General features: G+C 32.7%; 5 protein-coding genes and 1 long non-coding RNA gene across 7 annotated transcripts; 3 read left to right on the top strand and 3 right to left on the bottom strand.

The window, feature by feature from the left end:
- Nucleotides 1-823: 823 nt before the first annotated feature.
- LOC143063286 (uncharacterized) lies at nucleotides 824-86,749 on the top strand. Its single transcript, XM_076235341.1, has 23 exons — nucleotides 824-951; nucleotides 21,252-21,376; nucleotides 28,804-28,896; nucleotides 33,602-33,674; nucleotides 34,501-34,565; nucleotides 50,438-50,497; nucleotides 51,238-51,322; nucleotides 61,120-61,157; nucleotides 62,286-62,336; nucleotides 63,074-63,188; nucleotides 65,667-65,717; nucleotides 66,715-66,764; nucleotides 67,646-67,705; nucleotides 69,099-69,183; nucleotides 71,784-71,825; nucleotides 74,241-74,281; nucleotides 75,086-75,145; nucleotides 75,706-75,787; nucleotides 77,460-77,486; nucleotides 79,758-80,066; nucleotides 81,069-81,098; nucleotides 85,132-85,291; nucleotides 86,526-86,749. The coding sequence occupies exons 1-23, from the start codon at nucleotides 897-899 to the stop codon at nucleotides 86,707-86,709; spliced, it is 1,941 nt and encodes a 646-aa protein (XP_076091456.1). The 5' UTR covers nucleotides 824-896; the 3' UTR covers nucleotides 86,710-86,749.
- LOC143063283 (uncharacterized) lies at nucleotides 1,769-8,316 on the bottom strand. Of its 2 annotated transcripts, none has more exons than XR_012974985.1 (2): nucleotides 7,128-8,316; nucleotides 1,769-6,876 (listed from the first exon to the last, which is right to left on the bottom strand). It is a non-coding gene; the product is annotated as an uncharacterized LOC143063283 (long non-coding RNA). The 2 variants fall into 2 exon arrangements; XR_012974986.1 differs by having other exon boundaries at nucleotides 1,769-6,866.
- Nucleotides 86,750-132,957: 46,208 nt separating the features above from the next.
- Nucleotides 132,958-175,449, top strand: LOC143063282 (uncharacterized). Its single transcript, XM_076235338.1, has 16 exons — nucleotides 132,958-133,068; nucleotides 136,595-136,707; nucleotides 145,640-145,744; nucleotides 146,719-146,797; nucleotides 148,939-149,003; nucleotides 150,885-150,944; nucleotides 153,779-153,869; nucleotides 156,446-156,493; nucleotides 159,417-159,458; nucleotides 160,809-160,849; nucleotides 161,520-161,579; nucleotides 164,541-164,622; nucleotides 164,955-164,981; nucleotides 169,089-169,502; nucleotides 173,754-173,913; nucleotides 175,226-175,449. The coding sequence occupies exons 1-16, from the start codon at nucleotides 133,035-133,037 to the stop codon at nucleotides 175,407-175,409; spliced, it is 1,605 nt and encodes a 534-aa protein (XP_076091453.1). The 5' UTR covers nucleotides 132,958-133,034; the 3' UTR covers nucleotides 175,410-175,449.
- A 6,070-nt stretch (nucleotides 175,450-181,519) lies between these two features.
- LOC143063287 (uncharacterized) lies at nucleotides 181,520-242,663 on the top strand. Its single transcript, XM_076235342.1, has 22 exons — nucleotides 181,520-181,635; nucleotides 187,061-187,146; nucleotides 190,687-190,767; nucleotides 191,149-191,224; nucleotides 192,564-192,607; nucleotides 195,626-195,685; nucleotides 196,547-196,637; nucleotides 196,998-197,035; nucleotides 198,185-198,235; nucleotides 199,657-199,762; nucleotides 206,336-206,386; nucleotides 207,860-207,909; nucleotides 208,649-208,708; nucleotides 226,806-226,890; nucleotides 229,840-229,881; nucleotides 232,110-232,150; nucleotides 232,911-232,970; nucleotides 233,394-233,475; nucleotides 236,321-236,347; nucleotides 238,816-239,124; nucleotides 239,645-239,804; nucleotides 242,434-242,663. The coding sequence occupies exons 1-22, from the start codon at nucleotides 181,602-181,604 to the stop codon at nucleotides 242,615-242,617; spliced, it is 1,818 nt and encodes a 605-aa protein (XP_076091457.1). The 5' UTR covers nucleotides 181,520-181,601; the 3' UTR covers nucleotides 242,618-242,663.
- A 310-nt stretch (nucleotides 242,664-242,973) lies between these two features.
- LOC143063289 (neuropilin-1-like) lies at nucleotides 242,974-257,240 on the bottom strand. The gene is made up of 8 exons (XM_076235346.1): nucleotides 257,086-257,240; nucleotides 252,101-252,197; nucleotides 250,505-250,626; nucleotides 250,002-250,175; nucleotides 249,489-249,579; nucleotides 247,740-247,864; nucleotides 246,990-247,349; nucleotides 242,974-245,917 (listed from the first exon to the last, which is right to left on the bottom strand). The coding sequence occupies exons 1-8, from the start codon at nucleotides 257,138-257,140 to the stop codon at nucleotides 245,847-245,849; spliced, it is 1,095 nt and encodes a 364-aa protein (XP_076091461.1). The 5' UTR covers nucleotides 257,141-257,240; the 3' UTR covers nucleotides 242,974-245,846.
- A 7,009-nt stretch (nucleotides 257,241-264,249) lies between these two features.
- Nucleotides 264,250-278,503, bottom strand: LOC143063281 (protein zer-1 homolog). The gene is made up of 16 exons (XM_076235337.1): nucleotides 277,422-278,503; nucleotides 276,600-276,806; nucleotides 275,626-275,734; nucleotides 275,167-275,310; nucleotides 273,608-273,666; nucleotides 272,813-272,875; nucleotides 272,458-272,512; nucleotides 271,968-272,021; nucleotides 271,252-271,413; nucleotides 270,660-270,750; nucleotides 269,275-269,345; nucleotides 268,804-268,851; nucleotides 268,187-268,254; nucleotides 267,375-267,563; nucleotides 266,753-266,850; nucleotides 264,250-265,909 (listed from the first exon to the last, which is right to left on the bottom strand). Exons 1-16 carry the CDS (start codon nucleotides 278,222-278,224, stop codon nucleotides 265,725-265,727), a joined length of 2,406 nt encoding a protein of 801 aa, XP_076091452.1. The 5' UTR covers nucleotides 278,225-278,503; the 3' UTR covers nucleotides 264,250-265,724.
- Nucleotides 278,504-282,269: the final 3,766 nt, after the last annotated feature.

The following is a 282,269-nucleotide window of genomic DNA, read 5'->3' as shown; positions in this document are numbered from 1 at the left end:
ATTTTGAATCTACTGATATGTGATTGCTTTGATAATATACCGAAAAATCACATTTTCTCAAACTGTTTTTCCTTTTGTCAAATCTAAATGCATTCTTAAGCGCTATGATTTAGAGATACAAATAGAATAGTAAGCCAGTTTATAGGTGTGAATCGAACTGGCAATGACATTGCAAAATCCAAAACACAACCAAACGATGCACAAAAGAATGCAAAACAAATTAATAGAAAACTAAGGACAAAGCAACACGAAACCCACAAATATCAGGGGTTGGTCTCATTGCTTCTAAGAAAAAGGAATTTACTAATACATTTGCATAAAAAAAAAAAACTTCAAATCATACATAGCAAATATATCATTCACATCATCATTGGATGGTAACTAGTTTATAGAAATTGGAAAGTGCCGATGAGAAAAAATGGAGACAAATTGAAAAACAATTATAATCTATTATTGTATCATATCATATTATGATTTGCAAGGAATAAATCTATTGACATATTTCGACTTCTTTAGAGTTTGTTATCGTAAAATTACACTTTTAATTTTTCATAGAACTTAAAAAGTCTTCAAAATTATTAATATATTAAGAAAGTACAAATCAAGGTACTATAACCCTGACTGGTCACTTAAAAAGAGCGGTACAATATTTTTTGAAAGGGAAGGGGAAGTGTCTCTTGCAATGCATTCATGATTAATCGTGTCTTTAAAACGTGATTAATGTCTGTAAATTATCGAATTTATATGCTCGATTTTATTTCAAATGTCATATCTAATGTTAACATAGTCTACTTTTAGATATGTAAGTTAAAACTTGATTTAACTATACCTACCTATAAGTTGATAAGAATTGTATTGCCATTTGAACCAAACCTTGATCAGAATTCGGGTCATTCATGGGCATATTGCGTACTAGAATGGATGTAAATAATCTCTTCGCACTTCTTCTTGGTAAGAAAATATTCAATCGATTTTGTATATTTAGTTGACCATCTGACTAAATAAGCCTTTGAGTGCAAATAATATAAATGAATGGTATCTTTATCCTGGCGTGGAAAACATACTCGTAAGCTAGACACAAACTGAACGTATGTCAATACATATGAATGTAAAAAAAATGAAGTAATTAAAAAAACATTATTTATGGTCCGCTAAAGTCAAAATAACAACTAACACATATTATGATGATTCAGGCCACAGATGTGACGGTTTATATTTCAAATCAATCATATCAAAAGATACATGTATAAAATTTGCATACACTACAATTATAAGTACCAATTATGAATTTAATATACAATACTTTCATTACAGTCTGAACCAATGAGCATATTATGTCATAATAAAAAGACAAATGTCATGAATTATTTAAATTGAATTTTTTGAAAAGTTAATTAATTTAGAGTTATCTCCCCTTGACTATAAATTTGTTAATAATAGTGTTACATCTCAACTTTTGGGAGCAGATACCCCTCTTAATGTCCTCATTCGATTCAACCATTGACAATCCTCTTTACAAGGTGGAAGAAGGGGAAGGGGGAGGGGATAAAAATATATATGAAATTGAATGTCACCAAATTTCTGTACTTGTTTCTCCTTCGGCAGCAATTTGGAAAAGAGGCTGGATATTCAAACATGTGCTTGTAGCAGCGCACCCTTTCAATTAAAGAATTCCAGAGAGTTTCAAGTCAGATAATAAAATATGTACCTACTTAACTATTTTTACATATTTCCAAAAATTTACAGAACATGATAACACAAGACTGAATACAATAAAAATTAACGGTCTTTATTTGTGCCATAAAGTCACCTATGCTGCACATAAGTGTATTTATGGTCCGCTAAAGTCAAAATAACAACTAACACATATTATGATGATGCATGCCACAGATGTGACGGTTTATATTTCAAATCAATCATATCAAAAGATACATGTATAAAATTTGCATACACTACAATCATAAGTACCAATTATGAATTTAATATACAATACTTTCATTACAGTCTGAACCAATGAGCATATTATGTCATAATAAAAAGACAAATGTCATGAATTATTTAAATTGAATTTTTTGAAAAGTTAATTAATTTAGAGTTATCTCCCCTTGACTATAAATTTGTTAATAATAGTGTAACATCTCAACTTTTAGGAGCAGATACCGCCATGACGTATGAAGCTCTTATTGAGCTGAATACGCTGCCCTAAAGCAAACCTGCATCATCTATCATCCTACATATGCAAAAGATAAAACTTACTACTCTATATACAGGCATAGAATCACACGAATGCCCTATCCTATTAAAAGACACAATTTACAGACATTGTGTCCTAACAATGCATCTACTGATACAATTCAAAAAATAAACTAAAAAGACACAATTTACAGACACTGTGTCATAACAATGTATCTACTTGATACAACTAAATTATACTAAAAAGACACAATTTACAGACATTGTGTCCTAACAATGTATCTACTTGATACAAACTAAATTTACTAAAAAGACACAATTTACAGACACTGTGTCCTATCAATGTATCTACTTGATACAAACTGAATTTTACTAAAGAGACACAATTTACAGACACTGTGTCCTAACAATGTATCTACTCGATACAAAATAATTATCCTAAAAAGACACAATTTACATATATTGTGTCCTAACGATGTATCTACTTGATACGATTTAATTATCCTAAAAAAGACACAATTTACAGACACTGTGTCCTAACGATGCATCTACTCGATACAATCTAAAATTTTACCAAATCACAATTTACCAACATTGTGTCCTAACAATGCATCTACTTGATACAATATATATTTACTAAAGAGACACAACAATCAAATTATACTACAATAACATCACAAATAACTGTATTTCTTAATATATAGTTATAAGTTTACTGTCTCATATATATAAATGCAATGGGAGATTTTAATATAACTTTTCTGGCAAGCTGTGTTCTGTCAACAGCCTCTCAGTAAACAGATGGATTCCTGGTTTTAGGTTGTCCTTGTGTCAGCTTGTATGAGCGTCATAATTCACCTTTCCCGTTTGTCCACTGTTTCCATATAACATGAACTGTTATTCTTTATGCGATATGTAATGAGCTGTGACCCACAAGCCCTGTACAAAATATAAAATAATAAACGCAGTAATTCATTCTCTAAAATATGTCATTACATGATCAGTTGTGGTACAGATAAAATGACTAAAGGTTAGAAATTTGACCTGATTGTCTAATATACAATTTGAATGCATCGGATTTCCACCTACCTAAAGTTCTAATGGTTTCTGTGGACAATCCTTTTGCACTTGCGTCGGTAGCAAAGCCTATCCTGAAACTATGAGGTTTGTAATATGCTCTGCTGAGCCCACAAAAGTTTAAAGCATCATTCAAAGCATGTTGAAATAATTGTCTAGAAACAGCTTCTCCACTGGAGTTGAGAAATAATGGACCTGTTGTATTATTTCTCAAAGTTAAGTAGTTTGTAAGTGCTGTTACTGCACAAATATTGTCATTTTTATTCTTAGCTATTTCTAAGTGGAATTGTTTTCCATTTGAATGTTTGAAGTCCATGAAAGTGATGACTGCTTTCTTGTGTAAGACAACAGCTTGACTTACACTAATAACGTGATTGTAATTTTTGTTGTTGACTGTCATCTCACCGATTCTTAAAAGAGCATGGTATGCTAGGGTGAACATTGCTTTGAATAGCAGTTGATCATACTTATTAAGTATTTGTCTGTTTCAATGCATCTACTAATTGATTCAAAATCGTACTAGTGATTGGAAGTCTCATATCTTGATTTCTTCCCCTGTGCACTGATTTCAGTACCTTATCCATAATGAATGAATCCGTTGGATCAGGCCAATTATTAATTTTGTGTGTAAAACCAATAGCTGAGATGTATGTTGAGATAGAACTTGCAGCAAGTTCTTTGGATTTCAAATGGGCTATAAATAGTATGAGATCTGCACTAGTAAGTGGTAACTGAAATTTAATGCCATATTCTTCAGCAAAACTCTTATAGTGTATAAATGCTCTTCCATAAGTTTTTTGTGAGGAGTCGAATAAAATGTTGTTAAAAATTTGATTCAAGGGTTCCTGTAGCTTGGCAAATCTGGTAGATTTGGAACTGATTTGGGAACAGTGTCTGCCCATGGTGCTAACCGATGAAATTTCTGTACCTGTTGACGAGAAAGTGCATCTGCCAATACATTTTTTGAACCATATATGTGTTTTGCCTTAAAGTTCACATTGTTTCTTAAGCAGTGTAGAACTAGTCTCCTTATGAGAAACATGATTAAAGCATCTTTAGATGTTTGTTTATTGATTACAGACAATAAAGCTATATTGTCTGTATGAAAATATATGCATTGGTTTTTAATTTGGTGTCCCCATATTTCTACTGCCAAGACTATTGGATATAGTTCTAAAAAGGCAATATTTTGCTTTTGCCATTTTGTGTCCCATTTGCCTAAGAACCACTGTGCACCAAACAAAGCACCATAACCTAATGTACCGGAGGCATCTGTAAACAAATGTAGTTGATCAGATGTTAACCAACGATCTGATAAAATCAATGACTTCCCGTTAAAATTCCTTAAAAAATTTTGCCATGTATTTAGATCTTGCTGAACCGATTTTGTCATTCGTATTCTATGGAAGGATTTTTTAACCCCTATTGTTAAGTCTATAAGTCTTCTGAGGAATGCCCTTCCTGGGATGACAACTGCACAAGCAAAGTTGAGTGTACCAATGATAGATTGAAGTTCCCTCAATGTAATTTTTTCCTTTTGTAACACCACAGTTATAATATTGTTGCATTTATCGAGCTTATCAATGGGAAGTCTTACTTCCATCAACTGAGTGTCTTTTTCGTAACCAACAAAACTCATGTCTTGGGATGGCTGGAATGTTTTTTCCTTAGAAATTGGTATACCCATATCTTTACAAATTGCAAGAAAACGATTTAATTTTTTCTTACACCCATCTTCGGTTTTATCGACTATCATGAAATCATCTAAAATATGCACCATGTGTGTAATCAGTAATTTCTTCCTTGCAATCCATTCAATTGCTGAGCTAAATTTCTCAAAAATTTGACAACTAGAACTACAACCCATTTGTAGATTTTTATCGTAATAGTATTTCCCCTCCCACATGAAGCCAAATAGTTTGTATTGTGATTCTGTTATGTTTATAATTCTAAATGCACTGGATATGTCAGTTTTTGCACAAAAACTTGTTCTTCCTACTGTCTTAATCAGTTCTATTGCATCCTGAATAGAAGCATACTGTACACTGCAATTGTCTTGTGGTATATTGTCATTGATTGATGAGCCTTCAGGGAAGGATAAGTGGTGGATCATTCTATATGTCCCAGGTATTTTCTTTTCTGCTAGTCCCAAAGGGGATAATTGCATTTCTGTAAAAGGTTTTACATCAAAAGGGCCAACAAATCTATTCGCATTAATTTCATTTTGAATTTTTTGTCTCACAATCTCCGGTTTTGTCTTTGCTGATAATAAATTATCAACTGTATTATGATTAACAGAACCTCTGAATCCAACATCGAATCCAAATTTAAAGCCGTTAACCAAATAATTGTACATTTTTATATTATATCCTTTTAACCAATATCCAAGCCTATCAACCTTGACTGGTGTATTGCTATGAAAATTATATTTAACCTCATTTTCTAGTGGGGACAGTTTTGTCTGTCCTTGGGGAAGAGGTGTCGTCTCTGTTATTAGATACGGAGGGACCACGAAAGGGCTGGTTATTCCCACCTTGTATCTTTTTTATGTTGTTACTGTTTTGTGTGAACTTGTAGGGTAGCTGAACCGGTTTTTTACATGCTGAAAATGAGTGGTTAAAACCACAGTTAAAACATCTGTGCTGAAACTTGCATTTATCATTGAACTTGCACCCTAAACCCTTATGAAAAGAAAAACATACTCCAACTGGCCAGCGAGTATTTCCACTTTTGTTATTGTCATTCCCAGTTTTCAGGTTTCCTTGTAGTTTAGCTCTCATATACAGTTCTAGGTGTGTACACCCCCATTGCGCTTCTCCTCTTTCTATTAATTTCCTAAATTCTATATCATACATTTGCCAGTTCCCCCCTTCTCGTGACATTTCCAGGATTATTTCCATGTGGTGGGGAATTACAGACCCTAATGTAGGGTTTTTAGTGCAAATTATTGCCGTGAATTTGTTCCAGGCTGATAGCCATTGGTTTAGAGTTAATGTTTTCTTGTTCTGTTCTTCAGTAATGGACAATTCAGAGTTGTCGGCCCCATGAACCAGTTGTAGTCTGTATTTTGTCTCATCATTTTCTAATAGGGCGTGGAAGTTGATGTATTGTCCCGCCCAGATTTGTTGTTTAATTTTATCTGGTATGTTTCCCCCAGGTTTGAGGGAGCAACTTACAAAGGCTGATTGACCCCCAATAATTTGTTTGTCAACGGTTGGTTGTACAGCCAGAACCTCTGGACTGACAACTACAATGTTATTGTCATTGTTTTGCTCTCCATTACCTTGTATATTTCTGTTCATATTTTCCACGTGATGTTGTACTTCAGCCTCCTGAACGTCTGAATTGCCATTATTTTTTGAAGCTATCTTGTCGAAAATTTCTTCCATTCTCCTTTCCATACGGCTAGCTACCCTTTCTGTGACACGATTGGTTAACTCCTCCATGACATCTGGGGACATAACTGTTGGATTATTTGGAGGATTTGGAGGCCCACTTGGCCTCACAGTTGAATTTTGCTTTCTCTGGGCAGCCGTCTTCATTTTCTTAATGGCACCTGCTACTCCAAACGAGGCTTGTCTTTTGGGAGGCATTGTCTAGAATATACTAATGAAAAATTAATACGATACTTCCAATATAGTATTTTTTATTTATAATAGGCCTATAATTTTTTTTAATTTAATTTGTCTATTTGTTTTTCTTTATATTTCAGCCTGATTATTCATGTTAATCTGTTTAAATAATAAAATCTGGAGATACTCCCCAGTTAAAATTGTTTGTGTTAGATGTAAAAAGCATTCTGCTGTAAAAAAAAAATTATATATATAATTTTCTATTGTTTACTATGCATGACCTACTTTACTGTCATTGTTATAAAAGTCAAGACTGGTAATAATGTGCTGTGTAATCTCATATCAATCAAAACAGTAATATGTGGGTTTGATATGTAAATTTGTGTGTTAACGTGTATTTATATATGGTAAGTACTACTCGAAACATGATTATGCATCATAATGTCGATTGTCATTCTGTTGCGAGTATCCACCGGAAGTTTAAAAAATATTACAAAATTTTCAAATGCGGTTCAGATACGTGTTAATTTCCGTTTTCTGATTTAATCTCTTTGCAGGCATAGATAACTGCTCCTCTTACTGACTTGTATAAATGGTATTGACCTTTTGTATTCAGATGTACTCCATCGGAATTAAATTTATCTTTGCATGAATTTTTATGTGTGGTGTCGAAGGAAAATCTTTTGTTATGATCCCAAAAGATAAATTTCGATGATTTTTCAACCTCGATTTTTATAATGTTATTTATTTTTTGTGCTTTTTCGAAATACATATTCTTGTATTCTCTATCTCTGACGCTATCTTTCATTAATCTGAAATTATCCCGTGGAAAGCGTGGCATGATGGCACATATTACTACTCGTCGCACGCCATACGTATTTGTCAGGATCGAACAAAAACTTATCATTTTATATGCCACTTCCTCAACCGACGTGTCCTCTACTACATCGTTACCACCAGCTAGTAGAACAACACAATCGGGTTTAATAAGTTTAACTATGCCCAAGTCGAACTTCATCATTTTATGAATAGTTCTTCCTCCTACGCCATGCCACTCCACATTTGAAGTTTTTATCAAATTAAAGTCTAAATGGTGTCTATGATCGTGTCCTGGTTTCAGGTAGTTGTGAAGCCGATGGCAAATGGAATGACCTAGTATGAGTGTGTTTAAAGGCATGCTTAGATAAAAATATAAAAATATATATGAAATTGAATGTCACCAAATTTCTGTACTTGTTTCTCCTTCGGCAGCAATTTGGAAAAGAGGCTGGATATTCAAACATGTGCTTGTAGCAGCGCCCCCTTTCAATTAAAGAATTCCAGAGAGTTTCAAGTCAGATAATAACATATGTACCTACTTAACTATCTTTACATATTTCCAAAAATTTACAGAACATGATAACACAAGACTGAATACAATAAAAATTAACGGTCTTTATTTGTGCCATAAAGTCACCTATGCTGCACATAAGTGTATTTAACGTGATTATTTAAGTCAAGTTAAGAAAACCAGTACTTTATGATTGATACTTCAGTGTAACTGAGTGTCAGTTTCTAAGAATTGGTTATAAGTCATGTTTCAAATATAGTTTCTATGACAGCCAAACAAACAATTGTGTGTTCGTAAATTAAAGTAGACCAAAATATTTATACCGTTTTGTTATAATCAATACACGTGATGAAGTGGTTAGCCCATTGTACTACAAACACAAATGTTCCTGAGTCGATCCCTGTTCCAGGGAGAAAACATCAGGGCCTGAATTTTAGCTCTCCCTTGACACCTTTTGCGATTAAGATCTTGAGAAACGATGATAGTCCGTCGGAAGTGGACGATAATTGCTGACACGTGTTAAGAGAGAGCCATATCTGTTGTACAAAAAAGACACCCTTGTAGATTTAGAAAAAGAGTAGCCACTCGCAACAGCAAAATAGCAAGGGGAAAATATAGCATGGATACAAAAGCAAAATATGTTCACCTGAAACATGAAATTTTCATGTGAATTTATGTTAATCGAGATTCGTATGAATATCACATGATTTTTTCACATGAATTTCACGTGAACTTCTGAGAAATTCTTTTTTTTAAATTTAAATTGAATTTGAATTTGAAATTTTGATGTTATTTTAGTGTAACATGTATAAATATAGATTCTAACATTTATACGAGAGGATTATCGGATTTATCCAATCGAGATAATTAAATTGTCACTTTTAAAGTCCGAGTCTCGGCGAGGACTTTTAAACTAATAATATAACTATCGAGATTGGATAAATCCGATAATCCACGATTAACTATGTAAGAATCTGTTTCTCTAATGATTAAAAAATTCATTTTCTTTTTTTTGTTAACCGAAAATGCCCTTTAAGTGCCTTTCACATTGCACGAAGTTGTCAATTTCATTAACACCTGTCATAGCATTTTTTTATTCATCCCGTTAGCAAAAAAAAGTTATATTTCAAATATAGTTTCTCGTATAAATGTAAGATATATTTCATGTTATTTTAAAATCATCCAACGATCTTTTGAGATCACCTGCAACCACACGTTGATTAAAATTTTATATACAATGGGTTCGGAAAGGGATGAATTCCCATAAAATTAGAGAAGTTGTAATTACTTCTTACCCAATCCACTATAAATTAATATGTTTAAACAAAACACATATAGCTTTATTTTCAAGACATGATCAACTGTTTTGTAAATAACTATCTGCTCTGTATTCATAAAACATTAATAGTTAAGTTGTTTTTAATTGTATTTGTACTGATGTACGTAGATATTTTCTGAAATTTTCATAATGGTGGAATATTTGTTTTCGAAGAAACTGTCTACCGATCAACCAACTTTGAATTCTTACGTTGTTGGTTTTTTTTTTTTTTTTTTTTCTGAACTATGAAGATTTGTTTGATAGTTTTATCCGTTTTGAATACCAAAAAAAAACATCAGGAAAAATATGAAATGATCGGCTAATAAAACAACAAACTCGAAGCTTTTATCGCCTCGTTATATTTATCTATATAATTCCTGACAAATCGATGTTTTTTTAGCAAATGTGTTCTGGTCAAAAGTTCCAATTTCAGCACTCGTTTGTCAATTTTACATATATTGTGCAGGTTTCAATATCAAATATACGCTTTTGCATTCATAGAAAGTAAAGAAGTTGTAACATAGAATATGCATTGGTGATCGGAAATTACTTTTGAATAAATTAGTTATGTCTTTTGTAATTCCTTTTGGTAAATTACATCATCGAGGATAACAAATGTGTTACTGTGGATTCATTATTATTCGTTGGAAACCAATTTTCATGGATTTTATGGGTACAGGTAAACCACGAAATTAAATGTTAAACGAATGACAAATGTTCTATAGGCCTGTGTGCAGGCCTAATCAAAACAACGAAATTAAATATCCACGAACTTACAAGTTTTCCTTTATCCACGTAAATTGGTACCCACGAAAATAAATGAATTCACAGTACGTAAAAGGCGGACAATTTGTTAATGATCTCTGTTATAATACAAGGCAGTCATTACTAGTATGTTATATGCATATACATATTCATGGATCTACAATCTGTCGATACCTGTAACTTGGCATTGCACAACCTCATGTTTTTCTCTGGCTGTTTATGACGTCTTTACACTAAATCCATTGGATGTTGGATGTGTACGGATTGATAGTTTAATCTTAGATGCATGATTTTTTTTATTAGTTGTTAGTGGCTTTGAACTAACTGTCAGATAACGGCGAGTACTCTAAGATCTGTTCATTGTGTCTTTTTGTGTCGGGATGTATGAGTACCGGGCCACGTCCACTTGTATTTTTGTCCATCTGATGAGTTATGCCTTTTTCAACTGATTTTTATAGTTCGTTCTTATGTTGTACTGTTATACCACTGTCCCAGGTTAGGGGGAGGGTTGGGATCCCGCTAACATGTTTAACCCCGCCACATTATTTATGAATGTGCCTGTCCCAAGTCAGGAGCTTGTAATTCCGTGGTTGTCGTTTGTTTATGTGTTACATATTTGTTTTTCGTTCATTTTTTTTACATAAATAAGGCCGTTAGTTTTCTCGTTTGAATTGTTTTACATTGTCTTATCGGGGCCTTTTATAGCTGACTATGCGGTATGGGCTTTGCTAATTGTTGAAGGCCGTACGGTGACCTATAGTTGTTAATGTCTGTGTCATTTTGGTCTTTTGTGGAGAGTTGTCTCATTGACAATCATACCATATCTTCTTTTTTATATTATTTTAAAATTGTGTTTGTTCTTTAGTAAAACGCATTTATTTATAGCATTTAAAGAATATTGTTCATACGACCAAGAATATAAAGCTTCCATTTCTGTAAATAAAGATAATGCAATTTTCAATATAAACACCCTTTATGGCGAAAATTGTGCGATTTTGATAAGGAAGTTTCGTAAACACTTATATCCTTGAATGTAAAATTCCTATGCACTATATTTTTGTTCAATGGTCAAAACAAAGGGCTGTATAAAATATTTTTTTCACAGTTATAGGCCGCGAACGTCTTAGAGATTAAACTTATACTCAAACTCTCTACTTTTACTCCCTTTCCTTTTGGTCTTCCTCAGAAGTCAAGATGATATCTCCATTTACATGGTGCAACATATCAAATATCCTTAGGTCTCCATCCATTGGTAAGACACTTAAAACTATAATTGCAAATAAAATGTTCAAATAAAATTGGTAAATCTGTCAGTAGATACGCAAACCCAAGTATAAAAGGCATTACTTAATGTATTTTAATTATATGCAAGACAAATGAAAAATAATCAGCCGAGAAACCTGGAAAAATAGCGTATATGTGCTTTCTGTATTATGAGGGTGTCAGGAATATGGAAGTTATTATCTTATAGTTAGTTTCTATGTATGTTGTATCGTTGCTATTTTTTTGTTGCACTTGAGTGTTCTGTTGTTTTGTTGTTTTGTTGTTTTCTCAATAGTTTATGTGTCTTCCTAGATTTTAGTTTGTAACCCGGATTTGTACTAAAAAATGAAGACATTTCAATACTGTTACATTTGAACTTAACACTATTTACAATATGCTAATTATTCCCATCAATAAATTTCAAAGGTTTTGGTGATATTCACACCACTAAAAGTCTGTTCTAAATAATACACTATTACTATCGTTATGATATTTTTCTCTGGGTTTAAATTTGTTACCCGGATTTGTTTGATTTATTGATTTATGACTTTTGAACAGCGGTAGTCTTCTGTTGTCTTTATTTATGTATTCAAATTCACACAAAGCTTGGTTCTATACAAATTGACAAAAAGCCTCATGTGGTTTGTTCCTTTTTCGCCATATGTGAATGGGGTCTTAATCAAAACAATAAGAGTTCTGTGATACTTAAAAAAGTATAATTTATTCCGTATGCAAGTATGGACCTTTTTGAAGCTACAGTTTGTGCTAAATTATCAGACTTTGTAAAAGTAAAAGGTTGCTTGAAGAAATATAAATGGTATATACAAAACGCTATATTGAACGAAATGTTTGTGTTTATTGGATGTAAAAACAGAAACTAAAACAACAAATTGATGTCACGGAAATTGTTTTTATACTACAAGACAAAATATGGTATTTTTCAATTCGTTCATTAATAATGTTATAATCAATTCTAATATGACGTGCTTTTCGCTTTGTTAACAAACACATGCCCTAAATCCAATAACATTTGTTTGCACATGCGTATATTGACTACTTCAGAATAATAAATCTTATCAAATAAACAAGGACTTAATATATTTCCTTAACTTTAAAACACTTCAAACTCTTAAATGGTGCACATGATGAATTCATTTATTATGACAGTAACTTGTGGCATTCCGAAATTGACAATATTTGACCTAGATACGACAACCGCTCATGCTGGCTGTTCAAACTCCTCCCTCTGAAAAATCACAGTGCCAGCCGTTTCCTTCTTTACAAACATAAAAGGGAGGATCATGGAAGAGCCTACACAAACGCTTTAACACTTATACTTACTGGACATAGAAATTACCTTAATTGTCCTATTCTGAATCGGTATAATTGATGCAAGCTATACTTTATTGTAGTTTTAACATTGGTAGGCATTATATTCATGTTATTAAAGTCCTCACTATTGCTTGGGCAAAAGTTATCACGAATATAATGCCTACCTATGTTAAAAATATAGCTTGCATCAATTATTTCTTAATTGATTATTTCATCTTACATTCCTGATTTTAAAAAAATAAAACCAAAGAACAAAACATAACAATTGTATCAATAAGAGAGAACATACGATTTTCTAAGATACTATTACTTGAAAAGTCATACCAATTTGAAATTGAAAAAAAACATGAATTACTATACTAAAAAGAAATTAAGTGTATGCTAAGGGGAAACGATAAACAGCTTAATTGAAAAGATGCAAGTTAAGTAAAGTATTAAGTGTGCCTTTTTATGAATTTAGATATGTAAATTGCTTTATCGTTTATAAAATGATCGAAATCTATTAGTATAATATAAAAAAAGAAGATGTGGTATGATTGCCAATGAGACAACTATCCACAAAAGACCAAAATGACACAGACATTGACAACTATAGGTCACCGTACGGCCTTCAACAATGAGCAAAGCCCATACCGCATAGTCAGCTATAATAGGCCCCGATAAGACAATGTAAAAAAATTCAAACGAGAAAACTAACGGCCTTATTTATGTAAAAAAAATTACATAAATAATGTGGCGAGGTTAAACATGTTAGCGGGATCCCAACCTTCCCCCTAAGCTGGGACAGCGGTTTAACAGTAAAACATAAGAACGAACTATAAAAATCAGTTGAAAAAGGCTTAACTTATCAGATGGACAAACATACAAGTGGACGTGGCCGGGTACTTATAAGTTGAATTTAAAACATGTTTAAAGCATTGGATTTCTTACAACAACTGATAACCGTGTCATTTATATGGTATACAGAAACAGGAATTAACTTACAAATAAACGTTCTTAGGTTTTACCCATTCCAATAAATATGAACATGATGAACATCAAAAACACAGATATAGACCTGCATTGCTTAATGTACCAGTATTCTCAAAAAAAAAAAAAAAAAAAAGAAGGAGAAGCATATATATTAGCATCCAATATAAATTGTGCTCATATATTTATTTATTGTGCGTGGTTTTGTTTTTTTTTTTTACTTAGGACTAATCTCTTGCATACCGAGTTTGCGTCTCAATCATAAGATATTAAGAAATCAAACAAAATAAATTAAATTAAATACTAAATACTGAGCAACATGAATCCCACTATAAACAGGGGAAGATCTCAGGTGCTCCGAAAATTTAATAGTTATGAAAGGGTAAGCAGATATTGCTTCACATGTGGCACCCGTCGTGTTTCTCATGTTATTACAAATCCGATAAATAGTCTAATTATATAGGTCATAATCGGGAAAAGGGAAGGGGATTGTAGTTACGACATAAAGAACACATCTGAAATCAACTGTGTAAAGGTTACTTCATAACGGTCAACCAACTCGTGATGGCGTCCGTAAAATTTAAGAAGGGAAGATAAACTGTCCCAATTTTTTTTCACCAGATGGACATTTTGATTATCAATGTCTTTTAGGATCGAGGTCAGAATATTGGAAATCGGAAGCTTATTAAAAAAATGTAGCGCTATAAACCAAATAGGACAAAAAGTATAGTCAAAGCCCAGGAGTGCACGTTAATCTTTTGAAAGCCGATTGAGAAAATAAATCAACACTCTGGATTCCTCCCAATTATGCAACAGTATGCACATGCTTGACTTTCAATTTAAAGGGTTTTACCATTCTTGTTGCAGCTAAATAAAGAAAGGTGACTCGAACTTATCCAATGTATAAAGGTACAATTTCATGTTCTAAAAATTTGTTCTCTGATAACTTTTTAAAGAATGTTTCTCGCTTCAAATAATTGAATTCAGTTTTATAAGTATAAAGGCTGGACTATACGTATAAGAGACATAGATTATTTTAATTTGAAATTGCTGAGCTCTAATCTTGAAATTGATTCAAAGTCAAAGATCAATAAGAGAATCAACATTTTGACAATTGCTTGTTATCTCTTTTACAAAAGACTAACAAACTATGAAATGGATAAAATTGTAATTTTACTGATATGACACACTTGTTACAATTAAAATTAAATGTAATTTGAGTAGATCTGAAATGACTTTGAAAAAAAACAATTAAGGATTGTTATTCTTTCAGTAAATATTCAGATTAATCCATTGCGGTAATTCAGTTTTGTTTAGACAGTTAGCTTCGAGTCAATTCAGATCTGTTGATTTTAGAATTCAGACATACTAAACTGTCTACAGTTACAGTGCTAGATTGACTGTACGCATACTGATTGAACGGTACTGAAATTACAACAACAACAAACTAGAAAAAAAATTTAAACTCTTAAAAAGACTTTACGCTTTTAGGTTCAGACGTTTGCGATGTTTTTACTATCTAAATGGAAGCCGTTCTGGACAAAGAATAGAGCTTTGCATAAAAATATATTTCTGGTTGTTCTTTTTTCCTTCTTTTTTGTTTTGGTTAAACATATATCGGTTTCTAGCGGCAAACACTTCACCTCGTAACTGAATAAAATGATTAAGATGGGGTACTGATAGGTACATTTAAACATACTCTTTTCTGTTTAGATATTTATATTGTATGGAAAGAAGTGTTGCCACTGTTCTTTAACGAAAGTGCACTTTTTCAGAAAATCGGGTTGCTCATTGTATTAAAACCTTGGATTAAAACATAAACATAGTTAAAGATGTAATCACCATCCAAGAGTTCTACTGTAATATACAAATACGCAATATTTTTCTTTATGAGTTTACATAATTTGTTTAGACATCGTATTCTTCTATAAATTTGACTGTCTCTCTTGTATCTTTCATCCCTCTCCTTCAGACATTGCTTCGTGAGTACATCCCTCGGAACTCAATACGATCAAATACTTTAACAAGGCGAACTCTGTGTGTGGAATACACACTTTGTATTTCAAGCTCTGCATTTGCATATAAACAAATGTCTTGAAGGAAATATGATGATATATGACTTTTGAAGAAAATCGGTATGTGAACTCAGTTCTTCAAGCAAATATGACATCCATAAAAGCAGTAAAAAAATCGTTTATGCCTTTAGTGCTTTTGAATGAGACAACTAAACATAAACTGCGATAGTCACGGAACGGCGGCTCTACTTTTGGTTCTCTGTCAGAGGACCAAAAGTCAGAGAACCAAAAGTAGGGCCGCCGTTCCTTGACTATCGCAAGATTGTCAATTTAAAAATGCTTTAAAAAAACGAGCCATTGGAGCATCACATGACAGTCTTAATTCTTGGTCACAACGATTAAACTGTTCGCAAATAAGAATTTAAATATTGAGTATAGAGCATAAACTCCAAAGTCAACACATATATCATCTAACCCAGCTGAAATTAAAAATGTTCTTACTGTTGCTATAAAAGAAAGACGACCCCACAACATTATCATATTCATATAATGTGGGACTACAACAATGTCTGCAAAAGACAATATTTCTTAATAGGCATTAGCATGCAATTACAGGTATAAAGTTTGCACATCATTTTGCTGAACATATCTTAACATTATTTCATAGCAGTATAATTAAAAATACTGTTGGTATGTTTGTTGTATATGACTGAAGCATACGGGTGAAACATGTTTACAATTATGAATGCGAATTCTGATAGCCTTTTGTAAAAGCTGGTCCGAATTTTGGAACGTTTTATCAGTTTTTTTTCTGCAGAAATAGCTATTGGAATGAAGTTTTGTTTTAAATTAAGTTGAATAAATATCCATGACTTGTCCAAAGTATCGTTTGTTCCCTTATAAAGAAGTCTGAATAAGCATTGGAAAAAGGGTCAATAAGTTTGTTAAGCTTGTCGATTGGTACGCATGTCATATGTTTGTTATCTTAACTATCAAACTTCAAAGATCCATCCAATTCAATTTAAACTTTAACGGAACTTATGATAGCGTTTGAAATATCTGTTTTCTTCTGAAAGAAAGCCATAAGTTTTGAGTGAAACGTATTTTTGCCATCAAGTGTCTCAGCATTGATGTTAATATTATAAGCTCTAGCTTATATATAAATATCATATGGACACCTTCTGCAAATGCAGCAATACTATACGGTAATTATGACATGTTTGGATTTTGGCTAGTGAGATAAAATTTTCGTACTTCCGAGTATCTTGGTGTAGTTATAATACCAGTTTTAGATAAAGTGGTATGCAAACAAAATTGCTTAATGTAGCCATACATTTTGCTATTGCTAAAACTAAAGGGCATTCGATAAGATTTTGATCTCATAATGAAATTTTGATGAAATTTTGTATATAGGCTATTTTTTTACTAGATGAAAATCAAATATGTAATACAAGATATACATTTATGTGCTACTTTTTGAGTAAAAGAAGATCAAAACAGGATTTGTGGACGTATGTTTTCCTTTACAGAGAATTACACAGACAAAAGATAAATACAATCTGTTTTTGTTAAATTATTTGTATTTTCTGTTTTATATAACATTATAAGTATGTTCATTATCACTGAACTAGCGTATATTTGTTAAGGGGCCAGCTGAAGGACACCTCCGGGTGAGGGAATTTCTCGCTACATTGATGACCTGTTGGTGACCTTCTGCTGTTGTGTTGGTTTTTTTTCTATGGTCGGGTTGTTGTCTCTTTGGCACATTCCCCATTTCCATTCTCAATTTTATCATATCAATTTATGCATTGATTTTATAGAAATTACTCAATATTCATCAAATGTTCATGAATGTAGAAAGTACGTCATATTTTGCTGTGTATTTTTCAGATTTCAAAAATATTGCATTATTGACTTTTTCGTGAAAATCGGTATAAATAATTTGTATACATAATCAATCCAAATGTCATTTAAAAAGCAGGGGTCCATGAACTCGTTTTCAAGTTTAATTAGTTTGAATATGTTGAATGATAAAAATCAGTCGAAAAATGGATCTTTTCCCGATATGTCACAATTTGACGTCGCGAAAATAACAATTTACGTTAGCAACGCATTGCCTCCCCTGTAACTGTATCGTTTTGCAACTATTACTCTTTTTTTTTTATAATGTATGACTTTAATGATTTTTATATCATATCTATTTACTACGTGCAATCTGCAACTGTTTTATATGTTTTAATCATGGTACCTGTAACTTAAACTATTATGTATATACAATTGTATTTATATGTTGTATGTTTGCCTTTTTTCTCTTATTATTGTTTTTACTTGTATTGTATATGAGGGCCTCAGGGAAGATTAGTAACTGTAAATAACTGTGTTTACCCTCTTTAAAAAAAGAATTTATTATTATTATTATTATTATTATTATTATTATTATTATTATTATTATTATTATTATTATTATTATTATTATTATTATTATTATTATTATATTATTATGCCCTTAAGATATTCAGATATCGTGTCGTCATGAAGTTGAACGAAAATCCACTCACCATTGTAAGCTTAAACATCAACTATTCACAACAAGGGTTTTGTAAGCAAGCAAGGAGTGTTGTATAAATTACGAATATATATTTCAGATGTTGTTAGGTATATCTAATTTGGACTACATTACTGTAGGAACTATTGAAGCGACTGCATGCAATGTTTTGTCTTCTTTGTTCATTGCTAGCTAGTGACCTAATTTCAGATTCATTTTCAATCAATTTCTATTCATATTGTACACGAATAGCTGCTTGAAAGGCTTCTGAAATCGGTGAAATACTGAAACCAACATTTGATTTTCCTGTCCTTTGTGTATATAATTAAGATTGATTTTGCATAATGTTTATCAAACTTACACTGTAGTTTGCTGAATTGTGCTTTGATTTCAATTCGTGAAGTAGAAAGCAGGAGTATTTGTCAGTCTTTTATCAAAAGAAACGAACATGAAGAAGGCTCCTTGTGCACAAGAAAGTCTTCGAGCATGTAAAACATTCAACTCATTGTTTAATCTTTCTTTCTTTGGATTTATAAGTTGAAAAATTACAGAGCAAACCCCTTCATAAAGGGGTTGGTATTAAACTTTTGTGAAAAAAGGATTGACTTTCTTTCTTTATGTCGTTTAAAATGAGAATCGATAATCTTATTTAATTTTAAGCATTTCGTCAGATTCAATCAAACGTAAAAACAGTCAAATGAAAAATGCCGTGACATTTTTCCGATCCAAACAAATTAGGATAAATATTTTAAAAAAGGCACGCGAAGGTGTTAGCATTAGTGGACAGAATGCTAACATATAGTCCTGTGAATTACACTTATCCGTTCCAATTTGACTTTCATTGTTTTAAAATATTTAGTTTTTACTTTTACAAAACCTCGATAAATATTTTTTTGGCAAAATTGTATCAGTCATCTTTCTTTTAAATAAACCTGAGATACAAAATATCAATACTAAGCTATATATATGATTGACAAAATCAGAAGGAGAAAAACATCTGGAAAATCATAGAATTATAATGTATGATAAAATATGTCGATAAACGTGAAACAGCACCGGAGAAGTCAAATAACTGTACAAAGGGGGACGAAAGATACCAAAGGGACAGTCAAACTCATAAATCTAAAACAAACTGACAACGCCATGGCTAAAAATGAAACAGACAAACAGAAAAACAATAGTACACATGACACAACATAGAAAACTAAAGAATAAACAACACGAACCCCACCAAAAACTAGGGGTGATCTCAGGTGCTCCGGAAGGGTAAGCAGATCCTGCTTCACATGTGGCACCCGTCAATGAAGTTTAATAACTTTTCAACGAAAGAAAATGGGATTTCTCAATGCAATGTAAATTTACATTGTTATATTGTTCTTTCATTTGTCTTTGTTGTATAATTAATATTACTTTTACTGTTTGGTATGTTTTCTGGGATATCCATTTGACATGGCCCAATACTTATTCATCTCGTCATGCAATGTGTTTGTATCATCTTTCATTTGTACTGGTGTGTTTTGTATATATGACTGTTTGTGTTTCTTTGGTTCATATGACGTGACTCTATACTTTAAAAGATCCCACCAATATGTTATTGTTCTATGAATTGTCATTATATTATTGTTCTATTATAAAGTTGAAAATACTTTCAACGACAACATTATTTTACTCGTGTAGTGATATTAACCATGTGTGGATTGCTATAAATTCTAAAGAACTTCTTGATAATTTTAGATCTCGGTCCGTTTTTGAAATTAGTTATTACATACGTTTGATTTTTTTAACCCTGAATACCACCATTCCCCATGTGAAATTATAATTGTTTTGAACGGCAAAATTATTTTATATTTCTATATGTGACGTTTACATTTTATGACGTCAAACACGCGAGGCAATGCATGTGGTTTTTAAATTTGATTGATGCTTTTTGTGCTGTATTGTTAAATATTTGTTTGTGTGTGATTGCGACACAGTAATGACTGCTGTACCCATATTTTTACTATTCAACTATTATCTCTGTTTTGTTCACGGAACGTTGTAAATATAATGGAATTTGATGCGACTGTTATTCAAGTGAGGGGTTAAGCGCTATAAAAACAGGTTCGATCCACCATTTTCTACATATGAAAATGCCTGTACCAAGTCAAAAATATGACAGTTGTTGTCCATTCGTTTGATCTGTTTTATAATTTGATTTTGCCATTCGATTAGAGACTATCCGTTTTGAATTTTCCTCGGAGTTCAGTATTTTTGTGATTTTTCTTTTTACAAATGGTGTAACCACTCCATGGATATGGAACAGAGTGCATATTCTTAAACTGAAAAAGCAAAGTAGATGAAATTATAGTTTTACCAAATAAAATAGTACTTGAACTCTTTATAAAATGCCAAAATTAAGAGTGTGAAGACTAAGAAAATAAAACAAATGTAACAAAAAAGGTTGAGTTATAAAAAAAAATAAATGTCTTTTTATTTCCATTTTATGAAAAATTGCATTATATAGAAAATCACTATGATCGGGTAAAAAGTAAGATTAATGTATAACCTTTGCAAAAAAAATATTTGCAGCCTGTAGATATGCCTGTCCATTAAATTAAAATTATAAGCACATGTTTCTTTGTTTGTCACTCCACTATGTGCCTGTGTTTTTAAACAGTGTTGTATCAGCGATCTACACACGCCTGAAGTTACATTTTGAAAGCAATGCCTTTCCATTCTCGTTTTCGTATCTTCGATTGTAAAATTTAGATGGAATGACTTTGAATTATGAGTAATTATTGGGATTTAATTGTAGATACTTTTTTGTGTAATTCTCTGTATGTGTGCTCATCTGTATAATAATACAATTTACTCTTTTTGTCATATTTTGTAGTGAATGCAGTTTTTGAATTATCGACGTCATTCTTGTTTAATCTAATACCAGATAATTTAGATTGTTTTGGTCACATGTGTCATCATCATCATTCTCGCCGTGGTGGTAGTGGTGGTAGTGGTCGTGTAAGTAAAATTATCTATGTTTTTTGTATAGTCTTTTGTCATAAAAAAAAACAAGTTCTCTCAGTTTGTTTTTACACTTAAGCTTCATAAAATAGTTTTATTATATATTGAGCTTATTAATTCCTACACATAACAGCTCAACAATAAACAATTCCGGATTTCTAGAGAAGATTATTGTTTTATAGATATAAGAAGGTGTGGCAATGAGACACTTCTACATCTAAATCACAATTTGTAAAAGAAAAAAACATTAAAGAAGGTCTTCAACATGGAGCAATTGCTCACACCGAACAACAAGCTACAAAGGGCCTTAAAATTTACTAGAATAAAACCATACGAACGGGAAAACATATACATATTTGCCATTTTTAAATCTGTCAGTAATTAGTCAACTAGCTTTTTAAAGATCTTGTTTAACAATATTTTCGGACACAGAGTTACATGCATAAGGTTCTTCTGAACATTCAATTAATGTTTATTGAGTTTTTTTATTATATGCATTGACCTTAACAGGTTTTGTGAGCAACAACGACCTACAAAGGTAGACAAATTCATCAAACATGTCCATTTGTTTTTGCTTTGCATGAGAAGTTTTTGACCAGTAGTTTCTTTAAGTATTCTTAAATTTATCAAAAAAATGATTAAAATCAGGTCAGTTCAGAATCACAGACTTCTCAATATCCTTCATCATAAATTAGTGCAATCGAAAATACCTCCTTATTTCAAAGACCAGTCTGTACCAATAATTTCTTATACCTATACCAAACCTATTGCAACTAAAATTTTCAATTACAAACGCGTTTTGCAGGATCTCGATATTGACGACTTCAAGTCTAAACCTCCTGATTGCAGTTGTGCTAGTTCCAAATTCACATATAATCCTGCTGGCCACGTTATTACCGGTGACCTTAACATTGTTAATAACACTTCTCTACGAAATGTGTTATCGAAAGGTCCCAAATATCGTGAGCCTAAATCCATCAATTGGAAATACAACTTTAAAATTTTGACGGATTCAGTTGAGGATTATGCCAGGCAATGGGCTAAGCGCGAGAAGGAAGACGTAGACACTCTTTCCGAATGAATTAAGGCAGTGAGGTCGTTGATACAAATAAGAATTAAGAAACTGAATGGGTCCATCAATGCCCATGCTACGTCAATATTTAAAGACCCAAATGTTGCAAAACACCTATCCGACCTCCATGACAAATATGTTGTTGTCCCCGCAGATATAGCCCCAAATAACATCGTGTTTGTGTGTAAAAGTCACTACATCAACTGCTTGATAAACGAATTAGGTATTGACAATTCACTTGGAAACTCAACATATACCCTAACGACACTTACCAAAGAGGAAATCCTGGATAATCATAAGTCTGTTCTATGTTCCTTTGGAATTTCAACCAAAGATGAAGAACTGGATCTTCCATCACTGTATTGGATACTTAAACTACATAAGTGTCCTTACAAACAACGGTATATTGCTGGGTCTTCCAAGTGCTCCACGAAACCTCTTTCTAAATTATTAACATCTATTTTATCAGCAATCAAAGACGGGCTTCAAAGTTATTGTGAAACTGCCTATTCTAGAGGTGGCGTGAATCAGATGTGGATACTTAAAAATTCAAAAGATCTTTTAGAGTACATACAATCTAACTCTCTTTCATCTTGTAACAGTATTAAAACATTTGACTTTTCTACTCTGTACACAAGTATTCCACATTCCAAACTAAAAGACAAATTGAAAGAGTTGGTATTACTTTGCTTCATAAAAAAGAATGGCCAACGTAGATACAAGTATCTTGTCTTAGGGAGGGATAAATCCTACTTTGTAAAGAATCACTCTGATTCAAACAAAAAATTCTCTGAAACTGATATTATCAAGATGCTTGATTTCTTGATTGACATTATATTTGTTATGTTCGGAGGACGTGTTTTTCAACAGACTGGCGGCATTCCAATGGGAACAAACTGTGCCCCTCTACTCGCCGACTTGTTTCTTTATTATTATGAGGCTGACTTCATGCAGGAACTTCTTAGGAAGAAAGATAAGAAGTTAGCAATATCCTTTAACTCTTCTTTCCGCTATATAGATAATGTTCTTTCACTAAACAATTCAAAATTTGGTGACTATGTGGAACGCATCTATCCAATCGAACTAGAGATAAAGGATACTACAGATACAGTTAAGTCGGCTTCATATCTTGACTTACATCTAGAAATTGACAATGAAGGTCGGTTGAAAACAAAACTTTACGACAAAAGAGATTATTTCAGCTTTCCAATTGTGAACTTTCCATTTCTAAGTAGCAACATTCCAGCAGCACCTGCATACGGGGTATATATCTCCCAATTGATACGATATTCCCGTGCTTGCATTTCCTATCATGATTTTCTTGATAGAGGATTGCTGCTCACAAGGAAGCTATTAAACCAAGAGTTCCAAATGGTGCAGTTGAAATCATCCCTTCGTAAATTTTACGGACGCCATTACGAGTTGGTTGACCGTTATGAAATAACCGTTTCACAAATGATATCGGATATGTTCCTTACGTCGTAACTACAATCCCCTTCCCTTTCATGAATATGACCTACCGAATTAGACTATTTACCGGATTTGTCATCACATAAGCAACACGACGGGTGCCACATGTGGAGCAGGATCTGCTTACCCTTCCGGAGCACCTGAGATCACCCCTAGTTTTTGGTGGGGTTCGTGTTGTTTATTCTTTAGTTTTCTATGTTGTGTTGTGTGTACTATTGTTTTTCTGTTTGTCTTTTTCATTTTTAGCCATGGCGTTGTCAATTTGTTTTAAACTTATGAGTTTGACTATCCCTTTGGTATCTTTCGTCCCTCTTTTACAATACTTTCTTGGACTAACAGTCCATCATGATTTGCCTCTAACCAGTGTTAATATGTGGTCATACTTTTGCTTTAATTACGTGGAGCAGAAATGCTTTTTCCGGATTAACCTTAATCGGGAAACTACAAACAAAACATTTGGAAGCCAAGAATGTTTAAGATCTGAACACGTCAAAATGTGATCTTTGGTCAGCGGATAAATGGAGAAAAAGAATATTGTTCCAAATGAAAGCATTTGTGAAAAACTTATCACTCAGTTGATTATAACTTCAAGGACCAACTGTTCATTAGCAGTGATATTAACTTATTGCCAGTAATTGAAAAATAATAATTTTATTTTGTCATTACAAACGTGTGCTAAAAGTATATTACTTGCTTCAAATGAATCAGTACATTTTTTCATCGAATTGTTTTAACAACATTTGTTCGTTCCAATAGCAGTTTTCGATCTCGATCGTTTCCTGGCTTGTTCGTCATTTTTTTTTTCATAAATAACATCAGCCAACTTTTGAGATTTTGAAACTATGAAAACAAAATGCAATTATTTACCAATCTTTAAAATCTGATTCAATAGAAATTGGCAGTTATTCAATAAAGATATTTCTCCACATTTGTGTTTTTGCATTGATTGAACGATTGATTAAATGATTAATACTTTAGATACTACTTATTAAACCGTACAGGTTAACCTTTATTGGCGATGAAGCCATGTGTCCGGAGAAAACCCGTCGAATTGTATATTCTATAAAACCATATTGTATTGGCCAAAAAACTTAGGGGGATCAGAAGGATTCATTGAAAAGTTGTAATCGACAGCAGAATAAAACAAACAATCTTATATATTTGACTTGCTTTAGTAGAGATAGAAGCTAGACAATGATATGTGTCTTTCAAGATATTCTGATTATTACTAGTATGTTATCTTTCTTTTTAAGATGGAATCAAGAACAATACTTTATGTGGTAGTGTAACCTTACGACAACGTCTATTAATCCACTATTTATCTAATAATATGTATTAACATTTTTTGAACTTTATCTGCTCATCTTTTCAGAGTACAAGAGATTATTTTTGGTTCATAATTGTTCTCCGTCCTTTGTTTAGTATGTCTTTCGGTAATACTTCGTTTTGTGCCAAAGTGTTATCAGTTTCCATCGACTTATTAGTTTCATTATCTCTTCTGTATCTTCTAACTCTATTTTCGGGGTAGATATCATGTAAGTATGTAAAAAAACTATAATTTGTTTTTATTTAAGAGAGATTACACTGCTAGTTGTTAACAAGATTTCCTTTCCGTATTTCATTTTTTTTTCTTTTGAGTTTGCCAACTGTTAACGCTTTTTTAATGCTACAACAGAATGAAAACTAGATAATGGAAATACATTTTAACTATTTATACAACTCAATTTTCACTTTCACGACCTAAGTGTTGTCATATCTTCCATTCATTCACACCTTATTTAAAACAATTTTAAGACAAATAATATTCAAAATTTCCATAAATAGTTAATGGGAAAAGTAAACACGTGTTTTCTTAGTGCACGTACAGGTAAAATATTCCCGTTTACCACTGAATTATGAGTAAATTATAGCCAACGCTTGTTTCCGGGTAAACGTGAATATTGGAGTTGACAAATGAAATGTGTGCACGCGCGTGTTAACTTTATGTAATGCAAGGTCTACACGTAACTGTACTTTACACCATGGAGAATGCATCAACACCCTTACACCATTTCAGCATAAATCATTCACCATTCACCATAAACATTTACAATACCGATTTCGCTTTTTCCTTTTGAATCATGTGTTTGAGGGAATTGTTAATTGCAAACTTTAATGAAACAAAATATAAAAAATAAAAACAACATAAGTCATGCACCATGCACTATTCCGCATGCTTGACAAACTAGACATCATCATATAATACATGTTTTATTAAAATCATCAAAGTAAATCAAATATTAAAAACAAATCATTTTAGTGATTGATATTTTTTAACCGAAATCCATTCAAATATTGTTTGTCGATAAAACAAAAGATTTATCGGTTTGAAATTTTAAGGTTTAAATGACATCCCATATGGCTTAAGCGGAATATCATATTTTAAGCCTCTGTGGAATGATGTTCAATTATTCCTGGTTTATGAGTCACTTGATAATTGTTTTTATTCTATATGTGATACAATCAAAATTACGCGTCAAAATGTAAAAATGTTAAGTTATCTTATCTCGATATAATATTTGATCCCATTTTATCTAAAAGTCAAGAAAGTTGAACACACTTTTCATCATTCATGAGACGCATTTGGATAAGTCGGAGGAATAATCCAATTTCAATACTGTTATTTCATTGCATGTATATTCATACAGAAGACTCTTTGTGAGTTTCCACTGTATTAGTCGTGCATATCAATCAGTGAACTCGTCTTCTTGGATAATCTGTACATATACACATAGAAAAAAGTATTGCAACACCTTGATTTTTCAAAAATTGAAAAATCAGCCTCTTTTTTTGGATGATATATAATAAGATATTTGTATAATATTATTGAAACATAGTTTATGATAACATTGGCATTGAAACGAACAAAAAATGTTTAAAAAAAAATGATTTATATAACCACAATTTTAATAACAAAATGAAGCGTTTTTTGTACAAAAAAATGCATTTTACAACTTTGACTGTAGTCGAACTTTACAATGTCAGACATTTCAAAATTAATCTTCAGATGACTGTTCACATCATGGTTGATCGTTATACGCCAAAGAATTAGTACTTTGTGCGCAGCCTCCATTCAAACGGATAACCGCATCTTAACGTCTTCTGATTCCTGCCAAAAATCGACTAATTTGTTGCTAAGGTAGCAGAAACCATTTCTGATGAAGGGCATTGTTTATTTCATGATGTGTTTGAACTGGGGTGTCCTTTCGCGCACTTCCCGCCCAAAAGTGTCCAATATTTGCTCGATATGGTTCAAATCTGGGCTACGATCCGTCCACGGAAGATGACCCGAATTCTATTGGAACAATGAATCTTCCTCCATGATGCTAATTTTCAATTTTAGCGAGCTCTGCACTACATTGGATACGGAAAACTGTGTGTCTGTTCGTGAACAAAGGTCTCCGAAATGGTCTTATCGCACGATAACCAGTAGCGATGAGTCAATCTCGAACAGTTCTTGTTAAAAGGTCCCTGTATGCCAAACACTCTCTTTTTTGGATTGTATTGTATGCAAGGGGTTTCCTTCTGACCAACCTTTTTTATGCTTGATTTTCCCTAGCAAATGGTATAGAGGGTCTTCTTTATTTCGGAAGGTCTTTAACATCGTTTAGTGCCATTTTTAATTCTCAAAACGACTTCTAGTGGAATGGTGATGACCAACAATACGTGCAGTTATTACAGCGACCTCCTGCTTCACTCATGCTGATAATCTGTCATCTTGCTGCAGTTAAGAGTTGTCGATGACCCATTACAAGGTGTCAATCACATAACTTTAAAATTTTGGTTATTTAAAGTGTTGAAAACAATGAGGATGAAAACACCTGTTTTGCTGTTTACGGGTACAGTAGCTGCATGTGCAGATAAAAACTTACCGAGTCGATATTTATTGATTAAACTCAGGTGATACTTGAATAATGTTTAAGTAGTTCTATTTTACCAAATTATATCACAAAAAAATAATAAGTGTTTTTTTAATTTCAATTTCAATTTGGTGTTGCAATACTTTTTTCCATGTGTATATAATGGTTTTCAAATCTCTCGGAACGTTTAATTTCAAGTCTCTATTTAAAGCGATATGATATTCTTTCTTTCTTAGAACTACAAATGATAAGTATCCAAATTTGTTTGTAAACATTAAACGAAGGGCCAGTTTCACGAAGCTGTTTTGGGACTAAGACATGTTTTAGGATGGTTTTATGCCATATTTTAGTCCTAAGTGGATTTCACAAACAAGTCTGAAATTATGAAATCTCTTTCAGTCGGTCACAAAATTAGGACTATACAAGAGGTGTCTGATGATGGTCTTAGGATATTCACAAGTTTATTTATATATGATGTACAATAATTTTGCTATCTTAATTTTGATAATTATTTAATTATTATTTCATCATCTAATTTTCATTTACTGCTCCTAACTAAATCTTATTATGTTGACAGATTATCAAAAATGAATCATGTATATCATGAAAACGTGTATTTTCTTTTAGCATATTCGCAGATATACTTAATATACATTCCGTCATATATGGATACGCATACGACACTAGAATTATGCAACAGATTTATTTGTAAAGTTTTGTATAATAATTTACGTAGTCATGTAAAAAAAATATCGTCGATAACCTGAATCTAATAATGATATGATTATTGTGATAGTGTCTCAGCGTTATTTTAAATCAAACATTAGCATAGTTTATATTTTATTATATGTTTGGATCATTGTCATTGTTCATAGTTTAATTTTTTTTTGTTATTTTCATGTGCTAAGTAAACAATCATAAAACTACAGAATATGATATCAGTTTCACGAATCATATGAATTGTGCATGTCTATTTTATTCAGGGCAAAAGGAATGATGTAGCTTGGACTTACTGTGAAATTGAAAAAACAGATGGTGGACTTCAGGGACATTGTGGTGAAGATGAAAAGTTTGAAGTAGGACAAATCATATGTTTATTAGTTGTTGATTTTTAACTAAACTAGCAATTGGATAAATACAAGAATTTATCTAATAATATATTAGTGATATCAAATTAGATTATCATGCTTTAATCGGTTCTCAAATACTGACAAGAAAAAAGTTATTGCTTATCAACTCCGAAGAACCCGAGTCTGAAAATGCAAGATATACACTTTGAATCAGTTTATAATGGCAAAGAAAGCTGGCATACACGGAGTGAACCACTACCTTTTGGCAGGGAATCTGTCAAATTTTGTCAATTACTAAGGTTGGAGTCAAACACACCTACCACAAGCGGGATTCAAACTCCATCATTTTATCAACACCTATGTTATTCAATAAACCGTTTGAAAACTAAAACATTTAATTCCTATTCGTTACTTATTCCTTATTCCTTATTCGTTACTTATTCGATATCCTTCCCCTTTTTAATTGTTTATATTCTTATCTCTGGTTGTAATTCTAAATTTGTTGAGGTAAAATGACCTTTTTATGACCTATTTATATGTGTTTGTGCTCAATCGATCCTGTTGCTTTATGTTCGATATTTATTTGTTTCTTATTCGATTTTTATACGTTCTATCTTTTAAATGTTTTATATTCGTATGTTTGAAGATCTAGTTCTTGGTTCGAAGAGGTGAAATCACCTTTTAGCGCTTGTATAAAAATGAAGATGTGGTATGATCGCCAATGAGACAACTCCCCACAATAGACCAAAATGACACAAAAATTAACAACTATAGGTCACGATACGGCCTTCAACAATAAGCAAAGCCCATACCGTATGGTCAGCTATAAAACATGTTAGCGGGGTGTACATCGTTTCGGAGCTTGACTAATACCTTGTTTATAACACGCGTATTATACGTTGCACCTTTTAGAAAATGATTTTCAATTGTGTTCTTGTCACTGGTGGTAAATTTGGGTTCTAAGGGGTGATTTAACCCTATAAGCGCGTATGCACCTGTTTTAGCGCTCGACTGTTACCCTGTTACTTATTCTTTTCTTATTCGCGTCTCATACGTTTGTTATACGTTGCACCTTTTAGAAAATGATTTTCAATGGTTTTCTTGTCTCTGGTGGTACCGATGTGTTCTAAGAGGGGTAAAAACCCTATTAGCGCCTATGTACCCGTTTCAGCGCTACACTATTATCCTGTTACTTATTCGTTCCTTATTCGCTTATAAAACGTGTGTTATACGTTCCAATTTTTAAAAGAAATATTTTCGTGTCTCTGGTGGTTACTGCCGGTTCTTAGAGATGAAATAACCCTAATACAGCATATGTACCCGTTCCAGCGCTCGACTGATACCCTGTTACATATTCGGTCCTTATTCGCTTTTAATACGCCTGGCATACGTTGCACCTTGAAATAAATCGATTATCGGTTGCTTTCATGTCTCTGGCGGTAATTATGTGTTCTCTGAGGTGAAAAAACCCTATTAGCGCATATGTACCCGTTTTAGCGCTACACTGCTACCCTGTTACTTATTCCTTCCTTGTTCGCTTATAAAACGTGTGTTATGCGTTGCACTTTAAAAAAGAAATAGTTTTGTGTCTCTGGTGGTAACTGTCGGTTCTATGAGGTGAAATAACCCTAATCGAACATATGTACCCGTTTCAGCTCTTGACTGATACCCTGTTACTTATTCGTTCCTTATTCGCTTTTAATACGCGTGGTATACGTTGCAGCTTGAAATAAATTTATTATCGATTGCTTTCATGTCTCTGGTGGTGATTATGTGTTCTCTGAGGTGAAAAAAACCCTATTAGCGCATATGTACCCGTTTCAGCGCTACACTGATACCCTGTTACTTATTCGTTCCTTATTCGCTTATAAAACGTGTGTTTTGCGTTGCCATTTAAAAAAGAAATATTTTTGTGTCTCTGCTGGTAACTGTCGGTTCTTAGAGGTGATATAACCCTAATAGGCCTAATGAACCCGTTTCAGCGCTCGACTGATACCCTGTTACTTATTCGTTCCTTATTCACTTTTAATACGCGTGGAAAAGGTTGCACCTTGAAATAAATCGATTATCGATTGCTTTCATGTCTCTGTCTGTAATTAAGTGTTCTCTGAGGTGAAATAACCATATTAGTGCATATGTATCCGTTCCAGCGCTCGGTTAATACCCTGTTACTTATTCGTTCCTTATTCGCTTTTAATACGCAGGGTTTACGTTGCACCTTGAAATAAAATAATTTTGAATTGTGTTCATGTCTCTGGTGGTAACAATGTGTTCTTAGAGATGAAATAACCCTATTAGCGTGTATGTATCCGTTCTAGCGCTCGGCTAATACCGTGTTACTTATTCGTTACTTATTCGCTTCTACGTTTGTTATACGTTGTACCTTTTAAAAAAAGATTTTCAATTGTGTTCAGGTCTCTGGTGGTAATAATGTATTCTTAGAGATAAAATAACTCTATTACGGCGTAAACATCGAACATATTCTTTAGATATTGGTACAGAATGTACACCAAACTTCCATTAGTGAATTGATTATTTTTCCGTTAATTATGTACCCGTTCAAGCGTTCGGTTAATACCCTGTTACTTTTTCGCTTTTTTATTTATTCGCTTTTAATACGCGTGGTATACATTGCCCTTTGAAATAAATCGATTTTCAAATGTGTTCATGTCTCTGGTGGTAATTATGTGTTCTTATAGATGAAATAACTCTATTAGCACGTATGTACCCGTTTCAGCGCATGACTGATACCCTGTTCTTTATTCGTTCCTTATTCTCTAATAATACGTGTGTTATACTCTGTACTTTTTAAAAGAAATATTTTCGTGTCTTTGGTGGTAACTTTGTTTTCTCAGGGGTGAAATAACCATATTAACGCGTATGTACCCGTTCCAGCGCTCGTTTAATACCCTGTTACTTTTTCGTTTCTTATCCGCTTTTAATCTCCCTCATGCAAAGCTCTGGTTCCTTTCAAGGATTTGGCTATACTTTTTGGACCTTTTGGATTATAGCTCTTCATCTTTTATATAAGCTTTTGATTTCAAATATTTTTGCCACGAGCATCACTGAAGAGACATGTATTGTCGAAATGCGCATCTGGTGCAAGAAAATTGGTACCGTTAATTTTATTAATACAAGTGATAAACGTTTCGCCTTGAAATAAATCAATTTTCAATTGTGTTTATGTCTCTGGTGGTAACTTTATGTTCTTAAAGGTGAAATGACCCTATTAGCGCGTATGTACCCGTCCCAGTACTCGGATAATACCCTGTTACTTATTCGTTTCTTATTCGATATTTATACGCGTGGTATCCGTTGCACCTTGAAATTAATCGATTTTCAATTGTTTTCATGTCTCTGGTGTTAACTATGTGTTCTTAGAGATGACCTATCCCTATTAGCGCGTATTTACTTGTTCCAGCACGTATTATCCGAGTGCTGGAATGGGTACATGCGCCCTTATAGGATCATTTTATTTCTATGAACACATTGTTACCACCAGAGACATGAACACAATTGAAAAAATATTTATTTCAAGGTGCAACGTATATCCCGCGTATTAAAAGCGAATTAGTAACAAATAAGTAACAGGGTATTTACCGAGCGCTGGAACGGATCCATACGCCTTAAAAGGGTTATTTCATCTCTAAAAGCACATTGTTACCACTAGAGACATGAACACAATTGAAAAACGATTTATTTCAAGGTGCAACGTTTACCCCGCGTATTAAAAGCGAATAAGTAACAGGGTATTATTCGAGCGCTGGAACGGGTACATACGCGTTAATAGGGTTATTTCAACTCTGAGAACACATTATTACCACCAGAGACAAGGAAACGAATAAGGAATAAGTAACGAATAGGTAAAGAAAAGGGAATAGGGAATAAGTAACGAATAGGTAACGAATAGGGAATAGGGAATAAGTAACGAATAGGTAACGAATAGGGAATCGGGAATAAGTATCGAATAGGTAAAGAATAGGGAATAAGTAACGAATAGGTAACTAATAGGGAATAGGGAATAAGTAACCAACTTGACGTCCATGAAGTAATCGTGTTGTCTTCTGAAAAGAATAAAAAAAAATATTCTAAAGGTTAATTCATGTATTGAATGATAGGTTTGGAAGACGTCATAATTGGACTTGTTGATCAGGGATTTTTTTTGTAATTTATGCTTTATGACAGTATGTACAAGAGAAACAAAAGATACCAACATAAACACGACAACGTCATGGCAAAAAAAGAGTTTAAAAGCACTAAACACAAAGTTAAAAATATATTTCCTCAAGTTGCACTGATTTTGTCCGAAATTACAAAAAAATCAAAGATTATACGACAGACTGCATTCATTTTGAACCTAAAATTCCACAGACGCAAAAATCGAACTTGACCTATACTTTATTGTTCATACAAATATGTTTAAATCTTACATGACTTGATGAAAAGCTTAAGTAATTAGTGCACGGAATGTGGTACGGATAGTGAAACAGACAAAACTAATCAAAAATAACAAGCCTCCAAATTGACTATTGGATAGAAAGAAACAAGCATCACTTTATGTCCTGTCTAATTACGGATTGACGTTGAATCATAAAGCGATATTTTGGTAATTACTATGTTACCTATGTTCATATACTCTATCATCTTTATTTTGCATGTCTCTTTTTTATGTTTTATTTCATAATTTCATTATATTGCATAATACTTGCAGCATATGTGCCCACAAGATCACTCTAAATGTAGATGTTATGATCAGAGGTGTATAACTAGTGTTTCAGAACGATGTAAGTTTTTCGTTTATGATTGTGTATCCTCTTACTACAGTTATAATTATCTTTTCTTTTTATTGGAGTATTTATTAACAGTTACTGCAATGCCAAAAATGTTGTATAGCTAATGACAATTTAATCAAGTGAAATGTTATTTAAACTGACAACAGTCCCAATGTTCAAATCTTTACAACAATCTAAAAAAAATAAACAAACGCATGGATCGTATAAACTCCAATAGTGGGTGTTTCTCATGCTATGCATTCATCACCTGATTAACAAATATTCTAGCAGTCAAAATGTACGTCATAATCGGGTATGGGACAACATCTGTTAAACTATAGAAAAAAACACTGCTATCTGAAGACCCCGAAAACATGTGGCTTTTGAGTTGAGACACGGACATGTCGTATTGGTCTATCATTTAGCGAACATGGCCGTACAACTTTTACAGTTTTGATTTCAGTTGATTTCCGTTAACTCTGCATGTTCAATTTTGTGTGGGATGCTCAGATTGAATATGTCATTGCCTCCAACAAACCTAACGGATTTAGGAAATTTCGATGATGATTCTATAGCGTTGGCTTACAATTTTAGTAACACAAAGTTGTATGGCTGTATCTTTTTGTTTTGACTCATACTTGATCTAGGACCATTTTTTTCTGAATCTTATGATTATGATTTTTGACGATCTTTTTTTTAAATTATGTGATACACACGAATAAACAGAATACTGCATCAGTCAACATGCGATTTAATTTGTTGTTCCTTCTGAAAAAAGTAGGGTACTGTAAATCCTTCTGTTAATCTTATAATTAAAATACATGATATTTGCTTGCAGATGAACAACAACAACAACTTTATAGGATGACGTATGCTTGCCTCAATAAAAATTGTCATGGCACGGTAAGTAAGCAAAATTATTACTTTGTAATGTAAGAATAAATAAACTCATCATGAGTACCAGGATTAAATTTTGTATTTCAATAAATGTGCGTTAGGTCTATAAAAGACTCATCAGTGACGCTCGAATCCAGGTAAAAAGTTAAAAAAAAAAGCCAATTAGTACGTAGTTGAAGAGCATTGAAGACCAAAATTCCTAAAAGTTTTGCCAAATACAGCAATAGTATTTAAAAAAATCAAAAGTTTTATAAAAAGTTAATTTATAAATATGACATATAAATGATGATTTATGTCAGCACAAAAGTGCTGACTACTGTGCTATTCATACCATCGGAGAATTAAAACTTCACCAGCAGTGACATCGACCCAGTGGTTGTAAAAAGTAAAAACACAAAAATACTGAACTCCGAGGAAAATTCAAAAAGGAAAATCAAAAATCAAAAGGCAAAATCAAAAGTCACAACACATCAAACGAATGGATAACAACTGTCATAATCCTGACTTGGTACAGGCATTTTCTAATGTAGAAAATGGTGGATTGAACCTGGTTTTATAGCTAGCTAAACCTCTCACTTGTATGACAGTCGCATCAAATTCCATTACATTGTCAACGATGCATGAACAAAACAAACATACTAAAAGAGTAAAAATGTCAAAAATAGGGGTACAACAGTCAATATTGTGGTATCATCTTAATATCACTACATAAACAACAAATGTAACAAAGTAGCACAAAAAGGCATACATCAAATTTAACATTCTCATTTTGCTTTTCTTATACGGCTGAATTTATCTATGTAAAGTCTACCCATAAACATGATAAATGAAAGAAGGTTTTCATTACTGGTGTAAAATTGCGCGTTTGAAATTCGCACAGGTAGACATAAAAATAATGTAAATAATGTAAATAAACTCATCATTGAACCAGGATTAAGTTTTGTATTTACGTTAACGTTAGACGCTCGTTTCGTCTACAAAAAACTCATCAGTGACGCTCGATTCAAAACAAGTTAAAAGTTAAAAATGACTGCAAATTTGTTGATAAGAAGCTAAAAGATACGGGGTGCTTGCAAGTGAAACAGCAGTCCACCTATGTTCTAATGACGAGGATAAAAACAATTGCCAGTCAATGTACGGCAAAAATAGCCCAATATAAAAACTGTTCAATATTTCAAATAATAAAAACCAACGGCCTTACACATATCATAACAATTTAGCCAAATAAAATATACTATGACACACATGAACAAACGATGAATTACAGGCCCCTTTTTTGGAAGAGGAAAACAATATTGTTGCGGGGTTAAACACGTAGGCACTTAAGAACCAACCCACGGTTAGTAAAATAATATGATTTATGAAATACAAATTTTTCGACACAATGTATCATAGTGGTTATTCTAGTAATATGACATAGCTGGCTTGTTGAAGAATCTTAATAAATCAGGCGTTGTGTTTTTCTATACGTTTAATCGTCGTGATAGCTAATGCATATAATATAAAGTCACAGAGTAAAGCGGTATGGCAACAACGTTACCATAACGTAATGTTTGTACTTCGCGTATTTTCCGACATTCTGGGGGCCGACAAAAGTGCAATATGTAACGAAAATAAAAAAATGTAAATTCACAATATAGATAAATAAATTTAAAATTAATGTCCATCTCAAATAGAATAATCAAATTCCTTAACCTTGACTAAACACAATTACAGTTTATCTTTTAGTCCATTCGTGGATGTTTCTTCTAGCACACGCGGTTACTTCACTCAGCGGTAATTTTCTTAAGCGTTATAAGTTCCTGTCCTGTATCTATGTGGCTTGTTGACTCCAACAGTTGAGGGTGTGTTTGTTCAGGCGGTCTAGGTAGCAAGTTACTTCCTTGGAGAGTTTCCTCAAATTGGTTGATGTACGATCTACTTTGTACGAGCCATTGCGATGGGTTTTCTGGTCTTCTTTTGGCAACGGTCATGCCTGAAGGAATATCATCTGGATGGTCATGTTTCCAATGCAACCTTTCTGTGGAATAGCCTTTCTCGCTTTCAATAGCTGTGTTCTTGTCTGTAATGACGTTTACAAGAACTGTTGACGGCTGGTTGATGTTTCTATTGATCGGTCCTGATAATAGATATCCGATCTTTGACTGAACAGCGGTGGGTCCGTTTCCTCTAATTATTTTGTCCTCGATAATGTCCCAATAATGGTCGGCGCCTATGAGTAAGTCGATTTCAAAACGTTCTGTACTTTGCACAGAATGTGCAAGTTTAAGTTCTCTTAAGTGTGGCAAGCTCCTTGTAGTCTGGGAAATATTGTTCTTAATTGGGACGGCAATTTCCGGAACAATGAGTGTGTTAATACGCACCTTCTCTCCTGTGTCGGTCTGTAGTTGTATTGTTGCAGTGTCTAAGTTACGAACTTTCTGAGATAAATCTCCGAACGCAGACAGTTGAATGCTGACTATTTCTGTTGGTTTAATTTCTAGTTTATCAGCCAAATTCTGAGTTATGAAAGAACGCTGTGCTCCCTCGTCAAATAATATGTTACATTCTACTTCTTGGTCGTTATATATAACAGGTGCAGTTGCTGTTTTCAGGAGAATGTCCTGACTTTGTTGTGATAAATGCATTACTCTAGTCTCGTTTGGTGTTTCCACTTCATTTATCGCTGACTGTTGTATCGTAGGCTCCGGTTTCGTACCCGGAATGACCTCTTTATCTTTACATATGCTAGTATGATGCATTCCGTTACACTTTTTGCATCGTTTAGTAGACTGGCATGCGGCCACTCGGTGTGACCCTAAACAGTTAAATCATAACTGTTTCTGTTTTACAATTTGATTTCTTGTGTTTGCGTCTGTTACTTCAGTGCACTCCGTCGGACAGTGCTCACCTGAACAGAATATACATGTACGTGTATTTACCTTCTTGCGTGTGTCTGTGGAATTACCCTTGTTGAATGTATGTGATTCCGTACCCATGAAAAATGCAGTGGCGTACAATCTATCTGAATCTGTGACTCCTTCTCCAGCTTCGAGTGTGTCGATCTCTTTAGTTATAGATTTGCGTAGATTATTCAATATCAAATTATCTCGTCCGTGTTCTCGTGCAATATTCTTTCTTATGTCAATCGGTAACTTGTCCAAAACTACAGGTACCAAAAGCGAACCATACATCTCTGGTGTTTGACCAAGTGACTCTAATCCTCGCACATATGATTCAAGTTTGTCTCCGTAAGACCTCAAGCTAAATGCATCATTTGTCGGTGTGGGTAAGTTCATGAGTGCTTTCATGTAAGCATGTATCAGTTTGCTAGATTGTCCGAACCTATCTCTGAGAAGGTTGACTGCGGTTTCGTAGTTACAATTAGTCAAAGCGAATCCCTCTACTGTTTGCGCGGCGCTTCCCTCTAGCTGGGCTTTAAGATAGTTAAACTTTTGGATTGGCGTTAATGTGTCGTTGTAGTGTATAGATGACTCGAAATAATCCCAAAATGTCTGCCACTTGAGAATATCTCCATTAAAATAGGGTAAGTCTAACTTTGGAAGCCTATGGTAATTAGTTTTTGAAGATCTCGGTTCTGACGGGACTTGAAACATGACATTCTCTGACGGACGGGTATGCACTGCAGGGGCGTTAAATGGATACTGCTGGTTCATAGAATCTATTGCACATCTGTTCATATCAACTCTAGCTTCGGGTGTGAAATTATATGCGTCTGGGTTAAGTCTGCTCGTTGAAGGACCACCAGTATCATGCGAAATTATAGTATTTGTTTCAAAGGACTTAATAAATTTCCGAATTTGTCTAATTTTACAATCAAGTTCGTACATATACTCATCTGAGTCGGTGATTTCCTGCTCCAGATTTTCCTCCGATGTCTGTTCCAAAAGTCTGTTATTCAGGTCAATCAATGTTTTCTGTTTCTGCGTGACGGCATCATCAAGGGCTTTCACTTCGTCAACTTCTGTGTCTATTTTTGACTTTAACTCGTCGAATTTCACCAGTAGCTTCGTGACGGCTCCTTTGTGTCCACCACGAACTGACTTCAGCTTTGAATCCATATATATCCTGGTCACGGCACCATTAAATGTTGAAGAATCTTAATAAATCAGGCGTTGTGTTTTTCTATATGTTTAATCGTCGTGATAGCTAATGCATATAATATAACGTCACAGAGTAAAGCGGTATGGCAACAACGTTACCATAACGTAATGTTTGTACTTCGCGTATTTTCCGACATGGCTATGGGTGTCCATTTGTGCCATACCGTATGAAATGTTAAGTGCGTTAGTTATAGCTTTCAACACGGTTTTTTTTTATTTCTAACGTGCGGTTTTACTTTCCCACGTTTGGTTTTACTTCCAACGCGTTGGTTTTCACTTTCAACGCGTTGGTCAATATTTTCAAACAGTTTGTTATCACTAACTTACGCATTGATTCGTAATGCATACGTTATGGTAAACGCGTTGGTTTTCATTTCTATACCGTAAATGTTTTTCAACCAACCCACAACTCTTAATTAAAGTTTTATCTAAATATAGGCCAATGACTAGACCGATGACAGGACACTGACAGGACCAAATGAGAAATGTTAAGAACTTCTTTTTTTTCTCACTTGAATTATTTCAAATTTAAAATATAAAATGATTTAATTAGTTACCACATACAGAAAAGAAAACAAAGGTAGGGAAATATCAAAAGATTGCGCAAAAATCTCTTGACCAACATGTATATTTTTTATTTGTTTTTATATTTTCATAAAATTAAACAATTATTATCGCGGGCCATAAATGAGATAACCCCGAGCCTTGGGCATTATATAATGGTACTTCTAAAATATTTTTATAAAAATAAAAAAAACATTTTCGCGGACTTTTTGAGGGATAAAAAACAATCACAAAATGACTGAACTTCAAGGAAATTTCAAAATTGAAAATCCCTAATCAAATGGCAAAATCAAAAGCTTAAATACATCTAACGAATGGATAACAACTGTCATATTCTTGACTTGGTAATGTCATTTTCTTAATTAGTACTTGGTGGATTATGCTCGACCTTTTTGTAGAATATCTTTCCCGAATGTCAATTAATTAATTTGTTAGTGTGTACTGATAGGCGAGCGCCGATTTGAGAAAAAGCCTCTCGTTAAGGTTTTTAATGCACCTATCTAACACACAGCTTATTTTGGTATCATTTTAATGAAAAACTTCTAGAGCATACGATTTGGGTGGTCGTCAAAGTTCCCTATGGTCACGTTTCTTGTAAATCTCACGAGAACACAGACATGTCGAAATTCTTTGGATTATACGGCGAAATTTAACATTGAATATATCTGCATTGTTGTATATATATTATTCATTTTTATCTTAGATAGCTTTGAATACATTCTAAAAAGACATCGAATCCAAAAAAAGAGAAGATTTTATGAAAAATTAGTTAATTCAGAGGCATATGTCAGACCAACCCTAAAAATGTAAAAAAAATATCCAATTTTTTTAAGATTGTCAGTGCCAATGACTTATTAAAACTCTCATGATTTGTTTTTTTATAAATTCCATATACCTTGAAAAGATTGCGACACACATCGAAGCTCAATGACGGATAATAAATGTTTGACGACTTCTCTAAAATCTGCATTATTTAGCGGTATTCCGGATCTGTATCGTGTTTATCCCAGACACTCAAAATTTATATAAATCGAGTATCTATTAATAGTATGCACAGGTAACATTTGAGTTGCCAAAACTCAAGTCGTGTTTTCACATATTACTAAATAATTATTCGTATATATGTTAACGAAAGACCATTTTACGCATTACTAACGATATTCGCAGGTGATATGTAAGCAGCAGACTGCATTTTGTAGAATAGTATATTCTTACATTAAATATTATCACAATTACTCATCATGGATGAGTGTCAAAGTCCTGTTAAATGTGGGCCACCTCCATTGAAACGCGGTCGCATGTCCATAAATTGGAAACGCTGTATAATATGTCAAAATATTACACAAGAGACTCTCAGTATGACAACTGATAGAGGTTTTACAAACTTAATGAATGCTGTTAGGCAAAGACAAGATGGTGTGTTTAGGTTGTTTTTGAGTGAGGTTGATAAATTAGATGACATTATTATGAACAACATAAAATATCACAAAACTTGTTACAGGACATATACAAGCAAACACAACATACCGTCTCCATCAAGTTGTATATCTGCTGCAAAAGTCCAGCAACAGCAGTCTCAAGCAGAAACTACAAGTTCATGTGCATCTCCAAATATCCTTACTAGATCTAGGCTATCACTAGATTTTTTGTGTTGCATCTTTTGTAAAAACAAGACTTTTAAAAAGGATCGAAAACTTCATCGTGTTTCTTCGTCTATGAGGGTTCAAAGCCTTTTTGAAACAGCAACTAAACATGCTGACAATGAAATGCTCTTTCAAATTGCAGATAAAGATTTCACATCAAATGCTTTATATCACTCTGGTTGCATAACAAAATACCTTTTGCGAGAAAAAGAAATTAAAGCAGAAACCGATGAAAATAATACTGGTACCATGTACGATAAAGCATTTACCTCATTTGTTGAGTCTACAAGCGAAGAATTGTTCGTTCACAAAATGGTGTTCTCCTTGTCTTATCTCCTTTCTAAATATAAATCATATCTGCCAGAAGACGTATCATCTAAATACACTTCTTATAGACTTCAACTCAGATTAAAAAATCACTTTCGAGAACATATTGTGGTTGATGTAAATCACGGTCAAGGGGAGTCTAACTTCGTATATAGTAGTTCTCTCACATTGCGCGAGGCAGTTAGAACTGCTATTCGTTTCAAGGCCGAAACAAAGTTTACTAAACTGCAGATGTCTGCGTGCACTTCAAAAAACGACCAAACCGACGAAAATCAAATATTATATTCAGCTGCTTCAATTCTCAGAGGTGAGATTAAAAATGCCGTTGTCCCTATGGATACTTATCCTTCAGTTGATGAAATGTCTTTATCTAAATCTCTAGAGACCGTGCCTTCTGTTTTGACTGGTTTTATAAATTGACTTATCGATGACTCTCACAGTCAAGTAGATATTAAAAGCCATTTATCTGAAATTCCATTTGAAAGTATAAGGAAGAGCTTAGCTTTATCTGAATGCATAGTTTCATTGCACAAAAAAGCTTTATCACCTCTTTACATTGGCCTTGCATTACAGTTACATCAAATGCATGGGTCGAAAGCTTTAATCGAGACATTACATTCGCATGGATTTTGTGCATCATATCATGAGGTACGGCGATACCTTACAAGCCTTGCGTGCTCTGAAGTTCAAAACAATACATACATTCCCTGTGGAATTCGCCAATATAACGGCACAGTCTCAGTCATACATGAAGGAGCTGATAATGTCGACATCAATGCAGTAACAATTGATGGAAAGGATACTTTCCATTCAATGGCAAGAGCGGTATTCCAGGTATGTGAGGAGATAAATGGTGAAACTGAGCATCTGGAACACCAAAAAGTCGCCAGAGGTCGCATAAAAACCCTGCCAATAGACGAGAAAGTATTTTCCCTTACAACATGTGCTCCTTTTACAAAGCCAAAGCAAAGAGCTGAACCTAGCCGCAAGAATGACGTTTATTCAAAGCTTTCTGCGTGTGTACTTCCCTATGCTGAAACCTCTGATCTTATCTGGGTGCTTCTTAGAAATTTATCAAGGACTATTGTTGACCTTCCATACAAACAACCTTCGTTTGAAGGACAACAAATTCCATTCTGGACTGGATTCAACAAGCAGATCTCGAATATTAATACCACTTATCATGTTGTTAGCTATCCGCCAATCATTGACGCAAAACCTTCCGACATGGGCACTGTGTATACAACAATGAAGAGGTGTGCTGATATGTGCCAGAAGGCTGGTCAACCATTTTCTATTCAAACTTTTGATTTACAATTGTACGCAGTGGCACAACAGGCAAAATGGGATAGACCTTCTGAGTTTAAATCACACATTTTACGTCTTGGTGGCTTTCATACCCTATCGTGTTTTATTTCATCAATAGGTAAGATATGGGGAGATGGTGGTCTCCGCGACCTGCTAGTTGATTCCGGTGTGTACGCAGCTGCAACAGTAGACCAAATGCTTTCAGGAAAACAGTTCAACCGTGCAGTTAGAGGACTCACACTCCTTTATGAGACATTGAAGACACTTTGGATCTGTTCGTTTTTTGTTTGGATCAGACAACAAAAATGTTTAGAAATCCCTGAAAGCCTTTTTGTAGGCCTCACAGAGTGTCATGAAAGTTTTACGAGTAATGGCCGTACATTTGACATGCTTCAAAGTCTAAAAAAAAAGCTCTGAATGACGACCTTGGGTCAAAAATGAACGAGTTTCGAGAATGGGGTGGTCAGGTTTCTCCTACATTTCGTTATTGGGATATGCTACTATAAGCTTTAGAAATTATGCTGATAAATATCCAAGCTGAAAGAAATGGCCTTTGGTCTCTTCATTTGCATTCTGTTTTCTCAATGCTTCCTTACTTCTTTGTAGCCAACAAAACGAGTATTCCAGATGGACTCCTGTCTACCTTTTAGATATGCTAAACCTACCCACTGAGGCAGAAGGTCTTTTTTCGATGGGTTTCTTCTCTGTTCGTCAAAAAGTTGGATCGTTCAATGGCGTTTGGAGCGACATGGCAACAGAAAAAACAGTGATAAAAGATTCAAAAGGAGACGGTGGTATTGTTGGTTTAACAAGGAAGAAGGCTTCATTGATAAGATGTTCTTACAAGGCATGTGCTTAGTCAGATGACATCGGCACTGAGAGCACGTGCGGGTCTTTCCCAGGTTGATGACCAATGTCACGATGAAGCAAAACCAGCTGCAATGAAAAGGGATGAAAAACATGTACAAGATCTAATTGTTTATATAACAGAAAATATGACAAATCCGTTTGACGTTGATAATCACCCCCGTCAGGTTATTAACATTTCAACTGCTCTCCATGCAAGTCACGACATTGAAGATTCACTGTTAAAATCAGTTGAAACTGGAAGAACTAAAATGAAGTAGTTTGTTGATTCATCTCTATCAACAGATAAGGCAGGTAGCTTTTACCATCCTATCAAAAGATCAGGACTGAAGACCTTTGAAGATATGAATCCCAAAGTACAACTTAAATGCAAATCTGGGCAGGTTGTAAAAGGTCATTTGTATCCCGAGCTTGTGTTTAGACGTGCACTATCTCTTTCTAAATGTAGAGATGACGTATCTGTGGAAACTGTTTTGTCCTATCCAATTTGTCCCATTCCCACTGCATTATTTCATGACGATGGAACTATGAGAAAGACAAATAAGTCTGATCTTGCCCATGAATTGGAAAATTTAGTAGGATCAGTACCTAACATTCCTCCATTCGACCACAGTGCTACCGTACTAATAAGAGATGGCATGAGCTTAGTTCAGTCATTTGATGTGAAAAGAATGTCCACATTTGGAGACTTGGCCAAATCTTATATTATGCAGTTACAATCATGCTTCCGATTCACAGACAAAGTTGTTGATGTCTTCGATCGCTATGACACTGAACATTCTATAAAATCAGCAGAGCGTCATAGACGATCGGCAACAACATCTACGCAAAAAGTTTATCATATCGCTGAGGGCCGAACTGTTCCAGACTGGAAAAAATTTCTATCAAGCAACAAAAACAAGCAAGCATTGATTACTTTCCTTGGTGATTATCTGAGCAGCAATTTGTCTGATATATTCCAGGGTGAAAATAAATGTTTAGTTCTTGCCGGTGCATTTTCCAATCCAGAAATAGTACGACAGCTCTCTAATGAGCATGTAATCGATCTCCCAGACCTTTTCTGTTCGCACGAAGAAGCAGATACAAGAATCTTGCTTCATGTTATACACTCTGATAAAATCTTTCAACAGTTGAAAATAAGGGGACGAATCATAGTCAAGTGTTCCGAGACAGATGTTCTTGTGCTCTGTGTTCATTATTTCAAGGTTCTTGTGTCGACTGAACAAATGTGGTTTTTGACGGGGTCAACTAATTCTCTTAGGGACTGTAGAAGGTACATACCAATCCATGAGTTAAGTAAATCTCTTTCACCTTTACTAGCTAATATTCTCCCTGCAGTTCATGCTTTAACTGGTTGTGATACCACTTCCGCTATATTTGGGTTTGGCAAAAAGACCGTCTTCAAATTGATAAGAAAATCTCCGAGTAAGTTTACAAACCTTCAAAACTTTGACAAGATCGATTTTTCAACATTGTTGTCAGCAGCCAGAGAGTTTATTTCAAGCTTGTATGACCCAAAAGACAAATTTGCTTCATCACATGTTGACTTAAACAAGTTGCGTGTTAAACTTGCAACATGCAAAGACACAAGTTTGTTGCGTTTGCCACCAAGCGAACCTGCATTCAAAGAACATGTTTTGCGATCATGTCTTCAAACGAAAATTTGGAAGTCCTCACATCTCGATCATCCAAATCCTTTGTCTCCTTATGAATACGGATAGAAAAAGAGTTCACAACAACCTTGCTAGTGATCTTCGATCTTGACGTGGTTGGAAAGCTTAAGACAATTAAATCATAATGTATTTATAACTGTCGAACTAACAAGAGACCGAAATAACATATATTTTTAACTGTGCTGTAAACATGGTAAATATGCGCTTTGAAGCAGTTTTACGGTATGTTTTCATATAGTTTTATCAATGTTTTGTCGGTATAAAAAACATGCTAGGCAAAACATTAGAGCCTATAAAACAAGTTATATATGTTATTAATATAAAACCAATAGAATTTGTGTGTTTTCGATGCAAAATTCATTTATTACCGAGCGTTTTGCGTCAAGACCCGTAAAAACTATGATTTTCACAAAAATACGAGATTTTTCATTTTAAACACTTTTTTGTAGAAAAAAATTTCAGAAACAAAAACTAGATAGACTATAGTTTATCAATTGATATATTTCAAATAATATTGCAGATGAATTTGTTTTTAAACTGCATTTTTCGAACAATATCGTCAAATTATGACTTTTATTTTTTTTTCCTTTTTTTCCGTTTTTAGAAAAATGTGACCATTTCCCAATTTGACGACCAGGCAATTCTGAATGTACGATAAAAGACCTTTCAAATGATATATCATATAGTCGTGTGTTAGGTAGATGCATTAAAAACCTCCGAATCCTTGAATTGGCGCTCGCCTATGATAATCGTTTAAATGTATTACCTTTCAGTCATTTTTAAAAGTTAATACTTTTTATCGAATAAGTTAGCTATCTTATATTTTTTACCATTGACGTACATTTGTATTTTTTTTTATTGTGATCTTTACATTCAAAAGTTTGAATTATACTGCAGAATCAGTAATAGTTATCCCACGAGGACGCGGTGTGTGTTTGTAGGCTCATCCCGATGGCCGGAGGCCAGAGGGTGATCTAACACTGACACATCAAGCCCGAACAGGATAACTATTTTACATCCCAGCTGTTTAAGATTAGACGAAAAAACATTTAAAATTCATAGAATCCAGTTTAGAACGCCACACAACCATTATAATATACTTTATAGTTTACTATATAATGAATACCCTTTATGACCCCGAACACAATAATTAAATATGAAACCATGTCAATTCGCCACACTGGTAAATCGATCCACACCAAATAGCCACTTTCTAAACATTCGGCCCACTCTTGTTTTCCACTTTTAAAAAGGGTAAAATGGCGTTGAATCATCAGTCTGGCAACTCACTTATTTACGAAAAGGGTTAAAACCCCACTGAATAAAGGTTTGCCAACTCGCCCACTTATGAAAATATCTTGCTTCCTTTAAGTATGTTAAATTACTAACAGTTGGTATACATTCGTCTCGGTGTAGGGGCATGTGTCGTGGGCTGAAATGCTAAAAGTCTTGAGTTCAAATCCTAGCATAGAAACTTGATGTTGTCTACATAAATTTTGATAGATAGTCTTTACCGTATAAATAAATCTAAGTTTTATAGTGGATTTGACATTCCAGCCAAAATGTAACAGAACAAAGGAAAGCATGCAAAACAAAGAAACTCAAGCTGGGGTGATCTGGCAGGGGTGATCCGGCTCAGATCACTCCTGGTAGAGCAAAGGAGCTGGGATGTAAGGTGTTAGGTTACACACACATTTGAGATTTGCACTAAACGCTACGTTTACTTGTATTCTCTACTAGATATCCATCGAGTATAATTAGATTGATAGTTTTTTTTCTTATTTGATTGAATGAATGATTTATTCTTAATGTTTCTATGAATTAGAAGTAAATCCGATTGCATATAAATATCTATACTTGTTATTTGTTTAGCCCATTATAGTTTGCTGTTCGGTGTGATCCAAAGCTTCACGTTGAAGACCGTACTTTGAACTATAACGGTTTTCTTTTACTCATTGAGACCTGGAAGGAGAGTCTCTTTGGCACACATACCACATCTCCATATATCTATATACATGTATTCATTTTCCTGTTAATGATAACGATCAGGACACAGTCAACATTGGTCAGGTCATTAAATTGAAATTCAACATTTTTTTTATGAAATAACAAGAAAGTAAGAACTTTGCATTTTACAGGTCATTGTTGGTTGTTAATTTTGGTCATGTCACGCTTTCGCAAACTTTGAATAATTTTGTTTTTTGTTCTATTATGTATTACTGTGGATTAATTATTATTCGTTGGATACCAATTTTCGTGGATTTCGTGGGCACAGTCAAACCACGAAATTAAATATTCAACGAATGATAATTTTTCTATAGGTTTGTATGCTGACTTCAGCAAAACCACGAAATTAAATATCCACGAATATGCAAGTTTTTCTTAATCCACGAAAATTGGTACCCACGAAAATAAATGAATCCACAGTATATGTGAAATCATATCATATTTCAAAATTGAGACAAGTCATTTGAGAATAAAAACATTTAAAAAAGCACCTGTTCGTTTGGTCATATCATTTTCCTGTCATCGATGCAGTCATTGACGTTACCCATATTTAGATGATACTCTGTTAGAAAGATAATAGATTGGTTGACAAAAGTGCAAAACTTACGATATTTAATGAAAAAGTTTCGGTGAAGAATTGAAACCAACGTGTTTGGTTTTTTTCATATCGTACGAATTACGAATCAAGGCATGGAAAAAGATAACCAGCGCGTTAAAAATGATAACTAAAGCGTTGAAAATGAAAACTAACGCGTTGGAAGTAAAAACCAACGCGTTAAAAGTTAAAATCATACGGGATATGTAATACAAATGACACAAACGGCCATTCATGATTGGCTACAGAGAGAAATTCTTCTTTATATCGACACACATAGATAAGCTTTAAAGTGTATGATACCCGTTTTAAGGCAATTATACATCTTCTCATCCAGGAAGAACATTGTAGTTTCTCAAAATTATTTAGCGATGTCACTTTTTGAGAGAATATATTAAGATACATCTTTCAGTTTAAATATATTAATAAATACAAAAGATATAACGTTATTCGAAACAGTTTAAGATTCACATGATGTCCCAATTGTTTGAAATATAAAATGTAACACATGTAGCTAACCACAGAAATATATAGATGTCGTAAAATAATGTAAAGTCATCTTACAGTAGCATTCAACCGTGAATGAGAGAATAGGTAAAAATACATGTGTTTATAAATGAACAAGGATACGTTTAATAACAATCAATGATTCCTTTGATGACAACTTTAAAACATCTGTGTACCCCTATAGTAAATAAATCATACATCATCAGTCTTTCAGCTAATTGTAAATAGAACTTTCTATTGGAAGTATTTTTACGTTGATTTGTCGATGACTTGGGCCTTAGACAACAGAAATCAAAACTCGAGACCTATCGCTTATACAGTAAGATGCTCGAAAGAAAAGTTCAATCATCACGCAAATGTACTTGTGGAAACCTTTGAAAATAACAGTTTTCGACCGTCGCATATGCAAAATTTAGACGTCTGCACCGTACTCGTCCAAATCTTAACCATAATCGACCAAGTCTAAACCAAACCTGATTTATTTTAAACCATACTAGACCAAATATTTACCATAGTTAACCAAGTCTGAAGCAAACTCGCTTTAGTCTTAACCATACTAGACCAAATTGTTACCATCATCGACCAAGTTTGAACCAAACTCGCTTAAGTCTAAACCATACAAGACCAAATCTTTTCTATCATCGACCAAGTCTGAACCATACCCGATTAATCTTAACAATACTAGACCGAGTCTCAACCAAACAAGACCTATGTTTTTTTTCTATCTATTGGATTTGAGGTAAAAATGTTTAACACACGTTATTTCTCGATTTGTTTCACTTGACTGGGCGGAGTTTAACCGTTTCGCTCATAATAAACCAGTCCATCTATAGATAGGTGTTTTAGGATAAACTCATCAATGATTAGTGTCCATTTATTATTTTGTAAATTCCTTTAAAGACACTGATAGGTGATTAGAAATCAATAATAATTATAACGACAATCATCCTTATCACACACATCTTCAAATAGACTGTCCTTATATAAATTAAAACGTAAGCTCCGCCCGATCAGTTGAAATAACATTGGTAATATAACCATAGGATAGATGTATAAACAACAATTTCAAATCAACAGTCAAATAAAATTGACACCAAAATTTCAGTGTCAATATGACATAATCATCAACACAATAGGCATCTACCCTTATGTATACATGCATTTATATAATTATGCAAATCTATTTTATGTCTAGTAAAAAAAAAGTGTAAGCAGATTATCAAAGGAAATGACTTCTGATCGGATTGAAAATATCATTTAATAAATTACGTTTACGATTAAATAAGTTTTAGAATAATATCATTAGATCTTGACGGATAATTTAAACTCAAAAGTATTGCAATAAAATGCGATACATATATTCATAAAGGAAAAGACACACGTCCTAAAAAGTATGTGAAATAAATAAATGAATTGTTTACAGGCATACATTACCTTAGCTGTATTTGGCACAACTTTTTGGAATTTTGGATCCTCAATGCTCTTTAACTTTGTACTTGTTAGCCTTTATGAATATTTTAATATGAGCGTCACCGATGAGTCTTATGTAGACGAAACGCGCGTCTAGCGTACTAAATTATAATTCTGGTATCTTTGATAACTATTTACAGAAATGCGATTGTTTAGCATTACATCTTTTCAAGTGGGCATGTTTAATAAAGATTATTTGACGACCCTAGTTCATAATTTGTAACTTATGTTAGTAAAGAATAAAATTAAAACAAAAAGAGAATATTTGGTTTAGTAGGGTGAGCATTTATTAGACTTTGGTCACATTTGGTTAAGAACCTTGATCGGGGAAAGGTTGAAACAGGAATAATTGGTCGAAAACGGGTCGAGCATTTGTCCAGTTCAGGTCGACAGTTGGTAAAGACTATTTTAAGCTGGTCGAGTATTAGTTCAATTAGTTTGTGATGCCTAAAATAAGGATCGAGTAAAAGTCAGTACAGTCGAGTAAGGTGAAGATTGTGTTCGAGTAAGATCGAGTACAATTAGACAAATTCAGACTGGTCGATTATAATACAGAGCAGTTCATTACAGATATGGACCATATCCGAGTTTGTAGTGTAATAATTTGTTTTATGAAGTTAAGAAAGTATACGAGATAAAATGGTGTCCTTAAAACTTACAAGGACGAGATTACAATCTGGATCATACAAATGTATGGACTGTATATATGTCGTTGTGATTATTTACATTTGTGTTCATCATTTTCTGTTGTTTTCTCATGTAGCAAGACAATCAATTTTACATAATTTCATCAGGCATTTTTTATTTTATTTAGGAGTACTGTCAGATCAAAAAGGATGGTGATCATATTGTCTCGTCTTGCAAAAATCAATTGGTATGCATTTTTCTTCAAATATCAAATAGTATAAGTTTATCAGTTGTTCTATACATAAGAGATGAACTTAACAACATAGGTCGTTTTAACATTAAGTTAAATTCGGATTAAGGTTGGTTTTCTTATCTCTGCTAAACAAATACAAAGTTTACATCTAGTGTAAAGCAGGGATGTCGGGATTAATCAATAAAGCTTTTTTACATGTTAGGGGAACATAAAACTATATATTCAAAGCATGAATTTCATTATGAACATTACAGGAAGAAACATCGATTGAATACAAATCTTTATGATGATACAATAACTAAGAGTGCTCAGTAATGAATGAAAAATTGAATAAAACTACTGGTTAAGGGCCAACAAAGGTCTCCTACATGCTAACAATTTAAAAAATTTTGATACGTGAAAATTTTATTTTTGCATTACCGAGCATTCCGTAATGGGGTTGAAAGAAAATCACAAAAAATCTTAACACCGTAATAGTTTCTCTTTGAATTGTATATGTTGTTGTCATCTTTGTAAATTCTTACTCTTATTCATATGTTAATACAGATATCTGAAAATTGTGACTAAACGTTTAAAATAGTTAGTATCAATGAGTAATATTCTAGTAAAAATTACACAGAATGAATAGTATTGAAATGTTTTAGATGTGTTCCTTGTCAAACATGTTTCGCCAATTTCAACTATTTTTCCACTTTCAGCTTCCACTCTTATCTTTAATATGTTGTTTTTTTCAGTCACATAGTAGAATTTGTGTCAATCATGATTCTATTACATCACATGGCTGTTATTGTAATACAGCTGATTGTGTGCAAAAAACAGGTAAATTTCTCTTTTTTCTACATTTTCATCGGAACATGTTAATATAGAAATAACCTTTCAGTTATTTAAATTTTCCATTTATTTTAAGCTTTTGTTACCTTGTCTAACAACCATTTTTGTTTTTGCTGGAATTTGTTTAATGTATGAAAAAAAGAACTTATTTCGTATGTCTCAATTGTAATGGATTATTTTCTGGATTGCAATGACAGGAACAAAAATGCTTACTCCCCGTTCTCAATTTTAGTTTGAAACTCGAGGTTCTGGTTCCATAAAAGTATGAATGAGCTAAACACATGTGTCTTTTACTGCTAATCTTTTTGATTAAATAAAAATATGTTTTTGCAGACATCATTTATTTTTAATTAAATCCTGCAGTTTCTTCGTTTATTTGTAAAGCAAAGTGCGGCCGAACAAAAAATCGTTAAAAAAATTTATACATTATCAATGGATTTACCATAGACAGTATGTGTAAATGAATTAAAAAAACCGGTAACAATCTTATATTTAATACGTTTCCCTCAGTTTTAGTTTGTTACCCCGGTTTTGTTTTTTTGTCCATGGATTTATGAGTTTGAACAGCGGTATACTACTGTTGCCTTTATTTAAAGCTTGTCCGAAAGGTTCTAAATTTACAGTGTTTTGTTTCCATATCTAAAGCATTGATTTCAGACGAAGGAATTTGTTTTTGGCATTTTTGAGATTTCCAAAAACAATTTTTTTACCAAAAATAAAAAAATAAAAATATTTCAACCCATTAGTTACAACATGAACTTAACTTGATTAGCATATTGGATAATTTTAAACAAATTTGAAAATTCATTTGTTCTTAGAAAATTGTGTGTCGAATTTTTATCCAATTTTCCGCAAAAATAATTTGCACCCTATGATCGTTTACACAGAATTTAGTTACATTTCGACAGGTTTTGATTTTCATTATCATATGTGCATATATTGCAAATGAAAGTGTTTTTTTTTTAAATAGTGTATCTCCTTTTGTTTTTATATTTAAGACTTTTTTTATAAATTTCATTTTTAAAGTCGTGTATCGTTTCTTTTGATGTGTTTTGTTATTTGATTTTACCATGTGATTATGGACTTCCCGAATTGATTTTCCTCTAAGTTCAGTATTTTGGTGATTTTATGGGTTTTTTTTACTAGTATATCTATTTTGATATCAAAATTTTAAAAATCAGTTTAAAATGTCAGTTCGTTAATGATGTATAACTATGAATTTACTTAAAGGAAAAGTCAAAATCTAGAACGTCATATTAACCTATGACCTTGACTTCAATTTCAAGGTCACAAACCAAGGACTTCAAATCAAAAGACCCTGGGTCTTTCATATGTTTGGTTAATGAGTTATACCACTAAACGCATAACTCTAAATATCAGATGGGCGAAAACTCCTATTTATTGACTACACGACATTTCAACCAAAATTCATAAGTTACAACATGTCGCAATTAACCTTTTACTAAAAATAAGATGTCAGTTTAACATACGGTTTTTGAAAATAAGTGAAAATAAGCCAAATCAAAATTTATTATATGACCTTTGCTATGACCTTGACCTGATTTTCTTTTTTTTTTTGGACCAAGGACCTCATATCCAAAGACCCTAGTCCAATATCACTTATGGTTCACCAGTTGAAAACGCATATCACTTATATCAAATACATAATGTGGAATAACTCTCATATGGAGTCTCCGAATAGCTTCGGTCAAAATAAAAATCCTAATTCTGAAGATTCAACGAGCAATTTGGTAAAATAAATGTGTTGTAATCTTTTACGGTTGCGAAGGATAAGTGGCCACAAGAAAACAGTGTTTAGGGAGATAACTCTAACAACGTAAAGTATTGGATTACGCGGTTTTTAGTTTTAAAAGCGTATAAACTATATTATATCATATTCCAAATATCTAAGCGACATCTTATGAAACAACAAAACTACGCACAACAAAAAATAGGCGGAAGAAAAAAAATTATAATCATAATCAGAACAAAATCAATAGGTCTTTCCACGGAAAGGTTGAAAGACCTTATACTCAGTATATACGGTGACCATCACGAAACGGTTGACCAAGAAGAGGTTTGTGAGAAAAGAGGGACGAAAAATACCAAAGGGACAGTCAAACTCATAAATCTAAAACAAACTGACAACGCCATGGCTAAAAATGAAAAAGACAAACAAACAACAGCACACACGACACAACATAGAAAACTCAAGAATAAACAACACGAACCCCACAAAAGGAACCTACTCACATAAGAATTGATTTACAGTCTCTGTTCAGCTTAGTAGCTGTGGTCGCCATTTTCGCAATTTGCGAAAACATAATAATTGTGGCGATTAAAATTCGTCATTGGCGAAAGAATTTGTCGAAAGAAATATATAACGATTTATTTTCAGCCATCTTGTTTATTTACTTTTTTTCGGGTTTCTCGGACTATATCCGATTAGACAATTATACTCTGAATTCACTTTGAACTCGTTAAGATTTTAACAGAACATCAAATATCAGCTAATTGCATTTATAGCTATCGACATCAAAGGACTAATTAATAAAGGTGTTGATTGTATTGTATTTTATGACAAAATGATATGGATAAATGGCGTCCGTCACATGTCTCAAAAGGGGTTTAATTGCAATACTCATAGAAGAAGACCCTATATTCAAACTGAACAAATAACAATGAGATGAAGAACAACGATCAAGAGTTGTTGACGTATTTCTAAACTATGTTGAAGTCCTACCTTTAATCACAAAGTGATTAAAAATTCATCTAGAGTTGTCTCTCTTTATCTGTTGTTTTACCGTAATCCACAAGTACCAAAATTAACATTATACAGACTTTTTGTATATAATACTCATTTTTGTAGAGGTTCCATCCCCTGTTTTTCATTTATAACTTTTACAACTAATACAAAAACAATCCTTTGAATTAAACATACATTTTATTACACCAACTTGTATTTACATTTTCATGACTAGAATATACATTTTTACTTTGTGGCATTACTTTGGCTACAGAGTATTTTATAATATTTTGTTGAGGCGCCAGGGTGACTACCGATTACCTATACACAATGGCTATCAGCTGACTTATGTTGACATAGTGTCATAAAACCCCTGGTAGTTAAACACGGTTACACCACCACCTACCATGGGGAGTGACCGGGGAAAACACTCGTATTACCAATGCTCCAGTTATTAGTGCCCCACCTGTTGGCAGGTGTAGGCCTCCCCTCTATAAGATGAGGTGGAGGAGGTCCCAGAGTTACCCATCTGTAGACCCCACCGTTACCACTAACCACATTTTCCAAACCTGCAAATTGTAGAACTTGTCAGGCCCAGAGCAAGGGCCGAGTGAAATAATCCCCCAATCACTACCAGTCTCCCTGGACCGCCACATGAGAGCCCCAGTCAGCTACCAAATCTAACTGGGGTTCTCACCTCCACAAAATTTTCATTATTGAATCATTGGAAAAGTTGATTTTGTTGTGCGTAGGAAAGACTCAACCCCCCCTTGTATATTATTTAAGAAAACCTGATTTCCGGTTTGTGACAAATGAGTTCCATCTGTTCTGTATAAAGACACTTCACTTGCCCTAATGTTCTCATGTAATATAGCTTTCCCCCCGTTTTTTATTACAAAGTTTTTGACCACTGAATTCACTCTTTTTCTCTTCTGTTCGATTATTGCACCCGCATTCAAGGGAGCAAAATGCCAGTATCTGCGCTGTAGCATTGAAGACCATATAATAATAACATTTTTAAATAAAGCCTTGTAACGTAGAATAGAACATTTTACATTTTCCATTAAACCCTTCCCTGTCAATTCTGAATCTGTCAAATCATTAGCTCCACAGTGAATTATTATAAAATGAGGAGAAGGTAAAATTTTTCTTTTTGCGTCCAGTAGGGAGTCCAAATCTTTAATCTGTAAACCAGGTTGACCAATCCAGTATGTTGTTACACCTTTTGACCCCAGTCCCAAGTTGTTCCTACCATATTTCGTCGCCTCTACGTTGGCCCAATGAACAAGGGAACTTCCAACAATCCATAAAATCTTAGGACCTGTGAAAACCTTTAGCTTGTTAGCTTTTTGAAACTAGAAAAATTGTAACCTAATATAGCGAGAATAAGCATGCGATTTCCATCTGCCTAATCTCATAATTACCTCCTCTGAGACCCCCTGCCTGGCTAGTTCCGTGGCTCCCCCAATTCTAAAACTATGTGACCTAAAATGGCCTTTACTAATATGAAGAAAATGTAAAGCTTTTTCCAGTATACTACTGAATTGGTATCTAGTTAAAGGCATACCAGTATAATGGATAAACAAATCTGTATTGTTACAGGTATCGTACCTTTAAATATTCGTTAATGAGTCGTACCGGACAGTAGTTTTTTCCGTTCTCAGCTATCAACAAAGTAACAGACTTTTCCTTTTGGTCAGTTTTTGACCACCTTACTCTTAGCTCCAGGACTTTTCTCCTTACTAAAATATCAGAAATTGTTAAGTTGGAGACATTTATAACAGACTTGGATTTTGAAGTAGTGATTTCCCTTACTCTTAGCAAACCAAAGAAGGCAACAGAAAAAACTGCTGAAAATAAAGCAGCTTCATATTTATTCTTACATACTTTATCGAAACAACTAATCATATCTGATAACAAATGCACTGTAATTGGTGCTCTAATGTCATTGCGTTTTCCCCCTTGAATTCTTTTTATTCTTCTAATGCCTTTCCAATTATAAAGAATTTTGTAGTATCCTGTATCCCTTGAATTTTATGATGGTATGAAACTCCTGATATATAAGATGATATGGTTCCCCCCGAAAGACCCTGTACTGACAAAAAAGCTATAAAATTTAACAAATCATTGACTGGCACCGGCCAATCCTGTTTCAATTTATAAGATGATCTAAAAGTACAAAGTTTTGACAGAGCCAAATTGTATGATTTTTGTGTATTTTTGGACACACCTTGATTGACAATATAATCAGCCACCTGACTTAAATGTTCCAGAGCTGTGTTGGAATTTTGGTTGGCCACTGGTCTGCTTCTGGAGCTAGGCTTCTGAACTTCCCCCACTGAGAACGAGAAAGACAATCGGCAATTTGGTTTTGTTTTGAAGGGATATAAATTGCCTTAACTAATGTATTATTTTTTAAGTTCATTAAAACCATCTGTCTTACTAAAGTCATAACTCTACTTGATTTGCTAGTTTTCATATTAATGATTTGAACAACCGCCTGATTATCAACATGAAAAATAACTTTTTTGTTAACAAAATAGGATTCCCAGGACATAAGAGCAGCTACAACTGGAAACAACTCTAACAATGTCATATCTCTGGTGATTCCAGTCTCAACCCAATGTTTTGGCCATGTGCCTTGGGCCCACTGACCTGCAAAATAGATCCCATACCCGCCTTTGGACCCCCCTGCACTATCAGTGAACAACTCTAATTTTTCATTTGAAACCCATACATTGTCTGTTATTACAGTTACACCATTGTATTGTTTTAAAAAGTCTAACCAAAGTTCTAAATCTGCTTTCATCTGCTTGTTTACTCGAATTTTGAAATACGATTTTCTTACCCCAATTGTTGAATTTATGAGTCTGCGACAGAAGGTGCGGCCTGGAGCAACTACCTTACAAGCAAAATTCAGGAGCCCAAGAAGGGATTGCATATCTTTAAGAGTTATTTTAGAACTGTCCAAGGTATCTCTGATTTTTTGTGAGAGTTTGACAAGTTTTTCATTTGGAAGTCGCATGATTAAATTCTGTGTATCAAATTCTATACCCAAAAACATAAGTAATGTAGTCGGCAAAGTAGTCTTGTCACTAGCAAGAGGAATACCTATTTCGTTGCATACCTCTTGGAATAACTTCAAAGTATTGCCAACTTTTGATGTTTGGCTCGACTCGACAAAAAGAAAATCATCTAAATAATGGAGGATATCATCATTTCCGCTTTTTAGCTGTATTATCCAATGCAAAGCTTTTGCAAATTTCTCCCACAGGGCACAACTTATTGAGGCCCCCATAGGGAGCATTTTATTAAGATAATATTCACCCTGAAATTTTATCCCCAACAAGTCAAAATCGTGCGGGGCAATTGGCAACAAACGAAAAGCCGCTTTTACGTCACACTGACTTAATCGGGCAAATGTTTTGTGTCTATTAATCAAACATGCTGCTTCGTCCACTGAAATGTATTGCACTGAACAATGATCTTTATCAATAAAATCGTTTATTGAATTATTCTCAGGATAGGATAAATGTTGAATAAGTCTGAAATCCCCATCCTTTTTTGGCACTAGCCCCATTGGTGATACCTGAAGTGTGGGAAAAGGTGGGTATCTGAAAGGACCAGCTATGCGACCAAGTTTAACTTCCTTCATTTATTTTTCTTTAAAAATTTTGGGTAGCTGTTATGGACTTTTTAAATTGGAACTCTCCCTTGGTTCTCTAGAGCCAAAATATTTTAATGAAAAACCGTATTTGAAACCAGATATAATTTCATGTGCTACATTGTTAAGTGGGTAGAACTCTAAATAATTTTCCAAGACGGATACTTTTATAGGAGTATTTCCCAATGAATAAAAATTAATACTTTTTGTTATTTCTTCCTTGCGCCCGGTTATTACATTGGGCTTTTCTGTGTTTGCTACTGCATATTTCACATATGTGTTTAAACCTACAATGAGGGAAGTAGGGACAGTCATTACCATTATTATAGTATTTACATGACAGATTTACACTTCCACTAGTTACCTGTGATTTTTTATGTGTTCTATTGTTTGGAAGTGTAGCTGCATTTGAGTTATAATTACCACGATTTTGTGTATCTGTTCTATAACCCTGTGATTGCACTGACACACTGTTATGTACTGTGGGAGATGTGATGTGTAATAGCCAATATTCACCGTGTATATTTCCCCAAGATAAATTAGGATTCTTTTCTATTTTTAGCCTAAATTGCTCGTCATAGGTAGCCCAGTTTTCTGACCTAGTTGCCGCTAATCTTATATCGCGCATATATTTTAACAATTCCTGTGCCCGTGTGCTGTATTTCTCAATGTAGACACTCATAAAAATCATGAATGCGGAAGTCCATTCATTTATTGACAAATAAACCCCCGACGATCTTTTTTCAATGCAAATTTTCCCCCTTTTTAATTTCAAATCGCCCTCGTCAACCTCTTCCATTTCTTTTTGCGTTCTCAAAAGAGAATGAAGCTCTATAAATTTTCCCTCCCAAATATTTTCTTTAATTTTAAAAGACACGTGTTCCCCCACTGTGTCATGAACGCTAGATTCTTGTGACGGAGTGAAATCAATGGAATTATTTGCAATTTCGTGCCTTAAAGAGGGGAATGCCCGTGCATCCTCCTCCGACTCATTACCTGATGAGATATCAGTATTTTCCTCAGGTACTTCTGCCACCACATGTCCGACCTCTTTTGTTTTCTTGGCAGATCTTCTCCGGTCAGCTTCGTCTTTCTTTTGGGCAATTTCTTCGGGCTGCACTTTCTTTCCTCCTGTCCTGCTGGTCGTTCTTCTTTTCTTCCCCATGGCCCTTGATGGCGATCCTACGGCATTTCTCTTGTTAGGCATCTTCTTTTTCTGGATATTTTAACTTATTTGCGTAACACTTGCTTTCTTGTCGACAGCAAATTAACAAGTGCCCGATACGGGAATTCCAAAATTCTATTCTAGCTGATACGGGAATTCCAAAATTCTGATTCATGCTGCGATCGCCGCTATGGCCATGCCAAATATGGCATTGAGCTACAGGCTGCAACGCCCACGCACCCACACGAATATTTGATTGAATTAAACCAGATTATTGAAAATATAAAAATTTTATAATCTCAATTATTAACCACTTGGCGACGCACGTGTTTGAATCAAAATTTTGACGCTTTCTCTCGATCCTTCTTTTCTCCTTCTTTTAATGATAACCCAGAAAAGATAACTGTTGTTATGACGAAAAATGTTGAAAAGCAAGAAAGGTCTCTGATTTAAAACTTTATCATTTAACTTTGATATAGATAATTGATTAGAATGGGTACTTTAAAGTCGTTTCATTGACACACGTGTTTCAAGCATTATCATAGTTTTACTTATTTACGATGGTCTAGGATAGAAAAGAAATCTATTCAAAAGGTTGGCATGAGAGTAACCCTTCAATGTAATGACTACACCTTACACGAGTGATCAATTTCAAGTGATAAAATGTTTTGTTTTGTTGTAAAAACCGGTTTTTATTTCGGGGTGGGGGAGGTCTGAAAAAAAGACAAGTTTTAAAAGAAAAATATATTTGTGTTACTTGGCGAAAAAAATAATAAAGTGGCAAAAAATATATTGTTTTGGCGAAAGAGGTGGCGAAAAAAATAATTGACCCAGGGGAAACCCTGAGCATACAGTATAGTAATCTGTTTTGTAAATTTACTGTTGGTATTTCCAATTTTTTCTATTGACACAGCTGATTTAGAAAAAAGTAAAATCACAGAAATACTGAACTCAGAGGAAAATCAAATAGGTCCGTTTTAAGATCATGCAATGTTTTAATTTGAGATGTTAATTATTTAATGAATTTATTTATGCGATCAGCATATCGAGTAAATTTTCCTCTACTATATAATCAAGTTTGTTTGGGAATTTGTATTAGCTTAATGTCCTGTGTAACAGAAACAAAGTGTTCGTGTATTGTATCGAGTGTTTGCATCTCATTTTTATAGCAATTTTTACATGCAGCTTGCTATTACTGCAAATGGAAGATCTCTGCTTTAAACATTGATCTTTTTCATTCTTTTAGGCGCAGGATGATTAAAAATACAAATTTCTGTCAACTTACATTGCCCATTTCCTAGTTCTGAACATAAACATACATTTTGTCCTGTCGTATATCATTCATATATCGGATAAAAAGTAAAATCACAAAAACGTGTTCTGCTGACGCAAAAAACAGGGAAAAGGGAGAAAAAAAACTCAAATAGGCACTTTGTTATACATCCCAACATGATTTTATGTTTCTATGACTAAAATCATGCACAAGCAAAAGTTTTTTAGGTATTTAATCTTCACAATAGTAGTTTTTTTATCTTTACTATAGTGATATTGCAGTTAAGTGTAAATGTGATGAGATGAATGAATTTTTTTTCTCATCAACTACAAATTACATAGTTATAGAGAAAATATATGTACAAACAACTACATTAAATATCAAAGCTCATGTGAACAATACAATCATAAACATTAAATTAAAAACTAACCAGGAGGAGTGACTCTCACATTTATATTTTTTATAAATCTACACAATTTTTCAAGAACAATATAATTATTAGAGCTCAACAATTGTTGCTATTTATAAATGTTTGGACGAAGAGAACAGTAGTATGGTAACAACCTCTTTCTTTCTTGATTTCTTGATTGAGAGCAGTACATGACATTGCATAATGATATTCATCGCGTACGTATCTTGATTTGCAAAGATGTCACAACCTATCATTTCTGGATATGTTATTCCACCTTCCCGTCTCGATCGTAATCGGTGACTTCCACATCTAAAGTAAACATGTGCATGCTAAGCAAGATACGCTTATCTTTTCGAAGTAGTCTGCACAGGACTGGTTAAAATTAATTTTGGTTGTCAAGCTTTCTCTTTTTATGAGATAAGGTGACTCTTTACTTGTTCGCGGTAACAATCCGGAAAAGGACATACTTTTTTGTGATTCTGATGCAATAGTTAGACTATAATCAGAAGTCTTTTGTGTTCACAGCTCTCCATTGCCTCGGTGTAACATGTAATCCATCACAGGTGAGTTTTGTGTTAGCCGGAAACATCAAAGACCAATACAGAAGAATACACTCTCTTTATTCGAAACACACTTCATAAACCAACATAATAGAAAAGGCATGATTGTAAAGCCAACACAAGAGTCATCCGTTTCCTTTTTATTAGAATACATTTCTATTTCTATGCAGCAACAACAGATATTTAAAGACATCTTAGTAGGTTTATTGTTCAAGACAAAAAAGCCTTGTCTGTTTTGAAGTAAGGTGACTTAACCAATTTGGGTGAAGTTTTCTAAATTTAGGTTAAATTTAATTGTACGGAGAGTTTCATTCGTTTGACTGAAACTAGTAGTGCATTTTAAAATGAATTATGTCCGCGATAAAATAACCTTAATCATCCATCTTCTGACATAATGTTTGGGAAATCAAAAATCATTAAAAAAGGACAAAAACAAATAATTAAACACGTTTGAAAAAGTATGATAACAAAACAAACAAAAAAGTAGAACAACTCTTTTGTTAGAATGTAGGTGAAAAAGTGTTAAACAACAAACTCTATTCATAATAAAAAGATAGATCAATAAAAACCCTACAGAAATCTAAAATTAAGCAGTATATCAAAAAGTCAATAGGAACTCCTTTAAAAGTTTTACCTAACTGCTGTGAAAATTTGTTTGATTCGTCAAAAAGTACAATATATTATAGGGTTTTTCTTTTTTCAGTTTAAATGTTATCTATACAGTATAACAAAGTTATTGTATCATTAATTTGTGTACAAAGCGCGAAGTCTTAGAAAATGTAGGAAAAGATACCCATTTGTAATGTCTATTTTGTTTTAAAATTATTACCCAAACTGTTTAACCAACATGAAATAGATGTACATGGGTTCAAAATTACGACGTCATCATGAAATCATCAGTGTTCTAATGCGTATTTGCTGGCTTATTTTATTTTTTTCAGATATCTTCCGACATTTTGTCATCAAACTACTAAATATTTCATATATGAACTTTTCGTGAACATAATCGCTCTGGTTGTGTCTCTTGGTCGCATTTTATATATAACTTTGAACTATATGTTTTTTAGAGAATAAGGTAATACTGATAACAGTTGGTAACGAGTAGGAAAATTTTGTAATGTTTCGTTACAGGGTTGTGAGATTTATCGACAGAATGGTCAGATAACTGCTAAATGTTACTCGGTAAGATAGCTTATTTTAGTTTATTTTCTACGAATTGATAAATAAACGGATCACCAGATTTAACGAAATGGATCAAAATCATTAATTTAACACCAAACAAAAAAGAATAAACTTGCGGAAAATTAAATATCTACCTTAAAGTAATTGTGGTAGTCAGAACACTCCTTTGAAAGAATAAACAAATATTTTCTGTTTAAACCAGTTTTCAAAATTTTCAAAAACTTCTTGTCAATAACCATGGTGATGTATTTTGCTCTGAGCAATGATTGACATATAATCGCTGTAAACTTTTTCTCTGTGTATCTTTTTATCTATTTATTTTATTATCAGATATTATTTTTTTATAAAGATTATAGCTTGTTAAAGACTTTCAGTAGATACGTTCATTTAAGTAAAAGGAATATACATAGTTAAAATGAAACAGTCATGATTTGTTTCTCAGCTGTGCTCAAAACTAAACATTGAAGGTCTATAAAGCGATGAAAAGTAACAGAAATCCTAATGAGACCGAAGTTATTGTAAGACAGATAAGATAAGTCTATGCATTTAAACGAAAGCCTTAGTTTATGGCAACTGCCACTCTTTTCACAAACAATTTCCAACTGAGAAAATTTCAAGAATCGACCGAACAGTTTTCAACTACGTAACATTCAAGAATCTAACATATCAAAGAGATACGCATTATTAATCTTTTCTATCAAAATATCTGGTTTCATTTATGTATGTATATATTACAGCTGGGCCACAGCCACTGTGAAGACGGCCATAATTGTATACATCACTGTCATGGACCTCTAGAACATCAACATTTACCCTGTCACTGCGATTCTCAAGCATGTGCAGATAGAATTGGTTAGAAATTAATTTATTTTTGTCACATAAACTTAAAAAAATATGCAAAAAAAAGCGTATAAGTTACAACTTTTAGCTTTCAATAATCGTGTTTTCAAGCTTATTCTTTCTATAAGCAATCTTCAGTTGAGATGCTCATGAATTTATGAGACGTATCCTCACACACGTGGTGTGAATTACGAATACATATATCATAAAATTTGAAATTTTGATTAGAGTACAGACAATCGAGGTACCTAACCTCTTGTAATTCTATTCACAAATACTTACAAATATCAACAAATTCCAGAATCTAAGTGTTTTTCTTATTCTAAGCCTAAATGCATAAACATAAAATTTCAATCTATGTATCTATGATGAGTTTATTATCAACCATTTGGACGATGCCACTGTTGGTTGAGATTTTATTCACCAGATAAGTAGTCAACACTTTTTGTTCAGTATTTTTTAGTATTTACTTTTTTTTGTGTTGACACGAATTATCATTTATATGGTCATAATTATAAGTTAACTGTTTACAAATCTTACCATTTATATAAAAAAAAAAAAGGAGTATCTTTCAGAGTTCATTCATTTCGTACATTTCGACTACAACAACATTAATATATCTTGCCTAATAATAATCCTTATTTCATATGATCAGGGTCTTTATTTGAATTCAAAGCCGTGTCGATAGTGCATAAGGACCTTTTTTGAGGTAGACGAAATTGACAATAAAACAATTGTATTAAATTTTTCAGTACAAAATGTAATTTTTTCGAAGAATTAACTAGAACAATACCAAAGGAGTAGGTCCAGTAAGACCCCTTTTTGCCCCCAAATATAGCAGTTTTAGCAACATTGTTCAAATGTAAACTTTAGTTATTTATTGGAAGGTAGAATGGTTATGCTACATAAATATGGGCTGTTTATGACATTACAATACACATATTTCGGGTACTAGCATCATGAAGTCATGCCAAAATATTGAAATCTTCACAATTTTAGCATTTTAGTTAATTTTTAAAGTTGAAATCATCCACTCGTAAATTTTACGGACGTCATCACGAGTTGGTTGACCGTTATGGAATAACCGTTTCACAAATGATATCGGATATGTTCCTTACGTCGTAATTACAATCCCCTTCCCTTTCATGAATGTGACCTACCGAATTAGACTATTTACCGGATTTGTTATCACATAAGCACCACGACGGGTGCCAAGTGTGGAGCAGGATCCGCTCACCCTTCCGGAGCACCTGAGATCACCCCTAGCTTTTGGTAGGGTTCGTGTTGCTTATTCTTTAGTTTTCTATGATGTGTCATGTGTACTATTGTTTGTCTGTTTGTCTTTTTCATTTTTAGCCATGGCATTGTCAGTTTTTTTTTCGATTTATGAGTTTGACTGTCCCTTTGGTATCTTTCGTCTCATTTTTAGACGGTTTCCATCTTAAATGAAAGTGGCTGCATTCGTGTTCATTCGTAATATTGAAATATAAGTTGTATTTGATAATAATATATAACATATATAAAGGTTGAGGATGAACACGGATGAACACGGATCTGAAAAGTGATAGTTTTTAGCATATTTGATAGATTTTTATATTTAAGCTTGAATCGGAGTGTTTTTAATGACTAAATCAGTTAAAATCTTTCACATAAACTCATTGAATAAACTGAAATAGACACTTTTAAAAAGTGTTCAAAATCTTTCTTCAGATGAACTTGAAATTTGAGGCCAAAATCGGCACTTACCGGACCTACTCCTTTCAAGGTTCCATCAATGATAGGTTTTAGGCAGTATCAATACTTTCCTTCGCATAAAAGACTGAAATACAAAATAAATCGTCATTATTTCTACGTAACAATATAGGAACATAATCATATAGGTGTGATGAATTTAAAAATGCAAAACTCCTCATAACATATGTACAAAGATAAAACAGATATTTTAAAATACTGCAAAAAAATCTATTTGATCGGTAAAGTGGTGTTGTCATTAAGTCCGTTGAAAAGAACCGTTGTATAACAAACCTATTTGAAGAACTGATACAGACAATTCTACTCTAGAACGTTAAAATGGCATATACATAAAGCTTATAAACCGATTTTTTTTATCTGTTTTGAGAAATTTATCCTGTTTGACAGCACTTGTAAAGACAATAACAATCAAAACCAAGGAGTAAACAAAAAATCAAAATTAAAGGACATTTACATCAACAGTTATACATAATAAATAAGAAACAACACGAAATCCACTAAAAACCGGGAGTGAAATCAAGTGCTCCGGAAGGTAAACCATTTCCTGCAACGTATACGGCACCCGTCGTGTTATTTCTGTGTTCAGTACGGTAATAATAGAAGGTTACTATGTTTCATTGATCAGTTTTGTTAATAGATATTGTTATTATATCTTAAACCTAAGCCCTTTTTCTATCCCTGTAAATTTTCGTTATACTAATGTGTAATCTTATTTTTTTTTTTGATTTCTTTGAACAGAAATACTTACTGTAACAACTCACGCGCCTACAACAGCTGTTCCTGCTTTACGTATGTATATGAAATATCTGTTTGTGCTTTTTTGTAGATTTAGACTCTTTCTTGTTTTGTTTTATAAATGGACGTTAATGGGACAGTTTCCATACGCTTAAAACAACAACTAACTCTGCAGGTGTAGTTTGTAAAATTATATTTGTATATAAAAATTTAAATAACAAACATATCGAACTCCGTTGAAAATTCTAAACTGAAATCCATAAGCATATGTGGTACTTAATTGCCTTAGATAATGGTCACCTGGAGGTTTTGTTTATTTTATTTAGGTTAAATTGTAAAATCAGTTACCTCAAAATATAGATAATTTCAGTTTAGTTACTCATCACTCTAATGCAATCTCGTTTGTGACGTTAATTTTGATTGGATAACGTCACTAATTTTCATGAACATCAATTAAAACGTACTCGCAAGCGCAGATGATATATGATAGATTTTAGATACGTATTTAAAGGTTTTTTTTCTGTCAGTTTCAATAGAAAGGAGTTACAGATATTGTATTTTAATTTTCAATTGGTGATTTGTAATCGGAAATACCATTTAGCCAGTTAACTTTATTTGCAACCATCAAATACCAATTGATGCTGTCAAAGGTTAGAATACAGTTATCTCCTAATTCTTTGTATATATTCATGTAATAATTGAAAAATAAGAAAAAGCGGTATCACGAGTAAACATCATAGATCAAAGAAAATGCATTAATCATAACTAACACATCTAATTTATTAAATTTTACCTATTTTATAGATAAGTCTTGTGAAAAAGTATTTCAAAATTTACCGGTTTGCTTTGTTTTTCAATATTATCATGTTCACTAGAATTTTACTTGTCTTGTGGTTTTCCCAACTTGTTGTTTAAAGATAATATGTTTGTTATCGACGTAAAATTTACAAAGCTATATAGATGAAGTTTATTAAATCAATTTCATGTTTGATTGATATTTTATCCAATAAGATAATTAAACTACACAAATGTGTGAACTTTCAAATTTTAGATCAGTTAGATCCGTACTCTTGTCTAGCAGCAAACTGCGATAAACACGAGGTAATTAATTATTTCAAGTTTGATATGTTGATTGAGGTAAGGTGGATGAAGAAAATGGCCATACAATGTTCAATGCTAATAAACCTTTGGGCAAATAACAGGTTTTAGTCATTAATTGACGCTTTAAAGATTCAAACTTAATTCAACGAATCAGAATTTAAGTATTTTTTACGAATCATAGTTTAGATTTTTCAAATTAGTTTAATTATTGTTTGATTGAGTTTCCCAAGCAATATTTTACCATTATACCATAAATCCATGTCGTCAAGAAACATTTGATCAGCTGTTCAAAATGTATTTAGATTTTACATTATTGTCATTCTTATCAAGCATACAATACTCACTGTGACGATTTTTGATGAATATCATTATCAAACAAATTGTTACCTCAATTGACAAAAACACTTTACAAAATTAAATATTGACAATGTAAAGGGAGGATTATATGATAAACAATGAATTGAAAATTAAGAAGTTATATCATGAACTGTAGATGTTAATACATCTTTGAAATACCTTCGTTGTCTCTCAATTCTTTCTAAGAAAAAAAATAATAAGCTATAATGAGTTTTGTTCTTTAAGCCTTCAGTGATAAATATTTCAAGCTTGGTACACATAATATAATTACAAAATAAAATTTTAATAAAGTATTTGATTTGTAATTAGACAAGTGCAATTAATCAATATTGTTCTTCGTTTTTGTACCATTCTAATTCTAAAATCTTTTATAAATTTTATATCGTTTTTAAGAATCAGTTGGTTCAGAAGGCATTTAACGAACCATAAGGACCCTTTATTTCATTATTAAGAATATGTTTGGAATTAATGCATAAACCCTTTAGTTTCTACAAGATTGTTTAACGATCATAATTTGCTTTCAGCCATTCTGTCAATTATTCGAGGTAAAGAACAATGTAGAAGGACGATGCATGGTAATAGAGGTAGGTTTTTCCAATTGTGTTATGTTTAGACATTTCTAGATGTTTATTCATATATAAAAACATACCGGTAACTCAATTTGTATGTTTCCCTTTCATTAAATCGTTTAGTGTTGATCATTTAACTCAAAATCAGCATGAGCAAAGCCAAACAAAAACATAGAAAACGACGAAAACATTGTTCAGAGCGCTGTTCAGAGTATTGTTCAGAGCATTGAAAAGAATATTCCGATTAAGAAACACAATTAATGCTATATGAAGAAAAACTATGGTGGTCCAGACACAAGCATAGAAATGACCTTTAAGTTGTGGCAAAAAAATGGCACAAATCAATTTTAGATTTATTGTACACAAGTTTACAAGAAACATTATACGAATTAAAATTTCAACAAAACTTATGTAAGTCCGATCCTTTTATTTATACAGAATTCTTCTATCAACTGAAATCAGAAATGTCCGATAAGTTTACAACCTAGTATATTGAAGATAACGTAAATATAAATGTCAATCCAAAAACTCCAGGAAACTTCTGTAAATCAAAGTAAAACGATGTCTAGTTCTTCAAATGTCGGTTTTGGTATACATAGCTGTCAGGGAAACATAAAGATTGCTTTAGAAGGGAAACTCCTAGAAAACTGAAGAACGGAAACTTGTAGAACACAGTGAAAGTCAAAATAAAACATCGTATATTACGATCATTTTGGAATCATTATACAGGTCAACTAAAACGTTCTAATCATTCCATCAGTATCTATGATTGTTCCAGTGTTATCTAAACTGCAATGTTATAAAAAACAAAATTGGTAAACACACAACGAATAAGTCCAAGATGAATAAGCATGATATTTACAAAATAAAAAAACAAGTCATCAACATGTTTGGAGGAATGGAGTGTTGCTTCGACAGATAAAACATACTAGATTTCATGTCAACATCGACAACGGTTTATTCACGGGGTTTCTTAAACGTATGAACATTGAACTATACGATCCAAAACAAACTTTGCTCAAAATCTTTTTTAATTTTGTCATCTAAACATCAAGGGAAATAGTATAGAAAGCACATTAAATATCGTATTAAGTTGGATTAAAAACTCCTTAAGCATTATCTGAATTGTTTTGATACTAACTCAGACAGTTCTCTAACATTTTGAAAATACCAAGCTATTCTGTCGATCGGAAAGATTATTCCATCCGACCCATATTGTAAATTTTTGTCAAGGTGTACACAAATTGGAAATTGCGAATGCTTTATTCCAAGTTCGTAAGGATAGCTGCAATATAAACAGGCATTGATCTTTAAAATATGCAGTGGTAAGACAATTTCTATTAACGCAAACGTAAGTTAAAGGATTAAAGAACAAGTACAGAATAGTCATTTAAAACGTTTAATTCAGGTTGGACAATTATGTAGTCCTGCCAATGATTTATCAGTAGATGGTGGGTGTTATTGTTCCGACTCAAAATGTGTATCAAATGCATGTACGTATTATATAAATAAAGATACACTTAGTTTTATGTGATATTGTGTTATGTATTATTATGTAAGCGAAATTGTATAATTGATGTATATCAATACTGAGTTACGTGCACTGATCATCCAATGTCGCTTGTCTTTCATTCATTCATTATTCATTCACCATCGTCCATTATGAACAGGAATGCATACTCACTGCACAAGTTTCTGCAAAAGCTAAAACAAAAGGAAAAGATATAAAATACAGAAATACCGTTGATAAGTTAAATCTGTTATTTATTTTTTTCAACATACATGCGAGTTGTATAAAGAATAATACATGGCAAAATCCGTATCGTATGTAGTATCATCCCGAGACAGCAATATCAGCCCAAGGGCTCTTAGGCCCGAGGGATGATATTGGTCGAGGGTGATACGGCATTTGATATGGATTTTGCCATGTTTTATACGCTTTATCATATATTTCAACCGGAGATTTATATTACATGAACTGTTCACTGGGTTACCTTCAGTTTTATTTTTGTCTTGTTTTAAAAGCCTTAACAGAACTGCCCAATTACTTGTCCAAAGCACCTGGTTTACCTTAAAATTTGCGTGCTGTTGTTTTAAAAATATTTTGTTTATTATAGATTTTTTTTGTGTGTTTTGTATTTTTTATAGTTGCATTTAGTGTGCCAAAAAATATGAAAACTTGACGTTTGTGACGTCACATGTACATACCAAACAATGACGTCATTCAATAAATTGAGTCACGCCCATATGACCGTACCTATTTTGAGGAAAAATATGTTTTAAGCTTACATAAATAAAAACTGACTTTATGTAAAAAAAAAAAAAAAAAAAAAAAAAGTAGGGGTGTAATAAAGGGTATGCTATAAAGGGTAGGGGTGGGATAAAGGGTATGCGATAAAGGCTGCGAATCAAAGTTGCGCGATATGGATTAAACAGCCGCATCAAAGTTGCGCGATATGGATTAAACAGCCGGCTATTTATCTTATCTACATATTGAGTAATGACAAAACAATATCAAGTCAATACGAAACCATATAGTGTAACATCGAAATATCATTAAGTAATGACTATTCCATATTGAGTGATATTAAAACATCATTACGTAATGTCAAAACCATATTAAAAAAAGTCAAAATATCATTAAGTAAAAATAAAACAACATAAAATGATATCAGAGTTCCACATAAGACAGCTGTTGCGTTCCATGGAAATGTCCTATTGTAATGTTTATTTGTGTATTTCTCTGTCCGGAATGTTCTTGCACTTATTTGTACTGTAGTTCTATAATTTAATGTTGTCATTTTAGTGTTATATTTAACGTTACCATAAAAGCGAGAGATTTGACTAGACGCAAAATCAGGTTCAACTCACCATTTTTTCTTAAACTGTTCTGGCCTAAGTCATGAAAATGGCAGTTGTTATCGTTTCTGTGTGTGTTGCAATGTCGTTTCGTTTTTTTTGTTGCACTTTAGTGTTGTTGTTGTTTCGTTGCCTTCCTCTAAAAGTTGGTATGTTTACCCCAACTTTAGTTCGCTACCCGGATTTGTTTTCTGTCAGTCAATCCATTTATGACTTTTCGAACAACGGTATACTACTGTTGCCTTTATTTTTGTAATGAAGTTTATCCAGTTAGCAACATCAGCAATACATAAGGATTGAATTTATGTTATAAGAACTGGATTATGTAACGTTATGTTATATTTCTATTCTGTTTTGGTTTTTTTACATTATTCGATTTTTTTCAGGGTGTAAACGTTAATAAAATTGTCTGATAATCTATATATAAATTCTTCGGAAACATACGAGACGATATTTTATCAATTTTGTTTTTTTAAAATTATTGGAAATGGTTGCTGTGATTAGTATAGAAGTTATGTTCGTGCTATTGAGACCCACTTTATATTGATGGTGTCAACCGTTTTATGATTTTTATTTGTTCCAACTATGTAAAGTTTTGGTTTCAAGCTGATATGGTGAGGTGTACTGCAGTGATTGATTCTCATAAAAACGTAGTTTTTGTTCCAAAACTACATTCGTACTTGTGCATTTCTTTTCATAAAGATAAACAATATCGTGGTCTACGTACGAAACAAACATGATATACGAAACTTTTCCAAAATAAGTCTAATAACAATTTATACCCCAAAAACCTTTTTTAACAACACTTTTTTTTATAGATAACAATATTTTGTATGAGTGCCAATGAGACAGCCCTCTCATCTAAGTCATAATTTTCAAAAGTAAACTATTGTAGGTCAAAGTACAGTCTTCAACACGGAGCCTTGGCTCACACCGAACAACAAGCTATAAAGGGCCCAAAAATTGACATGTGTAAAACCATTCTAACGGGAAAACCAACGGTCTTATCTATGTAAAATGAGCAACGAAAAACACGTATTGACCACATCGACAACTACTTAACATCAGATTCATGACATAGGACATGTGCAAAGTATTTAGTTAATATATAATATGAATTGCACATTGCCATTGACGTAACCGCAAGATCACAAAAGTAAATGTTTACATTAAATAAACCTAATTATTGATTGTTGATATCGACTTTTATAATTCTAAATGGATTGTTTTACAGTAATTGACTACAACCAGAAGCATACAACTGCCGCCACATTAGGTATGTAGAAACTTTAAACACAAGAGGAAATCAGAACAACGTACAAATAAGTTAATTGTTAGTCTTGTATGATTTCAAATTTTATTTAGATATTTTGGAGTTTAGTATGACGTTCATTATCACTGAACAAGCACACATTTTTAAAGGGGCTTGCTGAAGCACGCCTTCGTATGCGGGATCTTCTCGCTGTGTTGAAGACCTATTTGGGGTCTTCGGCTGTTTTCTGAACTTTCTTGGGGTTGTTTTCTCTTTAACACATTTCCCATTTCCATTCTCAAATAAATGTGACATCATGTCAACTGTACTTTTTTCTGTCCTAAATGGTTGGTATTATTAGATTGAAATCAAGAAACCAAGACATTCCATTGAGCATATGCAGTAAAAGGATATTAACAATTTATAAACTGTTTGAGGTCAAAGAGCTGTTCTGTTATAACCTTTACCAGCTCAAAGCTAAATATTTGAAAGTCAAGGATGTTTTAGTTTTGAAACAAGCGACCATCTATGGGACCAAGTGTAAACAAAAAGATAATAATTCGAAAATAAGCTGACATTGCTGACATCGTCATTTAGAAAAAGATCCAAAAGACAAACAACAGTATTGTAAACAAACACAGAAAATAGAGACTAAGCAAGACGATCCCCGCTTAAAATCGGGAGTGATCTGAGGTGCTCGTAAAGGGTAACCATATCATGGTACACACATGGTTGTCGTCGTATATATTAATTGGTACTGAATAACCTAATCATAGATACCAGGATTGAAATTTTGTAACGCGCGTTGTGTCTACAAAAGACTCATACAAGAGGCTCTAATAAACAACAAAAATGCTAGAAAGGCCAAAGAAAGTGCAAAGTTGAGAAGTATTGCAGACCAAAAGTTTTGCTAAATACAGCTAACGTAATTAAATCCTAAGGTAGAAAAGCCTTTGTATTAAAAAAAATCTAAGTTTGGTAAACAGTTCATTTAAAATTTTGACCAGATCAATGAAAATGCATGTCAACACAGAAGTACCGACTCCTAAACTGGTGATACCCTCGAGAAATAAAAACTTTACCAGTAAAGCCTATTAGAGGCATTCGAGACGACATAGTTTGTTTGATTTTCGAGTTTCGGTCAATTTCAGATATCTAGGTGAACGAATATCGAAGGTTTATTACAGAAATTGGACAATTATTCTATAGAAATATATGTATGTGACAAATCAACATAAGCTTGCACTGCATTACATGTATCAGTATGCGTCCATACCAATTTTACACAAAACCGGCAAGTCGTCTCGCAAGCCTCTCGATTTTTAATAAGAATTTTAAGTGTATTTACCATTTACACAGTGTGCATATGTTGAGTTTGTTTAAATGAACACATGTTCTCATAGTTTAAGACTTTATTCAATAAAGGTTAAAAAAGGCAAAGTTTAGATGTTTATGAAGTGTCCTATATTTTGACTTAAGTGGAACCTTAATTTCAAAGAAAGCGTGTGACTACAAAATTATTCATTTAAAAAACTTTGATCACAATATTGAAAATTAAAGTATTGAATTTAAAATCAGTCCATATCAATTTTTTGCACAGTTTTAAATGTCGTATACCACTCATTCACACTTTTCCCGATCGCACGTTACACCATTACACCATTCCCATTACACCATACACCTTCTACTATTTCACCATATGCCATACACCATTACACTATACACATATTTGTGGGAAGTTTACATCATCCAGGGTCTGTATTGCTGTCGCATTAAATTTCATAATATTGACAAAAAAGTGTAAACAAATATAAACTTATGGAAATTATTTTGTATTACATATTAAGTAAACAGTCATTAGTATTTTAAAATGGTGTTTCAGCCAGAAAAAAAAACAATTGTAAAGTAAAACAATTTTATTGACATTATCATTTAAAAGATGTGAATTCAATTAATATTAATGTTTATTTTTCCCTCCTTTACCATATCCTTTTTTATGGAACCTTTCAATGAATTTGAAAAATAGTCTTTTATATTCAAGGAAAAGTAAAAATCATGAAACTTGTAAATTGTTCAGCACTTTCCCTCAATTATAAGCTGAGTGAGGCTAAATAAAGTTGAACCTTTGTCTTTTATTTAAAGAGGATTCTTTTTAAGTTCACACAAAATCATTTGCCTTTGGAGACCTTCATGTTATCATCAAAAAACATTATTTGTTTGTTTTTGTTTTTAACTTTAACTCCCCTTTCATATACCTAATTGGTTCAAAGCTTACTATGAGATCTGGTCTAAACAAAACAGACGTACACATTTTTCAAGTAACATCATATATCCATATGAAGATTGTTTAATTTATATTATTTAAAATGTTTACACATGAATTCATTGATGTTAAATTATGAAGTAAAAACATTCTTCTATGATCATTTGCGTTTTTAGCACCAGGCTATATGTGTGACAAAGAGGTATGCCGTAGCGATGTAAGTACCTTTATTGACTCAAATGGTTATGTATGGTATAATGGATGCTTTGCATGCATCATAGACAATGTTTTCCCATGAAAAGTGATATATTCATAATCCATGAAATACAGTTAAAATGTAGGAATGAAATGAGTTTAATAATAAGTTTGTTACTCTTCTGATATGTTTGTCACACTTTTTTATTCGGAAATGAGTTGATTTTATTTACGGATACGTTTACACGTTTTGTTAAATGTTCAAAGATCTAATTGTCAATAATTTATATGTCTTTCAAAATTGAATACCTTGGAATAAAAAACATTCGTATCTCAATTTTTATTATTCTAGAAAAGCAAATCCAATTTTTATTATTCTTGAAAAGCACATCACAATTTTACTCCCTTTAAATTGTTCTACTTAGATACTGCATGGAATAGATAGGGCCTATTCATGCTCTATGAGAAGGTCCTGTCAAGCAGATTAAATAACCATCTTGCTTTTACAGCGGAAATACTTTTGTTAAATCGATAAATCATATTATGCATATTTTGCTCTTATAGTTCTTCAATGATCTTTGTTTCATATCAAAGGTCGGTGGTTTTCTCCTTGTACTCCGGCTTCCTCCACCAATAAAAACTGACTGCAACGAAATAGACTACATGTGGTGCTTTAAACTGTCGTTAAAACGCCAAAATTCAAATCAAATCAACTCTCTTTGCTATGAATTTTAATATTTTGATATACCAACTACCAAAATACTATTTAAATGCACATATTGCCTATATGTTATAGATAATTTGAATAACTCTGCTAACGTTTTAGATGTACTGTCATATTCTGAATTATCAAGGAGTGGCTACAGGCAGATGTCTTGTTTTTAATGTAAGTATGTTTTTATTTTCTGAGTCAAATACCTTATATCAATTTTACTATGATTTACCTAAAGAGGGACGAAAGATACCGGAGGGAAAGTCAAACTCATAAATCGAAAATTAACTGACAACATTTGGCTAACAATGAAAGAAGATAAACAAAAGAACGTAAGACAAAACATAGAAAATTAAAAATAAGCAACACGAACCCCAATATATAAAAATCGTTGTTTTCTGTAATCGACAAAAACATTTTTCAAGGAAACCAACTTGAATTGTTTTGTAAATTAGAATTAAAAACGAATCAGGACTAAGGTGAACTTCTAATTAATGAATTGCAACCCTCTTTCGTATATAAATCTAACCAGAGTGATGTTATATACAACGATGAAATATTTAAAAGCTAAAAGACATGCCTAAGTGTAAATTCTCCATAAATTTGGCAGTATGTGGTAATCGACAAAGTTCCTGTTATCTATGTTTGACATGGGTTAACTGCTTTTTTTCAAAACTAATGATGTTAGATAGAGTTTTTTTTTATACAAATTTACATGAAACATTTTTCTTTAGGCATTACCATCTTGTTCGTCGTATACAGATGTTGAAGGCGAAGGTTGTATATGCGATAACACTATTTGTTCAATAAATATATGTGAGTATCACTACTTATAGATTGTTTAAAAGGTCTCCCTAAGTAGACAACTACATGATGAAATGAAATAAGTACAAAACTAAGGCACTACATATTTATAAATATAATTATTATAATCGTCATTTGGCTTAGTTACTTTTGTTCTGAAATGGAAATCCGACTTCTTTTGAACTGAATTTACTATGTGTATTGTTGTGTGTTTTGTTAACTTAATACGGGGTTCAGATAGCACTAAACATGTCTTACCTGCGACACCCCAAAGCCGGTAGCCTCTGGACTTTGTCAGTTTTGTATGTTGTTCCAATTTAAGTTTATTTTTCAGTTTAGGAGTTTATGATGACGTCCATTGTTAATGAACTAGTACACATTTTTGTTTAGGGTCCTTAATAATGATTCGTAATACATTATTTATCATTCATACATTATTCATCATTAATACAATATTTATCATTCATACAATATTTATCATTGATACATATTTTCCTATTATAAATCTAAGACAATAACAATCAAAACAAAGGAGTAAACAAAGACTCGTCAAACCAAAAGACATTTACATCAACAGTTACAAATAATAAATAAGAAACAACACAAACGCCACTAAAAACCGGGAGTGAAATCAGGTGCTCTGAAAGGTTAAGCATTTCCTGCACCATTTACGGCACCCGTAAATATGAACGTTATATCTAAATCAGTATTCCTTGATATATCGTTGTTAACTATCTGATAGATTTTGAGAGTAAAAAGAAAAACGGGTTATAGTACACTTGTTGAAATTTGATTTGTGATTTATTATGTTTTGTCTATCGTCCGGTATAACGGTTTTTTCATTTATATTTTGTGTGGATTTATTTATTCTCACAAAGTCTTTATGCCAAACATAAGTGTATTTTTCATGGAAGGTATGTAAATGTAACATTTTTGGTCTCGTACAGTAAACATGGTTTGTATTTCTTCCATATGATCTTAAGTTAAAGCATGTTAATATGTCTGATAAGTTAGAGGTACTGTCAAAACTCATTGAAATTGTAAAATGAAATAAGCATCTTTCAATCAGGTCAAGTACATAGAATACCGTAAGATACGGTTTACTATACACAGTATAGAGAAAACCGTAAGATACTTATATAATAACAATATTGTCAAAGATATAACAAAAAATATTGTCAGATATCAAAATATATCTTTTCTAGTATCCCTCAATATAAGTATATATTTTTTTGTAATATAATCTGTTTTTATAAACTCTCACCTTAGCTGTATTTGGCAAAACGTTTAGAACTTTTAGTTCTCAATGCTTTGCTTTTTTATTTATTTTTTTGAGAGTCGAGCGTCACTGATGAGTCTTTTGTAGACGAAACGCGCGTCGTCGTAAATAAACAAAAAAATAATCCTGGTATCTATGATGAGTTTATTCACTTCAAAACATAATACAGATTGATATTCTTTGTACTATATTTTGAAAAATAGTGAATTGTGTGTATAGTTATTACAATAGCTATAAGTAAAAAGTTCATTTCATAATAATGTTCATCGTTAAGATTAATTTTTTATGGCTGTATTTTTAGAAGATATCGGATTCTTGTATCAGGTCGTTTTATATAATTTAGATGTAGTATAAACTTTCATTCAAAGTAACATTTTGCCATTCTGAAGACTTCCTTTATTTCAGTGAAGGAATTTTCACTTCATAACCAAGGTAAATATCATTATACTTTAGCTTATGTTAACTCTTAATATTCCGTGAAAAACATATAAATCACTAATCAAGTAAAAAATAAGCAAAAATTTTACCAAAATAGAAACAACAACACACAAACTTCCTTGGTCCGAAGGCAACGCAAGACCCACACTCGCCAATAGTTATCTAATTCCAACTAACCAACACATTGTCATTACACAGTTGATAACAATTTTTTTGCCCAGACAGTATTGAGAGTTTTAGTAACATATCAAAACTTTGTCATTTTAAGCTATGCTTCTAAATGCTGTACATGCAGCAAGGAAGGCAACTACGAAGGTCTTAGGTGTAACCGAGAAAGAGGGAATAGATACAAAGAGGAATTTCGAAAATCATTTGTATAATCAAGTCAAATTAAAACATACAATACCATAGCAAAAACAACAAAAGGACAAACTACAAATCTCTACATAGAAAACTAAGGCCACACTAATTTAATTCCTTGTTCGACGGCCCCGCCGCTCATATTTTCCTAAACGGATTATTTTTTAATATTCCCAATTTCTGAAAAAAAAATCGTGTTCATTTTTCGAGCCGGTTTTTTTTTGTAAACATTAAAAATAGCGATTTTAGCATATTAACATCGGGGTTTTTTTTCCTTACTTATTGTCCCCAGCTTATGCTGATTTTCGTTGTTATACTTAAGTACTCACAAGGAAACGTGCTGCCTTCAACTGCAATATTGTTTACTGGCTGAACAAGACTATCCATGTGTGTGCACCTGTCCTGAGGCATGGAGCCTGGTGTTTAGTAATTTTATTTGTTCGTTTAGTTAATAGGTATTTCGTCGTTTTTATATAGATTAGATCGTTTCCTGTTTGAATTGTTTTACACTAGTCATTAAAGGGGTTCTTTTCAGTTGCTGTTTATTTTGAGCCAAAGCCAAGTGTTACAGGCCGAACTTTAAATTCATTATCAGGTTGTGAACAACCCTTAAAATGAATAATCTCTAATTCCTAAATGAAGGACTGTCCTTCAGACATGGGGTTATTTTACTGTTGTAGAAAAGAAAGGAAAAAAAAAAGATGTGTTCACTTCAAAGGGGAAAACATCATATTCAAAACAACTTTTCTAAAAGAGGGGTCCACTTAGAAGAAACATTAAAGAGGAGTTTTACAAAATTCTTGGACATGTGTTGACCTTGACCATATAATACTAGCTACTGGATAGTTCTTTGGGAAAAAGTTCTTCAAATAATATGAATATGTACCTTTATAACCTGAAATGTATCCTAATTAAAGAGATATTTATCACATTGAGGAGTTGTTCCCAACCTGATTATAATTGGATCGAAAACTGTCTCATTGACACTCATAACCTATCTTATTCATATACAAAGTTCCAAAAAGACAAAGTGCAAAAATGAGAAAACTAAAACGACAGAGACAAAAACAACCAACAAATAACACAAAAAACTAAAAAATGTACACACATCAACAAATAGCTCGAACCCCAAAACGCTGGAGGTGAACACAGATGTTCTGAAAGAATGAGAAGTTTCTGCTTCTTGCAAGACAGCCGTCAAGTTGCAAGTTTTACGTCATGCATTGAAGAAGGAAAGACATCTTTGACAATTCAATGTAGAGAATTTAAAGCAGTTGAAATATTTTTTCAATTGTTACTTGGTAAACAGGGAAAAAACACTTCAGCAGTGGTTAATTTCAGGAAATGTCAAAGTACAAGTGGTAAATCAAGTTTTAAACTATCTTACTGTGATCAATATTGTCAAAACATATTATTTGATGTTTACAAAAAAACAAATTTTAATCGCTCGCCTTTACTTTTCAAGCTTCGCCTAAAAAATTAGCAAATTATAATTTGTAAGTATTCAAATTTTCAAATCGCTCGCTTGCCCCAATTTTTGGAGTAAAAAAAATCCGTAATACAGAAAATTGCATTGATTTGGCCTTAAGAATGACCAACACGAATCTACAAAATTGGTTATGAACTCACATGCCAAGGAAAATAAACAGACGACACCAATACCAACAAATAGAAAGTCGGTAATTAAAGTACTGTAACATTACAAGATTTGTTTTGATAATATAATTATATTAACCGTGTGTGTTGCATTGTCGTTTGGTTTTTTGTTGCACTTTAGTGTTTCTGTTGTTTCGTTGTTTTCCGCATATATTTGATTTAATTCCCTCAGTTTAAGTTTGTTACCCGGGTTTGATTTCTCTCAATCGATTTATGACTTTCGAACATGTGTTTTTTTTCAACATATAGAAACAACCACAACAACTTCTACCACAACTCAAAGCACAACTCCTAATACTGCTGTCACAACTCCTACCACGACAACTACAACCACTATTTCCACTACAACGCCAACCACAACTCCTACTACAACTAAAACTCCTATCACAACTCCTACCACCACAACCCCTACCACCACAATCCATACCACAACTCCTACGACAACCCCTACCACCACAACTCCCACAACGACAACTCCCACCACGACCACCCTTACCACCACAACTCCTACCACAACTCCTACCACGATAACTTCTTCTACAACTACCACAGTGACAGGTAAGTGTTCTTAAACTATCTTAATAATATTTGTTGAAGAATATTTGCTAAATCAATATGCATTTTGAATTCTAACTACGGTATCATTAGTTAATCGATGTTCCTAGTTTATTCGATTCCCTGAAACTTTGTATGTTAGCTTGATTTGCCATTACCTGATCGATATACGCGGTTGGAACATAATTTATATGGTGTGGCCGTAATTCAAATCTCAACAATCAATTAAAATGATGCTATTTAAGGTAACTAATAAAACTGAATGATGAAATCCAAGTGGTAGCAAGAGCGGGTGTGTTTTCATGTAAGCATATACTGTTATAAATGTATCACCCATCATTAGACAGTTAAGGTGGTACCTAACACTACAGGGAGATAACTCTGTAAAGTCAGCTAAACGTTTTAATTACGTTGTGTTGTAAAAGGACTATTAAGCTTCTCAATGATCAAAATTGGTGTTTGTCAAATTGCTATATAATCAGTGTAATTTTTCTGACAAAACGGTTGGTTTAAAAATTTTTCGATTTTTATATTTTTGTCAAGGGGTCAAAGTAAATACTTTGTCAAAATTTTATCAAAATTAAACGAGCCAAATTAATTTTAGTGAAAGTGTTGGGTACCACCTTAACTTAAATTTCACAATCGGGATTAGGACACAATTGCTAAATTTATAGATCTCCTCTGGTATTTAAAACTACGATAACGAAAGCATGTCATTAGTGAGTTGAAACATAGACAAATCAGTTCGGTCAGCCAAATCGTGAACGTAATTGTAAAACATAATCTACTTTTTCACGGTCTTTCATGCTTTCGAATATTATCATCATATTTTCTAGTGAGATTGTATATTAAATCGTTTTCAATAGAGAAATATATGTAACTATTAATCCATGCAGTTTTTCATCTTTATGATGATAGTTGCATTTAGATCAATTATTTAAATATAAGATACTGTAACTTAATTTAAATCTGTTCCAATAATAAATGATTTAATTGTTTTCACAGCCACAACAGTACAGGCAGTTGTAAATTCAGGTATGTTGTTCAAACATTACGACGGTATCATGGTTTTTTACCAAACATTCTAGAATGAAAATGAAAATAAATCTATGTAGATTCTATGAGTTCAAGCCAAAACAGGATTGACTTCAGTAGGACCTCTCAAAGTCGAAAAAGGACAGAAGTGAAACATTGGAACAGTTGTCCTGACCAAAAAAGACATATTTATAGTTAAATCCATTTGATGTGTTAAGCCTTTTTTATCATGCTTTGATAGTGTGTTCTTGGTTTGAACTGTTACACCACTGTCCCATGTTAGAGGAGGGTTGACGCATTCAAACTAAATTAACCCCGCCACATTATGTATGTCCCTGACCAAATTCTATATTTCATTGGTTTTCGGGGGTTTTTTTTTGTAACATTCATTTCGTTTTACGCATTAATTAGGCCGACAGTTGTCTCGTTCTAATTGTTTTGTATTTGTTATTTCAAGAATGTGTATGCTGTATGGACTTTGTTCATTGTGGAATACTGTAATAACATTAACGGTACCAATTTTCTTGCACCAGATGCGCATTTCGACAATACATGTCTCTTCAGTGATGCTCGTGGTCAAAATATTTGAAATCCAAAGCTTATATAAAAGATGAAGAGCTACAATTCAAAAGGTCCAAAAAGTATAGCCAAATCCGTGAAAGGAATCAGAGCTATGCATGAGGGAGATACATTCCTTAATTTAAAATAATTTCTAATATTTTGTAACAGCAAATTTTAATAACACAAAAAATCTGTATTTTCATGCCAGTACCGAAGTACTGGCTACTGGGCTGGTGATACCCTCGGGGACTAATAGTCCACCAGCAGAGGCATCGACCCAGTGGTAGTAATAACATTAACGGTACCAATTTTCTTGCACCAGATGCGCATGTAAGGTGATCTGAAGTTGTTAATTTCTGTGTGATTTGATCTCTTGTGAAGAGCTGTTTCGTTTGCAATAAAATTGAGAATTGAAATGGGGAATGTGTCAAAGAGACAACGACCCGACCATAGAACAGACAACAGCAGACGGTCATCAATAGTCTTCAATGCAGCGAGAAATTCCCGAACCCGGAGGCGTCCTTCGGCTGGACCCTACACACATATATTTACTAGTTTAGTGATAATAAACGCCATACTTAACTCCAAGTTATACACAAGAAACAAAAATAAAAATAATACAAGACTAACAAAGGCCAGAGGCTCCTGACTTGGGACAGGCGCACAAAATGCGGCGGGGTTTGAAATGTTTATAAGATCTTAACCCTCCCCCTATACCCCTATATATATAGCTAGCCACTATAGAAAAGTAAACGCATAACAATACACACATTAAAATTCAGTTCAGGAGAAGTCCGAGTCTGATTTCAGAACAAAAGAAAATAAACATTAAATGACAATAATACATAAATAACAACAGACTACAGTTAACTGACATGCCAGCTCCAGACTTCAATTAAACTGATTGAAAGATTATGTCTTCATCATATGCATATCAGGTACAATCCCTCCCGTTAGGGTTTTAGTATCATACCATCATAACATATATGAGAAGAACATAACCCATGTCACTCCAACAACTGGTTTTTATATAAATATGTTTAGTTCCGATGCAAAGACCTTATAAGTGAATCAATATTAAAGCCAAAATATGCAATCTTTAATGACATGACAACAGTATCGTAACTATATCCCTTCTTAATAAGTCTATTTAAAGGTTTTGTTAGCCTCTGAGGTGAATAATGACATTTTTGTGCTTTATAAAGAACATTGCCATTAAAGATTGGATGTGTAATACCTGAACGTATAAGAAGTCTGCATGTTGAGCTATATTTACGAATGATGTCCTTGTACCGATTTAGTAATTTTTTTTATTAGTTTGTTATATCGAAACCCTGGTGTAATAATTTTCAGAAATACATAAATTTCTCTCGTTAAAATCTAAAACGTTGTCCCATACACGAGCGAATCATACAAGTTGAGATATATAAACACCGTAAGATGGTGACAAGGGAACGTCACTTTCTAAAAAGGGATAATTTACGATAGGAAATGAAAAGTCATCTTTTTTATCATAAATGTTGGTATTAAGCTTTCCGTTAATGATATAGATATCAAGATCGAGGAACGGGCAGTGGTCATTGTTACTATTAGTTTTATTTAAAGTAAGTTCAACAGGATAAATTTCTTTAGTATACATACTGAAGTCGCTGGTTTAAAGCAATCACATATAGAATATAGAGTTATCAGAAAAATCAATTCAAAAGAAGAAAATGATGCTTATTATTAACTTAAAACACAAATGAAAGTTACAATTGACTACAGCTAGATACTGTTAATTTCTTATGTTTTGTAGAAAGTATTCCAGATAAACTATACTTGCCTTTTGGGCAGTTTTACATGTTATACATATTTGACAAACCAGTTGGAGAACAATTGTTTACCTCTTTTAATAATATTTGTTCGCATGCTAAATAAAAAAAAATTTGGAAAGTTCATAAGGGGAATTAAATCCATGTGTCGATGAGGAACCGACAGAAAGCAATTTAAAAACAACTTGAACACAAAAAAAAGCTATTTCAACAGTCTGAAAAACATTCTATGGACAATTAAAGATGAAGAAACCTTGATTTCAATAAAAACCAGTAAACAACCACGTTAATAACTAGGCTCAGTGTTTCGGCGCTCTACAAGCATGGTTCTTATTCATATCAGAGTAATTTTATCGTGATGATATTCATGTGAAATTTATCTTTTTATTTGAACACCAATTACTCCTCATTTTTATCTCTCATTTTATTGATATTCACAACAGTGTCAACATGACGGATATATCGTCCAAAGACTCTTTCAGTTAACTGTTTCCAGAATATTCCGCATTTTTATAAAGTTTATGTACATAAACATATATTATAAAACGTTAATGTGTATAATGCAGTGCTACCATTGCAATATTATTATAGAGAGGGACGAAAGATACCAGAGGGATATCCAAACTCATAGATTGAAAATGAACTGACCACGCCATGGCTAAAAAATAATAAAAAGACAAACAGACAAATGATATTACACAAAACACAATATAGAAAACAAAAGACTAAGCAACATGAACCTCACCAAAAAGTGCAGGTGATCTCAGGTGCTCCGGAAATGTAAGCAAATCCTTCTTTAAAAGTGGCACCCTTCGTGTTGCTCATGTTCTTGAAAACCCGATAAATAGTTTAATTTGGTTGGTCGCTTTCGTGTAGAGGGAACATGAATGTAGTTATTAAATTAGGAACAAATTCGATATCTTCTGTGAAACAAAATTTCCGTAACGGTTGACCAACTCGTGATGGCGTCTGTAAAATTCCCAAAGGAGTGGTTTCAACTTCACCATTTGGAAGTCTCGGTTTAATAGCTTCCTTGTAACAGCAATCCTCTATCAAGAAAATCAAGATGATAAACTCATTATAGATACCAGGATTAAATGTTGTATTTACGCCAGACGCGCGTTTCGTCTACAAAGACTCATCGGTGACGTTCGAATCCACAAAAGGTAAAAAGGCCAAATGAAGTACGAAGTTGAAGAGCATTGAGGACCAAAATTCCTAAAAGTTTTGCCAAATACAGCTAAGGTAGTCTATTCCTGAGGTATAAAAATCTTAGTATTTCAAAAAATCAAAAGTTTGGTAAACAGTTAATTTATAAATATGACCATATCAATGATAACTCATGTCAGCACAGAATACTGACTACTTGGCTTGTGGTACCCTCGGGGAATTTAAACTCCACCAGCAGTGGCATCGACCCAGCGGTTGTAAATAAACTCATCATATATTAAGTTCTTATTAAATTCTATTCCTGCAACAAACCTGAACGTAATTACGGATTGAAATATTACGTTTAAGTATATTAAGACACATTGCTGTCATTATAATCTTTACAACAGACAAATAATTCTTGCTATTCAAAAGGTAAACCTATGTTTATTCATCAAATATTATTTCACAACCACATTGGGTTTATTGTTTATTGTATGTCATACATGTAGGTCCAAGGACGTGTCATATATGTGGAGATACGTCTCTACCAGTTCCATGCAGTAGTAGGCAAATAGGAAGAGATTTATCACACACCTGTAAAACTGGAGAAAATTACTGCATGACAGATATCGTACAGGATGACCAAGGCAATGTTGATGTTTTCAAAAGGTTTGTACTCCTTCGTTAATTAATGTTTATGCTGTCTTGGATACGGTATGTCTTGATTGGATAGCTTTATATTTGTCATGTCGGGCCTTTTGACGCTGACTATGTGGTATGTGCTTTGTTTATTGTTAAGGTGACCTAAAATGATTAATTGCTGTCTTATTAGATCACTTGTGAAGGGTTATCTAATTGGCAATCAAACCACATCTGCTTTTTCATATTTGTTTTAAAATGTTACAGCCAACATATTGTCTAAAATCATGTGATCTTTGTGTGAACTTTCATATCGTTTGCAGAACATAATTTTTGAATAGTTATACAATGAGCCTCACAATCTAACAATAAATACTTAGAAATAAACTTCACGATATAAAAATATTATTCATAATAAGAGATTTCCCCAATAAGTTAATTCTCCTTTATTACCAATGATTCAGATATTAGAAATTGTAGATCATCGTGTGGCCTTCATTGAGAAGTTAAAAGCATACTGTATAGTAATCGATAAATGATCTATAAATAGCACAAAATGATAAAATGTTAAACAATTCAAAAGTTAGGTACAATACGATATACAAAAAAAAAACAGATTTGAAGGACAAAGAAAACGACATTTCAATTTAGGACTACTGATATGGGACAGACAGATATAGAATGATGCGGTTTATAACATTTCACCAGTCGCTCAATCTTACCTAAACCATGGGTCAGTGAAGTCATTGAGTTAAAAGGATGACAGTTCAGATACGACCAAACTATAAAAACAATAATAAATACTAATGATTTGTAACATTGACACAGAGCACAAAATACCACAAACAAAAAGACTTAAGAAAATTAGTACCGATCTAAGAACACACAAGGATTCTACAAGCGAGTTCAAAGAAAAATATTTCTATTGATTGAGTTGTGTTGACAGACTGAAATTAAAAGGTACACGCCCAAAAGATTAAGTGTGAACACCTTATACTTTGAAAAAATGATTGATGATTTCTTGCATACTTTAAGCAAATTTATAGCTATTATAGCGTCGTATCATATGCAACAATGTTTATGTATAAAACATTGTTGCTTTGATCTCTTTAGTTTATTTACTTGTCTCATAGGATACTTTATCAATGTAGACAGATTGAATGCCTCAGATGTTTGGTTATTGTTCAGAAATGTATCGGAAATGTGGTCATTGTTTTAAATAGCTATTGATATCAGAGTTTAATAAATTATACTTTTGTTTCAGATGTGTTGACTTAGCTACATGTGAAAAGAAATGGATAACAGAGTCGGCCGATCTAGATTATTGTAAACGCTATGGAGTGGTGAAAAATCCGTATGCCTTTTCTTGTCATTTCTGTTGTACCGAAGATAAATGCAACTCTATGTTAGTTCCGAATACAACCACGTGGTATACGAAGACCAATTGATCAGGAATTCCTGTGATGAGAAATAAATAGTTGAAATCGATGTCCTTTTTTCTTTTAACTGCTTTCCAATTGTTTATATGCTTATATATAGACGAAGGAAGATGTGGTATGAGTGTCAATGAGACAACTCTCCATCAAAGTCACAGTTAATAGATATAAACCATTATAGGTCAAGGTACGTTCTTCAACACGGAGCCATGGCTCACACTGAACAGCAAGCTATAAAGGGCCCCAAAAGTTACAAGTGTAAAACCATTCAAACTGGAAAACCAACGGTGTAATCTATATAAAAAAACGAGAAACGAGAAACGAGAAACACTTATGAACCACAAAAACAAACGACAACCACTGAACATCAGATTCCTGACTTAGGAAAGGTGCAAACAATTGCAGTGGGATGTTTATTAGCATGTTTATGTTCAAGTACATTACAATAATCTAGATATATATATTTATCATATACTTATAGAAAATAATGGTACCCTTATCAGAACATGGTCAAAATCATCACTCGGGCTGATATCATGACCAAGGGCTAATTAGGGTTCTGATGAGAAAAATGCCATGTTGTATCTATATATATCTGCATTATGCTAATGGTTGATTGATCTGCAAAATTGTTGATAATATTTGTTCGTTAGATAATGCATTTAAGGCCTCACTGCGAATTTGGAGATGCAAATTAATAATTCAAACTCAGTACCAAGGATGACTGGGGAAAAGAAATATGGTCACAAATAGTCTTCCTCTGACTGGCAGTAAGCCCCGCGTTATAGTGGGACGTCCGTTTGGTTGTGCGTGATTTACACATATGCAGTCACTTCCGGTCAGAACGCGGACTATAATCCGATGCCTCGTGTAAAGAGAGTGCAACACAAATAACCCTGGTAAAAAATCTATGATGAGTCTGTAAGTGACCTGCTACAAGGCTAAATTCATGTTCCTATCCAATATATCATCATTTCCTGAGGAAATTAAACCCGGACACCCCTTTTACAGAACCTACTTATTGTTTTTATTGTTAATTTGTTCTCGTCCTGTATATGCATGAAATATTTGTCACTTCAGATATAATTCATGAAAACCATAGATTGTTGGAAATTTACACATGGCCTGGGTCTTGATATTCGAATTTTATCCTGAGCGTTAGCAAGAGATAAAATTAACGAATATCACGGCCCAGGCTATGTGTAAATTTCCAACAATCTATGGCTTCCATGAATTATTTCGATTCTAATAGGACAAATACAGTCATTAAAAAACTGAAGCGAGGGTAAGTATGCTGTGTGTGTGGCTGTTGTTTTTTTTTACACCTTGTTAAATAAAGCTCAACCATTCTACATAAATCTGTAGCTTGGATGGAACATTTTGTGAATAATCGCTAGAAAAAAATCTGTTTAATTCTCAAACCAATCATTTGCCATTTTTGATTAACATGTTTTTATTGTGATCTAGTGTCAAATTTTAAGTTGACATTTCGTAACTAAGGAGCCTACATGTCGACTTGCTGAAATCAGTATATATTCGAATAATGAAATAGAATAAAATAAACCCTACCTCAATAATCAATTTTAATACAATAGCAGTTGGAAAGCAGGTCACAGTTTGACCCCAAGTCTATCAGTAACAGTAGAGTCACGTGACCGTGAAAATTCAGTAAAATTACGGATGAGACAAATCTCATTTTTACTCACTAAATACCACTGTCGTAATAAAAAGGTTATTGATTTAAATGATCTTGAATATACATAGTTTTACTCGTCAAAACTTATACATCAAATCAAAGTATTTTATCTTCAAACTTGAAGTTTGTGTGAAAATTGTCAAGTCTCCTGATCGAAAAATCTAAATATTTTAGTGGAAACTAAAAATGATGGGCTGAATTTAAGGTTAATGGAGCCTTCATTAAGACAAACACTTATATGAATATTTAGGCTATAAAATCTTGGATACGCAAACGTCAATTTATTTTCAGTACGAAGCTGTGGTTTTTTTGCCGATTTGTGCAAGCAGTTATCTCCCCTTAATATCACCAGTCAACAATAAAAACCAAGCAAATTGCCAAAATGCATAAAAAGGAATTTATTTTACAAAAATCAGAAAGAACATAAACTAAATAAAGGCAACAGTAGTATACCGCTGTTCAAAACTCATAAATCCATGGACAAAAAACAAAATCGGGGTAACAAACTAAAACCGAGAGAAACGCATTAAATATAAGAGGAGAACAACGACACAACACTAAAATGTAACACACACAGAAACGGACCACGCATCAGACAAAATCCCACGAGAATAACAAAATAACATCAAAACAACTAGAGGCTCTAAAGAGCCTGTGTCGCTGACCTTGGTCTATGTGAATATTAAAGGAAGCAGATGGATTCATGACAAAATTGTGTTTTGGTGATGGTGATGTGTTTGTACATCTTACTTTACTGAACATTCTTCCTGCTAAAAATTATCTCTATCTATAATGAACTTGGCCCATTAGTTTCAGTGGAAAATGTTAGTAAAAATGTATAAATTTTATGAAAATTGTTAAAAATTGACTATAAAGAACAATAACTCCTAAGGGGGTCAATTGACCATTTTGGTCATGTTGACTTATTTGTAAATCTTACTTTGCTGAACATTATTGTTGTTTACAGTTTATCTCTATCAGTAATAATATTCAAGATAATGACCAAAAACAGCAAAATTTCCTTAAAACTAACAATTCAGGGTCAGCAACCCAACAACGTGTTGTCCGATTCATCTAAAAATTTCAGAGCAGATAAATGTTGACCTGATAAACAATTTTACCCCATGTCAGATTTGCTCTAAATGCTGTGGGTTTTGAGTTATTTATAGGCCAAAAACTGCATTTTACCCCATGTTCTATTTTTAGCCATGGTGGCCATCTTGGTTGAATGGTCGGGTCATCGGACACATTTTTCAAACTACTAACCCAAAAGATGATTGTGGCAAAGTTTGGAATAATTTGGCCAAGTAGTTTCAGAGGAGAAGATTTTTGTAAAAGATTACTAAGATTTACGAAAAATGGTTAAAAATTGACTATAAAGGGCAATTACTTCGAAAGGGGTCAACTGACCATTTCAGTCATGTTGACTTATTTGTAAATCTTACTTTGGTGAACATTATTGATGTTTATAGTTTATCTCTATCTATAATAATATTCAAGATAATAACCAAAAAGAGCAAAATTTCCTTAAAATTACTAATTCAGGGCCAGCAACCCAACAACGGGTTGTCCGATTCATCTGAAAATTTCAGGGCAGATAGATCTTGAACTGATAAACAATTGTACCCCTTTGTCAGATTTGCTTATAATGCTTTGGGTTTTGAGTTATAAGCCAAAAACTGCATGTTACCCCATGTTCTATTTTTAGCCATGGCGGCCATCTTGGTTTGATGGCCGGGTCACCGGACACATTTTTCACACTACTAACCTAAAAGATGATTGTGGCGAAGTTTGGATTAATTTTGCCCATTAGTTTCAGAGGAGAAGATTTTTGTAAAATATTACTAAGATTTACGAAAAATGGTTAAAAATTGACTATAAAGGGCAATAAGTCCTAAAGGGGTCAACTGACCATTTCAGTCATGTTGACTTATTTGTAAATCTTACTTTGCTGAACATTATTGCTGTTTACTGTTTATCTCTATCTATTATATGGCGACGAAGTCCCCTATTACAGTAGAAAATTCAATAAAAAAAAAAAAAGAAAAAAAAAATCGGGAAAATTTTCCGAATTTTTCATTGTACTAATGAACTCAAAATCGGGAAAAAAAAATTTTGTCGCGTTTTCTAATTTCCGGATCTGCGCAGAACACATAACTCTACTTCCTTTTTCCGGTCTTGTTGTCGTGAGACTTTGATTAGTCTAGTAAAATATAGGAACTCAAGGAACACAATACCAATATATTTCATTTTTAATCATTCTTTGTCTTTGGTATGAATAAACATTACCTGATGCATTGCGTTTCTTTGTTTACATTGAACATGACGTCATAACTTAAATAACGTCACAAGTAAAATCCCTAACAACAGAACCAAAATCGGAAACGTTACGGTATTTCCGTTTCTTTTTTTAACAAATATTTAAGTTACAAAAATTAATTTAAACAAACTTCGTCCCCATTCACAGGTAATGCCTGCCTCATATTAATATTCAAGATTAAACCAAAAACGCCAAATTTCTTTAAAAATACTAATTCAGGGGCAGCAACCCAACAACGGGTTATCTGATTCATCTGAAAATTTCAGGGCAGATAGATCTTCACCTGTTTAACAATTCTACCCTTGTCAGATTTGCTCTAAATGCTTTGGTTTTTGAGTTATAAGCCAAAAACTGCATTTTACCCCTATGTTCTATTTTTAGCCATGGCGGCCATCTTGGATGGTTGGCCGGGTCACCGGACACTTTTTTTTAAACTAGATACCCCAATGATGATTGTGGTCAAGTTTGGTTTAATTTGGCCCATTAGTTTCAGAGGAGAAGATTTTTGTAAAAGTTAACGACGACGACGGACGACGGACGACGGACGACGACGGACGCCGGACGCCAAATGTACAGAAAAGCTCACTTGGCCTTTTAGGCCAGGTGAGCTAAAAATTCGATTTACAACTATGTTATAATAATATAAAGAAGATATACTTTCCTGCTTTTCAGAGAAGGAAAAGGTGTAAAAATTAAAAGACAAAAAAATGGTAAAACTAAAACAAAATAGCCTATATTAAGAAATGTGGATAAGGGCACCTACATGTAGAAACCTAGCTAGATTAGCTCTGGCTTTTGAAAGTATAAACTGTTTAATTTTTATGAGGGTATATGGGATCACTTCTAGTAGATTTTCTTTAAACACATCTGATAATGTTAAATGCAATAAAACATATTTATTTTGTACAAGTTGAATAATCTTTCTGAAAATGAAAATGATAAATCATTTATATTTTGTAATTTACAAAAATGGGCCCAAGAGTCCAATAAGTTTCTTCATAGTAAAAGAGCCTTTAAGCTCAAGCCTGTGTTTCTTAGTTGAACAGTACAACACTACCTAACAAATATCCTACAGAAAAAGAATGTTTACCAAAAATATTGACAGAATTCTGTACAAAAATAATGCTCCAAATTGAAAGCTACATAATTATGATTTTTAAAATCATTGATATTATTGTAAAATTCAGCACTTAGATGAGCTAGCAAAGTAGCCCTTGTCTAATTTCCCAAGGTATTAAATAGATGGTAAAAGTTTTTTTTTTTAAATAAAAAATAGGACTTCTTCTCCTTAGGTTGCTGTGTCAGCTGCTTTACATGAATAAATGGATATTAAAGAGGGGGGGCAAGGGGTTTAACTGTTATGCTGTTATGGGGCAATTTAATTCTTTGTTATCTGTTATTTTGAAAATATATTTGCTGTTAGCTGTTATTGTCTTATTCTTTGTTAGCTGTTATTGGGCTTTTAGTTTTTTTGTTATCTGTTATTGTGATAATGTATTTGCTGTTAACTGTTATTGAAAATTGGAATGTTAGCATTTTTTTTGACAGTCAATATTCGGTATAAATTGAAGATCATTGGCCATTGGGGTCTACCACTACTAATATGTTTGTCCCGTATTCAGAGACGGATTCCATTAACATATACACATCACAGAAGTGAGGTCCAGGACAATTCAAGTATATCTTATGATTATCCTTTGTAATAAATTCCATTTTTTTTTATGAATGTGTATTTAGAATTATCTTACTTTTTTGTATGAGAATAATGTTCCTTGTTTTCCGTACGAACAATTCTTAATATGACAAAAAGGAAAACATATGGCCAGGAGTATCTTACAAGGATCTCAGTTAAGGACAAGGTCCTAACAACCACTTAACCTTTTATATTATATGGTACATAGACTCAGCTCTGTGATTCTTTTCAAAGCAGAACCAAATGCATAGTACAATGAAAGTTCCAACCATGTACTTGGGTCCGAAGCTGCACATAACTCATTACAAACAAAGATTTATTTCGTTTCAAGCCATTGTTTCCCTACTAAACTATGTATTCTACTTACTAGTACACTTGAAACAATAAAAAACCTCAGCTGATAAAATATTGTTCAAATAAGGCCTTTGAAAATAGTGGAATAAATTGCTTTTAGAGTGTCAAAATTCGTTCGAAGTACTTGATAAATTGCATGCTTATAATTGGTGCTTTTGATTTTTCTACCCTATATACCACTTTGCCTCATAGTTTTATTAATAAAAATTCACACACCTCATTAAATGGTCATTTAGAAAAAGTCAGAATATTCAAACTCTTTTAGGTCACTTTTTTTATTAGCAACAAAGGGAGCGAGCTTCAGTCAATATATATAAACAATACACCAACGTTTCATGAGAACTGCTGAAAACATTTTTGTGTTAATGTCTGAAAACTGGAAAATCACCCCTTTTTAATTAATAAAACCCGTTAACTCGGAAACGTAAAATCTAAAATTTATAAAAATTGAAAGTTACCTCATGTTAATAGATATAAACAATTCACCAAAATTCCTTGCTTTGTGAAAGCATTTTTGAGATATTATCAGAAAACTGAAAAAAACACCAATTTTATTGAATAAAAACCCATTACCTACCCAGAAACTTAAAATCTAAAATTTATAAAAAACCAAAACCAAAACCAAAACGGGAGCTCACGTCAATAGATATAAACAATTTCCCAAAGTTTAATTCAAATGGTTAAAGTGTTTTTGAGTTAATGTCCGACATGTTGACAACAGACGGACAACAGTATACCATAATACGTTCCGTAAACGAGCGTATAAAAAATATTATAATATATTGAGTAGTAGTTTAAACACATTCTAGACACATAAATTAATACTAAAAACATAGTCATAAAAAATGGAATGCATTACAAAGGATTATATCCGTAATAAGAAATACTGATTTGTCAAAAACCGAAATATTTTAATATTTCATTTACTGTTATCTGTTTTTGTCCATTTTAATTCCTTGTTATCTGTTATGAGCCAAATCAATTTGCTGTTTTGCTGTTATTGGGACCCCCCTTGCCCCCCTCATTAAAATCTCAGAAATGAAATGAAAGTTGGTGACAAATTTTGTGCATTTTCTTAAATAATGATCAATGATGATCAAATTTGACAAGAATTTACAATTTATAAGTTCAATTTTATAAGAACACATTCTCTGTGAATTAACTTCTTGCTTGACTTGATTATTGATAAGCTAGTTTTTGCTCTTATTATGTAGCTTACTTAGTAACAAGAATGTGTCCTCAGTACACGAATGCCCCACTCGCACTATCATTTTCTATGTTCAGTGGACCGTGAAATTGGGGTAAACCCTCTAATTTGGCATTAAAATTAAAAAGATCATATCATAGGGAACATGTGTACTAAGTTTGAAGTCGATTGGACTTCAACTTCATCAAAAACGAACGGACGGACGGACGGACGAACGGACGGACGAACGGACGGACGAACGGACGCACAGACCAGAAAACATAATACCCCTCTTCTATCGTAGGTGGGGCATAAAAACAATTAAATAAGCAAGGTTTTTAATTTATAATTATAAATAAAATTCAAGTTAACTGACCTTCATTTCCTTTTTCATATGTTTTTTCCTTCAGAAATTTTCAATGCAATGCATTTTCTATTGCGTTTTTTTTTCGTTGTTGTTGGTGCTTTTGTCCTTCCAAGAATGGAATGATAGGCTATTATTAATTTGTCATATTTGTTTCCAGTTTAAATGAAATTTTCAAAGACGTGTAGTCATCAAACGCAATAAAGATAAGAAAAACTTTGTTGTTTTACTTTTGTAAGTACTTTTAAAATTACTTTAAAATGGAGGTATCGTTAGGAATCGTGAAAAATAACAAATTTTAATCCCAATTGATTTTGCGGTCTTTTTGACGTTACGGACGACTGTAGCGCCACCTAATTAATTCCCTCTGCTATTTTTGCTGATAGAGCTTGAAGACAACGGACGTTTCCAAGGACTTGCTTTCCAACTGTTTACATTTGATTTTTTTTTTACGGAAACATACTTGTGACGTCGACTTGTTTCGTTGCTATGCCAAAACAATAACATCATTTCGCGGAATTTTCGTTTTATGAAAATTTACCATGAAAAATAAATTATGTTTGCATTGTTTGATATGCGTTGTTTTTTTTTAAATCGTTTTGGGAAATAAACGTTTTAAATAGGCAAAGCTTTATATGATATGTTTCTATTATGAATTAGAAAATACGTTGAACCACAAACGTCAAAATTATTCAATCGCGTAGTGGAATGACCTATTTGTTGATTCCTATTTATAAATTCCATTGAACATTTTGCCTATTTTTAATCTGCGTCTATTTCTGAAATAAATTCTTACATACTTTTTATTGTTTTAACCTTGTATGCTAACATTGCCAATGTGAAATTTTAAAATTGTTTGTATAGAACGACAAAAATATGTGTCGTATAAAATTTCATGACGTCAGACACGCGAATCGATGAATTTGTTTGTAGATAGATGTTTTTGTGTTCTGTTAAATTGTTCCTTTTAAATTGTTACACGATGATGACTGCTGTACCCATATTTTGACAATTTTAATTATTATGTCTGCTTAGTTCACGCATCATTGTAAATATAACGGAATTTGATGAGACTGTCAACAAAGTGAGAGGTTTAGCGCTATATAACCAGGTTTAATCTACCATTTTCTACATTTGAAAATGTCTGTACCAAGTCAGGAATATGACAGTTCTTGTCCATTCGTTTTTTATGTGTTTTTTCGTTTGATTTTGACATGGGATTACGGACTTTCCGATTGGATTTTCCTCTGAGTTCAGTATTTTTGTGATATTACTTATTTAATACACTACTGTAATCTCCTGATTAAAGCAAAAAAGAAGAAAATAGACATGATACATGAAGTACAAAGAGCAAACGGAAAAGCAGATGGTGGATGAGTGACAACGTGAGCTAATGTTTCAATAGTGTATGCCCTGCAAATAAATTCTTTGAAAGTTATTAGCAATTCAAATGTTTTGTACTTTATCATTAGTTGTTTAAATCCGAATCATTATCTCTGATTATTCAAAGAAATTGACATGTAAAACGCAAACCGCGATAAGGCCGCCAAAATAAATGTTTACCCATAAAGCAATATTACCACTTGCTCAACATGGAAGCTCAGATTGCAGAATAAATATATAACTAGTTGTTTTTTTCTTTATTTATGATATATAAGCCTTTTTATTTCCACCATCATAAGAACTTTGTTTACAAAATATGAGTAATGATATGCATATTAAAGAACATGCTAGTTTTTAAACAACTTCTATTTATTAGTAAACATACGGTTATCAAAGTAATTGTTTAATTTCTTCTTGTACATAAATTATGTTCTGTCCATGAGCAATCTTACCAAAATAAAAATGCATGATAGCTTTAAAGTTACTAAAACTCAAACACTGATACTTTAAATATATACATGTTCTAACCACTATTTCTGTTTCTATCCAACATATTATCATTTCAAGCGACAGTAGACATTCTTGTCCTTTATCCGGGTCAATCCTCTGCAGATCTTTCCTATTTGCAGTATTATCGATTTGTTCTTGTCTTAAATATATATGAAATATTTGCTACTGAATGTAAACCAACAACAATCATGCATTCTGTGTCTACTACAACATTATGTTTTGAATCTAGATACTCCAAAAACTCGTTTGCGAATTTTGTTTTATTTCTAATAGTAGTCCTTTACCATCATGACAAGAAATATCAAATCACATATTTGAAGTACAAGGTGATAACAAGCTTATATACATTCATGGATCTTCAATCTGTCGATACATGTTTCTTTGTAATGCACAAAGTCATCTTTTATTCTGACTGTTTATGACGTCTTTACACTTAATCCTTTAGATTTGGGATGTGTACCGATTCATAACGAAGTCTTAGTGTATGATTTTTTTATTAGATGTTTTTTTTCTTTGAAATTGCTGTTAGTTACTAAAAGTGCTTTCAGATTTGTACTTAATGTCTTGTTGTTTTTTTTCAATGTACAAGTACCCAATCACGTCAACTCTGTGTTTTGTTAGATGAATCCATCTGATGAGTTCAGCCTTTTCCAACTGATTTTTATAGTTCATTCTTATGTCGTACTGTTACAGAACTGTCGAAGGTAAAGAGGATGGATGGGATCCAGCTTATATTTTCAACTCCGTCATATTCTAAAGGTATGTGTCTATCCAAAGTCAGGAGCCTGTGATTTAGTGGTTGTCATTTGTTGATGTGTTACATCTTTGTTTTTGGTCAATCATATTGTGGTATTTTTGACATATAGCTCTTCAACGGTTTCGGTACTTGGGCATCTTCGGATTTTAAATGTTTGGCTTTGAATAAACTCAACATAGATACCAGGACTAAAATTTTACATTTTATACGCCAGACGTGCGTTTCGTCTACAAAAGACTCATCAGTGACGCTCGAATCAAAAAATGTTTAAAAGGCCAAATAAATTACGAAGTTGAAGGGCATTGAGGACCAAAAATTCCTAAAAGATTTCCCAAATACAGCTACAGTAATCTATTCCTGAGGCAGAAAAGCCTCAGTATCTAAAAAAAACAAAGTTTTGTTAACAGTTTATTTATTATTATAAACATATCAATGGTAACTCAAATCAACACAAAAGTGCTGACTACTGGGCTGGTGATACCATCGGGGAAATAAATCTCAACAAGCAGTGGCATCGACCCAGTGGTTGTAAATAATCTCATCATAGATACCAGGACTAAAATTTTACACTTTATACGCCAGACGCGCGTTCGTCTACAAAAGACTCATCAGTGACGCTCGAATTTAAAAGGTTTAAAAGGCCAAATAAATTACGAAGATGAAGGGCATTGAGGACCAAAAATTCCTAAAAGTTTTGCCAAATACAGCTTATACCTTTTAAATATTTAAAAGTGTCTAATAATATTTTAGTTATATTTAATATGAATTTAAATGATATAAAACATTTAGAATATTTTAGATATGTTAAATTTTATAGAGAAGTAATAACGTCCTGGATTTTGACTGGAGGTGGGCAAACAAAACAAACAGTGACATATGCTGATATAAGAAAACAAACAATTTGGTGGAATAAATTTATTGCATTTCATAAGAAACCAATTCTCTTTGAAAACTGGATAGATTAAAAGTGATATAATATACTTGAAGTACATTTTAGATGACACTATGTCACTATCAGTGAAAATTATATTTTGAACAAATTAAAGTGTAAAATAAACTGAATTGCTGAATTTCATAAATTGAAACAATCCCTTCCACAAATCAAAAATAAATCTTAAGATTGAATAGATGAATTATCTCGTAAGGTGGCCGTGGCAGTCAAATTTATGTTCACCAAATTTACGCAGATTCTCATATTTGATTTATAACATACTAAAACGTTATACTATCAAAAAATTTTAATATCTAATTTAGACGCCATGGACTCAATATTTTGTATTATACTGCACTCGTTCTATTTAAGCAGTCAAAATGCGTTGACTGTATATTTCTATGCCATATACAGTCACTGACCTGATATCACTTTTCCTCATGAATATTTAAATAGAAATTGTCGAAATTATATTAAATTATTCATACGACCTTTCAACCTGTTCTTGTTTCCAATGTAAACAACGATGCGTTTAACGACTCAAACTTGTTTCTTTTGCAATTTTTGGTAAAACATATTTCACTTATTAATATTTTTTTGTTTGCAACCTATAAATCATTATGTTTTATGTTTATTGTTGATATTTTAGTCTGCAACGAATTCGTTCATCATTGATTGCGGTAATGATGTACATTTCATCGTGTTTTATATTTCTCCGTCTGTGTGATATGAGGCCTTTTTAAAGGGAGATTTTTCCCAATATTTAAATCAAATAAATAACATTCACACAATAAACAACAATTGAAAATGTTTTTTAGATTGCAGTATAAAGACAATAATAGTGCATTGACTTGCATATCAACGATATAAGGATTCGGCCCGAAACGAGGAAAATGCTCGGCACATTCTCGCATTTCCCTGTTTCTAAGCCTCATCCTTATATCGTTGATATGTCAAGTCAATGCACTATTATTGTCTATTCATCGTATCATGTGTATTTCAGTCTAGACGCCACCTAATTACATATCAATTGACATAAACTTAATCAGAGATATAGATAAATAGCTAACGTGTGCATATTTATTTTTCCAGGTTTGTATAAAATCATATGATAGATTAAAAATTTATATTAATTCTCCTTTTTACCTCCAGAAGAAAGTTTTTTTGTCGATCGAATTAGTTAATCAAGTCGTTAACCTTTTTTTCTCTTTCAATGTCGCTATTCTTTTCCTTTTAATAACAAAATACGCATAGATTGTGCGTAATACATCTCTTAATAATGGTATAAATTGAAAGTCGCATAAATACGGATGCAATGATGTTTTTTATTAGCTTATTGTGACAAAATTGAACCATACTGCATTCTAAAAGCTATTTCACTATTTCAATGATTAAATACAAAAAAAAATCAGATCTTTATTTTTTATTTATCTCGTAGCTAGTGTCCCTTTCAATTACACATAGAAACATTTACTCTAAGACCAGAGTTGTCATGTTGTAACAAAGTCAGAGTAAGCGCTTGAATCAGTAAATTGATAATGAAAAAACTTACCTCAAACCTCCTTTAATACACGTAACGGTATAATTCTGACCTTGAGAGTTTTCTTTCGTATGTCGTAAATTTTTGACATGACGTTAATGCACCAAGATTATTCATGAAATATCGCCGATTTTTACTTTATTTTGATTGCAACATTTTTTTACATAAGAATAGAAATAACGATTTAAAGATTCATTTTCATATTAGGGCAATTGCACACTGTTGATATAATAATATCAATTGATATGTATATCGCTGAGTCTCTGCTATAAAAAAAAAAAGGAGATGATATGTATATCGCTGAGTCTGTGCTATAAAAAAAAAAGGAGATGATATGTATATCGCTGAGTCTGTGTTATAAAAAAGAGGAGATGAGATGTATATCGCTGAGTCTGTGCTATAAAACAAGAGGAGATGATATGTATATCGCTGAGTCTGTGCTATAAAAAAGAAGAGATGAGATGTATATCGCTGAGTCTGTGCTATAAAAAAAAAGAGATGATATGCATATCGCTGAGTCTGTGCTATAAAAAAGAGGAGAGAAGATGTATATCGCTGAGTCTGTGCTATAAAAAAAGAGGAGATGATATGTATATCGCTGAGTCTGTGCTATAAAAAAGAAGAGATGAGATGTATATCGCTGAGTCTGTGCTATAAAAAAAGAGGAGAAAAATACCAGAGGGACTTTCGAACTCATACACTCATCTATCGAAATTATACTGACAAATCCATGGATAAAAAGATATAAAACAAACAAACAAACAAAACAAAAGAGGAGATGATATGTATATCGCTGAGTCTGTGCTATAAAAAAGAGGAGATGATATGTAAATCGCTGAGTCTGTGCTATAAAAAAGAAGAGATGATATGTATATCGCTGAGTCTGTGCTATAAAAAAAGAAGAGATGATATGTATATCGCTGAGTCTGTGCTATAAAAAAAGAGGAGAGGAGATGTATATCGCTGAGTCTGTGCTATAAAACAAGAAGAGATGATATGTATATCGCTGAGTCTGTGCTATAAAAAAAGAAGAGATGATATGTATATCGCTGAGTCTGTGCTATAAAAAAAGAAGAGATGATATGTATATCGCTGAGTCTGTGCTATAAAAAAAGAAGAGATGATATGTATATCGCTGAGTCTGTGCTATAAAAAAAGAAGAGATGATATGTATATCGCTGAGTCTGTGCTATAAAAAAAGAAGAGATGATATGTATATTGCTGAGTCTGTGCTATAAAAAAAGAAGAGATGATATGTATATCGCTGAGTCTGTGCTATAAAAAAGAAGAGATGATATGTATATCGCTGAGTCTGTGCTATAAAAAAGAGGAGAGGAGATGTATATCGCTGAGTCTGTGCTATAAAAAAAGAAGAGATGATATGTATATCGCTGAGTCTGTGCTATAAAAAAAGAAGAGATGATATGTATATCGCTGAGTCTGTGCTTTAAAAAAAGAAGAGATGATATGTATATCGCTGAGTCTGTGCTATAAAAAAAGAAGAGATGATATGTATATCGCTGAGTCTGTGCTATAAAAAAGAAGAGATGATATGTATATCGCTGAGTCTGTGCTATAAAAAAAGAGGAGATGATGTGCATATCGCTGAGTCTGTGCTATAAAAAAGAGGAGATGATATGTATATCGCTGAGTCTGTGCTATAAAAAAGAAGAGATGAGATGTATATCGCTGTGTCTGTGCTATAAAAAAAGAAGAGATGATATGTATATCGCTGAGTCTGTGCTATAAAAAAAGAAGAGATGATATGTATATCGCTGAGTCTGTGCTATAAAAAAAGAAGAGATGATATGTATATCGCTGAGTCTGTGCTATAAAAAAAGAAGAGATGATATGTATATCGCTGAGTCTGTGCTATAAAAAAAGGAGAGATGATATGTATATCGCTGAGTCTGTGCTACAACAAAAGAAGAGATGATATGTATATCGCTGAGTCTGTGCTATAAAAAAGAAGAGATGATATGTATATCGCTGAGTCTGTGCTATAAAAAAGAAGAGATGATATGTATATCGCTGAGTCTGTGCTATAAAAAAGAGGAGAGGAGATGTATATCGCTGAGTCTGTGCTATAAAAAAAAGAAGAGATGATATGTATATCGCTGAGTCTGTGCTATAAAAAAAGAAGAGATGATATGTATATTGCTGAGTCTGTGTTATAAAAAAGAAGAGATGATATGTATATCGCTGAGTCTGTGCTATAAAAAAGAGGAGAGGAGATGTATATCGTTGAGTCTGTGCTATAAAAAAAGAAGAGATGATATGTATATCGCTGAGTCTGTGCTTTAAAAAAGAAGAGATGATATGTATATCGCTGAGTCTGTGCTATAAAAAAGAAGAGATGATATGTATATCGCTGAGTCTGTGCTATAAAAAAGAGGAGAGGAGATGTATATCGCTGAGTCTGTGCTATAAAAAAAGAGGAGATGATGTGTATATCGCTGAGTCTGTGCTATAAAAAAAGAAGAGATGATATGTATATCGCTGAGTCTGTGCTTTAAAAAAAAAGAGATGATATGTATATCGCTGAGTCTGTGCTATAAAAAAAGAGGAGAAAGATACCAGAGGGACTTTCGAACTTATACACTCATCAATCGAAAATAAACTGACAAATCCATGGATAAAAAGATATAAAACAAACAAACAAACAAAACAAAAGACACCAAACAAAACTATAAACATTAAGCAACACAAACCCTACGTATAGATATATTTGTGAATTGTATCACGCTTTTGTTTACAAAACGAAAGAAGCACGGTATACCAGAATAAATATTTTCATGAAATTATTGATGTCTTTAGCATGTTTAGAAATGTTATGATTATTTTGTTACCAGATTCCGGTTAAAACGTATGCGGTTAAATGATTTTCCACTTGAAAACTTTTTATAGTATAAACATAAGCTATTCTTACTTCAACAAACTAAAGATGATGTTTTCGTAGTTTAGTGTGACGTCAATTAGTTGCTAAACTAGTACACATTTTTGTTCAGGGCCAGTTAAAGCCAACCTTAGGGTGCGAGATTGTCTCGCTATTTTGAATACCCTTTGATGGACTTTGGCTGTTTTTTCTGCTCTTATGACAAGTTGTTGTCTCTTTGACAAAGACACATTTCTATGTAATAAAATCTAAAACTTATATAGTTGAGAAGTTGCTTTATACGTTCGAATTGTTTCACATTGTCATTTCGGGGCCTTTTATAGCTGACTATGCGGTATTGGATTTGCTCATTGTTGAAGGCCATGCGGTGACCTATAATTGTTAATTTCTGTGTTATTTTTGTCTCATTGACAATCACGCCACATTTTTTTTATATTATACAATAAAACACGTTAATAATTTATGTTTACATAAAATTCTAAACATGGGATGGAAGATACTATACATATTTTAAATGACACCTTCATCTTTGCATATTGAACACACCAACATGTTGATGATGGAATCTTTCTATTTATATATTCATTTATGTGTTTCAGTAAATTTATATAATCAGCAATTATGTGGAATCCCTGAATTTTCAGGGCAAATACAGAATCACTAAAACCATGAGTGATTATATTTTATCCCTGAAAATAACCAATTAATTTACATAATCACTGAACATTTAAATAATTATTCTACAAATTCCCTGAAATTATTATCAATAAAAAGATCCTTTGTTAGATGAAAAATAACTAACTATAGGCAAATAAATTTTGTTTTCTTATTCCTTGAAAGTTTGAGTGAACAGTTTTTATTCATGATCTACTAAGAAAATCTTAGACAGTTTTTTCATTTATATTTTATTTAACTCTTATATCTCATTATGTCACTAACAAATAAGCATGGTACAGGTCCATATGTTGGGTTGAAGCAAACGTATGCTCAAAAGTTTATGCAAATTGCAGACTGAGGAAAAATAAAATGCAAGCTATGCATATCTCATACCATTGTCCACAAGTGGTCCGAGGAAAGGGAGATTCAATAAACATAATGGCAATCATTCAGGAAAAAGACTAAAAGGATAATACCTGACTATAAATCATGGAATCCTGCTTGGATTTTATACAATAAATCAGTTCGGGGTTGCTGATTTCTCTTCATTGGTACCTTCAGATGTTTGTGTATCTCTTAGACGTGCCATAAAATCTGATTCGATATATGTTAGACAAGGTTTTTTCAAATGTGCAAAGTGTGGTTAAAACAGATGTGAATTAATATATGTACCTGTAGAAAGGCAGGGCAAATGTTTAATAGTCGATACCATCAAATTTTGTTTGTAAAAAAATAAATAATTGTTTTTGAAATAGTGTGCTTAACATTTGGTTTCCTTCATACGGAACAACTTTTACAATTATTAAACGCGTAAAAAAAAATTTAATAGCAATTTCATTTTTTCATTTTATTTCATATTCTCAGAAAAAACAAATTGGTTAAAAAAAATCCAAATAAAATAAAAATAAAAAAAAGAATAATTGTTTTATTTTGTGTTAATACTGACTACACCAGCTTGCCCCTGCGGGCTCGCTTGGTATTCTTGCTGATAAAAGTATCAAAAACACACATTTCTATTATTCTATATATATATTATCATTGAATTATATTGTGTTTAACATTTTGATATTTTTGTGCCTATCATATATCAATTTTATCATTTTGATAAATGTGTGCCTTACATTTTAACATATTAAGGTTATTATTTTTTATATATATAGGCTATTATTTTAATATACTAAGGTTCAGATTTTAATATATATAGAATAACCATACATTGTCTCGAAATATCAATTTTATTTGTACAAGGCTTAGAAACAGGTAGAAAGCGAGGCTGTGCCGAGCATTTCTACCTGTTTCGAGCCGAGTACAAATAACATTGATATTTCGAGACAATGTATGTTTATTCTTTATATACTGCAACTCTAATAACTGTTCTAAATGAAGTATATAGGGTAAAAACCATCATTTCTTAATTTTGAACGGAAGACGTAAAATTTCCGCGAACCTGTATGATTTATTGACGTCATAAATAAAACTCTACGGAAACACATTGTCAACGTCATAAACAAGGTGATATACGGTAAGTGACTGTATATCACATATGAATATACGGTCAATGCAATTTGACTGCTCCAATAGCACAGCTGCAGTATATATTACAATATGTTATACATTTTGATATTATATCATTTATTCTGTATAATTCCTGTCCTTTTTGGAATTCTATGCAACCCTTCATACAAGTTAGAGGTTTAGATAGCTGTAAAACCAGGTTGAATCCCCCTTTTTCTACACGAGAAAATGTCTGTACCAAGTCATGAATATGACAGTTGTTTTTCAATCGTTTAACATGTTTCAAGTGTTTCAGCTTGGCATTTTGCAATTTGATTACGAATGTTTCGTGTTGAAAATTCCTTAAAGCTTGTTTTCTGTTTGACTATTTAGATGTTTTGGAGGTTTTAATTTTGCGATTATATAAGGAATATTTCTTTTTGAATTTCTCTTGGAGATCGGTAATTTTGTTATTCGCCTTTTTGTTACATCCAAATGTAAGAAAATCAAAGACTTAAACATAAATTAACATATACTTTTAGAAAAGTGTTTTATGCCAACATGCTTGTGGTAGACTGCTGACAATCATACCATGGTGCAAAACTGTCACGAAATATTAATAGGGTGGTCAATAAATACGCAAGGCATTGATATACTCATGACGTGACCTAAAACGTGTGTAATAGATATCATTACTATTGTGCACTTTGTAAATGACACGACATTTTAAGTTGCAATATTTGGTCACTGAGAGAAAATATCCCAATTAAAGGTTTTATCCTTAACATTTTACAACCGAAACAAAGTCGTTTATGTTTTTGTGTTGAAAACCTGAATTATAAAGGCAACAGCAGTATACCGCTGTTCGAAATTCATAAATCGATTGAGAAAAAAAAAGTCCGGGTTACAAACTAAAACTGAGAGAAACACATGAAATATAAGCAAAGACACAACAGAAACACAACATTAAAATGTAACACAAACAGAAACGAACTAATAATATAACAATGGCCATGTTCTTGACTTGGTACAGGATATTTAAAAAAAAAAAAATTGGTGGTTTGAACATGGTATGTGGCATGCCAATCCTTCCGCTTTTATGACAATGTTAAATATAACATTAAAATGACAACACTACATGACATAACTACAATACAAATAAATGGGAGAACATATAGGACAGAGAAACACACGAATAATAGCTAACAAGTTATCCGATTGCAACACGATCTTACCACGCTTCTACTGCGATTATAGCACGTTCTCACCACGATTATACTACGTTCATGCCGCGATCTTAGGAACGACATCGAAAGATCAATGTAGGATAAAAAAAAACTTAAATCAAATACTTTGCGGGGGTTGGCCAAGGGGGTTAGACTGCTGCAAGTTTCGTTAATTCGACATTTATTATTCATAAATATATCCATATTGGTCAATAATTTTTCCCCAAATTAAGTTAAGAGGAGTGTGTGGGTGTGTCGGGGGGGGGGGGGTCAGTGAAAGAAATACTATGTGAATTAAGTTTTGTATCTTTCATTGAACTTTTGATGTCGTCCCTTACTACGTTCTCAGCAATAATGTCATCATCGTGTTCTATATCAATATAGTTCTATTTCTTCTATTTCTGATTAAAACGTAGATTTCTCAGAAACAATACAGTCATGACATCGAAAACTAATAGAACATGACGATATTTTAGTGAACGGTAGCAGAGATGACACAGATGTGTCAATATCTACAGGAAGATGTGGTATGAATGCCAATGAGACAACTTATAAAAGTAAACCATTATAGGCCAAGGTACGGCCTTCAACACAAAGCCTAGGCTCACATCGAACAACAAGTTATAAAGGGTCTAAACATTATTAGACTGTGTAAAATCATTCAAACGACAAAACCAACGGTATAATCTATATAAAAATGAGAAGCCGTTAGAGCAAATACATAATTACATATAGACAAACAAACTCTAGGGAGCTTTTTATATATATTTAATGTGAAAAGGACAATGAGAATGATGGTCGTAGTATGAACGTAGTCAGGTCGTGAGAAAAGCGTGTTTAGGACGGCAAGGGCGTGCTAGAATCGTACTATGGTCGTGAACAGCGTGGTGTAGTCGTAGTAGAAGCGTAGTTAGGTCGCGGTGAGAACGTGCTGGTCGTAGTGAGGTCGTAATAACGTCTCTGTGAGATCGTAGCGCAGTCTCTCCGTACGATGGTAAAGCGACCTACGATCTTAGTGCGCTCTCACTACGCTTCTACAACGACCTGATTTCGCCACGACCGCACCACGATTGTTTTGAACATGTTCAAAGTTGGCCACGCTCACCACGACCGTGATACGACCTTATTGCGATCTCCACGATCGTACTACGATCATCAAATTTTTTATTTTTTTCACAGATCGTACTGCGATCGTGGCCTAATGGGACTGCGGTATAAACATGATTGATTCCAGCTCAAATACGTCTGTTTTTCTAACTGTATTCTTTACAAATATTATACTTTACTCTAATAATTTCAAATAAATTAATGTTCATATGAGTGGGAGTTCCCTTAGACACTTTTCAAAAACAAAGAAGCCAGATCATTTAATGTCACATTCAGATATATTTTGATGATGTTCTTTCCATTTAAATTCCAAACTTTTCTGATTGAATTTAATGAATGATATAAGATATAACTGGAAATTGAAGAAACAACAGCCTTCCTCCACCTCCGCCTCATTTTTAAGCTATACCTCGAGTTTGACATACGTAATGGTACCTCGGATTTGACATACGTAATGGTCTTGAAGTATAGATTCTTGGTACTGACGTTGTTTATCATCTTATTAACTTGTTAAAGTATTCTTTTTCTTTGTTTTTATTAATATTGTTTTTATTGATTATATAATTAAAATTGAGAATCATAATAGGGAATATGTGAAAGAAACAACAACCCAACAAAACAGTAAATAACAGCCGAAATCCATCAATGGGTCTTCAACGCAGCGTGAAAACTCCGCACCCTCAGTTGGGCTTCAAATGGCCCCTTAAAAAAGGTGCACTAGTTCAGTGAAAAAACATGTCATTCTAATCTTCAAAACATATAAATTAACTAAAATTTAAAAACATATAAGACTAGCATACGCGAGAGGCTCCTAACTTGTGACAGGCGCAAACATGTTGCGGTGTTAACAATGTTTTGTAATATCTCAACCGTCCCTGATACCTTAAGCCAATTCAGAACAAAGAAACACACAGTATAAAAACTCAGTTTAAAAGAAGTCCGAGTTCGATGTCAGAAAAGGTAACAAAAGCAACTACGCAAGCAGTTATTGACATACCAGCTCTACACCTAAATTAAACTGATTGCAAAATTATGTCTTCATCATATCAAAATCAAGCACAGTCCCTCCCGTTAGGGGTTAGTATCATCCTATCAGAAAATATACGAGAAGAACATAACCCGTAGCATGCCAACAATTGTTTAATAATACATGTGATTATTTCCGATCCAAAGACCCTATAAGAGAATCAATATTTTAACCAGCATATGTCATCATTAATGACCTGACAAGAGCATCGTACCTATATCCCTTCTGAAAAAGTGTTTTAAGGTTTGGTTAGCTTTTTGGATTAATCTGTTTAAGTGATGTTCATTTGATGTTCATTTGAAGTGGAACAGTACTTATATGTTTCGTCATTGTTCTATTGTAAAAATAAGTGTATTCTTGTTTTTTATTTTTGAAAATAAGCTATGAATGTATGCCTTTTTGTGTTTCTGTAGTAGAGAATTGAAATGAAGTAGTGGATTCGTAAACAATAATCTACGAAGCCCTGTTGGTCTCACACAGATTATAAAGTGTCTTTTAAAGTCCTGCGCTGAAGATGTGTAAAGTCTAGCGCTGGAGATGTAATGTCTAGCGCTAGAGATGTAAAGTCTAGCGCTGAAGATGTAAAGTCCAGCGCTGAAAATGTAAAGTCTATCGCTGGAGATGTAAATTCCAGCGCTGGGGATCTAAAGTCTAGCGCTGGAGACTTAAAGTCAAGCGCTGAAGATGTAAATTCTAGCGCTGGGGATGTAAAGCCTAGCGATGTAGATGTGTAAAATCTAGCGCTGGAGATATGCAAAGTCTAGCGCTGGAGATGTAAAGTCAAGCGCTGGAGCTGTAAATTTTATTATTTTGGTGCCAATCGGAAATCCAAGATGGGCACCACAGTCGAACAAAGATTAACATAGAACCCTATAGGAAAAGCATGCAAACAACGTCTACGGAGACATTGTGTGACATTTTGATTCCAGTTTATGCATGAATGATCAGATAATGGTCCTTCATGAATTTTATGATTTTAGTGCCGATGGGAAGTCCAAGATGGCCGCCACTGTCGAACAAAGTTTAAAATTGAACCCTATGGGGGGAAATGCAAACTATTTCTACTGAGAAACCGTTTTCTTTTAAACCAAGTGAACGATTACATGCTCTCTAGAGCCTCTGGTTTAGAAACCATAATACAAAATGAATCCAATTTATGCATGAATGATCAAATGACGGTTCTTGATAAATTTTATGATGTTGGTGTCGACTGTAAATCCAAGAGGGCTTCCATGGTCAAATACAATTTAATATAGAACCATATAGGAAAATATGTACAAACAACTTTTACAAAGAAACTTTGACATATCGATTGCAGTTTATGGATAAATGATCAGATAATAGTCCCTAATAATTTTAATGAATTCGGTGCTGATTGGAGAACCAAGATGGTCGCCACAGGCCGAGACAGTTTAACAAAGAACCATAAGGGAAAACATGTGAACTGCTCTCTTTAAGCATCCGTATGGTACAATGAATATACTTTATGCAGGAATGATAAAATGATGGTCCTGAATTTGACAATTTTATGATTTTTATATTTGGCAACTGCAAATCCAACATGGATTCCATGGCCAAATATAGTTTAACATTGAACCCTATAAGAAAAACATAATAACTACTTCTTTAACCAGGCTCGCTAGAGTCTCTGGTTTAAATACATATATCTCACGAAATTTTTGAACTGGGACCACCAAATTTGGTGCCAATGTAACTTGAGGCATAAGCTTGTCAGTCGATTACATATCGGCTGACCCTGACCTCATTGTCATGGTCTAGTGACAGGGACAAGTTATCATGATTAGGTCAGTTTCTCAGTAACAAAGTATGGTAGGCCAATAATATTTGGAGTGTGAAATTTATTGTTAGGTGTACATGTCAGTCTGACATATGTCAACTGACCTTGACCTCACAATCAAGTTTTTGTGATTATGTCAGTTTCATCGGCAGTAAATAGGTATGGTACATTTTTTAGGTCAATATTTGCTGTATGAATATGTCATAAGGTGTACATGTCTGTCTAACATGTGTCGACTAGGTGAGTTTGACCTCATTGACGGTGACCAGGGTCAAGTTTTCGTGGTAAGGTTAGACTCTTAGTAACTAGATATGATAAGTTCATAATATGTGGTTTGCGAATGTGTTGTATGGTACCTACCATAAGGTCATTGTCATCGTCCAGTGACCAGGATCAACTGTCCGTGAATAAGTCAGTTTCTCAGTAATTAGGTATGGTAGGTCAATAATATTTGGTGTGTTAATTCCTTGTAAGGTGTACATGTCGCAGTTTGACAGGTGTCCACTGATAATAACCTCATTCTCACAATCCATTTATTTTGGTCAAGTTTTCTTATTTTGATGCATTTAATGATCCAGTTTTGGATTTCTGATAAGCTTACATCTGTGTCCACGTCCATATTAAGGCGAGACATCTTCGTGAGTCTGTAAAAGTCAAATCCCAAATTCTTTGTGTAAAATGGAGGATTAAATTCCTGTTTTATGATTTTGTCTCGCCTGGATCAAAGTCACTTAAGGCGAGACGAAGGGATTGTTTTTTATTGTTCCAGTATTTTATTGATCTAATAGGCAATAACACGCGACTGTCCGTCATCCCTTTCTGTGTTTCTCCTCTGAAGTCCTTTGGTGATTGGTAAATTTGGTATGGAAGATTTCTCAATGAACAGAAGAATATATTGCATTTGCGGCGAGATTCTTGTTTTTTTTCTTGCTTAATATCAAACTTTATCTTATTTTTTTGCCAAACAAACCGTTTCCGGGCATGGTTCTTCTTTGTAGTCCTTTGATGGATTGGTCTGATATTTGGTATGCAATTTTGCCCTGATGAACTGCTGCAATTTTTTTTGTGATTATCGGACTTTATTCAGACTTATAAGACATTGTCCATTTCAAAAACCTTTTCCGTATCTTTTGACCAATAGGTATAATATTTGGTATGCAAGTTTGTGCTCATGAATAGAACATTTTCAGAGTAATTGTATAATTGATGCATTTATGTAGTATCAATTTTCCTACTGTTGTTGGATTAATTAAACCAACATTTTTAACCCTCTAATGATAATCATCACCCTTCTCTACGGCTATATCTACTTGCTGAGAGCTACCGTAAAAGTTGTCTCGTAATGGCACGTGCAGAGAGCAGAACTTATCAAGCGAGAGCAGAACTTATCAAGCGAGAGCAGAACTTATCAAGCGATTCTCAAAACGTTGAAACAGTAATTACTACGTCAAAATCTTGATAACATATATATGTTATTTAAAAAAATGTTCATTTACATATTTTGATTTGAATTAAAACGAAACTATTTAGAATTCCCGAATGAAACGTTCAAAAAACTAGCTGGACGTCGTTCGTATCAGTTCTGCTCAACGTTGCAAAAACGAACGCTACCGTTTCCCTATACAAGTATGTAAAATACCTGTGGAAAGTAAAAAGAAAGATCATTGGTAAATTTTAAAATGTACAGTCATAATATGGATGATTATACAGTTGGTGAAATGTATTATTGTCATTTTGTTTATTTTCTTTGGTTACATCTTCTGACATCAGACTCGGATTTCTCTTGAACTGAATTATAATGTGCGTATTGTTATGCGTTTACTTTACTACATTGGTTAGAGGTATAGGGGGAGGGTTGAGATCTCACAAACATGTTTAACCCCGCCGCATTTTTGCGCCTGTCCCAAGTTAGGAGCCTCTGACCTTTGTTAGTCTTGTATTATTTTAATTTTAGTTTCTTGTGTACAATTTGGAAATTAGTATGGCGTTCATTATCACTGGACTAGTATATATTTGTTTAGGGGCCAGCTGAAGGACGCCTCCGGGTGCGGGAATTTCTCGCTACATTGAAGACCTGTTGGTGACCCTCTGCTGTTGTTTTTTATTTGGTCGGGTTGTTGTCTCTTTGACACATTCCCCATTTCCATTCTCAATTTTAAGTATTGATATGCAGAATAACATCGTGCCGATTCCCGCGCAAAAACGTTGGGAGAATTTGATCGTTGTTAGATTTTACCCAGAAATATCGCCTATGAAGGGTGATAAACATATTATCTGAATTTTTAACACTGAGATATTGTAAAATATCAACCCGCTCGACAGAAAATAAAGCTTTGTGGCTCACTAGCCTCCAAACTTCACATTCTGGCTCACGGGATGACATTTTACTATATCTAGCTATCAAAATCCCGATAATATATACATATACCCACTGGCGGGGGACACATGTCTCTACTATGTAGCAATGCCAAGTGTTAAGGGGGTGGTTACAATGAAAACGTTTTATTAACGTTTTTTAACTTGATTATCTCAGACACCTGGGACAACAATATTGGGTATAAAATGGCTCGTCAGCAAGTTGAGAGACTTTACATATCCAGCGCTAGAGTTTACATTTTTAGCGCTTTTCCCATAGCCTTGACCTCATTTTCATGGTCAAGTCGTCATGTTAAGTTTTTGGATAAGTGTTTGTAAAAAATCAAAGATTTGAACTGTATGTCCTTAAAAAAAGATAAAAACATATTTCTAGCGATAGATTTTACATTTCCAGCGCTTGACTTTACATCTTCAGTGCTACACTTTATATCTTCAGCGCTGGACTTTACATCTCCAGCGTTTAATTTTACATCTCCAGCGCTTGACTTTACATCTCCAGCGCTTGACTTTACATCTTCAGCGCTAGACTTTACATCTCCAGCGCTTGACTTTACATTTCGAGCTCTTGACTTTACATCTCCAGCGCTTGACTTTACATCTCCAGCGCTTGACTTTACATATCCAGCGCCAGAGTTTACATCTCCAGCGCTTGATTTTACATCTCAAGCGCTTGACTTTAGATCTCCAGCGCTGGACTTTACATCTCCAGCGCTAGACTTTACATCTTCAGCGCTTGATTTTACATCTCCAGCGCTTGACTTTCCATCTTCAGCGCCAGACTTTACATCTCCAGCGCTTGATTTTACATCTTCAGCACTTGACTTTACATCTCCAGCGCTTAATTTTACATCTCCAGCGCTTGACTTAACATCTCGAGCGCTAGACTTTGCATATCTTCAGCGCTAAATTTTACACATCTTCAACGCTAGACTTTACATCTTCAGCGCTTGACTTTACATCTGCTGCTCTAGACTTTAGAACTCCAGCGCTGGACTTTACATCTCCAGCGCTAGACTTTACATCTTCAGCGCTGGACTTTACATCTCCAGCGCTTGATTTTACTTCTCCAGCGCTTGACTTTACATCTCCAGCGCTAGACTTTGCATATCTCCAGCGCTAGATTTTACACATCTTCAACGCAAGACTTTACATCCCCAGCGCTTGACTTTAGATCTCCAGCGCTGGACTTTACATCTCCAGCGCTAGACTTTACATCTCCAGCGCTTGATTTTACATCTCCAGCGCTTGACTTTCCATCTTCAGCGCCAGACTTTACATCTCCAGCGCTTGATTTTACATCTTCAGCACTTGACTTTACATCTCCAGCGCTTGATTTTACATCTCCAGCGCTTGACTTAGCATCTCGAGCGCTAGACTTTGCATATCTTCAGCGCTAAATTTTACACATCTCCAGCGCTAGACTTTACATTCCCAGCGCTAGACTTTACATCTTCAGCGCTTGACTTTACATCTGCTGCTCTAGACTTTAGAACTCCAGCGCTGGACTTTACATCTCCAGCACTAGACTTTACATCTTCAGCGCTGGATTTTACATTTCCAGCGCTTGACTTTACATCTCCAGCGCTAGACTTTGCATATCTCCAGCGCTAGATTTTACACATCTTCAACGCAAGACTTTACATCCCCAGCGCTAGACTTTTCATCTTCACCGCTTGACTTTACATCTCCAGCGCTAGACTTTAGATCTCCACCACTGGACTTTTCATCTCCAGCGCTAGACTTTACATCTTCAGCGCTGGACTTTACATCTCCAGCGCTAGACTTTACATCTCTAGCGATAGACGTTACATCTCCAGCGCTAGACTTTACACATCTTCAGCGCAGGACTTTAAAAGACACTTTATAATCTGTGTGAGACCAAGAGGGCTCCGTAACTATCTGATATATTTTAAGAGTATAAAAGAAAAACGGCTTATAGTACACTTTTCGGAATTTCATTTTTTTTTTTTTTTTTTGTGGATTAATTTATTCTCACTAAGTTTTTATGCCAAACATAAGTGTATTATCCACGGAAGGTATGTATACGTAACATTTTTGGTCTCATACAGTAAACACTGATTGCATTTCTTCCGTATGATCTAAAGTTAAAGTATGTAAATATGTCTGTAAAGTAAAGAGGTACTGTCAAAACTCATTGAAATTGAAAAATTAAACAATCATTTTGCAAACTAGTCAAGTACATAGAACACTGTAAAATACATAAATGATAACAATATTGTCAATGATATATAACAAAAATATTGTCAGAAATCAGAAAATATCTTTTCTAGTATCCCTTTTCTTCAATATTAGTTTTTAGCAAAACTTTTAGGAATTTTGTTACTCAATGCTCTCCAAATTCGTACTTTATTTGGCATTTTTAACTTTTTTGGATTCAAAGTCACTGGTGAGTCTTTTGTAGACTAAACGTGAGTCTTCGTAAATACAAAATATAATCTATGATGAGTTTATTCACTTCGAAACATTATACAGATTGATATTTTTTATCCTATATTCTGAAAAATAGTGTATTGTGTGTATAGTAAACACAATAACTGTAAGTAAAAAGTTCATTATCAATTTCATATCCCCAGATTATTTGTTTTTAAGCGGTATTTTTAGAACAGCTAGTAGTCTTGTATTAGGTCGTTTTACATAATTTTAATGAAGTATAAATTTTCATTCAAATAACATTTTGACATTTTGAAGATTTCCTTTATTTCAGTGAATGAATTTTCCCTTCATAACCCTGGTAAATATCAATAACTGTTTCATTATACTTTAGCTTATACATGTTATGTTAACGCTTAATAGTCCGTCAAAAAAATATAGTATACACTCTCTGGATAAATCACAAATCAAGTAAAACATAAGCAAAAGGGTTACCAAAATAGAAACAACACCACAAAAACTTCCTTGGTCCGAAGGCAGCGCAGGACCAACAATCACCAGTAATTATCCAATTCCAATTTACCAACACAATGTCATTACACATTTAATAATAAATCAATTCCACAGACAGTATAAAGATTTTTTGTAAAATATCAAAACTTTGTCATTTTGTTATTTCCGGAGCACCTGAGATAACCCCCAGGTTTTAATAAGATTCGTGTTGCTTAAGTCTTTGGTTTTCTATGTTGTGTCTTCTGTATCATAATTTGTCTGTTTGTCTTTTTATTACTAGCCATGGCGCTGTCAGATTATTTTCAATCTATGAGTTTGACTGTCACTCTGGTATCTTTTGTGCCTCTTTTAAGCTATGCCACTCCGTGTTGTACATGCAACAAGGAAGGGAACCAAGAAGGTGTTAGGTGTAACCGAAAAAAGAGAGAGCATATACCAAGGGGAATTTCGAAATTCATTTGCATAATCAAGGCAAATTTAAACAGACAATACCATAGCAAAACGACGAAAAGAAAAACATTAACTACAAATCTTTACATAGAAAACTAAGGCCACGCCAATTTAATTCTTGTTTGACGGACCCGCCCGCTCATATTGTTTTTCTAAACGGATTTTTTTTTATATTCTCAATTCCCGCATCAAGAAAAAAATCGTGTCCATTTCCTGAGCCGTTAATTTTGTAAACATTAAAAATAGCATTCCAAGCATATTAACATTTCCCCTTACTTACTGTCCCCAGCTCATGCAGATTTTCGTTGTTAGACTTTTAAAAGTACTCAGAAGGAAACGTGTTGCCTTCAACTGCAATATTGTTTGCGGGCTGAACAAAACTATCCATGTGTATGCACCTGTCCTGAGACATGGAGCCGTGTGTTTAGTAATTTTTATTCGTTGGTGTGGTTTTTATATAGATTAGATCGTTTGTTTTCCTGTTTGAATTGTTTTACATTAGTCATTATAGGGTCCTTTACAGTTGCTGTTTATTTTGAGTCAAAGCCAAGTGCTGAAGGCCGAACTTTAAATTCATTACCAGGATGTGAACGACCCTCAAAATGAATAATCCCTAATTCCTAAATGAGGGACTGTTTTCAGACAAGGTTTTTTTTTACTGCTTTAGAAAAGTAAGAAATAAAACTTAGATTTTTTTACTTCAAAGGGGAAAAAATCATCATATTTAAAAAAAAACTTTTCTTAAAGAGGGGTCTACTTATTTTTTAAAATAAAGAAGGTATATTAAAGTCTTGAGAGGAATTTTACAAAATTCATGGATCTGTGTTGACCTTGACCATATTATATCAGATACTGGATAGTTCTTTGGGAAAAGGTTCTCCAATAATATGAATATGTACCCTTTTGTACTAAAATGGTGGGTTTTTTTTACTTTGAAATGTATCCTCATAAAAGGGATATTTATTACACTGAGGAGTTGTTCCAAACCTGATTTTGATTTGGATGGAGAATTGTCTTATTGGAACTTATAACATATTATTCATATACAAAGTGCCAAAAATACAAAGTACAAAAATGAGAAAACTAAAACGACAGAGACACAGCAACTAACATATAACACAAAAAACTAAAATGTAGACAGAACAACAATCAGCTCGAACCCCAAAATGCTGGAGGTGAACACAGGTGTTAGGGAAGAATGCGCAGTTCCTGCTTCTTGCAAGACAAGTTGCAAGTTTTACGTCATGCAGTGAAGGAGGAAAGACATCTATGACAATACAATGGAGAGAATTGAAAGCAATTGAAATATTTATTCAATTGTTACTTTGTAAACAGGTAAAAAAAAAAACACTTCAACAGTTGTTTATTTCAAGACATGTCACAGTACAAGTGGTAAATCAAGTTTTATACCTTCCTGCTTTGATCATTATTGTCAAAACTTATTATTTCATGTCTACAATAAAAAAAACAAGTTATAATTGCTCGCCTTTACTTTTCAAAGTTCGCCTCAAAAATAAGCAAATTATAATTTTTTTTATTTAAATTTTTAAATCGCTCGATGGCTCGCTTGCCCCAATATTTTTATTCTAAAAATCCGTACATCAGTATATTACATTGGTTTGACCTAAAGACTGACCAACACGAATCTACATAATTGGTTATGAACTCATGTGCTTTGGAAAATAAATAGACGACACCAATACTAAAAAAATAGAAAGTCAAAAATTAAACTACTGTAACATTACAAGATTTGTTTTGATAGTATAATTATATTAACCGTGTGTGTTGCATTTTCGTATGTTTTTTGTTGTTGTTGCACTTTAGTGTTTCTGTTGTTTCGTTGTTTTCCTCATATATTTAATGTAATTTGCTCAGTTTAAATTTGTTACCCGGGTTTGATTTCTCGCAATCGATTGATGACTTTCAAACAGCGGTATACTACTGTTGTCTTTCTTTATCTATTTTATGTTGGGTTTTTTTTTCAACATATAGAAACAACCACAACAACTTCTACCACAACTCAAAGCACAACTCCTACCACTGCTGCCACAACTCCAACCATGACAACTCGTACCACAATGTCTACTACAACTACCACAACAACTCCTACTACAACTCCTTCTACAACTACAACTCTTACAACAATTTCTTCTACAACTCCTACCACCACAATTCAAAACCCAACTCCTACTACAACTCATACTACAACTCCTACCACGACTACTCCTACTTCATCTCCTACCACAACAACTACTACCACGACAACTACTACAACTCCTACTACAACAACTCCTACCACCACAACTCATACCACGACCACTCCCACCACAACAACTCCTACCACAACTCATACCACAACTACCAAAACGACAGGCAATTTTTCTGAAACTATATTAATAATATTGGTTGAAAATATTTACCATATCAATATGTAATGAGAATGTTAACTATAGTAGCAGTAGTTCATAAAATATTCGATTCCTTTAAAACTTTGTATGTTACCTTGATTTGGCATCATCCAATAGATTTACAAGGTTTGAACGCCTTTTAGATAGTGTTGTCTTAATTCAAATATTATCAATCGATTAAAATGGTGCAAAATCAAGGTATCAATCAAGACCGGGTGTGGTTTCATATTGGCATATACAACTATCTACATTTAATTCAATTATTTGAATACTCGATACTGTGACGTAACTCAAATCTGTTCCAATAATAAAATGATTATATTATTTTCACAGCCACAACAGTACAGACAGTTGTTAATTCAGGTATGTTAATCAAACATTTCGTTGCTATCACGGTTTTTACCAAACACTTTTTTTTTTGTATCAATCTGATGTGTTAAGCCTTTTTCAGATACTTTTTATAGTTTTTTCTTATGTTCTTACTGTAACACCACTGTCCCGGGTTAGTGAATTAAAACTAACTCAACACTTTAACATTATGTTTGTGCCAGACCAAAGTCAGGAATCTGTAACTCTTTGCAATTGGTTGTCGTTTGTTGCTGTGTAACATTTTCCTCGCTGAATTCCTTTTATACATTAACTAGGCCGACAGTTTCATCGTTAAAATTGTTCTGTATTTGTTAAGTCGAGACCTTGTACAGCTGACAATGCTGTATGGACTGTGTTCATGTTGTAGCAGACTTACAGTGACCTAACGTTGTTAAGAGCAATTCTCTGTAATCACCAAAATATTTCGGCACGCACTAAATATATTTGTTTTAAACTTGATTAGTTCAATAGAGCCACATGAGCTTTACAAAACATATTATTACACTTAGCCCCATATGTTCACCGTGTCCTTTGTAACAGGACTTAAAGTGGCAAAAAGAGGGGAAATGCAGTGTTTACAAATTATGATCAATTATGTCTAATAAAAAGAAAATAATATAGAAATTCAGACATTTTAAACTTTTTTCAGTTTAAAAAAATAAATAAAAATTGTGTTCAACAGTAAGCTTTCTTAAAAAAAATCTATTCAACTAAAATAGGGTAAAAAGTGCAACAAAAGGGGGATTTTAGAGTCTATTTTTATCAGGTGTTGTGAAAAAATGCAGCCATTTCTTATATTGTTTATTCTATGAATAGAGAGAATGGATTAAGGTTATACAATCAGCCCGATCATTCCATCGTTTCTATGACAGTTCGCATTATCGAAAATATATACCATAGCTCTAACAATCCTAATCTTTCAACGACTCTCCGTAGACAAAAAGAAGACTACTGGATTAGACAATTGGGAACTGCAACACCTTATGGCTGTAATGACAAAATTGATGGTATAGGTATTCTATCTAGTCCTTCGTGTAACTCGGTGAATGTGATGAATATTTTCAACTCGACTCCTCGACGTAGACGCAGTCATGGTCATCGTCATTATACATCACCTTCTCTGCATGATGTCTCTATTAATGACTTGCTGCCATTCATACAAAAGCCGTTAGGATTCATCACATTCGCACGAAACTTTATTCATTTCCCCTTTCAAAACTTCATTCTCTGTTCAATTTATGTTTGGAATCCACTGTTACAAACCCTCATTCAAACCAAACTATAATTTCGGATATTGCAAGTCACAGACTTTTCAAGCCAGTTCGCATTGGAAAAGATGAAAAAGAGAAAAGATCTTTTCTAAATCTTTCCTTTGCCAACAAAGGTCTCGATGGCGTCAACCTAGGCAATATTCTTCATCATAAATTAGTTCAATCGAAAATACCTCCTTATTTCAAAGACCAGTCTGTACCAATAATTTCTTATACCTATACCAAACCTATTGCAACTAAAATTTTCAATTACAAACGCGTTTTGCAGGATCTCGATATTGACGACTTCAAGTCTAAACCTTCTGATTGAACTTGTGCTAGTTCCCAATTCACATATAATCCTGTTGGCCACGTTATTACCGGTGACCTTAACAATGTTAATAACACTTCTCTACGAAATGTGTTATCGAAAGGTCCGAAATATCGTGAGCCTAAATCAATCAATTGGAAATACAACTTTAAAATTTTGATGGATTCAGTCGAGGATTATGACAGACAATGGGCTACGCGCGAGAAGGAAGACGTAGACTCTCTTTCCGAATGGATTAAGGTAGTGAGGTCGTTGATACAAATCAGAATAAAGAAACTGAATGGGTCAATCAATGCCCATGCTACGTCAATTTTTAAAGACCCAAATGTTGCAAAAGACCTATCTGACCTCCATGACAAATATGTTGTTGTCCCCGCAGAAAAAGCCCCAAATAACATCGTTTTTGTGTGTAAAAGTCATTACATTAACTGCTTGATAAACGAATTCGGTATTGACAATTCACTTGGAAACTCAACATATACCCTCACGACATTTACCAAAGAGGAAATTCTGGATAATCATAGGTCTGTTCTATGTTCTTTTGGAATTTCAACCAAAGATGAAGAACTGGATCTTCCATCACTGTATTGGATACCTAAACTACATAAGTGTCCTTACAAACAACGGTATATTGCTGGGTCTTCAAAGTGCTCCACGAAACCTCTTTCTAAATTATTAACATCTATTTTATCAGCAATCAAAGACGGGCTTCAAAGTTATTGTGAAACTGCCTATTCTACAGGTGGCGTGAAGCAGATGTGGATACTTAAAAAATTCCAAAGATCTTTTATAGTACATACAATCTAACTCTCTTTCATCTTGTAACAGTATTAAAACATTTGACTTTTCTACTCTTTACACAAGTATTCTACATTCCAAACTAAAAGACAAATTGAAAGAGTTTGTATTACTTTGCTTCATAAAAAAGAATGGCCAACGTAGATACAAGTATTTTGTCTTGGGGGGGGGATAAATCCTACTTTGTAAAGAATCACTCTGATTCAAACAAAAATTTCCTGAAACTAATATTATCAAGATGCTTGATTTTTTGATTGACAACATATTTTTTACGTTAGGAGGACGTGTTTTTTAACAGACTGTCTGCATTCCAATGGGAATAAACTGTGCCCCTCTACTTTCCGACTTGTTTCTTTATTATTAGGAGGCTGACTTCATGCAGGAACTTCTAAGGAAGAAAGATAAGAAGTTAGCAATATCATTTAACTCTACTTTCCGCTATATAGATGATGTTCTTTCACTAAACAATACAAAATTTGGTGACTATGAGGAACGCATCTATCCCATCGAACTAGAGATAAAGGATACTACAGATACAGTTAAGTCGGCTTCATATCTTGACTTACATCTAGAAATTGACAATGAGGGTCGGTTGAAAACAAAACTTTACGACAAAAGAGATGATTTCAGCTTTCCAATTGTGAACTTTCCATTGCTAAGTAGCAACATTCCAACAGCACCTGCATACGGGGTATATATCTCCCAATTGATACGATATTCCCGTGCTTGCATTTCCTATCATGATTTTCTTGATAGAGGGTTGCTGCTAAAAGGAAGCTATTAAACCAAGAGTTCCAAATGGTGAAGTTGAAATTATCCCTTCGTAAATTTTACGGACGCCATCACGAGTTGGTTGACCGTTATGGAATAACCGTTTCACAAATGATATCGGATATGTTCCTTACGTCGTAACTACAATCCCCTTCCCTTTCATGAATGTGACATACCGAATAAGACTATTTACCGGATTTGTAATCACATAAGCAACACGACGGGTGCCACATGTGGAGCAGGATCTGCTTACCCTTCCGGAGCACCTTAGATCACCCCTAGTTTTTGGTGGGGTTCGTGTTGTTTATTCTTTAGTTTTCTATGTTGTGTCATGTTTACTTTTATTTTACTATTTGTCTTTTTCTTTTTTTAGCCATGGCGTTGTCAGTTTGTTTTAAATTTATGAGTTTGACTGTCCCTTTGGTATCTTTCGTCCCTCTTTTCTTATATACTAGTTTAAACACATGATAGTCAAATCCGAATAATGTCAACGGTTTTCTGCGAGCGTAAATCATAACTGATAGTTTAGAATATCCTTCTCAAGTTAACACTTACTTACTATTATAACAATGAGAAGATTTTGTATGATTGTCAATTAAAATACTCTCGATAAAAAACATATTACCTAGAAGTTAACAACTATAGATCACCATACGTCCTGTATTAATGGTCCGAGAACACAATTATTTCGTAGTGCATTTCTTTTAGAACATAAATGAAAATAAAAAAAAATCCCACCTGCGCTTTCTCAAAGAAACTTTTACAGTGTGTTGTACTACTTTTGGGACAAATTATATCAAAATTATAGACAACTTCATCGTCTCTAACTCAAAATATGGACAATTTTATCTTTAGGGCGTCTTGAAATCTTTTGACAGCTTCCGAAGTACTATTTTTCAACCTTTTTCACCTGGACCAAATCACTACTTTCCTTTAAAATTCTGGACCCAAATTTTTTTACAGTGTAATTTCACCCCCCTACTTGCAATTTGAGGCATTAAACATGGAGAAATAAATTTGGAAGGGTTATAAAAATTAATGGCAAGTAACCCACTGTCAACACTAGGGACTATATTTGTGAACAACGAAAAACAAGGGACAACAATTGTGGTCTCAGACCTAATAGGATAGAAAGAGTTGACAAATCTTAAAAAAACTTGGTATGACCAAAGCTTAATAAATTATAACACTGCTTACAAAGTTTTATGCAATAGGATTTATATTATAGACAATAAGTTAAGTTCTATACTCATCTCTGCGTGTAAAATTTTGACGTTAAAATTGAAAAATTTCAACTATCAACATTTGGGGCTTTAAAAATTTAAATATTGCAAAAAAATACTTTTTAAATGCCTTAATATATAACTTATCATGTATTAAAAGCAATAGAGTACTCATTTGATTAATCAGACTTGGCATAATTATTCAAAAGTCAAATTTATATGAGCCTGTGCCTAAAAATTGAGGGTTTTCAATGAAGGGGGGCCTTACATGAAGATGTAATATTTTCCAGCAATTTTAAATTTGTGAAGCTTTTTGGTTATAAATAATCCTTACATATGTATTGAAAGTACTTTAAATGGAAAGAAAAGTTACAAATAACATATCATATTAGTTTAAAAGGGTCTTAGGCCAAGTAAGACTGGAAAAAATTTAGGGTCAATATAGGCCGTGCCACATATTTACATTAAAAAATGCATATTGAGGCTATAAGAAATAAAACTTTGTGTCTTTTTCATCATTTCTATACTCATGTGACATGAATTAACAAATCTGAGCACAAAAAGACTCTTGCAATTAACTTTTCTTACAAACAGTATGGTCTGATACAAAGATTTTTGCCTTTTTAGGGGCAAACTTGCATGCAATTTATTCTCAACAGACTTATATTTAAACCACTTGCTATCCTACAGAAGAAAAGAAAGATATTATGTGAAATGGAATAGGTACAATAGACATTGTAAAGTGTTTTTGATACAAATTTAGTGAGGTCTTTATTATGGACTTCAAATTTTATGTACCAAGCTCTCCACTTTTGACTTCATCCAAACAGGGCGTTAGACAAGGGTCACTTATACAACACATTTTGCACATATTGTCTGAGATAATCTTCTTTTCTGTAGATTCAGAGTTCATAAATAAGTAAAAGAACTAAATAAAGGCATAGAAACACAAATATTGACACATGAAAACCTGTCAGATAGAAAGTCAGGATGCCATTTATGCATCAATATTGAAAAAACTATAAATGCCTATTTTGACCATAAAATGCCAAAATTGGTCATTTTTGCAGAAATTCTATAAAATAAAAGTTTAAATCCTTTAGTTTTATGCTATTTGACAGATTGACACCATCAAATCATTTAGGGAAGTTGCCAAAGTACAGATTCTATATTTACAGATTTCACCTCTTAGGTCCGAGAACACAATTATTTCGTAGTGCATTTCTTTTAGAACATAAATGAAAATAAAAAAAATCCCACCTGCGCTTTCTAAAAGAAACTTTTACAGTGTATTGTACTACTTTTGGGACAAATTATATCAAAATTATAGACAACTTCATCGTCTCTAACTCAAAATATGGACAATTTTATCTTTAGGGCGTCTTGAAATCTTTTGACAGCTTCCGAAGTACTATTTTTCAACCTTTTTCACCTGGACCAAATCACTACTTTCCTTTAAAATTCTGGACCCAAATTTTTTTACAGTGTAATTTCACCCCCTACTTGCAATTTGAGACATTAAACATGGAGAAATAAATTTGGAAGGGTTATAAATATTAATGGCAAGTAACCCACTGTCAACACTAGGGACTATATTTGTGAACAACGAAAAACAAGGGACGACAACCACATTAAAAATCAGGCTGAGTGTTTCGGTTAAGTACCAGCATGTTTCCTATTCATATCACACTAATTAGTATCGTCATGATATTCATGTGATATTTAGCTCTTTATCTTGAACACCAATCAACAGCATGATGCATATATCATCAAGGACTCCTAAAGTTTCCAAGCTAGAACATTACCCATTTGTATGACTTTATGTACTATAAAAGGAAAAATAACATGAAATATTGGTGTCATGTCATTCTGTCCAAAAGACAAAGTATACTTTCTATTTTAAGATTTAAACAACGTGTTTTCCTTCAATGTAGTTCCCAAAGAATTCTCTTTAAAATATATTTATTTAGTTGAATTAGATATGGTACATTTGTCGATAACATTGATTTTTTAATACAATATCTAAATATCTATCACAATATCTTACTCATTAAGGTCCAAGGACTTGTCATATATGTGGAGATACTTCTTTATCTTACCTCCTATACATTTCCAGGAATATGATTGGTTAAAAGCGTCCGCGTGCAAACCGTGTATATTTGATATTAGGTTAGTAGGGAGGCGGGCTTATCTCATACACGGTTAGTAGTGGAGTTACGTCCCTTTTTATTCCTTATTAGGTAAGAAGGGGGCGGGGCTTATTTCATACACGGTTAGTAATGGTGTTATGTCCCTTTATAAAAAACAAAACGGTACTGAGAAAAAATCTTAAAAGTTCCAACAGACGAAGAAATATTGATTAAGATTGAAATAAATTCATAAAACACATTTAAACCTTACAAGTCGTTATTGTTGGCATCTGTTTTTGTAGGATCAATGGAAGTATCTTCTTAGTGCTAACAGTATTAAAGACTTGCTCATTTTGAGAATCACTAGTCTTAATTTCACACGTTAAGATAGTCGGTAAGATAAATTCGTTACATAGTGTGCTAGTGACGTAATACGGTATATATGGGGTCAGTAAATTCCATATGGGGATTCGAGCTTCGCTCTCACCCCATATGGAATTTACTGACCCCATATATACCGTATTAGGTCACTAGCACACTATGTAACTAATATTACCAGTTCCATGCAGTAGTAGGCAAATTGGAAGAGATTTATCACACACCTGTAAAACTGGAGAAAATTACTGCATGACAGATATCGTACAAGATGACCAAGGCAATGTGGATGTTTTCAAAAGGTTTGTACTCGTACGTTTATTGATGATCATTTTGTCTTAGAAACTGAACTATTATTCATAATCATAATCTTACCGTACAGTCTGCGAAATGAAATGACATGAAATGACAAAATCTAAACCAAATCAATCAAAAACAGAAATAGAATATATGTCAGACATGACCTAACGAAAACTACTGGATTTTAAGCCACTGATATGGGAAAGACACTTACAGAATTTGGCGTTGTTTAACATGTTACCGAGCGCTCAATTTGTTCTATACTATTCTTAGAAAACAAAATGGCTTAAATCATAATGTTGACACAAAGCACGAAAGACAACTAAATAATATACCAAAGACATGGAGCACCAATTTAAGAATAGTTCAAGCGAAATGCAAGCGAAAATTACAATTGATAAACAAAAATGTCAGTAGTAGTATATCGCTGTTCAGTAGTCATAAAACGATTTAACCGGGGAAAAAATCCGTGTACAAACCAAAACTTAGGGAACACATCAACTATATAAGGAACCAAAACGGAACAACATACACCCTGAACTGCTACAAACACTAACCCCAACATACATATAAACAGACTGTATGATAACAACTGCTATATATATTGTTGATGAGAAAGTCCAGCATTTTAATATCATCGTCTTCAATATATAACTACACTTGGCTTTGGTTCCTATGGTTTAAAGCATGCATCTATTGTTTTTTGCGTTATAGATGAATACACTATATTTCTTCTTTTCTATAAAAGTATCATTGGATCAAATGCCATTTGAAAATGAGCAATACAGCTTTCTTTTTTTTATTAATCTTTGACATAAATGACATTAGAGCGGGAATCAAAAAGCCAAAATGATATCCGAACTGTTCCCAAAGTAACAACCGTCATCATATAACATTCGTTTGATAAACAATCTACATCATGTCAACATATTACCATAAATTAACATGTATTAAGACTAATCACTAATGTTGTAATAAAATATATGAACATTAACCATGTTTGTAGCGTAAAAACTCTTTGGATTGTGATTTCTAGTTAAATTACATGCTTTTAATGGTCCTATAGATTCGATTCACAGTTTTGATTTGTTTACTGTGTATACTACACTTCCACACAATCTTTGTAAACAAAGCAAAATATATCTAATTAAATGGTCGTTCGGTAGATCTGGTGGTAATTTGTTTGCTGCAACTCAAATAAAGCCCTTATCTTTAATGAGAAATGTAAATATGCTAGATATACATACTGGAGGTGTGACGAGATGGTTGAAGCACACAAACTTCGTGCATGACAACATATGTGTAGTTTTTGGCAGTAAATTCCTTTTGGCACACATTGCGCAAATAAACCAGACGTGTTCCTTTACTGTAAAGAATCAGAATGTATGCCAAAACTCTATGTAATTGATAAATTCATCAACTTTTACCGTTCTGTTGATGATATTTTTTTCCTGAAACAATTAAGAATTATATAAATATACTGCTGAAATTTATCCAAAAGGAATTTACTCCAAGTTAAAGTTTATATATTGTATGTTAAGTGTTATCTACTAATTCCTAATTACATATTTTTTGACTGAGCTGGTCTAATAAAAACTGAGACAACAATAAATCACTTTAAGGTACTGAACCACAGATGATTTGACTTTCGAGAGTATTTAGGTAAACCATATTCCAAATATGTACCTTTTTTAACGCAGTCACTACCGGTCTATTTTGAAGCACACATGTCACGAGATATATCCTTATATACTGATCCTTTTTATATGGCGTAAGAGATCCACATGTAAGTAACATGTCGCTCAAAAGTCTGTAGTAAATATATTATAGTTAAGGATAGATATAGGTAGATGTGGTATGAGTGCCAACAAGACAACTGTCCATCAAAGTGACAACTTATAAACGTAAACCATGATACGTCTAGGTACGGATGCACTCTTCTGACTTTTCAGTCTTGTTGAAATCTCGTTTAAATGAATTAGAAAAAAACTAAAATATGTGAAATAATTTTTTTAATTCTCATAATATCTGGTCAATGTCATCATATAAAATATTGAGAAAATGAGTGAAGTGTACAATGAAACTATTTTACCAAAAATACATACATCCCATAACTTACACGTGAACTCGGGCTGATCCTGCAAGATCATTGACCAATAAGAAAAATGCAATCCAGTCATGCAATGGTCATAAGTGATGTTTCTCTACACGTTAACACATGTTATCTAATTTCAACAATTTATCGTTTGACCAGACTTGAGAGATCATAAATTTACGGCATACATAGCTCACGTTCTATTTTAGTCTCAAAACTAAACAATTAATACAAAATTATGTTCTCAGCTGTCTTGAAATATTTTATTCAACTTTATTTTCAATCAGCAAATACAATTGGCTTAAAAAGTAAAATCACAAAAATACTGAACTCAGAGGTAAATCAAATCGGAAAATCCATAATCACATGGCAAAATCAAATGACAAAACACATCAAAAACGAATGGACAAGAACTGTCATATTCTTGACTTGGTAAAGACAGACCTCTAGATACCATATACATACTAATATATTCATAGGCCATATTCTGAGCTTGTTTTGATATATGACATCAAAAGAAAAGTTATTGACGAATTATTATTCAATAAAGATAACAGTAGTATACCGCTGTTCGAAATTCATAAATCAATTGAGGAAAAAACAAATCCGGGTTACAAACATAAACTGAGGGTAACACATCAAATATGAGAGGAGAACTACGACACAACAGAAACACAACATTAACATGTAACACACACAGAAAGGAACTATGATATAAATAAAGGCAACAGAAGTATACCGCTGTTCGAAACTCATAAATCGATTGAGAAAAAACAAATCCCGGTTACAAACTAAACCTGAGGGAAACGCATCAAATATAAGAGAACCACGACACAACAGAAACATCACATTAAAATGCAACACACACAGAAAAGAACTATAATATAACAATGGCCATTTTCCTGACTACGTACAAGACATTTTAAGAAAAAAAATCTTAAAATGGTCGGTTGAACCTGGTTTTGTCGCATGCCAAACCTCCCGCTTTTATGGCAATGTTAAATATAACATTAAAATGACAACACTACATGACAGTGCTACAATACAAATAAATTGGAGAACATATAGGACAGAGAAAAACACGAATAATAGCTAAAAAAGGTACCAGGTTTAATATCCAACACGTCAGACGTGCGCCTATTTTATACAAGACTTACCAGCGACGCTCAGATGAAAAAAGTTCGAAAGCCAAAACAGGTTAAATGTTGAAGAGCACTGAGGACCAAAAGTTCAAAAAGCTGTTCCCAATACGGCTAGGGTTTTTCTGCCTGTGGTAAGAACACCCTTACTATTTAGAATAATTCACACTTTTGCAAACAGTAAATTTTATTCAATTACTATATAATAGATATACATAATAAAACTGAAGTGGTGACTAACTACAGAATAAAAACGGAAACATTACATAAAACAACCTTATACAGCACATGAAAATACACAGCCGATTTAGCAAAAGCCTCAACGCACAAAGTGACATCACATTTGAAATTCTAAAAAAACACACAAAGTGACGACACATTTAAATATCTAAAAACATTTCTCAAAAATGAGATAAAATTAGGATTGATTCAAGATTAGATTTGTAATACTGATATTACATTTATTAATGATAATGAAAACTACAATAACAATGGCTACAGATGGGTGAAGTCCTAACCTGTACAGCAAGTTAACTAGATAACCAGTCATTTGGACAGGTCAAAGTTAACCTGTGACCGTATTTATGACTGCTCTGACCAGTCCTAGGACCAAAATATAGTTAACTTGAAAAGCGGACTTGGTCCTAGGACTGTTTTTATGTCTGCCAAAAAGTTAACTTGGAAATAGGTCCGGACTTGGTCAAAATCATAAAATTTAGAAAAAAATACATTTTTCAAATAAAGCATTTGACATAAAAGTTCATAGTCAATATGAAATAATAATATATAATCAATACGAAATTACTTCGACTAGCACCATATCGATTGAATATTGGCCAAAAAAAGCAAAGGTCGTGAGAAAAACCTTGCAACTCAACTCTTTGGTTGAAAGAGTGGATTCCCCACCCGAGTACTCGGGCGACGTGAATACAAGTTATATATAACTTGTTTGAAAATACAATTTTGACATTCACTTTCATGTACACCAAAAAATTACACTATATTTATGAAAAACTTTTTCCACCTTGAGGTGACATATGTTCCATAATTCATATTTCGTCTGATGTCTTTACATTTAATGATGATATCTCCTAAAGGTTTTGATATAGACAATTAGTATGAATACGTTTTGTTTCCATTGAGAGATCTGAAATTTCCCTCCATGATTATGGTATACTGGACAACCAATGATAAAATGGTGTTTCTCTTTCATCTTCAAACCAAATAATAGTATAATGAAGCTCTTTTGAAATATTGTATCTGACTCTTTTCATGAGATCATGGGCAACTGATTCTTATTTCACAATTGACATTATAAAGATCATAGATAAATTTCTTGAGGAAAACAAGTTTCAAATTGAAATTGTTAAATAAGTGTCTTATTAAGATCTGTGTTTCCAATTATTATGAAACTTTAGAAATATTTTGCTTACCTCATGACTTGATAAAAAGTAAACTCTAGTCATATATAGAAACAAAAATAAAACAAAAATAAAACAAATAGAATACATATATTGCTTTACATATACATTGAAATATTCATGTTAATTTTCTTCCTGTCATGATGCAGAATATGTTCTGAACATACATGTACAATGAATTTTCAATGCAAGACAATTCAAAAGTGTTATATAATATGGTCCAAAAAAGGGTGAAAAATTAAAAAAGAAATCATCGACGTTGTATCAAGCTTTTAGTGATTTTACGTATAATTTTTCCTTATCTTGCGTTATATGTTAAAAGATGTAAGTTTTTAACCGAGTAAATATTTATAACTTTTGACACATACTCTAATATCTTTCTCGAGAGAGAAATGCTCATTTTATTTACAAAACGTTTGGAATGACCTCTAAAGATCATAGCATTTAGTACAACATTGGGATAAACCAACAATTCTTATAAGTATATAATTTGAAAAATTGCAAAAAAAAACATCGTTAAAACTATACAATAGTACATTTCGACATGTAAACCAGAGAATAGCAACAAACAGCTAAAATCAATTTACGATAGTACACAAATACAACATCATATAATTATGAACTGTGCGTCACACGAATGTATCAACGCAACAACAGTGTAGTCACAGGTATATTTCTGAACTTTAAATAAAGATTGTGACCAAGTTTGTAAATTGTATTGGATTTATTAGATGTATTTTTTAACAATTACAAGAGTATTGATATATAATTGTGTTTTAATGGTGTAACCACACACGTCTAAATATAAAACAATACTCAATCAGAATTACAAATAAAACATCAAAACTAAATACATGAATGTAGAATGTACCAACACCGAGACACGTCCTACAGCAATGTGAATTCACATTCAGCAAAACGGTCATAGTCGGGATTTGGTCACATTCGGTCTTAAAAGAACAGACTACGTAGATGTTAAACCACAATCTAAGACGTGATCAATATTCCCTCACTTAGTTAAGACAAAGGCACATCCATTAGATCAATTAATTCTGGAGAGTGTCATTTTTAATCTTTCTTTCTCATAACGTTGTTGGCGTAGTTTCTGCGTAAGGAGCACATTCCTGTATATGAATTCCGTATAGTGTGAACATGCACGAGAATAACGTATCAACTGAGAAATTAAAACACGATATGATGGGGCAGAGGATATGTTACTGGTGATAAATATCATGTATTTAAAAATATCATTATAAATGTCTTCCGATATTTAAGACATACATTTACTATTCCATCTGTTACTGACGCAGCAATGTCTAAGGTATTATTATAGAATTGACATGGTCTCTATGAACTTGTGTTCGATCAATAAAACAGTAAAAAGAAAAGAAAAATGGTTAAATATTGATGATTATATGAATGAAAATAGGGCTTGTAGAAGGTGTATTTGTATATATTTATGATTTCTACATAAGAAAATGTCTGTACCAAGTCAGGAATATAACAGTTGTTATCCATTCGTTTATGTGTTTGAGCTTTTGATTTTGCCTTTTGATTAGGGACTTTCCGTTTTGAATTTTCCTCGGAGTTTAGTACTTTTGTAATTTTACTTTTTATGAGTTATCGCAAAAGTTATTTCTGTTTGTCTTTTTCATTTTTAGCCATGGCGTTGTCAGTTTGTTTAATATTAATGAGTTTGACTGTCCCTTTGGTATCTTTCGTCCCTCTTTTATTTTTTGTACATGTTTAGTTGTAGAAGAGCCTCATTGAGAATGACATGAATGGTTAAACATAAAAAAAATTAAAATATGTATTTCTACAAATAGAATTCAAGTTACTACAGGCTGCAGTATGGATTTCCACCATTAACACTAAAGTACAACATAATACAAGAGAGTTGATGTAGTGGTTATATATTCGTCCACTTAAAGCAACTAAGACAAGAAGAAATTGTTTCCATAGCAGTGTAGTATGTTATTTTAAAAGTTTTCTCTCTTTTTTCTTAGATTCATGACGTTTCTTTCTTCATTTTTTTATTACGTGGAAATTTTATTCCAAAAAGTGTTTCTCTATTCATCACCTCGAAAGAAAAAAAAACCTTTTAATTACCTTCTCTAAAAAAATGGTAGATTAAACCTGACATGTAGACAAAGCACATCAGCAAAAATGAAAGACAATTATTATAATTTACCACAGCACAACTCATTGGGATGCATAATTACCGATTTGTTTTAATCTATATCGTCTCAAGACCAAACAATTGTGAACTTTACCAATAAGTTTTAGAACAGTAAAAATTAAAATGACGTAGATCTAAAATAATCGTCTTTAGAGGTATGGAACATTCTATCCAAAATTTAATTAATTTCTAAAGCGGTTTTCTATCCATAATCTGGAAACCAAATATGTGACGGGCGAACAGACAGACACAAGGCCATGTGTACAGATATTGAGATTCCTATTTCACCTGGATTTCGTCAATCGGTGGTGTAAAAAAATATTTGCATTTCGATGTCATATGTGAAACAATTCAAAGATAAGAAAATATCCTGTTTCAGGGTTATAACATTAAAGCAAAAATAGCCTACGACAAGTCACGACACTCATTGTACTGTAGGCTCTGGCTTGAAACTAGTACATGCAGTTTATTGACGTAGTATTATGTAATTACTAGTAAAGGAACTCCCAAAATTTGTATTGTCTCCAAGCAACAGTCCCAATATCACTTAATTACAATCAAAGACAAAATGAAAATGACTAAATAATTCTAAACAATTGACATTTGTGTGTGTTATAAGAACTAACATGTCTACAATAATTATTAAACAGAGTATAAATGAAGTGTGTTTAAAAAAAATAGACTACCTTCTGAAATTGATTTGGAATTATGCTAAAGTCATATTAAAACAAATTTCTTATAAACTGAACACGCCAGTTAATTTAGTGTAAAGCACTGATTGAACTATTAACACTTTACTGTAATGATAAGAGATTTGCTGCAACCCGACAAAGGCTTTGCTTTGTAAATTTTGATTAGCCGACGAAAAATTTGTTTGAAAATGGATGTTGATTATCTCCTTGTGTTATGTGTTGGTAAGTTTTATTTATAATTATGATATCACCTTTATGCAGATAACATCAACATAAAGAAAACAGATTGGGTTCTCTATAGGTTAATTTAAAAATTAAAAAAATAATTCAAAACGGACAGATATTACAGACAGGTTTAATAATATTAAACTAAGGCCCACATTGTGTGCACCAAGAGCAACACCATATAGTATACACAATAATAAATTGTCTCTAATCAAATGACAAAATCAAAAGCGCAAACACATCAAACGAATTGCTTACAATTGTCATATGTAATTTTCCACATTCATCTGTATCTTATTTGTCAAAGATATGATATTTTCATTATATTATTTGACAGTTTGCGATGAATAAGGAGTTAAGTATTGAGATAAATTTCTTTTGTGAATCCCAAAATAGAATCATAACTTAAACAAAACTAATGAAAGTAAACCATTACAGGTCAAAGTACGCTTTTTAACACGGAGCCTTGGTTCACACTGAACGGCAAACTATACAGAGTTTCAAAAATTATTATTGTAAAACCATTCAATCGGGAAAACCAACGGTCTAATCTATATAAAAACGAGAAACGAGAAACACTTCAACAAACGACTACTACTGAACATCAGATTCGGGACAGTTGCAAACAATGGCAGTGGTTTAAACGGGGTAATGGTACCAAACCTTCATCCTTCTCTGAAACAATAGTGTAACAGCCCAATATAGGAAACACTCAATAAAATCTCAAGTGAAATAGCTTAACTCAATCAGAAGACGTAGTAACACCAGTGAAATACAATGAACAAATAAATCTTATCTATGATAAAATGTAAATAGAAATTTATAAAATGAGGGATAAATAATTAGAGTAAAATTATATACCGCTGTGAAATGTAAAACAATTTCAGAAAAAAAACATCAACCTTTAAAAAGAATTCCACCATTCACAATAATATAAAACATAGGTAAATGAAGATAATTTTGTTGAAGTCCTTATTACGGTTTGTAAACAAAGGCGTGTTCTAATAAGCACAAAATATGTTTGACACATGCGCACGAATTAACTGTTGTTATTCTCGTTTAATCCATTGTTATTCTAATATAATTTATACATTTTAGCAGCTGACATTAACTTTATATACTGTTTATTAAACACATTGTACATTCATGTATTTGGTTTTGATGTTATATTTGTTATTCTCGTGGTGTTTTGTCTGTTGCTTGGTCCGTTTCTGTGTGTGTTGCGTTTCGGTGTTGTGTCGTTGTTCTCCTCTTATATTTAATGCGTTTCCCTCGGTTTTAGTTTGTTACCCCGATTTTGTTTTTTGTCCATGGATTTATGAGTTTTGAACAGCGGTATACTACTGTTGCCTTTATTGATTTACCCTGATTTTTGTTTTAAACTAATTAAAAATGAAAAGTTAAGTACAGATTCCACGGGGAGAATACGAGAATAGTCAAAACTGTCTAAAGGTTTTTTCGACCCATAAAAAAAACTAACGCTCAGTGTAAATTATCGATAAATATATTGCCTAATATAAGCAGAGAGCATGACATGAAGAAATTTCATCATAATGCAAATGCAAATCCTTCAATTTTACTAATTCATGTATTTGGTTTTGATGTTATATATATATGTTATATTTGTTATTCTCGTGGGATTTTGTCTATGTGTGTTACATTTTAGTGTTATGTCGTTGTTCTCCTCTTATATTTAATGCGTTTCCCTCGGCTTTAGTTTGTTACCTCGATTTTGTTTTTTGTCCATGGATTTATGAGTTTTGAACAGCGGTATACTACTGTTACCTTTATTTACTAGTTTAAAATAAAACCAATAGTAACACCTTAAAAATAAAATGTCAACTTTGTTGGTAAGCAAACAAAATTAATCAACAGTTTAACGTGAATGGATGTAAATGTCATCTCATTTTGTTTTTTAAATTTAAATTTAAGTTTAATTGTTAAGTCAATACAAATTAACGTTTTGCGAGCATCTGATCTATAATGCTACCTATAAACATCTTTATATATTGAATGGTTTAGGTATATAAACTGTTCATAGACATTTAGCAAAATATTAAAAAGAAGGCTGTTGCAAGTACTCTGTGTATTTTTAACATCCTAATTATGTGACGAAAGGTAATAGTGTTTTATTGTGTGCTATCATTTATAATTTACTTTTTAGAATTGTCCTATATTATTAAGAGGCAATTAATTAACCATAGATACCAGAAAAGAAAAAGAAAAAGAAGTGAAATATTGACCAAAATTGAATAGTATTGTGGACCCGATATTCCGAAACTTTTTGTCAAATAAAGCTAATTTGATGTATACTTGGTATATGAAATCTCTAGTATTTAAAAATGTTCAAGTTTTAAAAAAGATAATAGACAATTATGACCTTAGAAATTCCAAATGAACTCAAAACAAGGGATAGGATAGGTAACGTTATAATAAATACAGTCTTGAAGTGTTCTATTTTCTGTCTTTCAATTATCTCTTTCTATTGAACATTTAGGTACATATACATTTTAATACAGGTATCTATGATGAGTGTATTTATACGTGTGTGTTGCAATTCAAAATCTAACATTTGATATTTCAAAATTTACAAATGTGCAGATGATGCAACAGAGCATAGCCTCACACATATCTTACATGTAGGTAAACTATAACACGTATTTTAACTTTAATTAAATCATTTCAAGTCTGAGAGTTCTGTAATGATTCATGTGCAGAGGAACACACCTTTCGGTACTGTTTTATTTTCAAATATAAAAAAAAATGTGGTATGAATGCCAAAGAGGCAACTCTTCAAAAGTGAACAAATGAAACAGAAATTAACAGCTGTTGGTCACCGTCAGGCCGTTAACAAAGTCCATACCGCAATCACAAATGTAAACCAATTAAAACGAGAAAACTGATGTCCTAATTAATGTACAAAAAAAATGAAGGAAACACAAATATGCAACACAGCAACACAGCAACAAACGCTGAATTACAGGATGCTGACTTGGAACAGGCACAAACATACATAATATGGCGTTCTCAAACATGTTAGAGGTACCCCAACTCTCTGTTCAACCTCGGGCAGTGATGTAACTGAGCAACATAAGACAGTTCTATCAAAGTCAGTTGAAAAAAGCTGAACTCATCAGATGGATACAAATAGAAATGCATCTATCAAAAAAACAGAATGGACGTGACCGTGTATTTGTTCATCTAGCAACAAAAAGACACTAAGTACAGATCCGACGTTCTTACAAGTTCTGTCAGCTAGTTTAAATCCAATAACAACTAATATAACAAATCATGCATCTAAGACTGAATAATCAATCAGTACATATCCAACATCCAATGGATTTAATGTAAAACTAAGGTACGGGAATCGACATATTGTAGATCCAAAGTGCATATTTATATAACAATTATAACTAATTTGCTTTTAATTTACCGTGTCTGTAATCTTTAATAAGTTTTAAAAGACTTCAATTAGTTGTTGACATTTGTACAATCAGCTAATTTACTTTTTATTCTTTTACAGTTTGTTTAAGTTTCGGATTCTCAACTAATCGATACATCCATGGATTTTTTCCACAACCGGTTAAGCTTCCGCTGCAATGTTTTGAGAACAAATGTGTCCATAATTTTCCACTAGTGAGTTTTGTTATATATTTCCCTATATAACCTTGTTACTATGACCATTGTTACCCGTTATTTGGAATCTTTTGCGGCCTAAGTCTTTTTCAATTTAATACATATGTACGACTGAAATCAACACAATAAAATTGAGAATGGAAATGGGGAATGTGTCAAAGAGACAACAACCCGACCAAATAGAAAACAACAGCAGAGGGTCACCAACAGGTCTTCAATGTAGCGAGAAATTCCCGCACCCGGAGGCGTCCCTCAGCTGGCCCCTAAACAAATATATACTTGTCCAGTGATAATGAACGCCATACTAATTTCCAAATTGTACACAAGAAACTAAAATTGAAATAATACAAGACTAACAAAGGCCAGAGGCTCCTGACTTGGGACAGGCGCAAAAATGCGGCGGGGTTAAATATGTTTGTGAGATCTCAACCCTCCCCCTATACCTCTAACCAATGTAGAAAAGTAAACGCATAACAATACGCACATTAAAATTCAGTTCAAGAGAAGTCCGAGTCTGATGTCAGAAGATGTAACCAAAGAAAATAAACAAAATGACAATAATACATAAATAACAACAGACTACTAGCAGTTAACTGACATGCCAGCTCCAGACTTCAATTAAACTGACTGAAAGATTATGATTTCATCATATGAACATCAGGCACAATCCTTCCCGTTAGGGGTTTAGTATCATACCATCATAACATATATGAGAAGAACATAACCCGTGTCATGCCAACAACTGTTTTAGAATAAATGTGTTTAGTTCCGATGCACAGACCTTATCAGTGACTCAATATTAACGCCAAAATATGCAATCTTTAATGACTTGACAACAGTATCGTAATTATATCCCTTCTTAATAAGTCTATTCAAAGGTTTTGTAAGTTTCTGAGGTGAATACTGACACCTTTGTGCTTTATAAAGAATATTTCCATAAAAGATTGGATGTGAAATACCTGAACGTATAAGAAGTCTGCATGTTGAGCTATATTTACCAATGATGTCTTTATACCGATGATAAAATTTAGTAAATGTTTTGACTAGTTTGTGATATCGAAAACCCTGGTGTAATAATTTTTCAGTAATACATAAATTTCTCTCGTTAAAATCTAAAACATTGTAACATACACGAGCGAATCGTACAAGTTGAGATATATAAACACCGTAAGATGGTGACAAGGGAAGGTCACCATCTAAAAACGGATAATTAACGATAGAAAATGAAAAATCATCCCTTTTATCATAAATTTTAGTATTCAGCTTTCCATTAGTGATATAGATATCAAGATCGAGAAAAGGGCAGTGGTCATTGTTAGTATTAGCTTTATTTAAAGTAAGTTCAACAGGATAAATTTCATTAATATACATACTGAAGTCGTCATTATTGAGAGCCAAAATATCATCCAAATATCTAAAAGTATTATTAAATTTGTTTATCAGATGTTGTTTCGATGGGTCTTTGCTTATTTTTGTCATAAATTGTAACTCATAACAATACAAAAACAGGTCCGCAATAAGTGGTGCACAGTTAGTTCCCATTGGAATTCCGATAATCTGACGATATACGGAATCCCCAAAGCGAACAAAAATGTTATCTAGTAAAAATTCAAGGGCATATATAGTATCAAAGCATGTCCAATTAACATAGTTTTTTTTGTTAATTGCTACTAAAAAATGACCTAAAAGAGTTTGAACATATATATTCACTTTCTAAATTTTTGAATGCCCATTAACAAGTCTTGCATTACAAATATTTTCACCAATTTGAATTCGTGAGAAATATATTTTTATAGAGATTATAGACACAGTTTTATTTCTGCATTTTTTAAAACAGATCCCAACATTGTGAAAGAACCTGAATTTTAATAATAAAGGCTAACAAGGGACTCTTATTCTGCCTTTTAGTTCATTTATTTGTTAAGCTATAAAATTTCAGACAGGAAAAATGTGAAGTAATTCACGGAAACACTAATGATCTAACGTATAACACTACTATGTTCGAAATATTAAAATGACTGATATGAATTAATGACAACCACTAAATAACAGGTTCTTGGCATGTTGGTATCACTCAAATATCCGTGAGCAGGAAAAGTGATGAAACAGCAAAACATAAGAACACACTGTAAATATTAACTGTAAATAGACTAACTCATTTAACAGTATGAAAAACAAATAAATCTTACATTAAAACAATAGCATAAATTACTAATAAAAGATTAGTCGCAGTAAATATCGACCGAATGTTAAATATAACTCATAATTATGCGTAAACATATAGCAATGTATGTTTAGAATATATGTAGGACTCAAATCTATGGCGAGTTCCAAATCTATGGCAGATTCCTAATCTATGGTAAATGTGACGTTACAAACGCAAAACAACTCAAATCTATGGTAGATTTTTGTTTTCTCCAAATCTATGGCAGATCTGTGGGAGAGAGTAACATATAACGTCATAATTGAATAACGCCATATTACATCTTTGCTGCCGCTAACGATGGCGGAACCCATAGATTTGAACACCATTCAAGATGAAGTTATTTTCCTGACAAAAATTTGCCGGTGGTTTAAAGGAAGATGTGACCTACTATTCCGAAGAGGGACAAGATGTGCTGTACCGGTCAAAGCCCGTGATAAGGGCACCGCTATTTTCAGTATCGCATATTTTTAAAAAGGAGTTTTGGTAGTAGTCGTCTACGGTCTACGGCTGGCAAAGTTTATACATTGAAAGATCAAATTACCGGATACAAATTTGATTTAAATCCACATCAAATAAAAAAGATGAATTAACGATATCGTTGAAATAAATATTATTTGAAAATTCAAACTGTTGATTTTTATTCGTTACTTTTTTATACATTTTTAAATAAAAAGCGGTCGTCTTGTTTATTAAAGGAATTATTAGTTGGTTTAATGAATGGGTTAAACAGATACCATGCACAGATTAAAAAATGTTTATTTTTTACAGAACTCATCATTTCATCTTGAAGTCTGTATTAAGGTTTTTTAATTTATAATTTATGACTTTTTTTGGTTGACCATTATGGAATATTTATTTCACAAATGCTTATAGACATGTTCCCGTTGTCGTATACTTCCTCTTTCTTAAGGCAAGGCATTGATCGAAAATATACAGCATTAATTTTTTTCCATTTGCAAAAAAATGCCATAGATTTTGAAACAATAAAATCCGCCATAGATTAGGAATCTACAAAACTTGCCATAGTTTACGATTGTAAAAAATCTGCCATAGATTTGGGGTGGCAAGACGTCACATTTTCCATCGATTAGGAATCTGCCATAGATTTGGAACCCACCATAGATAATGAACCTTCAAGATGAAGTTTTTTTCCTGACAAAAATTTGCAGGTGGTTTAAAGGAAGATGGAACCTACTATTCCGAAGAGGGACAAGATGTGCTGAACCGGTCAAAGCCCGTGATAAGGGCACCACTATTTTCAGTATCGCATATTTTTAAAAAGGTGTTTTGGTAGTAGTCGTCTACGGTCTACGGCTGGCAAAGTTTATACATTGAAAGATCAAATTACCGGATACAAATTTGATTTAAATCCACATCAAATAACAAGATGAATTAACGATATCGCTGAAATAAATATTATTTGAAAATTCAAACTGTTGATTTTTATTCGTTACTTTTTTATATATTTTTAAATAAAAAGCGGTCTTCTTGTTTATTAAAGGACATATTAGAAACAGATACCATGCACAGATTAAAAAATGAATATTTTTTACAGAACTCATCCTTTCATTTTGAAGTCTGTATTAAGGTTTATTAATTTATAATTTATGACTTTTGTTTGGTTGACCATTATGGAATATTTATTGCACAAATACTTATAGACATGTTCCCGTTGTCGTATACCTCCTCTTTCTTAAGGCAAGGCATTGATAGAAAATATACTGCATTAATTTTTTTTCATTTGCAAAAAAATGCCATAGATTTTGAAACAATAAAAATCCGCCATAGATTAGGAAACTACAAAACTTGCCATAGATTAGGATTGTAAAAAATCTGCCATAGATTTGGGGTGGCAAGACGTCACATTTACCATAGATTAGGAATCTGCCATAGATTTGGAACCCACCATAGATTTGAGTCCTACATATATATATATTTTTTTATCTTTATCAAATGTTTAGTATATATGTTTTAATCTATTCTTTAAACAATCTCATTGATAGTACCGATTAATGTATATCTGTCCAAAAGTTAAGAAGGCTCGAGGTTACAAATATTCAGACAAATTTCAAATATATTTTTATTCATTATAAATTTTATTTATTACACTATCAATTGTAACTATATGATAAGGTACAAAAATCAGGCAAAACAATCGATTCTTTTTACCCCAGATGACTTTGAAATGTTTATTTCTTTGAAAAGCCTTAAATTATCTCCCTTTGGTTCGAAAATGTCATTTTGTTTGGCATTAACATTGAAACATCTGTTTTAGCTCATCAATGCCCTATATTTTTTTCATTATTATTTTCAATTGAGCTGTATTCAAACTTAACAATTGTAAAATTTAGGCGATTTCTGCAATTTAGTTCTTTTTTATTCCGATATTACCTATATTTTTCCTATTAGTTCAACAGAAAAAAAGTTTCGTAACAAAATTGCATGCTTCTTTCTAAGGCTGAGTGTGAGCTTTAATGAACGGTGGCCCTTTTTTTTATTTTAGTTTTTCTATGAAGTAAATGATAAAATTCATTTATAGCGAAATCCTATATTTAAGAAAAATCGATTTATACACAAGAGCCCCCTTTAAGCAACACCTGATAACTTTTTCATTATTCATAATTATCAAAAAATCGATACAATGATTTGAACTTGTGTTTTTATAAGAAAACAAACAGACAAGTGAAAGTTTCGACTGTTTTCATGATTGCATTTTCAACTATTTAATTTTGGGCAAATGGTTGTAAAATTACCAGAAAGAAAGTCAAAATAAAGTTTAAACTTGTACTGCATTTTTGCCTTTTTTTTTATGTATATAAAATTAAGCTAATAAATCACAATTTAATTTGTTATTATTCTTTTCTAATGACATTTAAATATTTTTTTATCTCATAGAAAATCCCCCTTTAAATAGAGAAATTTGATTTTAGTGTACATTAATAACAGCCGTAATATCTAGCAATTGCAACTAAGCTTTAGATACACTCAAGTTATATGTGTATATTCCATATTAGGTTAGTAAGGATCCATATTAGGTTAGTAAGGATCCATATTAGGTTAGTAAGGATCCATATTAGGTTAGTAGTGGAGTTGCGTCCCTTTATACAAACAACACGTTGGTGAGAAAAAAATCTTAAAGGTTTCAACATTAATTGGATAATGAATGATTGAAATTAATTCCATACAACACATTTAAAGCTAACAAGTTGTTATTGTTGGCATTTGTTTTTTGATAGACCTATGAGAGTTGTTTCATAATACTAACTGTATTGAAGACGTAATCACTTCTATAGGCCACTAGTCTTAATATCATATGTTAAGATATTCGGTAAGATAAATTCGTTACATAGTTCGCTCTCACCCCATATGGAATCTACTGACCCTATATATATCGTAATAGGTCACAACCGAACTATGAAACTAATAATAATTTTTTTTTGCAAGATATGATTGCAAATAACCAAATAGGAATATATATATAAAGTGTAATGATCACAAAAATAACGAACTCCAAGGAAAATTCGCAACGGAAATTCCCGAATCAAATGACAATACCTAAAGCTCAAACACATCAAATGAATGGGTAACAACTGTCATATTCCTGACTTCGTGTAGGCATTTACTTATGTAGAAAATAGTGGATTATACCATGTTTTATATCCCCAAAAAATCCCACTTTTATGACAGTTGCGAAAAAAAATCCATTATATTTACAACGATGTATGAACAAAACAAACAAAAATGTCAACAATATTGGTACAACATTCAAGATTGTGTTCTAATTCTAATCTATATCAAACATATATGTTACAAAATACACTTGCATATAGGCAAAGCATATTAGTAAAAACTAATGACAAGATTACAAAAATCTACCATAGCACAATAACACAATTACATGATGTAGAAGTACAGAGACACGTTAAATGGATATCACCATAAACAGACATGTTTTTCACTTTAAAGAAATTTCCAAATGGATAAATACCTTGATATTCAAATCATTGAAGTAAAACAAATATTACGTAAATTTTGCATAAGTGCCCATTAAATTACGAGTGGCAAAAAAGCGACATCATAAATAAACTTATTGGTAGTTCAAAGAGGACATGTCATTTTTGTTTGTATGATAAGAAGATGAGTTTCATTCTTTAATAAACCATCCTTTATATAATAACTGTCGAGAATTATTGCTTGCGCAAGTTCATGAGCACTGACAAAATTTTAATAACTTGGACTGCAAATCATTTTTTTTTTTTTATATAAACAATGACCACTGGTGACAATTATATAGGTAAGCAGTTAAGTATTTTTCTTATCCAGAGTTTTGAATTGAGATCCAAAAAGTATGTAAATGGGTAAATATCTTTTAGTTTATCTATATATATTTTAAATTCAAAACTTTTGATAAAAATACACATTAATCTATCTATGTGTATGCATATTTCTTCTATAAGTGTTCTATTTAAGTGCTTTCCATTTCATTATTATTTCATAGTCATAACAAAATTTTAAAAACTTGAGTAGCAGCTGTGAGCTATTGAATACCGAATAAGTTGGGAAATGTATATCCAATATGCAGGCGAAGTTAGTATATTGCTACTAAGGAGGTGAAACTGAATAATTTCAAAATTTTAAATCGTCCCGTTTGTTTTATAAACCCTTGACAATAATTTGATCATATTTATGTATCAACCATTAAGCTTGTTATGCATACGTAGGGATATTTAATAAAGTGTAACCTACAGCTACAGTTCTACTTTGAGCGTATTAATGTAAATAGAAATGTATACATATGTTTATCATATTCATCGGCCCTCGGGGGGTATTCAAGTATCAAAACATGTCGTTTGGTACAAGGCAACACATTCAGCTCTTCATATTATGTTTTATTTTTTATCTTGGTTATTTTATCAAATACTGATATAACTTAGCTCGTTTGTTTTTAAAGAAGCAATTCCCACCATCTTTATCATCTATAAATGATTATATAAAATATATTGTTCTCATTGCTAAAGAAATAAAATCTCATCATGTTTCTCAACAACAAAAAAATGAATCAAAAACAGGCAACTTCAATTTTATAGCACAGCAGTACATTTGAAAATTTCTAAATGTTTCACAAATAAAACAAAATTGAAAAAGAAGTGATTGAGGTAATCTGTTAGCAAACATATTTTTATGACATGATGGTAGTGTTCGTGACAGTGGGTCCGGTCTGTTATATACTAATTTGATATCAAGTCGAAAGACACTTACAAATTTTGATCTTCACGATTAGTATAGTTTAATTTTGCCAATCACACATATCTAACCCGAATAATTAATGACGTCATTGTTGTCAAATGAAAAACTAGTATAAAAGAGGGACGAAAGATACCAAAGGGACAGTCAAACTCATAAATCTAAAACAAACTGACAACGCCATGGCTAAAAATGAAAAGAACAAACAAACAACAGCACACACGACACAACATAGAAAACTAAAGAATAAACAAAAAAAACTAGGGGTGATCTCAGGTGCTCCGGAAGGGTAAGCAGATCCTGCTCCACATGTGGTACCCGCCGTGTTGCTTATGTGATTACAAATCCGGTAAATAGTCTAATTCGGTAGGTCACATTCATGAAAGGGAAGGGGATTGTAGTTACGACGTAAGGAATATATCCGGTATCATTTGTGAAACGGTTATTCCATAACGGTCAACCAACTCGTGATGGCGTCCGTAAAATTTACGAAGGGATCATTTCAACTTCACCATTTGAAACTCTTGGTTTAATAGCTTCCTTGTGAGCAGCAACCCTCTATCAAAAAATCATGATAGGAAATGCAAGCACGGGAATATCGTATCAGTTAGGAGGTATATACCCCGTATGCAGGTGCTGTTGGAATGTTGCTACTTAGAAATGGAAAGTTTACAATTGGAAAGCTGTAATCATCTCTTTTGTCGTAAAGTTTTGTTTTCAACCGACCCTCATTGTCAATTTCTAGATGTAAGTCAAGATATGAGGCCGACTTAACTGTATCTATAGTATCCTTTATCTAGAGCTCGATTGGATAGATGCGTTCCACATAGTCACCAAATTTTGAATTATTTAGTGAAAGAACATCATCTATGTAGCGAAAAGGAGAGTTAAAGGATATTGCTAACTTCTTATCTTTCTTCCTAAGAAGTTCCTGCAAGAAGTCAGCCTCATAATAATAAAGAAACAAGTCGGCAAGTAGAGGGGCACAGTTTGTTCCCATTGGAATGCCGACAGTCTGTTGAAAAACACGTCCTCCGAACGTAACAAATATGTTGTCAATCAAGAAATCAAGTATGTTGATAATATCAGTTTCAGAGAATTTTTTTGTTCGAATCAGAGTGATCCTTTACAAAGTAGGATTTATCCCTCCCTAAGACAAGATACTTGTATCTACGTTGGCCATTCTTTTTTACGAAGCAAAGCAATACCAACTCTTTCAATTTGTCTTTTAGTTTGGAATGTGGAATACTAGTGTAAAGAGTAGAAAAGTCAAATGTTTTAATACTGTTACACGATGAAATAGTCCAGGAAATATGTTTATAAAACTTTGCCAGTGGAAATAGTCTTTAAAACCAGCACTAATATTTCATTTTTTTTATACAGAAAACATAATGAGGTATTATAATTTCATGTACTATTTAAATGCTTTACTTGCCTGCTGGGTTACATTTACGATACACTGCCATTAATCTATTTTTGCAGGGTATATTTGGCAAAAAGCGTCAATATGGTTCTCACTTTTACTGTCAAATAGGACATCAGGATGGTTTATTCACAGGACATTGTGGCGAAAATTTCTTTCATGATGTAAGCCAAGTAATTTATTTAACTATCTGTCATATATGAACACAAGTTACATATTTATAGTTTTATTTATTCCTTTTAAACAGTTTCAAATATAAAACAATGGGTGGCCTAGTAGTTGGGTAAAACAAACCAGAAACATCAAAATGTGTGTTATTCCAGACATTTCTTAAGCAGTAAGAAACGTTTCAAGCAATGAAATTGGTCATGCATTCCACTTTTATTGGATTTATTTATTGTGAAAATAGAACGAAATAGAATTTCTGTGAAGAAATAATACATTAATGTTACATTAATTGGTTTAGTTTACCCCCTTGTTCCGACCTCTGTTCTCTACTCCCTCGTCCATATCTACTCCCTCCGTACACACACCAAATAACGACAGTTTCCGAACGTATACGTTCGTCAATATCTTGAAAATATGACAAACGTTCATGGAAATATCATTAGAAATGATGAAGGTTTCCGCCTAAATAAAATAAAATAAGTACACAAACCAATAATTTCTATGGAAACTGAGGTCATCAAGTTTGTCACAGATATATGTGTTAAAAAAGCCTTGTGCTATTAAAACTTATTTCCTGATATGATAAGGACACTGATGTCCCTATATTATCCTTCATATCAGTGTGGAGATATAACATTCTACTATGTATGACACCACTTGATAACATTTTTAGAGCATCACAGACAAAAAGGCACAACAAAAGGACGCAATATTATCTACGGTCCAGTTGGGGTTTTTTTTCATGTGCATTTAAAATATATGCATATTTACAAACTATCACTATCCTCATAGCAAAATGAAAAAAAAGATAAACTGAATGTTTTTGACAAATTCAGCTAATCATAATATCGCATATGTATTATCTTTTAAATAGTATTAAACTCTCTTATTATGTCAAAAGTATTTCAACTGTTTAATTTAGTCATTTCGTCTTTCATTCATCATACGTTAATCAACATTAATTTTGCAGAAAAAGTGTGGTTTGTATAATCGTGAGCCAACGTGTAAATGTTATGATCAGTCCTGCATTAATTGGTTTGTAGAACGGAGTAAGTTCAATGTATGTTTATACTAGTCAACAAAAGAAACGATATTTTAGCATCTATACTATTTACACGTAACAGAGTGTTGTTTCCTTATCAAAACCACTGATTTAAAATACGCAATTTTTTGTTTGGCAATTGTTGTTATTTTACAAATTGTTTTTTCATCCAAAAAATATTAAAGCTAAAAAGATTTTTTTTATATAAAACGCTGTCTGCTTATAATTTTAAATGCCTTTGCAGATATTTGAATACTTTTAAATTCTCAGTATCGACTTTTGTCATCAATTTGCGAAAAATGAATTTGACCCCGTGTCCATTAACACAGTATTTTCTCTCTTTCCATTTTGATAAATTCTTTAAATCATATGCATTTGCTTTGTAAATTTTTTTTTCATTAGATATTGTAAAAGAGTTTTCCTATTTATTATATTTTATAGTATATATTGGAGATTTAACTTGTGAATCGTTTCGTTTGTTGACTATTATATTATTTAGAGTGAATGAAAACTGTTATCGTAAATAAGACGATGCAGTGTGATTATGTGACATTTCTTCACCAGACATACAATAACGTAAATGTAAACATGAGATCTCCATATGACCCTCAACAAAGAATAAAACCAATAACGTGTAGTAAAACCCTAGTTTTTGGTGGGGTTCGTGTTGCTTATTCTTTTGTTTTCTATGTTGTGTCATGTATACTATTGTTTATAAAAAAGAAAATGTGGTATGATTTCCAATGAAACAACGGTCCACAAGAGACCCTAATGACACAGACATTAACAACTATAGGTCACCGTACGACCTTCAACAAAGAGCAAAGCACATACCGCATAGCCAGCTATTAAAGGCCCCGATATAACAATGTAAAACAATGCAACGAGAAAACCAACCTATACAAAAGAATGAACGAAAATCAAATATATCACACATTAACAAACGACAACCACTGAATTACAGGCTCCTGACTTGGGACAGGCACATACATAAATAATGTGGCGGGTTTCAACATTGTTGGTCTGTTTGTCGTTTTCATTTTTAGCCCTGGCGCTGTCAGTTTATTTTCAATATATGAGTTTGACTGTCCCTCTGGTATCTTTGTCCCTCTTTAAGTATAAATTAATCAAAAGTATCAAAGAGTTTTTACCGGATCGTATGCTGATTGGCGGGCGCGATAAACAACATCACTTTCAACATTATTTCATCCGTTTGTAATATGTTTCACGACGTGTAGTGAAATTTGCGAACATCATATTTGTATCTATTACACTAATGAACAGAGTTTTAAGTAGTTTGTGGCAATGAAACCCTTGACAAAATAATTTACCTGTAACATTACAGCTTTGATAGGTACGTGTCTCATTGGCAATCATAGCATCTCCTTCTTTTTCTTATACATAGATTATGATTATTTAAATCTAAAATGTAACGGCAGACATGGGCATGCCGACAGAGTTGTGCTATATAAACACCGTAAGATGGATCCAAAGGAACCAGCGAAAAATCGTTCTGTTTGTAGTAGATTATTATGTAGAGTTTCGACCTTATGTGTTACATCGTAGTGTTGTTTTTATTTAGGAAAAGTCAGTTATTGTTGTTAATATCATATTTATTTCAAAAAGAGGGACGAAAGATACCAAAGGGACAGTCAAACTCATACATCGAAAATATACTGACAACGCCATGGCTAAAAATGAATAAGACAAACAGACAAACAATAGTTCACATTACACAAGATAGAAAACTAAGGAATAGGCACTACGAACCCCACCAAAAACTAGTGGTGCCCTCAGGTGCTCCGGAAGGGTAATCAGATCCTGCTCCACATGTGGCACCCGTCGTATTGTTTATGTTATAACAACTCCGGTAAATAGTATAATTCGGTAGGTCACATTCATGAAAGGGAAGGGGATTGTAGTTACGACGAAAGGAACAAATTCGGTATCATTTGTGAAACGGTTATTTCATAACGGTCAACCAAGTCGTGATGGCGTCCGTAAAATTTACCAAGATATGATTTCAACTTCACCATTCAGAACTCTTGGTTTAATAGCTTCCTTGTGAGCAGTTTACTGGAAAAGACATGCAGCCAAATTGTATAAATCGGTATATCTATTTCGTCTAGATTCTTATTTTTTATTTAGATAGACAACACCAAGCACTTAATCAAGTGGCATATTCTTGTCTCAAGGAAACTTGTCACGGAACTGTAAGTAATACTTGAACATTATTGCTAATATTGTATTATCGAATTTGACTGTTTTGCTGAGTGTGATTTCGCATTACTGTAAGACTTTTCGTGGTACTTTGATATCCAACATTAATGTATTTAGTTATTTTATTCTGATTGGATATTGTTAAATGTGTTATCGTTTGTAGTTGTAATTCTATTTTTTAATTTTCAATTCGTCTGTAAAAGTAAAGATAATTAATCACCCAGTTCATTTACAACATTTTATTTGTACTGTAGTCCTGTCATGTAATAAAATTGAAAATTGAAATGGGGAATGTGTCAAAGAGACAACAACTCGACCATAGAACAGACAACAGAAAGTCACCAACAGGTCTTCAATGTAGCAACAAATTCCCGCACAATTCTTCAGCTGGCCCCTAACCAAATATATATATATACTAGTTCAGTGATAATGAACGCCATACTAAATTCCAAATTGTACACAAGAAACTAAAATGAAAAACATTTCAAGATTACCAAAGGTCAGAGGCTCCTGACTTGGGACAGACGCAAAACTGCAGCGGGGTTAAACATGTTTATGAGATTTCGACCCTCCACCTATACCTCTAGCAAATGTAGAAAAGTAAACGCATAACAATTCCCACATTAAAAATTCAGTTCAAGAGAAGTCCGAGTCTGATGTCAGAAGTTGAAACCATAGAAAATAAACAAAATGACAATAATACATAAATAACAACAGACTAGTAGCAGTTAACTGACATGCTAGCTCCAGACTTCAATAAATCTGATTGAAAGATTATGTCTTCATCATATGCACATCAGGCGCAATCCTTCCCGTTAGGAGTTTAGTGTCATACCATCATAACATATATTAGAAGAACATAACCCGTATCAAGCCAATAACTGGTTTTTAAATAAATGTGTTTAGTTCCGATGCAAAGACCCTATAAGTTAATTAATATTAACGCCAAAATATGCAATCTTTAATGACCTGACAACAGTATCGTAACTAAAAAAATGTATATCCCTTCTTTATAAGTTTATATAAGGGTTTTGTTAGTTTCTTGTGTGAATACTGACATTTTTGTGCTCTATAAAAAATATTTTATTAAAAAAAATTATTTTAGTGTTGCATATAACATTGTCATTAAAGCGCGAGATTTGGCTAGCCGCAGAACCAGGTTCAACTCACCATTTGTTTTCTTAAAAAGTCCTGTACCTAGTCAGGAAAATGGCAGTTGTTATCTTATAGTTCGTTCCTTTTTTTTCTGTTACATTGCCGTTTTGGTTTTTTGTTTCAGTGTTACTGTTGTTTCGCTGATTTCCTCTTATAGCTGATGTGTTAACCTCAGTTTTAGTTTAAAACCCGGATTTGTTTTCTCTCAATCGATTGAGGACTTTCGAACAACGATATACAACTGTTGTCTTTATGTGTAAACAAAGTACTTTCAAAAGGCCTAACTATAAAATTGTAATGTCTACAACTGAATAGAACACGATAACAGTACCTTTTCAAAGAAAGTGCGAGACTTACAACTTTTAACAAAATTTTATAAAAGCTGATCGTCCGATTTTGTAACGGAATGATTGTTAAATTATTGGCCCTTTGACTGAGCAGAAATGTTATTAGCGTTATTAAAAATTGTCCTTTTAGTGTTTGTTCCTTGGTCGTTTCTTTTTTGTTTGTGTCAGGATTTTGTTTGTTTGTCTCTCTATGACACATATATTTTGATTTTTTTGTACGTTCCATCTTTAAGTTTCTTTTTGCGATAACAATTACTGAAAATAAATGTAATATTTACCTAGAAATATATGCCATTCAAAAAAATTTGATTTCATTATTGAAATCGTTAACTTTTTTTGCGGTTCTTAAAATTAACATATTCTTTATTTTAGGAACATTGCCATATCCAAGAAAAAGATGGTAAAATTGTTTCTACTTGTAAACACTATGAGGTATGCAATTTCATTTATTGTATGACATAGTATATGTGAATTACAGGTATGTCTTGATATATCTTAGTAAAAGTGTCAACATATATTTAATCTAATACATGAAGTATACACTGCTAATAATCAGTTGTCATTTAGTAGAAAAACTGTCAAACCAATTCCATGCATTACGTCATATGCAAATCTCTCTATAAATTTTGTAATGACATCCACACTTTTTTCGAATTTTATTCACAGCTAAAGTTAACACTTTAAATGTGTAAAAATATAAGGTAGGTGTTTCAGCCAGAGTGCTTAGTGTCTGGCTGGAATATTGTCACTTTTTATATCTCAAGCGTTACAATAATGGCATAAATAAGTGTTTTAAGGTTCGCTTAAATAATCTTTGCCAGCTTACAAAATCCATGTCTGAAAGTATAAGTGTCTTGAGCAATTAGCACATTGAACAATGCTCATCAACGAAAATTTATATCGTAATTAATTCAACGTTTGCTCTTATTCGAAAAGGGGAGTGCACAAAAGGCATAAATTACACATAAATGAACCCCTATTTTAAAAGTGAGTATCAATAATTTTTTTGTAATTATTTTATTTTTCAAGATGAAACATGTGAAATTACATAATACAGTATTAGACACAAAGTATGAAAAGTTATTTAGTACTTGTAAGATCGATTAAATCATAATGGTTTAATAAGATATAAATATTACAATTGATTTTGTTAATTAAATGCTGCTTCTAAGAATTGCCACTTCTGAACCATTTTTACTTTTTGTGTAGGGGTTAAGAAACATACAGAGTATTTTTCTATTTTAATCCAATACTTTAAATATTCTATCCTACCATATTTTGTGGGCAATACGCTCTTACATCTACATTTGTATATATAGTATGTAAGTACCAACAAGATATTATTAACTGTTTTACTATTGACAAAATCCTCCTCAGACACACATAAAATGACCTCTTTTGCACTAAAAAGCAAGAAGATTTCATAATTTCTAATCCAATCTATAATGGATAACCAGAAGTTTTGTGTTACATTACATTCACAAAAACTGTGAAAAATATTTTCTCTCAATTCTGAACAAAATGTTCATAGTTCAATTTCTTGAAAAAAAACGATTATTTGGTTATAATGAAGGGCATGGAATAAATAGTATTCCAATCTTCAATCTGTATATTTAAGTCTATTTCCCATTTGTTACGGACAGATAGTGATAATACTTTATTATCCTTCAGAAATAAATTATAGAAAAATTTACAAGCTTTTGGTTTTTTTTTAACTTTATCTACTAATTTATTTTCAATATTATCAAGTTTAAAACTACCTTCTATCCTCCTTTTCCATCTATTTAGAATAGCACTTAAAAATACCATAAAACATTACAAAACTAGTACTGATATTATACTTTTTCTCAAATTCTCCATATGAGAATAATGTATTATTATCTGACACCAGATCATTGATAAAAAATATACAATTTTCAATATATTTAACCTTCAAAATCATCTTGCCATCCATTTTGATGTTTAGATTTAGCCATATGGACTGGGCCAGAATATCGGTATTGTTTTCAACTTTCAACTTATTTTTTCAATTTTGAAAAATTTACCAGAATATCATGCCAAAAGGGATTGAATTGTTTTGCTAAATAAAGCAATCCTTCCTTACTTAAATGTAAAATTTTGAAGTTTCCTTAAACAATTATACAGAGTTCTGCCCTTTTCAAACAACGGTCTATTTGTTAGGGAATTTAAAGACAAATTTGATTTATAAGTTCATTTATTATATAAATAAGGTCGTTAGTTTTCTCGTTTGATTTGTTTTACATTGTCATATCGGGGTCTTTTATTGCTGACTATGCGGTGTTGGCTTTGCTCATTGTTGAAGGCCTTATGATGACCTATAGTTGTTAATGTCTGTGTCATTTTGATCTCTTATTGTCAATCATACATTTGTACCACATCTTCTTTTTTATAAGTCTATTATATCGACGGACCTATATTGATATACAGTAAATGAATGTATATAAACTTATCATAGATACAGGCTTACAATTGCATTGTTGACCTCAGATAGATTTGGGTCTTTTTTTATCGTGTTTCTGTACTTTGAATTTCAAATATTTGGCTATAAGCATTCCTTAAGAGCATAAAAAGTAAAATCTCCCAAAAACTGAACTTAGAGAATAATTCAAAAAGCAGTGTCTTTAATCAAATTGCAAATTCTAAAGCTCAAACACATCAAACTAATGGATAACAAATGTCAAATTCCTAAAATGGTACATGCATTTTCTTATGTAGAAAATGGTGGATTGTTATATAGCTAGCTAAAGATCTCCTGTGTATGACAGTCGTATCAAATTTAGACACCTTTGTGTGAACGAAATAGGGGTACAGTAGTAATGTGTTCCGATTTTTATCACTTGAATAAATGTATCAAAGAACCACAAAAAGGCATAACGACAAAGCACATTAACAAAATTGAAAAACAAGAATACAAAATTTACCAGAACATAATAACACAACACAATGACGGGATGTATAAGTACATTGTCACATCAAATGGATGTCACCAAGAGCAGACTAAACAGTAAAATCAAAATAGTTATAAAGACAAATAAAATAATTCTATAACACTACGAGTCCCAGAAAGAGCATCGGACGCTTGAAACTTATACAGTGGATATTTTTTCAATTTTAACTTTGTTAATTATTGGTGCTATTGCGTCGTAAAAGGTAACATCAGTAAAGATATTTAGAGATATTGTATGGGTATGATCTGTTACGATATGTCAATCTTAATCTTGAAATACATAATATACTATTTTCAGCCCACTAGTCAGGAAATGTGTTGGAATCATAATTATGTGACATTACCAAATGGTTGTTATTGTAATAATGTTGAATGTGTGAAAAACATAGGTAAGGTACTCGTATTAGATATTAAGTAAAAAGGAGTTGAGAATGAGGTATTATGTTAAACCATAAATGTTTAGTTTATCATTCATTTCTAATCAAGGATCCTTTAGTCAAGAACTTAAATCATGGAGTATTTAAGGTGGTACCTAACACTACAGGGAGATAACTCTGTAAAATCAGCTAAACGTTTTAATTACGTTGTGTTGTTACAGGGATATTAAGCTTCTCAATGATCAAAATGAGTGTTTGTCAAACTGCTATATAACCAGTATAATTTTTCTGATAAAACGGTTGGTTCAAAAAATAAATATTTTTTTATATTTTTGTCAAGGGGTCAAAGTAAATACTTTGTCAAATTTTAAGAAAATTAAACGAGCCAAATTAATTTTAGTTAAAGTGTTGGGTACCACCTTAAATATTTTAAACTCTTTCAAAAGACGATGACGTTCTTTTTCTGGAAGAGAACAAATGATTTTTGTGTACAAAGTAATTGAATATGTTTCTGCATCTTAACGAAATATGAGAAACAGTGCCCATTGAACATGCACAACAGAAATTGCTTACCGATCACATGGTTAAACGCATGTTTTTAATGTCTGTGTAACTTAATGTTGAATTTTCTGTGTTGACAAAGATTTGTCTGCCGTTAGTTTTTCGGTTTGTTTAAGGTGCTGCTTATTACATCTTTTTGGGGTTTTATATTTGTTGTTTTTATATTCTCCCAACGTATCTAATAAGTTAGAAAAGAGGGATGAAAGATACAAGAGGGACAGTCAAACTCATACATCGAAAATATACTGACAACGCCATGGCTAAAAATGAATAAGACAAACAGACAAACAATAGTTCACATTACACAAGATAGAAAACTAAGGAATAGGCACTACGAACCCCACCAAAAACTAGTGGTGCCCTCGGGTGCTCCGGAAGGGTAATCAGATCCTGCTCCACATGTGGCACCCGTCGTATTGTTTATGTTATAACAACTCCGGTAAATAGTATAATTCGGTAGGTCACATTCATGAAAGGGAAGGGGATTGTAGTTACGACGAAAGGAACAAATTCGGTATCATTTGTGAAACGGTTATTTCATAACGGTCAACCAAGTCGTGATGGCGTCCGTAAAATTTACCAAGATATGATTTCAACTTCACCATTCAGTACTCTTGGTTTAATAGCTTCCTTGTGAGCAGCAACCCTCTATCAAGAAAATTATGATAGGAAATGCAAGCACGGGAATATCGTATCAATTGGGAGATATATACCTCATATGAAGGAGCTGCTGAAATGTTGCTACTTAGAAATGGAAAGTTCACAATTAAAAAGCTGAAATCATCTCGTTTGTTGTAAAGTTTTGTTTTCAACCAACCCTCATTGTCAATTTCTAGATATAGGTCAAGATATGAGGCCGACCTAACTGTATCTGTAGTATCCTTTTTCTCTAGTTTGACGGGAAAGATGCGTTCAACATAGTCACCAAATTTTGAATTATTTAGTGAAAGAACATTATCTACATAGCGGAAAGTATAGTTAAAGGATATTGCTAACTTCTTAACAATATATTGGAAATGTATTTTTGCTATGATATTCTTTGGTAACTAAACTGAGATATGTCCAGTAAATGGTGTCATTTTTTTTAATTTCTGATAAAGACAATGCTACATTAGTTTGTCTTGACCCCCCTCCTTTCTTTCCCTTGTAGTGTAATAAGTTGTATCGTGCATGTTATAACATTGTAAGCAGAATTGTGTTACTGGACTTAGAGTCTTAACTTTGCAATACAAAATAGATTTGATAATTCTTTTCCAATGCAGAAGATTGTATGCCTGAAATGTGTACTTGTTTCTATTTTTTCTTAAGTTTATTTTTGTTATTTATCCTTTGTGCACTCTTAATTTACTGGGATTATCAAATATCCTAATGAAGGTCAGTAGTTCTCTCCGGGCACTCTGGCTATCTTATTTCATAACATTTTATCACCACGAAAAGCACAACAATGTTGAAAGTGGCGTTAAACACCAACCAAGCAATCAGGTATCCTGTTTATAAGCAGAAATTTGTGAATAAAAATTTAGGTATAAACGTATCTATCACCAATTGTTTCAACAAAAACTATAATAAAACAATTGCCCTTTTTATATTAGGAAATGTGGGATGTTCTCGCTGTGCTAAAGACCCATCGGTGGCCTTCATCTGAATTCTGCTCTTTGTCCGGGTTGTCTCTTTGATACATTTCCCCTTTTCCATTCTCAATTATATGATTGTATAAATGAAACCTCGATCGTCCAGAGTTAAAATACAGTGGATGAAAGTAATAACAGGTAACATAATATATAAAAAAGAAGATGTGGTATGATTGCCAATGAGACAACTGTCCACAAAAGACCAAAATGACACAGACATTAACAACTATAGGTCACCGTACGGCCTTCAACAATGAGTAAAGAACATAATATGTCTGGTAAAGATGGATCTTTATATTAACTTGATTATATTATGTATTGTGTAGTTTAGCAAATTTTTATTCTGCGAACCATTCTTGCACTTCAATACTAATTCTTAAGTATTTCATTGAACAGAAGTACCAACAACAAACACACCTAGTACGACAACTGTTCCTGCCTTACGTATGTAAATATTAACATTGGTATTTTAAGGATTGACTATTTCCATGTTTTCTTAAATTTTACGCTTTGTTTCATATATTTATCAAAGAAGACAAAAAGAACATCTGGGATATGTATCAACGAGACAGTAGCCTATCGACAAAAGAAAATAGTCATACGAAATTATTGAAGTCTATAAGAAAAGACAGCTGTCTTCACTATGCTATGTTATAATGATAAAAATGACTTGTAGATAAATGTCAATAAGCATTCTAAGACAAAATAAAACCAAGAACTACTAGCAATACTAACCACATGTGGGACTTTGCAAATGTTATGTTTATGGATAGTTCTGTATGATTTCTGCTGTATATGAGTAGAAAATCACGATGAGCGTACACATAACTGTATAACTAGCTATAAAATATTCAACATAAAACAAAATAAATCTAACCGGAAAAAAATTAAAGATAATACTTTTTATGACAAACCAGTTCATTTTAGATAATATTAAACAAAGACTTTGTATCAAAGATTCGCAAATTTGTTAAACGAGCAAACAAAAACTGTACAAAGTAGATAACTCTATTATCTTATATTGACCACTTTTTGGTTATTCCTTCCTAAAATAATTAGACATTTATATGATGTGTATGTATTTTAGTCTAGTTCTGCTATTTTGAACAAAATGAAATAAGATTAAATCTTTAATAACAATTTGTAAGGCACATGTTCAATTGAAAACAAATTTATAAATAATATACTGATGTCTCAAGAATATTTGGTAAATTTGATATTTCTAAATAAAATTAAAAAAAATATCTGCCTTTTCATATCTTCTTTCAATTACTTTTCTTTCAAAGAAGTAAATTGTATGTTTCTATGCTGTTCGGTCACACAAATAATTTAATCGAATACTAAAAAAACTGTATTAAACAAAATTTCTTTATAAAAATTTCTGACTAATCTAATAACCAAAACATGAAGAATGGTATGAAGTGTAAACTTGCATTTATTTTATTGAAAAGAAATAACTATTGATATATTCCGAATCAACCTTCTTCGTTTGTTTTGAAGTATTTGGTAAAAGCTTTGAATTGTCGTTTCCAATTTTTAACCCTTATGCTTTTTATTCCATTTTTGCAATAAAATTAGTAATTCTTAACAATATGTTTTGACTTCACGCCATTTAACACATAAGCATAACATACAACTCTATAATGTGTATCAAATTTTTACAAATGATATTTTTCTATCGGTACGATACGTCCTAGGCATAGTTCCATACACGTGAAAAATTGTTGTATTCTAAATAATAATGATAGCCTTCAGTGTTAACAAAATATTCCTCAATACAGAAGTACACTTATTTCTTTTTTTCAACGCTTTTATAAATTAAAAAAACAAGTTGAATTTCGATAATAAGCGTAAAAGAGGAACGAAAGATACCAGAGGGAGAGTCAAACTCATAGATAGAAAATAAACTTACAACGCCAGGGCTTATTTTATTACAAATCCGGTAAATAGTCTAATTTGGTAGGTCACATTTGTGAAATGGAAAGGATATAGTAAAGTAGAATAACAAAAATAACAAACTCGGTGAACAATACTAAACGTAACTAAATGGCAAAATCAAAAGCTCAAACACACCCAACAAAAGGAAAACAGCTGTCATATTAGTATTATACACTTTGATATCTTTCCTATACCACACATATGCAAGACAATATGTTTCTTATCTAAAAAACATAAGTCAAGAGCTCAGATCTGAACCAAATGTGAGAAATAAAAATGTGCAATTGATATGATAATACAAAGCAACTTAAGGGATCAGAGAGCAGTGAATCATTCCCATATTTTAAGCAAATGTGTATTATATATTCTTTTTAAATAAAACAGTAGACGTAAAAAATAATGCTTCTCATAGCTATTCTGGACTGGAATTATTTGACCTCAAAAGATATTTTGCCTTTTAACTTTTTTGTGTTTCATTGTTGACATGTTTGTTATCATAGTGATTAAGATTGTAACAGAAAGATGACTGCTGTAACATATTTTGTAATTTTACCTATTATGTCTCTTTGTTTTGTTTACACATCGTTGTCAATATATTGAATTTTTTGGGGACTGTCATAAAAATGAGAGCTTTAGCTAGCGATAAAACCAGGTGAAATTCATCGTTTTCTGAAGAAAAAAGTTTGTGCCGTTTCAGGAATATGACAGTTGTTTTTTAATTAGTTTGATGTGTTTGAGCTTTTGATTTTGCCATTTGATTACGGACTTTTCGTTTTGAATTTTCCTTGGAGTTCAGTGTTTTTGTTATTTGACTTTTATCCATATCTCAGAAATACATTTTTGATTGATTGATTTGTGTTCAATGCCATTTTCAGCACTATTTGTACGGGTCCGAATTCGGTGAAGGAAGCCCGAGTTCCCGGATGATGGACAACCGTCCTTAATTTTTAAAACTGACAATCCTAGTAAATTAAGAAAGGGGTCGAGCACACCTGCCACTGGCATTTAGTATTTGACCTGGATTGGAACTCACAAAATTAGTATTGATAGGCTAGTGTTACATTATTTGAATATTAAAACTTAGTTCAAACTGATTAATTAATGATTTTACGTCGTTTGTGTCGCTTTTGCGTGTTTGTTGAACAGCTGTTTAAAGAAGAATTTCTAGAGAAAAGAGATGGCTAAGGACGAACTATTTGTTGGTTTAATATACGTAAGCTTTGAAATATCAAATATTCACCTTAAATGTTGGTCATACATCATTTATAATTCGCCTTTCCTGTGCTTTTCGTAACCTTTACTGCCACAAAGGTTAAATCTGATCTGTGTTTGATGTCATAGGGACATAAATTTTTGTTTATCATAAGAACTTTTTTTATATATAATATTTGATTATTAAAAGAAATATAATTCTTAAGCATTTTTACAGCAACCGACTATACCCATGAGCATATCACTGTCCCAACACTTGGTAAGTTACAATATTGTAAGGCTTTAAGATATGTTTAAATCGTTTAAGGTTATAGATAATTTTTGAATAATGTCAGTTTAAATATGAAGAAGTTTTGTCAAATTTAGATTAAATCTTTGTATGTCTTATAGTGTTGACAATATGAAACGATATACCTTTACTTTGTAACGGAATGTTAAATTCATATTAAAATGTTGGTATTCTTTTTGTGTCCTTTTTGTTATTCATCTATCTTGAAAGGTTTCTCATCCCGATGTTTTGCATTCGAATGAATAATGTTGATGAGTGATAATGACACCGGTTTCTCTAGAAACGCACTAATGAGAAAAGAAAATTAAAGAAATTCAAATGCAGTTAATTTTATTTGCTTAGTTGCATTATTCCTCCAATGCTCTTAAACTTCGTACTTTCTATTTAACTTTGATTCGAGCGTCACTGATGAGTCTTTTGTAGACGAAATGCGCGTCTGGCGTATATACAAAATTTAGTCTTGGTATCTATGATGAGTGTATTTAAAGGCATTTGTTCTGCGGTATTTAGTCAAATTTAGGTTAACTACGACAAACTCAAACCAAGAATGAGTAATTTGTATTATTTACGCATAACACGTAATGCCAACTATATTTTCATACATAATGTTGTCCTTTTAGTGTTATATTTAACATTGCCATAAAAGCACGAGAATTGGTTTAGGCACAAAACCAGGTTTTTTTTGTACCAAGTCAGGAAAATGGCAGTTGTTATCTTATAGTTTATTTCTGTGTGTGTTACATTGTCGTTTGGTTTTATTTTTGCACTGTAGTGCATCTGTTGTTTCGTTGTTTTCTTCTAATAGTTGATAAATTACCCTCGGTTTTAGTTTGCAATCCGTATTTGTTTTCTCTCTTTCGATTTATGCTTTCGAACAGCGGTATTCTACTTTTGCCTTTATTTAGTATCTTGAAGCTTTTTCGATTTTGATTATTTTATATCTTCTGATAAATTTAAAGACTGTCCATCATATATTCCACGCATGTGAGATTTTCAATAAATAACCAGGACTGACGAAAGTTTAGTTATACAATACATTAGCACACATGACATAACCCTGGCATAAATCCCTGAAAAAACAATATAGATAAATGCATTCTTGGACTTTTGAGTGAATATACGTAATATTACTTGTGTAAATAAAATAAACATTAAGAAAGAAAAACGCAGACACATATTGTCTACCTTAGAAAATTTAATAGATATTTAATTCTTTGAATGCTCATTAGAGACTTGGTACTCTATTTAATGTCAAATTGTGTCCATTATTCAGCAATAATTCCAGTCCTAAAGCTTAAAATACACTACATCTTTTTTCAGATCCAGAATATCTATGCGACAAAGCATCATGTCGAAGCGATGTAAGTACAGCGTGTTATTCCACTTGAAGATTGCATACAACCAAAATATTTGCTGCACAGGGATTATTCATTGCAATCAAACTAAAAATTGATAATCTTTGCTTGATATATATTCACAAAATATACCAAGTGATTCGTACACATGACTTGCGATTCGTCTACGAAAGACTAATCAGTGAATCGAGTATGGTGAATATTCCATTTGAAGTACGAAGTTTCTAAACAGTAAATTTACAATGATGACCATTTCATATCAACAATGGAGTTCTGATAACTAGGCAGGCTATATCCGCGATTGGAAACCATCCATCAGAAAGTGGCAACAACCCAGTAGTTGTTTATTAACTTATAGTAAAAACAAGAAAGTTCAGGTGATCCCGGGGAGGACAATTCTTAGTTAATATAAAATTTTGTACACGTGTTGACCACTTAGCTGGTGATACCCTTTAGATGACAATCTCAACCAGCAGAGCCATCGACCTAGTTATTGTAAAACAAGTATCGTATTATCATTATCATGCACAGATGTTTACAAGCCTGTTTTTGTAACAGATTTTTCTTCTATATTATCATTATTTTTATCGTCGACATTTGATACTTTTGATCTTTTTTTATTTGGTTTCAACTTTTAAAGTATATATGTGCCACATGTAATTATATATACTTTCAGATGTTCTGTCAGTTAATAACATACCAGGGAGTTGCCACAAGCAGATGTCTTGTCATTCATGTAAGCATGATGTGGATATATCTACACAAATTAAGAACATATTTTATCACAAGTCCTTTGAAAGTATAGAAAGTACATGACCACATATATGCATATGAGGGAACTAATGCGGAGACGAACAGTATCACAAAAATTTAGGTCAACAAAAAGTATTGAATAAAAGGATATTCGGAATAAACGTTAATGAACAATAACTTATCAACATAACAATACCTGTATGAAATTTTTAGGGAATTTTGCAGTTTTCAGCAGGAAACAATGAAATGACCTCTTTTTTGTTAAATTGTATGTGTCCAATCAGCTTTGCTGGTTTAACCTTCATCGGTAACACTCGAAGCAACACATTTGAAAGAAAACGACGTATAAACCCAAATCAGGGGTGGTACCATATTACCGTAGCTAAATGAACTAGTGTCTATGTCAAAAGTCTATAAATGTTCCTGAGTCTGTTGTTGTTTTCGTACGTCGGATTTATGCAATGATTCAATTTCAAAATTACTTTACAATTTCGATACAAACAAAGAAAACAGTAAACGACCTCATATCTGTGTCAGGATAGAAGTGTATATAATTGTGAACAAGCAATATATTGTGCATATCTGACTTTAAAATTGAATTCACTTATGTCTCTCCATGCTTGACATTTATAAATCTATATAAAAAAAAAATTAATCTATTGATCTATATTCAAGGTCTTTCCTTTTTCAAAAGAGAAAGACGTTACTGTATTTCTTCTGTTTATTATTAAGGTCTTTCCTTTTTCAAAAGGGAAAGACCTTACTGTATTTCTTCTGTTTATTATTAAGGTCTTTCCTTTTTCAAAAGGGAAAGACCTTACTGTATTTCTTCTGTTTATTATTATTCTTCCGCCAAACTTTGATAAATTTATCCGCGTTAACCGTAAGAGGTGTCGCTTTCATGTTCACACTTTGTATCGGTGTCATGAATACCTATCCGGATCTCACCCTGTTAGTCAAAATAATTTATCTGTTCGGAGTAATCCCTCCGAAACCCAAAAACCTTGTTATCGTTCCAACACCGTAACCGTAATTGATAGAACAAAAACAAAGGGTGAAATTTGTTCAGGACCAGACCCCGGTTCTTCGTCACATTTGGATCGAAAAGATTCAACGACTTATTGGTAGGGTTATGCCCCTATGAAAATTAACCGGTGTCGGTTGGCCACCAAAACTCAGAAACCGTAAGTCGTAGACACCTAGGATCTTCACCATTCATCATCAATTCATGTGACTTTGAAAAATACCTCAAGGTCAAATGTGTATGTTGACCTTGACCTTTGACCTTACACCTTGTTAGCGGATAATCTCAGAAACCATTATACTTACAGAAGTTTTGAATAGTGGAAAAAGTTTGGGTCATTACGGCACAACTTTGTTACATTTTACCGAAGAGATTTGACCTTTCTGTAAGGGGCATAACCCCTGATTTAGTTTTCTGAAAAGACAAAATCAGCTTTACCAACCGACACCGGTTAATTTTTATAGGGGCATAACCCTACCAATGAGTCATTGAATCTTTTCGATCCAAATGTAACGAAGAACCGGAGTCTGGTCCTGAACAAATTTCACCCTCCGTGTTTTTTCTACCTATTACGGTTACGGTGTTGGAAAGATAACAAGGTTTTTGGGTTTCGGAGGGATTACTCCGAACCGACAAAATATTTCGACTCACAGGGTGAGTTCCGGATAGGTATTTAGGTAGCAATACACAGTTAGAAGTTTAGTTTCGCATTATGGCCCCTGTGAATTTTTTAAATATGAAAGTTTTAGTACATTTAAAATTGATTTTTAGATAATTGAAGAATAATATAACCTTCTTAGTGGGTTTATATGAACATTAAGATTGTTTTTAACATGTTTTATAGGCCATGTATATGATTGACAGTCCGTATTTTTCCTATCCGTACCGTTCATAGGTCCATACATTATTGTAGTGTTTATCAACAAAGATTTTGCGCTCGATCTTTTCAATTCAATTTTATGGAAAAACGAGCAGATAAGCATATGATTATATGTAGACACCTAGGATTTTCACCATTCATCATCAATTCATGTGACTTTGAAAAATACCTCAAGGTCAAATGTGTATGTTGACCTTGACCTTTGACCAAACACCTTGTTATCGGATGATCTCAGCAACCTTAATACTTTCAGAAGTGTTGTATAGTGGAAAATGTTTGGGTCATTAATGCACAACTTTGTTACTTTTTGACCGAAGAGATTTGACCTTTCTGTAAGGGACATAACCCCTGTTTTAGGTTTCTGAAAAGAGAAAATCAGCTTTTACTATATAACCAAAGGTCCTAGACCCATGGGGTCTTCAGCAATGACATTGGGGACTAATGACCTTGACAAAGGTCAAAAGGTCAAAGGTCAAGGTCATGTCCCATATAGCGAATTTTGTGTTTTAAAGCTTTTTAAGGTTGACCTTGACCTTTGACCTTACAATTTTTAGTCGATATCTCAAAAACGATTATACTTACAGAAATAGTAAATAGTGAAAAACGTTGAGGTGGATGAGGCGCAACTTTTTTACATTTGACCGAAGAGATTTGACCTTTCTGTAAGGGGCATAACCTCCGTTAACGGTTTCTGAAAAGGTAAAATTAGCTTTAACTCTTGAACGACAAGTCCTAGACCCATGGGGTCTTTTACAATGACATTGTGGACCAATGACCTTCACACAGATTACAAGGTCAAAAGTCAAGGTCATGTGCAGATTATTGAATTTGTTGTTTTTGTCATTTTTTAACGGTGTAATGTGTGTTTGAGAGCTTTTCAATGCATTCTACGACTATTGGAACATGTATTTTACATTTCGAAAAGGAAAGACCTCTAAATTGTTCAAGAACAATTGACATTTTAATTTGATTAAATTTCCATATAGTTAAAATGTTATCACAGCTTGAGTATTCCGTATATGATACATTTATTTTTAAAGATAGGTAAACAGTGTGTGTCGTATAAAGATGTGGACGAAACGGGATGTATATGCAATAATGCTAATTGTGCAACACGTTTTTGTAAGTATCCTTTGTGTAGTTTAATGTCGAATTTTGACGTTGTCAATGCTTCATTTGTCTAATGACAGATATTTTTACAAGAATGTAAATACTTTCTGTTTGCTCTTATTATGTATAAAAGGTATTCATAATATGGTAAAAAAAAATATACAGTATTAAAAAATATATTAGCCCCACTTTTATACGACTATTTTGTTTATTATTTTGTGTAACTTGATTTCAACCTTAATTTCACTGATATAATGCAGACGTTGTTAACTGTGTGAACTAATAATTTACATCATAAGTATAATGTATTTATTTTAACAGTTACTAGTTTTTCATTGTTTCAGTGACTGAATATTCAATAAAACATCCAGGTAAATATCGTATATTGATTTTTTTTAATTTGATATACATGCTCATCTATATAGTTTAGATTAATCATTAGTCCCTTTACTTTTTTTTTCATTACTATATCTACGTGATTATTTTTAGAATAACTTCAATCTTCTTTTTGTGATCATTAAATGATATGATGACCTCAGTACTGGTAACGGTTATTCAGCACGTGTTATAATAATGACGTCGTCATATTGATATTGTTACAGTCTTTCGATCTGTGTCAATTCAGTAAACGTCTTATTGGCTCACCATAAGCTACACATTATACCAAAAATTTTCTTTTGATTGATCATGAGTAATGATTGACCAAAATTCAGACGTAGTGAAATGTATAAGGTATCTTTTATTATATTTTGCCACTAGAAATTGACATTTTTATAATTTATGTTAAGGGCTTTGTAACTTTTTAAATTGAAAACAAATCTCATCTACTCCAAGTAGTAATACTGATTGACACCTCCCGTTTCCTTAGCGTCAATCAAAAACACAAGACCACGCGATCTTTGCAGATAAGTATGATAGCAGTATTGTTTATCCTCCCCATGTGCATTACGTCACTTAGGTTTAATTTTATTATCATTATCGAAAAAAGGAAATGTGATATTATAACTACTAAATTAACCATCCACAAAAATTCAAATGAAGTGGGTGTACGCAATGAAATGCAACCATACGGCCTTCAGCAATAAGGATAGTCCTATACCTAGTCGGCTATTAATGATAAAAGTAAATTAATTTCAAGGTTTACTCTAGGGATATTCGATTACTGGTTTATTCTTACTTTCTACACTGTCCTTTTTGGTTTGGCTTATTTATACAAATGGAAAAAAGTATTGCAACATCTAATTGAAATTCAAATTGAAAAAAATACCCTCTATTATTTTGTGATATAACTTATTGATATAGAACTAGTTAAACATTATTTAAATCTCACCGGATTTTAATTTTTTTTTAAATAACGACTCGATTAGTTCTAATCTCCACATGCAGCTACTGTACCCGTGAACCATAAAACAGGTGTTTTTATACTCTTCGTTTACAAGACATAAAAAAGTTTTAATCTCCACATGCAGCTACTGTACCCGTGAATCATAAAACAGGTGTTTTTATACTCTTCGTTTACAAGACATAAAATAACTAAGTTTGTACAGTTAAGTGATTGAGACAATGTGATGGGTCCTCCGCAACTCTCAAATGCAGCAAGATGACAGATTATCAGCATGAGGAACAGGTATATCCTGCGAAAAATTACACATATTGTTGGTCATCACCATTCCACTATAAGTCGTTTTGTGAACAAAAATTAGGCAACAAATGATGTTAAAGACCTACCGAAATCAGGAACACCCTCTTAAACATCATCTAGTGAAAACCAAGCTTAGAGTAAAGGTAGAAATCATTCGCAAACAGTACAATCTTGAAAAGGAGTTGTTGCCATACAGGAGACTTTAACCAAGAACTGTTCGAAATCGATTAATAGCTAATCGTGGTCCGGATTTGAACCATATTAAGCATATATGGGTCATTATTTAGCGTAAAGTTTACCAAAAGACACACAAGTTCACACGCTTCATGAAAAAACAATGCCCGTCACCAGGAATGGTTGCAATTACCTCAGCAATACATTCGTCGATTAGTGGCAGGCATGATCTGAAGAGGTTAAGAGACGGTTGTCCGTGTGAATGGAGGCTACACGAAGTATTGATTCTTTGGCATATAACCATCAACCGTGATGTGAATTATCATCTTCAGTTTTATTTTGAAATGTCTGACATTCTAATGTTCAATTACAGTAAAAGTTGCAAGAAAAATGCAACTTTTTGTACAAATAGTTATCAAAGGTACCAGGATAATAATTTAGTACGCCAGACGCGCGTTTCGTCTACATAAGACTCGTCAGTGACGCTCATATCAAAATATGTATAAAACCAAACAAGTACAAAGTTGAAGAGCATTGAGGATCCAAAATTCCAAAAATTTGTGCCAAATACAGCTAAGGTAATCTGTGCCTTGGATTAGAAAATCCTTAGTTTTTCGATAAATTCAAAGTGTTATAAACAGGAAATTTATAAAAATTACCACATTATTGATATTCATGTCAACATCGAAGCATTGACTACTGGTCATGGGCTGGTGATACCCTCGGGGACGAAACGTCAACCATCAGTGGCATCGACCCAGTAGTGTAAATAGTTAGAGACTTCTCTTGAACTGACTTTTAATGTGCGTATTGTTATGCGTTTACTGTTCTACATTGGCTAGAGGTATAGGGGGAAGGTTGAGATCTCATAAAGCTCATAAAGATGTTTAACCCCGCCGCAATTTTGCGCCTGTCCCAATTCAGGAGGCTCTGGCCTTTGTTAGTCTTGTATGATTTTTATACGCCCGTCAACATTTTGACGGGACGTATTATGGTATACAAATGTCCGGTGTCCGTCCGTCTGTCCGTCCGTCCGTCTGTCTGTCCGGCGTAAACATGTCGCACCGTAACTTGAGAACGACTTATCCAAATTTCATGAAACTTAACATTGTTGTTTCTTATGATGGTCAAATGATCTGTATACTTTTTGGTGAAAATAAGATTAAAACTTTTTGAGTAACGGCACTTTGTAACTAAAATAGGGGTGTGTTTTTTTCACATGTCGCACCTTATCTCAAAAACGATTCTTGATTATGGCTTAAAACTTTAAACACTTCTTAGTTATATTTATCTTAATATCTGTATACTTTTTGGTGATGATTCAAAATTTTATTTTTGAGTTATTGAGTATTTTGTAAAAAAGGGGGAGTGGTTTTTTACATGTCGCACCATATCTCAAAAACGATTTATGATTATTGCTTAAAACTTTACACACGACTTTGTTATATTAATCGGAAGATCTGTATTCTTTTTGGTGATGATTCAAAATTTCATTTTTGAGTTATTGAGTATTTTGTAAAAAAAAGGGGGAGGGTTTTTTTACATGTTGTGCCGTATCTCAAAAACAATTTATGATTATTGCTTAAAACTTTACACACTTCTTTGTTATATTAATCTAAAGATCTGTATACTTTTTGGTTTTGATTCAAAATTTTATTTTAGTAATATTTAGTTTTTTGTTAAAAAAAACAGGGTTGGGGGTTTCAAATGTCCCGCCGTGTCTCAAAAACAATATATGGTTATTGCTTAAAACTTTCTCAGAAACTATTTATGATTATTGCATGAAACTTCCACACAAGACGTCGGGCGTATCATGCGCTCATGGCGCAGCTGTTTATGAATTTTAGTTTCTTGTGTATAATTCGAAGTTTAGTATGACGTCCATTATCACTGTACTAGTATACATATTTTTAGGGGCCAGCTGAAGGACACCTACGGGTGCGGGAATTCTCGCTACATTGAAGACCCATTGGTGGCCTTCGGCTGTTATCTGCTCTATGGTCGGGTTGTTGTCGCTTTGACACATTCCCCATTTCCTTTCTCAATTTTATCAAAGGTACCAGGATTATAATTTAATACGCCAGACGCGCGTTTTGTCTACATAAGACTCATCAGTGACGCTCATATCAAAATATTTATAAAGCCAAACAAACATTACATCATTTTGGTATTAAAATTGTGGTTAATATTGAAAAATGTTTTAATTCGTTTTTTAGTAAAAATGTTATCATTAACAATGATTGGATATTATTTCACAAGTATTTTATCATATTTCATCCAAAAAATGAAGCTGATTTTCCAAAGTTTAAAAAATTCAGGTGTTGCAATACTTTTTTCCATGTGTATAGAAAAATAATTATACATATATCTGCCTATCATACAACCCTTTCCACTTAAGTTGACAAATAATTATTTGTTTTTTTTTTCAAGTTGTTTGAATTTATTTTGCACTTTGTGTTTACAAGAAATATTACAAATATCGACATAAAAAAGTTGGTGATTTTAAAATTTTCAACTTATAGCAAATGCTCTTGGTAATAATTTTAACCTTCCAACCGTTTTGAATAGAGTGCTACCAGTTAGTCATATGTAAATGTAACACGTATTAAACCTTTTAACGTAAAACCTGTGATATTTTTCAGTTTTTAATACTTTTTTTCAGCTACCACAACAACATCTACTAAACCGCCAACTCCGTCAACTCCTTCTACAACCACCTCAACCATGAAAACTCCTACCACACCTGCTATCACGACTTCTCCTACCACACCTCCTACCACAAAAACTCCCACCACACCTCCTACGTCGACAAGTACAACCACAACTCCTACAAAAACTCCTACCACGACAAATCCTACTATAATTCCAACCACACCTCTAACCACACCTCCTACTACGACAACTCCCTCCACGACAACTCCCACCTCGACAACTCCCTCCACGACAACTCCCTCCACGACAACTCCCACCACGACAACTCCCACCACGACAACTCTTACCACAACTTTTAAAACAATGCCTACAACTTCAACTATAACTCCTACTACAACTCCTACTACGACTACCACAACGACAGGTAATTATTCTAAAAATATCTTTATAATGTAGGTTGCAGAATATTTGCCGTATCAATATGTATTTAAACTTCGATTTATAGCAACAATATATTTCTGTTGTTCATGATTACACGAGACGTTTAACCTATCAACGCAACCGGTTTTGCTTTATTTTCAGTTATAGTATATTCGATTCCCTTGAAATGTGTTTTTTTAACTTGAGCATGCACTACACAAACGAGTCACGAGGTTTGAATGCCGGTAAGATATATAGTGTTGCCTTAATTCAAAATTATCAAACGATAAATTACAAAGCATTCATTGTCCTTGTCATTTGTCATCTTAGTGATGCTATATTAGTTCAATTATCTAACAATATATACTGTGACTTAAATCGCATTTGTTTAAATGCTAAATGATTATATTGTTTTCACAGCCAAGACAGTACAGGCAGTTGTTAATTCATGTAGGTTGTGCAAACAAACAAAAATTTTCACAGTTTTAACCACAAACTCTAGAAGAAAATGAAAATAGATCTATAATTTTTATATACATGATAGACTCTATGCGTTCACGCCCTGTAATGTATTGACTTCATCAGGAAAACTCAAAGTCGAACAAAAGAAAGATGCGAAACAGTGGAAAAGTTTTTATGACCAAAAAAGTACATATTTCTATTTGTTCTTATCTGAAGAGTAAGGCCTTTTCATATAATGTTTATAGTTTTTCTTATGTGTACTGTTAACCACTGTCCTAGGTTAAGGGGTGATTGCCGCACAGTTTTCTCGTTTGAATTTTTTTGTTTTTGTTATTTCGATACCTTGCATAGCTGATTAGGTAGTCTAGACTTTTTGCATTGTAGAAGACTGTAAGGTGATCAAAAGTTGTTAAATTCTGTGTTTATTAGTCTTCTGTAGAATTGTTATATATTAGTTCATATTTCATATCTTCTTTTATAAATATACAAATAATAGCCAAATTCATCTAATATCTTTTTTTTTCTGAGGAAGTTGGGACCTGAGTTTCTTATTAATTTATCAATTTATATACGAAACATTTAGGAAAGTTGTTATTTCGTCCCTCTTTTGTTATAAATCATGTTTGTTCCGAAGTACTCTATCTTTCGCGATTCTTTGTCCCTTATTCTAATTTTTGTATTTTTTTTTTCAAAATATTTTTTTCGACTGTATTAAATAATCATGGCGCAAACGTGAAAAACAACAAATATATTCTTACAATATCCATAGCCAGTTGAAATCACATAATGCAAACATCAATTTTTACTGGCAATAGTAGGGGCAATAAGGCCCTTATTTGGCCCAAAAATTACTGCAAAGGAGTAGGTTCACTAAGACCCCTTTTTGGCCCCAAAATATAGCGGTTTTAGAAAATTGTGAAAATGTAATCTTTAAGCTATACTTTGGAAAGTAAAATGCTTCTGCTACATAAATATGAGCTGTTCGTGACGATACAATGCACAAATATCGCGTTTTAGCATCATTAAGTCATGCTAAATTACTGAAATCTTCAAAATTTTACCATTTTGGTCATTTTTTAGACGGTTTCCGTCTAAAATGAAAGTGGCCGCATTCGTGTTCATTCATAATATTGAAATGTAAGTTGTATTTGATGATAATACAAAACATATATAAAGGTTGAGGATGAACACGGATGCGGCCACATTCATTTTTGACAAAAACCATCTGAAAAGTGACGTTTTTTGGCATATTTGATAGATTTTTCATATTTAAGCTTGAATCAGAGCGTTTTTATTGACTAAATCAGTTAAAATCTTTCACATAAACTAATCGAATCAATTGAAATAGACACTTAAGTGTTTAAAATGTGTCCAAAAACTTTCGTTAGATGAACTTGAAATTTGAGGCCAAAATCGGCCCTTACCGGACCTACTCCTTTAAAAGTTATCATACATATTTTAAAATTACTGAAAAGTATCTCAGGTAGAAGGTATTCAGAAAAAAAAAATTTTGGACATTAAACAAGTTACCATGGCAACAAATCATGCCTTAATTTGCATATTTTGTAAAATTTTGTGATTTTCCTTGTTTTTTATCAAATTGTTAAGTATATTTTCGATTGGAAAAGTATGTGCGCACCCAAGAAACAACTTTATATTTGGTGAGATTTTGTCAATAGTAATGATAAAGCTTCAGTTAAATTATTTTGTTGTTTCTTGGCTGCGCACGATGTTTCCACAATAGAAATAAAGATAGAAAACTGCATAAATTCTGAATTTTCATCGTTTTTGTGAAAACAGTATATATTATGACGTAATTGTGACGTCATCACATAAGAATCTTAATGTTTTTCATTTATATTTCTTGACCCTATGCATTTCTAAAGATTATGTTCCAATTTGAAAAAGTTATCAAACATTTTATTTTCTTGGGCCAAAACCAGGCCTTAATGCCCTTACTCTTTTCGAATATCCTTCTCAAGCTTGTACTTCCATAATATTATACCAATGAGAAGATGTTGCATGATTAGAATTTAGAATACTTCATACCAGAAACCGAATTGCATAGAAATTATCAACTGTAGGTCACCATACGTCCTTTAATAACGCATTCACAAAACCCATACAGCATAGTAAGGTATAGAGTACGGAAATTGCAAATTTAAAAACAAATCAAAATTGAAAACAAACAGCCCTATGTATGTACAAAACAATTCACAAAAATAAACAGTATATACAGCAACTATTATTAACTTAAAGCACAAAATTAGCTACAGCTAGATACTGTTTATTTCGTATGTTTTATGGCAAGTATTTCAAAATAACTGTTCTTTCCTTTGGGCATTTTTACATATACATATGTGAAAAACAAGTTGGATCAACAACGTTTTACCTCTTGTATTATTATGTGCACGCATGCGAAATAAAACCTTACTGGAAGATACCCAAGGGAAATGAAATCCATGTGTCAGGAAGGTACCGACAAAATAAAATTAAAAACATTTTAAAAACAAATAAAAACAACGGTCTGCAAAACACTTCATGGACCACTAAAGATGCACCAGCCTTGAAACTAAAGAAACCAGTAACGAGCACGTTTAAAATCAGACTCAGTGTTTTGGATCAGTACAAGCATGCTTCCTATTCATATTACATTATTTCTTATCGTCATGATATTCATTTGCTATTTATCTTTCTATTTTGAACACCAACAAACCAACATTAGTTTTCATCTGATTATTAGTCACAACAGTGTCAACATGACGCATATAACACCCACGGACTACTCTATAGCTCCAGTTAAAATATTTCCCATTTTTGTTAACCCTTACCATGCTGAGTTGTTTTCAGAAATTGTCTAAATTTCGAGTATTTGCAAAAATATGCAAAAGATATGAAAATGAGCTGTACCCTGATGCTGATGCATACTGATTTCAATAAATCTCAGATAGGGGATCACGGGGTGGGGTGGTTGGGGTTAGGAGGCGGGAATTTGCCCCAAAGTTAGTCCTCAGGTGCTAAAAGCGTCAATTTTGACGTTTTTTCGTTCTTTTTCTCGACATGTAAGTCCGACAGATGCTAATAGATGCATCCATCTGTAGTTTTTATGTAGGGTAAACACTAGTGAACACTTTTATCACAACAGCTGTTAGGTCGGAGTGAAACTGATCTAAGTTCATCAGTGTAAAGAAGTTCATTTGCACCAAAATTTACCAAATTATTCGATTTTTAACATTAACTGAAGGTAGTCGTTTCTTCAGCGTATTTTAATAATAAACACGATCAGTCGTAATATGCCTTTAGGTTAACAGTATTTGTCAAGGTTTCAGTCTTCTTAACTCCGTGTTAAAGACCTTGAAGGTAAGCCCACCCCTCCAAAAAATCATGGCATTACGATGACCTCTAAATGTATGGAGCGCCATTGATGCCAAAATAACGGTGATCTGGGTAATATTACGACCCCCGCACGACAAGGGTTAAACATGTATTTTAAAAAAAAAAGCAACTGTGTATAATGTATTGATATCACTGCATTATAATTAAGTTTTATTTTTAAATACTAGTACTGCATCATTCTTGAACGTAATCAAATATTATATAAGTATATCAGGACATATTGCTGTCATATCAACCTGTCTAACAGACAATAGTTATTTACTATTCGAAGGGAAGACAATGTTCATTCCTCAAATTAAGTGTCCAAATAATTTTCTTTGGATTAGTTTTGTTTAGTTTGATTATATATCGATGACAATTGAATATCAATATTCAAATATTTGTTTCATACATTTAGGTCCACGGACTTGTCATATATGTGGCGACACGTCTCTACCAGTTCCATGTAGCAGTAGGCAGATTGGAAGAGATTTATCACACACCTGTAAAACTGGAGAAAATTACTGCATGACAGATATCGTACATGATGACCAAGGCAATGTGGATGTTTTCAAAAGGTTTGTACTCATACGTTTATTAAAGATCGGTTTGTCTTGTATAAAGATTCATAGAATTTCTGGTTTGAAGAACTTAACATTTGTCATTTCGGAGATTTTTATAGCGGACTATGCGGTATGGGTATCTTCTTTTTTATATTTGTTTGAGCATGTATTACAGCAAACATATTGTCAAAAATCAAATAAACCTTGTGTAAAAGTCGTAATCGTTTGCAGCACAAAATGTTTGAATAATTGTTTGCACCTGTCCTATGTCAGGAATCTGATGTCCAGTGGTTGTCGTCTGTTTATGTGGTTCATAGTATTTCTCGTTTCTCGTTTTTACATAGATTAGACTATTGGTTTTCTCGTTTGAATGGTTTTACACTAGTAATTTTAGGGCCCTTTATAGCTTGTTGTTCGGTGTGAGCCAAGGCTCCGTGTTGAAGGCCGTACTTTGACCTCTAATGTTTTACTTTTATAAATTGTTACTTACATGAAGAGTTGTCTCGTTGGCACTCATACCATATCTACCTATATATCTTTCAAGTTATAAAAATATTATTCATGAGAGAAATAAGAGAACTTGACATGCTTACCAGTGAGATTATTCTCCACCATTACCAAAAGTAGTAGATGTTAGAAGCTGTTGATCATCGTTCGGCCATCATTAATAAGTTTAACTCATTCTATAAAGAAAGCTATAAATGGTCAGGAAATGACACAAAAAGACACAATGTTAATCAATTCAAAAGTTAGGTACAAAACAATATACAAAAACAAATCTTCCCTATAACATTGGTCAGTGTAGTCATTGAGTTAAACTGGTTACAGCACAAAATATGAACCAACTATTAAACAATATCAAATAAGACTTGATTTAAAACATTGACACAGAGAACAAAAATACTGAAGACAACAAGTACCGATCTTAGAATACACATATTTACTGAATGCGAGTTCAAAGCAAATTACTGCTTATGATTGAATTATGTTGATAGACTAAAATTAAACTGTACACACCAAAACATTATGTTTTAAGACCTCATACTCTGAGAACATGATAACTACTTTCTTGCATACATTCAGCAAATGCGTTGTTATTTAACCGTCGTATTATATTCAAAAATATTAATGAATAAAACAATGTTGTTTTCATTTGTAACCGTTATAAGTTTACACACTTCTACTGATAGGATACTTTACCTTTTCAATGCAAACGGATTAAATCGCCTCACATGCTCGGTTATTGTTCAGGAATGTATCGTCAATGTGGTTAGTGTTTAAAACATTTATGGATTTAACAGTTAAATATATCATAATTTTGTTTCAGATGCGTTGATTTAGCTACATGTGAAAAGAAATGGATAACAGAGTCGGCCGATCTAGATTATTGTAAACGGTATGGAGTAGTGCGCAATCCGTATGCCTTTTCTTGTCATTTCTGTTGTACCGAGGATAAATGCAACTCCATGTTAGTTCCGAATACAACCACGTGGTATACGAAGATCAATTAATTTGAAATTCCTTTTGTCTGAAATAAAATGTTCAAATCAATGTCCATTTTTCTTTTAACTGCTTTACAATTATAAATATGTTTATGTTTATTAGCATTTCCACGTTCATGTACATACCAAGAGTGACCTGGGATTAAATTTGATTACCATTTGTTTTCCTCCAACATGCAGTAAACCGTTCCACAAAGTAGGACGTTAGCTTAACTGTGCGAGATTAACAAATATGCAGCAATGTCCGGTCTAAAATGGAGACGTTAATCCGATGCTTCATATAAAGAGCAACACTGATTAACCTGGTAACTACTTGAAAGTGGGCAGAACAACTCTGTTTCTAAGTTCCTATTTTAAAACTTATCTGGGACATAAGTATGTATTCTCGCTAAAAAAATAATCTCTCCCAATATGATATCCGAACTATTCTTCAAGTAACATATTCAAACTGTAATCATTTAACATTAGTTTGAATTGCAATCTACACCTTTGCGACGCATTACCACAAATTAACATTTACATGCATATGGTTCATTAACATAAGAGTTGACATAAAATTGAAATCATGAGATGCATGCAAAACTGCTTTTATAAATCAAATCATATGGTCTGATTATCTATTTCCTTATCACCATATAAATGTTAATTTGTGGTAAAGTTGTCTCATTGCCACCTTCTTGTCTTCATGTTCAACAACATTCAACAACATTCGTAGGACATTGCTAGAGTACAATATTTCCGATGGTTAGATAACGAAAAAAAAAACTTTATTTGAATTTCTCACTTTTCTATTAACGGGACATTGTATTCAATGCCTATTGAAAATGAGAAATACAACTTTGTTATTAAGTTCCTATTTTATTAATCTGAGACATTGATAGTTATTCTTATTGGGACAGAAACATTTTCCAATATGATATCCGAACTATTCTCAAAGTAAAAAATAATAACTGTCATCATTTAACATGAGTTGAATTGTAATTCAAACCATAGCAACATATTACCATAAAAGAGGGACGGACGAAAGATACCAGAGGGACCGTCAAACTCGTAAATCGAAAATAAACTGCCAACGCCATGGCTTATAATGAAAAGGACAAACAGACAATTAGTACACATGACACAACATAGAAAACTAAAGAATAAACAACACGAACCCCACTCAAAACTAGGGGTGATCTTAGGTGCTCCGGAAGGGTAAGCAGATCCTGCTCCACATGTGGCACCCGTCGTGTTGCTTATGAGATAACACATTCGGTAGGTCACATTTATGAATAAACTCATCATAGATACCAGAACTAAATTTTGTATATACGCCAGACGCGCGTTTCGTCTACAAAAGACTCATCAGTGACGCTCGAATCCACAAAAGTTAAAAAGGCCAAATAAAGTACGAAGTTGATAAGCATTGAGGACCAAAATTCTTAAAAGTTTTGCCAAATCCAGCTAAGGTAATCTATGCTTGAGGTAAAAAAAGCCTTAGTATTTCAAAAATTCTAAATTTTGTAAACAGTAAATTGATAATTATAACTATATCAATGATTATTCATGTCAGCACAAAAAGTGCTGACTACTGGGCTGGTGATACCCTCGGGGAAATAAATCTCCACCAGCGGTGGCATCGACCCAGTGGTTGTAAATAAACTCACCAGGACTAAATTTGTATTTACGCCAAACGCGCGTTTCGTCTACAAAATAGTTATCAAAGGTACCAGGATTATAATTTAGTACGCCAGACGCGCGTTTCATCTGCATAAGACTCATCAGTGACGCTCATATCAAAATCTTTATAAAGCCAAACTAGAACAAAGTTGAAGAGCATTGAGGATCCGAAATTCCAAAAAGTTGTGCCAAATACGGCTAAGGTAATCTATGCCTGGGGTAGAAAAGCCTTAGTATTTCAAAAATTCAAAATTTCGAAAGGGAAAAGGATTGTAGTTACCATGTAAGGAACATGTCCGATATCATTTGTGAAACGGTTATTCCATAACGGTCAACCAACTCGTCATGGCGTCAGTAAAATTTACGAAGAGAGGATTTCAACTTCACCATTTGGAACTCTTGATTTAACAGCTTCCTTGCGAACAACAACCCTCTGTCAAGAAAATCATGATAGGTAATACAAGCACGGGAATATCGTATCAATTGGGAGATATATACACCGTATGCAGATGCTGCTGGAATGTTCATAAATTAATATTATCATGGTTCATTATTTTATAGATCACTTCATTGTCTTTTGGAAGCCACCTTTCGTGTTAATAAAATTGAGAATGGCCAGAGATTCCTGACCTGAGGCAGGCGCAACAATGCTGAGGAGTGTGAGATCTCAAACCTTCCCTTATACCTCTAATCAATGTAAAAAAAACAAACACATCACAATACGCACAGTAAAACTCAGTTTAAAAGAAGTCCGAGTCCGATGTAGTGTATTTTTTTTATATTTCACATGATCAAACACATTTAAAATACGTATATGTGCTATAGACGAAGTGATAGTTAATAGTTCTGCGTATTTTTCCCTTCTTCTTGAAACTCTCGATTTTCAAGGTCCTATTTATTATTTGATTTAACAGTCTTACTATTGATTTAAGCGTAACGTTACTGATACGTGTTTTGTGATACAATCAACAATTTAAAATCATGTTTAATCCAGATTGGTGGGCAACCGGTATTTTCTATTACAAAGACTATGTGTACTGGGCTTTATACCAAAGACAAAATTATATATTTGGCTGTTCCCAAATGGATTGCAAGGTACAAGGGAGATAAGTACAAATTATGTTACTAAGAAAGCAACAGGAACCTTTATTGTTCTTTAATTTATGCAATTTTTCATTATAGATTGCACTTTGTTAATATAGCTATTTCACAAACAACGCGTCTTTCAGGAATATATATACTGTTCATATATATTTCGTTTTGTTTTCTTACTGATCCCGAGTTATGATATCAATATTTCATATCATAGAGACATATCTTGCGAAGCAATATTACCATAATAGATAAACATAAATAGCGGCCTCCTTGAATTCAGAGGAAGACCCAAAGTTAAAGGATGGGGAGTTCATAACTTTAGTATAAGTTAAAACTCTTAGGTTTGGCGCATATAAATATTGAAAATATGCTGTACAGCCCTATATCGTGACCTTTGGAAATAATTGTAATGCATATGAGCTTTCCATTCTATGATATATTTCTTTTACGGAACATCAAAGTAAAAGTGGTATATTTGTAAATGTAAAAAAAATTTCTGTGGCATTGTCTTCATTTACAGACATGCAACCTGTATCATAATTGGTTCTTGCAATCTATAAAATGAAACGCACGTGTGGTGAACAAATTCAAAAAAATTGATATCTCTGATGAATTTTTATACGAGATAAAGTGACAAAGTTTCAAGTTTACGCTTCCGCATTTTTTCTTTAAAATCAGCATTATTGATTGTCTGTACATGATTATTTCCAGTTCAAAAATATTTGCTTTCCTCATTCTATCCTAACAACTATTTCTTTTTTTATAATTATAGATACTGTTATACTTTTGTACAGTTAAATGCACGAACAAATGGTGGGGTTTTTTTTTTACAAATAAATCGCAAAGTTGGAACGATGAAAAAAAATATTTTGTGAACATAGTAAGATAGTATGATTTTTTTCGTAACTTAATGAAAATATCAAGTTAGTTAAACTCCTATTTAGATATAAATAATTTCAGATGATTGCTCTTAAACATTTAGTATAAACTGTTGACGCTAATACACCATGTTTCACATAAAAACTTTCTTATGGTGAGTTAGGTAATATCAGAAAAACAAAAACCTTCTAATAATACAAGGGGAATACCATTCTAAAATTTCTTGATTGACAACATATTTGTTATGTTTGAAGGACGCGTTTTTCAAAAGACTGTCGGCATTCTATTGGAAACCAATTATGACCCTCATCTTGCCGACCTTTTTTCTTTATCATTATGAGGCTGAATTCATACTCATATGGAAACTTCTTAGGAAAAAAGATAAAAAGTTAGCATTATCCTTTGACTTTCCTTCCGCTATGTAGATGATGATCTCTCACTACATAATTCAAAATTTGGTGACTATGTTAAACGCGTCTATCGCATCGAACAAGAGATAAAGGATACAACAGATACAGTTAAGTCTGCCTCATATCTTGACTAACATCTAGAAATTGACAATGAGGGACGGTTAAAACCAAAACTTTACGACAAAAGAGATGATTTCAGTTTCCCGATTGTGAACTTTCCAATTCTATGTAGCGACATTCCAGAATAGCCTACATACGGAGTATATATCTCGCAATTGATACGATATTCACGTGCTTGTATTTCCTATCATGATTTTCTTGAAAGAGGATTGTTGCTCACAAGAAAGCTTGTAAACCAAGAGGTCCAAATGGTGAAGTTGAAATCATCCCTTCGTAAATTTTAAGGACGCCATCACGAGTTGGTTGACCGTTATGAAATAAAAGAGTGACCAAAGATACCAGATGGACAGTCAAACTCATAAATCGAAAATAAACTGACAACGCCAAGGCTAAAAATGAAAAGGACAAACAGACTAACAATAGTACATATGACACAACATAGAAAACTGAAGAACAAACAAAACGAACACCACCAAAAGCTAGGAGTTTCACAGATGATATAGAATATGTTCCTCATGTCGTAACTACAATCCAATTTCCTTTTCACCACGAATGTGACTTGCCGAATTAGACTATTTTCCGGGTTCGTAATAACATGAGCAACACAACAGGTGCCACATGTGGAGCAGGATCCGCTTACCCTTCCGGAAGACCTCAGATCACTAACAGTTTTGGGGTTTTTTTTGTAGGTTGTTTAGTCTTTAGTTCTCTATGATGTGTATTGTACTATTTTTTGTCTGTTTTTCTTTGTCTTTTTTAACCATGGCGTTGTCAGTTTATTTTGATCTATGATTATGACTGTTCCTTTGGTATCTTTCGCCACTCCTCTATTTCAATACGAACTTTCCAGGGTTTTTTTTTAAAGAATAAACCTTATTTTACCGAACCATTAGTACTTTTAGTAAATGTTGTTTTGCAGTATTTTGGTTTGTAGCATTTATAAATCTATAATATTTTGTTTTACTTACCCGACAATGAGAAAGCAATGGGCTTTGTTTATTGTTAAAGGCCATACGATGACATATATTTGTTAATGTCTTTGTTATTAGTCGTTTTGTTGAGAGTTGTGTCATTGGCAATCATACCACATCTTCTTCTTTATATGCAATTTGATAAATTCTGTTTCAATTTTTAGAAACTTTAAAGAAAGAGATAATTATATTCAATTAAATAAACTGATCGCCTTTGTATAAGAAAAATGGTTAAATTTGACCATTTTCACATCTTAGAAAACTTCATCCGATACGTTATAAAACTTGTATATAAAACTTGATAAACTTGCCACAAAAAGTAAAAAAAAACGTTAAAACATATATAAAAGGCAGACCGTTCACATTATTCTTGGCTGATTGCTTATTTAAAGTGGTTATAATTTGTCATTGCGAAAAATGCAAACCAAACTCAAAATACAAAATATATATAATATTTTAATATTTTTGAATATAGAAGAATCGACTGCTGAAATGTTTGCTTTTAGTAAAAAAAAAATATTATTAATTTACGTTTTTCTAAAATTCTAACATCGTTTTAACGATCTTCAAATTCATAAATCAGTTTTAAAGAAGGTACTAGAACATGAGGGAATTGTATGTCGTTCGAAATGATCGCGCATGATGCATTGAAGTCAAAGCGTCTGATGCAATTCGCCCATCGTGACTTGAAACCTAAACAATTTCTTTAAATGCTAGAATATCTATGCTTGATTTATTACAAAAGAGATGCGAAAGATACCAGAGGGACATTTTAACTCATAAATCGAAAATAACTTCGCCAGGACTAAAAAAAAGACCAACGAATAAACAATAGTACACAAAACATAACATAGATAACTAACGACTGAGCAACACGAACGCCAACAAATACTTGGGGTGTTTTGAAATATTATATAAATTTTAATGTTTTACTGTAAGATATGTTAGTTAAGAATTTGTGTTGATTTTACTTTGACTACCTATGACATGATAAGGACTGTTTTTCGACCTGCACTAAACTTTATGGGGAATTTGGGTCATTCGTATGTATGTAACGAACGATAATGGATGTTAATAATCTCCTTGCACTTCTTTTTGGTAAGACAATCTTACAATTTTTAATACTAAGTTGACCATCTGTAATGTTATGCTTACATTTTAAATATTATCAAAGAATGACACCATTTCTATATTTGAAACATCATTCTAGAAAACACTTTATTTGGTACAATCGCACGCAAGGTAGTCAAACAGTTTGTAATTCTAAAACTGAAATGGTTAGCAATATGAAATAAATAAACGGAACTATTCAAGTCCTGTAAATAAAACCAGTTACTAACAAAACATTACTTAACGTGACTTGATGATTGATTCAGTGTATCTGTATGTCCAGCTCAAAGAATTGGTTACAAGTCACGATACAAATGTAGTTTCTAAGACAGACAAGAAACAAGCAGTTTTTAGAAAAAGTAAAATTTTAAAAAAGTACCGAACTCCTAGGAAAATTCAAATCGTATCGTCCCTATAAAAAAATAAAATCAAAAGCTCAAACAAATTACCGAGTTACCAAACGAAGGTAATGTAAAAGTAAACTTTAATAATTTAAAAACTTAAAATTAAGGTTAAATTCCTATGTGTGTCTCTGTGAGATGCAAAACAGAGATAATATCTGGGAACCAGCAGGTTAACAAAACAAAACATATATGAATATAAAATATGTCTACAAAAGCGGCTTGCTTTGTGGAACAGCAGACTTTACATAGTAAAACATAAACTAACTTTTTTTTCAAATGGAAAAATCGTTTTTTCTTATTACAATACTATTGATTTCAGCTTTATAACCTTCAGAAAATCTGCATATAATCTAACGTTTCTTTTGCAGTTCCATCAATATCTTCACTCTGTTTCAATTTGTTTTTCTCTAAAAAAAAACGATTCTTTACTGTACTTTTCTTTGCTGTTATGACAAATTACTCGACCTACATCAGTTGGCCTAGTATCACTGAATAACCAGGAAAATTATCCGGTGAATTCATATTTATAAGTAGCTTCTTGGTTTTGCAACTCATAGTTAATACATACATTTTTTGGAAAATATATAAAAAATATATAGTCATATGATAGCGGAAAGTGTACAGTTTTGTCCGGTTTTATTTCTGAGTATTAAAACTTTGTCATCATTGGCCTTAATCTTTTTGTAACTACCGTTAATGTCGGTTGATCAGTTATCTTGATGACTTTATCGGTTTTATTGAAGTTCTCACAGAAAGCTTAAACTTTAGTTTAATATTGTTACTCTCGACATTATAATTGAACTTTCATTTGATAAATTATGCATATTAGGAGGAGATTTTTATACACAGAATCATGTACTTAAACTTATCATAAATACCAGGATTAACTTTTGTATTTACGCCAGATGCACAGCTCGCAAACAGAAGACTCACCAGCGACGCACAAATCCAAAAAAAGTTATTTTATAGCCCAATACTAAAGTCTTTGTATTAAATGTATGTGACCATATCTTGCCCCTTTTTATCAATGCTATCATTGATGAAAATAATACCAGCTTTTATCCAATATGAATAAGCTATACATTTTCCTTTAAATTTTCTAATTTTGTTACCCTACAACATTTTCTGCCTGATGTTTTTAAAGTTTGTGATAGGTATGATTCTTTTAGTTTATTATTTGTTTTGTACCAGTTCTTTAATATGTTCAAGTAAAATGAGGTTAGTGTATTACTTAAATTAGGAGGTAAGTTTATGCTGTCTAGGATCATATGACACATAAGGTTGTTGTTAACCTAATTTTGTTTAAATAATATGTTGTAATGACTTTCCAATTAGCAAATTCCGTTGCAGTTAATCGTTTAACTCATGAAATTCATTTAAGAAATTATCAATGTCTGTCATTTCCAGACTCCATTTGTGTGACCTTTGGTAAGTGTTGTTCGTTTAACCTTTTCTTGAAATCATTTTTGTAAATATTGGGTTTGGAAACAAGCGAAGCTTAACAAATAAGCTTAGGTAAGATAAGTGACTTAGCAACTGTTATATCTGCTTACCCTTCCGGAGCACCTTAGTTTTTCCCAATCAAGTATTAATTTTTTTGACTGTTTCATTTTTTTTCAATATTTAATTTATCACATTTGTCTTCATCTTATCCAAAGTATACACCTAAACGTTTATTTGGTTCTTTGCTCCAGTGAATATTTTCATTTTTTTTCTGTATACATTGTCTGAATGTGCCAAACAATATACTTTCTATTTTAGATTTATTGAGTTTTAAGCCAGAATGTGTTCCAAATAATTCTACTTTATTCAACGCTAGGTTTAAATTATTTTTTTTGAATTGAGCAAGAGGAGCTATGTGTCATCAGCCAATTGGGAAATGTTTAGACTATGTGTTTTATTGTCAAGTTTTATTTGAAATCTTGTCTGACTATGCAGGTCAGGATTTCACCTGCTATTTCAAAAATACGAGAATTTAACAGACATTCTAGTGTTATACTAATTTTTAAAACTTTAGAAATCGATACTTTCATTATTGTCAGCTTATCATATGTGCATATCTTCTCACGTGACAACCGGTATGAAACTACTCTGATAGCAAATCGAAAGAATTTCAGAATACTAGAGATAAAAAAAAATATTTTATTAGTTTTTGGGGGTTTTTTTCTGTTTTTTTTTGCCACTGGGACCTCACATTTGCTAAATAATAATGCTGTGTTTGCGAACATGAAATATATAGTGAATTTTGAGGATAGAACATACTGTAGTTAGTCTTGTAGGAATGTTTTTGTATCTCTATTGTGTTTTTTTGTTGTGTCGCGGTCATAAGCATAGTCAGTTGTTACGGCTTGAGCATTGGTTTTCGACAGGATAACAACTACATTACAGTAATGTTTGACAAGGATCTATGAGTTTCAATGACTGCAAAGAGTTAATATAAGTACTTCCTAATCATGTAAATAACATATATGCATATGTTATGAATTTTCTTTGCATACTGAACTTCAGGTAAACTATGCATACTGTAAACTGGGAATTTATGCTGAGTCATGATTTCTAAAGCCCAGGATTTTCTCAATCTTCACATAAAATTTGCAATACATAACTCATATAATGAAAGAGTAAACAACAGAAGTTCATGTTAGAGCTATTTTGAAAACAAGTGTAATCATAGAATGCCCGTTTTAGGGAAATTCAGTTTGGTCAGTAGAAAAGGGTACTGATAGGTAAACATATATTTTTCTATTGTGAACAACTTTGTACTTGTTTGGCTTTATAACTATTTTGGTATGAGCGTCACTGATGAGACTTATGTAGACGAAACGCGTATTTAATTATAAGCCTGGTACCTTTGATAACTATTTAAATTGTATGGGAAGGATTTTTGACAATAGCAGTCTATTGACCCATAAGAAAGAGTTGTTACAAAGGTTCTTTAAATGCAAAGCGCACAACATTTTCAGACAACCGGGTTTCTCATTGTTTTTTCCCTGGGTTCAATAATAAACATAGTCACAGATGTAACCATCATTTATGAGTTCTACTGTATTATACGTATACGTAATAATTTTCCAAAATTTCTGAGTTTACATAATTTGTTTGGACATCGTCTTCTTCAGAAATTGCTTTGTGGTTAGATCCCTCAGAACTCAATATAATCAAAATCTTGAACAAGGCGAACTCTGTGTGTGGAATGCACACATCTTATTTCAAGCCATATTCCTTTGCAGGTAAAAAAGGTCTTGACTGAAATATGATGACATATGTCTTTCGAGGAAAATCGGTATGTGTTCTCAGTTCTTCAAGCAAATGTGTGATCCTTTTGAACAATAAAACAATCGTCTTTGCCCTCAGTGCTTTTGAATAAGACAACAAAACATGAACTGCGACTGTCAAGGAACGCCGTCCATATTTTTGTTTTTCTTTCCATTAAACATAAACGAGCCATTGGAGCATCATATGGCAGTAAACTGTTCGCAAATAAGAATATGATTACTGTGTTTTGATCATAAACTCCAGAATCAGCACATATATAAGGCTTCCGAAACCAACATTTGATTCTTCCTGTCATTTTTGTTTAAAATAACGATTGATTTTGTCAAACTTACACTGTAGTTTTGCTGAATTGTGCTTAGTTTTCAATTCATAAAGTAGGAAGCAGCAGTATTGGTCAGTCTTTCACCAATAAAAAAGGCATCACAAAGACTTTTTGTGCACAAGCAGTTAAGTCTTTAAGGATAACACAAAACGAATATGAGAAAACTTCTAGAGCATGTAAATCATTCTAATCTTCTTTCTTTCGATTGCTTAGTTGCAAAATTACAGAGAAAACTCTATCGTAAAGGGCCTTGGTATTAAAAGAGGGACCAAAAATACCAGAGGAACAGTCAAACTCATGAATTGAAAATAAACACTTGTGAAAAATGGACTGACTGTCTTTCTTTATGTCATTTTTAAAAATAAGAATAGAGTATCTTATCAAATGGTTAGCCCTTTGTCAGATTGAAACAAACGTAGATTGTTATGGCGTGTCTATGATTTGAGTTTGCAGAACATACTTATAGTGCAGTGAAAAGGCATTGGCATGTTTCTGGTCAGAAAACTAGGAAAAATAATTTTAAAAAAGCAACAGCATGTGCAGATGTCAGCATTTGTAGACTGCAATGCGTAGATATAGTCCCTGAATAACACTTAATAATACTTGGGTATTTTTTTACATATAGCTCTTCAACGGTTTCGGATCTTATTCATCTTCGGATTTCAAATGTTTGGCTTTGGGCGTTCCTGATGAGGGTAAATCTAGAAAAGCGCTTCGGACGCAAGAAATTATTAAACGTGTTGGTTTCAATTTTTTTTATCCGTTCCAATTTGACTTTTATTGTTATAAAATATTTAGTTTGAACTTTTAGAAAACCTCGATAAATTATCTTTTTTGCAAAAATGTCTCAGTCAAATTACAGGGTGCATAATCCTGAAACTGAGTGAAAATAAAAAAAAATAAAGCAAAATAGAAGAAATTATAGGTTCACAATTAGTATGAATGAACTCTTCATAAAATGCAAAATCAAGAATTTGATGACTATGAAAAGAAAAAGTAAAATTGGTTGTCGAGTTAAAATAAAATCAACATGTCTTTTTATTACCATTTTATGAAAATGGCTATGACCGGGTACAAAAGTAAAATTAATGTAGTACTTTTTCAAAAAAAATCACTTGCAGCCTGCAGATATGCCGGTCCACTAAAAAAAAATAATAAGCACATTTCTCATTTTGTCACCCCTCTATCTGCGTTTTTTAAAGATTGTTGTATAATCGACCTGCTTACGCCTGTAGTGACTTTTTAAAACCGAAAATAACCTTATCTTCAATTGTAAATTTATGATGGAAAGACTTTAAATTGTGTATAATTATTTTGATTTTAGTATATTGATTCGTGTTATTCTTTGTAGTGCTTTATTTGCCCTTATCTGTATAATCATACGATTTAGTATTTGTGTCATATTTTGTAGTGAGTGCAGTTTTGGAATTATCGACGCCATTCTTATTCAGTGTAGGAACTTTAAATTGTTTTGGTCACACGTGTGATCAAACTACTGTAAGTACTCTATTTTTGTTTCTTCTTTTTGCATTGATTCATATATATATATATATATATCACAGTAGCATGGGTTCGAATCCCGGCGAGGGAAGAACCAAAAATTTGCGAAAGCAAATTTACAGATCTAACATTGTTGGGTTGATGTTTAGACGAGTTGTATATATATATATATATATATATATATATATATATATATATATATATATATATATACAACTCGTCTAATTCGAACCCATGCTACTGTGATATCGTGACACCAAATCGCCTGCACTGCAGCCGTCCCGCTAAACCACACGACCACCTGGGCTCTCAAAAAAAGAGCTTTCGCTGGCCGTGTGTTACATCCTGAAGAGTCCCAATGGAAGGATGAAATCGATTGAACTGGAACTGTTACTTGTTACTTATTTAACTAATTATTTTATGCATATAGATATATAGTCGTGTGGTCTCGCGGGACGGCTACAGTGCAGGCGATTTGGTGTCACGATATTTCAGGAGCATAGGTTCGAATCCCGGAAAGAACAAAACATTTGCAAAAGCAAATTTACAGATCTTACATTGTTGGGTTGATGTTTAGACGAGTTGTATATACATAATGTACACAGCCATGTATCACCATCACTGCTGGTGATCCGATGGGTAAATCTGTTGTAGAGTTGTCACTGGTTCAGACATACTTATAAATATAATTATTTTCTGTGACTGTATCTTACATTAATTTGTAGGATCCTTTACTTTAGATAATTAGCTGATCTGAACCAAAAATTTGCGAAAGTAAATTTACAGATGTAACATTGTTGGGTTGATGTTTAGACGAGCTGTACATATATATATATACTAGAACATACCCGTGATATCGCGGGTCCGTGACTGAATTAAATTATATAACTATGCGCAAGCCTTATTTGAGTATAAGTATAATTGTCATCTGATAAAGTGATGCCGATTATAAGATATACAGTTTTCTCTGCTTTCAAATCTTTCTGTTTGAACCCGTCGAACTGGAACTTACCAATTATTGGTAATTTTAATTATTTGGAAAACAAAAGGTCCCGAAATGGAGTATTTTTTAATCAACAGCATTGTCCTATATTAGTTATAAATAAAATGGCTGTTTTACGTCATGCCCACTAACAATTGAAAACTGTCCCTATACGCCTTATTTTTAGTCCAGATTTTAAGTATTCGTATTGTTATCTTAGAAAGTCTTACTGATTACAATACTACAATAGGTAACAATTTGACAATTTAGTAGTGTCAACCCTGTGATTATGACCCGTGTATATAGCATATTAATCCTGAATACACCGTTTGTTGGTGCGCCTGTCAGATGCGGAACGTACAGATAAGGTAATATTATTGGTAACAGGTGAATATACTATTGGTATCGGTATCGGACTCGACCCGGAACTTCTTAATTATTGGCAATATTAATTACGTGGAAAACAAAAGGGCCTGGAGTGGTGTAATTTTTAATCTACACCTTTGTTCTATATTAGTTATATATAAAGTTGAATTCCTTGATTCATCGTTTTTACGTGATGACGGCTGACAAATTGGACCTCGTAATTTTAGTATTATAGATGTGTATATAGAAGTCTATAAAAAGGACCAACCAGCAAATTTACTATGTACCGGATCGTCTAGAATAGACGATATTATTCAGAAAAGGAAAAAAAAATATCAGTCTAAATATTTGCACAACGCTACTGATATAAGATGTTATTATACGAAAATGTTGTTATTAAATCGTGTTGACAAATATTTCGGCTAAACAAATGGCCTCCGTCAGTGTCAAAAGTTTAAACAATACTGATATTAGGTGTAAAAATAGATCAGTAACAGTACAGGTAAGTTTTGGTCTCTTAATTTAAACCCAAAATCCTGAATCTCATAATATAAACAAAACACTATAATTCAATATACGTGACTGTGTATATTAACATATTAATGTTACATCTGAGAGAAAAATTACACAATGAAAGTGCTTTCCAACTGTTTTAAAGCCAAAACTTCTCATCAATTAATTTTCTTTTGACATCTCTCATATTTGTTCATTAGAGTCCTTGTATTGTGTAAACGTCCGAATCATAACATAAACCATGGACCATGCATAAAACATCCTAACACTATTTTACCACACATCATTTACCATAGATATAGGAATATGTGGTATGAGTGTCAATGAGACAACTCTCCATCCAAATAACCATGACCATTACCCATACCAATTTCCCTGTTCATTTTGAATCATGCGATGTGTTTGGGGGAATTGTTAAATAACAAGTTTTAAAAAAATATTCAACATCAGGCATGCATCATACACTATTCCACAAACACAACAAATAATTACCATTATACCATACGCGTATTTTTAATATACATCATTATAATACATCAGATATATACAAATCATGTCAGTATAGAAAATGTGACAAAATTACTTACATCCGATTTCCTAACTTTTTCGGTTTACTTGAATTTGTTAAATCAACATTGACTTCTAGATAAAAAATATTTTCATTATTCATCTGATTTTTTTTAAAACAAAATCATGGATAAAATGATAAAATTATTTAATGAAATCCTGTAAATATTGTTTGTCATTATAACTCATATATATCTGTTTGAAATCTGTTTAAATCTTAGGGTCTTAAATGTACAGCCTAAGATTGCATATGGAGAGAATGTATACAAATAACGAATGTTTTGGTAAAAATGCCACCCATCCGGAAACATGTGTCTATCGCACATTCAAAACCGAAATCATAATTTTTTATCTACTTATTTGGAACTGTACTGCTCTATTTATCTTTAGAGTTACTGTATCTGTTATAATTGAAAAATGTCCATACTAATACGTTTTATGACAATAAGTATAAGCTTTATCTGAAATAATTCTGATGGTGTGTCATTAATATAAGTTTCAAATCGTAAATCAGAATTTCTTGGTGTAGGGGTATTTTTGCTTTTTTTTACCAAACCACTGGAGGCTAAGTTCTGTTTTACATACATCAAAGGTATGATGTAATTCAATGTTAAATAAGTTAGTCAAATATTTCAACCTCTAAAATGATATGGGGGTACCTGCATAATAACAAATTGCAGAAGCATAAAAGACAAACATCATTATGGTTTTGAAAATCAAAGCTTAACATTTTCAATGCTTTTGTTATATAATCTAAATGTTTAATAATTGAAATAATATATTTATTTCTGAAGTCATGTACAGAAAAAATAGAAAGGTTTTGTTAAATGAAGTGACTACTTAATGATATAATTACTGTTCCGATAGTGCCTTTTCATTATGTTAGATAAAACATTATTATAGCCTAGTTTATTTCATGATTTGATCCTTATCGTTGTTCATTTTGTACTATATCAGAAGATTAAAGATACTCTAAGATTTATCATTTTGACTTAGGTGTTTTTTGATGTGTTGAGTTCTGTTATTTTAATTTAAGTTGCCAAATAAATAAACAATTAATATATATCTCTTTCCTATATCACAGAGATTCTGCATGTCCTTATTTTCAGGTTGGCAAAAACCGGAGTCACTGTGATATTGACACATCAAATGGTACTCTTCATGGAAAATGTAATGGCAAAGATATTTTAGTAAGCCTATTTATTAGTTAAACAGTCATTGTTGGTTAATTCGTTATAAGAATCTAGTTTTCGGAAGAGTTTTGCTTAATAGTTTAAGATGCTTTTTCCTTTCTAAAATGATAACAAAAAAGGAATGTCTATGCAATTTATTAACTGTTAACGGAACGAGTGTTTGACGTTGTAAGCTATATCCATGGTATCAATTTACATTTGTGAAGGAAAAGTTTATGCGTGGAGAGAACCACGGTCCTTCAACAGCAAACATGTAGTAGTTGTCAATTAAAGGTGTCATCTACTCAACCAAATTTTTCACAGCTATTCTATTATTATGATTCTTCTTTTATTTCATGTTTTATTTCATTATTTGATGGTATCTAATTATACTTGTAGAATGAGTGCCCAAATTTGAGAGACTCTAAATGTAGCTGTTATGATCAGTCATGTATAGATGGTTTCTCACAACAATGTAAGTTTTTTTTTTTTATTTATGTATGTGTTTGAACGTTTTTGTTTAAGTTTCATAAGAATAAAATACTTAAGAGTATTCCGAAAGATTATCAATATTTTCTCTTTTATTCAAGTTTGTATAAGCAGTTTTCAAATCTTAATAACACAATACTGAAATATTGTATAGCAAATGACAGACTGAGTGTATTCAAGTGTTATGTTATCTAAATTGACAACAGTTGTTCACCGATGTTCACATCTTTGAAAAATTCCAAAAACAAATAAAAAAAATAAAAAGAATATTAAAGAATCGCATTCACTCTAAAAGTTGAGAAACTGTAGTGTTTCTCATGCGGTGTATCATCACCTTTATTTATCTAGTAAACATAGTTCAAGCAGTCGATCATTTAGTGAACATAACCGTACACCCTTTACAGTTCTGATTTTTAAGATGTAGAAGTATTTGAATAATGTAGAATTGATTTGAAGTATTTTAAGGTAGATCATAAGTAAATCTTTTTTGAGACAGAATTTTCTTATACTTAGCCAGAATGAAGATTTTAATATGCTCTTTTCAAAAATATAATAAAAAGTAGGGGTCACCGTGCTATTTTTCAAGCTATGAGTCGTTGAAAATTGCCTAAATTTGGTTAGATTGTTAATGGAAAAACACAATTGTGTGCATTAAAAATAATCTATGAGATAGAATTTTGAAATAAATTGTGAAAAGATAGGTTTCGTAATATGTTTTAAGAAAATAAAAAGAAAAAATGGTGTCACCGAACTTGTTTTCTTGCTACAAGTAAAAAGAAAAGAATTCCCTATCTGTCCAGTATAAATTTTTTACTAAAAGAGTTATCTTCCCTTAAATGGCTCATTTGAAAAAAAGGATTCAAAAAGCAAAATTAAATGATATTTGTTTAGTTATTTAGAATTATACAATAAATTGCCAAGTTTTCTTTATATTATTAAACAGTCTAACCATCAAATTGCAAATCTGTCTCCAAATTTGCAGATTTAGGCAAATAACTAGACCGATTTTTTACTGTTATTGTTCAATCCAAGATGGCGGTATACCATGAATCTACCTTAAGAATGTTTTAGAAACTTTTTATTATTGTTTAAATGTGTTGAAATTTGTAACTTTTCGGAATTTTAAAGTATGACAGGTTTAAAGTAGTAGTTGAAAATACCCTCTGTTTGGGGTTTAGTCCAAGTGAGTTTACCAGTTGTCATAGTTTTTTGATAATTTCATATTTTTCTCAATGTTCAAATGCTCTGAATATAATGGGGTGCTGTATATTTTTCGAAACACTGTCTTTTATTGTCATCATTTAAAATCATATTATTTGTTGCAGATAGGGTGAAGTACCCTTGCCTCAATCATTTATGCCATGGCACTGTAAGTTACTACTTTGTAATGTTAGAAATAATGACTGCAAATTTACTAAAATGCAAAAGGAGATCTTGGGTTATTGCAAATGAAACAGCTATGCAGCACTGCTGAAATGACGAGGACATAAGCAATAAAAAGTCAAAGTACGGTCTCTAACAATGACAACACCCGCAACGTATGGTACAGCCCTTGAATGCTGTAAACTTCCCAAAAAAACGTGTATGGTGTAATGGTGTTTATTTAATATTGGTTAAGAATAAGCTTCTCTTTTTGGATAAAAAGGGGCCACATGACAGTCATTATTTTTCAGTAATAAATTCCATCAGTCATTTTAAAACAGAACAAAACGGACCAGAAAATTGATTTTTACATGATAATGACCGGTGGGCGTGGTTTGCGTCTGTTAATGACCGTTGAAGCTTGGTTTCTCTGTTAAGAGAGATGTCCTTTTAATAAAACATTTTCCTGTTTTTAATATTATATTTAAGTTGTTGAATTGTTTACCATATGTTTTGGTAAATTATAAAATTAAAGAGAACTTGATTAAGTATTCATATTCTGACAAATTTCACTAAAATGAATGACAGTATGACAAAAACATTGTCTTCGGTCTTTGTCATAGAAATCCTACAACTTCTCGAGTTTGCTTTCGACATTTTGAATTTATGAGAATTCTCAAAAACATGGTTCCTCAATGAAGTAAACATAATAGTCATTGAATAACTGGTCATTATCGTGATACATGGGCTTCCCGTAGAACAGTGATATTGACTGTGACAGCGAAAATGACCTCGCCATCGGCTCAGCCATTATCACTATCTTAGTCCTGTGGGCAGTCCATGTATCACGATAATGACCAGTTAGTCAAGAACTATTATGTAAATGGTATATGGTGTAATGGTAAATACTGTATGGTGCTATGTTATTTCAAACAAACAAAAACAACGACCTCAATCTTGACCATCAATTTACGAAAAACAAATATGACCAGATATCAACCGAACACAAACCGCAAAATACAGGCTACTGAATTGGAAAAGGTAGAATTATCTTGGACAGTGGTGTAACAACACTACCTAAGAAATGTAAAACCAGTGCAAATAGATTATCTCAATAGATCTGCACTTGCTCGAAAAAAACAGATTACATTACAACAATAAATGAAAAAAGATGCCAACCTTAGGATACAATAATATTACTGTCGTTTATGTTATGCTTGATACAATGAGTTCTTTTTCCAATAGATCTTCGTTCGAATTTTTAATAGTGACACGCACTTTTTTATTCATTCACAATTTCATTGCAAATACTCTATATTCTATTCAGTAAGAGAATTCCTACATCAATAACAACTCATATATAAATAATATTAAGAACGAAAATCCGAGTGATATGCAAACCTTCTTACGATGGAAAAAGAATTATTGTTCAATAAAATAATTAATGAAATGCAAACTTTTTGACAAAATGTATAATCTTTGTAATTCCAGTTTAGAGCACAGTTTTCTACAGAAAGAAATTCATTTTTATACCAACCCACCGAAATAATCAGTAAAATGTATAATATCGATTCTCCGGCACACAATTTAAATGAATCTTCATTTTAAAAGTACTTTATTTTGATGATTTGTCTATGTCATTTCCTAATTAACCGTGAATTAAAACTCGCTTTGACGTCTTCATTCACATAATACTACAAACCAGGAAAACTCCAAAATTACCTATATCTGTCCTCGACTGATCTGAATTTTACTCGAACAGTCTGAACTAATGTAAAAATTTACTGTATTAATCGACTGTTATCTAAATCATACTTAACAGTGTGCACTAAAAGAGGGACGAATATACCAGAGGGACAGTCAAACTCATAAATCGAAAATAAACTGACAACGCCATGGCTAAAAATGAAATGGACAAACAGACAAACAAAAGTACACATGACACAACATAAAAAACTAAAGAATAAACAACACGAACCCCATCAAAAACTAGGGATGATCTGAGGTGCTCCGGAAGGGTAAGCAGATCCTGCTCCACATGTGGCACCCGTCGTGTTGCTTATGAGATAACAAATCCGGTAAATAGTCTTATTCGGTAGGTCACATTCATAAAATGGAAGGGGACTGTAGTTACGACGTAAGGAACATATCCGATATCATTTGTGAAACGGTTATTCCATAACGGTCACCCAACTCGTGACGGTGTTCGCAAAAATTACGAAGAGATGATTTCAACTTCACCATTTGGAACTCTTGATTTATTAGTACTGATCCATTGAATATGTGCCATCACGATACTCGACCAAGTCTTAACCATGCTCTATCTAGGTTAAATCTTACTCCATCTATTATATTCAACCTAGTATGAATCATACTTAATCTGGTATGAATACTAGATTGAGAATGAACCATACTAGATAGAGTCTGGACCATATTTGATTAAGTTGTTACAAAATAAGACTTATTTTTGTATCTATAAGCCATCTGTCACGGCAGGAAATTTAAATTTAAAAGGAATTTAAATATGATATGATACATATATTTAAAAAGCTAAAACATCATTTCTTAAAATGTATTTAAAATAAATGTATTCAAGTTGTTTACGGAAACACTATTGCTGTGTAGCTCTGCCTTTTCAAGTTATGTTTTTAAATGTACAGTCCAGTACTTTTGAAAAAATATTAGTAATTAGTTGACACTGTTTTAAAGAAGAGGTTATTATTTGGCCAAGTATAGTTCAGGCTGAGTGAACATTGTTTAGTCTTAGGTCGAGTTTGGTTCAAAACCTTACTAGGACGAGATTACAATTTCGATCATACAAATGTACATGTATGGACTGTTTATGTGTATATGTCTTTCGATATCTTCTCAAAAATGCAATTCAATACATGTTTCTTAATTTTCCACAAAATTTCACTCAATCAAAACAAAGTTTGCAAATCGCTATAAACATTTACATTTAGCATCATGCTTATGTTGTTTTCTCTTGTAGCAATTTTATCATGCTTTTTAAAATCTTATTTAGGAACACTGTCATCTAAGAAGAGATGGTCATAAAATTGTCTCTTCTTGCAGTCATCATATGGTATGTATTTTTCTTCAAATATCAAATAGTTTATGCTTATCGGAATATGATATGCAAACTAAAGAAATAAAGCTCCATTTTCGGAATCCTTTACATATTTGATTAATTTACAGAAATGTTAAGTAATCATTCAATAGATATAGGAAGATGTGGTGTGAGTGCCAATGAGGCAACTCTCCATCCAAATAACAATTTTAAAAAAGTAAACCATTATAGGTCAATGTACGGCCTTCAACACGGAGCCTTGGCTCACACCGAACAACAAGCTATAAAGGGCCTCAAAATTACTAGTGTTAAACCATTCAAACGGGAAAACCAACGGTCTAATCTATTTAAAATAAAAAAAGAAGAAATATCCCAAATATATAAAAAAAAACTTTAGCATTGCTGATAACTATTCAATTATAGACTTAATATTAAGATAGGTTACTCATTTTAATGCATGATAAACAATACGAAATCGAATATGTTGTTTTAACGATTGTATTATGAAAAACTTTGCTTCTAAAAAATGTTGACATGTGAATAGTATATTTTTGCATTAACGAGCACTTCCGATTAGGGTAAAAAAAATAATCACAAAAATTCTGGACACTGTAATAGTTTTTCTTTGACTTGCATATCTTATTGTCATCTTTGTAAATTTTAACTCATGTTTATAGTAAAAACAGATATCTTCACATAATCGTGAAGTTACGTTGATAATAGTTGGTATCAATGAATAATAGAATAATTACTAATAATTGATGATATTGATATGTATCTCGTAGTAGATATATTCCTTTTTCACGCATGTGTTGTCAATTTCGAATATTTGTCTACTTACAGATGTCATTTTTATCTTTGATATGTTTATTTCAGCAACATAGTTATGATTATTGTGTCAATCATGATTCTTTTATTTTATCAAATGGCTGTTATTGTGATACAGCTGATTGTGTGCAGAAAACAGGTAAATCTCTCTTTTTTTCTGTATCATCATCAAATTGCATTTTCATCAGGATATGTGTATACAGAAAATGTTTGTTAATTATTTAATTTTGAAACTTGTTTGGAATGTCTTTCTTGTCTAACAACCAAAAATTATTTTCTGTATGAGGAAAACCAAATTTATTACTATATCTCAATTATACTGGTTTATTTTCTTGATTGCAATCACAGGATCAAAATACGTACTCTCCGATCTCAGTTTTAGTTAGAATTACTTTGAAATTCTTATACTTGAAACTCGAGTTCTGATTCAATAAAAGTATAAATTAGTTAATTGAATGTGCATAATTAGATGTTAATCAGCGTTTTTATTTGTTCACAGCTCTCCATTGTCTCAATGTGACATGTAATCCAGCACAGGTTAGTTTTATGTTACCTGGAAACTTCATTACAAACAAACCCGACATGACTGAAAAAATACACAAGACGTCAGCCATTTCCTTTAATCAGTTGACATTTGATATCTACACAGAGAAAACAGACATTAATTGAAAACTTAATTAAGTTTTTTTTTATCAAGACAAACATCTCTTGTCTTATTTTTTTATAAGATGACTACACCAATTTGAGCAAGTTTTGAGAAATTTAGGCTAAATTTAATTTTACTGGCAGAACGTTTCCTTCGTTTAAATTAAAAAGAATTTGGCATTTTGAAATTACTTATGGCCACGAGAATGAAAACCATTTTCCCTCCTGACAAATTGTTTTGGAAAGAAAAAAACATTAAAAGTGTTAATGGAACAAACCAAAAGGTATTCGTGATGAAAATTGTATAACAATTTTGTGTAAATATATTTCAAAAAGTGTAAAATCACAACAATGTATTCAGAAACCAAGAAACTTGAAAATGGAAGTACCTACAAACTACAAAAATTAAGGATTAAGCAGTAAATTACAAAGTCAGTTGGATCGTTTTCACTAATAGCACCAGTCGATCGGTTTACTTATTTTTCTGTGAAAATTTGTATGATTCGTCAAAACTACAATGCTTTCGTGTTAAGGTTTTTTTTATCGTATAACATTTAATGCTTTTGAAAGTTTTGTATCATTCAAAGTCGTCTGATTATACTATATGGGTCCAATACACATCCTAACAAAAGATTGGGGTCATTGCATGTGGACAGAGCCGTTTCAAGAAAATAACGACTTCATAATGACATCACAAGTTTTCTAATGTGTGAGAGTTTGTTTATTTTCTATTTATCAGATATCTATCAATATGGACTTTTCGTGAACATAATCCTTCGCGTTGTATCTTATTTTCACATTTTATATATAACTATGAACTGTATGGTATGAGTACAAATGTTAGTTCAGAAGTAAGATTACACTGATAACACTTACATACACGTACTCTATTTGGCCTTTTCAACCTTTTTGATTCGAGTGTCAATGATGAGTCTTTTCTAGACGAAACGCGCGTCTGGCGTAAATAAAAAATTAAATCTTGGTATCTATGATGAGTTTATTAGGTTAAAAATTGGAAAGTTTTATTATATTTCATTTCAGGGTTGTGAGATTTATCGCGATAATGGTCAGTTTGCTGCTAGGTGTTACTCGGTAAGCTAGTTTATTTTAGTTTATTTTCTACGAATTCTTTACCTAGTTTTTGTTATATTTTGCTTATCTGTCCTATTGGTAGTATAGAACGATTCGTCGACAACATGCTGTTGTCTTACACATATTCATCAATACGATGCATTGTTAAATGGCACACTTCTTTATTATTATTACACAGAACACGGTCACTTTTATTGAAACGTAAAAAGACTCCTGGCATTTACAATTCATATTTATCACATATTTGTTACGAATACGTTAGGTTTTCCATATGTTATAACCTCAAAATTGCCCGGGGCAAAAAAAGAGTATATTGGTAATGGTGACCTGATTTCAAATGACGTGACGTAATTGCATCATTAACGATAATTGAAAATACTTTTGTGATAAAATGTTTTAGAGTTTACCTGTTATGTTTCATTTAATTGTTATAATTGATCTTTATTTCTCTCTTATCTGTATAACTTGAATATGTGATGAATAGATTATAACATGTCTTTTCCATATTGGCCCAGGTATCAGCCCTCGACTAATATCGGCCCTTGGATAAAGCCACGGGCAGATATTGGAGTCTCGGAAGGATACCAGGGCCAATATGGAAAACGGTATTGTATAATCTATACATATATAATATATGAGTTTCAATCCCGGCCAGGGAAGAACAAACATTTTGCTAACGCAATTCAACAGATCTAACATTGTTGGGCTGTTATTTAGACGAATTATATATACAGCCTTGTATCACCATCACTTTTGGTGATCTGATGGAGAAAATCTGAGTCGTCACTGGTTCAGACGTACTTATAATATAATTAATTTGTAGGATCATTTACAATAGATTATTCAGCTGATTTGTAACAATTCCATCTTCATGGCTTATATATCATGCACTGTTTTTCGACGCTAGATAAAAAATGACGAGAAAAGGTAACACACGGCCATCAAAAGCGTATTATTTGTATAGCTTAGATGGTCGAGTGGTCTAGCGCGTCGGGCACAGTGTTACGCGATTTGATACCACGATATTTCAGTAGCATGAGTTCAAATATTGTATATCCACCGTAAAGTAAATGTGTTATTCATAACACTCCTTTGAGAGATTAGACAAAAGAAATCTGTTTAAAATAATTAATTTCTAAATTAAAAAAAAATACTTCTTGCTAATAACCATTGGCATGAAGTTTGATCGCTGTATACTTTTATTCTGTGTATGAGGTACGTCTCTGCATTTCTACAATAGCCTTAAGTTTTACGAAATTTCACTCCTTTCACTAAGAATTTCCAACTAAAAAAACATTCAAGAATCGACCTTACAGTTTTCAACCTCATAACATTCGAGAAACTTACATATTAAAGAGATACGCACTGTTAATTTGTTTTACCCAAATATCTATTGTTCATTAATTATGTTTATATTACAGCTGGACCACTGTCATAATTGTATACATCGCTGTAACGAACCTCTAAAATTAGATGATCAACGTGGACCCTGCTACTGCGATTCCCAAGCATGTGCAGATAGAATTGGTGAGAAACCTATTTATTTTTGTCAAAGAAACTTAGAAAAATATGCAAACAAAAGCGTATAAGATACAACTTTCAGCTCTAAATAATAGAATTTTCAGACTTATGTTTTCTATAAGCAATATTTGGCTGAGCTGCTCTTGAATTTATGTGAGTTATCCTGACATACGTAGTAGCACGAATACATATATCATAATATTCGAAAGTTTTATTAGACAAGCTATGTACCTCACCTCTTGTAATTATATTCAGGCATTTGATTACTTACATTACAAATATAAAAAATTAGATTCTAAGTGTTTCTCTTATTCTAAATACATATATACAAAATGTCAATCAAGGTAACTATGATGAGTTTATTTACAACCCCTGGGTCGACGCCACTGTTGGTAGAGATTTTATTAACCGAGGGTATCACTAGCCCAGTAGTCAGCACTTCTGTACAGTATTTTTGAGTATTTCCTTTTTTGTGTTGACATGAATTATCATTGATATGGTCATAACTAAAAATTCAGTGTTTACAAATCTTAACAATAATAAAAGAAAGTATTTTTCAGAGTTCCTTTGGGTTATTCTTTCAAAGAATTTACCCAGCCGATACCAAATTTCAATGGAATATTCTTGAAGGCAAACAATAATGACCTGCGTAAGGTCATAATTTTTCTTTATATAATGCAAACTATAATTTACTATTAACAGTTAAATAATTATTTTAATTGTTTTGGTTGAGAATTGGGTAATGTAGTGTTCAATGTTCCATCATGATAGGTTTTATGCAGTATCAATACTTTTCTTCGTATATTAGACTGACATCCAAAAAAACAATCGTCATTGACGCGCATTTCAACTTTCGAAATTAATAGTGTGAATGTTTTGTTTGTTAATTATCGCTACACAATGATATAGGAACATTATTGAATATATCGTTTGATCAAAAATACACTTTGTGTAAATTAACCAATTATCAGAATTGACGAACAGACGCCATTGATGCCTTGATTTGAATTTCACTACAACTAATAACAAACACTAATTTTGTTTGGATATTGAATTGTCATGGCAACATGTAATCAAAATTCATTCATAAAACAACAACAACTGTTACAACAACAGTACACAACCAAAATATTTGTCAATCAATAAAATGTTGATGACGATTGAACTAATCATTGTATCGCAGCTGGGCGATCAAAAGCTGGTGTACTGAAGGGCGGTTCATTCAGCAATATTTCAGAATTAGCAGCTGGGCTATCCATAGTCTGCATAAAATGAAGTAAATTTCGCCAAAATTATAATTCGGACTTTAGTACAGAATGATAATCCGCCACAAAATTTACCCATGACAATTCAGTTATCTCCAATTCTATAATCAACTTAACAACATTTAAACAGTCAAAATAATAAAAGATATTACGAATTCAACATTTATATAACAACCAAATTTCACAAAATAAATGTATTTCCATCCATTGTCAATATGAGATATGTTTATTTTAAATTAAAGGTGATCGTGAGGAAATACAACACAATGTGGATACTTTATGAATGTTTCAAGTGCTGATTGAATTTGATTCAAGAAAATATCGTCCCATTTCATACCAGATTTGCCTGCCCATCGCAAAAAACAATTATTATTTTTTAAAAGACCTAAATTACTACCTGAAGGTCTGTTCTTTGAGTGATCACGAGCACTGCATATTATTGAAGAACCAATAATCCATATTTCATTACCAAGACAAGCTGAAATTATAAGTTATTTGGTTAGCTCAATTCTTATATAACGTTTAAAGGATGCAGATTTCCAACGACCTAAAGTCATAATGTCTTCATCAGTATGGCCATTCATAGCAAAATGTGTAGCTGCACCTATTCGAAATGAATGCGTGTTGTACTCATTTGGATTACAATCAATAAATTTCATGGTCTTGCATAGTACACTAGAAAATTGATATCGTGTTACACCGGTTTTGTTAAAATGACAAAAAAGTGGTCCATTGTTTTTGTGTCTGATTGAAATAAAGTTTAATAACAATCTCCCCGGGCAAATACCTACTTGATTAAACCTTTCAACTGTTAATGTTGTAGATAAACCTTTTTGGTCTGTTTTCGAAAAGGGAATTGTGATATATGCAGATTGTGAATGATGTGAAACATTGACATCGTCATTGTTAATGACATGTTGCGTATTTCTATTAATTGTAATTTCACCAATTCTCAAAAATGCAAAAAATGCTTATGAAAACATGGATCTAAATAACGTACATTCATATACTGAAGAACAGACAAATTGCAACGAGTTTATTAATCGAGCTAATATTTCTAAAGTTATAGGTTTACGACTATCTACTACACCATATAATTTGTCCATTCCTTTCAACATTTTTTGTATAATGAACGATGAAGTCAAATCTGTGAGCTCATTTATTCGTAAAAAATAGCTTAAACCTGATAAGTACACCTAAACCGTTGCAGGAGCATACCCTAATTTTGATAAATAAGCAACATAATTTACTAAATGCGAAATACTGGGCGGCCGTGTATTTCCTAAACCTTTTTCTAATCTAAATGAAACAAATGAAGTCAGTCCATTGTTGTACGTTTTCCATGTGTTCTGAGAATTCGATGCGTCCAATAGCTTTGCTATTTCTGGCCTAAAATGATCCAAAATTCCTCCGGAATTGTAGCTGGATGTGTATCTGCTGTCAGAGCCAGACTTTTGAATTTCTGAAATTTTTTACGAGAAATACAATCTGCAATTATATTTGTATAACCAGGAATGAACTGTGCTTTTATGTTAAAATTGCCTAATAACGACCAATATACTATGTGTCTAACAAGGTTCATAATTCGTATAGATTTTGACGTCTTCTTATTTAAAATTTCAACCACGGCATTATTATCCGAATTAAATAAAATTTTCTTTTTTTGAAATAGATTACCCCATAAATAAACAGATAGTGCAATAGGTATCATTTCTAAATATGATATATCCCTGAGAACTTCAGTACCAGACCATTCTACAATGCCATTTAAGAAAAGCCCATATTAAAACCTTGGAAATAGCAGCCACACCCTTTTGTTGAACCACCAGCGCTATCAGTAAATAGTTGTAAAACTGAATTTGAAGTCCAATCAATGTCGAGCATGTAACTAATGCCGTTAAATTTGTCTAAAAACAATTCCCATACCAATAAGTCTTGATACATGCCTTCTGTGATTCTGACATAATGATGCGGTTTCTTTGCGTGACTACTTGCCAAATAAATTCGTCTGCTAAATGCTCTGCCTGCAGGTAGAGCTTTTGCACAAAAAGCTAATGACCCACACAAAGATTGTAGGTCCCTTAAAGTGATCTTTTTCCTACCCAATACCCATTTAATTTTCGACTTTAACTCCAATACTTTGTCCTCTGCAATTTGGTTTAGCAAATTTTTCTGTGTCTATAAGTAAACCTAAATAACTAAAGTTTTGTTGTTGGGCCTTCTGTTTTTTCATGAGCAATTGGGACTCCAAGACGACAACATACTCTATCAAAACTATTAATCAGATTTTTACAATCCTCAGTATTGCTTTTACCGGCAAATAAAAAATCATCCAAATAATGATCAAGATTATCTGAATTAGACTCATTTATGACAGCCATTGAATAAAAGTTGAAAATTTTTCGAATAAGCAATTTGATTCTGAGTACCCCATAGGCAATGATTTATCTATGAAATAATATTCATTAAGTTTAAACCCTAATAGATTAAAGTCCCCTGGATAAATTTTTAGCAATCTGAAGGCGGATTTAATGTTCTTTTTTCCAATTTCCACATTTGAACCCAATCTTTTAATCAAATCAATAGCATTGTCGAAAGACGAATACTTTACTGTAGTATTTTTTTCATCAATAAAGTCATTTACACTCAAATTTGGCGGAAAAGATAAGTGCGTAATCAATCTAAATCCACCAGTTTTCTTAGGAATTACACCGATAGGCGAACACATTAGATTAGATATAGGTCTAGTCAAAAAAGGACCAGCTATGCGACCATTTTTTACTTCATTCATGACTTTTTCCCATGCCACCCAAGGATTTTGGATGACTGAATGTAAATTTTTTGATTCAATCCTACATCGTGGTCCAAAATAATTTAACATAAAACCTTCAGAAAATCCCTTATATAATATCATTGCATCATGTTGATTTGGGTAATTGAAAAGGAGTTTATTTAATTCTGTGACATTGATCGGAGTAAAGCCAAGACACCATATGTCCATCGGATTAATTAAAGATTCTGAAAAATATAAAATTTAATTGTTAAATGTGTGTGGTGCGGCCATTCGAAGGCAGGGAATCTGATTCCTCGAGGTCTAAATCCTTGATTCGATGGGCCATTCCGCATTTCATACATAAATGGGCGTAAAAACAATTTTGTCGATGAAAAGCTCCCTTAAAATTGTAATCATAGCATGGTCGATTACCTACACTTGTCCTTTGAATTGTATTACCCTCCGGTTCCCCATTAGCTATGACGGTGTACCATAAAATGCCATCAATGGAAGACCAAGATCTTGTAGGATTGTTTGCCATTCTTAATCTAAATTGCTGGTCATAACAATAAATCTTCTCAAAAGACACTTGTGTACCTCTAATGATTGACATATAAGTGGTCAATTCATTAGCTAAATTTGGAAAACGTTGAATAAATATTTTCATATAGTTTATAAATGCATCAGTCCATGACTCAATGTTTTGAATAGATTTAACTTTGCTGTTTTTGTTTGATGTGATTACAAGTGAACCGGCTGCTTTATCATAACTTATAACATTTTGATATATTTAATGCGTTTCCCTCGGTTTTAGTTTGTTACCCTGATTTTGTTTTTTGTCCATGGATTTATGAGTTTTGAACAGCGGTATACTACTGTTGCCTGTATATATAACATTTTGAGGTCTGTCAATTTGACTAATAAAGTTTTGATAAAGAAGTAATGACAAATCTATGTATTCTCTATTTCATATTTTTTCTTTTAAATTTTGAGATACGTAAACATCACATTCTGACTGATTAGGTATAAGCATAGGATCATTATTTATCTCACCATTTTGATTGGGCATTGGTACAGGAGCTAAAATTTCAATTTGCGCAAATGGCGCTTGTACGTTCAGCGCTGGTGTTACGGGACCTTGCAAGGCAGGTTGTCTTTCAATAGGCAACGGAGCCTGGATTGGTAGAGGAAGAGGTGCTTGTACTTCACCAACAACTGCCCCCACATCTTGAATTCCTGGTGCAGTAACTGCACGGTTCCTCCTTCCGCGTCGTCTATCTGGTGGTTGAGCTTCAACAACGGGCACTCGTGCGCGCCCATTCCCATTTCTCCGTCGACCAATTCTAGGCATTTGAATAAACGAAATAGGTTAAAAATTGAAGTACTGACTAACATCGCATAATTAGTATCATCTGTCTCTTAATTTAATTTATTTTTATAACAGTATCAATGCATCGGCTTCAATTTTAATTTACTCATATCTATCAACTCAATCATTTGATCTTAAATCAATAATTTAATTCCTTAAATTGTCTCTTATCTAAATAAATGTCTCACCGGTACATGTATATCACGAGAATGACGTGTACAATATATAAATAAGAATAATTAACTTAATCTGTAAACATACACATACCTGCCTCTACGATTTATAACAGGTATAATACTTTTACATTCTGCATCAAGGAGAAATTAAAATGTGAAGTTAAAATATTTAGGCAATGCATGTACTAGTAAAAATTATTCATTTAAAATTTTCCAATACCACGTGGCCCATCCGCACGTTAAATTCGACGAAGAAATAAGTTAATTTGATTATTACAAAAAACAGAAATCAAATCTTTAAATCCGAATTAAATTCAAAATATGAATTCTTAAACGAACTAATTAAAACAATACTTATCTTGATAGTGTATGTAAAATATTTCTCTTAATTTTTTAACATCCACTCTGTTCGGTTTTCAAGGTAAAAGAGACCGTTAAAATGCACGGACTTTTACTACTCGGTTGTCACATGCTCAAATTAGCCTAATAAGAGTAAGGACGACTCGATTTGTCGAGTCTCAATACATGTATATGTTAATTCAATAAATGAATTTAATTTTCATTTAATTAAATTCTATTATCATATAATTGTGATGAATTTAAAAACGCAAACCTGTTCATAACATGGGTACAAAGATAAAGTATATATCTTTAAACAATGCATTCTGATTGGTATAGGGGGATTTTTAATTTAGTGCGTTGAAACTAACCGTTGTATGTCAAACATATAATTCTCTCACAAAAATTTATCACATATTTTAGAACAGAATATGAATGCCCTATTGCACAACAGATACAGACAACTCTACTATAGATTGTTAGAATGGCATACATTTGTTTTTTTTAGAAATGTATCTTGTTTGACAGCATTTGTAAAGTTTCATTGATATTGTTATTATATCTTGAACCTGTGCCCATATTTTCAATTTTTTTCATATCTATAAATTTTCGTCATACTAATGTGCAATTTTATTTTTTATTGATTTTTTTAAATAGAGATGCCTATTGTAACAACACATGCACCTACAACAGATGTTCCTGCTTTACGTATGTATATGAAATATTTGTTTACTTCAGTTTGTGCATTTTAGAGTTAATCTTCTCTTCTTTGTTTTTAATATATGGATACATCATTTATACAATTAAAAATATATACGTTAATGAAACAGTTCCCAAACGATAAAAATACAAAACATATTTCTACATTCGAATTTCAGCATAGACTAGAATACATAGTTTGTGATGTTTGCATATTTTTTTGGTAAATATCTAGGTGTAGTTTGTTAAATTATATTTGAATACAATGTATTTGTAGCATAAAATTGAGAAAGGAAATGTGGAATGTGTCAAAGCGACAATAACCCGACCATAGAGTAGACAACAGCCGAAGGCCACCAATGGTCCTCAATGTAGCGTGAAACTCCTAGACCCGGAGGCGTCCTTCAGCTGGCCCCTTAAAAATATGTATACTAGTACAGTGATAATGGACGTCATACTAAACTCCGAGTTATACACAAGAAACTAAAATTAAAAATCATACAAGACTAACAAAGGCCAGGGACTCCTGACTTGAGATAGGCGCAAAATTGCTGCGGGTTGAAACATGTTTATGAGATCTCAACCCTCCCCCTATACCTCTAGCCAATGTAGAAAAGTAAACGCATAACTATACGCACATTAAAAGTCGGTTAAATAGAAATCCGAGTCCGAAGTCAGAAGATGTAACAAAAGAAAATAAATAAAATGACAATAATACATAAATAACAACAAGAAATATTTTAAGATATGTCAATCTGTTTTGGCATCTATTTTGAAATCATTCATTTATATAAAGTAAAATTAATCCCATGTTTTTATTGTGAGTTCGAGATTTGTATACTGCTGTTTATCTTCTTGTCGTTTTTGTTTTTACCATAACATTTTCAGTGCGTTTTGCACTAATGAGTTTGAAACCTATGGTATCATTTGTCTCTTATTTGTTTAATTTATTTCACAATTCATTCTTGTATTAGATGTCTTAGATTATAGTTACCTTGATGTTTTGGCTTGTAAGATCAATCACCCCGAAATATGGATAATTTAAGTTAGTTACTCACCATTCATTTGATGTACTGGTATTCATGTATTATTTGAAACATAAAAAGAGGCAGTACGGTCAATAAACAAAATAGATCAGAAAAAATGTAAAAATAATATCTTTAAACACATCTTATTCATTAAATATTTTACAGATTCGTATTGAAAAAAAAGTGTTTTAAAACTTGCTGTTTTACTTTTGTCTTTTTTGGCGTTTTAAGTTGGAATTTTTTCATACTAGTATGCTCACTAGATACCTGTTGAAATATTTTACTTGTCCTGTGGTTTTCCCAACTTGTTGTATTAAGGTTATATGTATGTGAATGACGTCAAATTTACAAAGCTATCTAAATGGGGGTTATTAAATCAAGTTCGTCTTTGATTGTTATTTTAGTCATCAAGATAATTAAACTATATACAAATTTATTTACTCTCATATTTTAGAACAACTAGATCCGTACTCTTGTGTATCAGCAAACTGCGATAAGTATGAGGTAATTTATTATTGCAAAATTAGTATGTTGACTTACGAAAATAGGTCATACATTAATGAATGTTCAACACCTTTTGAGCGAAAAACAGGTAATAGTCATAAATTGACGCTTTAATGAATATTTATAGCTTTATTTAACGAATCAGAATTTAAGTATTTATGACGAATAATAATTGCAATTTTTCAATAGCTAAATACATGTTTGGTTAAATTTTCCAAGCACCTTTTTAACGTTATACCATGATTCAATGTCGTCAATGAACAACTGATCATCAAGTTTCAAAAGTGTATATAGATTATACCTTTAACTTGGCAGTATATTTTAATTTTCATCAAGCTAATGGCATTTTGACGATTTTGGAGGAATGTCATTACAAAACAAATTTACATTAATTCCTCTTTGAACACCCATCGTTGTCTTTCAATCCTAACTGAGAAAAAACGTTTTGTTCTCTAAACCTTTGGTGATAAATACTTCAAGCTTTGTGTTCATAATATGATTGCAAAATAAAATGTTCATTAAGTATTTGATATATTTTTAGACAATTGAATAATATCAATATGGTTCATCGTTTTTGTACCAGACAAAAAGTCTGTTACCGTTTTCAAGAATTAATTGGTTATGAGAGCATTTGGCGAACCGTTAGTTTCCATTTATTTATTGTTACGAATAGGTTTTGAATTAATGCCCAAAGTGATAACTTTAACAAGATCATTTTACGATCATAATTTGGTTTCAGCCATTCTGTAATTTATTCGAGATAAACAACAATGTGGAAGGACGATGCATCATATTTCAGGTAGGTTTTTTTCAATACTTCAATCTTAAAACATTTCAAATTATTCGTTCGTGTAATGCAATATGTAGATGTTCATTTATTTAAAAAGTTCAACTGTCATAGGGTCAAATTAAACACTATACATTCATGAAGTAACTAACTTAAGTTTGAATTTGTAATGGGAGTATATGTAAGCTGTCGTGATTAGTGACGATCATTTAGCGGAGGTCATTTATTGAACTAAATGAACAATAAGTAATGAAATTTGAAATAGCTTTACAACGAGTTTTGTTAAAAAAAATATAATGTAACCTAAAAGAAGTCATCTTTCTTGTATTTGAAAAAAAACTTTCAACATTTAATTGCGTTTTCTTATGAAATTTTCAAAAAAATATACCTAGATTCAATTAAAAATAAGACCAGCCTGAGCAAGACCAACAAAAACATAGGAAACGACAAAAAGGTGCGAAACACAAGTAAAGCTATATAAAAAGACTAGAAAAACTACGGTGGTCCAGAAATAATTAAAAATTGAGACCGTTGATTTTCTAGTATCAATATTCAGCGATAAGTCTCAGTTAATGATAGTCTGTTATAGTCAAAAATCACCTTTAAATTGCAGCAAAAAAACTAAAAAAATTAATTGTAACATTTAACAAGATTTATTATACACATGTTTACAAGAAATATTATACAGTGTGGAATGTCAACTTAACTGTTATATCAGTCCGATCCTTTGTTTTTCCTTTTATCTAGAATTCTTCTATTTACTGAAATCGGAAATATCCAATAAGTTCACCGTCTAGTATGCTGTAGAAAACGTAAATATAAGTGTCAATCCACAAACTCCAGAAAAATTATTCTGTAAATCAAAGTATACCGATGTCTTGTTTTTCAAATTTCAATTTTGGTATGCATGGCTGTCACGGAAACATAAAGATTACTTTACTGTAGAACGGACACTAGTAGATTACGTTGGAAGTTAAAATAACACATCGCATATTTTGATCATTCTTGAATCATTATGTAGGTCAAATAAAAAGTTCTTATTATCTCATCAGTATACAATGTATATGATTGTTGCAGTGATTTCTAAACAGCACAATTATAAGAATAAGAATTGTTAAAAACTAGAAGGCCACACAAAACGAATAAGGCCAATTTGAATAAACATGATGATTACAATATCAAAACAAGTCATCAACCAGATTGCATGTTAACATCGACAACGATTTATTCACGGGGTTTATTGATCTATTTTACTTCACGATACAAAAACCTTGCTCAAAATCTGTTTTGTAAGCATCATTTAAACAGCAAGGAAACCTAGAACCAATATAATAATACAAGTAGACCAGCTAGAACCCATATACCAATACAAGTAGACCACCTAGAAACCATATAACAATACCAGTAGACCACCTAGAACCCATGTAACAATACAAGTAGACCAGCTAGAACCCATATAACAATACCAATAGACCATCTAGAACCCATGTAACAATACAAGTAGACCAGCTAGAACCCATATAACAATACCAGTAGACCACCTAGAACCAATACACCAATACCAGTAGACCACCTAGAACCCATGTAACAATACAAGTAGACCACATAGAACCCATATAACAATACAAGTAGACCACCTAGAACCCTCATAACAATACCAGTAGACCACCTAGAACCCATATAACAATACACGTAGACCACCTAGAACCCATGTAACAATAACAGTAGACCACCTAGAACCATATAACAATACGAATAGACCACCTAGAACCATATAACAATACAACTAGACCATCTGGAACCCATATAACAATACCAGTAGACCACCTAGAACCTATATAACAAAACCAGTAGACTACCTAGAACCCATGTAACAATACCAGTAGACCACCTAGAACCCATATAACAGTACGAGTACACCACCTAGAACCATATAACAATACAACTAGACCATCTGGAACCCATATAACAATACCAGTAGACCACCTAGAACCTATATAACAAAACCAGTAGACCATCTAGAACCCATGTAACAATACCAGTAGACCACCTAGAACCCATGTAACAATACCAGTAGACCACCTAGAACCCATGTAACAATACCAGTAGACCACCTAGAACCCATATAACAGTACGAGTACACCACCTAGAACCAATATATCAATACCAGTAGATCAGCTAGAATCCATATAACAGTACAAGTAGACCACCTAGAACCCATATAACAATACCAGTAGACCACTTAAAACCCATATAACAATACACGTAGACCACCTAGAACCCATGTAACAATAACAGTAGACCACCTAGAACCATATAACAATACCAGTAGACCACCTAGAACCCATATAACAATACCAGTAGACCACTTAAAACCTATATAACAATACCAGTAGACTACCTAGAACCCATATAACAATACCAGTAGACTACCTAGAACCCATATAACAATACCAGTAGACCACCTAGAACCCATGTAACAATACCAGTAGACCACCTAGAACCCATATAACAATACACGTAGACCACCTAGAACCCATGTAACAATAACAGTAGATCAGCTAGAATCCATATAACAGTACAAGTAGACCACCTAGAACCCATATAACAATACCAGTAGACCACTTAAAACCCATATAACAATACACGTAGACCACCTAGAACCCATATAACAATACCAGTAGACCACCTAGAACCCATATAACAATACAGGTAGACCGTCTAGAACCCATATAACAATACAAGTACACCACCTAGAACCCATATAACATTACCAGTAGACCACATAGAACCCATATAACAATACCAGTAGACCACCTAGAACCCATGTAACAATACCAGTAGACCACCTAAAACCCATATAACAATACCAGTAGACCACCTAGAACCAATATAACAATACCAGTAGACCACCTAGAACCATATAACAATACCAGTAGACCACCTAGAACCCATATAACAATACAAGTAGACCACCCAGAACCCATATACCAATACAAGTAGACCACCTAAAACCCATATAACAATACAAGTAGACCACCTAGAACCCATATAACAATACAGGTACACCATCTAGAACCCATATAACAATACCAGTAGACCACCTAGAACCCATATAACAATACAGGTAGACCACCTAGAATCCATATAACAATACCAGTAGACAACCTAGAACCCATATAACAATACCAGTAGACAACCTAGAACCCATATAACAATACAGGTAGACCACCTAGAACCATATAACAATACCAGTAGACCACCTAGAACCCATATAACAGTACGAGTACACCACCTAGAACCAATATATCAATACCAGTAGATCAGCTAGAATCCATATAACAGTACAAGTAGACCACCTAGAACCCATATAACAATACCAGTAGACCACTTAAAACCCATATAACAATACACGTAGACCACCTAGAACCCATGTAACAATAACAGTAGACCACCTAGAACCATATAACAATACCAGTAGACCACCTAGAACCCATATAACAATACCAGTAGACCACTATAAACCTATATAACAATACCAGTAGACTACCTAGAACCCATATAACAATACCAGTAGACTACCTAGAACCCATATAACAATACCAGTAGACCACCTAGAACCCATGTAACAATACCAGTAGACCACCTAGAACCCATATAACAATACACGTAGACCACCTAGAACCCATGAAACAATAACAGTAGATCAGCTAGAATCCATATAACAGTACAAGTAGACCACCTAGAACCCATATAACAATACCAGTAGACCACTTAAAACCCATATAACAATACACGTAGACCACCTAGAACCCATATAATAATACCAGTAGACCACCTAGTACCCATATAACAATACAGGTAGACCGTCTAGAACCCATATAACAATACAAGTACACCACCTAGAACCCATATAACATTACCAGTAGACCACATAGAACCCATATAACAATACCAGTAGACCACCTAGAACCCATGTAACAATACCAGTAGACCACCTAAAACCCATATAACAATACCAGTAGACCACCTAGAACCAATATAACAATACCAGTACACCACCTAGAACCATATAACAATACCAGTAGACCACCTAGAACCCATATAACAATACAAGTAGACCACCCAGAACCCATATACCAATACAAGTAGACCACCTAAAACCCATATAACAATACAAGTAGACCACCTAGAACCCATATAACAATACAGGTACACCATCTAGAACCCATATAACAATACCAGTAGACCACCTAGAACCCATATAACAATACAGGTAGACCACCTAGAATCCATATAACAATACCAGTAGACAACCTAGAACCCATATAACAATACCAGTAGACAACCTAGAACCCATATAACAATACAGGTAGACCACCTAGAACCATATAACAATACCAGTAGACCACCTAGAACCCATATAACAATACCAGTAGACAACCTAGAACCCATATAACAATACAGGTAGACCACCTAGAACCCATATAACAATACAAGTAGACCAGCTAGAACCCATATAACAATACAGGTAGACCACCTAGAACCCATATAACAATACAAGTAGACCAGCTAGAACCCATATAACAATACCAGTAGACCACCTAGAACCCTCATAGCAATACAAGTAGACCACCTAAGACCACCTAGAACCCAAATAACAATACAAGTAGACCACCTAGAACCAATACACCAATACCAGTAGACCAACTGGATCCCGTATAACAATACCAGTAGACAACCTAGAACCCATAAAACAATACAAGTAGACCAGCTAGAACCCATATAACAATACGAGTACATAGAACCCAAATAACAATACCAGTAGACCACCTAGAAACCATATAACAATACAAGTAGACCACCAGGAACCCATGTAACAATACAAGTAGACCACCTAGAACCCATATAACAATACAAGTAGACCACCTAGAACCCATATAACAGTACGAGTACACCACCTAGAACCAATATATCAATACCAGTAGATCAGCTAGAATCCATATAACAGTACAAGTAGACCACCTAGAACCCATATAACAATACCAGTAGACCACTTAAAACCCATATAACAATACACGTAGACCACCTAGAACCCATGTAACAATAACAGTAGACCACCTAGAACCATATAACAATACCAGTAGACCACCTAGAACCAATATAACAATACCAGTAGACCACTTAAAACCTATATAACAATACCAGTAGACTACCTAGAACCCATATTACAATACCAGTAGACTACCTAGAACCCATATAACAATACCAGTAGACCACCTAGAACCCATGTAACAATACCAGTAGACCACCTAGAACCCATATAACAATACACGTAGACCACCTAGAACCCATGTAACAATAACAGTAGATCAGCTAGAATCCATATAACAGTACAAGTAGACCACCTAGAACCCATATAACAATACCAGTAGACCACTTAAAACCCATATAACAATACACGTAGACCACCTAGAACCCATATAACAATACCAGTAGACCACCTAGTACCCATATAACAATACAGGTAGACCGTCTAGAACCCATATAACAATACAAGTACACCACCTAGAACCCATATAACATTACCAGTAGACCACATAGAACCCATATAACAATACCAGTAGACCACCTAGAACCCATGTAACAATACCAGTAGACCACCTAAAACCCATATAACAATACCAGTAGACCACCTAGAACCAATATAACAATACCAGTAGACCACCTAGAACCATATAACAATACCAGTAGACCACCTAGAACCCATATAACAATACAGGTAGACCACCTAAAACCATATAACAATACCAGTAGACCACCTAGAACCCATATAACAATACCAGTAGACAACCTAGAACCCATATAACAATACAGGTAGACCACCTAGAACCCATATAACAATACAAGTAGACCAGCTAGAACCCAAATAACAATACAGGTAGACCACCTAGAACCCATATAACAATACACGTAGACCACCTAGAACCCATGTAACAATAACAGTAGACCACCTAGAACCATATAACAATACCAGTAGACCACCTAGAACCCATATAACAATACCAGTAGACCACTATAAACCTATATAACAATACCAGTAGACCACCTAGAACCTATATAACAAAACCAGTAGACTACCTAGAACCCATGTAACAATACCAGTAGACCACCTAGAACCCATATAACAGTACGAGTACACCACCTAGAACCATATAACAATACAACTAGACCATCTGGAACCCATATAACAATACCAGTAGACCACCTAGAACCTATATAACAAAACCAGTAGACCATCTAGAACCCATGTAACAATACCAGTAGACCACCTAGAACCCATGTAACAATACCAGTAGACCACCTAGAACCCATGTAACAATACCAGTAGACCACCTAGAACCCATATAACAGTACGAGTACACCACCTAGAACCAATATATCAATACCAGTAGATCAGCTAGAATCCATATAACAGTACAAGTAGACCACCTAGAACCCATATAACAATACCAGTAGACCACTTAAAACCCATATAACAATACACGTAGACCACCTAGAACCCATGTAACAATAACAGTAGACCACCTAGAACCATATAACAATACCAGTAGACCACCTAGAACCCATATAACAATACCAGTAGACCACTTAAAACCTATATAACAATACCAGTAGACTACCTAGAACCCATATAACAATACCAGTAGACTACCTAGAACCCATATAACAATACCAGTAGACCACCTAGAACCCATGTAACAATACCAGTAGACCACCTAGAACCCATATAACAATACACGTAGACCACCTAGAACCCATGTAACAATAACAGTAGATCAGCTAGAATCCATATAACAGTACAAGTAGACCACCTAGAACCCATATAACAATACCAGTAGACCACTTAAAACCCATATAACAATACACGTAGACCACCTAGAACCCATATAACAATACCAGTAGACCACCTAGAACCCATATAACAATACAGGTAGACCGTCTAGAACCCATATAACAATACAAGTACACCACCTAGAACCCATATAACATTACCAGTAGACCACATAGAACCCATATAACAATACCAGTAGACCACCTAGAACCCATGTAACAATACCAGTAGACCACCTAAAACCCATATAACAATACCAGTAGACCACCTAGAACCAATATAACAATACCAGTAGACCACCTAGAACCATATAACAATACCAGTAGACCACCTAGAACCCATATAACAATACAAGTAGACCACCCAGAACCCATATACCAATACAAGTAGACCACCTAAAACCCATATAACAATACAAGTAGACCACCTAGAACCCATATAACAATACAGGTACACCATCTAGAACCCATATAACAATACCAGTAGACCACCTAGAACCCATATAACAATACAGGTAGACCACCTAGAATCCATATAACAATACCAGTAGACAACCTAGAACCCATATAACAATACCAGTAGACAACCTAGAACCCATATAACAATACAGGTAGACCACCTAGAACCATATAACAATACCAGTAGACCACCTAGAACCCATATAACAGTACGAGTACACCACCTAGAACCAATATATCAATACCAGTAGATCAGCTAGAATCCATATAACAGTACAAGTAGACCACCTAGAACCCATATAACAATACCAGTAGACCACTTAAAACCCATATAACAATACACGTAGACCACCTAGAACCCATGTAACAATAACAGTAGACCACCTAGAACCATATAACAATACCAGTAGACCACCTAGAACCCATATAACAATACCAGTAGACCACTATAAACCTATATAACAATACCAGTAGACTACCTAGAACCCATATAACAATACCAGTAGACTACCTAGAACCCATATAACAATACCAGTAGACCACCTAGAACCCATGTAACAATACCAGTAGACCACCTAGAACCCATATAACAATACACGTAGACCACCTAGAACCCATGAAACAATAACAGTAGATCAGCTAGAATCCATATAACAGTACAAGTAGACCACCTAGAACCCATATAACAATACCAGTAGACCACTTAAAACCCATATAACAATACACGTAGACCACCTAGAACCCATATAATAATACCAGTAGACCACCTAGTACCCATATAACAATACAGGTAGACCGTCTAGAACCCATATAACAATACAAGTACACCACCTAGAACCCATATAACATTACCAGTAGACCACATAGAACCCATATAACAATACCAGTAGACCACCTAGAACCCATGTAACAATACCAGTAGACCACCTAAAACCCATATAACAATACCAGTAGACCACCTAGAACCAATATAACAATACCAGTAGACCACCTAGAACCATATAACAATACCAGTAGACCACCTAGAACCCATATAACAATACAAGTAGACCACCCAGAACCCATATACCAATACAAGTAGACCACCTAAAACCCATATAACAATACAAGTAGACCACCTAGAACCCATATAACAATACAGGTACACCATCTAGAACCCATATAACAATACCAGTAGACCACCTAGAACCCATATAACAATACAGGTAGACCACCTAGAATCCATATAACAATACCAGTAGACAACCTAGAACCCATATAACAATACCAGTAGACAACCTAGAACCCATATAACAATACAGGTAGACCACCTAGAACCATATAACAATACCAGTAGACCACCTAGAACCCATATAACAATACCAGTAGACAACCTAGAACCCATATAACAATACAGGTAGACCACCTAGAACCCATATAACAATACAAGTAGACCAGCTAGAACCCATATAACAATACAGGTAGACCACCTAGAACCCATATAACAATACAAGTAGACCAGCTAGAACCCATATAACAATACCAGTAGACCACCTAGAACCCTCATAGCAATACAAGTAGACCACCTAAGACCACCTAGAACCCAAATAACAATACAAGTAGACCACCTAGAACCAATACACCAATACCAGTAGACCAACTGGATCCCGTATAACAATACCAGTAGACAACCTAGAACCCATAAAACAATACAAGTAGACCAGCTAGAACCCATATAACAATACGAGTACATAGAACCCAAATAACAATACCAGTAGACCACCTAGAAACCATATAACAATACAAGTAGACCACCAGGAACCCATGTAACAATACAAGTAGACCACCTAGAACCCATATAACAATACAAGTAGACCACCTAGAACCCATATAACAGTACGAGTACACCACCTAGAACCAATATATCAATACCAGTAGATCAGCTAGAATCCATATAACAGTACAAGTAGACCACCTAGAACCCATATAACAATACCAGTAGACCACTTAAAACCCATATAACAATACACGTAGACCACCTAGAACCCATGTAACAATAACAGTAGACCACCTAGAACCATATAACAATACCAGTAGACCACCTAGAACCAATATAACAATACCAGTAGACCACTTAAAACCTATATAACAATACCAGTAGACTACCTAGAACCCATATTACAATACCAGTAGACTACCTAGAACCCATATAACAATACCAGTAGACCACCTAGAACCCATGTAACAATACCAGTAGACCACCTAGAACCCATATAACAATACACGTAGACCACCTAGAACCCATGTAACAATAACAGTAGATCAGCTAGAATCCATATAACAGTACAAGTAGACCACCTAGAACCCATATAACAATACCAGTAGACCACTTAAAACCCATATAACAATACACGTAGACCACCTAGAACCCATATAACAATACCAGTAGACCACCTAGTACCCATATAACAATACAGGTAGACCGTCTAGAACCCATATAACAATACAAGTACACCACCTAGAACCCATATAACATTACCAGTAGACCACATAGAACCCATATAACAATACCAGTAGACCACCTAGAACCCATGTAACAATACCAGTAGACCACCTAAAACCCATATAACAATACCAGTAGACCACCTAGAACCAATATAACAATACCAGTAGACCACCTAGAACCATATAACAATACCAGTAGACCACCTAGAACCCATATAACAATACAAGTAGACCACCCAGAACCCATATACCAATACAAGTAGACCACCTAAAACCCATATAACAATACAAGTAGACCACCTAGAACCCATATAACAATACAGGTACACCATCTAGAACCCATATAACAATACCAGTAGACCACCTAGAACCCATATAACAATACAGGTAGACCACCTAGAATCCATATAACAATACCAGTAGACAACCTAGAACCCATATAACAATACCAGTAGACAACCTAGAACCCATATAACAATACAGGTAGACCACCTAAAACCATATAACAATACCAGTAGACCACCTAGAACCCATATAACAATACCAGTAGACAACCTAGAACCCATATAACAATACAGGTAGACCACCTAGAACCCATATAACAATACAAGTAGACCAGCTAGAACCCATATAACAATACAGGTAGACCACCTAGAACCCATATAACAATACAAGTAGACCAGCTAGAACCCATATAACAATACCAGTAGACCACCTAGAACCCTCATAGCAATACAAGTAGACCACCTAAGACCACCTAGAACCCAAATAACAATACAAGTAGACCACCTAGAACCAATACACCAATACCAGTAGACCAACTGGATCCCGTATAACAATACCAGTAGACAACCTAGAACCCATAAAACAATACAAGTAGACCAGCTAGAACCCATATAACAATACGAGTACATAGAACCCAAATAACAATACCAGTAGACCACCTAGAAACCATATAACAATACAAGTAGACCACCAGGAACCCATGTAACAATACAAGTAGACCACCTAGAACCCATATAACAATACAAGTAGACCACTTAGAACCCATAAAACAATACAAGTAGACCACCTAGAACCCATATATCAATACCAGTAGACCACCTAGAACCCATATAACAATACCAGTAGACCACCTAGAACCCATATAACAATACCAGTAGACCACCTAGAACCCATATAACAATACAAGTAGACCACCAGGAACCCCTATAACAAGACGAGAAGACCACCTAGAACCCATGTAACAATAACAGTAGACCACCTAGAACCATATAACAATACCAGTAGACCACCTAGAACCCATATAACAATACCAGTAGACCACTATAAACCTATATAACAATACCAGTAGACCACCTAGAACCTATATAACAAAACCAGTAGACTACCTAGAACCCATGTAACAATACCAGTAGACCACCTAGAACCCATATAACAGTACGAGTACACCACCTAGAACCATATAACAATACAACTAGACCATCTGGAACCCATATAACAATACCAGTAGACCACCTAGAACCTATATAACAAAACCAGTAGACCATCTAGAACCCATGTAACAATACCAGTAGACCACCTAGAACCCATGTAACAATACCAGTAGACCACCTAGAACCCATGTAACAATACCAGTAGACCACCTAGAACCCATATAACAGTACGAGTACACCACCTAGAACCAATATATCAATACCAGTAGATCAGCTAGAATCCATATAACAGTACAAGTAGACCACCTAGAACCCATATAACAATACCAGTAGACCACTTAAAACCCATATAACAATACACGTAGACCACCTAGAACCCATGTAACAATAACAGTAGACCACCTAGAACCATATAACAATACCAGTAGACCACCTAGAACCCATATAACAATACCAGTAGACCACTTAAAACCTATATAACAATACCAGTAGACTACCTAGAACCCATATAACAATACCAGTAGACTACCTAGAACCCATATAACAATACCAGTAGACCACCTAGAACCCATGTAACAATACCAGTAGACCACCTAGAACCCATATAACAATACACGTAGACCACCTAGAACCCATGTAACAATAACAGTAGATCAGCTAGAATCCATATAACAGTACAAGTAGACCACCTAGAACCCATATAACAATACCAGTAGACCACTTAAAACCCATATAACAATACACGTAGACCACCTAGAACCCATATAACAATACCAGTAGACCACCTAGAACCCATATAACAATACAGGTAGACCGTCTAGAACCCATATAACAATACAAGTACACCACCTAGAACCCATATAACATTACCAGTAGACCACATAGAACCCATATAACAATACCAGTAGACCACCTAGAACCCATGTAACAATACCAGTAGACCACCTAAAACCCATATAACAATACCAGTAGACCACCTAGAACCAATATAACAATACCAGTAGACCACCTAGAACCATATAACAATACCAGTAGACCACCTAGAACCCATATAACAATACAAGTAGACCACCCAGAACCCATATACCAATACAAGTAGACCACCTAAAACCCATATAACAATACAAGTAGACCACCTAGAACCCATATAACAATACAGGTACACCATCTAGAACCCATATAACAATACCAGTAGACCACCTAGAACCCATATAACAATACAGGTAGACCACCTAGAATCCATATAACAATACCAGTAGACAACCTAGAACCCATATAACAATACCAGTAGACAACCTAGAACCCATATAACAATACAGGTAGACCACCTAGAACCATATAACAATACCAGTAGACCACCTAGAACCCATATAACAGTACGAGTACACCACCTAGAACCAATATATCAATACCAGTAGATCAGCTAGAATCCATATAACAGTACAAGTAGACCACCTAGAACCCATATAACAATACCAGTAGACCACTTAAAACCCATATAACAATACACGTAGACCACCTAGAACCCATGTAACAATAACAGTAGACCACCTAGAACCATATAACAATACCAGTAGACCACCTAGAACCCATATAACAATACCAGTAGACCACTATAAACCTATATAACAATACCAGTAGACTACCTAGAACCCATATAACAATACCAGTAGACTACCTAGAACCCATATAACAATACCAGTAGACCACCTAGAACCCATGTAACAATACCAGTAGACCACCTAGAACCCATATAACAATACACGTAGACCACCTAGAACCCATGAAACAATAACAGTAGATCAGCTAGAATCCATATAACAGTACAAGTAGACCACCTAGAACCCATATAACAATACCAGTAGACCACTTAAAACCCATATAACAATACACGTAGACCACCTAGAACCCATATAATAATACCAGTAGACCACCTAGTACCCATATAACAATACAGGTAGACCGTCTAGAACCCATATAACAATACAAGTACACCACCTAGAACCCATATAACATTACCAGTAGACCACATAGAACCCATATAACAATACCAGTAGACCACCTAGAACCCATGTAACAATACCAGTAGACCACCTAAAACCCATATAACAATACCAGTAGACCACCTAGAACCAATATAACAATACCAGTAGACCACCTAGAACCATATAACAATACCAGTAGACCACCTAGAACCCATATAACAATACAAGTAGACCACCCAGAACCCATATACCAATACAAGTAGACCACCTAAAACCCATATAACAATACAAGTAGACCACCTAGAACCCATATAACAATACAGGTACACCATCTAGAACCCATATAACAATACCAGTAGACCACCTAGAACCCATATAACAATACAGGTAGACCACCTAGAATCCATATAACAATACCAGTAGACAACCTAGAACCCATATAACAATACCAGTAGACAACCTAGAACCCATATAACAATACAGGTAGACCACCTAGAACCATATAACAATACCAGTAGACCACCTAGAACCCATATAACAATACCAGTAGACAACCTAGAACCCATATAACAATACAGGTAGACCACCTAGAACCCATATAACAATACAAGTAGACCAGCTAGAACCCATATAACAATACAGGTAGACCACCTAGAACCCATATAACAATACAAGTAGACCAGCTAGAACCCATATAACAATACCAGTAGACCACCTAGAACCCTCATAGCAATACAAGTAGACCACCTAAGACCACCTAGAACCCAAATAACAATACAAGTAGACCACCTAGAACCAATACACCAATACCAGTAGACCAACTGGATCCCGTATAACAATACCAGTAGACAACCTAGAACCCATAAAACAATACAAGTAGACCAGCTAGAACCCATATAACAATACGAGTACATAGAACCCAAATAACAATACCAGTAGACCACCTAGAAACCATATAACAATACAAGTAGACCACCAGGAACCCATGTAACAATACAAGTAGACCACCTAGAACCCATATAACAATACAAGTAGACCACCTAGAACCCATATAACAGTACGAGTACACCACCTAGAACCAATATATCAATACCAGTAGATCAGCTAGAATCCATATAACAGTACAAGTAGACCACCTAGAACCCATATAACAATACCAGTAGACCACTTAAAACCCATATAACAATACACGTAGACCACCTAGAACCCATGTAACAATAACAGTAGACCACCTAGAACCATATAACAATACCAGTAGACCACCTAGAACCAATATAACAATACCAGTAGACCACTTAAAACCTATATAACAATACCAGTAGACTACCTAGAACCCATATTACAATACCAGTAGACTACCTAGAACCCATATAACAATACCAGTAGACCACCTAGAACCCATGTAACAATACCAGTAGACCACCTAGAACCCATATAACAATACACGTAGACCACCTAGAACCCATGTAACAATAACAGTAGATCAGCTAGAATCCATATAACAGTACAAGTAGACCACCTAGAACCCATATAACAATACCAGTAGACCACTTAAAACCCATATAACAATACACGTAGACCACCTAGAACCCATATAACAATACCAGTAGACCACCTAGTACCCATATAACAATACAGGTAGACCGTCTAGAACCCATATAACAATACAAGTACACCACCTAGAACCCATATAACATTACCAGTAGACCACATAGAACCCATATAACAATACCAGTAGACCACCTAGAACCCATGTAACAATACCAGTAGACCACCTAAAACCCATATAACAATACCAGTAGACCACCTAGAACCAATATAACAATACCAGTAGACCACCTAGAACCATATAACAATACCAGTAGACCACCTAGAACCCATATAACAATACAAGTAGACCACCCAGAACCCATATACCAATACAAGTAGACCACCTAAAACCCATATAACAATACAAGTAGACCACCTAGAACCCATATAACAATACAGGTACACCATCTAGAACCCATATAACAATACCAGTAGACCACCTAGAACCCATATAACAATACAGGTAGACCACCTAGAATCCATATAACAATACCAGTAGACAACCTAGAACCCATATAACAATACCAGTAGACAACCTAGAACCCATATAACAATACAGGTAGACCACCTAAAACCATATAACAATACCAGTAGACCACCTAGAACCCATATAACAATACCAGTAGACAACCTAGAACCCATATAACAATACAGGTAGACCACCTAGAACCCATATAACAATACAAGTAGACCAGCTAGAACCCATATAACAATACAGGTAGACCACCTAGAACCCATATAACAATACAAGTAGACCAGCTAGAACCCATATAACAATACCAGTAGACCACCTAGAACCCTCATAGCAATACAAGTAGACCACCTAAGACCACCTAGAACCCAAATAACAATACAAGTAGACCACCTAGAACCAATACACCAATACCAGTAGACCAACTGGATCCCGTATAACAATACCAGTAGACAACCTAGAACCCATAAAACAATACAAGTAGACCAGCTAGAACCCATATAACAATACGAGTACATAGAACCCAAATAACAATACCAGTAGACCACCTAGAAACCATATAACAATACAAGTAGACCACCAGGAACCCATGTAACAATACAAGTAGACCACCTAGAACCCATATAACAATACAAGTAGACCACTTAGAACCCATAAAACAATACAAGTAGACCACCTAGAACCCATATATCAATACCAGTAGACCACCTAGAACCCATATAACAATACCAGTAGACCACCTAGAACCCATATAACAATACCAGTAGACCACCTAGAACCCATATAACAATACAAGTAGACCACCAGGAACCCCTATAACAAGACGAGAAGACCACCTAGAACCCATGTAACAATACAAGTAGACCACCTAGAACCCATATAACAATACAAGTAGACACCTAGAGCCGATGTAACAATGCAAGTAGACCACCTAGAGCCCATGTAACAATACAGGTAGACCACCTAGAACCCATGTAACAATACAGGTAGACTACCTAGAACCCATATAACAATACAAGTAGACCACCTAGAACCCATGTAACAATACAGGTAGACTACCTAGAACAGATTTCCTGAACATCGATTTATTAAAACCCATATAACAATACAATAAAATTGAGAATGGAAATGGGGAATGTGTCAAAGAGACAACAACCCGACCAAATAAAAAACAACAGCAGAGGGTCACCAACAGGTCTTCAATGTAGCGAGAAATTCCCGCACCCGGAGGCGTCCTTCAGCTGGCCCCTGAACAAATATTTACTAGTCCAGTGATAATGAACGCCATACTAATTTCCAAATTGTACACAAGAAACTAAAATTAAAGTAATACAAGACTAACAAAGGCCAGGGGCTCCTGACTTGGGACAGGCGCAAAAATGCGGCGGGGTTAAAGATGTTTGTGAGATCTCAACCCTACCCCTATACCTCTAACCAATGTAGAAAAGTAAACGCATAACAATACGCACATTAAAATTCAGTTCAAGAGAAGTCCGAGTCTGATGTCAGAAGATGTAACCAAAGAAAATAAACAAAATGACAATAATACGTAAATAACAACAGACTAGCTACTAGCAGTTAACTGACATGCCAGCTCCAGACTTCAATTAAACTGACTGAAAGATTATGATTTCATCATATGAACATAAGGCACAATCCTTCCCGTTAGGGGTTTAGTATCATACCATCATAATATATATGAGAAGAACATAACCCGTGTCATGCCAACAACTGTTTTTAGAATAAATGTGTTTAGTTCCGATGCAAAGACCTTATCAGTGACTCAATATTAACGCCAAAATATGCAAAATATGTAATGACTTGGCAACAGTATCGTAATTATATCCCTTCTTAATAAGTCTATTCAAAGGTTTTGTAAGTTTCTGAGGTGAATACTGACACCTTTGTGCTTTATAAAGAATATTTCCATAAAAAATTGGATGTGAAATACCTGAACGTATTAGAAGTCTGTATGTTGAGCTATATTTACGAATGATGTCTTTATACCGATGATAAAACTTAGTAAATGTTTTGACTAGTTTGTGATATCGAAAACCCTAGCCTGGTGTAATAATTTTTCAGTAATACATAAATTTCTCTCGTTAAAATCTAAAACATTGTTACATACACGAGCGAATCGTACAAGTTGAGATATATAAACACCGTAAGATGGTGACAAGGGAACGTCACCATCTAAAAACGGATAATTAACGATAGGAAATGAAAAATCATCCCTTTTATCATAAATTTTAGTATTCAGCTTTCCATTAGTGATATAGATATCAAGATCGAGAAAAGGGCAGTGGTCTTTGTTAGTATAAGCTTTATTTAAAGTAAGTTCAACAGGATAAATTTCGTTAATATACATACTGAAGTCGTCATTATTGAGAGCCAAAATATCATCCAAATATCTAAAAGTATTATTAAATTTGTTTATCAGATGTTGTTTCGATGGGTCTTTGCTTATTTTTGTCATAAATTGTAACTCATAACAATACAAAAACAGGTCCGCAATACGTGGTGCACAGTTAGTCCCCATTGGAATTCCGATAATCTGACGATATACGGAATCCCCAAAGCGAACAAAATATACCACCTAGAACAGATTTCCTGAATTTACATGCTTACACTAACGGTTTTCTGTTGACATTGCTAGAGATTCCTCTAATTCAATTTCCTCTATTTAACTTTTAGTTTGTTTATCAAATATGCGTTTTTCATAAATGATCCCCGATATTTATTGTATTACCTCTGCTCATTTAATCATACATTTAAAACGTTTAATTCAGGTTGGACAATTATGTAGTCCTTTCAATGATTTATCAGTGCATGGTGGGTGTTCCTGTACTGACTCAAAATGTGTATCAAATGCAAGTACGTATGATATGAATATGGACAAACGTTAGTTAAACGTTAAATATTGTTACTTATCCCCGGCTTAGTATATATCTAGGAAATTGATAGGTTAACAACGCACGTCGTTACAAAACCCATAGCCCCTGGATGTTGCTAACCCATATCCCCGGACGTTGCTAGCCATTATGCCGGGGAACTTCACGCAAGTTTTCCTTAGTTCCATGATTGCTACTTGTGAAATATTGAATTCTGTAGATTATCCATGAGGTTTGGAATTAAATATTTAATTCATTAATGATTTTATCCTATTATGCCGATCATTTACACTCATTTCATTAAATGCATCACTTGACTGCCACATTTTTAAGGAATGGGACTACTGACCTTGCTATGCAAATGCCCAACGTTGACGTCACACCATCTATGACGTAACTCTCACAACATTGAGCGCCAAATTTGACTCAATCCAGTTTCTCGGTCTCCGTATTTAAAACATCTTATATTTGACTACCTGTAGGGTTCTACCAAAGGTAGTACCATAAACCCCGTACAAATATGTAAAATTTCCAAATTTCAATAAAACTTTTGTAGATAATGTAAAAAACGTTGTTTTCACGTTACACTTTGTACCCGAATTTCCATAAAACTCGCCCGATTCGGACTAAGATCGGGAATAAATTCGTTATCTACGTTCATATTCATAGACATTTAGACAATATACGTATAGTGTCTTGAAATATGAAATTTATTTGTATGAGGCTTAGAAACGGGAGAAATGCGAGGTTGTACCGAGCATTATCCCGTTTCGTGCCGAATACAAATAAATTTCATATTTCAAGACACTATACGTATATTGTCTTTATACTGAAATCGATAAAAAAAAAAAAAAAAAAAAAAATATGTAACAAATATTGTTAAAAAAAAGTGTTTTGAATTTCCCTCATGGGGTACCATTTTGGGGTATTTCCCTATAAACGTAGTCCAGGCGGTAAGACATTGACATTTTAAGGAATTAGAAAGGGAAAATGAACTTAATTAATAACATTAAATAAACATGGTATATAAATTACCAATTTGAAGACATAACAAGTTTAAATTCATAAAACTTTGACCATTGTTACAACACGTTGTCATGGTTGTAACGTGACGTTGTTGATGAAATACAGTAGTTCCGGTAAGTAGGCGGGGCTTATAGGTTAGTTGAGTTCATTGGCGTATAAAGCTAACGTTTATACGTATAGCTTTATCTGTATAGTAAAATAGCTGATTGCAGTATAAGGATATTTTAACACCCTTCAGTACCCTGTACACCCTTCGGCTACGCCTCATGGTGTACTGGAGTACTTCAGGGTGTTAAAATATCCATATCTACGGATATGAACGTAGATAATTTATAACATTATTATTTAAGCGTCCTTTGTATAATTTATCTATATCAATACTGAGTTACGTGTACTGATCTTTCAATATCGTTTGTCTTTTATTCATTAATCATTGTCCAGTATGGACAGAAATGCATACTCGATGCACAAGTTTCTTCCAAAGCTAAAATAAAAAGAAAATATATAGAATACAGACATAAATCGCTGATCTGTTAAATCGTTTAATATATAAATGCATGCAGAGTTATCTGTTTATTTTTGCTTGTTCCGTTTCTGAAGTGGTTTAAAATACATTTCCCATCTTTTGATTTGCGCGATAATGAACTGTCTTGTAGTTCCCTTTGAATGCCAGATTTTCATGGTTTATATATTAAAGTGGGTAATATTACCCTTTCCGATCGCTATACGGGACACATTTATTGTGATTACGTTGTTTCCTGAAAACCAACTAAAATTACTAATTTAAAAGACAATAAATTGCATAGGGGCTTTTCATAGTTCTTCAAAATATACTTTTCTAATAATGCAATTTTGTAATGAACATGAAGTCATTATTTATCATTTTTGATTTTAAATATAGCAAAATTTTATAACATAATGAAGAATAGTAGCACGGTTTTTAAATAATCAAGCTTATCCAGTTACCAATAACAGCAATGTATAAGGATTAACTATATGTAAGAAGAACTTTGAACGGGATAATAATACTTTATGTTATATTTCTATTCTGTGTCTTTTTTTTTTTACATTATTCGATTTTGTCATGGTGTTACGTTAATAACAATTGTATGATAATCCCAATATAAATTCGTCGAAAATATACAAGACAATAGTTTATCAAGTTTTCATTTTTATTGAAAATCGGTACTTTGATTAGTTTAAAAGTGCTGGTTCATGCTATTGATGCCATTTATTTATGATTTTTAATTATTCCAACTTTGTAAAGTTTTGATTTCAAGCCGATATATTGACGTGTAATGCAGGGATCTATTCCCATGAAAACGTGATTTTTTATCAAAAACTCCATACATATGTGTGCATTTCTTTTCACAAAGATACAAAAATATCATGTTATAAGTAAGAAAACAAAAATGATGTATGAAACTTTTCCAAAATAAGCAGACATATGATGTCTAATAACAATTTATACTCCAAAAACCTTTTTTTAAAGTGTTGTATGAGTGCCAATGAGACAACTCTCTCATCCAAGTCACAATTTGCAAAAGTAAACCATTATAGGTCAAAGTACGGTATTCAACACAGAGCTTTGGCTCACAACGAGCAACAATCTATAAAGAACCCCCAAAATGACATGTGTAAAACCTTTCAAACGGAAAAACCAATGGTCAGATCTATGTAAATTGAGCAACGAGAAACACGTATGAACAACATCAACAAACGACAACTACTGAACATCAGATTCCTCACATAGGACATGTGCATAGTATTCGGTTGATATGTAATATGTTATGCATATTGCTTTTGACGTTACCACAAGATCACAAAAGTTAATATCTACATTAAATAAACCTAATTATTGATTGTTAAATTCGACTTTTGTAATTTGTAAAGGTTTGTTTTACAGTATCCCACTACAACCAGAAGCATACGACTGCTACCACATTAGGTATGTAGAAACTTTATAAACACTAGAGGAAATAAGAAAACGTTCATATAAGTCAATTATTAGTCTTGTTTGATTTCAAATTTTAGTTTACTTCAATATTTTGGAGTTTAGTATGACGTTCATTATTACTGAACTAGTACACATGTTTGTTAATGGCAAGCTGAAGCACGCCTGCGGGTGCGGAATGTTCTTGCTGTGTTGAAAACCCATTGGCGGCCTTTGGTTTTTTGTACATTTTTGAAGGGTTGTTGTCTCTTTGACACATTGCTCATTTCCATTCTCAATTTGATCATGTCACCTTTTCATTCTTTTCTATCATTAATGGATGGTATGATTAGATTGAAATCAAGGAACCAAGCCATTTCATTGCACAAATGCGGTAAAAGGAAACTAACACTTTATAAACTGTTTGTTGTCTGTTCTATGATCGGGTTGTTGTATCTTTGACACATTCCCCATTTCCATTCTCAATTTTATGTTTGCGTTCAAAGTGCTTTTCTGTTATAACCTTAACCAGCTCAAAGCTGAATATTTGAAAGTCAGGGATGTTTTAGTTTCGAAAAATGCGAACATCTATGAGACCAAATGTAACCAAAGAGATAATAAGTCGAAAATAAACTGGCATCGTCATTTAAAAAAAAAAGATTCAAAAAGACAAACAACATAATTCTAAGCAAACACAGAAAAATAGAGACTGATCAACACAATCCACGCTTAAAACTGGGGGTGACCTGAGGTGCTCGTAAAGGGTAACCATATCCTGCTTCACATATGGCAGTCGTGGAACATGATAAATGATATTAAAAAACCTAATCATAGATACCAGGATTCAAATTTTGTAATTGCGTCAAACGCATGTTTCTTTAGCTAGCTTTAAAACAGGGTTTAATCCACCGTTTTCTACATACGAAAACGTCTGTACCAAATCAGGAATATGATATCAATTCGTTTAATGTGTTTAAGCTTTTGATTTTGCCATTTGATTAGGGATTTTCCATATAGAATTGTCCTGGGAGTTCAGTATTTCTGTGGTTTAACTTTTTCAAAAGACTCATCTGTGACGCTCGAATTATAATCAATAATTAGAAAGGCCAAAGAAAGTACAAAGTTTAAAAGCATTGAGGACCAAAAATTACTAAATGTTTTGCCAAATACAGCTAAGGTAATTATAATGTTTTGTTAGAAAAGCCTTTGTAATTCAAAATTCAAAGTTTGGTAAACAGTCCATTTACAATTATGACCATATCAAGAAATGCTTACTACTGGGCTGGTGATACCCTCCGGGAATAAAAACTCAACCAGTAAAAACTATTGATGTGTACACAGAGAACTAAGCACAAAGTATGCTTTTAAAATGAAATAACAAACATAGCATACTCCGATGAAAATTCTACACAGAAAGACAATAAGCAAAATTAAAAGCTCAAACACATCAGACGAATGGATACCAATTGTCATATTCCTGCCAGGGAAAATATATTTTCTTAAATAGAAAAAGGGTGGCTTTAACCTGGGTATATATCTATTTAAACCATTCATTTCTATGACAGTCTTATACGATTCCTTTATAACGATGTGTAAACAAATATATACAATGAAATCCCACAGAAATTCTTATGTATTACATAAGTAAACACATTACAGTCATGAGTATTTTTGAATGGGGTTTCAACCAGAAAAAAAACAATTGTAAACTTAAAACATTTTATTGTCAGTATTATTCAAAATATGTTAATTTCAGGAATATTAATGTTGAATTCTACCTCCTCTACCAGTCACTTTACATGGAACCTTAAAAATACAGAAGAGTAAATAAATAAAAAAAACTTGTAAATTGTTCAGCACTTTAACTGGGAAGTAGCCCTCAATTATAAGCTGAGTGAGGCTAGACAAATTTGAACCTTTGTTTTTTTATCTTAAGAGCTGAAGATTCTTTTTGAGTTCACACAAAATATTTTGGCTTTGGAGACCTTCATGTTAGCATCATAAAACATTATTTTGTGTATTTATGTTTTACTTAAATGCCCTTGAAATATATGCTTAATTGGTTCAAAACTTACAATGAGATCTGGTCTGAACGAAACAGACTTACAAATTTTCCAAGTTACATCATATATCCATATGAAGATTGCATAATTTATATTATTTGAAATGTATACATATTGATCAATTCATTGATGTAAAATTTTGAAGTAAAAACGTTTAACTATGATCATTTGCGTTTTTAGCACCAGGCTATATGTGTAACAAAGAGTTATGTCGTAGCGATGTAAGTATCTTGGGTGATTCAAATGTGCATGCATGGTATTATGGCTGCTTTGCATGAGTCATAGACAATGTTTTCCCATGAAAAATTATATATTTATAATCCATTACAAACATTCAAAATGTAAGAATGAAATGAGTTTGATAATCAGTTTGTTAATTTTCTGATATGTTTGCCACACTTTTTTTATTCGGAAATGGATTGATTTTATTTACGGCTGCGTTTGCGCGGTTTGTGAAATTTCAAAGATCTAATTGTCAATAATTTATATGTTTTTCAAAATTTAATAACTTGGATTAAAAAAAAACATTTGTATCTCCAGATTATTATTAAGCACATCAAAATGTTACTCCCTTTAAATTGCTCTAAGTAGATACCACATGGAATAGGTAGGGTTTATTTATGCTCTGTGGGAAGGTCATGTCAAGCAGGTGAAATAACGATCTTGCTTTTACAGTGGAAATACATTTTTTAAATCGAAATATCATAGTATGCATATTTTGCTTTTATAGTTCTTCAATTATCTTTGTTTCCTATCGAAGGTCGGTGGTTTTCTCCGTGCACTCCGGTTTCCTCCACCAATAAAAATAGCCTAAATTTGGTGCTTAAAAGTGGGATTAAACACCAAAATTCAAATCAAATCAACGCTCTTTGCTAATGAATTTTAACATTTTGATATAGCAACTGTCAAAATACTATATATTTGAATGCACATATTGCATATATGTTATAGATAATTTAACTAACTCTGCTAACGTTTTAGATGTACTGTCATATTGTGAATTATCATGGAGTGGCTACAAGCAGATGTCTTGTTTTTAATGTAAGTATATTTCGATTATCTGTGTTCAATATCTTATATAAATTTTATTATGATTAACTTAAAAATCGTTGTTTTCTGTAATCGACAAAAACATTTCTCAAGCAAATAAACTTGAATTGTTTTGTAAAATTGAAAGTAAGAACGAATCAGGACTAAGGTAAACTTCTAATTAATGAATTGCAACCCTTTTGTGTATATTCATCTAACCAGCTGAGTGATGTTTTAGACGTATGCAATGATGAGATATTTAAAGACTTAAAGACATACCTAAGTGTAATTTCTTCATATATCTGGCAGTGTGTGGTACTCGACAAAGTTTTTAGTATCTATGTTTGAAATACGTTCACTGCTTTTTTTCAAAAAACTAACGAATTTAGACAGAGATTAATTCTATACAAATATACATGAAACATTTTTCCTTAGGCCAATAATCCTTGTCAGTCGTATACAGATGTTGAAGGCGATGGTTGTATATGCGATAACACTAATTGTTCAATAAATATATGTGAGTATCACCACCTATAGATAGTATACACCTATTGACTTGGTGTAAGGGTAATCGCAAGTTTGGTGTACCTGATATACCAATTATTGCTCGAGACGAAGCCGAGGGCAATAGTTGGTATGTGTAAAACTTTCTAAAAGTCTAAATACATCATCTGATAAAATGAAAAATGTTACTTAATCACTGTCTTGGATACCTAAACTACATAAGTGTCATTAAAACAACGGTATATTGCTTGGTCTTCCAAGTGCTCCACGAAACCTCTTACTAAATTATTAACATCAGCAATCAAAGACGGGCTTCAAAGTTATTGTGAAACTGCCTACTCTAGAGGTGGCGTGAATCAGATGTGGATACTTAAAAAGTCCAAAGATCTTTTAGAGTACATACAATCTAACTCTCTTTCATCGTGTAATAGTATTAAAACATTTGACTTTTCTACACTTTACACAAGTATTCCACATGCCAAACTAAAAGACAGATTGAAAGAGTTGGCATTGCTTTGTTGCATAAAAAAAATGGCCAACGTAGATACAAGTATCTTGTCTTAGGGAGGGATAAATCCTACTTTGTAAAGGATCACTCTGATTCAAACAAAAAATTCTCTGAAACTGACATTATCAAGATGCTTGATTTATTGATTGACAACATATTTGTTTATTCGGAGGACGTGTTTTTCAACAGACTGTCGGCATTCGAATGGGTACAAATTGTGCCCTTCTTCTTGTCGACTTGTTTCTTTATTATTATGAGGATGACTCTACTTTCCGCTATATAGATGATGTTCTTTCACTAAATAATTCAAAATGTGGTGACTATGTTGAACTCATCTATCCCATCGAACTAGAGATAAAGGATACTACAGATATAGTTAAGTCAGCCTCATATATTGACTAATATTTAGAAATTGACAATGAGGGTCGGTTGAAAACAAAATTTTACGACAAAAGAGATGATTACAGCTTTCTAATTGTGAACTTTCCATTTCTTAGTAGCAACATCCCAGCAACACCTGCATACGGGGTATATATCTCCCAATTGATACGATATTCCCGTGCTTGCATTTCCTATCATGACTTTCTTGATAGAAGGATGCTGCTCACAAGGAAGCTATTAAACCAAGAATTCTAAATGTAAAGTTGAAACCATCCCTTCGTAAATTTTGCGGACGCCATCACGAGTTGGTTGACCGTTATGGAATACCGTTTCACAAATGATATCGGATATGTAACTTACGTCGTAACTACAATCCCCTTCCCTTTCATGAATGTGACCTACCGAATTAGACTATTTACCGGATTTGTTATCATATAAGCAACACGACGGGGGCCACATGTGGAGCAGGATCTGCTTGCCCTTCCGGAGCACCTGAGATCACCCCGAGTATTTTGTGGGGTTCGTGTTGCTTATTCTTTAGTTTTCTATGTTGTGTCATGTGTACTATTGTTTGTCTGTTTGTCTTTTTTCATTTTTAGCCATGGCGTTGTCAGTTTATTTTCCATTTATGAGTTTGACTGTCCCCCTGGTATCTTTCGTCCCTCTTTTACTTAACAAAATATGCACGCGATGAACGATAAGATTTTTTATTGTGTCTGTGTTGTATTTGTAAATATTTCATTTACTGCAGACTAGGAATACTTGTGTAAAAATTTCCGTAAAAATAACTAAAGTAAACCAAACGCAAACACATTGCAAGTAGACGACGGCAGATCCATATCATAAATTTTAATTGACACTATATTTTAGATCTTTAAAAATAGGCGTCGCGAAAATTTGCTTTCTTTTTATAATTTCTTTTTGTGCAGATAGATTAATTTGAATGACGATAAACACAAACAGATTATACCGATATTAAAGTTTTGGGTTGTCAAGCGCACAAATCCAAGCAGAATTATTTATGACGCATAATTGTCCAATGAAAAATAAGTACGAAAAAGTCCGGGAAATATGATTATAAAACTATTAACCGGGTAATAGTCTTAGAAACTATTGACTGGCAACTAGTTTGTGGAATGAAATAGCACAACTCTTTCATTTATTTTTTATATAGAAAAAACATACTGAGGTATAATAATTTACAATATCCATCTATGATGAAATGAAATAGTTACAAAACTAAGGCTCTACATATTCATAATTTTAATTATTGTAATCGTCATTTTTTACATTTCTTCCGTATGATCTAAAGTTAAAGTATGTAAATATGTCTGTAAAGTAAAGAGGTACATTTTGAAAACAAGTCAAGTACATAGAACACTGTACAATACATAAATGATAACAATATTGTCAATGATATAACAAAAATGTTGTCAGAAATCAGAAAATATTTTTTCTAGTATCCCTTTTCTTCAATATTAGTATATATATATTTTTTTTGTAATATTAATCTATTTTAAAACTTTGACCTTTGCTGTATTTGGCAAAACGTTTAGAAATGTTGGTACTCAATGCTCTTCAAATTCGTACTTTATTTGGCATTTTTAACTTGTTTGGATTCGAGCGTCACTGGTGAGTCTTTTGTAGACTAAACGTGAGTCGTCGTAAATACAAAATATAATCTATGATGAGTTTATTTACTTCAAAACATAATACAGATTGATATTTGTTGTCCTATATTCTGAAAAATAGTGTATTGTGTGTATAGTAAACACAAGAATTGTAAGTAAAAAGTTCATTTCATAATAAAGTTCATCATCAATTTCATATCCCGAGATTATTGTTTTTTAAAGCGGTATTTTTAGAACAGATCGTATTCTTGTATTCGGTCGTTTTACATAATTCTAATGAAGTATAAATTTTCATTCAAAGTAACATTTTGACATTTTGAAGACTTCCTTTATTTCAGTGAATGAATTTTCCCTTCATAACCCAGGTAAATATCAATAACCCGTTTCATTATACTTTACCTTATGTTAACGCTTAATATTCCGTCAAAAAAATATAGTAAACACTCTCTGGATAAATCACATATCAAGTAAAACATAAGCAAAAGGGTTACCAAAATAGAAACAACACCACAAAAACTTCCTTGGTCCGAAAGCAGCGCAGGACCAACACTCACCAGTAATTATCTAATTTCTATTTACCAACACAATGTCATTACCCATTTAATAATAAATCAAATACCCAGTCAGTATTAGAATTTTTTGTAACATTTGTCATTTTGTTATTTCCGGAGCACCTGAGATAACCCCCAGTTTTAAATGGGGTTCGTGTTGCTTAAGTCTTTGGTTTTCTATGTTGTGTCTTCTGTATCATAATTTGTCTGTTTGTCTTTTTATTACTAGCCATGGCGCTGTCAGATTATTTTCAATCTATGAGTTTGACTGTCCCAATGGTATCTTTGGTCCCTCTTTTAAGCTATGCCTCTTCGTGTTGTACATGCAACAAGGAAGGGAACCAAGGAGGTTTTCTGTGTAACCGAAAAAAAGAGAGCATATACCAAGGGGAATTTCGAAATTCATTTGTATAATCAAGACAAATTTAAACAGACAATACCATAGCAAAACGACGAAAAGAAAAACATTAACTACAAATCTTTACATAGAAAACTAAGACCACACCAATTTAATTCTTGTTTGACGGACCCGCCCGCTCATATTGTTTTTGTAAACGGATTTTTTTTTAATATTCCAATTTCCCGCATCAAGAAAACAAATCGTCCTGAGCCGCTATTTTTGTAAACATTAAAAATAGCGTTCCAAGCATATTAAAATTGTTTTTTTCCACTTACTTGCTGTCCCCAGCTCATGCTGATTTTTGTCGTTAGACTTAAGTACTCAGATGGAAACGTGTTGCCTTCAACTGCAATATTGTTTGCGGGGTGAACAAAACTATCCATGTTTATGCACCTGTCCTGAGACAGCTGTGGTTTCTCCGTTTTTATATAGATTAGATCGTTCGTTTTTCTGTTTCAATTGTTTTACATTAGTCATTATAGGATCCTTTACAGTTGCTGTTTATTTTGAGGAAAAGCCAAGTGTTAAAGGCCGAACTTTAAATTCATTACCAGGTTGTGAACGACCCTCAAAATGAATAATACCTAATTCCTAAATGAGGGACTGTCAGACAAGGGATTTTACTGCTGTAGAAAAATAAGAAAAAAAACTTAGATTTTTTACTTCAAAGGGGAAAAATTCATCATATTTAAAAAAAAACTTTTCTAAAAGAGAGGTCTACTTATTTTTAATAATAAAGAAGGTATATTAAAGTCTTGAGAGGAATTTTACAAAATTCATGGACCTGTGTTGACCTTGACAATATTATACCAGATACTCGATAGTTCTTTGGGAAAAGGTTCTCCAATAATATGAATATGTACCCTTTTGTACTATAATTGTGTTTTTTTTACTTTTAAATGTATCCTGATAAAAGGGATATTGATTACATTGAGGAGTTGTTCCAAACCTGATTTTGATTTGGATGGAGAATTGTCTCATTGGCACTCATAACATATTATTTATATACAAAGTGCCAAAAATACAAAGTTCAAAAATGAGAAAACTAAAACGACACAGACACAGACAACTTACATATAACACAAAAAACTAAAATGTAGACACATCAACAAACAGCTCGACCCCCAAAACGCTGGAGTGAACACAGATGTTCTGAAAGAATGAGAAGTTTCTGATTTTTGCAAGACAGTCGTCAAGTTGCAAGTTTTACGTAATGCAGTGAAGGAGGAAAGACATCTATGACAATTCAATTGAGAGAATTTAAAGCAGTTGAAATATTTATTCAATTGTTACTTGGTAAACAGGGAAAAAACACTTCAGCAGTGGTTAATTTCAGGAAATGTCAAAGTACAAGCGGTAAAACAAGTTTTAAACTATCTTACTGTGATCAATATTGTCAAAACCTATTATTTGATGTTTACAAAAAAACAAATTTTAATCGCTCGCCTTTACTTTTCAAGCTTCGCCTAAAAAATTAGCAAATTATAATTTGTAAGTATTCAAATTTTCAAATCGCTCGCTTGCCCCAATTTTTGGAGTAAAAAAATCCGTAATACAAGAAATTACATTGGTTTGGCCTAAAGAATGACCAACACGAATCTACAAAATTGGTTATGAACTCAAACAGACGACACCAATACCAACAAATAGAAAGTCGGTAATTAAAGTACTGTAACATTACTAGATTTGTTTTGATAATATAATTATATTAACCGTGTGTGTTGCATTGTCGTTTGGTTTTTTGTTGCACTTTGGTGTTTCTATTGTTTCGTTGTTTTCCTCATATATTTGATTTAATTCCCTCAGTTTAAGTTTGTCACACGGGTTTGATTTCTCTCAATTGATTTATGACTTTCGAACATGTGTTTTTTTTAACATATAGAAACAACCACAACAACTTCTACCACAACTCAAAGCACAACTCCTACCACTGCTGTCACCACTCCTACCACGACAACTACAACCACTATTTCCACTCCAACTCCAACCACAACTCCTACTACAACTAAAACTCCTATCACAACTACTACCACCACAATCCATACCACAACTCCTACGACAACCCCTACCACCACAATTTCCACAACAACAACTCCCACCACGACCACTCCCACCACTTCCACCCTTACCACCACAACTCCTACCACAACTCCTACCACGATAATTTCTTCTACAACTACCACAGTGACAGGTAAGTGTTCTTAAACTTTCTTAATAATATTGGTTGAAGAATATTTGCTAAATCAATATGCATTTTGAATTCTACATATGCATAACCTTTATATACAAGTGTTATTTTTTTAAGACTATTGTATTATTTATAAAGTTTAAATCCTTTCATTGAGAGGGTTTAGCTAGTTATAAATCTCTGTTTCCTATACCAAGTCAGTATATGACAGTTGTTTTCCATTCATTTGATGTGTTTGAGCTTTTGATTCTAACATTTCATTGAAATTTACTTTGAGATCGATATTTTGTTATTTTACTTTTTAATGAAACATACCTGATCTTAACCCAAATAAAACATTTTGAATGTTGGTGGCATGTATATGTCTAGTAGACAAATGATACTTGTTATTCAAATCACCAAACAATTAATTTTTTGATTAATACTTTTGTTTAGTTAAAGTACATATTGTACATTTGTCCATAAAATTTTGTTTATTTGATAGCGATACTTAAATACTTGTTACAATATTTCATTAATTTAGGTACAAGGACTTGTCATATATGTGGAGACATGACTATCCAAGTTCCATGCAGCGGTATTGAAATTGGAAGAGATTTACCACAAACCTGTAAAACTGGAGAAGACTACTGCATGACAGATATCGTACAAGATGCCCAAGGCAATGTGGATGTTTTCAAAAGGTTTATTCTCATTATCTATAAATGATTATTTTGAAACGTTTCGCAAATTAGTTGTTCATATCAGGTACGGTTGGTACGTCACTCAATCGTTGGTGTTGTTTTGGTGCATTATCTAAAAAATGAAAACAATCAGTTTTAAATTGCATGCGTCCAAGGCGCTTTTCTGGTTTTGCCTATATCAGGAACATACAAAGCCGAATATTTGAAAGCCAAGGATGTATAAAAACCGAAACAGTTAAAGAGATATATGACAAAAAGGTACCTCGAAATAAACAAATTCATCTAGGGTTCATGTATGAAATTATTTCATTAATCATGAAAAAAAAAGAAAAAAAATTAAAAAATGGAATTGCATTTCAACTGAAAATTTATTTAATTACGGTTCACCTTTCCTTCAATCATTTGTCCTTTTTTGTTTCTTTGACACATATTAACGTGGCTGTTTTAAAGAAGAAATTCACAATAAGCATACAGACGAGCGGCAAGAAGGACAACGGAAACTTCTAATTTAGATTCTGCAGAGGTTAAGCCCTGAATAACTACAGACTACATTCTGTTCATACTTTGAACGACAACATTGATTTACATCTACCTGTGTGACGTCAAACGCGCGATTGTATGTCAGACTTTTTGTTAATCTAACCCTGTGTTTGTCGGGGTAAGGATTCGGTCCCAGTACTTAAAATCTTTCAATCCTTTATGGGTGAATTTTACATAAAATCGTATAATAAAAAAGCAATGAGTGAGGTTGTAAAATTTGATTTATGCTTTGTGTTCTTTTTTGTTATATTTGTTTGTATTAAAGTGATTGAGATGATAACACAAAGGTGACTGCTGTACCACTATTTTTGACATTTTAACCTATTGTGTCTGGGTTTTTTTGGTTCTCGCGTGGGATTTGATGAGACTGTCGTTTAGTGCGAGGTTTTGATAGCTATATTTCCGGAAATGCCTGTACCAAGTCAGAAATATGACAGTTGTTATCCATTCGTAAGATGTGTTTGAGCGTTTTATTTTGCCATTTGATTAGAGACTTTCTTTTTTGAATTTTTCTCGGAGTTCAGTATTTTTGTGATTCCACTTTTTGTTTATGATTCGATATGATTTTACTCAGCTCCTGCACAAGTAAATGAATCAAACAGTCTTACATGAATTATGTTAACTACATATATCTACTAATATAGATTTGCATTTCTATTTTTTTTTTTTTATTATTGTTGTAGTTTTTGTGATGTTTATATACATTCATAAAAAGGATAAAAGAATATTTTCCTTTCATAATTAAAATATGGAATAATCCAATTTATAATCTCTGAACGACTTTGTGAAACACACACATTTTACTGATTTTGTTTATATACAGTAACATGTCAAACTCGATAGTTCCTGTATGATTAACGTCAGTATGAACCAATCTAAAAGCAGTTTCTGGAAGCAAATTCAAAGGCAATTGTAACTAACTAATAGTTCGTGTTAAACCATCAAATGAAAGTTTTTTACGATCTTGACTGGCTATACATCCTTTGCACGGTCGTCATGTTAAACCGACGAATCAATCAACAAAGAGCCAATATTTCAAATGTAAAGACCTCATAAACAGTCTTTAAAAGGAACTTTTCATGTATATAGACGGCAAATGTATTACTATCATTTTATTGTAATAAATACCAAGTAGGTACGTTTTAAGCCTTGTTGCTTTAAGATGGTTCGCTACTCAATTTCAAAATAAAAGCTTTTCATGCCACTAGTATATATTGATAGGGGATGATTGAAGGAGCCCAAAGAGCAAACAAAAGTATAGGTCAATGATAAATTGAGAAAGGAATGGGGAATATGTCAAAGCGACAACAACCCGACCATAGAGCAGACAACAGCCGAAGGCCACCAATGGGTCTTCAATGTAGCGAGAAACTCCCGCACCCGTAGTCGTCCTTCAGCTGGTCCCTTAATAATATGCATACTAGTACAGTGATAATGGACGTCATACTAAACTCCGAATTATACAACAGAAACTAAAGTTAAAAATCATACAAGACTAACAAAGGCCAGAGGCTCCTGACAGGCGTAAAATTGCGGCGGGGTTAAACATGTTTATGATATCTCAACCTTTCCCCTATACCTCTAGCCAATGTAGAAAAGTAAACGCATAACAATACGCAAATTTAAATTCAGTTCAAGAGAAGTCCGAGTCCGATGTGCTTGTTTTCGAGATATCAACTATTGGAATTTATGCTGGAAAATGTTCTTTCTTGATTTTTCATATCTTTATCATTGACAAGTTAAAGTGCTCAAAACTATTAAAAAATATCAAGGAGTATATAAGACTTTTACAGATGGCTTATAATTATACATGTAAAAGTTTTATAAAAAGAAAAATGGGTTTCAGTAGGCAATTTTTTTTAAGCATTCAAAAGGATAAAACCAGAGGATTCCGAAAATCTGACAAAACTCCAAAACATGACCGATTTATATTTTTTTATTTTAACGCTACTTAATCAATACAGATTAATGCAAATGCATTTGTTTTTCGATTGAGTACATTAATATATCTGTCACTGGCAATTGTTTTCCGAGAAAAAATTATAAATTGTAGAGTTAAATGCATTTCATATAATATATTTCGTTTCAGATGCGTTGATTTAGCTACATGTGAAAACAAATGGAAAATAGAGTCAGCTGGTCTTAATTATTGTAAACCCTCTGGATTAGTTCAAAATCCGCATGCCTATTCTTGTCACTTCTGTTGTACCCAAGATAAATGCAACTCTATGCTAGTTCCGAATGCAACCACGTGGTATACTAAGACCAATTGAAATGGCATCAATTGTTATTTTATAGGCAATAAAAGTTTAAACGTAGTGTCCTTTGTTTATTTTCATCTGATCTCAATGATTAGTGTATATGTTTATAAATATTTCTACTTTTAAGTACATTACAGAACATAGATATTTATTTAATCATTTTTTAATGATAAATTTGTTTTAAGTATGCGTTCATTAAATAACATAAAGGGTCATTTCATCAAATACCATTTGAAAATAAGCAAACATCTTTGATATTAAATCCTGTTTTATTTATTAAAAGATGTAATAGGCTTTCGAGCTGGAATCAAAAACATTTCCAAATATGACATCCGTAATATTCTTCGAAAATAACTTCCAAGTAACCAATGCCAACAGTCATTATGTAACATTAGCCTCAATAGCAATGTATACCATAGCAACACATTTCATTTAATAAGCATTAACAGGGTTTTTTATTTTCCAGACCATCATTCTACACATAATTATGACTTGCAAAATATTGAAGTCATAAGTATCATGTACATGTTTAAATTGAATGGCTTATAACATTAAAGATGGTATGATGAACAGCCAGTCGAAACTGCAAAACTCCGTATAAAGTCGATCACACTGTTTAAGGGCATACGATATAGTTTTGATCCCGTATTTACATTTTAATAAAAATTTCCATATAGACTATTTTTTACCTGATTAAATCACATATGTAATAAAAAATATACTTTCATGTGCTATTTTTTTAGTAAAATGCGGTCGAAATTTTGTATATTTGCTCAAAATTCGGATTTGTGGACGTATTTTCCCTATGGAAGACATATTTTTTTTGTTTTAAAAGATAAACACAAATTGTTTTTTGTTAAATAATTTGTAATTAATGAATTTTATAAGTATCATAAAAATTTATACATTTTAATTCAGAAATAACTCCTATTCATCAAATATTCATGAATATAAAAATAAAGGCAACAGTAGTATACCGATGTTCAAACTCATAAATCCATGGACAAAAAACAAAATCGGGGTAACAAACTAAAACTGAGGGAAACGCATTAAATATAAGAGAACAACGACACAACACTACAATGTAACACACACAAAAACGGACCAAACAACAGACAAAATCCCACGAGAATAACAAATATAACATCAAAACCAAATACATGAATTTGGGATAGACAAGTACCGTGACACGTCTTATCGCAATGTGAATTCACACTCAAAAATAAGAGAAAACAAACGACGCACCGTTATAATGTAACACATACAGAAACGAACTATAATATAACAATGGCCATATTCCTGACTTGGTACAGGACATTTTTAAACAAAAAAATGGCGGGTTGAACCTGGTTTTGTGGCATGCCAAACCTCTCCTTTTATAGCCATGTGAAATAAAACATTAAGATGACAACTCAACACTACAGGACTACAATATAAATAAATTGGAGAATACAATTGACAAAGAAACACACGAACTTCAGCCAACAAAAGGCAACAAGTTGAAAATTTTAATACGCCAGAAGTGAATTTTATCCACACAAGATCTACTAGTGATGCCCAGTCACAAAGTTTGAAAGCCGAAACAAGCACAAAGTCGAACAGCATCGAGGACCAAAAGATCAAAAAAGTTGTGCCAAAAACGGCCATGATTTTCTGTTAGTTACATCCTTATCATTTAGAATAATTTATACTTTTGCAAGAAAACACATCATTTTTTGCTGTCTTTTTATTAAATTTTAAAAAAATTGCACTATTTACGTTTTCATGAAAATTGGCACACATAATCTTCTCGCGTATGCAAACCAAATGTCATTTTAAAAGATAGGGGTCCATGAACTTGCTTTCAAGTTAAATAAGTTTGAAGGATAAATATCAGTCGAAAACTGAATCTTTTCCCGATAAGTCATAGTTTGACGTCGCGAAAATAACAATTTACGTTAGCAACGTCATTACCTCCCCTGTAACTGTATCGTATGCCCTTAATATAAGATTATCACAGATAAAGGCAACAGTAGTAAACCGGTGTTTAAAAGTCATAAATCGATTGAGAGTAAAGAAATCAGGGTATGAAATTCAAACCGAGGGAAACACTCAACTAATAGTGGAATAGAATTACGGATTTGATTTTTGTAAGCTTACGCCCTTTTCTGAACAAAAGACTAATCACCAACGCTTGAAACAAATCATTAAAAAGGGCGAAGTTGAATAGTGTCAAGAACTCAAAATTGTGAAAGATGTTCCCAAAAACAGGTAACGTTAACGTTTTCCTGGGGCAGAAAGTCTTTGTGTTTTGAAAAATTTATAGTTTCATAAACAGTTATTTGATTATTTACTTGCTTTTTAATTTCATATATATATTTATTTAAATATTTTTATCAAGTTTTATCAAGTGATTAGACATCATGCAATAGCTGATAGGTAATTGAATTTAATTTAACAAAATATCTTCTCAAAATTCTATATCATCGTTCGTGTAATTTTTTTCTTACCCGGAAACTTTTGTAATTTAGAAATGTTTTTAATGAGAAAGAATAGACAAGACTGCTACCGGTATAAACAACACAAACGTTGGAATTTAAACAGCACAAAGAACACCACATATAGTGTAAGGAAGAGCAACACGGACCACTTTAAGTAAATAAACTAGGACATATAAAACATGTAAACTAACTTCAAAAACAACTGCCAAAACAGAAGGAAATGTCTTAGAACAGAAGAATACAATTATTTTGAAAAATAAGGTTCACGGCATAATAGAAACAAGAAAGAAAATATTTCATAGGTTTTGCTTCTGGCTATAATGAGATGAATGAAATTAACTACTAATAATTGGGTATTGCGAAAATGGCATATATATATATATACTAGTATATGAACAATGTTTGCATTTAGATACAATATTATCTCGAAATCATACAATAAATCGAAAAAAAAACAATCAAAAAGAAAGTAAAATAGTATATAATAATGATCATTATGTCATATATACAATATCAAACATTTACAATAGTTTATGATAATCATATAAATCAATGACTTAATTGATGAAACATATATGTTATATAACTTTTACAAAACAATAAACAGTTGCTCTTCTAAAACAACGGTTTTATGGACAAAGCATTTATGTTCCTTTCAGATTTTTTGTAGAAATCATTTGCTAGTGTAACATCTTGATCCTGCTGAGAAAGCAATGTTTTTTTTCATTTATCAATGATGTAGACTTTGGGGGCGAAACTTTTCAAAACATCCAGTAGTATAGTAAAGGTGAAATCCAATTATCCCAGAATCCTGTATTTGGCATCTGTGGAACTGAACAAAAATATATATGTGTTACTAAAGACTCGTGTACAACAAAATAAACTTTATCTGGTGTAATAGTTATATTTTTTTTAAACAACACCAAGTTTGATTGAACAAACCGAACAGACGAAGGACTGTAAGCAAAGCATTTCACATATACACCTAAATTAACGTCACACTTGTGCTTGATCTATTATATGTTTGTTTCCCAAGCGCAATAAAGTAGAATTATATTATGAAAAATGAGATCAACTCTTTTCAAATACACCTGTTACAAGTTTGCCAATATTTTGACAGACCCATTGAAATCCATTGATGGCCTTCAGCTGTTTTCTGCTCTTTGGTCGGGTTTTTGTCTCTTTGACACATTCCCCATTTCAATTGTCAATTTTATAAGATATTGTAAGTGGTTAGACTTAGTGTACTTTATTTAAAATGCACATTTTTGTCTTTAGTCTGTCAAAAAATAATGTTTTTAACTTTTAAGTTGGAACCATAACACAATCGGTTGTCATTTTTTTTGCTTTCTAAATGTAATTTCAAATTGTGGTTAATGTTGCGTTTTAAATTCTTGGTTACATTATCCTCACATGCGTTCTCATGTTGGAAAAAAATCGTATCTTAGACATTTTTTTTTCTTCTGAAGAATCAAATATGAACAGAGTTTTAAACGCTTCATCGAAATAGCAATGATTAAGAATTAATTCCTTCGTGTCATGCTATACTAGTATGCTGATTTAATCATGGGTAGGAATTACATTTGTCAATATTTTACACTGAGCGTACGATATTTATGCGCTTAACTGGATTTACCAAGAATTTGTATAATTGTTAACACTTAAAGAGCTATATCTATAACCTAGAATAGTTATATGATGTGGTCAACTTTGCCAGACACAGAGAGTTAAAACCGTCAAATACTTCCATTATAATATCTAAATATATAGAAGAAGATTTTAAGAAATTAATTTAATAAATGATATCACGACAAAACCAAAGTACAGACTAATGAACTGATTTTATTCCCAGGTGACTTGCAGTATTAACATTCCAAGCTTATCTTATAGAAAAAATGTCTTACTCATTGGCGTTGTTGTAACCGGGGCTGCTGTAGGGAATGTAGGAAATGGGTCCACAGAGAGTGTTGTAAGATATGGGTCCACTACGACGTTTGGATTGAATCCATAGTCATAATAGTAATAATCTGTAAGCGGCTTGTTTTCTGGCCACCAATAATCCCAGTATTGTGGTGGGATAGTTACTTGTGCTGTAGTGGCATCCGTTATGACATCAGTGGTGGTTGTTACAAGTACGGATTTATACCCAATCAGAAATCCAGCTCTTCTATTCTTTGAATCAGTTTTAAAGGTAATGCTTATAGATTCACCAACAATCTGTTTTCTGTTCCATTCTCTACGATCACATAATACTGTACTGGAATCTGAAAACAAAATAATAACAATTTGTGAACGATAAATTCCAAAATAGTTTGTTTGTGATATTTTAATTGGCTAAGAGGCTCTTTCCAGACGTTACAACGTTACTTACTTGATTATCAATATTTCTAAACACCAAACAATAACATAATTTTGTAGATTAATTTTGTAGATTATGTAGAAATTGTATAAAAGAAAATTAAAGATCTCTAAATATTCAGACAAAGGCATATATTTAGTATACTGGACTTTTAAGTCAAGAAAATCACTTAAAACCATTTTGCTTTACTTATGAATCATAGCAAATCTACGACTACTGTAGTAATAATTTATATTTGTACGACTATTCAAGTAAACATACAATGATGTTACGGTCATGCTCAGTAACAACTAACCATTTGTAGTTATATGTAACCGGTGATAAGAACAATTATCATTTTGGTCAACGTCCAGTAAATACACAACTAACAGTACAGAGTTTGTTCCGTTTACTGTTATATTCCAGCTACAATCATTATTCCTGTTGAAAATATAAGATTTATAAAGATGATTAGATTCGAAATTCGTAAATTGATATCACGTATTTGAAATGTTTAACCCTTGATCATTAGTTAGCTAATGTTCTTATGGCATATGTTATTTACATGTCCATGTGAGTGGTGGTGGTTATTTTAAACAACAAGTTATCGACTTACCATTAGTCGCGTCACTGTTTGTGATATTGTGTGGTGTCTATCGTCGATAGGATATGTGTGTTGTTGTTCTGCGGTTTCCATGTTGTGTCGATCATGACGTTTATATTATTTGTTTGTGTATTTATCTGTGGTTAATGTTTTTGCGTATATGTGTACTTTTTTCTGTGACAAAGTGTTGTAAATTAAGCCATATTTTCTAACATTGCCATGAAGAGATTTGGTTAGCCATTTAACCAGGTTTAACCCAACATTTTTTTCTTCAAATGTTCTGTCAGAAATATGGCCGATGTTATCAAACAGTTCGTTTCTATGTGTGTTAGTGTTTGTTTTTGTTGCACTTCAATGTTCCTGTTGTTCCCTTGTTTTCTTCTTGTAATTGATGTGTTTCCCTCGGTTTTTTTTTTTCTCAATCGATTTATGACTTTTGAACACCGGTATACTACTGTTGCCTTTCGTAAATTAAACTGATACCCGTACAATGGACCAAATTCACATTACGTTGCATGATGAAAATGGCACTTTTGCTATCTAGTTTAAAAGATAGAGAGATACAAATAGTCCTCAAACACTACACTACAATATAAAGGCACTTAGCAAATTTTAAAACAAATATAAAAAAAAGTATTGAACGCATTTGCTCCAAAAGGGTAGTTATAAATTCCACGACCAACATTGATACTCGTCTTGTTCAAAAAGTTCATTGGTCCGGTGATAAATCGTTAATTTTTGTCCAATATAAGTGTAGTTATATATTTCCTCTATCTTATGCCGGATTTGTTTTCTCTCAATCGATTTAGGACTTTCAAACAGCGGTATACTACTGTTGTATTTATTTATGCTCAGTTATCGACGTACGTGTACATACAATATACTTACATTGCTGAAAATATAAAATTTATTTGTATGGGCTTTAGAAACAGAACAAAAAGCGAGGCTCGCCGAGATGTTCTCCTGTTTGGTAGCGTGTATAAATAAATTTCCAAAAATAGACATATGATGTTTTATTCAACAAGAAATAGTCATATAACCGTTTGCTCAACATGATATTTGAGAAATCGTAGACTTTATTTGTACAAGTAAAGAAAAACTTCATGTGTTACGACTGATTGCAGGGTAAAAGTAAAGAGTTTAATTACAAATTCTAAGGAAAATAATCTACTTAATCTTTGGCCCAAAAACTTACCACTAAATACAAGTTGTTTCCTCATAGCTATTTAAAGATCAATTCATAACTTGAATGAGGCCAAGAAACCTAGATTTTTTCTACAGCTTATGGTCATCTTTGACAAAGATATTCCGTAAAACTCAACAAAGTGACGTTGATGAAAAAAATGCCGAAGCTAAATAAATGCTTACGTTTTATATGTATATCCAAAAGACGGTTATGTATTAAGTGTGTGTAAAGATTTTTTTTTTGCTAGGGAATAAATTAACAGATAAGTAACCTACAACGGATAGTCATCAGGAAATCTTGGACTGGTAATAAATTTCTCGGTTTCCTCAGCTAACAACTTCTGTGTTCTTTGGCAACCGGTGCCAGCTAATTTAATAAAATAAATGATTGGTTAAATACTAAATCACATACATGATATTCTTATAAGTTTAGAAGATTATTTTGTCAACCGCAGCATGGCATTAAAGTATCATTCTATTATAAATAATCACGTTATCTATTGAGAAAATGGTGACAATTATATATCTAAAAGTTCCTTAATCAGTATATGATATCACATTATATAAGCCATAAGGACTCTTAACTCATTTGCCTACCATGTTTATAAAGACATTGGTATATATTTGAGTATCTGATTCTCGTACAGGAATGTTCAAATTCATATGGTAATACCTTCACAAATTACTAAAGTCAATTCGACATTTCGACTTTCAAAAATTATCTTTTTCGTTATTTTAATGAAAGCTGTCACATGAATCTGGTTCAACGTAAACATTAACACCACTTACATGAATCGTATGCTGAGAGAAACTTTATCATGAATCCAATCCCTGGGTCTGTTTCAAAGTCCCCTGACTTAAATTCTACATATACCGCTCCAGTAATCAATATTGGTTTAGTTGTATTGATGTCGGTTTTGCAATCAAATTCATCAAACATTGTTAAACCAGACGAACTTTCACCTTAAAAAGAAGAAATGTACCATGAAATATTAATTGTATATGAATATCGATAACATCTTATTTTGTACCCATGATTACATTCAATAAAAGAAAATTATTTCGTTACAGCAACATAATTTACTTTGTCTTAACATATGGTTTAGAATCTTTATGTAAAAATTTCCTGATAACCGTAAAAAAAATATGCCTTAAAATGTTATTGAAATAACTACTTTCTAGGGCTTCATTAAAGTTATAATACAACAAATGGAAGTTTTTAACGACCTTGACTGGCTATACAGCCCTTGCACGGTCGGCTAAAAAAAAAGTTATAATGATAAAACGTATACCTATATATACTCTCAAATAGTCACGTGGGCACTTCATTTGCCATATATCTATCTGTAATAGTATTGTCATGTCAGCTAGTGTGTCTGCTACAGTTTTGATAATCCACGAACATGTAGTGTTCCTACAAAATACACCATTTTGCTAGTACATCTTGTGCACATCAAAAATATTACTCCTAGATGCAGTTAATAACTAGCGAATGAGAATATTATGTAATATGAGTATCTTGATTTTAAAATACGGTGGGAAATTTCACGCAAATTTTTAACCTCAAACGAAATAATACTTAAAACTCACGTGAACTGATTTCACACGAGTTTCACAAGAATCTAATGTGAAACTCACGCAAAATTCATGTGAATTTCTAAATATAGTTATTCAAATAACATCTAAATTTTCGAATAAAAACATAAATAGTACCAATGCATCTTCTTGCAAACTTTATGTGAGATTGAGTGAAAATTTTCAAAATGGATTCATGTGAAAATCAATTCACGTGAAATTCATGAGTAATTTTCACACGAGTTTCACGTATACGATCGTTTAATTAAACGATTTCATGCGAGATTCATGTAAAATTCACGTGAGTAAAATTTGCCGGTGTAGATAAAATGACATGATTTACTTTTTATAAATTGTTACTTGGATGGAGAGTTGTCTCGTTGGCACTCATACCACCTATATCTATATAATTCATAGTGTAGTTTAAATATCGATTGACTTTGTCCGAACGATACAAATGTATGTGTCGATTGTTTCTCGATAATGTGTAAGTGCTTCGAATGTTTCCACGATAAAAATGTAAGAATTTCTATTATTGCATAGCAATAAAATATTTCCCACAGAAAGTCATCAAAAGTTAGCGTGCAAAAAATTCCAATATTGCACTAGTGCAATAAATCTTCAAAATTCATGATGTCATCAACGACAAAATCTTAGTTTAAACCAATGTTTATGCTATACAATAAAACGGTTAGTGCATAAATATTGGCAAATATTTTCTCTCGTAGAACATATATTGCACTCGCAAGCTCGTGCAATATAAAATTCTACTCGGGACAATATTCCCCAATATTCATGCAATAACCCCATATTGTTTCGACGATGAGTTTCGATTGTTTCCACGATATGAATGTACAATACATGATAGAGTTTCGATCGTTTCTATAATTGATTGATTGATTGATGTTTGCTTTACGCCACCTTAGCGCAAAAAAAAATATATCACGGAGATGATTCCCACGATAAGAATATAAGAGTTTCGATTGTATGCGGGATAAGTATGGGATAGCATCTATTGTTTCAAAGAACACTGTGTAAATGTTTCAAATGTTCCCAAGATTAGAATGTACGCTTCCGGCTGAGGAATTGTATCGCTGCATTGAAGACCCATTCGTGGCCTTTGGCTAGTTTCTGCTCTTTGGTGGGGTTGCTATCTTTGACACATTCCCCATTTCCATTCTCAATTTTACATATATGTTCACATAACCGACAGACAAACATTAATAATTATAATCTGAAAAAAATGATTAGGGGTCAAAATCAAAATGTAATGAAAAGAAAATCTTTTGTAAAACTTTTACATTAGTACTCACGCTTCATATGAACCATTGTAAAAGCCTGGCGACGTTATGATAGTTGGCTGGAATGATTTAAGTGTTACTGGAAGTCTGTCTCCGCATTGACAATGACCTGTATCATGAAAGATAATAATGTTATTAGTATCGGATAATATAAATGGATATTGAAAAAGTGAAATATTTGAAAATGATGTTACCTTTACTTCAAAGTAAAAGCCATGAATAGTTTTTGTCTTTTGTCATTTCGTGGATGTGTTTGGGTTTTTTTCTTTAATTAATATGGTTCATAATACTTATGATGCGAAATTACACTAGGAATATATCAATGATGATAATAGATTGCATGATGTTTATCGGCCGAGAATTTTATCTCAAAGATGATGCTGAACGTCACATGAGTACCGTCTGTACTTCAATTAAGAAAGTAAATACTTATGATGCGAAATTACACTAGGAATATATCAATGATGATAATAGATTGCATGATGTTTATCGTCCGAGAATTTTATATCAAAGATGATGCTGAACGTCACATGAGTACCGTCTGTACTTCAATTAAGACAGTAAATTGGTTTATAACATCAGGAAAATATCATAGCAACCTTCATAAATATGTATTTCTTCTTCTAAAGAATGAGGTTAAAACATTTAAATACCAAAACAGATTTATTTTATCTTTGTTCTCAATGTCGATTTATTTCAAACTACAAAACAGTGATGGTGGTCTCATTTACAAAAGCCACACGAGGGATTTCACTTATATAACGAAACGCTTCCCATTGAGGGGAATTTGACTTCAGTCGGGTTTTTGCTGGGTTCGTGTTACTATTTTCTTATTTTTTTTGTTATGAAAATGGGGTGGGTTTTTTTCGTTTGCCTTTCTTTGTCGATGGTTGTGGACTTTTTTTTCGACATGAGATTGATGATTGTGATAGACCCTTGATATAATCTTATTATTTTATTTTTTTTAAATGGCAGTATTTTTAAGTTTATATTGGCAATATTAAAATTGTGTTGAAACTATGAGTCGTCTTATAGTTATACATGGCTTTAATGTATGGAAAACTTATGGAGAGGCATTAAAATGAAACTCTTCAATCGAACACGCTTTTTTCCATGGTGTTACAATTATATTAAGGTTGTCTTATAAGAATGCCCATCGGGTATCTGTAGCCTCTCTTTGACAATCATCTATGTACAATTTTCTTCTTAATTCGAAATCGACACTTACAACAAAATTTGCTCAAAATCACACATATTCACTCTATATAAAACTGTATATGTGAAACTTTATGGTACTAAAATATGTCCGAACCTTCACATTAAAGTGAAAATGACATGTAATATGACTACTTTCTTTCGCTATTTGACAATATAGGTCATGAAGAAATCTATTATTGTGTGTCATGTAATAAAATGTTAGGTCAATCTTGGTATAACTAGGGTTTAAAACGCTATAGTACTGTTCATTTATCATTGTAATTCTCATAAACACTTCTTTGACATAAAATATCAAGAAAATATGATTTAATTACTTTCGTTTCAGCAATTGAAGGAACAAAACGATAAACCTTTGATCTGAATTAACATATATTTTACATGGAGTGGACCCTCGATGAAGCTTTACAATTTATCATAATTTGGAAAATCATATCTTTATTAATTATGTTGTTCGCTTGCAGTTTTTGTATATTCCAGACCAGATAAAACTGGTTTTAAGTTATAAAGATATTCTAGAAATTCTTATTTTTATATTTTGATTAATTTTAGAAAAACCATGAAGGGCCACGTATCATAATATTTATGCAGTTTACCTGGAGCCCAAATTCTGAACCAATGATTTATCAGTAGTTCAATCCAAAAGGAGCTTAATTCCCAAAAGAAACAGGCAAATAATAACCACAGCCACCAAAGGCAAGAAAATATATTTTTTTTTAAATACCATTTCTACCGTTTTACGCCAAATTCATCTCATAACCTGATAGAGTATCACTTAGTTTGACAATGATCATTCATATTATTAAATTTTTCAACAGATGTGATGCGCTTTTCTATAATAACCTTCACCTGGAACACTCGGACCCCCCCCCCCCCAAAAAAAAAAACCAAAAAAAAAACAAGTATATGAGAACATCACGAGAGGATTTTTTTTAACCATAAGGAACATAGAAAGAAGCGACAAATCCTCCTTAGGCAAACTTTTCATCGGGTAGTTAGAACCTTAGTATATAAAAAAATATCAGCAAATAATTCATGAAATATATCATAATTAATGTCATAATTAATGATAGGAGCCATATTTGAAAATCCTATATAAAACCTTGTTATTTGTCCATAGTTTTTGAAAGAAAAAGGTTGCCAAATGTATAAAAAGTATAGAGAAAAATCATTTCCCAACAGGTCTTCAATGTAGCGAGAAATTCCCGCACCCGGAGGCGTCCTTCAGCTGGCCCCTAAACAAATATATACTAGTCCAGTGATAATGAACGCCATACTAATTTCCAAATTGTACACAAGAAACTAAAATTAAAATAATACAAGACTAACAAAGGCCAGAGGCTCCTGACTTGGGACAGGCGCAAAAATGCGGCGGGGTTAAACATGTTTGTGAGATCTCAACCCTCCCCCTATACCTCTAACCAATGTAGAAAAGTAAACGCATAACAATACGCACATTAAAATTCAGTTCAAGAGAAGTCCGAGTCTGATGTCAGAAGATGTAACCAAAGAAAATAAACAAAATGACAATAATACATAAATAACAACAGACTACTAGCAGTTAACTGACATGCCAGCTCCAGACCTCAATTAAACTGACTGAAAGATTATGATTTCATCATATGAACATCAGGCACAATCCTTCCCGTTAGGGGTTTAGTATCATACCATCATAACATATATGAGAAGAACATAACCCGTGTCATGCCAACAACTGTTTTTAGAATAAATGTGTTTAGTTCCGATGCAAAGACCTTATCAGTGACTCAATATTAACGCCAAAATATGCAATCTTTTATGACTTGACAACAGTATCGTAATTATATCCCTTCTTAATAAGTCTATTCAAAGGTTTTGTAAGTTTCTGAGGTGAATACTGACACCTTTGTGCTTTATAAAGAATATTTCCATAAAAAATTGGTTGTGAAATACCTGAACGTATTAGAAGTCTGCATGTTGAGCTATATTTACGAATGATGTCTTTATACCGATGATAAAATTTAGTAAATGTTTTGACTAGTTTGTGATATCGAAAACCCTGGTGTAATAATTTTTCAGTAATACATAAATTTCTCTCGTTAAAATCTAAAACATTGTTACATACACGAGCGAATCGTACAAGTTGAGATATATAAACACCGTAAGATGGTGACAAGGGATTGTCACCATCTAAAAACGGATAATTAACAATAGGAAATGAAAAATCATCCCTTTTATCATAAATTTTAGTATTCAGCTTTCCATTAGTGATATTGATATCAAGATCGAGAAAAGGGCAGTGGTTATTGTTAGTATTAGCTTTATTTAAAGTAAGTTCAACAGGATAAATTTCATTAATATATATACTGAAGTCGTCATTATTGAGAGCCAAAATATCATCCAAATATCTAAAAGTATTATTAAATTTGTTTATCAGATGTTGTTTCGATGGGTCTTTGCTTATTTTTGTCATAAATTGTAACTCATAACAATACAAAAACAGGTCCGCAATAAGTGGTGCACAGTTAGTCCCCATTGGAATTCCGATAATCTGACGATATACGGAATCCCCAAAGCGAACAAAAATGTTATCTAGTAAAAATTCAAGGGCATATATAGTATCAAAGCATGTCCAATTAACATAGTTTTTTTGTTTATTGCTACTAAAAAATGACCTAAAAGAGTTTGAACATATATATTCCCATTCTGATTTTTTTAATGCCCATTTAATTAGGTGTGTGAATTTTTTCTTAATGAGAATGTGAGGCAATGTGGTATACAGGGTAGAAAAATCAAAACTTTGAACAGATTCAAAATCACCAATATAAGCATGCAATTTATCAAGTACTTCCAACGAGTTCTTGACACTCCAAAAGTAATTTATTCCACTATTTTCGAAGGCCTCATTTGAACAATTTATTATCAGGTTTTTAATTGTACCTAGTGTGCTGGTAAGAAGAATAGACAATTTAGTAGTTGAACAATGGCTTGAAGACGAAATAAATCTATATTTGTAAGGGGTTTTGTGTAGCTTCGGAAGCCAATACATAGTTGGGACTTTCATTGTATTTGGCTCTGCTTGTAAAGCGGTGGCTAAAACTTTATGTTTGTTACAGATTTCGTTTTCTGAAAATGGAGTCAGTTGGTATGTTGGTGAATTGGTGATTTCCTTTTTCAGAACCTCAATGTAAAATTTACGTCAAACAATAATAATATTATTAGCAGTTTTATCGGCCGGGACAAAAACAAATTCCTTTAGTTCTTTTAGTTTATTTTTGATACGAGAAATAGGTTTATTGTGGTTATTGTTAATAGTAAAATGTTCTTTAAAATGTTGAATACGTATATCAACTATCTTCATTACTGACAAACCTATATTAAGGTGGTACCCAACACTTTCACTAAAATTAAATTTGGCTCGTTTAATTTTCATAAAATTTTGTCAAAGTATTTACCTGAGACTTCAATAAAAATATAAAAATTTTAAAAATTTTGCACCAACGTTGTGTCAGAAAAAATACACTGGTTATATAGTAATTAAAACGTTTAGCTGACTTTACAGAGTTATCTCCCTGTACTGTTAGGTACCACCTTAATAAGATTTTATCCACTACTAATTGGTAGTTCAAGCCAATTCCAACATGATTGTTTTTTTCCTACACCAAAATTTCAATCAGTACATAACCAATGGGTTTGTGTCTGTTATAGTCGGGAATAACGACAACAATACTAGAAACCCCATTAAAAACAAAGACCTATATTTTAGTCTTTTGAGTAATTTTGAAATGAATAATTCAACTTACCTTTCTTTACAAATATTCCTAAAAACAAACCGAAAATAAGTGATACTGTAGGCATGATGTTAACACGTACTGATGGTTGAACTGGCAGAATCCCAGGTAAGATTAGATTCAGTGTCCGTTAGTTTTGTGTGTGTAGGTAAATTATTTTTGGTTAATATCGGTTATGACAGGTTATTTATTGTACATGTTCGGTATTTGTGTCACTTATATGTATATCATATTTATTGAGATCGTTGTGTCCTGTTATAAATAATTTGGTTACTTTTTATCAGATTTTTTTTTTTTTTTGTGGCAAAAACTTATGCGGCTTTTTTCGGTGTTGATCTCGGTGGTGTGAACAATTATTAATTGTGATTATGCTTCGTAGGGTAGGACGATAAATCAACAATTTTAATCATATGCTTCATAGTTTTGTTCATGAAAGATTTAAACCATTAAAAAACCTACTGTTTTCATTGAAACAGCCCTGTCAATAATCTATCTTGTCTTTTGAATTTGCTCACTTGCTTGCTTGCTTCTTTAGTTGGTTGATTAATTGATTGATTAATTGATTGCTTGCTCACTTGCTTGATGTTTTCCTTGCTGTCTTGCTTGATTGCTTACTTGCTCGGCTGCTCGCTTGCTTGCTTGTTTGATTTCTTGCTTGCCTGCTTGATTGCTTGATTTCTTGCTTGCTTTCTTTCTTCCTTGATTGATTGATTGATTGATTGATTGATTGATTGACTGAAAAGTAACTATAAGAATTGAATGCTTCTGTTTGCAATTTTATACGGTTGTACAAACGTTGATCGTGCTTAATGTTTTAACACACTTATTAATTACAAAAAGATGAATTCACTTCTAAATAAATATAAACAAAGTATTGCTTCCGAAGATGAATTAGCATTATTTGTCCGAAGCATCATGAAAAAACAAAACCATATCTAATAAGGCACGCTTTTGTTAATAATTATGCTTTTTCTCGGTCTTAAAAGGTGTTATTCTAAATTTTAATATCTAAAACATGAAATGCATTATATCGGGTGGTGAATTGTATATTCTTTGTTCAAAGCGTAATGACAGAATCCCTTCTGGATTCAACAGCGACATTCTTTCTGTTCGAAATTCTCTGGCCAAGTTAAAACTCCTATGTTTTTTTCAGTCCATAAAAGGTGTTACTCAAACATGTTATTGTATCATGCTACTGACAGTTGATAAATTTGTATTTTTATTTATTATTAATTATTAGAAAACTTATGATCTAAACAGGATATTTTCCAAGTGATTAAATGTGTGATACTTAATATTATAACCTTTAGTCCACGAACCTATTACACGACTTCTCTACATAATGATCTTAATGTTGTTTATCTGACACACAACAACGTTAGATATAATACATTTTACATGTTCCTAGGTCTTGTTCTCAATTATTTTTCAATCAAAGTAAATCCTAAGAATTTTGTTTACAAGATCCTGGTAAACATCATCTTTCACTTGTAATAAAATACTGTCAAGTCATTAATTCTTGTTTTTTGACATGCAAATTAAGTCATGATCTTATTTATTAAGTAAATTCTAGCTAATTTTGTGATGTGTAATATGATTATCTAGTTTAAAAGAGATACCACTGTGCTTATCCGGAATGGTTCACTCTTAATTTCACAATCCTAATTGGTCATTTTTTTTTCGAAGGTACTTGGGAGAACGAAACCACGTCTGACAATAAGCAAGATTTTGACAGCCAAATGAACAATTCAGTTAAATGTACAAGTTTACTTAATCATTGAAAAATCTAGTATCTATGTATAAGGCATACTAGTATATAAAAGGGTTGATTTGACTATGAAAACTTATCAGTATTATAAGGACAATTTAAAATTTAAATTTAGTAACAGAGAGAAGATGCTAGAAACGGGAAAATCCGACGTCACTAGTTTAAGAAAAGCGGTCAACACTGACACACAAGCACCCAATAATTCAAAAACAAAAGTCATCAATGAAAATGATTTCAAAAGAAAACTCACCAAACAACCTTATCTCTTTGCTGAAGAGACATACTTTATTTTTGAGGATGTTGTTTCATTAACCTAATTTAAGGTCTCGTGAACAATCACCCCATAGCTTCCGCGAACATAATAAGGAGCGATAATCTTATGTGCATGTAAATAAAATTAGGCATGAAAGTATACGTACTTTTATTTGGTATCATTCAAACATATCAGTGAAGTAACGGTAGTTTATAAAAGTATTCAGTCCCAGCTATAGAAAATGTTGCATCAAGAAAAAGTAGAATCCTTCAATTTCTCAAATTTAGAACATATTGTTTAATTGCCTATTTATTATCTTTGCTGATTTTATGAAATTTCAAAGCAATCGCGGAGTATTTGCAAATAAAGTGTTTTTTTTAAAACAACACAATTACAGCTGTTTTACTGAAACCTCAGTATGATGCTAGCAATAGGACAGCAAGTCAGTACTCGTCTGGCATGTATACGTAGACAATTTTTGTGTTTTGTATTTACGGGACACACAAATAGCCAGTAGAAAAAAAATCAAAATAGTAGTGCTGATTCATCAAGGATTATTGCTCGGTTTGCAAACTTCACCGTCCAATCTACTTGCAGTCATGAAATCTCGTGAAGAAATAAAAGAAAATGTTTATTTCAGCCAGTTGATCATTTGTAGATTTATATCTGTGTCATGTGTTTGGGTTTTTTATTGTGTGTTTTTTTTTTTTTTTTTTTTTTTTTTTTTTTGTTGTTTTTTTTTTAATCTAAATTCTATCTTAGAAAAGTTGTTATAAAGTTTCAGTTTCTCCCTAAGTGTTATCAACCAAATTTTCACGCTGTGTTGAAGGCCCATTGGTAGCCGTCGGCTGTTTTCTGCTCTTTGGTCGGGTTGTTGTCTCTTTGACACATTCCCCATTTCCATTCTCAATTTTATTGTTAAATATTTCTATTTTTTCGCACTTTCAAGGAAACTATTAGTCCTGGTAAACTTACAGGATGAATAAAGAATTACAAGTTTGACTGGCGTTAATGCATGATTAATGGCTTAACCAGCTGCGCCATCCAGACGTGATACATCAAATATGTTGAGGGATAAACAATAAAAATCAACCGACGGGATGAATCGGACACAGACTGACATTTAGGACAAAAATCTTACAGACTGACCTCATAAGGTAGCAGTTAATTAAATAGGTTTCGGAATTTTCTAACATCAGTAAAACACACACACAAAAGTGGTGTGAAAATGTCATTTTTTTCTCAGTGAAAGGTAAAATAATAAGAAAAAAATTACGCGAATGTTGAAGTTAACGAGTATTTGTGAATGAAATGTAGTTAATGTCAATTAATGTTCTTTATGAACATGATGAAACAAGAAACCATTTACTGGGTTACACCAATTAAAAATTGTTAAATGTGTTACTGTTTGCTATGCCGATAACTGTAAACTGTAAACTGTTATTTCTTTAGAACAATAAATTGCAATTAAATAAAATACCACATGCGTTTCAAACCTAAAAAACATTTATTTTTACAGTATAAAACCTGGGACTATTATACTAACTATACTACTATTTAATAGTATATTTGTCCAAAATAAAACGTTGACTTGATTAGTTTGAGACAAATCATATAAAAACAAAAACAAAATATATAAATTTCTGCCATGTAAAATAAGGAGATGCACTCTTAATTAATACGTCTTTGATGTGTTTTGTCATTTGATTTTGCCATTTGATTAGGGCCTCTCCGATTTGATTTTCCTCTGAGTTCAGTATTTTTGTGATTTTACTTTTTTCTTACTCAAAATAAAAACAAACTAATGTTTATGGGGTCTTTAAGGATGTACTTAGGTGATCTAAGGTAAAATTAAATAAATCAAGAGTTCAAAATTGATAGTTTAAGCTGGAAGAGTATTAGTTAAGGATCAAAATAAGCTAAAAATATTGATAGGTCATGGAGCTCCTTTTCGAGATATTTGATTTATAAAATATGGCGGGAAAAGGCTGACAAGGACTTTTACCCTATATTTTCATTGTTAAATCTTCTCTTGAACTGAATTTTAATGTGCATATTGTTATGCATTTACTTTTCTACATTGGCTAGAGGTATAGGGGAGGGTTGAGATCTCATAAACATGTTTAACTCCGCCGCATTGTTGTGCCTGTCCTAAGTTAGGAGCCTCTGGCCTTTGCTCGTCATGTATTATTCTTAATTTTAGTTTCTTGTGTATAATTTGGAGCTGAGTATGGCGTTCATTATCACTGAACTACTAGTATATATATTTATTTAGGGGCCAGCTGAAGGACGCCTCCGGGTGCGGGAATTTCTCGCTGCATTGAAGACCTATTGGTGACCTTCTGCTGTTGTCTGTTCTATGGTCGGGTTGTTGAGTCCGAATATTTGACACTAATTCCAGAACCTCACCTAAGTACTGATTTTTAATTCAGTTTGACACCTCCCGAAAATAGTTTTTTTTTTTATAGATGATGTCTTGTCACATATCCCTTCCGAGTCAAATTAAGGCTGTGACTATTAGTATAATAGTCCCAGATTAAGGATACTACCGAAACTAAAAGGTCCGTTTCATATTTTGATTTATTTTCTCGGTATTGACACATATGGAAGACCGTCTCAACTAAAACCGATAAAAAAATAATGATTTCAACTTGTAAAATTGTAAACGTTTCTCAATTTCTCAATAGAAACACATTCTGTCATGTCGTTTGGCGTTTCCATATCGCAATTATATGTTAGGCTCTGGCCTGTCCATGTCATACAGTCTTCAACAAAAAGGGTGTGCTCGGGTCATAAAAACTATTAACTGATTCGCTGTGTCTGGTTCTCAATTCAATTGCGTTTGGAATGGCTTAAACTGAATCAGACAATTAGAAAAGTCGTCTAGTCGGTAAATTCATTAAGTGTGTCATATGTGTCAGACATCTTTCTGATTGTTGCATATAAATGCATAACAAGAGACACTTGCCCTGTCGAAGCACGTCTTGTTACTTTTACAGTTAAATCAATAGAAGTGTGTCTATAAGATATATAGGACATTTTTTTCTGAGACAAGTGCCTCTGCGTGTCACCCATACATATAGTCTTATCATAAATGTTCCATTTGATTATATTTAAACAACTACCTGTATCTTCAAGCGGTTGTTATTATTACATGCTGTATTACACAGCAGATTCTCATTAAGAGTATTAAAAAAATGTGGTTTATAAAACCAAGGCCATCTACGTCTTTGGGGGAATCAAAGAGCAGAATGCTCTGAGGGATACGATTCCCATTGTTTTTATTGACACATGTATACGTGTAGCTAGATAATATTATTTTCAAAACTAATTCAACTGCACATGTAAAATGTAATTTACGTAATATGAATAGTTACAAAATAGCCAATCCCGGATAAAAGGGTATGAACAATGTACTTAGGCCTATTGTGTTTTATTTTTGTACAATAAATTCCAAGTTGACTTTCCACAGCAGTCATTGAGACTCAGAGTGAGAGAAGATATTTCACTTCGTATCTTAATTATTAGTCCAAATAATTATGACGTCTGGCAGGGCTATTTTAATTTTTTTCTGGGACGTCTTCCTACGACTTCGTAGAGAACCTGAGATCACTTCCAGTCTCTGGCAGTGATTTGTGTTGCTTAGTCTTAAGTTTCTAGGTTGTGTCTTGTGAACTATTATTTGTCTGTTTGTCTTTTTATTTTTTAGCCATGGCGTTGTGAGTTTATTTTGGACTATGAGTTTGATTGTCCCTCAAGTATCCTTCACCCCTCTTTTCTCTTAATTACATGTATCATTAATAGTCAGAAAAAGACTACTTAATTATCACCTATTTTCCTACGTTAAGGTTCATCACAACAAATGGACAAATATGGCCGTATTTTCACCTCAAAAACTACTCTGTGTACAGACTTACCTGTGCTGTTTGGAAAGTTTAAATGTCTAGCATCCACTAGTACTAGATATATAAAAGTTAAATGCATTTTGTGTTAAAGAAAGATAAAAAAAAATGGTTTTTGTTGGGCATTTTTTTCCCCCCCCCCTTTCTGCAGAACTTGAAAGGCTTCCATTGTAGGCACATTTGATCCCAGAAATTTGTAGTTTATTCAATTCCCTCCAGTTTCTCTATTATCTGTATATTCTAAATGAATTTACGACTTTTGGTTATTTTTTTAGCAGTGAGTTTCTTTATGGGGTCAATTGATGATTTAATCATTTGATTGTTTTGTAATTTTGATTATTGATTTTTGATGAACGCTTTCTTTCATTCTAGAAAATCCCTTCTAACCAGGCCCCTGCTAGAGATTTTAGAATTTCATAATTAAAAAATGTGCATGTCAAAAGAAATTCTAAAAAAAACCAGCAAAGCTGCTTTAATTAGATATAGGAAGATGTGGTGTGAGTGCCAATGAGACAACTCTCCATCCAAATAATAATTAATAAAAGTAAACCATTATAGCTGCTTTAACCCTTTTTAACATTCATTTGAATAATATGTGTTGCATCTCAAATTTAAAAGGGTGTATTTTATTATTATACAATAACTGAAAACATTTTGTTTTGTATACAAGTTTAATATTATTAATGTAAAACAGCTTCATAGGAATTCCATCAGACCTACTATCAGATCTGTACTTAGTGTCTTTTTTGTTTTGGGATGTATAAATACACTGCTACTTCCATTCTGTGTTTTTGTTAGATGTAAATCTGCTTTGAATAAATCTGATAAGTCAAGCCCTTTTCAATTGATTTTTGTAGACTCTTCTTATGTTGTGCTGTTACATTACTGTCCCAGGTTAGAGGGATGGTTGTCGCGCCTTCAAACTAGTTTAGCCCTGCCACATTCTTTATGTACCTATCACAAGTCCGGATTCTGTAATTCATTGGTTGTTGTTTGTTGCTGTATATCATATTTGTATTTTTTGTTCATTATTTTGTACAAAAATTATACTGTAAGTTTTCTAGTTTGAATTGTGTCACATTAGTCATTTTGGGCCTTTTATAGCTGACTATGCTGTATAAGTTTTGCTCATTGTAGAAGGCTGTACAGTGACCTATAGTTGTTAATGTCTATGTCATTTGGTTAAGAGTTTTCTCATTGGCAATCATACCACATCTTCTTATTTTTATGATTCTGTAAATGATAAGTCAGCATGATTGCACACAAAAATTTAATTTGATCCAAAAACAAATACATGAACAATTCAGCTCAATATATGTAAGTATTACAGTGAGAATTAACAGAATGTATGATATCAGTAATAATATATATGTGGTCCATAAAGTAGCAGGCCTAGCACTTCACATAAAAATCACATAAAATTGTATTGTTGCTGATAGGCAAACTGAAGAAACAGAATGGAAACCATATTCAGGATGTTTTTATATATGGACATACAGATGTACAGACAAAGAAGGGTAACACTGTTAAAATGCCTCTCTACTGTGGTGGTAGCATAAAAAGGCCGATTATTTTGGTTTTAAGATGATAATTGAAGTAACACTGGTCATTTTTTTTAATTTTTAAGCATTTTAGCAAGATGTCATGGACCAAAAACTACAAATCTTTCTGGCTAATATTGAATGTACTTCTTAACAAAACATTTAGAATTACATTATTTATAACACAATGTCAAAGTTTCAATTTGTTCCAGAGTATAATCCCTATGCTGTTGGCAAGGGTATTTGTAATCACTTGACCTTAATCTTTTCAAAAATACACTCAAATTACATAAAAATATTCCTGCAAATTGTTTGCATCAGACACTGATAACCTAAAACACACACTTTTAATGAATTTACAGGGCTATGTTCTGTATTCAGTAATTATATAACAAATACTCAAATTAATAATAAATCTAAATACAGTCATGAATGTGCTCTGCATTAAAAAGGATGAAGATTTGAGTACTGTAATAGACTTATGATATGAAGATGTTGAGAGGCAAAGTCATTAACCAATAGAACTTTACATTAAAAATAACCTAATTGTACATTAAGGTAGAGGTGGGATTTAATTACTCACTGATTGAAAAGGCTGCAAATAATTTTTAATGAAACTAATAATTTAGATGCAGATATTTATCCAACATTTTAAAACTTTGTTAAATAAGGGGAAATAACTCAGTTAAATTACTTTTTTAAAGGGATACAATATATCTATTGCCTTAAAATATATTTTTTGCTTTACATGCCTGTAAAACCATAATCTTTTACACATGAAAATGTTTCAATTAAAAACAAGAACATTTTAATACCATACAAATCTATTTGAAACAAACTGTTTTAACCAAATCTACATGTTGTTAATGTTTTAATTTTAATCAATGAACATGCATTACTTTAAAAAATATCATATTTATGATATCGACTTATATGCTTAATCCTCAAGATAACTACTATGAAAACCATTAACTTAATTCTCAATGCTACTCATTTGAGAATATGAACTAAGTACCAAAGCTCAATTCTCTTAGAATCATGACCTTCATGCTCAAAGTCACTATTTCACAACCCTGACCTTAATCCTCAGGGTCACTACTTTCAGAATTCTGACTTCAATCTTCAAGGTCACTACTTTCAAAGTCATGACCTCAATCTTCAAGGTCACTACTTCTAGAATCCTGACCTCAATCTTCAAGGTCACTACTTTCAGAATCCCCAGGTTCATTACTATTGTCAGGATCCATGTGGAGGTTTTTGATTATTTTATGAGCCAGATCCTTTATTTTAACAATTGTTTTGGGATTATGAAGAATTGAAGTTATTCTTTCTTCACCACCTTCCTTCTTTAAAAGTGGACAGTATTTCTGTGCTGTAAAAATAAACATTATGTGATGATGATAAATATGGTATTTCTGGACTGTAAAAATAAATATTATGTGATGATAAATATGATATTTCTGGGCTGTAAAAATAAATATCATGTGATGATTAATATGGTATTTCTGGGTTGTAAAAATAAATATCATGTGATGATTAATATGGTATTTCTCAACTGAAATAGACACTTAAGTGTTTAAAAAGTGTCCAAAATCTTTCGTCAGATGAACCTGAAATTTGAGGCCAAAATTGGCCCTTTCCAGACCGGACCTACTCCTTTATACATTAAATAAATACATTCACCTTAAAATCAAAGAATCATTTTTATACCATTTTACCCAGAAATGGAACTGTTGATAATAAGTCAACAACTAAGCACCTTTAGAAGTTCAAATATTGTATGCATTTTATTTGTGATTTACAAGATCTTCATAATTATGAAATATGCACTTTTGCAGTAACATCATTTCATTTGAGCTGTTAAAACTTTCTTAAAAAAATGCTTGAAACGTTGAATAGACAGATGTAGTTGTTGAAGATTGAATGATGCCCTATAGATGTGTTTTTAGTTATTTTATCATTGGTTTGTTGTCTCATGGTAATATACTTCACACTTTCTCCTTTCATATATGTTTTAAATTAAATTGTTTCAATAAATGAATTGTGGCAAAAAATCAGGTGTAAAATTCATTTCTCTATTGAGTTTCTTCAGTAAAGAATTTATCAGCAAAGATGAAAAACATGTTAATTTCTATGGATATGCAAAGAAAGAGAATATCTAAGGATAATTGGTTTGAAAGAAAAAAGAAGAATGGTATGTGTTTAATGTACTCACGATAAACTGTTGTCAAATTGCATAGAGCCCAAACAGCCCAGTATTGAGCACCAAGAGCATGGTAAGCATCTACTATTTTTAAAATAGGTGTAAATGATCTGTAATATAATAAATATTAAAAATCATAAACATCATGTTCATTTAATGGTATATAACATTGCTCATTTCTTTATTTCCAAATAATAGACTTGAAGGGAGGGGAGGGAAGGCCTTGGCAATTGACAGTTGCTTTTTTCTTAAGGTCTCCATAAATGAGTATATATTCTGTGAATATCTGAAAATGTTAACCTAAAAATATATCTTAAACATGTGCGTCCAGAATATGAATATATTGGCAGAGTCGAAATGAGATTACTTTTGTGTTAACAAATTTCATAAAACATCAATATCTTCTAATTGCTTGCTATAAAATGTTTATTGTTGGCAATGTTTCAATTTCACAATTTCCAAACACATGTTATATGAGGTATTATTGTTGCATTTATTTCTGGTCCCTAATTATTCTCATCATAAAGGATTAGATTTAATAAATTATTTCTATATTGATTGCTAAGACAGCAAAAATTTACCCCATTTGAAAATTTCCCATTTAAAAGTGTATATATACATGTGACAGTTCTACCTGTAATTAATATTCCTTGTACTCTTTAGGGGCCATCGCTGTATTGCAGAAATGACTTTTTCTGTGACATTATCTCGACTGGGAGACTGAATCGTCCAGGCAGTAGGACCATCGGCCATCATATGAGAAAATACACCAGCTGAATTATAACTGACTTCTATTCCATCCTTCTCAGAGTCTAACAACTCACTAAAACAATAAAAAAATTATATATATCTAAAACGTTATCTTAGCAGCTAGTTGCAAGGCCATCACTAAAATAAATCATACTCAAACCTTTCATTGAGGGACATTTTTAATTATTTTTTTTGCCACTCATTAATACATAAAAAAAATATTTGAAATATTTGAATAAAAAATAAAGGCTACAACTAAAATATGTTTTCCAAGAAGCTTTTATTAAGGGACACTTTTTCTTCAAAGATTTTACATATGGCTTATGATTGAGATGGAGCTCTGATTTTTCTGAAGTGTAATGCATGTATCAGACATGAACTTTTGTAAGCTTGAAGACTATACTGTATGCAGTGCATGCTTCTGGAGGTCTTTGGTAGATAATTGTCTTATTGGCTATCATTCCATCATCTCCTTTTATTATATTCTAGTTGAAAGAAGTACTTAAAACTATTGCTTACTAAATCTCAATCGTCACCATTGTATTGCAGTATAAAAAAAAGAATACTGATAAAGCAGCTCTTAAATTAATTTCTACCAAAAAAAATTCATAAGATAGTGAACTTGAGGGAGCTGGTAGCATGCGTAATTTAACATTATTACTAATGCCCTTAATTTTAATTATTTATGCAAATTACCAAAATATCTCAATAAATGATTTCTCCATCAGTTTTGGTCTTAAATATGGTACTTCAGCAATGTTACCCTAAAACATATAAAGATTTAAACATTTAAATTACTTCTTTTACAGTTGAGAAAATTTTAAAAACAACTGTTTGCAATATGGAGTTTTAATCAAATGTCTGTTTTATTAACAACAGTTTATGCCATGCTCTCTTTACATCCATCTAAAATGAGCAGTTTCAAGGTATGATATGAATGTTAGTTGGGTAGCGTTTGCTGTCAGATGTTGTCTCCTCGTACAATAGAAAAACCAAAATGCTGTTTACTGAGTTATCTCTCCATACTATAGAAAGAAATTGGATGTTTTACTGAGTTTTCTCCCATAAAATAAAAAGAAATTGGATGTTTTATCGAGTTATCTCCCCTTTCAATAAAAAGAAATTGGATGTTATTTACCTTCCTTATTCTAAAATACAATATATAAAAACCTCAAATGATCAACGCTACTTTTCTACTTCAAAACATATTTTAATTCAATATGTGTAGAACATTTTAGTACAATCATGATCTATTAGTTGTTGATTCTCGCACAACTAAAATATTAAGATATTGTTTGTAAAAGGAAACATACCATAAGTCCCATCATGTTTCTAAGTAATTCAGGTTTCTCTGGGAAAGTCTACAATATAAATAATAACAACAACATTGAATTAAAATGATCACTGTAATTCAAAAGAATGTTTGCTTGGTTGGTTTATGTATCTGAGAAGTAATTCATCATGCCTTGACTACAGATCTGACTTGAAACTAGATTATGTCTTTTTCTTATTAAACATTTCTGTTTGAGGATGTTTGAATAAATATTACCCTTTTCATATTTAAAGAAAAATTGTATAAATGTTTATTAACTTAATTAAGATTTTCATTAATGATCTTATATATGTTATACTTATTCTCCTATCTTCACATAAAACAGAAAGGAAATTGGCATAAGTAGGGTGTAAAGATGAGCAGGGATAAAATTATTTTTTAAGCTTAACATTGAAAACATAATTTTTCTCCAATCTTTTAAGATAAATTTCTGAGTGGTTAAGCAACATACCTCTAAACATTCTATGAATAAAGACATTCCATTATGTTCCATAAATCTATCACAATTAATAGCTGTTTCATCTGAAAAAGTATCATTAAAGTTAGGTGATAATTCAATTATTTGATAAATTCTAGCAATATGCATACATTATTTAGCATTTGTATTCCTTTGTGGGGATTGATTTTAAACATTATTTTCCAGGTTTTACTTCCATATCTAGCCAAGGCATTGGATAATTGAATAAGGTTTTTATAATTGAGACAGTTGCCTAGCAATACAAGTTCACATACAAAGGCCTTAAATGGATCTAAAAACATTCCTTCAAAGACAAAACTTAACCATAGAAACCAAACATTATTTTTATTAGATATCAGTACAGATTACATTTCAGATTTTACGTTGTAGATGATGCTGCAAGTTTCTCAGTTTTTACTTGTTTCTTTTCTATGTACTAGCATATTTGTGGAATATTGCTTAATAACAAAAGTTCTTGAAAAACTTTTTCCCCTGGTGGTATTTGAAGAAAATATGCTGGTCCTCCCTATTATTTCTATTGCAAAATACTAAAATTGTCTCTGCCCTTAGCAAAGTTATGGTGGTCAGGATCTTCCGACCAAAACTTTTCGAGAATAAGGAATAATTAACAACTATCCTGTCTTTTTGAAATTATATTTTGTCCAACATTTTATAGTTCTAGCTTAAAGCCTTAAGGTGGTACCTGACACTACAGGGAGATAACTCTGTAAAGTCAGCTAAATGTTTTAATTACGTTGTGTTGTAAAGAGAATATTAAGCTTCTCAATGATTAAAATTGGTGTTTGTTAAACTGCTATATAACCAGTGTAATTTTTCTGACAAAACGGTTGGTTCAAATTTTTAAAAATTTTAAAATAAATTTTTGTTATTTACTTTGACAAAATTTTATGAAAATTAAACGAGCCAAATTAATTTTAGTGAAAGTGTTGGGTACCACCTTAATTCCTATTGCTTAACAGATTACATTATATTTGAGCTACTATGCTGTCACAACAGAACACTGCATATCTCACCAACAAATAACAAACCTGTGAAATTCAACATTGTACTCCATGCCATTTCCATGACTTATTAAAATCTACATTTTTACTAACCTGTGACATTCCACATTGCACTCCATGCCATTTCCATGACTTATTAAAATCTACATTTTAACTAACCTGTGACATTCCACATTGCACTCCATGCCATTTCCATGACTTATTAAAATCTACATTTTAACTAACCTGTGACATTCCACATTGCACTCCATGCCATTTCCATGACTTATTAAAATCTACATTTTAACTAACCTGTGACATTCCACATTGTACTCCATGCCATTTCCATGACTTATTAAAATCTACATTTTAACTAACCTGTGACATTCCACATTGTACTCCATGCCATCTCCATGATTTCATCACAGTTATTTTCTCTCAGTCTGTTTTGAATTGTATCCAACATTATCTAAATAAAATATAATTTAATGGGTAAGACTTTTTTATATTCCCAAAAAACATCACATCAATCATAGAATTATTTGGGTAATAACAGCAAGGATAGTTGTACTTTCCTCCTTTCTATGTCATTGAATCATTTATGGAATAACATTTAAGGGCAATTATATATAACTTTTTCATTCCTGCATTAACATTTAAAATTTCCCAACCTTTATTTGAATATCTTTCGCATAATTACTATGGACTGATTTAAAATGGTCTCATTAATCTCCTAAATGAAACATTGTACTTAGACCTTTGTATGCTGTTTTTGAACATTTTTGAAGCCATATGTATCTGAAAAGGTGAAAAAAAAATAATCAAACCCTGAAAAATATAAAACTTTGAAATCTCAGGCACCCTTTGAGACGGATTTTCTGCATTCTGAGACTCAAACAATCAATGGAAGTCTTCCACTCTTTCCTATGTTGAATTCCAAGCTTTTACATATTTAGAACAAACATTTTACCTGAATTGCACCTAGATCTCCAACAACTTTCTTCTCCTCCCCATCTACTTGACAAGCAAGGTGGTTTATCATATATAGTGTGATTCTCTGAATGAATTCTTCTTGTCCATCTTCATGGTTTAAATTAAGTAATGTAGATATCATTCTACGGTAACAATACAACTGAAACAATTTAGATTATATTATATTTCATGTTAAAATGGTAGCCTGCTATTGGTTAAGACAAGCGCAATCTACTTTAACAAACTTGAAAGTCAATAAAAAGCGCTTTTTATAGATTGCTATATGGGTTTTGGTAATTGTTTAAGGCAGTATAACTATAAATGTTAACTTTATGTCGTTTGTTCTCAGATGGAGGTTGTCTCATTGGCAATCATATCATATCTTCTTATTTTTATATAGGAAATAGTCAAATCCTTATTCTTAGTGTTTGATTTATAATTCACAATTCATAACAATGTATATTTCCTATTTTTGTGTCCTTTAGATGTCTCTTTGATATATCCCATACCTCCTTTAGTTGTAGTAAGATCAACAGTAAAGTTTAATTTCTTCAACCATTTTTCTTATCCATATATGTCTTTTTTGTCTGTCCTATTCTCCAAATCATTGAATTTTAATGTACCTACAGAAAAGAGCTGTCATTTTTTTTATGAAATATTGCCTGTGATTTCTTGAATTTATCCTTTTCTCTCTTAAAATACAGATATACTCACAACATCTTGTGGCATGGTAAGGTGGCATAAAGTCAAACAACAATTTCTTATCATCTGAAATAAAAGTGTAATAGATTTAGAAGGCAGTGAACTGTATTATGGTTATGCTTATACATTTTTATATATTTTGTAATTTAATGATGATATATATATGGAAGCATATTTTGTAATTTAATGATGATATATATATGGAAGCAAACACTATTTGTTTTTCATTTTTCATTGAACTGTTAATGACAAAGAGCAAAATTAAGCATAACTTCTAGAAGGAAGAAACTAACATTTCCATTGTCTACAAAAAATAGGAAAATTGGTATCATTAATATGAAAAAAGGGTCTCATTGCTGTGTAGAAGTGTAATTTTGATTGACAAAAACTAAAGTCTATCAATTAAATACAGAAAAAAAGACTTCAATTGAATACTAGGTATCAGTTTATAAGTACTACAAGTATTTTTTTTGAAAATAAAGAACTTATATTGAAAACTTACAACATTATCAGCCTCTGGATCTTCCATACCCTCTAGTAAACAGTTTATCAACACCCTAAAACATAAACAGAAAGTTTTCATTAATCATAAAGATCGTTAAGCTTATATACAATACAGTATAGACTTCATGTGTTCGCCACAATCTCAACAATTGTCCTCTGAAAATTAAATCTCTTTTGACTAATTTTTTGTGCTTGCAAAAAAAAATTGTTTTGTTTTTTGTACTTTTATTGTGCTGTATCAATGATGTTTATTCCATATCTTCTTTTGTTCATATACAGATTTTCAGAGCATCTAAACCAATATCTGTCGTTTGCATTCAAAGAGATAATTATTATGGAATGATTAGCCATACCTTTTCTGCTTCTGGGTGATGTATGACTTCTGTTCCCCTTTCATTATATAAAACAATGAGGCACTACAAAAACAAAAAATATAATTTAACAACATAATATCAACTTATTATATAAATCAAAATACATATGTTTTGATTTCTTAACTTATGCATGTTTTAGCCGTATTTGGCACAACTTTTTGGAATTTTGGATCCTCAATGCTCTTCAACTTTGTACTTGTTTGGCTTTATAAATATTTTGATATGAGCGTCACAGATGAGTCTTATGTAGAGGAAACGCGTGTCTGGCGTACTTAATTATAATCCTGGTACCTTTGATAACTAATTACTACTGAGGGTGGATAGGACCTTTATCAGGACTCCTTGCGGGATCCGGGAATTCTTTTTTTCGAATTTCGGGATGTCAGGATTTAAATTATTTAAATTCCGGACCTCTGACTTTCGTGTTTTTAAGCCCGGATTTTGGGATTAGGACCCCTCCTGACCTCACTACTGGCTATATAATCAAATTTTATTTTCCCTTTTTGTTGAAGAAATTAAAAAAGTCTAGATCTGATGTTAAAGTTTGACTCTGGAAAATGACATATGACATCATACTGATACATGTGCAAAAGACTACATCAAAGATTCACAGAATTTTAAAATTTAACACTATAAGAATGTTGGCCATAAGAGAAAAAGGTTTAACAGCTCTTGAGAATTGGATATCACTTGATATAACTCTTGTTATCTAATGTACATAGTAATTATAAACTGCCTTTGCTTTCATGTTATGAAACTTATAAGTATTCTTACCTCCCTGATATTTGAATGTGTTTATCATCTTTATGTCTTTTCATTGCTCCCAGAATTCCCTGAAAATTGATAAAAAGAAACTCTTTTGGGGTGATGAACACTTTATAACCAATATTGCAAAAAATAGACAATATCTGGTTAATTTTTAACGGCACATATTAATGCACTTGAAAAGTCTTATGTACAATACTTGTGGGGGTTGTCTCGTTGGCAATCATACAACATGATTGGTTTTTACATTTGACTATGCTTAGTGAGGATTTTTTGTTTGTTTCAGTCATCTTGTACAAGCAGGCTCTCAAAATGACTGCAGATTCTTAATGAGAAAAATGGTTTGTTATGTGTCCTACCAATCAGATCAGTACTTTTCAAACAAGGCAAGGAAAACACTTAATTACATAATGAACAGTTCTCCTAATTAGTCATAGTGAATATACATAAGAAACCAATAGAGTACATATTGTTTACTTACACTGGTACGTTCAAAACTTACATGTATAATGTACACTCCTAATTAGTCATAGTGAATATACATAAGAAACCAATACAGTTTATATTGTTTAATTACACTGGTACGTTCAAAACTTACACGTATAATGTACATAGATGCATCCTTCTATTCAAATTGGGAAACCAGTATTTAAAGACCACCTGTATTATTGCGAACCCAATTATACCTTTCCATAGATTCACCTGATAGTTACCTGTCCATTTAAACTTTTGGCAGTTTATTTGTCCCATTGAAAAAATACAACAGGTATTGGTTTCTGTTTAGTTTATTTACAGGGACCTTTAAATTTCTTCTAAGAGAAATCTATTAGTCATTGATTAATCTACCCGAGTAAAAAAAAATATCTGCTAAATTGATGGAAATAACATGTTTACTATTAATAAAAAAAACTGCATATTATTTTGTGTTTATTCAACATTAATAATATTATTTTCTTTTTTTTTTTTTTTTTTTTTTTTTTTTTTTTCATATATTATATTATAATATTATTTTCAATCTGTTCAAAATAAATACTAATCTAATCATAAAAAGTTTGTTTTTAAAAAAATAAGTATTGTTCCTGTCAAAAATTACATTTTTTAGTTTTTGTTTAGTTAAAGAATATTTTTAAGAAGGCCTAAATACATAAGCATCACCATTTTTAGGGGTTTTTTTCAATTTTTTTTTTGAAATAGGAAGAATGTTGATTTTTTTTAGAAGTCAACTTTTATTAATGTTTGAATTAGTGTTTACATTCAACATGTTAAACAGATTGAAAATATAATAAATTCAAACTCATATGCAGTTTTTAATTAATAGTAAACATGTTATTTCCATCAATTAAGCAGATAATTTTGTTTACTCGGGTAGATTAATCAATCTTGAAAGGTGCAATTGGGTTTGCAATAAGACACTACTTTGCCTTCTCCCTTGAGTGGTCTCTTAATTAACAGGGTTGACTGTAATTGGGACTTGTAATGTATACAATACAGACAACATTTATTTCAAAATCATTACATGTTTGTAGAGATAAAAAAATATATTTGATAATAATTAAAAACTTGTCTACCTCTAAAGCAACTGACTGGTTTATTACTGTTTCTTCCTTAAACAAGGTGAACAGATGGTTTAATACATCATTTAGATCATCACGTCTGTCTACATATCTCCGTAACGCTAGGAGGAGCTGTTCTTCATTCTTACTTCCTGTTATCTATAATTAGAGCAGATGAAAATTAATTCATGAACAAATAATCTTGTTTATTCAAGTTATTTTCTAATGACTATTAAACTTTTTTAATGTTTAAATAAACAATTTATTCAATTTTTTAATCCTTTTCGTGTATATAGTATATGTATTCCAAACAGCAACTTAAAACCTTTAAATAAGACTAACAGTAAAAGATCTTTCTTTTGTCTGGCAAACTAACTTTCAAGCCTGAGTAAACTGATACAATTAACAAATAAAATTTGGGTCAACAATGCTAAAAATTTACTTTGACTTTTTTAATGGACATAATTACTTCACCTGTTTCGCAGGAATATTTTCTCTTCTGTAAGACTCAAAAGGACAGTTATATAGACCAAGAAATTCGAAATGTCGTCCTTCCAGTCCTGGTATGCAACATCTTTCTGAACTGAAAAACAAAACACATTCCATTAGTTAAAATCCATCATGGTTGTTGCATATAGCAGAGAGACGCATCTTGTACTTACATTTCACAAAATCAGAATATTTTCCGTAACGCTATGGTGTGAAACTGATTTTTGACTTCTGCATTTGATAAAAAAAAAAACATCTATAATTATAAAGGGGCATAACTCTAGAATGGTAAAAGTGACGCCACCCTAATTCAAAAATGATCTGTGTTTGTGGTAATAAGCATTGTGTATAAGTTTCATTATAATCAGTCGAGGCAAATAGATGTTTACAAATGGAAACCAATTTAGGGACATACGTAAACCTACATATGTATTATGTACAGATGAATGTAATTACAGACAGACGGATGTACATAAGGACAAAAGTTACACTACATGCCCCCTCCTCTTTAGAGGGGACATAACAAATTCAAACATCTTGATATAAATGCAAAGAAAAACATTCTAAATTAAACAAAACACAACATCCTATCTCACATTTTCTATACCTCTTACTAAGTTTTTAATTATAATTGCATAAATTTGATATTTGTTTTATAAAATTCAAACTTTGAATAACTGTTCTTACAAATTATATATGTTACTCCTACTCATAATTATTCATGAAATGTTGATATATCTGTCATGCTATGTATTGTTTTGAACATACATGTACAAATGTACTAGGACCGTCCGGGCAAAATACTAGTTTTGTTATTTTGAGAACAAATTTTGAACACTGTGTAATGTTTTATTACTGAGGCCCCAGGTGTTATGAGGAGAAAGCTGTAAACAGCATTGTGTGAGCTTTGATAGAATATACTTACTGTTATGTGTTATTATTATCTATGATAAACTTACTCTTTGCAGTCTCCTGCTCCTTTGGCCTCTAGTTTGAATGACCTTGGTGCTGTATCCCTGCCTGCTAGATTGGTAGCAGATATATCAAGGGATACCAGATGGGGTAGGTGAGATACCAGGGTCGTAAGTATTAGTTCTGGATTGAATGTAGAACTGTTTGGGTAGTTACACTGTGGTATACCAGCATCAGATGATATATCTAAATGCCTGAAAAATATACATTTTGATATAGTAGATTTGTTAATAACAAGAATAAAGTATTTTAATTGTCTTTGGTATGTTACGTATAATATCGATACAAAATTAACATAATTCATAATTACATAGAAATTCAAAATTTAAATCATAACTTTATGAACATCATCTCATTTTGCCCTGTAATCACAGCAAGTAGTTCTTCACTTGTAAATGTCATGAATGTAAGAGATGTTTTAGTTTACAGATAATCTAAATGTTTTTTACTTAGACAAGAATCTCGTGTATTTAGTGTTATCCAAAGAGCCTTATATATATGCATTGTACTGTGGTGTCTAAACATCATCAGCATAATAAAAAAATTTATAAATGTAAATGTGGTGCTATAAAATAATTTAAGGAAAACTGTTCTATGTCAAATCACATGATGCACTTTGAAATTTCTTGGGAAACTGTGATTGTGTTGTTAGATGTTTTATAGTCAGTTTAAATTTTGTCTTTTCCGCATAAAGATACATCTTTAATACTGTTTTCTTAAAGTAGATAAAAACAAAATCAACAACTTTGCGGATTGTATATACGACCATCATAAAGTCAAGTACAGGGTAGCAATAAGCTAAGTCTTACCTCAGTTTAGTAATTCTGCATATACTTGTAACAAAGTCAGCATGTGATTGAAATTCTACACAGTTTAAATTTAACCAGACTAGATTTTGACATTGCATCATAGATTTAACAGCAGTGCTTGACAAGATACATCTAGAGAGATCCAAATGTGTCAGTTGTGAGAATAAATGCACAATTTCACATCCTGGTAGTAGACCTAAATCGTGTTCTCTCATATCACGTAGAACCAACCTCTGTAGATGTGGACATTCTAGTTTGATATGGGGTATTGTATCACCAGGTTGTAAGTCTAAAGCTTTGAAATGTTTCTTTAGAGCACTATCAACACTATCTTCTATACTCAGAGACAGTAATGAATGTCCAGCCTTGGAAGCACTGATCAAATTAAATATATCACATGAAAAGGAGCAGTTTACCAACTCCAGTTGTTTAAGTGGGTGATTCAGCACTAGTTCTATTAGATTACTTGGATACATGTTATGAAGCAGACTTTTTCTTAGGTATATTTTGCATAGTCTTGTGTTTTCAGTGTCAGCAAATATTCTTAACCATGGCAGATATGGTGCATTGCTGGTAAACAAGTTTGAAAGATCTCTGGATTTGTTTTCTGGTTGAGATTCTAATAAGTTTTTGAACAGCTTATCACACAGACTGGGAACCAGTAAACAAACTCCTGGTTTCAGTTCATATTGCAATTGTTGGTCATCTGTTTTTACAGCTAGAGTTTGCACATTGTTAACACATGCTTGTACACATAGATCTTCAAGTGAGTCAGGCTCACTGATTGGCCAGTTGTTAGTCATTCTGTCAATTTCACTGATTTATCAGTTATTTGTCATTTTATGTCAGATTCACTCATTTGTCAGCTGTTTGTCATTCTGTATCAGCTTCACTGATTAGTTAGTTCAACTTAGTAATTATGTACAATGTATCAGCTTCACAGATTGGTTAGTTGTTCTTCAATTTATAGCAGGAGTGCAGAGCTCAGTTATTGTGGGTAAAATAATCATGCATCCCATCCTTTCCTTCATGTATAATACATTTACATGACCATTCCTTTTAAAATAAAAGCTGTGTGGTATACGGTATACATGATATAGTATGGTATATATACATGTATTCAAAGAAATAAAAGTTTTGTCAAAATGTAAAACAAAAATAATATCCAAAAGTATTAAAGAAGATACTAATACAATGTACATGTAGAACAAGCATTCTGTGAGTATTGCATGGCAATACATATATTCCCCTTTTGCTTAAAAATTCATTGTATTGGAACAAAATTTAAATACTAACTTGATCTAGATGTATCACTTATAATATTGTACAAGTACATATGTGTCCACAGTACACAGATGCCCCATCCGCACTATCATTTTCTATGTTCAGTGGACCGTGAAAATGGGAGAAAATCTCTACTTTGGCATCAAAATTAGAAAGATCATATCACCACAATCATAGGGAACATGATATGTGTACTTTGTTTCAAGTTAATTGGACTTCAACTTCATCAAAAACTACCTAGACCAAAAACTTTAAGCTGAAGCGGGACAGACGGAGGAACGGACAGACGAAAGAAAGGATGCACAGACCAGAAAATATAATGCCCATAAATGGGGCGTCAAAATAGGGAGATGTCGAATGATTGCCAATGTGACATGTACAACTATCATTGAGACAAAAAATTAAGGATGTAAGACACTGAAGGGGTTTGTACCATCTTCAACAAAGAGCAAAACCACAAACTTGTATATAGTAATTAATAAAAATCCCCATACTGATAAAATGTTAAATATTTTTTACAAGAAAACCAACAATGAGTATGAGTAATGATAAAACAGCTAATAAGATGCCCCTAAAATCTTGATCGCTGACATGCTAAATCTAATGCCATTCAAATCAGGGTTTAAAATAGAGATTTTGTAGCTGTTAGTTTTCCTTTATTGTCCTCAGTAATATTTTATATTATTTGTAGATCTGAATATGTGGCATTTGATGATCATTTACAGTTTATACCTCGTATATATTACCTACATTTACATAAAATGTATCTACTTGTATTAAGTTTTTAAGATAAAAAAAACTTTCTGGATAAAACTGTGCTCCACTGATAAAGTTTGTAATACTTTTTTTTTAAGATGGATCAAAACTAGGTTTTGTAGATCTCATTGTGCTGAACAGTTTTTTTTACTGTTCATAACCATGATAACTGTCTTTTATAGTTTTTGCAAAAACTGAATATACATTTAAAAAAAAATCATCTGTCAGGGGCCATATATTGTAACAGCAAATACAGTCTGGTAGTTAAATTTGTCCACCAGACTTTTTTTCTTCAGTGATCAAGTCTGTGAACATAATTGTACTAGGAATATATGTCTCTGGATAAATTTTCCTAGGAAAGTAATTAGTCCACAGCTACATGTAGTAAAATAAGTCTAACTTTATTTTCATAGGAAATCTTTTATATATCCTTATTCCATGTATTCTCTTATTTTTCTCTATGAAAAAAGTTGCTTCTAAAAATTTCTGAAGACATTCTTTAAACTAATTAATATAAAAATTCAGAAATGAACATCTGTAATTATGTATACCATAAACCATAATCAATTTTCCTAGGACACAAAGTTTTTTTTAATTGAAAAAAAAACACTCATAATTTTATAAAATAGTGAAATATTAATGCATTACTGCTAAACAATTAATAGAAATATTAATTCCATTGTGTACATATAAATTATATCTTTCATTACTAAATTTCCTATAAAAATAAAGGACATGGATGTTTTTATCTAGGAATGATAATGCCCAGGACATGAATTCCTAGGAAAGTTAGTCTAGTCACTATGTATCTACAATCTACATGTACATGTATTATTCATTTGTAGTTTCTGAAAAATAATGCAATAAGTGAGAAAAAAGTTAGTCTTTAAAGGGAAATAACTCCTATATGTATAAGGTGTTAATTGACAATTCTCTCAATAAAAAGTTTCTTCAAAAGCTGCAAAAAAGGAGTAAAATAAATATCTTCAAAGGGTAATAAAATCTATGTCAATTGACAATTTGTACATATCTGAGACTACTATGTCCATATTGACTTATTTTGTAGATGTTATTGTTTTGGTCATTTTTACTTTTTAAAATGTTCCCTATCTGTATCTTTTTAAAGTTTATGATAACAGCAACAAGATATCAGACAACAGACTCCAAATAGCATTAGCAGCAAGAGCTAACAAAGCCTGTTTTAACAGCACAACATAAGAACTGTTAAAATTTAGTTAGAAAAACCTTTTTACCTATTCTGATTATTGTGCAGCACACAAAAAAACTAACTAACAGAAAAAAAATACTAAGTGCAATCAAAAACCTCAAGTTATGAAGGAAACAAATTATATCCATGGCAATCGGGATAAACAAGTGAACTTTCACTGACTCCATCAAATGTCCTGTGAGGTCACGAATTTGTTACTCTGGTACGAGTGCATTTTGATTTTAATTGAAGCTGTTGATGTACGACAGTCACTAAGTCAGACTTGTACTGTATCTTTTTTTTTGCGCATCAACAGAAACAAAAAAACATATAGGATACAGCGTCATCACATGAAATTTATATAATTCATTATTTATATATGACAGTTGTAGATGGAATGTCTTTTATGCAATCATTACTAATACTTTACAAACCAATGTTTTTATTTACCTTTCTTGATTTTCCAAAACCGGAAATAGAATAACTATGTCAATTTCGGAGAACACTTGATAAATATCCGTCTTAAATATAGAGAATATTGCAGGTGAATTTCAGCAAAAAATTAAACATTTGGTTTTTCATTACAAATTTTATTTATTACTTTATTAGTGGTTACTTTATCATATGGTACATAAATCCTTCAAATAAATCAATTCGTTTTGGCCCCAGATAAATTTTAAAATGTATGTTTCATTGAAAAAGCTCCAAATTATCTCCCTTTGGTGCAAAAATGCATTTTTTTGGCATTAAAATTGAAATACCTTTTTTAAATCGTCGGTGACCTATATATTTTTTATTATTATTTTCTAATCAGCTGTCTTTATACAAAACTATTGTCAAATTTTAGCGATTTCTGTAATTATTACCTCTTTTTCTCCTATTAGCTCAACAGAAAAAAGTACTTTTACAAAAATGCATGCTTCTTTCGAAGGCAATTTGTGAGCGTAAATGAACGTTGACCCTATATTTTTATTTGATTTTTCTATTGAGTATAAGTTGAAGTTCATTTGTAGAAAAATCTAGCGAAATCCTATATTAAGGAAAAAAATTGATTTAGACCTTCGAGCCCCCTTAAATAGCTGAGATTAAGACGAAGCATCAAGGATTTGTAAAGAACAAATCCTTAGAAGCATCGAAATATATATATTTATTGTTTCAAGTATAGTAAAAACTGAATTTTGAAATAATATTTCGTTACATAAGCAAGGAATTGTATATTTAAACATAGTTACAATTCCTTGATATGAGGGGGAGGACAGGGGTAAGGGAGACAGGGAGAAAGGGGGTAGGAGAAAGGAGAAAGGGGGTGGGAGAAAGGAGAAAGGGGGTAGGAGAAAGGAGAGGAAGGCTGGGAGAAAGGAGAAAAAGTTGGAGAAAGGAGAAAAAATAAAATATCTCTCCTTTTAAAAAAATTTCTCAAATTTCAAGAAAAAATATCTCAAAAGGAGATGTTTTATTCTAATGGGAGAAAGGAGAACGTGGGTAGGAGAAAGGAGAAGAGGGGTGGGAGAAGGGAGAAGAGTACCCCCCCCCCCTGTCCTCTCCCTCTGATATAAGCAGTCAGTGCGGTCCAAATTTGTCCAAATAAGCTCATAAACATC

Source organism: Mytilus galloprovincialis, chromosome 2 (genome assembly GCF_965363235.1).
Source record: "Mytilus galloprovincialis chromosome 2, xbMytGall1.hap1.1, whole genome shotgun sequence".
Taxonomy (NCBI): Eukaryota; Metazoa; Mollusca; class Bivalvia; order Mytilida; family Mytilidae; genus Mytilus; species Mytilus galloprovincialis.
The sequence above is the reverse complement of the archived record's forward strand: the minus strand, read 5'-3'. Positions and strand labels throughout refer to the sequence as shown.

Excerpts from the sequence above, each read along its gene's own strand:
- LOC143063287 (XM_076235342.1), top strand. The coding sequence starts at position 181,602 with ATGGATGTTAATAATCTCCTTGCACTTCTTTTTG. Across the intron at positions 191,225-192,563 it reads AGATGGTTTCTCACAACAAT|ATAGGGTGAAGTACCCTTGC; the intron begins GTAAGTTTTTTT and ends TATTTGTTGCAG. Across the intron at positions 233,476-236,320 it reads TAATTGTTCAATAAATATAT|TGAATGAATTTTCCCTTCAT; the intron begins GTGAGTATCACC and ends CCTTTATTTCAG.
- LOC143063282 (XM_076235338.1), top strand. The coding sequence starts at position 133,035 with ATGGATGTTGATTATCTCCTTGTGTTATGTGTTG. Across the intron at positions 161,580-164,540 it reads GCAGATGTCTTGTCATTCAT|ATAGGTAAACAGTGTGTGTC; the intron begins GTAAGCATGATG and ends TTATTTTTAAAG. Across the intron at positions 169,503-173,753 it reads TACGACTACCACAACGACAG|GTCCACGGACTTGTCATATA; the intron begins GTAATTATTCTA and ends TCATACATTTAG.
- LOC143063281 (XM_076235337.1), bottom strand. The coding sequence starts at position 278,224 with ATGACTAACAACTGGCCAATCAGTGAGCCTGACTCACTTGAAGATCTA. Across the intron at positions 272,022-272,457 it reads ATCCAGAGGCTGATAATGTT|ATGATAAGAAATTGTTGTTT; the intron begins GTAAGTTTTCAA and ends CTTTTATTTCAG. Across the intron at positions 269,346-270,659 it reads TACAATGTGGAATGTCACAG|ATGAAACAGCTATTAATTGT; the intron begins GTTAGTTAAAAT and ends ATACTTTTTCAG.
- LOC143063289 (XM_076235346.1), bottom strand. The coding sequence starts at position 257,140 with ATGCCTACAGTATCACTTATTTTCGGTTTGTTTTTAGGAATATTTGTA. Across the intron at positions 247,865-249,488 it reads TTTCCTGATGACTATCCGTT|GAATAATGATTGTAGCTGGA; the intron begins GTAGGTTACTTA and ends TATTTTCAACAG. Across the intron at positions 245,918-246,989 it reads GGTTACAACAACGCCAATGA|TTCCACAGATGCCAAATACA; the intron begins GTAAGACATTTT and ends ATTTTTGTTCAG.
- LOC143063286 (XM_076235341.1), top strand. The coding sequence starts at position 897 with ATGGGCATATTGCGTACTAGAATGGATGTAAATAATCTCTTCGCACTT. Across the intron at positions 952-21,251 it reads TCTCTTCGCACTTCTTCTTG|TGAATGCAGTTTTTGAATTA; the intron begins GTAAGAAAATAT and ends CATATTTTGTAG. Across the intron at positions 69,184-71,783 it reads AAAATGTGTATCAAATGCAT|TAATTGACTACAACCAGAAG; the intron begins GTACGTATTATA and ends ATTGTTTTACAG.